This window comes from Phyllobates terribilis, unplaced genomic scaffold (assembly GCF_046119375.1).
Source record: "Phyllobates terribilis strain yellow unplaced genomic scaffold, ASM4611937v1 Scaffold_291__1_contigs__length_2406647, whole genome shotgun sequence".
Taxonomy (NCBI): Eukaryota; Metazoa; Chordata; class Amphibia; order Anura; family Dendrobatidae; genus Phyllobates; species Phyllobates terribilis.
The window spans coordinates 742,028-1,030,385 of NW_027363051.1; the positions used below are offsets into that span (position 1 = coordinate 742,028).

Below are 288,358 nucleotides of genomic sequence, written 5' to 3' on the forward strand. Positions count from 1 at the left end.
CCCCATATGTGAGGAAAAACCACTGTTTGGGCGCACGGCAGGATTCGGAAGGGAAGGAGCGCCATTTGACTTTTTGAATGTAAAATTTGTCTGAATAATTAGCAGACACCATGTTGCGTTTGGAAAGCCCCTGAAGTTCCTAAACAGTGGAAACCCCCCACAAGTGACACCATTTTGGAAACTAGACCCCTTAGGGAACTTATCTAGATGTGTGGTGAGCACCTTGCACCCCCAGCTGCTTCACAGAAGTTTATAATATTGAGCTGTAAAAATAAAATTTTCACATTTTTCCCACAAAAACGTTTTTCATCCCTTAATTTTGCATTATCATAAGGGTAATAGGATAAATTGCACCATGAAATTTGTTGTGCAATTTCTCCTGAACACGCCGATACCCCATATGTGGGAGAAAACCACTGCTTTGGTGTACGGCAGGGTTCAGAAGAGAAAGGAGCGCTATGTTGGCTGGGATAGGCAGCAGACACCATGTCACATTTGAAGAGTCGCTGACATGCCGAAACAGCAGAAACCCCCACAAGTGACCCCATTTTGTAAACTACACCTCTCAAGGAATTCATCTAGGGAATTTTTAAATTTATACCATTGTGCAGTGAAAAAACATAATTATATTTTTACCACAAAAAAATGTTTTACCCTCAGATTTTACATTTTCACACAGGGCAATGGGTAAAAATGGTGCCGAAATGTGTCACACAATTTCTTCTAAAAGTGGCAATACCCCATATGTGGCTGTATCGTACCGCTCAGCCATACGGCGAGATCTGGGGGGGACGGAGCGCTATTTGACAATTGGAGAACAAATTATTGTAGAATAGGCATTTGGATTTGGGAGCACAAAATTTTCTGAATTTCTTTTGGGGGGCAAGGGCCATTTCGCTTTTCCACAGCCTTTCTGCTACCAGTAACTTGGAATATTTTTAACAGATGACGGACCTGAGTGGGGACTAGTTTTTTTTGAGGACTGAGTTGAAGCTTTTATTGGGAACATTTTACGTAACATTTATCCGGCGCTCGAGGCTGAGCACTTACATCGGGGTTTCCATCTAAATTTCCAAGTGATGTAATTCAGATGAAACCCCTGCGGGATCCATTCACTGTAATGAGGCAGCAGAGTTACTCTGGACTCCGTCTGGCCTCTGTTTAGCGGTGTCCTTTTTTTCAGAAGTGCAAAAAACTGTGGCCAACCGCACTTTTATGCACGCCTAAAACAAATGACACCGTGGGATCCCAGGCTAGACGGCATCCACAGTGGCCTATATCTGCCTCATTACAGGGAATCTTCCGTCATGGGTTCCGGCTAAATCACATATTTCAGAGATTTACACGGAAACTCTGGTGTAAGTGCTCAGCGCAGAACGCAGGATAAATGTGAGCAGAGCCTCACTGCGATCTTTGGGAGACATAATAAACAAATCAGTAGCAGGTGAAGAATTAGTTTTATTTATTTTTTTACGCCGTTCCTAGTGTGATATAACTGATTAGATTACTTTATTCTTCGGGTCGGTGCGATTACAGAGATACCAGATTTATATCGGGTTTTTATGACTGACAGCTGTCACACACTAAAAGATGCTTTTTTTTTTGCAAAATCTAGTTTTTGCATCGCCATATTTTGAGAGCTATAATTTTTCCATATTTCGGCCGACAGAGTCATGTGATGGCTTGTTTTTTGCGGGACGAGTTGACATTTTTATTGGTACCATTTTTGGGTACGTGACATTTTTTGATCGCTTTCTATTCCATTTTTTGGGAGGTAAAATTAACAAAAACCAACAATTCAGGAATTGTTTTTTGAGGTTTTTTTTATGCCGTTCTGTGTGTGGTAAAAGTGATCAGGCAGCTGTCACGGGTGTGTCGCCACGAAGATCGTCATGATTACACAGCCTGACTTCTCGCAGCTGAGTTTTTGGTGCTTTGTGTTTTTCGGCAGTGAGGGAGTTAACTCTCTCTCTCTCTGTGCTAGACAGGTCCAGCCTCGCCCAGCTGCAATCAATGCTGCTGTAGTGGGACTCCTTCAAATGCCTGCCGGTCTGTTGGGGAAGTGTCGGTGAAAGCATTTCATGCAGACTAACAGAGCGGATCGTGGTATTTGGAGTTTCAGAGCTATGTGTATTTGGAGTGTTTTTTCCCTTCCTCGCTTTATCATTTATCTCCTTTCCCGTTGGTGTTCCCTCTGTTGTAGTTGTGTAGTTTTTGTATGCAAGGTGGTTTTGGTTTTACCCTTGTACTGTCTCGTTCGTCTAAGTACTGAGTGTGGGCATATTATTACCTGTCCCCTTTTGTTGTGATCAGGGGTCCTTCTCAGGACTAGTTTACTTAGGTGCAGGGATCCTCAGGAGGTAGGGGTTACGCTGGCGGCCTGGACCTCTGTACCTTTAACAGTACCTCCAGGTAGAGGGATTAGTCAGGGCCCCAGCTTAGGGTCAGCTTAGGCCCCCTACCTCCAGTACACAGAGACAGCGTGACATTTTCACCGACCACTTAGATTTTCTCCAGCTACCATGGATCCAGTAGCCGGTCTAGCTCGGCAGTTGCAGAGTTTGTCCATGGAGCTGGCGGACGTTAGGTCCAAGGTTTTGTATCCTCAGGAGCAAGCCGGACCAGAACCTAAAGTAGCTCTCCCTGACAGGTTCACTGGGGGGCGGGACAAGTTTTTTGTTTTCCGGGAGGCATGCAAGTTGTACTTTCGGCTGCGGCCTCGGTCATCGGGGAGTGAAGAACAAAGGGTGGGAATTGTCATCTCGCTCCTACAAGGGGACCCACAATCTTGGGCGTTCTCTCTTCCCCCGGGCTCCCCGGCTCTCCAGTCAGTGGATAGGTTTTTTGCTGCTCTGGGTCTTGTATATGATGACCCGGATCGGATCTCCCTTGCTGAATCTAAGTTACGTAGGATCCGGCAGGGAGATCGTCCGGCGGAGGAATTCTGTTCGGAGTTCCGTAGGTGGGCCACTGACACCCAGTGGAATGACCCAGCTCTTAGGAGCCAGTTTTGTCAAGGTTTATCCGACAAATTACAGGATGTGTTGGCACAGTATGACTCTCCCGCGTCACTGGAAGCCGCTATGGCCCTTGCTATTCGCATTGACAGACGGCTTCGGGAGAGGTGCGGGATAACTCCACCCCCTGTGATGACTCCACCTCCTACAAGTTCCCATCATATGGTGGTTCCCCTGGTCAGTCCAGAGGAGCCTATGCAATTAGGAGGGACATCATTTCGGGGGAGGGGACCGGTGGTGCGCCATAAGACAGGAAGGTGTTTCTTCTGCGGGAGAAAGGGACATTTTATTGGGGGGTGTCCATCCCGTCCCTTGCAGAGTGAAGAGTCGTCGGAAAACTGTTGATCCCAGGTTGTGTGGTGGACGGCAATCTGGGAGTAGGTATTTCGTCCCTAGGTTCGTCTCAGTTTCTCGTACCGGCGGAGGTGGTGGTGGGTACGAGAACTGAGAGGATATCTGTTCTTCTGGATAGTGGGGCCGGGGCTAATCTGGTGGACGCTCGGTTTGCCCGGGTTCAAGGTATGCGATTGAGTGAGTTGGCTAAACCCATCCCCATATTCTCGATCGATGCCAGGCCTCTCGGTCAGGGAAGTTTTTTGCAAGCTGTGCATAACGTAAAACTTCAAGTGGGGGCGATACATAAAGAACTGTTGTCTTGCTACGTGTTGGAGGATCTTCCCACTCCGATAGTGTTGGGCCTTCCTTGGTTAACTAAGCATAACCCGGTTATTAATTGGCAATCCAGAGAGATAAGCCAATGGAGTAAATTCTGTAATAAAAACTGCATGAATACGGTCATCGGTGCGGTTACTCCTAGGGTCTTACCTCCATTTCTGGCGGACTTTGAGGATGTATTCTCGGAGAAAGGGTGTCAGGAACTACCTCCTCATCGCGAGTATGACTGTTCTGTAAAACTGCTCCCTGAGGCCAAGTTACCTAAAGCTAGGTTGTATAACCTTTCTGGTCCTGAGAGGCAGGCCATGAAGGATTATATTTCAGAAAGTCTGGCTAAGGGGCATATTAGACCTTCATCTTCACCGGTGGCCGCGGGGTTCTTCTTTGTTAAGAAGAAAGATGGAGGCCTACGCCCTTGCCTGGATTTCCGTGAACTTAATCGGATTACGGTCCGAGATCCGTATCCGTTCCCACTTATTCCCGATCTCTTTAATCAGATCGTGGGCGCCAAATGGTTCTCTAAGTTGGATCTCAGGGGGGCGTACAATCTGATTAGGATGAAGGAGGGGGATGAGTGGAAGACGGCGTTTAACACTCCGGAGGGGCATTATGAGAACCTTGTCATGCCATTCGGTCTGACTAATGCCCCAGCGGTGTTCCAACACTTTGTTAATGACATTTTTCGTCGCCTGGTGGGACAGTTTGTTGTCATATATCTGGATGATATCTTAATTTACTCGCCGGATCTGGTGTCTCATCAGGAGCACGTTAGGCAGGTGTTACAGATCTTGCAGGATAATAAACTGTATGCCAAATGGGAAAAGTGTGTGTTCGCCGTACAGGAACTCCAGTTTTTAGGCTTCCTGGTTTCAGCGTCCAGTTTTCGTATGGACCCTGGGAAAGTGCGGGCAGTTCTTGAGTGGGATCGGCCAGAGAATCTTAAGGCACTACAACGTTTCCTGGGGTTTGCTAATTATTACCGGAAGTTCATTCGTAATTTCTCGTCCATGGTTAAGCCTCTCACAGACATGACTAAAAAGGGGACGGATTTTTCTAGGTGGTCTGACAAGGCTTGTCAAGCATTCTCCTCCTTGAAAAAATGTTTTGCCTCGGCACCCATACTCATTCAACCTGATGCATCACAGCCATTCATTGTAGAGGTAGACGCTTCCGAGGTAGGGGTGGGAGCAGTATTGTCACAAGGTTCGTCCCCTGGTAAGTGGCATCCGTGCGCCTTTTTCTCTAAAAAATTGTCGTCCGCTGAGAGGAATTACGATGTCGGCAATAGGGAACTCTTGGCCATTAAGTTAGCTTTTGAGGAGTGGCGCCATTTTTTAGAGGGGGCAGTCCATCCGGTCACCGTCATCACCGATCACAAGAACCTGCTATATCTGGAGTCCGCGAAATGTCTGAATCCCAGACAAGCTAGGTGGTCATTGTTTTTTACCAGGTTTAATTTTGTCGTTACATATCGTCCTGGGTCAAAAAATTTAAAGGCGGATGCCTTATCTCGTAGTTTCCCTGGGGCCGGGAATACGGACGACCCGATTCCTATCCTTCAGGAGGGGGTGGTGGTTTCGGCAGTATGCTCTGAGCTTGGGGAGGAGGTATTGGAGGCTCAGGGGGACGCCCCTGTTGGACCTCCGGGGAGACTGTTCCAGATCAGTTGCGACAAAAGGTGATCGAGGCACACCATAACTCAGTTTTTGCAGGACACCCGGGGAGTAAAGCAACTGTGGATCTCCTCTCGCGTCGGTTTTGGTGGCCTAACTTACATAAGGAGGTGGTAACTTTTGTCGCGTCCTGTGGGGTTTGTGCACGCTCTAAGACCTCACATACCCGTCCGTCTGGGGCCCTCTTACCTTTGAAGATCCCGGAGCGTCCTTGGACTCATCTGTCTATGGACTTTATTACGGACCTCCCTCCGTCTTCGGGTAAAACGGTCATACTCGTTGTAGTGGACAGGTTCAGTAAGATGGCACATTTTATCGCTCTTCCTGCTCTTCCTAATGCTAAAACTCTTGCGCAGGTGTTCATTGGGGAGATTGTGAGGCTTCACGGGGTACCCTCCGAGGTGGTGTCAGATCGGGGGTCTCAGTTTGTGTCCAAATTCTGGAAGGCGTTTTGTACACGGCGGGGGATGCATTTATCGTTCTCATCGGCTTTTCATCCTCAGACCAATGGTCAGACGGAACGTATGAACCAGAGCTTGGAGACATATCTCCGGTGTTTTGTGTCAGAGAACCGGGAGGACTGGGCTTCTTTCTTACCTCTGGCAGAGTTTGCTCTTAATAATAGGCGGAGCGAGTCCACTGGTAAGTCCCCGTTTTTTGGGGCATATGGTTTTCACCCCCAGTTTTGTACTTTCAGTAGGGGGGGCTCTTCGGGGGTTCCTGAGGAGGAACGATTTTCCTCATCACTCGCTTCAGTATGGAGAGGGGTGCTGAAGAATCTGAATACTATGGGGAACCGATACAAACGTATTGCTGATAGGAGGAGAGTGTCTGGTCCGGACCTAAGTGTGAACGATCGGGTATGGTTGTCTACCAGGAATATAAAACTTAAGGTTCCCTCCTGGAAACTGGGTCCCAGGTTCATCGGGCCGTACAGGATCAGTTCTATAATTAATCCGGTGGCATTCCGTCTTGACCTCCCCCCTACGTTTAAAATTCACAACGTGTTCCACAGATCGTTGCTTAAGAGGTATGTGGCGCCGGTCGTACCGTCACCTTTACCTCCCCCTCCAGTGGTGGTCAATGGTAACTTGGAGTTCCAGGTATCGAGGGTCATCGATTCACGCTTTAATCGCCGGTCCCTTCAGTACCTGGTTCATTGGAAGGGGTATGGTCCTGAGGAGAGGATGTGGGTTCCTGCGTCGGATATTAACGCAAACCGATTAGTTCGGGCCTTCCACACGACTCACCCGGATAAACCTGGCCCTGAGGGTCCGGAGGCCCCTCGTAGAAGGGGGGGTACTGTCACGGGTGTGTCGCCACGAAGATCGTCACGATTACACAGCCTGACTTCTCGCAGCTGAGTTTTTGGTGCTTTGTGTTTTTCGGCAGTGAGGGAGTTAACTCTCTCTCTCTCTGTGCTAGACAGGTCCAGCCTCGCCCAGCTGCAATCAATGCTGCTGTAGTGGGACTCCTTCAAATGCCTGCCGGTCTGTTGGGGAAGTGTCGGTGAAAGCATTTCATGCAGACTAACAGAGCGGATCGTGGTATTTGGAGTTTCAGAGCTAAGTGTATTTGGAGTGTTTTTTCCCTTCCTCGCTTTATCATTTATCTCCTTTCCCGTTGGTGTTCCCTCTGTTGTAGTTGTGTAGTTTTTGTATGCAAGGTGGTTTTGGTTTTACCCTTGTACTGTCTCGTTCGTCTAAGTACTGAGTGTGGGCATATTATTACCTGTCCCATTTTGTTGTGATCAGGGGTCCTTCTCAGGACTAGATTACTTAGGTGCAGGGATCCTCAGGAGGTAGGGGTTACGCTGGCGGCCTGGACCTCTGTACCTTTAACAGTACCTCCAGGTAGAGGGATTAGTCAGGGCCCCAGCTTAGGGTCAGCTTAGGCCCCCTACCTCCAGTACACAGAGACAGCGTGACAGCAGCGTTATTCTTCGGGTCAGTACCTTTACAGCGATACTACACTTACTGTATATTTTTTTATGTTTTGGCGCTTTTACACAATAAAACAATTTTATAGAAAAAAATATTTTTTTGCATTGCTTTATTCTGAGCGCTATAACTTTTTTATTTTTCGGCTGATGGAGCTGTATGGCGGCTTGTTTTTTGCGGAACAAGATGACGTTTTCAGCGGTACCATTTTTATTTCCATTTTGCTTTTTGATCGCATTTTTTTCCACTTTTTGTTTGGCGATATGAGGAAAAAGCATAGTTTTTTGCTCCGTTTTTTATTTATTTTTATTACGGTGTGAACAGAAGGAGTTAATTAGTGTGACAGTTTTATAGCTCGGGTTGTTTCGGACGCGGCAATACCAAATATGTGTACTTTTTTTATTTTTGCATAAATATATGGATTTATCAGTTTAATATTTTATTTATTTATTTTAATTTATTTTGTATTTTTTTTAACAGTTTCAAAACATTTTTTTTTACTTTTTTTTACATTTTTACTTAGTCCCTGTATGGGACATTAATTTTTAGTTTTCTGATCCCTGATCTCATGTAATGTAATAGACATATATTACATTATATGAGATCTTCACTGACTGTTTCACAGTCAGTCTCCTGCCTGGGTTCAGCTGCAGGCTGAGCCAGGCATGACACCATATATGGCAGAGCTTGAGGCGGTCATGTGACCTCCAGCTGCCATAGCAACCCAAGGTCCTGAAAGGAATCAGGGGTCGTCGGAGAGGTAAGTGGATGACCCCCTCTCCTCCTGCTGTCTTCTATATGCCGTGATCACTATAGATCGCGGTATATAGAAGACACCAAAGGGTTAACATCACTGGGACCTGATCCAATCAGGTCCCGATGATGTTCCCTGTCAGAGCTATCGCTCTGCACCGCTCCCGCAGCGCTTGCAGGACCCTGGGGGTCATGAGCGCTGCGGGACCACCCACCGTTTTTAAACGTCCGCGCTGCACAGAGCCCAGGCAGCGCGGACGTTTATCTACAGTGGGCGGTCGGGAAGCGGTTAACTGGAAAAATCGCATATTTGTGCATGGCGATAAGACTTGTAAACTTATGATGTCGTTAATCAAATCAAGACAAGCTAAAACCTATATCCACTCTTTAAAAAACCCTAATGGCCAAAGTACAACAGACTACAATAATATTTCCTCAGAATTCTTAAAATATTACTCTAACCTGTACAATCTCCACCCAGACGAACCTCTTCCAAACATAGAGAAAAAAACGCTCAGACATTCAATCCTTTTTACCTACAATTAATTTGCCTAAACTATCCCCGGAACAACAGGCATTTCTATCCAAACCATTCGACATTAAAGAAGTCCGCTCCATTCTGTCAAATAGCTCCAAGGGAAAAGCTCCTGGCCCAGATGGTCTTCCTATCTTATACTACAAAACCTTCTCCAAGATCTTAGAACCTCATTTCACGAAAATGTGTAGCAAGGTGCTCCAGGGCGAACCTTTCCCTCCCCAATCTTTGGAAGCCCATATATCCCTTCTTCATAAGGAAGGCAAGGATCCAGAACTCTGTAGCAATTACAGACCGATTTCTCTACCAAACGTAGATCTTAAAACTTATGCAACCATGCTTGCAAAACGCATTGCAGAATTCCTACCTAACTTAATCTCATCTCGGATCAGGCAGGCTTCATTAAAGGTAGGGAGGGTAAGGACAATGCTTGGCGGATCCTTCACCTGACACAATACTCTATTTACCACAAGCTTCCCTTGGTACTTTTAGGTACTGATGCAGAGAAAGCTTTTGACAGAGTGGATTGGAACTTCCTACAAGAAACTCTTAATTGCTTTAATTTCCCTCCATTAGTAACATCAGCCATTCTCCAAATGTATTCTCACCCCTCGGCCAAAATTAAACTAAATAACTCCCTGACTAAACCATTTACTATACATAATGGAACAAGGCAAGGCTGCCCTCTTTCACCATTGTTATTCATTATGGTAATGGAACCCTTGATCAAATCCATTAATCTCTGTGATGACATAATTGGTGTTAAACTTCAGGGACTACATCACAAAACCATGGCCTTTACAGACGATCTCCTAATCACCATGACGCAGCCACACAAAGGCCTACCAGCCCTTATGCAGATCCTAGAGAGATATGGCTCCCTGTCTAATTTTAAAATAAATTTAACCAAATCTGAGGCCTTAGGAATAAACATACCCATATACACTCTAACTCACCTGAAATCATGATACCCCTTCCGCTGGCCAGACAAATACATTTCCTATTTGTGCATTAAGATAAGTGCATCCCAAAAAAAACCTCTACAATCTAAATTATAAACCACCTTCTCTCATTAATAACAGAACATACCAAAAAATGGAAAGCCCCCTACCTCTCCTGGATGGGCAGAAAAAATGTAATAAAAAGCATCCTCTTACCCAAATTCATCTACCTTTTCCAAATGCTACCCATTACGCTTTCAAAAACATTTCTAACTAAAATTAACTCTCCTTTCTTTAACTACATTTGGAACAATCACCGCTCGAGACTTAACTCGCGTACTCTTTCAATGCCTAAAACTTTAGGTGGCATGGGAGCCCCCAACATCCATAACTACTACTTAGCGGCCGTACTTTCTAGAACTATTGAGTGGATCAGGAACCCAAAAGAGAAACCCTGGCTCTCTGTAGAGGAACACATGTCCCCCATACCTCTACGCTCAGTTATTTTTTCACCCTCTACTTTAATACATGAAAACACTTTTCACAACCTCCTCACTTGTACGGTGGTTAAATGTTGGAAATCAGTAGTAGACTTTTTCGCCCCTGCCCTTGCTCCATTAGCTCGAGTATCAGATTTTATCTCTCTAATCTTTAAAAAATTCAAATTAGATCCCACAAAAAGGAACTTAGACACCTCTCCCCTTATAGACCAATTATTCAATGAAGGCACCTTTATTTCCTTTCAAGATATGAAGACATTACCTACAATGTCCAATTATACCTACATCCATTACAAGTCTTTAAAGAAGACACTACACCAGATCATGATTAAAGGGGATCTCTCCAGATCACTTACTTCTTATAAAACTATCTGTTCTCAGACAGGACCTCCGAGGAAAACGCTTTCAACCCTTTACAACATCTTACTCTCAAGAGACGTCCCACTGAAAAGAGCCGTCATATTAAAATGGGAAAAAGATCTTGACTGCTCCTTTACAGAACCTCAAATCAAACACATTTACAAGTCCTCACACGGCCCCTTACAATGCGCTAAAGCCCAAGAAAATTCATACAAAATAATCACCCATTGGTACACCATTCCACTCCAGACCCACAAATGGTTTCCTACCACTCCAAATATATGCTGGAGATGGGAAAAACATACGGCCTCCTACCTCCACCTTTGGTGGTCATGTCAAATCTTACAAGAATTTTGGAAAATCGTTTCCCAAACCTTATACGAATTGCTCCACACCAACATAGCCCTAACCCCTAAACATATTTTTCTAAACTTTCCAATTGATCCAGATAAAAAGTTCTTGTCTAAATTGGCCTCCTTCGTGTTTACTGCCGGCAAACGTCTCCTACCCCCACTTTGCCGCACTTCAAATATCCCAAACAAGAAACAATTAATCCTCAGAATTGATCAACTGAACCATACTGAAGAACTGGCTGCTCTCTCCATACAAAACCTTACCTCCTCCATTATGTCTGGAATCCTCGGCAGATTTACAGGAATTCTACTCATTTTCTGTCCTCAACCATTTAATGTTTTATTAATATCTTGAAGATCTGACGTAGAATATACTGGACCCCCCTCCCCCACTCCCTCCTTCCTTTTTCCTTCTTCTATACCAAAGTCTGTCTCACCCCTCCCTCCCTCCATTTCTTATTCTCTGGTCCTGTATATACCTGAGACAATCTACTTTATTCCTTATACATTATGACACTAGTTTATGAATCTAAGAAAAAATTCTTCTTTTTGGAATCATATATTTTATTCTTAAAGTTTATATCTGACACTTCCCCTCTTCTTGTGATGTCACAAGAATAATTCACTTGAATGTATAAATATCTATATCTTATGTTTCCTTGTTATACACCTGCAAAGATTCTCGATGAAAACAGTCATCATCTGTTTGTCCCTACTTTATATTAGATTCTCAAGAAATAAAACATTGAAAATAAAATAAATATTGTTTCTTCTCTTTTCTCCTTTTCTGTCTGATGTTTCCTCACAGACTGTAATGATTCTATAAACTATAAAGTTATTATAATGGTGAAGGAGCTGTGATGAGGCTGCGGTCATGTGACAGTGATGACGTCACCGCAGCTCCTCCCCCTCAGGGGTCATTGCCCCGCCCAGATCTGCAGATGATCCCGGCGCAGTCGCTCCTCCGGCTCCTCCGCTCTCTGACGTCACATAGTGGCCGCTTTCTCCAGTGATGAGGATTTCTCCGCTCCCGGAGGTTCTGTAAGTCCAGTAGTCTCATCAGGTCCACATCTATAGTAAGTTCATCTGTTTCCCCAGTCAGGGCTCGCTCTCACTTCAATCCGATAAAACACCAGACTGCGTCCGTACCCAGTAATCCTCGGATTCTCTGCTCAGCGGCGTTTTGTTTTCCAGCTCCGATCGTATCGCACGCATCTATATAATCTACGGGTGTGTGTGAAACATCGTGCTGCACTCAGATACCACCCGAGTGCAGTGCAATTCCGGCCAATGCCAGCAACAGAGGAGATGGAGAAACTGATTTCCCCGTCCCCTCCGCAGCCGTGCGAGAGGATCAGAGCATGGAGCACTGACATTCGGCTCCCGCTCGCAGCAGAGCAGCAGCGAGTGTCATTAGCATATCGCATCGGGTGGTCTCGCATCGCATACCGTACGCTAGTGGGACCCCGGCCTAAGAGATACGTCTGTGTCTTGTATAGCAGAGCAGAGTTGTACAGATACCTGTCTTTACGTAGGCTCAGGTTCTTCCGGGTGCGACTCAGCCTCAGCATCCTCCCGCGCCATCTCCTCCTCTCCATGTTGTTGTGCAGAGTTCTCGGCGCCATCTTGTGATGAGGGTCTGGCGAATTTTTAATATTTTAATTATTTTTTTTTTTCTCCTATTTTTTTTATTAAAATGTTCTAATGCTGATAATTTAGTCGTCCATTCAGATATTAAAATATTCACCCAATGACAAATGAAAGCAATTCTAAATCCATAACCCTTCTATGACCTGATCACTGTCTACATACTCAAAAAACAATGGGATTGAAGCTTGAAGAGGACAATTTGCATATTCCAGGTGCCTTCTGGGAAAAGCGAAGAGTCTCCTTCAGCTAGAAGATCGTTGGGTACAGCCGGGACCAGCTGCTTGGAAAGCATCGCCAAATTTGTTTATCCTAGGGTATCACAAGAAAGAAGACAGACATCAAGTCAGCAGGGACGAGGAGCAGCATGGCAGATGTGACAACCTACATGGTGAGCTGCAACATGTGCTACATGTTCACAGATTGACCAGAAGCTAAAAACCAACTTCACCTGCCAGAAGTGTAGACTACTGGCTCTTTTAGAAGAAAAGGTGCGGGGACTGGAAGAAAGAATTGCGACATTAAAACTCATCATGGAAAATGAAGACTTCCTGGATAGAACAGAAGCGTCACTACTGGTCACGGAAAGTGAAGGAAGCATCAGAGAACCTCCAGAGGCAGACAAGTAGAGGCAAGTGACCAAATGAAGCTTGAAGACCATGGAGATACCACCAACCACACAACTGAGAAACAGATTCCAAGGACTTGTGGAGGACGAAGATGGCACACCTAAGGATGAGGAACTACCAGCAAGCAAAAAAGAAAAGAGCACCCAGAAACACCCAGAAGCGACAAGAAAAAGGACAGCCAAGAAGGGAAGAAGAGTGGTGGTGGTGGGAGACTCACTACTGAGAGGAACAGAAGCAGCTATCTGCAGACATAACCGCAAGAGAAGTATGTAGCCTCCCAGGGGCGAAGATCAAGGATGTTACCGATAGGATACCGAAGCTCATCAGTTCCAAGGATGTCCACCCATTTCTTCTGATACATGTTGGCACCAATGACACGACAAAGAAGGACCTACCGACAATCTGCAAGGACTTTGAAGCATTGGGGAAGAAAGTAAAAGAGCTGGATGCGCAGGTAGTTTTTTCTTCTATCCTTCCAGTAGACGGGCATGGCGTCAGGAGATGGAACAGGATCCTTGATGTGAACAACTGGCTGAGACGATGGTGCAGACAACAAGGATTTGGATTCCTGGACCACGGTGTGAATTACCTCTATGACGGACTCCTTGCCAGAGACGGACTACACCTCAACAAACCCGGGAAACACACATTCGCCAGGAGACTCGCAACACTCATCAGGAGGGCGTTAAACTAGAAGAAGAGGGGATGGGAAGAAAAACGCTGGACACGAACATGAAACCAGAGAACATACTAATGAAAGATATGAAGTGCGACAAAGAAGGTCCAAGACAAGATGCTTGGAAGGGAGGTAAGAAAATTTGTAATATAATCCACAGGGAGAAGATTGGAGCAAAACAAAATCGTGTAAACTGCGTGCTAGCAAATGCCAGAAGCCTGACAAACAAGATGGATGAACTGGAAGCAGAAATATCTACAGGTAACTATGACATAGTGGGAATAACCGAGACATGGTTAGATGAAAGCTATGACTGGGCAGTTAACTTACAGGGTTACAGTCTGTTTATAAGGGATCGAAGAAATCAGAAAGGGGGTGGAGTCTGTCTATATGTAAAGACGTGTCTAAAGCCTACAATACGGGAGGATGTATGGGAGGGAAATGAGGAGGTCGAGTCCTTATGGGTGGAGATACATGGGGCAAAAAACAATAATAAAATTATCATAGGAGTCTGTTATAAACCACCAAATATAGCAGAAGCCACGGAAAGTCTATTAATGAGACAAATAGACGAAGTAGCAAAAAATAACGAGGTGATTATTTTGGGGGACTTCAACTACCCCGATATAGACTGGGAAACCGAAAGCTGTAGATCTCAGAAAGGAAACAGGTTTCTGTCAATTATCAAAGACAATTATTTGTCACAACTTGTGCAGGAACCAACTAGAGGGACGGCCCTTTTAGACTTAATATTAACTAACAGGCCAGACAGAATAACTGGGGTGCAGGTCGGGGGGCACCTGGGAAATAGTGACCACAACATTATACAATTCCACATGTGCTTCAGTAGGTGCCCAGCAAGGGAGTCACAAAAACACTGAACTTCAGCTAAGAGATGCCCTTCACCTTATAGACTGGGATAGTATCTTTAGTAATAGGAGCACGGATAGAAAATGGGAAATGTTCAAAACAGTCCTACATAGTCACTGTAGAAGGTACATACCTTATGGGAATAAAAGGGCGAGGAATAGGAGGAAGCCAATGTGGCTAAATAAGGAAGTCAAGAGGGCAATGAAAAACAAAAAAAGGGCTTTAGGTAAACTTAAACAAGAAGGCAGCGAGGAAGCGCTAATATCTTATAGGGAAAAAAACAAAATCTGTAAGAAACAAATAAGAATAGCAAAAGAGGAGACAGAGAGACTAATTGCCAAGGAAAGTAAAACGAATCCCAAACTGTTCTTTAACTATATAAACAGTAAAAGGATTAAAACTGATGGCGTTGGCCCATTGAAAAATAACCTGGGTAAAATCATAGAGCGCGATGAGGGTAAAGCAAACCTACTCGATAGCTTCTTCTCCACTGTTTTCACAAAAGAAAACAATTTATCGGAGGAAATGCAGAGTGATAAAGTAAACCCTCCGCTAAATATCACCCACCTAACCCAGGAGGAAGTTCAGAAACGCCTAAATAATATCAAAATAGACAAGTCACCAGGCCCAGATGACATACACCCCCGGGTACTAAAAGAATTAAGTAATGTGATAGACAGACCGCTGTATCTTATATTCAAGCACTCTTTATGGACAGGGACTGTCCCACTAGACTGGCGCCAAGCAAATGTGGTACCAATATTCAAAAATGGGTCTAAAAGTGACCCTGGGAACTATAGAGCAGTCAGCTTAACGTCTGTTGTGGGTAAATTGTTTGAAGGATTTCTTAGAGATGCTATTGTAGAATATCTTAATGATAATAACTGTCTAACTCCGTATCAACATGGATTCATGAGGGATCGCTCCTGATGGCCTTCTACGAGGAGGTGAGCTCACAGCTGGACCGGGGAGAGTCAGGGGATGTTGTATACCTTGACTTCTCCAAAGCGTTTGATACCGTGCCACACAAAAGGTTGGTCTATAAAATGAGAATGCTTGGTCTGGGGGATAATGTGTGCAAGTGGGTAAATAGCTGGCTGAGTGATAGAAAGCAGAGGGTGGTTATCAATGGAGTAAGCTCAGGGGGTGTCAGGGTTACTAGCGGGGTGCCTCAAGGGTCTGTCTTGGGCCCTATATTATTTAATATATTTATTAATGATCTAGTGGAAGGGTTGCATAGTAAAATAGCAATATTTGCAGATGATACTAAACTTTGTAAAGTAGTTAATACAGATGAGGACAGGGCACAGCTACAGGAGGATTTAGATAAATTGGGGAGTTGGGCCAAAAAATGGCAAATGGGGTTCAATGCCGATAAATGTAAGGTCATGCATATGGGAAAGAAAAACAGCAGTCACCCATACATATTAAATGGGAAACCGTTAGGGAAATCTGACATGGAGAAGGACCTGGGCGTCTTGGTTAATAGCAAATTAAATTGGAGTGCCCAATGTCAGGCAGCAGCTGCGAAGGCAAATAGAGTCATGGCATGCATCAGAAGAGGAATAGGGGCATATGATGAGAACATTGTTCTTCCTCTGTATAAAGCGCTGGTAAGGCCGCACTTAGAATATTGTGCACAGTCCTGGGCTCCGGTGCTCAGGAAAGACATATTGGAGCTAGAGAGGGTACAAAGGAGGGCGACTAAGGTAATAAAGGGAATGGAGGGACTAGAATACCCAGAGAGGTTGACAAAATTAGGCCTATTTACGCTGGAAAAGAGAAGGCTTAGGGGAGACCTCATAAACATGTATAAATACATCAGGGGGCAGTACAGAGATCTTTCCCATGACCTGTTTATACCAAGGATGGTGACAAAGACGAGGGGGCACACTATGCGTCTGGAGGAAAGGAGGTTCCTGCACCAGCATAGAAGGGGATTCTTTACGGTCAGAGCCGTGAGACTCTGGAACTCTCTGGGAGAGGAAGTGGTGATGTCCAACTCACTTAATGAGTTCAAGAGAGGCCTGGACGCCTTTCTTGAGAACAATAAAATTACACCTTATGCTTAGTGATAGTTAATTAATCCAGGAAATTAATCTGACTGCCAGATTGGTGTCGGGAAGTGAATTTTTCATCAATGATGTAAATTGGCCTATACCGCATGTTTTTTTTTTTGCCTTCCCCTGGATCAACGCTGCGGAATAGCTGCAGTGCACAAGAAATAGGCTGAACTGGATGGACGCTTGTCTTTTTTCGGCCTTATAAACTATGTAACTATGTAACTATGAGTATACCGACATTATCACAACATAAGAACCGAAGCAACAAATAGTAATGTGAAAGCTTCTTTCCCGGAATCCAATGTTGCTATATCCATAAAAAACCTTCATCAAATCTCAACTTCATTCCTGACCCCGATCATTTCTATAACCATAGATGTGTTACTGGACAATGCGGTATCTGCTCCAGCGAGACCACCGTGTCTGTACTGTCTGCAAGAAGAAAGAAAAGAAAGGGAACATTTGTCACCCAGCTCTACTGACGGACTCACATTATACTCTAGATTCAGGCCTTTAGGAGACAGACTATTTAAAGTCAATATCCAGAAGGCTTCCCTCCTTAATCACCTTCTCTTAATACCGCCTCCTCTCTTAGGAGCACTCACTTGTTCTATCACCTGGTATTTTGTCTCAGACAACGATATCTACGGACTTTCTCAAAATATCCACAAGTGAATTCAGGAGACGTGACTGGGAAAAGAAACCAAAAGGTGAGTCTCCTATGAACTTCATGCTGCAACTGTAATGGAATACTGTGGAGAAAAACGCCTATCGCGAGGACTGCGAGTCCATCTGCGCCCCACTCTGTTTTCAGAGGATGGGACTTTCTGCGATCAATTCGAGTAGATTAGCCCCTTTACAACCCAAGGTGGTTTGCAGGTTAATGACCAGGCCAATTTTTACAATTCTGACCACTGTCACTTTATGAGGTAATTACTCTGGAACGCTTCAACAGATCCCCCTGATTCTGAGATTGTTTTTTCGTGACATATTGTACTTCATGATTGTGGTAAAGTTTCTTCGATATCACTTGCGTTTATTTGTGAAAAAAACGGAAATTTGGCAAAAATTTAGAAAATTTTGCAATTTTCAAAATTTGAATTTTTATGCCCTTAAATCCGAGATATGTCACACAAAATAGTTAATAAATAACATTTCCCACATGTCTACTTTACATCAACTCAATTTTGGAACCAAAATTTTTTTTTGTTAGGAAGCTATAAGGGTTAAAAGTTGACCAGCGATTTCTCATTTTTTCCAACAAAATTTACAAAACCATTTTTTAGGGACCACATCACATTTGAAGTCACTTTGAGAGGTCTTTATGACAGAAAATACCCAAAAGTGACACAATTCTAAAAACTGCAACCCTCAAGATGCTCAAAACCACATTCAAGAACTTTATTAACCCTTCAGGTGCTTCACAGGAATTTTTGGAATGTGGAAGAAACTTTTTTCACAAAAATGTTACTTTAGACCCAATTTTTTTTATTTTCGCAGGGGTAACAGGAAAAAATGGACCCCAAAATTTGTTGTGCAATTTCCCCTAGGCACGCAGATACCCCATATGTGGGGAAAAACCACTGTTTGGGCGCACGGCAGGGCTCGGAAGGGAAGGAGTGCATTTGAGTTTTTGTTTGTAAAATTTGCTTGAATAATTAGCGGACGCCATGTTACGTTTGGAGAGCCCCTGATGTGCCTAAACAGTGGAAATCACCCACAAGTGACCCCATTTTGGAAACTAGACCCCCCCAAGGCACCTATCTAGATGCATAGTGAGCACTTCGAACCCCCAGGTGTTTCACAAATTAATCCGTAAAAATGAAAAAGTATTTTTTTTCCCACTTTTTCATTTTTACGAATCAATTTGTGAAGCACCTGGGGGTTCCAAGTGCTCACTATGCATCTAGATAGGTGCCTTGGGGGGTCTAGTTTCCAAAATGGGGTCAATTGTGGGGGAGCTCCAATGTTTAGACACACAGGGGCTCTCCAAACGCGACATGGTGTCCGCTAACAATTTGAGCCGATTTTCCATTCAATTTGTTAGCGGACGCCATGTCGCGTTTGGAGAGCCCCTGTATGCCTAAACAGTGGAAACCCCCCACAAGTGACCCAATTTTGGAAACTAGACCCCTCAAGGATTTTATCAAGGGGTATAGTGAACATTTTGAACCCAGCGGTACGACACAGAATTTTTATAACATTAGGTCATCATATTGAATAAGTTGTCATTAGTTTTGAGCGCACCGGGTACTCAGGTATGCACGAAGTACTGAGTGTGCTCGAGTGACATGCTCGATTCCCTGCCCCGCATGTTTCACGGTTATTAGACACCCAAAAAAACATGCGGGGATCGCTCGTGCATGGCAGGCAATCCCCGCAAAGTTTTTTTGCCGCGAAGCATATGGGGCATGTCACTCAAATACCCACGATACTCAATGCATAACAGAGCTCCCGATGCAAACTCAAGTAGCGAGCACTTGCGCTCAACACTAGTCGCCATATCGTCATCTTTTTTTCTTACTTTTGAAAAAAATCCCAACCCTAACCCTAACCCTAGCCCAACCCTAACCCCAACCCTAGCCCAACCCTAACCCCAACCCTGGCCTAACCCTAACCCTAGCACAACCCTAACCCGAGAGTTTATTTTTTACGCCGTTCCTCGTGCGGTATAAGTGATTAGACGACTTTATTCTTCGGGTCGGTGCGATTACAGTGATACCAGAATCATATGGGGTTTTTATTACTGACAGCTGTCACACACTAAAAGACACATTTTTTGCAAAATCTAGTTTTTGCATCGCCATATTTTGAGAGCTATAATTTTTCCAGATTTTGGCAGACAGAGTCATGAGATGGCTTGTTTTTTTGCGGGACGAGTTGACGTTGTTATTGGTGCCATATTCAGGCACGTGACATTTTTTGATCGCTTTCTATTCCGATTTTTGGGAGGCAGAATAAACAAAAACCAACAATTCAGGAATTGTTTTTTTGTTTTTTTTTATTCTGTTCCGCGTGTGGTAAAATTGATAAGGCAGCTTTATTCTTCGGGTCGGTACGTTTACAGCGGTACCACATTTATATCGCTTTTCTATGCTTTGCCCTTTTACATAATAAAAGCAATTTTATAGAAAAAATTATTTTTTAGCATCGCTTTATTCTGAGAGCTATAACTTTTTTACTTTTCGGCTGATGGAGCTGTATGCGGCTTGTTTTTTGCAGGACGAGATGACGTTTTCAGCGATACCATTTTTATTTATATTCGTCTTTTTGATCGCGTGTTATTCCATTTTTTGTTTGACGGTATGGTGATAAAGCATTGTTTTTTGCTTCGGTTTTTGTTTTGCTTTTTTACCATGTTCACTGAAGGGGTTAACTAGTGGGACAGTTTTATAGGTCAGGTCGTTACGGACGCGGCGATACCAAATGTGTGTACTTTTATTGTTTTTTTTTTTCATAATATTTATTGATGGGTACATTATATTTTTATTTTTGGTGGATTATTTTTTAATTTATTTTTTTTATATTTTTACAATTTTTTTTTTTTCACTCTGTCCCACTATGGGACTTTCACTTTTTTTTACTCTGATCGCCTGCATGGCACAGGAATGGAGCACCATCCCTGTGCCATGCAGGCTGTCAACGCTGGACAGGGAGAAGATAGTTTGGAAATGCACTGCGCATGTCCAAAATATTCCTGCTGTCTGGTGACCCGGATGTTGTCATGACGACATCGGGTCGTCATGGCAACATCCTGGAAGCCGCGGCAGACAGCGCTGGAGGCCGGAAGAGGAGGTGAGTACACCGATCACCTCCCCTTAGCCACCGCAATGCTGTGATCGACTTTGATCGCAGCATTGCGGGGGTTAATGTGCCGGGAGCGGTGCAGGACCACTCCCTGCACATAGCACCGGGTGTCAGCTGTGGCAATCAGCTGACACCCGGCGACGATCGCGCCCGCACAGCCTGTGTGCGTGCGCGATCGCCATGACGTACTAATACGGGTCAGGCTCTTAAAGCCTAGGGAACAGACGCGTATTAGTGCGTCATGGGTTGTAAAGGGGTTAATAAGTGTTCCCTGGATTTAATCTTGTTGACTGCTGATAGACTGCAGGCAGCAGATACTGATTTAGAAGTGGAGATTGCGAAAAATATAAAATAAATAAACAAATAATATATAAATTAGGTCAATAATTTTTCCTTCCCATTTATGATATACAGAGGAGAATTAGAATGTGTTGTGGGTGAATGATGATATTTGTTTTTTAGACTTTGGTGCATATAGCTAAATGGTACGATGATTATTATCTTACTTGTTTTAACTTCTGCTTTCTCACATCTCGCCCACCCTTTAACACATTCTGTGCACTCTCTCCATATCCACCCCTCCCTTCTCCCCTCTCTCATGTATAACTCTGAGGCTCTACTGATATTTCTCACCCACTCCAAACCATTCACTACCCCCATATAGCACTCAAAACATTCATACAAATCATTGCACCACCTGCTCTTTTTCTTTTTTCTCTTTCTCCTAGTCGCTGGCAACATCTCCCCCAACCCTGGGCGCTCCCTCCACTACTATACACCACTCTCCTCCAGCTGCATATAGAAACCCTGCTAATCTTATTAACATTCAGTGCATGCCCTCTCCTATTGCTTTCAATTGTGCTCTCTGGAATGCACGGTCTGTGTGTAACAAACTAACTTACATTCACAAATTTTTCCTCTCTAATTCTCTTCACCTTCTGGCTATTACAGAAACCTGGATCAAGCATTCAGACACCACCGCAGCTGCTGCTCTCTCATTTGGTGGGCTAAAATTTTCACATACGGCCAGACCTGAGAATAGACAGGGTGGAGGTGTTGGTTTGCTCCTTTCACCACAATGTGCTTTCCAGGTCACCCACCACCCCGGTTCCCTCACTTATGTTTGCTTCCTTTGAAGTCCACACCGTCAGACTCTTCAAACCCTTCTCCCTGTGAGTGGCGGTTGTGTATCGCCCTCCAGGCTCCTCCTGCCAGTTCCTGGATCACTTTGCCACCTGGCTTCCTCACTTTCTATCCTGTGACATCCCCACTCTCATCATGGGAGACTTTAACATCCCCATCAATGATCCCCTCTCCCAATCTGTCTCTCATCTACTTTCTCTAACACCCTCATTCAGCCTCTCACAGGTTACTAACTCTCCTACACATGAAGACGGGAATACTCTGGACCTGGTTTTCTCCCGTCTCTGCTCGCTGCATGACTTTACTAACTCCCCTCTCCCGCTCTCGGACCACAACCTTGTTTCCTTCTCTGTCAAGAACTGTCTCCTCACCTGGGACACCCCCACTTACCTCACTTATAGGGATACACGTACCATTAATACCCAGCAGCTTATGGACAATCTCCACACACCTTTAGCCCTCATCTCCTCCCTCTCCTGTCCAGACTTAGCATTGTCACACTACAATAATACACTGAAGAGCGCCCTAGATGAAGCAGCACCTTCTACATGCAGAAAGACCCGACACAGACAACGGCAGCCCTGGCACACAATGCAAACACTATAAATTCATGCTCAAAACCTATATCTCTGCCCTTCATCTGGCCAAACAATCCTACTTCACCACCCTCATCACTTCAATGTCCAACAATACAAAACGACTTTTTGAAACCTTAAACTCCCTCCTGAAACCTAATGCACAGGCCCCCACCACCAACCTCAGTGGTGAGGATCTGGCCACTTATTTCCTAGAAAAAATCAACCACATCCATCAGGACATCTCAGCCCAATCTCCTCAGTGCCTGGATCCCCTTCCCTGCCGCACGTCAAGCTCACTAGCCATCTTTGAGCCTGTTACAGAAGAAGAGGTTACCCAGCTCCTCGCTTCTTCTCGACCTACAACCTTCACATCTCCTGCAGTCTCTCTCACCGGTGGTCACCACTCACCTGACTAAAATATTTAACCTCTCTCTTTCTTCAGGTATCTTTCCCTCCTCATTTAAACATGCCATCATAACCCCTTTACTTAAAAAGCCATCCCTGGACCAGAACTGCACTGCTAACTACAGACCTGTCTCTAACCTTCCTTACATCTCTAAACTCCTGGAACGCCTGGTCCACTTCCGTCTAATCCGCTATCTCTCAGATAACTCTCTCCTCGACCCTCTACAATCTGGTTTCCGCTCCTTACACTCCACTGAAACTGACCTCACTAAAGTCTCTAATGATCTACGAACAGCTAAATCCAAAGGTCACTGCTCCCTGCTGATTCTCCTGGATCTCTCTGCAGCATTTGACACTGTGGATCACCAGCTCCTCCTCACTATGCTCCACTCTATTGGCCTCAAGGACACCGTTCTCTCCTGGTTCTCCTACCTCTCTGACCGCTGCTTCACTGTATCTTTTGCCGGCCCCTCTTCCTCTCCTCGTCCCCTTACTATCGGGGTCCGCAGGGCTCAGTCCTAGGCCCCCTCCTCTTCTCTCTATACACTGCCCCTATTGGACAAACAATCAGCAGATTTGGGTTCCAGTATCATCTCTATGTTGACGATACCCAATTATACACTTCTTCACCTGACATCACCCCTACCCTAATACAAAATACCAAGGATTGTATGTCCTCTGCCTGTAACATCATTGAATACTTTGTTCTGTACAAAGTGGAAAAACCCACTACAGGCTGATCCAACTTTAATGTAATGTCCTTAAAACAAGTCAAAATGAGGCTGAGTATTGTGTGTGGCCTCCACGTGCCTGTATGGCCTCCCTACAACGCCTGGGCATGCTCCTGATGAGGCTGAGTATTGTGTGTGGCCTTCACGTGCCTGTATGACCTCCCTACAACGCCTGGGCATGCTCCTGATGAGGCTGAGTATTGTGTGTGGCCTCCACGTGCCTGTATGACCTCCCTACAATGCCTGGGCATGCTCCTGATGAGGTTGCGGATGGTCTCTTGTGGGATCTCCTCCCAGACCTGGACTATAGCATCCGCCAACTCCTGGACAGTCTGTAGTGAAATGTGACGTTGGTGGATGGAGCGAGACATGACGTCCCAGATGTGCTCAATCGGATTCAGGTCTGGGGAATGGGCGGCCAGTCCATAGCTTCAGTGCCTTCATCTTGCAGGAACTGCTGACACACTCCAGCCACATGAGGTCTGGCATTGTCCTGCATTAGGAGGAACCCAGGGCCAACCGCACCAGCATATGGTCTCACAAGGGGTCTGAGGATCTCATCTCGGTAACTAATGGCAGCCAGGCTGCCTCTGGCGAGCACATGGAGGGCTGTGCGACCCTCCAAAGCAATGCTACCCCACACCATTACTGACCCACTGCCAAACCGGTCATGCTGAAGGATGTTGCAGGCAGCAGATCGCTCTCCACGGCGTCTCCAGACTCTGTCATGTCTGTCACATGTGCGCAGTGTGAACCTGCTTTCATCTGTGAAGAGTACAGGGCGCCAGTGGCGACTTTGCCAATCCTGGTGTTCTGTGGCAAATGCCAAGCGTCCTGCACTGTGTTGGGCTGTGAGCACAACCCCCATCTGTGGACGTGGGCCCTCATACCACCCTCATGGAGTCGATTTATAACCGTTTGTGCAGACACATGCATATTTGTGGCCTGCTGGAGGTCATTTTGCAGGGCTCTGGCAGTGCTCCTACTGTTCCTCCTTGCACAAAGGTGGAGGTAGTAGTCCTGCTGCTGGGTTGTTGCCCTCCTGCGGCCCCCTCCACGTCTGCTGGTGTACTGGCCTGTCTCCTGGTAGCGCCTCCAGCCTTTGGACACTACGCTGACAGATACAGCAAACCTTCTTGCCACAGCTCGCATTGATGTGCCATTCCGGATGAGCTGCACTACCTGAGCAACTTCTGTGGGTTGTGGAGTCCGTCTCATGCTACCATGAGTGTGAAAGCACAACCAACATTCAAATTGACCAAAACATCAGCCAGAAAGCATTGGTACTGAGAAGTGGTCTGTGGTCCCCACCTGCAGAACCACTCCTTTATTGAGGGTATCTTGATAATTGCCAATAATCTCCATCTATTGTCTATTCCATTTGCACAACAGCATGTGAAATTGATTGTCAATCAGTGTTGCTTCCTAAGTGGACAGTTTGATTTCACAGAAGTTTGATTCACTTGGAGTTATATTCTGTTGTGTAAGTGTTCCCTTTATTTTTTTGAGCAGTGTATATTTTATATAATGAGACTAATATGATTATATGAATGTTTGTAGTTTTCTTCATTTTTTATTTCATTGTGATGTCATTTCTTTGTTTTTGCTGGTTATCAAAAATAGGGAGGACTCCACATCGCTTTTTTAATTTATTAGCTAAACACAAGTACAGTAAACTCCACACACAGGGCACTAATTATATATCTCACGGATATCTATCATCTATCTCGATCTTTGCACATCTAACACCTAAATATCTGTCATTTCTATTCTGCACTCTCTTCCGGCACGTGTCACACAGACGTGTGTGCGGATGTCACACTTTATGTCATCTGTGTGCAGGACGTACTGACGTCCGAGCTGCCGGCAAAAAACGGACATGTCCGGTCCGTGTGACCATGTGCGCAGCCTATAGATTATAATGGGTGTACGTGTGTGTCTCCGGTACGTGTGAAGGGGGCCTAAAGGGTATGAGCACTTTTAGTATGAATTACCAGTAGGGGGCGTGACCACTTAAAGTGCCTAGGGCAGCATGAATGCCAGATACGGCCCTGAGCACAGCCCTAATAAAGTCATTAGAGCTGCAGATAAAGGGGGCTCGATCACAGCTCTGGATAGTGGGTTGTATGAGCCGGAGGTTATGAACATGGATGACGATACTAATATATGCCGCACTCTAGATGGAGATCCTACTAATTCATACAATACCCCCTTACATTGTCTTTTGGAGGAGGGTTTGGTATCGGCTGTACTTAATGCCAAACAAATAGAACGATTAAAGGAAAATCACCCACAATGTCCAATATTTCATACATTACCGAAAACGCACAAAGAAGGAAACATCCATCAGTCTAGAGATACATTCAATACTGGCTGCAGAGAAGATTCCTATAATACAGTGAATATTACCAGAAAACATTTACCTATGTTATACACCGACAAGGATCCAGCAACAAGAAAGACAACTGACACGTGGAGGACAAACACCAAAGGTTTCATTGAATGTGGGAGAAATAAATGTGGTTTGTGCAAGTCTGTGCACAAAGCAAAAACGTCTGCATCTACTAACCATAATAAACCCTATAATATCCGACATCTCATTAGTTGTAGCTCCACACGTCATTGACACCATACACTGTGAAGCTTGTCTGCTGCAATATGTGGGGGGCACGGTCAGACCCTTATGTCACCGCATTGGGGGACACGTTAGGGACGTTCTTGGCCCCACAACACGTAATACATCTGCAGCATCACAACATCTCATACAACACAATAGGGATTAATCACTTTACAGTTGTGGGTATTGAATATGTCACCAGACCAGCTAAGGGGGAGATTGGTATAAAAAGTACACCCCCGAGAAGCCTTGTGGATTCTGGAATTGGCCTCCAGATTCCCCAGTGATATGAAGCTTCGTTCAGACCTTGTATCCATTTACTGAATTGTGTTTTTTCCTCTTTTATAGTAATTATACATAATATACACATTATAGATGCAGACACTTCATTCTTCTATTGCACGGATGCTTTTTGTTGTGGACATATGATCATCCATAGGGGTAATGTAGACATACTTGCACATGTCCATTTGGGGCTGGGGGTCTCCGCTGTGCATTACACACTATGATGTGTATAAGAAGCTGGTTACTGGTTATTTATTATGCCATGAATAAGGACCGAACACAATTGCCGGTTCAAAACGCGTAGATTTTTTGCTACTATTCCAGGATGTCCTGTTTTTTAATGTTTCTATGATTTTAATTTGGATGTTTCAATAAAAAAAATATTCACACTGGAAAACAAGTGCCGGATTATCAGTAACTTTCTTTGTCCCGTCCATTCCTTCCCAACTGTGATTTTTCATCCAAGCATTGAGAGATGAGCTGAAAGCAGACAATGTTTTCTATAGAGGAATGGCAGACATGGGTGTTGTCCACATAGAAAGCCTCTCCTAAATCCCCTGCACAAAAAAGCCGCCCTACAATCTGCCAGGACACATGCGGAAACATATGAAGACTCCTGGGACTTTATACTCTGGAGTGATCAGACCAAGATAAAGGTTTTTTTTTTGGAACTGATGGCTTCAAAACTGTATGACATTGAAGAGGTGAGGAATACAATGAGAATGCATGGTGTCTACAGTGAGACCTGGTGGTGGCCGTGTCCTTATGTGGGGCTGCATGAGGAGCTACATTTCATTGATGGGATCTTGAATTCACAGATGTTCTGCTCTATAGTGACAGAAAAGATGCTGCCATCACTCTGTTCCCTTGGTAGGCCACTGTTGCATTTCTGAAGAACAGGGTGACAGTGATTCTAGAAAACTTGGTGCTGTCCTTTAAAATTATGGAGGCCATACAAAATAATAGATGTAGTAGCTTTTGAGATTTTGTAATGAGAGTTATATTATTACTTTCATGTTTTGATTACAAAAAAATGTTCTATGAAACTTAGTGTTGGCAAAATTGATCTTGTGTTCAGTGAGCTATTAAATAAAATCTTACTCATCAAAGGGGGTGTACTCATTTATGCTGAACAATGTTTATTAAACTTTATAAAACATAGTGAACATAATTACACTTTCTTTCCCGTATGTCTTCTCTCATGTTTTACAAGGTATGATTTATGTATAAAAGATTTCCCACATTCTGAACATGAATACGGCTTCTCTCCTGTGTGACTTCTCTCATGCTGCACAAGATAATTTTGTTTTGTAAAGCATTTCCCACAGAATGAACATGAATACGGCTTCTCTCCTGTGTGAATTCTTTGATGTATAACGAGCTCTGATTTATTTGCAAAGCATTTTCCACATGCTAAACATGAAAAAAGTTTTTCTCTTGTGTGAATTCTTTGATGTTTAACAAGATGCGATTTATATCTAAAACATTTCCCACATTCTGAACAAGAAAATGGCTTTTCTCCTGTATGAATTCTGTTATGTGCAGCAAGAATTGATTTATGAATAAAAGATTTCCCGCATTCTGAACATGAATACGGCTTTTCTCCTGTATGACTTCTTTCATGTTTTACAAGGTATGATTTATGTATAAAAGATTTCCCACATTCTGAACATGAATACGGCTTCTCTCCTGTGTGACTTCTCTCATGCTGCACAAGATAATTTTGTTTTGTAAAGCATTTCTCACAGAATGAACATGAATACGGCTTCTCTGCTGTGTGAATTCTTTGATGTATAACATGCTCTGATTTATTTGCAAAGCATCTTCCACATGCTAAACATGAAAAAAGTTTTTCTCTTGTGTGAATTCTTTGATGTTTAACAAGATGCGATTTATATCTAAAACATTTCCCACATTCTGAACAAGAAAACGGCTTTTCTCCTGTATGAATTCTGTTATGTGCAGCAAGAATTGATTTACGAATAAAAGATTTCCCGCATTCTGAACATGAATACGGCTTTTCTCCTGTATGAATTCTGTTATGTGCAGCAAGAATTGATTTATGTATAAAAGATTTACCACATTCTGAACATGAATACGGTTTTTCTCCCATGTGAATTCTGTGATGTTTAACAAGATCTGATTTATAACTAAAACACTTCCCACATTCTGAGCATGAATATGGCGACTTTCCAGTATGAATGCTCTGATGTCTACTAAGATGCCATTTAGCTGTGAAGGTCTTCCCACATAGTGAACATGAAAATGGTTTTTCTCCTGTGTGATTTCTCTGATGTGTAATAAGATTCCCTTTATTTGTGAAGGACTTCCCACATTCTGAACATGAATATGGCTTCTCTCCTGTGTGAATTCTCTGATGTATAATAAGACTTCCTTTACCGGTGAAGGACTTTTCACATTCTGAACATGAATATGGCTTTCCTCCTGTGTGAATTCTCTCATGTATAACAAATTGTGATTTATATGTAAAGAATTTCCCACATTCTGAACAGGAGTATGGCTTTTTTCCTTTGTTTTTTCTGTGTGTTAAAAAATCTGAGCTTTTTGTAAATTGCTTGTCACACTGAAATCTTGAATCCACTTTGCCACCTGGACTTTTGGTAATAATGTGAGATTGCTCAGGAGATGATTCCTCATGATTAGGAGGATTATAAGAAAGTGAAGCGCTGTGAAGTCCAGGAGGTGCAGGAAGGGTGATGAGGTTTCCTCCATTAGAGTGCTTCCTGATATCTTCCTTTTTACAGTTTAGTGATGAACCGTTATTCTCACAACGATTTCCTATAAGGATGAAAGATAAATTAGATGTGAGTTTTTCCTTCAACACAAAAGAGATTTCTGAATGTATTTTCTGGATCTCACAATGAAGACCCTCGTCAGTGAAAGTACAGGTAATAAGGAGGACAACTACATGCCATAACATTAACACAATGACGGGTAAAGTGAATGACACTTATAAACTGGTGACATTGGCACAAGTCAGGGGTGGCAGAGATTAGACAGCAAATAGTTCTTTAAGTGGTAATTACTGATGACAGGTTCCCTTAATGTACCTCCAGTGCCATTTCACTCTCTCAAGCTTCGTATCTTGGCCTTAGTATAGAAAAGTGTCCACGTAATTAAAGAAGTTGTCCACTACTATTAACCACTTCGCACCAGAGCCTGTTTTTGCCTTCGTGACCGGGCCAATTTTTTCAACTCTGACCACTGTCACTTTATGAAGTAATTACTCTGGAACGCTTCAACGGATCCCCCTGATTCTGAGATTGTTTTTTCGTGACATATTGTACTTCATGATAGTGGTAAAATTTCTTCGATATCACTTGCGTTTATTTGTGAAAAAATTGGAAATTTGGCAAAAATTTTGCAATTTTCAAACTTTGAATTTTCATGCCCTTAAATCAGAGCGATATGTCACACAAAATAGTTAATAAATAACATTTCCCACATGTCTACTTTACATCAGCACACTTTTGGAACCAAATTTTTTTTTGTTAGGGAGCTATAAGGGTTAAAAGTTGACCAGTGATTTCTCATTTTTCCAACAAAATTTACAAAAACATTTTATTAGGGACCACATCATATTTAAAGTCACTTTGAGGGGTCTGTATGACAGAAAATGCCCAAAAGTGACACCATTCTAAAAACTGCACCCCTCAAGGTGCTCAAAACCACATTCAAGAACTTTATTAACCCTTCAGGTGCTTCACAGGAATTTTTGGAATGTGGAAGAAAAAAATGAACATTTAACTTTTTTCACAAAAATGTTACTTTAGACCCAATTTTTTTTATTTTCACAGGGGTAACAGGAAAAATGGACCCCAAAATTTTTTGTGTAATTTCTCTTGAGCGCGCTGATACCCCATATGTGAGGGAAAACCACTGTTTGGGCGCTCGGCAGGGTTCAGAAGGGAAGGAGCGTCATTTGACTTTTTGAATGTAAAATTTGTTTGAATAATTAACGGACGCCATGTTGCATTTGGGGAGCCCCTAATGTGCCTAAACAGTGGAAACCCCCCACAAGTGACACCATTTTGGAAACTAGACCCCTTAGGGAACTTATCTAGATGTGTGGTGAGCACCTTGCACCCCCAGGTGCTTCACAGAAGTTTATAATATTGAGTTGTAAAAATAAAATTTTCACATTTTTCCCACAAAAACGTTTTTCATCCCTTAATTTTGCATTATCATAAGGGTAACAGGAGAAATTACACTATGAAATTTGTTGTGCAATTTCTCCTGAGTACGCTGATACACCATATGTGGGGGAAAACCACTGCTTTGGTGTACGGCAGGGTTCGGAAGAGAAAGGAGCGCTATGTTGGCTGGGATAGGTTGCAGACACCATGTCACATTTGAAGAGTCGCTGACATGCCGAAACAGCAGAAACCCCCACAAGTGACCCCATTTTGTAAACTACACCTCTCAAGGAATTCATCTAGGGAAGTAGTGAGTATTTTTTAATTTTTAAATTTATACCATTGTGCAGTGAAAAAAGCATAATTATGTTTTTACCACAAAAAAAATGTTTTACCCTCAGATTTTACATTTTCACACATGGCAATGGGTAAAAATGGTGCCGAAATGTGTCACACAATTTCTTCTAAAAGTGGCAATACCCCATATGTGGCTGTATCGTACCGCTCAGCCATACGGCGAGATCTCGGGGGGACGGAGTGCTATTTGACAATTGGAGAACAAATTATTGTAGAATAGGCATTTGGATTTGGGAGCACAAAATTTTCTGAATTTCTTTTGGGGGGCAAGGGCCATTTCGCTTTTCCAGAGCCTTTCTGCTACCAGTAACTTGGAATATTTTTAACAGATGACGGACCTGAGTGGGGACTAGCTTTTTTTGAGGACTGAGTTGAAGCTTTTATTGGGAACATTTTACGTAACATTTATCCGGCGCTCGAGGCTGAGCACTTACATCGGGGTTTCCATCTAAATTTCCAAGTGATGTAATTCAGATGAAACCCCTGCGGGATCCATTCACTGTAATGAGGCAGCAGAGTTACTCTGGACTCCGTCTGGCCTCTGTTTAGCAGTGTCCTTTTTTTCTGAAGTGCACAAAACTGTGGCCAACCGCACTTTTATGCACGCCTAAAACAAATGACACCGTGGGATCACAGGCCAGACGGCGTCCACAGTGGCCTATATCTGCCTCATTACAGGGAATCTTCCGTCATGGATTCCGTCTGAATCACGTATTTCAGAGATTTACACGGAAACTCTGGTGTGAGCGCTCAGCGCAGAGCGCAGGATAAATGTGAGCAGAGCCTTACTGCGATCTTTGGGAGACATAATAAACAAATCAGTAGCAGGTGAAGAATTGGTTTTATTTTTTATGCCGTTCCTCGTGTGATATAACTGATTAGATTACTTTATTCTTCGGGTCGGTGCGATTACAGAGATACCAGATTTATATCGGGTTTTTATGACTGACAGCTGTCACACACTAAGAGACGCTTTTTTTTTGCAAAATCTAGTTTTTGCATCGCCATATTTTGAGAGCTATAGTTTTTCCATATTTCGGCTGACAGAGTCATGTGACGGCTTGTTTTTTGCAGGACGAGTTGACATTTTTATTGGTACCATTTTTGTGTACATGACATTTTTTGATCGCTTTCTATTCCGTTTTATGGGAGGTAAAATTAACAAAAACCAACAATTCAGGAATTGTTTTTTGAGGGTTTTTTTTATGCCGTTCTGCGTGTGGTAAAAGTGATCAGGCAGTGTTATTCTTTGGGTCAGTACGTTTACAGCGATACTACACTTACTGTATTTTTTTTTTGTTTTGCCTTTTTACACAATAAAACAATTTTATAGAAAAAATATTTTTTTTGCATCGCTTTATTCTGAGCGCTATAACTTTTTTATTTTTCGGCTGATGGAGCTGTATTGGCGGATTTTTTTTTGCGGAACAAGATGACGTTTTCAGCGGTACCATTTTTATTTCCATTTTGCTTTTTTATCGCATTTTTTTCCACTTTTTGTTTGGCAATATGATGAAAAAGCATAGTTTTTTGCTCCGTTTTTTATTTATTTTTATTACGGTGTGCACAGAAGGAGTTAATTAGTGTGACAGTTTTATAGATCGGGTTGTTTTGGACGCGGCGATACCAAATATGTGTACTTTTTTGGTTTTGCATAAATATACGGATTTATTGGTGTAATATTTTATTTATTTATTTTTATTTATTTAGTGATTTTTTTTTTTAACAGTTTAAAAACATTTTTTTTTTTACATTTTTACTTAGTCCCTGTATGGGACATTAATTTTTATTTTTCTGATCACTGATGTCATGCAATGTAATAGACATATATTACATTACATGAGATCTTTGCTGACTGTTTCACAGTCAGTGTGTCCTGCCAGGCTTCAGCTGCAGGCTGAGCCTGGCAGGACACCATATATGGCAGATCTGGAGGCGGTCATGTGACCTCCAGCTGCCATAGCAACGCCAGGTCCTGGAAGGTATCAGCGGTCTGTCGGAGAGGTAAGTAAGACGACTCCCTCTCCTCTGTCTATCTTCTATATGCCGCGATCACTATAGAAAGCGGCATATAGAACATAGCAAAGGGTTAACATCATTGGGACCTGATTCAATCAGGTCCCGATGATGTCCCCTGTCACAGCTAACGCTCTGCACCGGAATCGCAGCACTTGCAGGACCCTGGGGGTCCTGAGCGCTGCGAGACCACCCACCGTTTTTAAACGTTGGCGCTGCACAGAGCCCAGCAAGCGCCGACATTTATCTACAGTGGGCCGTCGCGAAGCGGTTAAAAATGCCCCCAATGTAATTAACCCGTTGAGAGAAGATTTTTTTTAATTATCTTGCTTTGTCTTTATTACCTGTGAGCGGCGCTATCGCTGGCCACTTATAGGCATCACGCGACCCCCGGCTGCAGCCGGCTCTTGTTTCCCCTGATGTCGCGTCAAGTGAGGCGTGACTCGGTGATGCGATCCCCGCGGTGGACGCCGGGCTGTGGGTGGGGTTTCCCCGAGCGTCACACCCAGCATCCACCGCGCACTTTCCCAATGAATACAAGGTAATTGTGATTCACAAAATGTTATACAATTGAACGGTGAAGAAAAACAAAATTACATTTTTACCGCTATAATGTTATTTTAGCCCCAGATTTTACATTTTCACAAGGGAAAATGGGTAAAGATGACCACATAATTTGTTACACAATTTCTGCTGAACGGGGCAATACCCCATATGTGTCTGTACAGTACTGCTTAGCCACATGGCGAGACTCGGGAGGGAAGGAGCGCTATTTGACTCTTGGAGAACAAACTTTAGTAGAACAGTTTGCAGACTCCATATACAGAGCCCCGAAGTGGCAAAAGAGCAGAATCCCCCCTCAAGTGACACCAGTTTGGAAATTACACCCCTATGGAAATTTATATACAGGTGTAGTGATGAATTTGACTCCATGGGTGCTTTCCAGAAACGAGCAGTAATGGATGTTGCGAAGTGAAAATGCAAATATTTCATTATAGTGGCCAGTACATTGTAGTGTCCGGTACATTGTAGTGCCCTTACGTTGTAGCGCCCAGTACATGATTCCCAGCTAGTGCTTTCTGGAGAAATAAATTGGCTCTCCCTGCTACAGTAATGCCAAACATGTGGATGCTAACTGCCCACGGTGGGGCCCAGGAGGAGGGGGCATTTGGATTTGGGAGCGCAGATGTCACTGGATTTCTTTAAATGGGAGCCAAGTCACTTTTCCAGAACCTTTGTGCTACCAGTAATATGGACACCCCCTATATTACTGTTTACAGATGATGAACCTGAGTGGGGACTTGTTTTTTTGTGGGTTGAGTAGAAGCTCTTAATGGTGGCATTTTGGGGTACAGAACATTTTGGATCATATTTATCCTGTGCTGTACGGTGAACACTTACAGTGGGTACGGGAAGTATTCAGACCCCTTTAAATTTTTCACTCTGTTTCATTGCAGCCATTTGGTAAATTCTAAAAAGTTCATTTATTTTTCTCATTAAAGTACACTCTGCACCCCATCTTGACTGAAAAAAAGCAGAAATGCAGACAATTTTGCAAATTTATTAAAAAAGAAAAACTGAAATATCACATGGTCATAAGTATTCAGACCCTTCGCTCAGGCACTTATATTTTAGTCACATGCTGTCCATTTCCTTGTGATCCTCCTTGAGATGGTTCTACTCCTTCATTGGAGTCCAGCTGTGTTTAATGAAACTCATAGGACTTGATTTGGAAAGACACACACCTGTCTATATAAGACCTTACAGCTCACAGTGCATGTCAGACCAAATGAGAATCATCAGCTCAAAGGAACTGCCCAAGGAGCTCAGAGACAGAATTGTGGCAAGGCACAGATCTGGCCAAGGTTACAAAAGTATTTCTGCATTATTCAAGGTTCCTAAGAGCACAGTGGCCTCCATAATCCTTAAATGGAAGAAGTTTGGGACCACCAGAAGTCTTCCTAGACCTGGCCGTCCAGCCAAACTGAGCAATCGTGGGAGAAGAGCCTTGGTAGGAGAGGTAAAGAAAAACCCCAAGATCACTGTGGCTGAGCTCCAGAGATGCAGTAGGGAGATGGGAGAAAGTTCCACAAAGTCAACGATCACTGCAGCCCTCCACCAGTCGGGCCTTTATGGCAGAGTGGCTAGATGGAAGCCTCTCCTCAGTGCAAGACATATGAAAGCCCGCATAGAGTTTTCTCAAAACACATGAAGGACTCACAGACTATGAGAAATAAGATTCTCTGGTCTGATGAGACGAAGATAGAACTTTTTGGTGATAATTCTAAGCGGTATGTGTGGAGAAAACCTGGCACTGCTCATCACCTGCCCAATACAATCCCAACAGTGAAACATGGTGGAGGCAGCATCATGCTATGGGGGTATTTTTCAGCTGCAGGGACATGATGACTGATTGCAACTGAAGGAAACATGAATGCAGCCAAGTACAGAGATATTCTGGATGAAAACCTCTTCCAGAGTGCTCTGGACCTCAGACTTGGAAGAAGGTTCACCTTCCAACAAGACAATAACCCTAAGCACACAGCTAAAATGACAGAGGAGTGGCTTCAGAACAACTCTGTGGCCATTCTTGACTGGCCCAGCCAGAGCCCTGACCTAAACCCAATTGAGCATCTCTGGAGAGACCTGAAAATGGCTGTCCACTAACGTTCACAATCCAACCTGATGGAACTGGAGAGGATCTGCAAGGAAGAATGGAAGAGGATCCCCAAATCCAGGTGTAAAAAACTTGTTGCATCATTCCCAAGAAGACTCATGGCTGTACTAGCTCCAAAGGGGGCTTCTTCTCAATACTAAGCAAAGGGTCTGAATACTTATGACCATGTGATATTTCAGTTCTTCTTTTTTAATAGATTTTCAAAAATGTCTACAGTATTTTTTTTCAGTCAAGATGGGGTGCAGAGTGGACTTTAATGAGAAAAAAAAATAACTTTTTAGAACTTACCGAATAGCTGCAATAAAACAAATAGTGAAAAATGTAAAGGGGTCTGAATACTTTCCGTACCCACTGTACATCGGGGTTTCCATCTAAATCTACAAAATACATGATTCAGATGACACCCCCGAGGGATCCATTCAGAATAATGAGGCAGCAGAGTTACACCGGACTCCGTCTACCCTCTGGTCGACTGCGCTTTTATGCACGCTGAAAAAGATGGACATCACTGGATCATAGGCCAGACGGCGTCCACAGCGCCTCATTATACGGAATCTTCCCCCGGGGTTCTGTCCGAATCGCAAGCTCAGTCATTTATATGGCAGCATGAGACTTGTGTAAGAATAATATGAAAATAAAAGATGGAAGTAATATAAAAAAACACAATTAGGAAAATTAAAAATGTGCTTCTTAAATCATTAAGAAGAGGTGTGAATGCGGCCCAGTTATTCATCGGTGCGCAACCGGACTCTGTACAGGAGCAGCCGCGCCATCACCGGACGCTTCTGCTGTGATGTGGACGGCGGATAAAGCTTCACTGCACCGGAGACTTCATACAATATCACACACCGGTCATTATCAGGCGCCGCTAATCATAGTCACATGCCAATCATCATCGTCATACGCCAGTCATCATCATCACACGCCGCTAATCATAGTCACATGCCAATCATCATCGTCATACGCCAGTCATCATCATCACACGCCGATAATCATACTCACATGCCAATCATCATCGTCATACGCCAGTCATCATCATCACACGCCGCTAATCATAGTCACATGCCAATCATCATCATCATACGCTAGTCATCATCATCACACGCCACTAATCATAGTCACATGCCAATCATCATCATCATACGCCAATCATCATCGTCACACGTCACTAATCATAGTCACATGCCAATCATCATAGTCATACGCCAGTCATCATCATCGTCACACGCCACTAATCATAGTCACATGCCAATCATCATCATCATACGCCAGTCATCATCATCACACGCCACTAATCATAGTCACATGCCAATTATCATCGTCATACGCCAGTCATCATCATCACACGTCACTAATCATAGTCACATGCCAATCATCATAGTCATACGCCGGTCATCATCATCGTCACACGTCACTAATCATAGTCACATGCCAATCATCATCGTCATACGCCAATCATCATCGTCACACGTCACTAATCATAGTCACATGCCAATCATCATAGTCATACGCCGGTCATCTTCATCGTCACACGTCACTAATCATAGTCACATGCCAATCATCATCGTCATACGCCAGTCATCATCATCACACGCCGCTAATCATAGTCACATGCCAATCATCATCATCATACGCCAGTCATCACCATCACACGCCGGTAATCATCATCACACGCCACTAATCATAGTCACATGCCAATCATCATCGTCATACGCCAGTCATCATCATCACACGTCACTAATCATAGTCACATGCCAATCATCATCGTCATACGCCAGTCATCATCATCACACGCCGCTAATCATAGTCACATGCCAATCATCATCATCATACGCCAGTCATCATCATCACACGCCGGTAATCATCATCACACGCCACTAATCATAGTCACATGCCAATCATCATCGTCATACGCCAGTCATCATCATCACACGCCGGTCATCATCGTCATACGCCGCTAATCATAGTCACATGCCAATCATCATCGTCATACGCCAGTCATCATCATCACACGCCGCTAATCATAGTCATCATCGTCATAAGCCAGTCATCATCATCACACGCCACTAATCATAGTCACATGCCAATCATCATCGTCATACGCCAGTCATCATCATCACACGCCGCTAATCATAGTCACATGCCAATCATCATCATCATCATACGCCGGTCATCATCATCACACGCCGCTAATCATAGTCACATGCCAATCATCATCATCATCATACGCCACTAATCATAGTCACATGCCAATCATCATCGTCATACGCCAGTCATCATCATCACACGCCGGTCATCATCGTCATACGCCGCTAATCATAGTCACATGCCAATCATCATCGTCATACGCCAGTCATCATCATCACACGCCGCTAATCATAGTCACATGCCAGTCATCATCGTCATAAGCCAGTCATCATCATCACACGCCACTAATCATAGTCACATGCCAATCATCATCGTCATACGCCAGTCATCATCATCACACGCCGCTAATCATAGTCACATGCCAATCATCATCGTCATACGCCAGTCATCATCATCACACGCCGCTAATCATAGTCACATGCCAATCATCATCATCATCATCATCATCACACGCCGGTCATTATTACACACCTGTGGAAACATCTACAGGAATCTCCTCCTTCCCGTCACTCACACACGGCTGATCCCTCATCGTCATCGCTTCTTCTTCTGTCTCGTCCTTCACTTTATTCTTAGTCGGATCTTCCTCCTGATATATCAGATGTAACAATCAGCGCAATACAAGAAGCCACCAAAATCTGTGACATCTATGACCTCGATCAGAAATGTCCCCCATATACAGATCCGGTACAGGGCTCAGCACCGTCTACCTGATGATCCTCCGGGATGTTGTGATTCTCCTCTGGACAGTCCTGGGGATACAGAGGACGGGGACATCTCTCTGGTGGATTTCTTTCCATGAGTCCATCTGTAGGAAACACATAGTGACAGAATACAGTGACATGTAAAAGTTTGGGCACCAATGGTCAAAATTACTGTTATTGTGAACAGTTAAGTTGAAGATGAAATAATCTCTAAACGGCCTAAAGTTACAGATGACATTTCCTTTGTATTTTAGGCAAAACAATAAATAATAAATTATATATATTTTCATCTTTTACATTTAAAAAAAAATTCAATAAGGGAAAATGGGCAAATGCAAAAGTTTTGGCACCCAGCAAGGTTAGTAGCTAGTAGCGCCCCCTTTTGAAAGTATCACAGCTTGTAAATGCTTTTTGTAGCCAGACAATAGTCTTTAAATTTTTTTTTGAGGGATTTTCATTCATTCTTCTTTGGAGAATTCTTCCAGTTCTGTGAGATTCTTGGGTCGTCTTGCATCCTCTGCTATTTTGAGGTCTAGCCACAGATTTTCAATGAAGTTCAAATCAGGGGACTATGAGGGCCATTGTAAAACCTTCAGCTTGCGCCTTTTGACGTGTGTTTAGTACCATTATCATTTGTCATCCTCTTTTCACCTTCAGCTTTTTTGCAGATGATGTTATGTTTGCATCAAGAATTTGCTGAAATTTCATGGAATCCATTCTTCCCTCTACCCGTTCCCTGTGCCATTGGCTGCAACACAACCCCAAAACAGGATTGATCCACCACCATGCTTAATGGTTGGCGAGATGTTCTTTTCCTAAAATTCTGTGCCCTTTTTTCTCCACATAACTTTGATCATTGCTCTATTTTAACCTCATCGGTCCACAAGACTTGTTTCCAAAATGCATCAGACCTTCTTAGATGTACTTTTGCATACTTCTGACGCTGAATTTCATGGTGAGGTCGCAGGAGAGGTTTTCTTCTGATGACTCTTCCATGAAGTCCATATTTTTGCAGGTGTCTCTGAAGAGTACAACAATGTACCACAACTCCAGAGTCTGCTAAATCTTTCTGAAGGTCTTTTGCAGTCAGGCTGGGGTTCTGATTTGCCTCTCTAGCAATCCTACTGAAAATTTGCTTGGTCTTCCAAACCTTATCTTGACCTCCACTGTTTCTGTTAACTGCCATTTCTTTATTACATTTTGAACCGAGCAAAAGGCAACTTGAAAACGCTTTGCTCATAGCCTTCTCCTGCTTTGTGGGCCTCCATCATTTTCAGAGTGCTAGACAGCGGATTAGAAGAAGCCATGGCTGCTGTTTATTTGGCACATTGTTAGAGTAGGCTGGGTTTTTAGAACACTGGCCTTTCCTAACGATGATAGTGAACGAGCCCTTACCCTAACAGGCTAAGTAAGGTTTGAATCATTGGTCAAAGTTATCTGAGCACACAAATGTCCAAGCGTAATACAAAGGAAATGTGTCATCTTTAACTTTAGGTCTTTTAGAGATCATTTCATCTTCAACTTGCTTAACTGGTCACAATAACAGTAATTTTGACCAGGGGTGCCCAAACTTTTACATGCCACTGTAGATTGTGTCATGTGATCATGAGATGATGGGAGTAGTAGTAGATGGCCACAGAACCGACATGACAGTCTGCCCTCCTCACCCTGCTGATCGGCCCATATTGCGGTCGCCTCTTGCTCTCCATGTATAACCTCAACCTTAATATCAATCAGATCTTCACCCTAAAAAAGAAAAAATGTAAGATGAGCTCAGGTCCAATCACTTCATGGTCAGATATTGTGGGGACTTCAGTGTCGTCTACCTGATGATCCTCCGGGATGTTGCGATTCTCCTCTGGACAGTCCTGGGGATACAGAGGACGGGGACATCTCTCTGGTGGATTTCTCCTCCTGGATCCATCTGTGGAGACACACAGACTGAATACATGACCTGCCGTGTATCTGTCTATATATAAGACTCGTCTCTCAGAACTAGTAATTCTATGTTTATGTATCAGGGAATAAATTACATTGTTGTGGTCCTCACCCCCGATACCAAGGACCCAGCACATTGTGGCCTCAAGTATGAAGTGATAATCAGCGAGGCCAAAGCCTAATGCTCTGCACTCGGAGGATGAAGACCCCGAGGAGAGGGACAGAGAAGACCCTCGTCAGTCAGTGAAGGAGCCGTACTAAAAACACAACTTCTCCAAGTTTCGTCTCCACCAGGGATGGAACCACAGAGGAGCTGGAGAAAGCTCCACATTTCCATCCATTGGTTTCTTCTCTCCTAATTCACTGTATGGAGATTGGGGGAAGGACGGTGACCATTTACCAGTGATTGTTTTTTGAGAGCTCATGATGTCACCATGTGGACACGGCCTCCCTCCTGGACAGGATCCTCTGGGATCACTAAGAGGAGAGAACCTTCCGTTCTATTAAAAGACGAGTTACCGTGTTTTTCTTCTTCTTTAAATAGAGATAAATCTCCACATCCGCCTCGGTATAAACACTAAAATAAGCAGCAAGTTCTGCGTTTGTCTCTAAAGGAGGAAAAAAGGGCACATGTACGACTAACGTACGAAGTCACAGAACCCGGAAGGACGGTGTTGTGGGGAGCACCCGGTACGCAGCGGTTAGTACCCATCAATGTGTAGAAAGGACAACTAGAGAGCCGGCACCGGGGTCATGGGCGCTTACTGATGCACAAGGGGAGCCAAGGAGAGATTGTCTGGTAAGACTCCACAGAAAAGCTCCATAATACATATTCTTCTGAACAAACATCCCTTTAAGGGAGACTTACAATTATTATTACCACCAGACCAGGATCTCAGATTGAAGTCCCCATCATTTTTGCTTTGTCTTCCAAAATTAGAACAAATATATATACAGTAAAGACCAAAAGTTTGGACACACCTTCTCATTTAAAGATTTTTCTGTATTTTCATGACTTTTGAAAATTGTACATTTACACTGAAGGCATCAAAACTATGAATTAACACATGTGGAATTATATACTTAACAAAAAAAGTGTGAAACAACTGAAAATATGTCTTATATTCTAGGTTCTTCAAAGTAGCCACCTTTTGCTTTGATGACTGCTTTGCACACTCTTGGCATTCTCTTGATGAGCTTCAAGAGGTAGTCACCGGAAATGGTCTTCCAACAATCTTGAAGGAGTTCCCAGAGATGCTTAGCACTTGTTGAACCTTTTGCCTTCACTCTGCGGTCCAGCTCACCCTAAACCATCTCGATTGGGTTCAGGTCTGGTAACTGTGGAGGCCAGGTCATCTGGCGTAGCACCCCATCACTCTCCTTCTTGGTTAAGTAGCCCTTACACATCCTGGAGGTGTGCTTGGGGTCATTATCCTGTTGAAAAATAAATGATGGTCCAACTAAACGCAAACCGGATGGAATAGCATGCCGCTGCAAGATGCTGTGGTAGCCATGCTGGTTCAGTATGCTTTCAATTTTGAATAAATCCCCAACAGTGTCACCAGCAAAGCACCCCCACACCATCACACCTCCTCCTCCATGCTTCACGTTGGGAACCAGGCATGTAGAGTTCATCCGTTCACCTTTTCTGCATCGCACAAAGACACGGTGGTTGGAACCAAAGATCTCAAATTTGGACTCATCAGACCAAAGCACAGATTTCCACTGGTCTAATGTCCATTCCTTGTGTTCTTTAGCCCAAACAAATGTCGTCTGCTTGTTGCCTGTCCTTAGCAGTGGTTTCCTAGCAGCTATTTCACCATGAAGGCCTGCTGCACAAAGTCTCCTCTTAACAGTTGTTGTAGAGATGTGTCTGCTGCTAGAACTCTGTGTGGCATTGACCTGGTCTCTAATCTGAGCTGCTGTTAACCTGCAATTTCTGAGGCTAGTGACTCGGATAAACTTATCCTCAGAAGCAGAGGTGACTCTTGGTCTTCCTTTCCTGGGCCGGTCCTCATGTGAGTCAGTTTCTTTGTAGTGCTTGATGGTTTTTGCAACTGCACTTGGGGACACATTCAAAGTTTGCCCAATTTTTCGGACTGACTGACCTTCATTTCTTAAAGTAATGATGGCCACTCGTTTTTCTTTACTTAGCTGCTTTGTTCTTGCCATAATACAAATTCTAACAGTCTATTCAGTAGGACTATCAGCTGTGTATCCACCTGACTTCTGCACAACACAACTGATGGTCCCAACCCCATTTATAAGGCAAGAAATCCCACTTATTAAACCTGACAGGGCACACCTGTGAAGTGAAAACCATTTCCGGTGACTACATCTTGAAGCTCATCAAGAGAATGCCAAGAGTGTGCAAAGCAGTCATCAAAGAAAAAGGTGGCTACTTTGAAGAACCTAGAATATAAGACATATTTCAGTTGTTTCACACTTTTTTGTTAAGTATATAATTCCACATGTGTTAATTCATAGTTTTGATGCCTTCAGTGTGAATGTACAATTTTCAAAGTCATGAAAATACAGAAAAATCTTTAAATGAGAAGGTGTGTCCAAACTTTTGGTCTGTACTGTATATATACAGGGTGGTCCAAAAGTAGGTGGACAGAAAGTGTTATAAGGTTATGAAGGGGAGATTTATCAGACATGGTGTAAATTGAAACTGGCTCAATTCCACTTTTCATTCCTCACAGACTCTTTGGAAAATGAAAGGTGGAATCTGATTGGTTGCTAAGGGCAACTGAGCCAGTTTCACAGATCTAGTTTTCACAGATAGATCTCCCCCAAATCTGTTTTCTTTTCAGATAATTCAGAAAATTCAGATAACACATAATGGCAAATAATTTAAATACAGATCAAAGAAAATGGATTTTAACAGAGTATTGGAAATCTCAAAATGCTGAAACCGTTAGAGCAAATTGGGTTGAAACATTTGGTACTCAAGACCCAAAGAGACAAACCATTTACCGCATTCAATGCCACTGGCTCAATCCTTAATGCTCCAAAAACTGGTCGACCCAAAACAGTCTGTACAGAAGATAATAAACAACTTGCTGCTGAAACATTTGTTCAGAGTCCAAAAAAGTCCACCAGAAGAGCCTCTTTGGAATTGGGAATTTCAGGAGCTTCTATCATGCGAATCCTGAAATCTATTGGGTGGAAAGCTTATCGTCCACGTCTAATTCATGAGTTATTGGAGGATGATCCAGACAGGCGGCTGCAATTTAGTGTTTGATAAATCTCCCCCTTCATAACCTTATTACACTTTCTGTCCACCTACTTTTGGACTTTTTTATGTATGTATGTATATATATATATATATATATATATATATATATATTTTTATATATATAGATATATATATATATATATATATATATATATATATATATATAGATAGATAGATAGATATGGTTAGGTCCATATATATTTGGACAGAGACAACATTTTTCTAATTTTGGTTCTAGACATTACCACAATGACTTTTAAACAAAAATTCAGATGCAGTTGAAGTTCAGACTTTCAGCTTTCATTTGAGGGTATCCACATTAAAATTGGATGAAGGGTTTAGGAGTTTCAGCTCCTTAACATGTGCCACCCTGTTTTTAAAGGGACCAAAAGTAATTGGACAATTGACTCCAAGGCTATTTCATGGACAGGTGTGGGCAATCCCTTCATTGTGTCATTCTCAATTAAGCAGATAAAAGGCCTGGCGTTGATTTGAGGGGTGGTGCTTGCATTTGGAAGGTTTTGGTGTGAAGTAAACATGCGGTCAAAGGAGATCTCCATGCAGGTGAAACAAGCCATCCTTAAGCTGCAAAAACAGAAAAAACCCATCCGAGAAATTGCTACAATATTAGGAGTGGCAAAATCTACAGTTTGGTGCATCCTGAGAAAGAAAGAAAGCACTGGTGAACTCATCAATGCAAAAAGACCTGGGCGCCCACGGAAGACAACAGTGGTAGATGATCGCAGAATAATCTCCATGGTGAAGAGAAACCCCCTCACAACAGCCAACCAAGTGAACAACACTCTCCAGGAGGTAGGCGTATCAATATCCAAATCTACCATAAAGAGAAGACTGCATGAAAGTAACTACAGAGGGTTCACTGCACGGTGCAAGCCACTCATAAGCATCAAGAAGAAAAAGCCTAGACTGGACTTTGCTAAAAAAACATCTAAAAAAGCCAGCACAGTTCTGGAAGAACATTCTTTGGACAGATGAAACAAAGATCAACCTCTACCAGAATGATGGAAAGAGAAAAGTATGGCGAAGGCGTGGTACATCTCATGATCCAAAGCATACCACATCATCTGTAAAACACGGCGGAGGCAGTGTGATGGCTTGGGCATGCATGGCTGCCAGCGGCACTGGGTCACTAGTGTTTATTGATGATGTGACACAGGACAGAAGCAGACGAATTAATTCTAATGTATTCAGAGCCATACTGTCTGCTCAGATCCAGCCAAACTGATTGGCCGTCGTTTCATACTACAGATGGACAATGACCCAAAACATAAAGCCAAAGCAACCCAGGAGTTTATTAAAGCAAAGAAGTGGAATATTCTTGAATGGCCAAGTCAGTCACCTGATCTCAACCCAATTGAGCATGCATTTCACTTGTTAAAGACTAAACTTCAGACAGAAAGGCCAACAAACAAACAGCAACTGAAAACCACCGCAGTGAAGGCCTGGCAGAGCATCAAAAAGGAGGAAACCCAGCGTCTGGTGATGTCCATGAGTTCAAGACTTCAGGCAGTCATTGCCAACAAAGGGTTTTCAACCAAGTACTAGAAATGAACATTTTATTTACAATTATTTCATCTGTCCAATTACTTTTGGTCCCTTTAAAAACAGGGTGGCACATGTTAAGGAGCTGAAACTCCTAAACCCTTCATCCAATTTTAATGTGGATACCCTCAAATGAAAGCTGAAAGTCTGAACTTCAACTGCATCTGAATTGTTTTGTTTAAAATTCATTGTGGTAATGTCTAGAACCAAAATTAGAAAAATGTTGTCTCTGTCCAAATACATATGGACCTAACTGTGTGTATATGTATATATATATATATATATATATATATATATATATATATATACATACATAAACATATACACATATATACACACAGTACAGACCAAAAGTTTGGACACACCTCATTTAAAGATTTTTCTGTATTTTCTTGACTATGAAAATTGTACATTCACACTGAAGGCATCAAAACTATGAATTAACACATGTGGAATTATATACTTAACAAAAAAGTGTGAAACAACTGAAAATATGTCTTATATTCTAGGTTCTTCAAAGTAGCCACCTTTTGCTTTGATGACTGCTTTGCACACTCTTGGCATTCTCTTGATGAGCTTCAAGAGGTAGCCACTGGAAATGGTCTTCACTTCACAGGTGTGCCCTATCAGGTTTAATAAGTGGGATTTCTTGCCTTATAAATGGGGTTGGGACCATCAGTTGTGTTGTGCAGAAGTCAGGTGGACACACAGCTGATAGTCCTACTGAATAGACTGTTAGAATTTGTATTATGGCAAGAAAAAAGCAGCTAAGTAAAGAACAATGAGTGGCCATCATTACTTTAAGAAATGAAGGTCAGTCTGTCCGAAAAATTGGGAAAACTTTGAAAGTGCTACAAAGAAACTGGCTCACATGAGGACCGCCCCAGGAAAGGAAGACCAAGAGTCACCTCTGCTTCTGAGGATAAGTTTATCCGAGTCACCAGCCTCAGAAATCGCAGGTTATCAGCAGCTCAGATTAGCGACCAGGTCAATGCCACACAGAGTTCAGAGGTATGGACAAGCGACAACATATTAGGTGGAAAATCATTAGTAAATTAACCCCGACTCTGCTGAGTAACGATCAGACTCCGGTACCGAAAGAAATCATAGGAGAGAACGAACAGAAGAGTTGGGAAATCTGCAGACAAAATGTGACCGATGCTCTAAGGAAGGTGAAAGTTTCTGAAAGAAGCCGCCGAGGACGAAGACTCAAGACTGATGAAGACGACAGCGGAGAAACCACGACTCACAGATCAGAAGAGAATAATCAGGGAATGAAAGCTGTGAGAAAATGTAGAGAAAACCAGAGCAAGTCTGGAGAAAAATCATCTATTATAGGACGAGGCCGAGAGACGTCATCACATCCACCGGAGCCAACAAGAGTCTCCTCTCACCTGGTGATGTCAGAGGCCGGAGCTCCTCCATCATCACCTCCTGGTACCGATCCTGGTGTCCTTCTAGATACTCCCACTCCTCCATGGAGAGATAGACAGCGATGTCCTGACACCTTATAGGAACCTGACAACGACACCGTCATCACCCAGAATCCTCCAGTGCTGTCCTGTATAATGTCCCAGCAGTCACCTCTCCAGTCATCACCCAGAATCCTCCAGTGCTGTATTGCATAATGTCCCAGAAGTCTCCTCTCCGCTCATCACCCAGAATCCTCCAGTGCTGTCCTGTATAATGTCCCAGCAGTTACCTCTCCGGTTATCACCCAGAATCCTCCAGTGCTGTCCTGTATAATGTCCCAGCAGTCAGCTCTCCGGTCATCACCCACAATCCTCCAGTGCTGTCCTCTATAATGTCCCAGCAGTCACCTCTCTAGTCATAACCCAAAATCCTCCAGTGCTGTCCTGTAAATGTCCCAGCAGTCACCTCTCCGGTCATCACCAAGAATCCTCCAGTGCTGTCCTGTATAATGTCCCAGCAGTCACCTCTAAGCTCATCACCCAGAATCCTCCAGTGCTGTCCTGTATAATGTCCCAGCAGTCACCTCTCAAGTCATCACCCAGAATCCTCCAGTGCTGTCCTGTATAATGTCCCAGCAGTCACCTCTCCGCTCATCACCCAGAATCCTCCAGTGCTGTCCTGTATAATGTCCCAGCAGTCACCTCTACGCTCATCACCCAGAATCCTCCAGTGCTGTCCTGTATAATGTCCCAGCAGTCACCTCTCCGGTCATCACCCAGAATCCTCCAGTGCTGTATTGCATAATGTACCAGCAGTCAGCTCCAGTCATCAACCAGAATCCTCCAGTGCTGTTTTGTATAATGTCCCAGCAGTCACCTCTCCGGTCATCACCCAGAATCCTCCAGTGCTGTCCTGTATAATGTCCCAGCAGTCACCTCTCCGGTCATCACCCAGAATCCTCCAGTGCTGTCCTGTATAATGTCCCAGCAGTCACCTCTCTGGTCATCACCCAGAATCCTCAAGTGCTGTCCTGTATAATGTTCCAGCAGTCACCTCTCCGGTCATCACCCAGAATCCTCCAGTGCTGTCCTGTATAATGTCCCAGCAGTCACCTCTCGGCTCAGCAGCTCAATCATCTTGTTGCTGAGCTCTAGGATCTTCTTCTTCTTCCTCTCATGTATGGGGGGGTGCGGGGGAGGCTCTATGATGGGGTCCGGGCTCCGCCCTCCTGACTCCTGGAGATGGATGATGGGAGTCACACCCTCCCCCGGTGTCTTCCTCACTATTGTGTAATCCTGTGTATGGAGAGAGACACTTAGGGAGAAGAATTCCTTCCCGACTCCAGATCTGACAATCAGTAGAAATCCCGGGATCAATAACCGTCTCCAGTAATCTGGGGCCATAACCTGGAATATTATTACACTCAGGACAGACATTCAGGCCCCTCTACAGCTCTTATAGGGAATCCCCATGACAACTCCTCCTGGCAGAGAGCTGCACACAATCACTGCTCTTACAGTAAAGAATCCTTCTCTTCCTCTTCTGGATTTCCTCTTCCCGATGTCGGACTTGTTCCATAACACAATAAAGCTGATAGAAATGTAGAGGAGTTACCTCTCCGCTCAGCAGGGAGATGATCTCCAGGGTGAAGTGTAATAATCTTCTGGTGGTCTCGTCCTCGTCCATCCTCGGGGTCATTCAGGAGAAGGAGGGATGAGCACTGGATCAGCTGGAGGGATTTCGTCCTGCCGGCGTCTTCATGATAAAGGAGAAGATGGAGATCACAGGGGACAATATAACGACAATCACTGAATTCTGCCCCAAATATCCGACATTTATTAGGAAGAATCTGGAGGAAAAGCCACAAACTCCACCGTGGCCTCCTCCACCGACCTGACCGCTGATTATCAGCCTCGTAGGAGGTCGGTCACCGTGATAACTACACAGCCAGTGGAGGACGGTCACCATGGTAACTACACCGCCAGCGGAGGACGGTCACTGTGGTAACTACACCGCCAGCGGAGAACGGTCACCGTGGTAACTACACCGCCAGCGGAGGACGGTCACCGTGGTAACTACACCGCCAGTGGAGGACGGTCACCGTGGTAACTACACATCCAGCGGGGGGCGGTCACCGTGGTAACTCCACCTCCAGCGGGGGGCGGTCACCGTGGTAACTCCACCTCCAGAAGGGGTCGGTCACCGTGGTAACTCCACCTCCAGCGGGGGGCGGTCACCGTGGTAACTCCACCTCCAGCGGGGGACGGTCACCGTGGTAACTCCACCTCCAGCGGGGGACGGTCACCGTGGTAACTACACCTCCAGCGGGGACGGTCACCGTGGTAACTCCACCTCCAGCGGGGGACGGTCACCGTGGTAACTCCACCTCCAGCGGGGGCGGTGAGGTGAGGAGGAGCCGCTGCACATCCCCCATACAACACTGAGGAGCCGCAGTCACATGGAGCAGGAGCCTCCACAGGAACAGCTCTGATCTCACCCCACACTCTCCTCTCACAGATTCACCACAAACCCTCCCTGTAATCTCACCGGAATGGCGGGAAGCGGGAACCTGCTGCTGGCTGATACCAGAGAGCAAGAGCTGCGCACAACCAGGACGGAGCTGCTGCACTGAGAGAGGGAGGACCTGTGGTGACGTCACCGCCATGTGATCAGGGGGCGGAGCTCAGGAGAGAAGTGGTGATGGACCTGTGGTGACGTCATCGCCATGTGATCAGAGGGCGGAGCTCAGGAGAGGTTGTGAATGACCTGTGGTGACGTCACCGCCATGTGATTAGGGGCGGAGCTCAAGAGAGAGGTGGTGAAGGCCCTGTGGTGACGTCATCGCCATGTGATCAGAGGGCGGGGCTTCGGGTGGTGATTGGCTCCGCAGTGTTTCCTCACAGACTGTAATGATTCTATAAACTATAAAGTTATTATAATGGTGAAGGAGCTGTGATGAGGCTGCGGTCATGTGACAGTGATGACGTCACCGCAGCTCCTCCCCCTCAGGGGTCATTGCCCCGCCCAGATCTGCAGATGATCCCGGCGCAGTCGCTCCTCCGGCTCCTCCTCCCTCTGACGTCACATAGTGGCCGCTTTCTCCAGTGATGAGGATTTCTCCGCTCCCGGAGGTTCTGTAAGTCCAGTAGTCTCATCAGGTTCACATCTATAGTAAGTTCATCTGTTTCCCCAGTCAGGGCTCGCTCTCACTTGTGATTAAATCAGATAAAACATCAGACTCCATTGTACCCATTTAGTCCTATGTTTCTGTGCTCAGTGCTGTTTTGTTATCCAGCTCCGATCGGATCGCATGCACCCATCTAATATACAGGTGCGTGTGAAACATCGCGCTGCACTCAGATACCACCCGAGTGCAGTGCGATTCCCGCCAATGCCAGCAGCAGAGGAGATGGAGATAGTGATTTCCCCGTCCCCTCCGCAGCCGTGCGAGAGGATCAGAGCATGGAGCACTGACATTCGGCTCCCGCTCGCAGCAGAGCAGCAGCGAGTGTCATTAGCATATCGCATCGGGGGTCTCGCATCGCATACCGTACGCTAGTGGGACCCCGGCCTAAGAGATACGTCTGTGTCTTGTATAGCAGAGCGGAGTTGTACAGATACCTGTCTTTACGTAGGCTCAGGTTCTCCCGGGTGCGACTCAGCCTCAGCATCCTCCCGCGCCATCTCCTCCTCTCCATGTTGTTGTGCAGAGTTCTCGGCGCCATCTTGTGATCAGGGTCTGGAGAATTTTTAATATTTTATTTATTATTTTTTTATTAAAATGTTCTAATGCTGATAATTTAGTCGTCCGTTCAGATATTAAAATATTCACCCAATGAGAAATGAAAGCAATTCTAAATCCATAACCCTTCTATGACCTGATCACTGTCTACATACTGAAAAACCAATGAGTATACCGACATTATCACAACATAAGAACCGAAGCCACAAATAGTAATGTGAAAGCTTCTTCCCCGAAATCCAATGTTGCTCTATCCATAAAAAACCTTCATCAAATCTCAACTTCATTCCTGACCCCGATCATTTCTATAACCATAGATGTGTTAGTGCACAATGCGGTATCTGCGCTCCAGCGAGACCACCGTGTCTGTACTGTCTGCAAGAAGAAAGAAGAGAAAGGGGACATTTGTCCCCCAGCTCTACTGACGGACTCACATTATACTCTAGATTCAGGCCTTTAGGAGACAGACGATGTAAAGTCAATATCCAGAAGGCTTCCCTCCTTAATAACCTTCTCTTAATACCGCCTCCTCTCCTAGGAGCACTCACTTGTTCTATCACCTGGTATTTTGTCTCAGACAACGATATCTACGGACTTTCTCAAAATATCCACAAGTGAATTCAGGAGACGTGACTGGGAAAAGAAACCAAAAGGTGAGTCTCCTATGAACTTCATGCTGCAACTGTAATGGAATACTGTGGAGAAAAACGCCTATCGCGAGGACGGCGAGTCCATCTGCGCCCCACTCTGTTTTCAGAGGATGGGACTTTCTGCGATCAATTCGAGCAGATTAATAAGTGTTCCCTGGATTTAATCTTGTTGACTGCTGAGAGACTGCAGGCGGCAGATACAGATTTAAAGGTGGAGATTGTTAAAAATGTAAAATAAACAAATAATATATAAATTAGGTCAATAATTTTTCCTTCCCATTTATGATATACAGAGGAGAATTAGAACGTGTTGTGGGTGAATTATGATATATGTTTTTTAGACTTTGGTGCGTATAGTTAAATGGTACGATGATTATTATCTTACTTGTTTTAACTTCTGCTTTCTCACATCTCGCCCGCCCTTTAACACATTCTGTGCACTCTCTCCATATCCACCCCTCCCCTTCTCCCCTCTCTCATGTATACCTCTGAGGCTCTACTGACATTTCTCACCCACTCCAAACCATCCACTACCTCCATACAGCACGCAAAACGTTCATACATATCATTGCACCACCTGCTCTTTCTATTTTTTTCTCCTCCTAGTCGCTGGCAACATCTCCCCCAACACTGGGCCTCCCTGCACTAGCATACACCACTCTCCTCCAGCTGCATATAGAAACCCTGCTAATCTTATTAACATTCAGTGCATGCCCTCTCCTATTGCTTTCATTGTGCCCTCTGGAACGCACGGTCTGTGTGTAACAAACTAACTGACACTCACGATTTTTTTCTCTCTAATTCCATTAACCTTCTGGCTATTACAAAAATCTGGATCCAGCATTCAGACACCACCGCAGGTGCTGCTCTCTCATTTGGTGGGCTGAAATTTTCACATGCAACCAGACCTGAGAATAGACAGGGTGGAGGTGTTGGTTTGCTCCTTTCACCACAATGTGCTTTCCAGGTCATCCCCCCAGTTCCCTCACTTATGTTTTCTTCCTTTGAAGTCCATACCATCAGACTCTTCAAACCCTTCTCACTGTGAGTGGCAGTTGTGTATCGCCCTCCAGGCTCCTCCCACCAGTTCCTGGATAACTTTGCCAACTGGCTTCTTCACTTTGTATCCTGTGACATCCCCACGCTCATCACAGGAGACTTTAACATCCCCATCGATGATCCCCTCTCCCAATCTGCCTCTCATCTACTTTCTCTAACCTCCTCATTCGGCCTCTCACAGGTTACTCATTCTCCTACACATGAAGACTGGAATACTCTGGACCTGGTTTTCTCCCGTCTCTGCTCGCTGCATGACTTTACTAACTCTCCTCTCCCGCTGTCGGACCACAACCTTCTTTCCTTCTCTGTCAAAAACTGTCTCCTCACCCGGGACACCCCCACTTACCACACTTCTAGGAATACACGTACCATTAATACCCAGCTGCTTATGGACAATCTCCACACATCTTCAGCCCCCATCTCCTCCCTCTTCTGTCCAAACTTGGCATTGTCACACTACAATAATACACTGAAGAGCGCCCTAAATGAAGCAGCACCTTCTACACGCAGAAAGACCCGACGCAGACAACGGCAGCCCTGGCACACAATGCAAACACGCTTTCTTCAGCGTTGCTCAAGGTGCGCTGAGCGTCAGTGGAGAAAATCTCTTTTAGCAGAGGACTTCATCCACTATAAATTCATGCTCTAAACCTATAACTCTGCCCTTCATCTGGCCAAACAATCCTACTTCACCCCTGTCGTCACTGCTTTCTGGTTCTTCTATCCTTTAGTATACAGGCCCGGAGAGAATAAGACACAAAACAGGTAGTATGCGTCAACAGACTCTAACTTTATTACAAAGCATAGGGTTTATATACACCCTGGAGGAAGAAACGGATTTACCATATATGATCCGATCATACATTTCAGCTGTGCAAACAAAGACTGGTTTCTGTTCTCGTGATGCCTATGCTTGTGTTGAAACATTTAATCAGACACATTCTGATGACTAGCAAGGACACGTTAGTTTCTGTTGATACAAGGAAGGAACATTTAGTTGTTGTTTTTGACCTAAGGTAACCGTCAGACTTATATAGCATAGATGGGGTCTTTGAACTTGGGGGACCTCATCTTCTGCTGTAACATTCCGTCCTTTTGTTCCTTCATTTATCAATATGAATCTCTATATTTTCTTTTTCTTTTAGTACAACGCTGAATACACATTAGAAAAAGCTTAAAAACCAAATAAACCGCAAGACACATTAGCAAAACCTGAAAAATAGCTTGCACTATACGAGCCAACCACCCACCGATACCTTTAAACCAATTGGCGTGATTCAGAAAGGAAAATCTCTGTGTGGAATTATTGGCCAAAGTATCTGAGCAGTTCACCCAAAAGTTTATCTCTTCCCATGAGACTGGGGCAGCGAGAAAGGGTATGCTAGTGGACGTCACAGGGGCATGTGTACATATCCAACAATTAGCAATAGTCTGGTTTTGCTCCTTTAGTTCATCGATTAGAGCAAGATGGTGTTTAATGAATCTATTGTCATCTCCATCCGTGGTGCCTAATGTAGTCCTTGCACCTGTGGTCGCAAGGATGCAGGTAAGTATAAACAATGTCTTCATTCTTTGTCCGCTGGTTCTCCTAGTATCTTTTTGCAATGGGACGCGTGGATCCAGGCCTCTTTTCCCTCTAGCTTAACGGCTGTGCTTGTGGTCAGCAGAACTTGAAAGGGTCCGTCAAACCGTGGATCTAGGCTTTTCCTCACGTGTCTTTTTATAACCACCCAGTCTCCAGGTTGCAGCGTATGGCTGCTAGAGTCTTGATCTGGATCTGGAAGAGAACTGAAGACATTATCATGTATTTGCTTAATCTTTTTGTGTAAAGCCCTCACGTAAGAACTTAGCACATGGTTGTTCATTTCTAATGCTTGCGGATAGAAACACCCTAGGCTGGGTACGTTGCCAAGCAATATCTCATATGGAGAGAGTCCAGTCTTTTTATTGGGCATGTATCTTACTGAAAACAGAGCAAGCGGTAAACAATCCGGCCATGGTTTTCCTGTCTCAGCCATGGCTTTCTGAATTTTTAATTTCAATGTCCCATTCAGTCTTTCCACTTTACCACTACTTTGTGGGTGATATGGGGTGTGGAATTCCTAGAGCTGACATGACTTCATTCATTATTTCACCCGTGAAGTGTGTACCTCGGTCACTCTCAATTACCTCTGGTACCCCATACCTGCAGACCACCTCCGCAAGCAGTTTCTTTGCGGTTGCCGCAGCCGTGGCTTTGGCAATCGGGAAAGCCTCTGGTCATCCTGAGAACAAATCAATACAGACCAACACATATTCCCATGATCCTGACTTCGGCAGCTGAATATAATCAATTTGCAGTCTCTGGAATGGATAGAGGGGCCGGGGGGGGGTGTTTGGGTGGTGTTTTAACTACTCTACCCTGATTATGTGTAGCACATATCATGCACCCTTTTATCAGTCGTTCAATACAGGTGGAGAATCCTGGTGACACCCAATATTTCTGCATCACATTCATCACACCCGTTTTAGATTGGTGTACCGGCCCATGTAGTATCTGGGCAGCTGCTGGGCACAGTGCCCTTGGAAGGCATCGTCGTGTCCCTTTCCCCCATACCCCATTTGCTTCATTCAGGCATGCACCTTCCTTCAACCACTTATCAACCTCCTCCTTCAGAGCCTGAGCCTGCATTTGGGATAAGATGTCCTCCGACACAAAGGGGTTTTTAGGGGCACTTATCTGACGTACTGTTGACCCTTGTTGCGGCTTGCAGGCTGCTGTTTTTGCTGCTGCATCTGCCATCGCATTACCTCTGCTTACCTGGTTGGTGCGTCTGGTATGTGCTCTTACCTTTATGACAGCTACTTGTTTGGGTAATTGTAGCGCATCCATTAACTGCTGGACCGTATCAGCATTCTTTATGGGGTGTCCTGCTGCCGTCAGGAAACCTCTTGATTTCCATATTGGACCAAAATCATGCGCTATACCGAATGCGTACCTAGAATCCGTGTAAATGTTAACAACACTACCTTCTGCTAATTTACAGGCCTCGGTTAGGGCCCTGAGTTCGACCTCTTGAGCCGATTGGTGTGGGAGCATTGGTTCTGCCTTGATTACTGCATTGAGGGAGACAACTGCATATCCAGTATGGAAAGTACCTGAATCGTCCTGATGACGGGATCCATCTACAAAAAATTCAAAATCTGCATTTTCTAATTCATGTTCAAATACAGTAGGTAAACCTGCCGTTTCTTGTGCCATCATTTGTACACAGTCATGAGGAACTTCCTCTCTTGGATCTTCCTTAAAAAGCACAGTAACTGACCCCTCCTTCAGATCCGAGAGAGGTAACAAAGTTGCTGGGTTCAAAGTAGTACACCTCTGTAAAGAAACATTGGGAGGCATTAACAATGCACATTGTAACCTGAGATGACGTGCTGCTGAGAGGTGAGCAGGTTGCTCTTGATTCAATATAGTATAGACATCATGAGGTGTTAGCACGGTGAGCAGATGATCTAGAACAATGTCTGCAGATTTGTGGAGTAGCAGTCCAACAGCATGCAGAGCACCTACACAGGATGGTGCACCTCTGGCTACCGCATCTAATCTGCCACTAAAATAGGCAACAGGTCTCTGATTGTCACCATGTGATTGAGTTAAAACTCCTGCTGCATGTCTGGCTTGTTCGTGAAGGTACAGAGTAAATGGGAGCTCATAATTAGGTGTACCCAAAGCTGTAGCTGCCAAAATACGTTTTTTGAGAGAATAAAAACAGTCTATTGCCTCTGGTGTTAGTACAAAAGGTGTTGGGGTAAGACAGTCATAGAGGGGCTGCATTAAAACAGAGACGGCATGAATCCACTGTCTGCAATAGGAAACATGTCCAAGAAAAGTTCTGACGGCTGCAACGTTAATGGGAACGGTGAATGCCTGTACTGCTAGTTTACGTGCATTTGTCAAATGGCGGGCTCCTGGTGTAATGCAATGTCCCAAAAAAGTGACTGAAGATTTACAAAACAAGCTTATCTTTCTACGCCTTGCAGCCAGCGTGATAGAGAAACAACATAAGTGATATAGTTGCGTTATGACATTGTTTCCTGGAGGGGGCACAAATGAGCAGGTCATCGACATATTGCAGAACAACGATATGTGGTTCAGACCATCCCTCCAGTATTTCCTGCAGACTTGCAGTGTACATTGTGGGTGAATTCTGGGCACCCTGTGGCAACACTGTCCATGTATATTGACTGCCCTGGAACGTGAAAGCAAACAGGTACTGGCAGTCAGGGCGTAATGGTACACTGAAAAATGCATTTGCCAAATCGACCTCTGAAAAACAAAGAGAGTTAGAAGGTATCTGTGACAGGAGAGTATGCGGGTTGGGCACAACTGGTGTTAGAAGTTCTGTGGCTTTGTTAACCAACCGGAGGTCATGGACCATTCTATATGCGGCTGGTTGTCCTGGCACGCTCTTTTTCTTTACTGGGAACAGGGGAGTGTTGCAAGGGGACTGGGTTTTGACTTGGACTCCCCTGTGTAGTAATTTTTGGACTTGCCGGGCTATGGCATTCTCCTGAGCCGAGCTAAGGGGATACTGCTTCTGTTGAGGCAAGGTGGCTCCTGGTTTTATATTCACCATTACTGGTTGAACTCTTAACCTACCAACATCTGTGATATCTGAGGCCCAAAAGTCGTAGGGTACAGCCTGCTCCAATATCAGGGGAAAATCGTTTCTCTTCTATGCTGGCAATGTCTAGTGACATAATTTTGCAAAGGGTGCTTGGTTTTAAACCTGGGGTCATGGTGACGGTGCCATCAGGATGATATTCAATATGTGCTTGTAATTGAGACAATACATCGTTTCCCAAAAGGTTACATTAGCCTCGGGGCGATACCATGAGCTGGCTATGTACAATAGCTCCTTGAATTTGCAGGGGAATTCTCTTGGTGACAGGGAGCAGGACAGACGGGGAATTGAAAGGGGTGGCAATGACATGATGTGAAAAATCAGTGTCAGTGTATGGCCAATCACCTTGCGTAATTACTGAATTGTCGGCCCCCGTATCTACTTGGAAATCGATTTCATGTCCCCCTGGTAGGTTCACCTGCACTATACAACTGGGAGTTGGGGGTAAGGGGATGAGGGGGTTCATGTGCAAGCTACCCTCATCCTATGGGGGCGTTGTTTGGTTGGCTGTAGGATCCGTACTCTGAGCATCTGGATACGGGTTGGTCCTACAGTCCTTTCTAAAATGTCCTGGCATTCTACATCCGTAACATAGTCTCTGTCCCCCTCCTACAGTCCATCCTCTGCCTCTGTTGTTTCTGGGGGTCGTCTCTACTATGTGAACTCTGGCAGCTTTCTTTGCCTGTATTATGTCATGCTGTGCCCCCTGAGCTATCCTGGCCAAATCCTCTGCCTTCACTGATCTCCACTCTGGTCTACTTGCTTTTACCTTTTCTGCAATCTCTTTCTTTAGTCCGTTCATGAAAGCACTTGCTAATACCCTCTCACTAGTCTTATTTTCAGGAATGAACCCCATTTCCGACCAAGTCTTCCTTAGAGCCCAAAAGTAGTCTTTGGGGTCCTCTTCCTTACCCTGAACTCGGTCTTCTAGTGTAACCTGCCTTTCTCCCTGCCTGTATTTACATGCTTTTACCAATGCTGTTGTGAACAGGACTCCGGCCGCTGCATTATTGGGTTATGCGTCTTCGGGTCTGGTCCCATTGTTATACTGCTTGTACGTTTCGTCTGTCAACCTATCATAGCGGGCTTCATCTGCCAATTTTCCCTTAATTACCCCTTGTAAATCCAACCTAGTTGCATTGTACGTATCCTGTATGGTTCTTATCATTCTGGCAAAACCCATCGGGGACTGGGACGGATCTGGCAACTGGGAAATCAACGCCAATTGTTCTGAGGGACTCCATGGTCTATACATTAACATTGTACGGGCTTCTTGACCTGGAACAACTGCGTCCCCTACTGCTGCTGCTGCTGCTCCCGGTGCTCCTGGCACAACTACCGTCCTCATTGGGAATAGTCTAGCTGGGTGGGGTCTTGGTCCTCAGCATGCCACACAGATATCTACAGTCAAGGGATTCTGCTGTCCACATCTGGGGCAAACCCAGCAGTTGGGTTCTTGGGAATTCTGGTACTGGGTTGGGGGTGACGTCGGGGGCAGATTGGGAGAAAAATCTGTCATTCCAGTTTTTGTCAGTCTGTAACATCCGTTTCCTAATTCTTCAATTCTCCCTTCAAAATGAGCGCATGCATTCATCCATACATCCACTGTCTCCAACAGACCCTTATCTTTCAGCCATCCATGATAGGAGTTAAAGAAGGATTTCCATTTCTCTCCGTTCATCTCTCCATTTTCATTCATTCCCGCCTTATGCAATATTTTGTCAATTCCAATCAGTGCCTGTTTCCCTTCTCTGCGTACTACTAAGTCTTTGGCTGTAACGCCTTCTTTGGCATTTTGGTTCCCCATTCTTTCGGTTCTCCTCACTCAGAGTAGACTCCTCAGTCACTTAGACAATGGGCCACAAAGATTTCTGAACCACTCCACTACTTGCCCTCCAGGACTTATACGCAACCAGAAAAACAGACCAAAAACACCGATCCCGAAACACACCCACAGCACAATCATCGGATCCATGCTGTCATTCTTACGTTTTTCCAAAGGATAGAAGGCAGGACTGACAATTTATCTGAGGGGATTCTACTGTTTCAAAGGGACCTGAGGCAGACAACAATCTGTGAATTACCTGGGAGCCGACCGCTCGGGGGTGAGGGAGTCTCTTCTATGTAGTGATATAATTTAGGTAGAATATAACAGTTATTCTTACCTCAGCGCTGTATATATCACCAACAGAGAGCTTCGCTCGTCCCACATCTCGGACCGGTCGAGCACCCCTGGGCAGATTAACTCAGGTCCCTGTTCGGGCGCCAGCTTGTCGTCACTGCTTTCTGGTTCTTCTATCCTTTAGTATACAGGCCCGGAGAGAATAAGACACAAGACAGGTAGTATGCGTCAACAAACTCTAACTTTATTACAAAGCATAGGGTTTATATACACTCTGGAGGAAGAAACGGATTTACCATATATGGTCCGATCATACAATTTAGCTGTGCAAACAAAGACCGGTTTCTGTTCTCGTGATGCCTATGCTTGTGTTGAAACATTTAATCAGACACATTCTGATGACTAGCAAGGACACGTTAGTTTCTATTGATACAAGGAAGGAACATTTAGTTGTTGTTTTTGACCTAAGGTAACCGTCAGACTTATATAGCATAGATGGGGTCTTTGAACTTGGGGGACCTCATCTTCTGCTATAACACCCCCCTCATCACTTCACTGTCCAACAATCCAAAATGACTTTTTGAAACCTTAAACTCCCTCCTGAAACCTAATGCACAGGCCCCCACCACCAACCTCAGCGGTGAGGATCTGGCCACTTATTTCCTAGAAAAAATCAACCACATCCATCAGGTCATTTTGGTCCAATCTCCTCAGTGCCTGGATCCCCTTCCCTGCCGCACTTCAAGCTCACTAGCCATCTTTGAGCCTGTTACAGAAGAAGAAGTTACCCAGCTCCTCACTTCTTCTCGACCTACAACCTGCAACAGTGACCCCATTCCTTCACATCTGCAGTCTCTCTCACCGGTGGTCACCACTCACCTGACTAAAATATTTAACCTCTCTCTTTCTTCATGTATCTTTCCCTCCTCATTTAAACACGCCATCATAACCCCTTTACTTAAAAAGCTATCCCTGGACCAGAACTGCGCTGCTAACTACAGACCTGTCTCTAATCTTCCTTAAATCTCTAAACTCCTGGAATGCTTGGTCCATTCCCGTCTAATCCACTATCTCTCAGATAACTCTCTCCTCGACCCTCTACAATCTGGTTTCCGCTCCTTACACTCCACTGAAACTGCCCTTACTAAAGTCTCTAATGATCTACTAACAGCTAAATCCAAAGGTCACTGCTCCCTGCTGATTCTCCTGGATCTCTCTGCCGCATTTGACACTGTGGATCACCAGCTCCTCCTCACTATGCTCCGCTCTATAGGCCTCAAGGAAACCGTTCTCTCCTGGTTCTCCTCCTACCTCTTTGACCGCTCCTTCACTGTATCTTTTGCCGGCTCCTCTTCCTCTCCTCGTCCCCTTACTATCGGGGTCCCGCAGGGATCAGTCCTATGCCCCCTCCTCTTCTCTCTATACACTGCCCCTATTGGACTAACAATCAGCAGATTTGGGTTCCAGTATCATCTCTATGCTGACACCTCTTCACCTGACATCACCCCTACCCTAATACAAAATACTAAGGATTGTCTGTCCGCTGTCTCTAACATCATGTCCTCCCTCTATCTTAAACTGAATCTCTACAAAACTGAACTTCTTGTGTTTCTCCCCTCTACTAACCTAACTCTACCTAACATCGAAATTACCTTGGATGGTATAACCATAACCCCCAAGCAGCACGCCCGCTGCCTTGGGGTCATATTCGACACTAACCTTTCCTTTATTCCCTATATCCGATCACTCACTCACTCTTGTCACCTGCATCTTAAAAACATCTCCAGAATCCGACCTTTTCTCACCTTTGAAACTGCTAAAACTCTGACTGTCGCTCTTATTTACTCTCGTTTGGACTACTGCAACTCTCTTCTGATCGGTCTCCCTCTTACCAAACTTTCTCCTCTCCAATCCGTCCTGAATGCGGCAGCCAGGGTCGTATTTCTGTCCAGCCGCTTCACCGATGCCTCCATCTTGTGCCAGTCATTACACTGGTTGCCCATTCGCTACAGGGTCCAATATAAAGTCATAGCTCTCACCCACAAAGCTCTCCACAGTTCGGCACCGCCTTATATCTCCTCTCTCATCTCTGTCTATCGCCCTACACGTGCCCTCCGTTCTACAAATGACCTAACATCCCTCATAATCTGAACCTCGCACCTCCGTCTCCAAGACTTCTCTCGTGCTGTGCCAGTTCTCTGGAATGCTCTACCCCAGGCGATCTGACTGATACCTAGCCCCCATGTCTTCAAGCGCGCTTTAAAAACCCATATCTTTAAACAAGCCGACCACCTCAACTACTCAGTAAACAAACTTTCCCCTTTTTCCTCCTTCTAAATATTATTCAGAATCTGCTCCCTACTCTTCATCTGTCTCCACACCCTCCATGCACACGATAACTGCACTCGATACTTGATTATTGCACTTATACATACGGGCTGATGACCGGATCATGCAGCTTTATATAAAAATCCCTATTTATTATAATTGCCCGACCTGAAATAACAAGTGCTTTTCACCTATTGTGTCCCCCCATTCCCTTGTAGATTGTAAGCGTGCGAGCGGCCGGACCCTCGCTCCTAATGTAACTGTTTAAACTGTCTTACCTTGTATTGAATTTATTGTTTGTACATGTCCCCGTTTAATTGTAAAGTGCTGCGGAATATGTTGGCGCTATATAAGTAAAACTTATTATTATCTTTTTTTTGCATTTCCTACAGTGCTTGCCAAAAGTATTGGCACCCCTGCAATTCTGTCAGATAATACTCAGTTTCTTCCTGAAAATGATTGCAATCACAAATTCTTTGGTATTATTCTCTTCATTTAATTTGTCTTCAATGAAAAAACACAAAAAGAATTGTCCTAAAGCCAAATTTGATATAATTCCACACCAAACCTAAAAAAGGGGGTGGACAAAAGTATTGGCACCCTTTTAAAAATCATGTGATGCTTCTCTAATTCGTGTAATTAACAGCACCTGTAACTTACCTGTGGCACCTAACAAGTGTTGGCAATAACTAAATCACACTTGCAGCCAGTTAACATGGATTAAAGTTGACTCAACCTCTGTCCTGTGTCCTTGTGTGTACCACATTGAGCATGGAGAAAAGAAAGAAGACCAAAGAACTGTCTGAGGACTTGAGAAACCAAATTGTGAGGAAGCATGAGCAATCTCAAGGCTACAAGTCCATCTCCAAAGACCTGAATGTTCCTGTGTCTTCCGTGCGCAGTGTCATCAAGAAGTGTAAAGTCCATGGCACTGTGGCTAACCTCCCTAGATGTGGACGGAAAAGAAAAATTGACGAGCGATTTCAACGCAAGATTGTGTGGATGGTGGATAAAGAACCTCGACTAACATCCAAACAAGTTCAAGCTGCCCTGCAGTCCGAGGGTACAACAGTGTCAACCCGTACTATCCGTCGGCGTCTGAATGAAAAGGGACTGTATGGTAGGATACCCAGGAAGACCCCACTTCTTACCCCGAGACATAAAAAAGCCAGGCTGTAGTTTGCCAAAACTTACCTGAGAAAGCCTAAAACGTTTTGGAAGAATGTTCTCTGGTCAGATGAGACAAAAGTAGAGATTTTTGGCAAAAAGCATCAACATAGAGTGTACAGGAAAAAAAAAAGAGGCATTCAAAGAAAAGAACACGGTCCCTACAGTCAAACATGGCGGAGGTTCCCTGATGTTTTGGAGTTGCTTTGCTGCCTCTGGCACTGAACTGCTTGACCGTGTGCAGGGCATTATGAAGTCTGAAGACTACTAACAAATTTTGCAGCATAATGTAGGGCCCAGTGTGAGAAAGCTGGGTCTCCCTCAGAGGTCATGGCTCTTCCTGCAGGACAATGACCTAAAACACACTTCTAAAGGCACTATAAAATGGTTTTAGAGAAAGCACTGGAGACTTCTAAGGTGGCCAGCAATGAGTCCAGACCCGAATCCCATAGAACACCTGTGGAGAGATCTCAAAATGGCAGTTTGGAGAAGGCAACCTTCAAATATCAGGGACCTGGAGCAGTTTGCCAAAGAAGAATGGTCTACAATTCCAGCAGAGCATTGTAAGAAACTCATTGATGGTTACCGGAAGCGGTTGTTCCCAGTTATTTTGGCTAAAGGTTGTGCAACCAAGTATTAGGCTGAGGGTGCCAATACTTTTGTCAGGCCCTTTTTTGGAGTTTTGTGTGAAATGATCAATGATTTGATTTTTGCTTCATTCTATTTTGTGTTTTATTCCTTGCAAGCAAATTAAATGAAGATAATAAGACCAAAGAATTTGTGATTGCAATCATTTTCAGGAAGAAACTGAGTACTTTTGGCCAGCAGTGTATATACGCCTATATATATATTTGTGGCAATGTGTATTGGTGTAAAATAAAATATTTAATTTGATAGTTATTATACTTTGTTATGGACGTTTTTTCATCTTTGTGTATATACACTGCTCAAAAAAATAAAGGGAACACTGAAATAACCCATCCTAGATCTGAATGAATGAAATATTCTCATTGAATACTTTGTTCTGTACAAAGTGGAAAAACACACTACAGGCTGATCCAACTTTGATGTAATGTCCTTAAAACAAGTCAAAATGAGGCTGAGTATTGTGTGTGGCCTCCACGTGCCTGTATGACCTCCCTACAATGCCTGGGCATGCTCCTGATGAGGTTGAGTATTGTGTGTGGCCTCCACGTGCCTGTATGACCTCCCTACAACGCCTGGGCATGCTCCTGATGAGGTTGCCGATGGTCTCCTGTGGGATCTCCTCCCAGACCTGGACTAAAGCATCCGCCAACTCCTGGACAGTCTGTGGTGCAACGTGATGACGGTGGATGGAGCGAGACATGATGTGCTCAATCGGATTCAGGTCTGGGGGAACGGGCGGCCAGTCCATAGCTTCAATGCCTTCATCTTGCAGGAACTGCTGACACACTCCAGCCACATGAGGTCTGGCATTGTCCTGCATTAGGAGGAACCCAGGGCCAACCGCACCAGCATATGGTCTCACAAGGGGTCTGAGGATCTCATCTCGGTACCTAATGGAAGTCAGGCTACCTCTGGCGAGCACATGGAGGGCAGTGCGGCCCTCCAAAGAAATGCCACCCCACACCATTACTGACCCACTGCCAAACCGGTCATGCTGAAGGATGTTGCAGGCTGCAGATCGCTCTCCACGGCGTTTCCAGACTCTGTCACGTCTGTCACATGTGCTCAGTGTGAACCTGCTTTCATCTGTGAAGAGCACAGGGCGCCAGTGGCGACTTTGCCAATCCTGGTGTTCTGTGGCAAATGCCAAGCGCCCTGCACGGTGTTGGGCTGTGAGCACAACCCCCATCTGTGGACGTCGGGCCCTCATACCACCCTCATGCAGTCGGTTTCTGTTTGTGCAGACACATGCACATTTGTGGCCTGCTGGAGGTCATTTTGCAGGGCTCTGGCAGTGCTCCTCCTTGCACAAAGGCGGAGGTAGCGGTCCTGCTTCTGTGTTGTTGCCCTCCTACGACCCCCTCCACGTCTCCTGGTGTACTGGCCTATCTCCTGGTAGCGCCTCCAGCCTTTGGACACTATGCTGACAGACACAGCAAACCTTCTTGCCACAGCTCGCATTGATGTGCCATCCTGGATGAGCTGCACTACCTGAGCAACTTCTGTGGGTTGTAGAGTCCGTCTCATGCTACCACGAGTGTGAAAGCACAACCAATATTCAAAACTGACCAAAACATCAGCCAGAAAGCATTGGTACTGAGATGTGGTCTGTGGTCCCCACCTGCAGAACCACTCCTTTGAGGGTGTCTTGATAATTGCCAATAATTTCCATCTATTGTCTATTCCATTTGCACAACACCATGTGAAATTGATTGTCAATCAGTGTTGCTTCCTAAGTGGACAGTTTGATTTCACAGAAGTTTGACTTACTTGGAGTTATATTCTGTTGTGTAAGTGTTCCCTTTATTTTTCTGAGCAGTGTATATTTTATATAATGAGACTAATATGATTATATGAATGTTTGTAGTTTTCTTCATTTTTTTATTTCATTGATGTCATTTCCTTGTTTTTTTTTCTATATAAATGTTGTATTTCTATGTGATTGGCCACAATTGACAAAAGCTCTGGAGGAGCTGAAACGTTTTGCAGATCTGTGGATGTGGAATAAATGATTGACTACAGGTGAGTGTCGGGATCTCTTTCCTTTCCCTCTCCATTACTAACCTGAGGGCTTGAAGACAGCTGTGTTTTATGACAAATCACAGCTGTCATCAACCCTAACCACCATTACCCCGATTGCCACCGCACCAGGGCCATCGTGAAGAGCCGTGCAAAGCACCTAAATTGGTGCGCCATTTCTGAGGCGGCTGAGGGCTGGTATTTTTAGGCTGGGAAGGGCCCAATAACCGAGGACCTTCCCACCCTGATAATATCCGCTCACAGCATATGTGACCATAGGGTTAATGTAGACATACTTGCACATGTCCATTTGGGGCTGGGGGTCTCCGCTGTGCATTAGACCCTATGATGTGTATAAGAAGCCGGTTACTGGTGATTTATTATGTCATGAAGAAGAACTGAACACAAATACCAGGTAGAAACGCAGAGATGTTTTGCTCCTGTTTTTTAATGTTTCTATGATTTTAATTTGATTTGTTCAATAAAAGTTTTTGGTTTTATTCACACTGGAAAACAAGTGCTGGATTATCAGTAACTTTCTTTGTCCCGTCCATTCCTTCCCAACTGTGATTTTTCATCCAAGCATTGAGAGATGAGCTGAAAGCAGACATATTTTTCTATAGAGGAATGGCAGACATGGGTGTTGTCCACATAGAAAGCCTCTCCTAAATCCCATACACAAAAAAGCCGCCCTACAATCTGCCAGGACACATGCGGAAACATATGAAGACTCCTGGGACTTTATTCTCTGGAGTGATGAGACCAAGATAAAGGTTTTTTTTGGAACTGATGGCTTCAAAACTGTATGACATTGAAGAGGTGAGGAATACAATGAGAATGCATGGGGTCTACAGTGAGACCTGGTGGTGGCCGTGTCCTTATGTGCGCTGCATGAGGGGCTACATTTCATTGATGGTATCTTGAATTCACAGATGTTCTGCTCTGTAGTGACAGAAAAGATGCTGCCATCACTCTGTTCCCTTGGTAGGCCACTGTTACATTTCTGAAGAACAGGGTGACAGTGATTCAGTGGCCAAGTGTCTCCTGATCTGAACCCAACCAAACACCTATGGGGGATTCTGAAGAGACAAGTTGTCATCGCTCCATCCAGCATCCAGGCTCTAAGAGCTCGTTATCGAAAGAGAGAGAAAAGATAGATGTAGTATTGTCACTAACTTGTTCATTCCAGGCCTAGAAAACTTGGTGCCGTCCTTTAAAATTATGGAGGCCATACAAAATAATAGATGTAGTAGCTTTTGATGTGGGGTGTACTCATTTTTGCATCAACTAATTAAAGTAAAACTGAAGATTTTGTAATGAGAGTTATATTATTACCTTTTACTTTCATGTTTTGATTACAAAAAAATGTTCTATGAAACTTAGTGTTGGCAAAATTTTAGAAATTGATCTTGTGTTCAGTGAGCTATTAAATAAAATCTTACTCATCAAAGGGGGTGTACTCCTTTATGCTGAACAATGTTTATTAAACTTTATAAAACACAGTGAACATAATTACACTTTCTTTCCCATATGACTTCTCTCATGTTTTACAAGGTATGATTTATGTATAAAAGATTTCCCACATTCTGAACATGAATACGGCTTCTCTCCTGTGTGAATTCTCTCATGTGCAGCAAGAATTGATTTACGCATAAAAGATTTTCCACATTCTGAACATGAATACGGCTTCTCTCCTGTGTGACTTATCTCATGCTGCACAAGATAATTTTTTTTTGTAAAGCATTTCCCACATTCTGAACATGAATACGGCTTCTCTCCTGTGTGAGTTCTCTGATGAGTAACAAGCTGTGATTTACCTGTAAAGCATTTTCCACATTGTAAACATGAAAACGGTTTCTCCCCGGTGTGATTTCTTTGATGTTTAACAAGCTCTGATTTATATATAAAGCATTTCCCACATTCTGAACAAGAAAATGGCTTTTCTCCTGTATGAATTCTGTTATGTGCAGCAAGAGTTGATTTACGCACAAAAGACTTCCCACATTCTGAACATGAATACGGCTTCTCTCCTGTGTGACTTCTCTCATGCTGCACAAGATAATTTTTTTTTGTAAAGCATTTCCCACATTCTGAACATGAATACGGCTTCTCTCCTGTGTGAGTTCTCTGATGAGTAACAAGCTCTGATTTACTTTTGAAACATTTCCCACATTCTGAACAAGAAAATGGCTTTTCTCCTGTATGAATTCTCTTATGAGCAGAAAGATTTGATTTACACATAAAAGATTTCCAGCATTCTGAACATGAATACGGCTTATCTCCTGTGTGAATTCTCTCATGTATAACAAATTGTGATTTATATGTAAAGCATTTCCCACATTCTGAACAGGAGTATGGCTTTTTTCCTTTGTGTTTTCTGTGTGTTAAAAAATCTGAGCTTTTTGTAAATTGCTTGTCACACTGAAATCTTGAATCCACTTTGCCCCCTGGACTTTCGGTAATAATGTGAGATGATTCCTCATGATTAGGAGGATTATAAGAAAGTGAAGTGCTGTGAAGTCCAGGAGGTGCAGGAAGTGTGGTGAGGTTCTCTCCATTAGAGTGCTTCATGAGATCTTCTTTTTTACAATTTAGTGATGAACCGTTATTCTCACAAGGATTTCCTATTAGGATGAAAGATAAATTAGATGTGAGTTTTTTTCTTCAACACAAAAGAGATTTCTGAATGTATTTTCTGGATCTCACAATGAAGACCCTCGTCAGTGAAAGTACCGGTAATAAGGAGGACAACTACATGCCATAACATTAACACAATGACAGGTAAAGTGAATAACACTTATAAACTGGTGACATTGGCACAAGTCAGGGGTGGCAGAGACTAGACAGCAAATAGTTCTTTAAGTGGTAATTCCTGATGACAGGTTCCCTTAATGTACCTCTGGTGCCATTTCACTCTCTCAAGCTTCATATCTTGCCCTTAGTGTAGAAAAGTGTCCACGCAATTAAAGAAGTTGTCCACTACTATTAAAAATTCCCCCAATGTAATTAACCCGTTGAGAGAAGTTTTCTTTTAATTACCTAGCTTTGTCTTTATTGTCTGCGAGCGGCGCTATCGCTGGACACTCACCGGCATCACGCGACCCCCGGCTGCAGCCGGCTCTTGCTTCCCCTGATGTCACGTCAAGTGAGGCGTGACTCGGTGATGCGATCCCCGCGGTGGATGCCAGGCTGTGGGTGGGGTTACCCCGCGCGTCACACCCAGCATCCACCGCACACTTTCCCAATGAATGCAAGGTAATTGTGATTCACAAAATGTTAGGAGCGCTATTTGACTCTTGGAGAACAAACTTTAGTAGAACAGCTTGCAGACTCCATATCCAGAGCCCCTAAGTGGCAGAAGAGCAGAATCCCCCCTCAAGTGACACCAGTTTTGAAATTACACCCCTATGGAAATGTATCTACAGGTGTAGTGATGAATTTGACTCCATGGGTGCTTTCCAGAAACGAGCAGTAATGAATGTTGCGAAGTGAAAATGCAAATATTTTATTACAGTGGCCAGTACATTGTAGTGTCCGGTACATTGTAGTGCCCTTACGTTGTAGCGCCCAGTACATGATTCCCAGCTAGTGCTTTCTGGAGAAATAAATTGTCTCTCCTCGCTACAGTAATGCCAAACATGTGGATGCTAACTGCACACTGTGGGGCCCAGGAGGGGGGGGGGCATTTGGATTTGGGAGCGCAGATGTCACTGGATTTCTTTAAGTGGGAGCCAAGTCACTTTTCCAGAGTGCTACCAGTGATATAGACACCCCCTATATTACTGTTTACAGATGATGAACCTGAGTGGTGACTTGTTTTTTGTGGGTTGAGTAGAAGCTCTTAATGGTGGCATTTTGGGGTACAGAACATTTTGGAGCATATTTATCCTGTGCTGTACGCTGAACACTTACAGTGGGTACGGAAAGTATTCAGACCCCTTTACATTTTTCACTCTTTGTTTCATTGCAGTAAATTCTAAAAAGTTCCTTTATTTTACTCATTAAAGTACACTTTGCACCCCATCTTGACTGAAAAAAAAGCAGAAATGCAGACAATTTTGCAAATTTATTAAAAAAGAAAAACTGAAACATCACATGGTCATAAGTATTAAAATCCTTCGCTCAGACACTCATATTTAAGTTACATGCTGTCCATTTCCTTGTGATCCTCCGTGAGATGGTTCTACTCCTTCATTGGAGTCCAGCTGTGTTTAATTAAACTTATAGGACTTGATTTTGAAAGACACCCACCTGTCTATATAAGACCTCACAGCTCACAGTGCATGTCAGACCAAATGAGAATCATCAGCTCAAAGGAACTGCCCAAGTAGCTCAGAGACAGAATTGTGGCAAGGCACAGATCTGGCCAAGGTTTCAAAAGAATTTCGGCATTACTCAAAGTTCCTAAGAGCACAGTGGCCTTCATAATCCTTAAATGGAAGAAGTTTGGGACCACCAGAAGTCTTCCTAGACCTGGCCGTCCAGCCAAACTGAGCTATCATGGGAGAAGAGCCTTGGTAGGAGAGGTAAAGAAAAACCCCAAGATTACTGTGGCTGAGCTCCAGCGATGCAGTAGGGAGAAAGCTCACAAAAGTCAACGATCACTGCAGCCCTCCACGAGTCGGGCCTTTATGACAGAGTGGCCAGATGGAAGGATCTACTCAGTGCAAGACATATGAAAGCCCACATAGAGTTTGCTCAAAAACACATGAAGGACTCACAGACTATGAGAAATAAGATTATCTGGTCTGATGAGACGAAGATAGAACTTCTTGGTGATAATTCTAAGCGGTATGTGTGGAGAAAACCTGGCACTGCTCATGACCTGCCCAATACAATCCCTACAGTGAAACATGGTGGTGGCAGCATCATACTATGGGGGTATTTTTCAGCTGCAGGCACAGGATGACTGGTTGCAATTGAAGGAAACATGAAAGCAGCCAAGTACAGAGATATCCTGGGTGAAAACCTCTTCTAGAGTGCTGTGGATCTCAGACTTGGCCGAAGGTTCACCTTCCAACAAGACAGTGACCCTAAGCACACAGCTAAAATGACAAAGGAGTGGCTTCAGAACAACTCTGTGACCATTCTTGATTGGCCCAGCCAGAGCCCTGACCTAAACCCAATTGAGCATCTCTGGAGAGACCTGAAAATGTCTGTCCATCAATGTTCACCATCCAACCTGATGGAACTGGAGAGGATCTGCAAGGAAGAATGGAAGAGGATCCCCAAATCCAGGGGTGAAAAACTTGTTGCATCATTCCCAAGAAGACTCATGGCTGTACTAGCTCAAAAGGGGCTTCTACTCAATACTGAGCAAAGGGTCTGAATACTTATGACCATGTGATATTTCAGTTTTTCTTTTATAATAAATTTGCAAAAATGTCTACATTTCTGGGGTTTTTTTCAGTCAAGATGGGGTGCAGCGTGTACTATAATGAGAAAAAAAATGAACTTTTTAGAACTTACCGAATAGCTGCAATGAAACAAAGAGTGAAAAATGTAAAGGGGTCTGAATACTTTCCGTACCCACTGTACATCGGGGTTTCCATCTAAATCTACAAAATACATGATTCAGATGACACCCCCGAGGGATCCATTCGGAATAATGAGGCAGCAGAGTTACACCGGACTCCGTCTAGCCTCCGGTCGACTGCGCTTTTATGCACGCTTAAAAAGATGGACATCACTGGATCATAGGCCAGACGGCGTCCACAGAGCCTCATTATACGGAATCTTCCCCCGGGGTTCTGTCCGAATCGCAAGCTCAGTCATTTATATGGCAGCATGAGACTTGTGTAAGAACAATATGAAAATAAAAGAGGGAAGTAATATTAAAAACACAATTAGGAAAATTAAAAATGTACTTATTAAATCATTAAGACGAGGTGTGAATGCGGCCCAGTTATTCATCGGTGCGCAACCGGACAGTTGTTGAAGAGATGTGTCTGCTGCTAGAACTCTGTGTGGCATTGACCTGGTCTCTAATCTGAGCTGCTGTTAACCTGCGATTTCTGAGGCTGGTGACTCGGATAAACTTATCCTCAGAAGCAGAGGTGACTCTTGGTCTTCCTTTCCTGGGGCGGTCCTCATGTGAGCCAGTTTCTTTGTAGCGCTTGATGGTTTTTGCAACTGCACTTGGGGACACTTTCAAAGTTTGCCCAATTTTTCGCACTGACTGACCTTCATTTCTTAAAGTAATGATGGCCACTCGTTTTTCTTTACTTAGAATTTGTATTATGGCAAGAAAAAAGCAGCTCCTTCATTTCTTAAAGTAATGATGGCCACTCGTTTTTCTTTACTTAGAATTTGTATTATGGCAAGAAAAAAGCAGCTAACAGTCTATTCAGTAGGACTATCAGCTGTGTATCCATCTGACTTCTGCACAACACAATTGATGGTCCCAACCCCATTTATAAGGCAAGAATTCCCACTTATTAAACCTGACAGGGCACACCTGTGAAGTGAAAACCATTTCCGGTGACTACCTCTTGAAGCTCATCAAGAGAATGCCAAGAGTGTGCAAAGCAGTCATCAAAGCAAAAGGTGGCTACTTTGAAGAACCTAGAATATAAGACATATTTTCAGTTGTTTCACACTTTTTTGTTAAGTATATAATTCCACATGTGTTAATTCATAGTTTTGATGCCTTCAGTGTGAATGTACAATTTTCAAAGTCATGAAAATACAGAAAAATCTTTAAATGAGGTCTGTCCAAACTTTTGGTCTGTACTGTGTATATATATATATATATATATATATATATATATATATATATATATATATATATATTATTTGGCAGTTTCACATCAGGTTTTATCTCACACGGTAAACGTCAAAAGAAAAAAACACATCAAAAACACCTCCCCAAAAAGTCAATGAAAAAACAATGATCAAAAAAGTCACCAACAAAAAGGTCAGCGCGCCATTCAAAAAGAGAAGCCCTCACACAGCTCCGATAACGGAAGATAAAGTGATGGGTGTCAGCAACAGTTCTGAATATTTAACCCATAAAATATATTCTAAAAAATAAACCTGACAAGTTTGGAATTGCTGTAACTGTACTGACCTGGAAAATGGCAGCGACGTCGTTCTTACCGCCCAATAAATGCTGAGAAACAAAACCCAAAAAGCAAGAAGCCCGACCACGACTGATGACGACATTGAGCCGGCACAGATTCAGAGGGACGGACGAGCGACAGCGGATTAGGGGGAAAATCATCAGTAAATTAACCCCGACTCTGCTGAGTAACAATCAACGGACAGAAGCGCTGGGACATCTGCTGACAAAATGTGACCGATGCTCTAAGGAAGGTGAAAGATTCTGAAAGAAGCCGCCGAGGACGAAGACTCAAGACTGATGAAGACGACAGAGGAGAAATCGGGACTCACAGATCAGAAGAGAATAATCAGGGAATGAAAGCTGTGAGAAAATGTAGAGAAAACCAGAGCAAGTCTGGAGAAAAATCATCTATTATAGGACGAGGCCGAGAGATGTCATCACATCCACCGGAGCCAACAAGAGTCTCCTCTCACCTGGTGATGTCAGAGGCCGGAGCTCCTCCATCATCACCTCCTGGTACCGATCCTGGTGTCCTTCTAGATACTCCCACTCCTCCATGGAGAGATAGACAGCGACGTCCTGACACCTTATAGGAACCTGACAACAACGACACCGTCATCACCCAGAATCCTCCAGTGCTGTCCTGTATAATGTCCCAGCAGTCACCTCTCCGCTCATCACCCAGAATCCTCCAGTGCTGTCCTGTATAATGTCCCAGCAGTCACCTCTCCAGTCATCACCCAGAATCCTCCAGTGCTCTCCTGTATAATGTCCCAGCAGTCACCTCTCCACTCATCACCCAGAATCCTCCAGTGCTGTCCTGTATAATGTCCCAGCAGTCACCTCTCCGGTCATCACCCACAATCCTCCAGTGCCATCCTGTATAATGTCCCAGCAGTCACCTCTCCGCTCATCACCCAGAATCCTCCAGTGCTGTCCTGTATAATGTCCCAGCAGTCACCTCTCCGGTCATCACCCAGAATCCTCCAGTGCCGTCCTGTATAATGTCCCAGCAGTCACCTCTCCGCTCAGCAGCTCAATCATCTTGTTGCTGAGCTCTAGGATCTTCTTCTTCCTCCTCTCATGTATCGGGGGGTGCGGGGGAGGCTGTGTTATGGGGTCCGGGCTCCGCCCTCCTGACTCCTGGAGATGGATGATGGGAGTCACACCCTCCCTCGGTGTCTTCCTCACTATTGTGTAATCCTGTGTATGGAGAGAGACACTTAGGGAGAAGAATTCTTTCCCGACTCCAGATCTGACAATCAGTAGAAATCCCAGGATCAATAACCGTCTCCAGTAATCTGGGGCCATAACCTGGAATATTATTACACTCAGGACAGACATCCAGGCCCCTCTACAGCTCTTATAGGGAATCCCCATGACAACTCCTCCTGGCAGAGAGCTGCACACAATCACTGCTCTTACAGTAAAGAATCCTTCTCTTCCTCTTCTGGATTTCCTCTTCCCGATGTCGGACTTGTTACATAACACAATAAAGCTGATAGAAATGTAGAGGAGTTACCTCTCCGCTCAGCAGGGAGATGATCTCCAGGGTGAAGTGTAATAATCTTCTGGTGGTCTCGTCCTCGTCCATCCTCGGGGGGTCATTCAGGAGAAGGAGTGATGAACACTGGATCAGCTGGAGGGCGTCTTTACAATAAAAGGAGAAGATAAAAATAGAGGACAACATCATTTGCGATACATTCCTGCTAATCGTTATTGGCACCTGTCAGCAGGATTGTGCTCAGTAAACTACATACACTGTCAGGAGGGCGACATTACACTGATTAATATGACACCTTGGTTGATGAAATCCGTCTTGTGGTTCTTGTGTAATCTTTACTTTCAGTTTGGAGATAATGATATGCTCGTGCTCCGGTGCAGCCTATGGGGGGCGCTCTATCTGGGTTTCTGCTTACATATTCATCTGTATGCTCTTATGACAGCTCACTTATCGTTCACTGACCTGCCTCCTATTTTACATAATGCATCTAGTAGTGCGTGGCTAGGTAAAATAGGAGGCAGGTCAGTGAAGGCACAGTGAGCTGCCATAAGAGCATACAGGTGAATATGTAATCAGAGCACCAGATAGAGCGCCCCCCACAGGTCGCCCTGGAGCACGAGCATATCATTATCTCCAAACTGAAAGTAAAGATTACACAAGAACCACAGGACGGATTTCATCAAAAAAGGTATCATTTTAATCAGTGTAATGTCGCCTACCTGACAGTCTATGTAGTTTACTAAGCACAATCCTGCTGACAGGTGCGCTTTAAGTACATAATGTGGAATATCTCCTGAAAAAAATGAATAAAGTGAAACAGTTTTTTTGTATAGAGACTCATGTTAAATACAAAAGAGCAAATGATAATTTAAAACAAAAACCAATGGGAGGGAAAAATAGAAAAATCTAAAGCTTTCTGTGTCACTGGTATTTCCACCTTTACCTTAATTTAGTATGGAAACACATTTTGACTCGCCTGTGGTAAATCACAAAAGAGATTCTCCTTTGATTGTCAGTGCCCATGTGACAAGAATTAGCCAATGAATGATGACTTCAGTGTTTTAAAAAGCCACATGGTAGGCCCCGTTCCTTTGTCACAATGGTGAAGACAAAGGAGCTGCCTGAGGACATCAGAACTGCTATTAGCAAACACAAGACTTCCAAAGGGTAGAAGGCCATCTCCAAAAACCTTGGTATCCCAGTTTCAACAGTGCGCAATGTCATTAATAAGTTTGCCAAGCATAGAACCATCAAGAACCTCCCTGGAAAGAGGAAAATTGGCAAAAGAGGTCTTCAAAGATTGGTGGAAATAGTGGAAAAAAACCATCACGTCAAACATCCAAATACCTGAAGGCCAACCTGGAATAGTCTGGGGTCATGGTTAAAACAAGTACCATACGCCGCACACTAAACCAAGCAGAGCTTTATGGGCGAAGGCCAAGGAAGAAACCATTGCTGAATAAAAGACATAAAAAGGAACGACTGATCTTTGCCAAAGAGTACTTTGACAAGCCTCAATCCTTCTGGGAAAATGTTCTGTGGACAGATGAAACAAAAATAGAGCTTTTTGGCAATGCAAAGCAACAGTTTGTTTACAGACGACGCAATGAAGGTTATATAAGGAAAGAAAATCCCGGCATTCATGTGTTGATGATTAATTTGTTTATTCCACAACTCACAATGTGAGTTGTGGAATAAACAAATTAATCATCAACATGTGAGTGCCGGGATTTGCTTTTCCCAGAAACACTGTTTTCCACGTGCACCACCCCAGCTGTACGGAGTGCTGACTAGATTCTTTTGATATAAGGAAAGAAAACCTTACCAACACTTAAGCATGGTGGAGGATCCACAATACTGTGGGGTTGCATTGCAGCATCTGGTACTGGAGGCCTTGACCATATCACAGGAATCATGAAATCTAAGAATTAACAAGAGGTTTTAGAGCGAAATTGTTATGATCTGCAACAAGTACTAAGCAAAGATAGGGGAAAGCTGTCCCTACAGTAAGACTAAGCTGAATCCCTACGATGTAGCAGGCAGCCTGTTCCTAGTGAACAGACCTGCCTTAGTCCTCGGCTAGTCAGAACGAAGACCTATAGAATAAAGGGAGGGGTCCCTAAAAGAACTAAGGACTGGGACAAAAATGGGACACCTCCTAAACAGAGAAGTTGTTGCAGAACACAAAAAGACAAACTGACAAAAATGTACTAGAGGTCCCAGAGGACCAAGCGAACTTGATAGAGAAACGCACCGAAGCACCAGGCTAGAGAAACAGTCAAACACTGAAGTCCAGCACAGCCACAAGGGCGGAGCTGGAATATAAAGGCAGATGGTCACATGACCGCAAAACACAAGATGGAAAAAACAAACAGGAGGGTTCTAACAGAAATGTCCTACCCAGTGAAAGAAAATTTGGTTTGAGTCAAAGATCATGGGTCCTCCAGCAAGACAATGACCCAAAGCACATATCCAAAAGTACACAGGAAAGGGTTGAAAAAGAAAAAACATGGACTGTTTTATAATGGCCAGCAACGAGTCCAGACCTCAATCCCACTGAAAATCTTTGGGGTGAGCTGAAATCTGCCGTTGGGAAAAAGAACCTGCAAACATTCAAGAGCTCGAACAAACTGCAAAGGAAGAGCGGGAGAAAATCCCAGCTGAGAAGTGCAAGAAGCTTATAGATGGCTACAAGAAATGTTTGGAGGCTGTCAGCAATGCCAAAGGGTGTGCAACCAAGTATTAATTACTTGAAGAACAGAGGGGAATGGGGTAAAGGAATAGTCAGCTCACCCAACGTTGATTAGCAGTCTTCATCTGTAAGGCAGCGCGCGGAGCCGTCCCAGTCTCGGACGTGGAGACAAACAGCAGAAAATAGAATAGAATATCTATGGATCTCTTTTGGTGACTTGCTACTACAGTTTCTAATGTGATCAATAAACTTTGCTTTTTATATTTTTGGCTACCGCTGGAGGAGGTTCTTGTTTTTCTGCCAAGTATTAATTAGGGGTTTAGGGGGGCCTTTATTGCTGCACATGCTGTTTATTCGGTTTCTTCTTTGAAATTGCCACAAGGAGGTTAAACAATGTTCTATTGTTGTATTACTTTGGACCACCTATTAAAAAAATTCTAAGGATATACTGTAACTTTCATTATTTCTGAAGATATTGTACAGGCCATGGAAAAAATGAAGGGATGCCAATAATGGTGATCAGCAATGCAGAAGTCAAACTATTTGACCAAGTTGGATTTAAGAAAACCCAGCATGGGCTTTTATTTTGGGAGTGATCTGCAGGTGGCAGTGGGGCGGTCCACTCCCTCCTGCCGAGTCTTACAAGTGGCTCATGGCTACAGAATCCATTAAAAAGCCTTCAGCAAAGGTTTGGGTGTGTCAGTGGTTTGTTTCCTAAGCTGCAGAGCAGGAGGCGCTGTACAATGCAAGCCTGGGTGAAGGCGCAACAAAGGCTGGTGAAGGCAACGTAACTGGCGCACCGGAGTGAAACGGCGGCAGGTTTACACGTTCAAAAGTGACCAAAACATCAGCCAGAAAGCATTGGTACTGAGATGTGGTCTGTGGTCCCCACCTGCAGAACCACTCCTTTATTGAGGGTGTCTTGATAATTGCCAATAATTTCCATCTATTGTCTATTCCATTTGCACAACAACATGTGAAATTGATTGTCAATCAGTGTTGCTTCCTTAGTGGACAGTTTGATTTCACAGAAGTTTGATTCACTTGCAGTTATATTCTGTTGTTTAAGTGTTCCCTTTATTTTTTGAGCAGTGTGTATACCAGTGATTAGCTGCAGAGCATTGCAAGTAACATGGAAATACAATGCAGATTTCAGAAGAGATAACACGTAGCAGAGGAGTGAGATATTAATATCACGGGGGGAGGAAATGTGTAAGAGGGTGACCAGGACGGTCATGCGCCTCTTCCCTCTTTCTGCACATATTGCTGTACCCTGTGTTTATATATGAGTATGTATGTGACCTAATGTCTGATGTGTTAGTTATAGGGTGAGTATATATAGAGTATTAGATTAGGTGCTGCATGTTAGCAGACATTTCAATTCATATATATTCAGCTCTGGCTCAGGATAGCACGCGTGCTGGGTCATGCGTGCAACAGACTAAGTGCAATAGCTTAAAGTGCTTTTAATAAGCAGCTATACAATGGCAGTTGGACAGGGCAGGAGACAGGTAAGGTGCATAAGATATTCATACAAACATGCTGCTTCTTGGTCAGTTGTATTGCATTATGCATTAGTCATAGCAATCTGCCTCTTACTTGTTTTAACTTCTGCTTTCTCACATCTCGTCCGCCCTTTAACACATTCTGTGCACTCTCTCCATATCCACCCCTCCCTTTTCCCCTCTCTCATGTATAACTCTGAGGCTCTACTGACATTTCTCACCCACTCCAAACCATCCACTACCTCCATACAGCACTCAAAATGTTCATACAAATCATTGCACCACCTGCTCTTTCTCTTTTTTTCTCCTTCTCCTAGTCGCTGGCGACATCTCCCCCAACCCTGGGCCTCCCTGCACTAGCATATACTCTCCTCCAGCTGCATATAGAAATCCTGCTAATCTTAGTAACATTCAGTGCTTGCCCTCTCCTATTGCTTTCATTGTGCTCTCTGGAACAGACGGTCTGTGTGTAACAAACTAACTTACATTCACGATTTTTTCCTCAGCAATTCCCTTCACCTTCTGGCTATTACAAAAATCTGGATCCAGCATTCAGACACCACCGCAGCTGCTGCTCTCTCATTTGGTGGGCTAAAATTTTCACATACGACCAGACCTGAGAATAGACAGGGTGGAGGTGTTGGTTTGCTCCTTTCACCACAATGTGCTTTCCAGGTCATCCCCCCAGTTCCCTCACTTATGTTTCCTTCCTTTGAAGTCCACACCATCAGACTCCGCAAACCCTTCTCCCTGTGAATGGCGGTTGTGTATTGCCCTCCAGGCTCCTCCCACCAGTTCCTGGATCACTTTGCCACCTGGCTTCCTCACTTTCTATCCTGTGACATCCCCACCCTCATCATGGGAGACTTTAACATCCCCATCAATGATCTCTTCTCCCAATCTGCCTCTCATAGGTTACTAACTCTCCTACACATGAAGACGGGAATACTCTGGACCTGGTTTTCTCCCGTCTCTGCTCGCTGCATGACTTTACTAACTCCCCTCTCCTGCTCTTGGACCACAACCTTCTTTCCTTCTCTGTCAAGAACTGTCTCCTTACCCGGGACACCCCCACTTACCACACTTCTAGGAATACACGTGCCATTAATACCCAGCAGCTTATGGACAATCTCCACACATCTTCAGCCCCCATCTCCTCCCTCTCCTGTCCAAACTTGGCATTGTCACACTACAATAATACACTGAAGAGCGCCCTAGATGAAGCAGCACCTTCTACATGCAGAAAGACCCGACACAGACAACGGCAGCCCTGACACACAATGCAAACACGCTTTCTTCAGCGTTGCTCAAGGTGTGCTGAGCGTCAGTGGAGAAAATCTCTTTTAGCAGGGGACTTCATCCACTATAAATTCATGCTCAAAAGCTATAACTCTGCCCTTCATCTGGCCAAACAATCCTACTTCACCACCCTCATCACTTCACTGTCCAACAATCCAAAACGACTTTTTGAAACCTTAAACTCCCTCCTGAAACCTAATGCACAGGCCCCCACCACCAACCTCAGCGGTGAGGATCTGGCCACTTATTTCCTAGAAAAAATCAACCACATCCATCAGGACAACTCAGCCCAATCTCCTCAGTGCCTGGATCCCCTTCCCTGCCGCACTTCAAGCTCACTAGTCATCTTTGAGCCTGTTACAGAAGAAGTTACCCAGCTCCTCACTTCTCAACCTGCAACCTACAACAGTGACCCCATTCCTTCACATCTGCAGTCTCTCTCACCGGTGATCACCACTCACCTGACTAAAATATTTAACCTCTCTCTTTCTTCAGGTATCTTTCCCTCATTTAAACACGCCATCATAACCCCTTTACTTAAAAAGCCATCCCTGGACCAGAACTGCGCTGCTAACTACAGACCTGTCTCTAATCTTCCTTTCATCTCTAAACTCCTGGAACGCCTGGTCCACTCCCGTCTAATCCGCTATCTCTCAGATAACTCTCTCCTCGACCCTCTACAATCTGGTTTCCGCTCCTTACACTCCACTGAAACTGCCCTCACTAAAGTCTCTAATGATCTACGAACAGCTAAACCCAAAGGTTACTGCTCCCTGCTGATTCTCCTGGATCACTTCTCCGGTCATCACCCAGAAACCTCCAGTGCTGTCATGCATAATGTCCCAGAAGTCTCCTCTCCGCTCATCACCCAGAATCCTCCAGTGCTGTCCTGTATAATGTCCCAGCAGTTACCTCTCCGGTTATCACCCAGAATCCTCCAGTGCTGTCCTGTATAATGTCCCAGCAGTCACCTCTCCGCTCATCACCCAGAATCCTCCAGTGCCGTCCAGTATAATGTCCCAGCAGTCACCTCTCCGGTCATCACCCAGAATCCTCCAGTGCAGTCCTGTATAATGTCCCAGTAGTAATGTCCCACCGTAGTAACTACACCTCCAGCGGGGGACGGTCACCGTAGTAACTACACCTCCAGCGGAGGACGGTCACCGTGGTAACTCCACCTCCAGCGGAGGACGGTCACCGTGGTAACTACATCTCCAGCGGAGGACGGTCACCGTGGTAACTCCACCTCCAGCGGGGGCGGTCACCGTGGTAACTCCACCTCCAGCGGGGTCGGTCACCGTGGTAACTACACCTCCAGCGGAGGACGGTCACCGTAGTAACTCCACCTCCAGCGGGGGCGGTCACTGTGGTAACTACACCTCCAGCGGGGGACGGTCACTGTGGTAACTACACCTCCAGCGGGGGACGGTCACCGTGGTAACTCCACCTCCAGCGGGGGCGGTGAGGTGAGGAGGAGCCGCTGCACATCCCCCATACAACACTGAGGAGCCGCAGTCACATGGAGCAGGAGCCTCCACAGGAACAGCTCTGATCTCACCCCACACTCTCCTCTCACAGATTCACCACAAACCCTCCCTGTAATCTCACCGGAATGGCGGGAAGCGGAAACCTGCTGCTGGCTGATACCAGAGAGCAAGAGCTGCGCACAACCAGGACGGAGCTGCTGCATTGAGAGCGGGAGGACCTGTGGTGACGTCACCGCCATGTGATCAGGGGGCGGAGCTCAAGAGAGAAGTGGTGAAGGACCTGTGGTGACGTCACCGCCATGTGATCAGGCGGCGCGGCTCAGGAGAGAAGTGGTGAAGGACCTGTGGTGACGTCACCGCCATGTGATCAGGAAGCGGAGCTCAGTAGAGAAGTGGTAAAGGACCTGTGGTGACGTCACCGCCATGTGTTCAGGGGGCGGGGCTTAGCAGTGAGAGCTCCGGTTGGCGATTGGCTACAGCAGTGTGACGTGTTTAATCCCTTTTCTTCTTCTGTTGCTTCTTCTCTTCAGGTTTTGCAGCACACGGTTTACGCCTCAGACCCTCACTGCCTCCAGCCCCGCTCCGGCTCAGACCCTCACCGCCGCCAGCCCCGCTCCGCCTCAGACCCTCACCGCCGCCAGCCCAGCTCCGCCTCAGACCCTCACTGCCGCCAGCCCCGCTCCGCCTCAGACCCTCACTGCCACCAGCCCCGCTCCGCCTCAGACCCTCACCGCCGCCAGCCCCGCTCCGCCTCAGACCCTCACTGCCGCCGGCCCCGCTCCGCCTCAGACCCTCACTGCCACCAGCCCCGCTCCGCCTCAGACCCTCACCGCCGCCAGCCCCGCTCCGCCTCAGACCCTCACTGCCGCCGGCCCCGCTCCGCCTCAGACCCTCACCGGCCCCGCTCCGCCTCAGACCCTCACCGGCCCCGCTCCGCCTCAGACCCTCACTGCCGCCGGCCCCGCTCCGCCTCAGACCCTCACCGGCCCCGCTCCGCCTCAGACCCTCACCGCCGCCAGCCCCGCTCCGCCTCAGACCCTCACCGCCGCCAGCCCCGCTCCGCCTCAGACCCTCACCGCCGCCAGCCCCGCTCCGCCTCAGACCCTCACCGCCGCCAGCCCCGCTCCGCCTCAGACCCTCACCGCCGCCAGCCCCGCTCCGCCTCAGACCCTCACCGCCGCCAGCCCCGCTCCGCCTCAGACCCTCACCGCCGCCAGCCCCGCTCCGCCTCAGACCCTCACCGCCGCCAGCCCCGCTCCGCCTCAGACCCTCACCGCCGCCAGCCCCGCTCCGCCTCAGACCCTCACCGCCGCCAGCCCCGCTCCGGCTTAGACCCTCACCGCCGCCAGCCCCGCTCCGGCTTAGACCCTCACCGCCGCCAGCCCCGCTCCGGCTTAGACCCTCACCGCCGCCGGCCCCGCTCCGCCTCAGACCCTCACTGCCGCCGGCCCCGCTCCGCCTCAGACCCTCACTGCCGCCGGCCCCGCTCCGCCTCAGACCCTCACCGGCCCCGCTCCGCCTCAGACCCTCACCGGCCCCGCTCCGCCTCAGACCCTCACCGGCCCCGCTCCGCCTCAGACCCTCACTGCCACCGGCCCCGCTCCGCCTCAGACCCTCACTGCCGCCGGCCCCGCTCCGCCTCAGACCCTCACTGCCGCCGGCCCCGCTCCGCCTCAGACCCTCACCGGCCCCGCTCCGCCTCAGACCCTCACCGCCGCCAGCCCCGCTCCGCCTCAGACCCTCACCGCCGCCAGCCCCGCTCCGCCTCAGACCCTCACCGCCGCCAGCCCCGCTCCGCCTCAGACCCTCACCGCCGCCAGCCCCGCTCCGCCTCAGACCCTCACCGCCGCCAGCCCCGCTCCGCCTCAGACCCTCACCGCCGCCAGCCCCGCTCCGCCTCAGACCCTCACCGCCGCCAGCCCCGCTCCGCCTCAGACCCTCACCGCCGCCAGCCCCGCTCCGCCTCAGACCCTCACCGCCGCCAGCCCCGCTCCGCCTCAGACCCTCACCGCCGCCAGCCCCGCTCCGCCTCAGACCCTCACCGCCGCCAGCCCCGCTCCGCCTCAGACCCTCACTGCCGCCAGCCCCGCTCCGCCTCAGACCCTCACTGCCGCCAGCCCCGCTCCGCCTCAGACCCTCACTGCCGCCAGCCCCGCTCCGCCTCAGACCCTCACTGCCGCCAGCCCCGCTCCGCCTCAGACCCTCACTGCCGCCAGCCCCGCTCCGCCTCAGACCCTCACTGCCGCCAGCCCCGCTCCGCCTCAGACCCTCACTGCCGCCAGCCCCGCTCCGCCTCAGACCCTCACTGCCGCCAGCCCCGCTCCGCCTCAGACCCTCACTGCCGCCAGCCCCGCTCCGCCTCAGACCCTCACTGCCGCCAGCCCCGCTCCGCCTCAGACCCTCACTGCCGCCAGCCCCGCTCCGCCTCAGACCCTCACTGCCGCCAGCCCCGCTCCGCCTCAGACCCTCACTGCCGCCAGCCCCGCTCCGCCTCAGACCCTCACTGCCGCCAGCCCCGCTCCGCCTCAGACCCTCACTGCCGCCAGCCCCGCTCCGCCTCAGACCCTCACTGCCGCCAGCCCCGCTCCGCCTCAGACCCTCACTGCCGCCAGCCCCGCTCCGCCTCAGACCCTCACTGCCGCCAGCCCCGCTCCGCCTCAGACCCTCACTGCCGCCAGCCCCGCTCCGCCTCAGACCCTCACTGCCGCCAGCCCCGCTCCGCCTCAGACCCTCACTGCCGCCAGCCCCGCTCCGCCTCAGACCCTCACTGCCGCCAGCCCCGCTCCGCCTCAGACCCTCACTGCCGCCAGCCCCGCTCCGCCTCAGACCCTCACTGCCGCCAGCCCCGCTCCGCCTCAGACCCTCACTGCCGCCAGCCCCGCTCCGCCTCAGACCCTCACTGCCGCCAGCCCCGCTCCGCCTCAGACCCTCACTGCCGCCAGCCCCGCTCCGCCTCAGACCCTCACTGCCGCCAGCCCCGCTCCGCCTCAGACCCTCACTGCCGCCAGCCCCGCTCCGCCTCAGACCCTCACTGCCGCCAGCCCCGCTCCGCCTCAGACCCTCACTGCCGCCAGCCCCGCTCCGCCTCAGACCCTCTCAGTGCTGCGTACGGTGACTGTAGGTGCGTTGGCGCCTGCATGACTGAAAGCCGGCGGCTTCCGGGTGCCGCACACTCAGTACAGCGGCCGGGCACCTCCCTAATGCTATTAACCAGCAGATTAACCCCATATGTGCATGTTACTGGCGATATCCAACCAGACAGGTTCCCTGTAAGGAACAATGCACAATAAATTTAAATCACTACAAATCTGAGGCCTCAGAGACGTGTAACATCTTTTTCTGTTCGTGTCCGATATGAAACTCCTTCTATTCCCCTGTAACATGTAGACTGTGAGCAGGGCCCTCCCTTATATTGTACCATACTGATACCGGGGGGGACATCACCGGAGTAACCGTCCAGTGTGGGACGTCGGATCAGTGGATAGAGGACCCCATCAGTCACCAGAACAAGTCCTGAGACCCCAAAAAGCTCAGGAGGAACGACCCTTCATAACCCTCATTACTGATCGGCCATTATGTCATGAAGCGATGAATCTTCCTAATATTTCTTCTGCTGTCGCCTTATGTGGCTTCATTGTCCTCCAAACACAATCGGAAATCTGCTGATTTATCCACAGAATGTAAAATCAAACGCTGCTGACAATCACTCTCCTGTGTGAGCGATGGGGGAGGGGAGCGGAGAAGACGAGACAGGGAGGGAGCGAGAACAGCAACGCAAGAGTCACATGTACAAGGCAAAAAAAGAGGAGAAAAGCCGAAAATGGGAGATTCATCATTACACGTCATCTACAGCGAACCTGGTGTAAGAGGCCGGAGCTCCTCCATCATCACCTCCTGGTACCGATCCTGGTGTCCTTCTAGATACTCCCACTCCTCCATGGAGAGATAGACAGCAACGTCCTGACACCTTATAGGAACCTGACAACAACGACATCGCCATCACCCAGAACCCTCCAGTGCTGTCCTGTATAATGTCCCAGCAGTCACCTCTCCGCTCAGCACCCAGAATCCTCCAGTGCTATCCTGTATAATGTCCCAGCAGTCACCTCTCCGGTCATCACCCAGAATCCTCCAGTGCTGCCCTGTATAATGTCCCAGCAGTCACCTCTCCAGTCATCACCCAGAATCCTCCAGTGCTGTCCTGCATAATGTCCCAGCAGTCACTTCTCCGGTCATCACCCAGAATCCTCCAGTGCTGTCCTGTATAATGTCCCAGCAGTCACTTCTCCGGTCATCACCCAGAATCCTCCAGTGCGGTCTTGTATAATGTCCCAGCAGTCACCTCCCCGCTCATGACCCAGAATCCTCTAGTGCTGTCCTGTATAATGTCCCAGCAGTCACCACTCCGCTCATCACCCAGAATCCTCCAGTGCTGTCTTGTATAATGTCCCAGCAGTCACCTCTCCGCTCATCACCCAGAATCCTCTAGTGCTGTCCTGTATAATGTCCCAGCAGTCACCTCTCCGGTCATCACCCAGAATCCTCCAGTGCTGTCCTGTATAATGTCCCAGCAGTCACCTCACCAGTCATCACCCAGAATCCTCCAGTGCAGTCCTGTCTAATGTCCCAGCAGTCACCTCTCCGGTCATCACCCAGAATCCTCCAGTGTTGTCCTGTATGTCCCAGCAGTCACCTCTCCGGTCATCACCCAGAATCCTCCAGTGGCGTCCTGTATAATGTCCCAGCAGTCACCTCTCCAGTCATTACCCAGAATCCCCCAGTGCTGTCTTGTATAATGTCCCAGCAGTCACCTCCCCGGTCATCACCCAGAATCCTCCAGTGCTGTCCTGTATAATGTCCCAGCAGTCACCTCTCCGGTCATTACCCAGAATCCCCCAGTGCTGTCTTGTATAATGTCCCAGCAGTCACCTCCCCGGTCATCACCCAGAATCCTCCAGTGCTGTCCTGTATAATGTCCCAGCAGTCACCTCTCCGCTCAGCAGCTCAATCATCTTGTTGCTGAGCTCTAGGATCTTCTCCTTCCTCCTCTCATGTATCGGGGGGTGCGGGGGAGGATCTGTGATGGGGTCCGGGCTCTGCCCTCCTGACTCCTGGAGATGGATGATGGGAGTCACACCCTCCCCCGGTGTCTTCCTCACTATTGTGTAATCCTGTGTATGGAGAGAGACACTTAGGGAGAAGAATTCCTTCTCGACTCCAGTTCTGACAATCAGTAGAAATCCCGGGATCAATAACCGTCTCCAGTAATCTGGGGCCATAACCTGGAATATTATTACACTCAGGACAGACATCCAGGCCCCTCTACAGCTCTTATAGGGAATCCCCGTGACAACTCCTCCTGGCAGAGAGCTGCACACAATCACTGCTCTTACAGTAAAGAATCCTTCTCTTCCTCTTCTGGATTTCCTCTTCCCGATGTCGGACTTGTTACATAACACAATAAAGCTGATAGAAATGTAGAGGAGTTACCTCTCCGCTCAGCAGGGAGATGATCTCCAGGGTGAAGTGTAATAATCTTCTGGTGGTCTCGTCCTCGTCCATCCTCGGGGTCATTCAGGAGAAGGAGGGATGAACACTGGATCAGCTGGAGGGATCTCGTCCTGCCGGCGTCTTCATGATAAAGGAGAAGATGGCGATCACAGGGGACGATATAACGACAATCACTGAATTCTGCCCCAAATATCCGACATTTATCAGGAAGAATCAGGAGGAAAAGCCACAAACTCCACCGCGACCTCCTCCGCCGATCTGACGGCTCATTATCAGCCTCGCAGGAGGATGGTCACCGTGGTAACCACACCGCCAGTGGATGAAGGTCACCGTGGTAACTACACCGCCAGCGTAGGAAGGTCATCGTGGTAACTACACCTCCAGCGGAGGACGGTCACCGTGGTAACTACACTTCCAGCGGAGGACGGTCACCGTGGTAACTACACTTCCAGCAGAGGACGGTCACCGTGGTAACTACACTTCCAGCAGAGGACGGTCATCATGGTAACTACACCTACAGCGGGGGACGGTCACCGTGGTAACTACACAGCCAGCGGGGGACGGTCATCGTGGTATCTACACCTCCAGAGAAGGACGGTGACTGTGGTAACTACACTGCCAGCAGAGGACGGTCACCATGGTAACTACACTGCCAGCAGAGGACGGTCACCGTGGTAACTACACCTCCAGCGAAGGACGGTCACTGTGGTAACTACACTGCCAGAGGGGGACGGTCACCGTGGTAACTACACCTCCAGCGGGGGACGGTCACCGTAGTAACTACACCTCCAGCGGAGGACGGTCACCGTGGTAACTCCACCTCCAGCGGAGGACGGTCACCGTGGTAACTACATCTCCAGCGGAGGACGGTCACCGTGGTAACTCCACCTCCAGCGGGGGCGGTCACCGTGGTAACTCCACCTCCAGCGGGGGACGGTCACCGTGGTAACTCCACCTCCAGCGGGGGACAGTCACCGTGGTAACTCCACCTCCAGCGGGGTCGGTCACAGTGGTAACTTCACCTCCAGCGGAGGACGGTCACCGTGGTAACTACACCTCCAGCGGAGGACGGTCACCGTAGTAACTCCACCTCCAGCGGGGGACGGTCACTGTGGTAACTACACCTCCAGCGGGGGACGGTCACCGTGGTAACTACACCTCCAGCGGGGGACGGTCACCGTGGTAACTCCACCTCCAGCGGGGGACGGTCACCGTGGTAACTCCACCTCCAGCGGGGGCGGTGAGGTGAGGAGGAGCCGCTGCACATCCCCCATACAACACTGAGGAGCCGCAGTCACATGGAGCAGGAGCCTCCACAGGAACAGCTCTGATCTCACCCCAAACTCTCCTCTCACAGATTCACCACAAACCCTCCCTGTAATCTCACCGGAATGGCGGGAAGCGGAAACCTGCTGCTGGCTGATACCAGAGAGCAAGAGCTGCGCACAACCAGGACGGAGCTGCTGCATTGAGAGCGGGAGGACCTGTGGTGACGTCACCGCCATGTGATCAGGGGGCGGAGCTCAGAAGAGAAGTGGTGAAGGACCTGTGGTGACGTCACCGCCATGTGATCAGGGGGCGCGGCTCAGGAGAGAAGTGGTGAAGGACCTGTGGTGACGTCACCGCCATGTGATCAGGAAGCGGAGCTCAGTAGAGAAGTGGTAAAGGACCTGTGGTGACGTCACCGCCATGTGATCAGGGGGCGGGGCTTAGCAGTGAGAGCTCCGGTTGGCGATTGGCTACAGCAGTGTGACGTGTTTAATCCCTTTTCTTCTTCTGTTGCTTCTTCTCTTCAGGTTTTGCAGCACACGGTTTACGCCTCAGACCCTCACTGCCTCCAGCCCCGCTCCGGCTCAGACCCTCACCGCCGCCAGCCCCGCTCCGCCTCAGACCCTCACCGCCGCCAGCCCAGCTCCGCCTCAGACCCTCACTGCCTCCAGCCCCGCTCCGGCTCAGACCCTCACTGCCGCCAGCCCCGCTCCGCCTCAGACCCTCACCGCCGCCAGCCCCGCTCCGCCTCAGACCCTCACTGCCTCCAGCCCCGCTCCGGCTCAGACCCTCACTGCCGCCAGCCCCGCTCCGCCTCAGACCCTCACCGCCACCAGCCCTGCTCCGCCTCAGACACTCACTGCCTCCAGCCCCGCTCCGCCTCAGACCCTCACTGCCACCAGCCCCGCTCCGCCTCAGACCCTCACCGCCACCAGCCCCGCTCCGCCTCAGACACTCACTGCCTCCAGCCCCGCTCCGCCTCAGACCCTCACTGCCACCAGCCCCGCTCCGCCTCAGACACTCACTGCCTCCAGCCCCGCTCCGCCTCAGACCCTCACTGCCACCAGCCCCGCTCCGCCTCAGACCCTCACTGCCACCAGCCCCGCTCCGCCTCAGACCCTCACTGCCGCCGGCTCCGCTCCGCCTCAGACCCTCACTGCCACCAGCCCCGCTCCGCCTCAGACCCTCACTGCCACCAGCCCCGCTCCGCCTCAGACCCTCACTGCCACCAGCCCCGCTCCGCCTCAGACCCTCACTGCCACCAGCCCCGCTCCGGCTCAGACCCTCACCGCCGCCAGCCCCGCTCCGCCTCAGACCCTCACCGCCACCAGCCCCGCTCCGCCTCAGACCCTCACTGCCACCAGCCCCGCTCCGCCTCAGACCCTCACTGCCACCAGCCCCGCTCCGCCTCAGACCCTCACTGCCACCAGCCCCGCTCCGCCTCAGACCTTCACTGCCACCAGCCCCGCTCCGCCTCAGACCCTCACTGCCACCAGCCCCGCTCCGCCTCAGACCCTCACTGCCTCCAGCCCCGCTCCGCCTCAGACCCTCACTGCCGCCAGCCCCGCTCCGCCTCAGATCCTCACTGCCGCCAGCCCCGCTCCGCCTCAGACCCTCACTGCCGCCAGCCCCGCTCCGCCTCAGACCCTCACTGCCGCCAGCCCCGCTCAGCCTCAGACCCTCACTGCCGCCAGCCCCGCTCCGCCTCAGACCCTCACTGCCGCCAGCCCCGCTCCGCCTCAGACCCTCACTGCCGCCAGCCCCGCTCTGCCTCAGACCCTCACTGCCGCCAGCCCCGCTCCGCCTCAGACCCTCACTGCCGCCAGCCCCGCTCCGCCTCAGACCCTCACTGCCGCCAGCCCCGCTCCGCCTCAGACCCTCACTGCCGCCAGCCCCGCTCCGCCTCAGACCGTCACTGCCGCCAGCCCCGCTCCGCCTCAGACCCTCACTGCCGCCAGCCCCGCTCCGCCTCAGACCCTCACTGCCGCCAGCCCCGCTCCGCCTCAGACCCTCACTGCCGCCAGCCCCGCTCCGCCTCAGACCCTCACTGCCGCCAGCCCCGCTCCGCCTCAGACCCTCACTGCCGCCAGCCCCGCTCCGCCTCAGACCCTCACTGCCGCCAGCCCCGCTCCGCCTCAGACCCTCACTGCCGCCAGCCCCGCTCCGCCTCAGACCCTCACTGCCGCCAGCCCCGCTCCGCCTCAGACCCTCACTGCCGCCAGCCCCGCTCCGCCTCAGACCCTCACTGCCGCCAGCCCCGCTCCGCCTCAGACCCTCACTGCCGCCAGCCCCGCTCCGCCTCAGACCCTCACTGCCGCCAGCCCCGCTCCGCCTCAGACCCTCACTGCCGCCAGCCCCGCTCCGCCTCAGACCCTCACTGCCGCCAGCTCCGCTCCGCCTCAGACCCTCACTGCCGCCAGCCCCGCTCCGCCTCAGACCCTCACTGCCGCCAGCCCCGCTCCGCCTCAGACCCTCACTGCCGCCAGCCCCGCTCTGCCGCCAGCCCCGCTCCGCCTCAGACCCTCACTGCCGCCAGCCCCGCTCCGCCTCAGACCCTCACTGCCGCCAGCCCCGCTCCGCCTCAGACCCTCACTGCCGCCAGCCCCGCTCCGCCTCAGACCCTCACTGCCGCCAGCCCCGCTCCGCCTCAGACCCTCACTGCCGCCAGCCCCGCTCCGCCTCAGACCCTCACTGCCGCCAGCCCCGCTCCGCCTCAGACCCTCACTGCCGCCAGCCCCGCTCCGCCTCAGACCCTCACTGCCGCCAGCCCCGCTCCGCCTCAGACCCTCACTGCCGCCAGCCCCGCTCCGCCTCAGACCCTCACTGCCGCCAGCCCCGCTCCGCCTCAGACCCTCACTGCCGCCAGCCCCGCTCCGCCTCAGACCCTCACTGCCGCCAGCCCCGCTCCGCCTCAGACCCTCACTGCCGCCAGCCCCGCTCCGGCTCAGACCCTCACTGCCGCCAGCCCCGCTCCGGCTCAGACCCTCACTGCCGCCAGCCCCGCTCCGGCTCAGACCCTCACTGCCGCCAGCCCCGCTCCGCCTCAGACCCTCACTGCCGCCAGCCCCGCTCCGCCTCAGACCCTCACTGCCGCCAGCCCCGCTCCGCCTCAGACCCTCACCGCCGCCAGCCCCGCTCCGCCTCAGACCCTCACCGCCGCCAGCCCCGCTCCGCCTCAGACCCTCACCGCCGCCAGCCCCGCTCCGCCTCAGACCCTCACCGCCGCCAGCCCCTCTCCGGCTCAGACCCTCACCGCCGCCAGCCCCGCTCCGCCTCGGACCCTCACCGCCTCCAGCCCCGCTCCGCCTCGGACCCTCAAGGCCGCCGGCCCCGCTCCGCCTCGGACCCTCACGGCCGCCGGCCCCGCTCCGCCTCGGACCCTCACCGCCACATGGTGTCATGTTGTTATTTTTCTTTTTTCAAAACTAAGTTGAATATTTCATAATGGTCAAAATTGGCAACAAGGCCTCGGGAGCAACCTCTGGGTCAATTACTTCTCTCACTCAAAGTGACATGAACAAATACCTCAAAAAAACAACAAGCTAAATCTACTACATCTAAACCTAAGTCCCAGCAACCTTCAGATTTGCATTCTCAATAGGACTCTGATTCTGAACTGGAAAGTGACGCAGATGACTGCGGATCTACAAATGATCATCCAGTATCTCGCTCCTTCATTAAAAGGATACTTGCTAAATCATTAGAACCTATTGTGAAGGACCTCACCGACATAAAACAAGAAATAACACAAATAGGTCAGAGAGTAGATTCTCTAGAAACTACCCATTCTACTCTAATACAACAATCTAATGCTTCATTAACCAGCATTCAAAATCAAGAAGGCCAAATTAATCAAATATATTCCATCCTAGAAGACCATGAAAATAGAGAAAGACGAAACAATCTTCGCATAAAAGGCCTCCCTGAATCGGTAGCAACTGAAGCAATAAATCCAACACTCCTAGAAATATTTCTCAAGATTTTGAATTCTGACAATCCTCCCAACATTGAAATAATGAGAGCGCATAGAGCCCTGAGGCCCAGACCCAAGCCAGGAGATCCACCACGTGACGTCATTTGTCGATTCTTGGACTTTCACATCAAAGATCTATTATTAAGGACAAGCGAATCCAAGCTAGGACCTCGACTGAGATCCAAGATGCTTGTAAAGAACTCGGAATCACTCTTGAAAAATACCCGGATCTGGAAGCATCCAATTCTGCATCTTCCTTGAATCCCCTATTTCTACCCACACCTTGGAGTGTCTTCTCGCCTACCAAGTCGCAACGATCCAAACGTAAACTAACAATGCACTCTTCTATCTCTAAGGACAGCGAAGCCGGCTGCACCAAAGTTCTTCTTGCCAGACTTAATTAGTCCTCAGTCATTATAACTTCTGTTTTTGATTACTATAATTAGTTGACTGTTCAAACTTATGAACCTTTTACTTATTTAGCCATTAATCTAATTCTGAATAGGGTGCAATTTGTTGATGTTTCCCTGCACCCTGGCATTACGAGTCAAAAGACTGTTATACTAATTCTCAGTAATGAACTGTTTAAGTCCAAGGACTATTCTTTTTTATTTTCTCTATTTTTCTGCTTCCCTGTTGAGTGAGGCGCAATTGGTGAGGTTTTCTTTGCCAACTGACATCTTACGCTAAAAGAACCACCTTACTTGTTCCTTAAGCTCTGTGTGTTAACTCAACTGGAGTCCTCTCCAACAGGTCTGGCCCTGCATCTTTAATGTTACCCTTAACTTTAGTTGCAGCGACGGGCTCGCCTTTACAAGATCACATGTAAATGATCATACCCAGAGCTTATTGCACTGACACCATCACGCCCCCCTTCCTACTGTTCGTAATACAATACTATATTTTATAGTACTGTTATTTGTATTTACAAATACTTTTTGTACCTCTCTTGTTGATACTGTTCCTACTGTTCTAATGACACTATATCTCTACAATTTTCCATCTCTCCTATCCCTTCTCTTCCCTCTAATACTTCTAAGGATAAACTTCCACGTTCCAACACCGCCCCCCCATGGATTCCAGACAAGGTAATATCAAACTAGCAAACTTTAATTCCCATGGCCTCAATTCACCTATACCAAGATCCCAAACATTAGACAGATTTAGAAAGGAAAACTTCCAATATTCTTTTCATACAAGAAACACATTTTCAATCAGAGAAACTCCCCACCTTTGAAAAAGCTTATTATAACCAATGGTATCACGCCACTACGCCTCAAAAGAGATCTCGAGGAGTGTCAATAGCGTTTGCCAAGGACACACCTTTCTTCTGAACGATTCTCTAATCGATTCAGAGGGGCGATTTATTTTTGTGAAAGGCCTTTTGGCAGGCACCCTGGTAACAATTGGTAACTTATACACTCCAAATAAAAAACAAATCAAATGGATTATTTCCAAACTGAATAAATTCCGCTCTTTTATGGAGGGTATTCCAGTCATTGGAGGAGACCTTAATATACCCATGGATCCCTCTTTAGATTCTTCCTCAAAACAATGGCAAGTTTCCTACTGAGATCTAGCCAGAATAAAAAAATCACTCCATACCCTATCACTTACAGATATTTGGCGATACCTCCACCCTTCTGATTTAGACTATACATACTTTTCTCATTCTCACAATAACTACCATAGGATTGACTATGTCTTCCTTCCAAGGCCCTTACTACCAAGAGCTTTAAAGGCAGAAATACTTCCATCGGTTCACTCGGACCACTCAATAGTCTGTTTGTTTTTCAATCTCCAAACCCCATTCTATTTATCGCACATGGAGATTAAATGAATCAATCCTGTCTTCAGATTCCAATAAACAACGTATTCAAACTACACTAACCAACTTCTTTGAAACTAACGCCACACCAGAAATAAGTTATCCAATCCTTTGGGAAACCCATAAATCAGTGGTCAGAGGTGAGCTGATTTCCATATCTTTCTTTCTAAATAAACAGAGAAAAAAAAATTCACAAGACCTTTATGAAGAAATAGCCAAACTAGAGCATAAAAGAACTCTTCTACATCAAACTTTGGAGGCTTTAGCAGCCAAACGCCTACAATTAAAAGACCTGCTAAACAAGCAGTCTGCAAAAATATACCTTAACTGGAAAAATCGCATGTTTGTGCATGGCGATAAGACTTCTAAACTTATGATGTCGTTAATCAAATCAAGACAAGCTAAAACCTATATCCACTCTTTAAAAACCCCTAATGGCGAAAATACAACAGACTACAATAAGATTTCCTCAGAATTCTTAAAATATTACTCTAACCTGTACAATCTCCACCCAGACGAACCTCTTCCAAACATAGAGAAAAAACGCTCAGACATTCAATCCTTTTTAGCTACACTTAATTTGCCTAAACTATCCCCGGAACAACAGGCATTTCTATCCAAACCATTCGACATTAAAGTCCGCTCCGTTCTGTCAAATAGGTCCAAGGGAAAAGCTCCTGGCCCAGATGGCCTTCCTATCTTATACTACAAAACCTTCTCCAAGATCTTAGAACCTCATTTCACGGAAATGTGTAACAAGGTACTCCAGGGCGAACCTTTCCCTCCCCAATCTTTGGAAGCCCATATATCCCTTCTTCATAAGGAAGGCAAGGATCCAGAACTCTAGCAATTGCAGACCGATTTCTCTACTAAACGTAGATCTTAAAACTTATGCAAGCATGCTTGCAAAATGCATTGCAGAATTCCTACCTAACTTAATCTCATCTCGGATCAGGCAGGCTTCATTAAAGGTAGGGAGGGTAAGGACAATGCTTGGCGGATCCTTCACCTGACACAATACTCTATTTACCACAAGCTTCCCTTGGTACTTTTAGGTACTGATGCAGAGAAAGCTTTTGACAGAGTGGATTGGAACTTCCTATAAGAAACTCTTAATTGCTTTAATTTCCCTCCATTAGTAACATCAGCCATTCTCCAAATGTATTCTCACCCCTCGGCCAAAATTAAACTAAATAACTCCCTGACTAAACCATTTACTATACATAATGGAACAAGGCAAGGCTGCCCTCTTTCACCATTGTTATTCATTATGGTAATGGAACCCTTGATCAAATCCATTAATCTCTGTGATGACATAATTGGTGTTAAACTTCAGGGACTACATCACAAAACCATGGCCTTTACAGACGATCTCCTAATCACCATGACACAGCCACACAAAGGCATACCAGCCCTTATGCAGATCCTAGAGAGATATGGCTCCCTGTCTAATTTTAAAATAAATGTAACCAAATCTGAGGCCTTAGGAATAAACATACCCGTATACACTCTAACTCACCTGAAATCACGATACCCCTTCCGCTGGCCAGACAAATACATTTCCTATTTGTGCATTAAGATAAGTGCATCCCAAAAAAACCTCTACAATCTAAATTATAAACCACTTCTCTCATTAATAACAGAACATACCAAAAAATGGAAAGCCCCCTACCTCTCCTGCATGGGCAGAAAAAATGTAATAAGAAACATCCTCTTACCCAAATTCATCTACCTTTTCCAAATGCTACCCATTACGTTTTCAAAAACATTTCTAACTAAAACTAACTCTTCTTTCTTTAACTACATTTGGAACAATCACCGCTCGAGACTTAACTCGCGTACTCTTTCAATGCCTAAAATTTTAGGTGGCATGGGAGCCCCCAACATCCATAACTACTACTTAGCGGCCGTACTTTCTAGAACTATTGAGTGGATCAGGAACCCAAAAGAGAAACCCTGGCTCTCTGTAGAGGAACACATGTCCCCCATACATCTACGCTCAGTTATTTTTTCACCCTCTACTTTAATTCATGAAAACACTTTTCACAACCTCCTCACTCGTACGGTTGTTAAATGTTGGAAATCAGTAGTAGACTTTTTCGCCCCTGCCCTTGCTCCATTAGCTCGAGTATCAGATTTTATCTCTCTAATCTTTAAAAAATTCACATTAGATCCCACAAAAAGGACCTTAGACACCTCTCCCCTTATAGACCAATTATTCAATGAAGGCACCTTTATTTCCTTTCAAGATATGAAGACATTACCTACAATGTCCAATTATACCTACATCCATTACAAGTCTTTCAAGAAGACACTACACCAGATCATGATTAAAGGGGATCTCTCCAGATCACTTACTTCTTATGAAACTATCTGTTCTCAGAAAGGACCTCCTAGGAAAACGCTTTCAACCCTTTACAACATCTTACTCTCAAGAGACGTCCCACTGAAAAGAGCCGTCATATTAAAATGGGAAAAAGATCTTGACTGCTCCTTTACAGAACCTTAAATCAAACACATTTACAAGTCCTCACACGACCCCTTACAATGCGCTAAAGCCCAAGAAAATTCATACAAAATAATCACCCATTGGTACACCACTCCAGACCCACAAATGGTTTCCTACCACTCCAAATATATGCTGGAGATGGGAAAAACATACGGCCTCCTACCTCCACCTTTGGTGGTCATGTCAAATCTTAAAAGAATTTTGGAAAATCGTTTCCCAAACCTTATACGAATTGCTCCACACCAACATAGCCCTAACCCCTAAACATATTTTTCTAAACTTTCCAATTGATCCAGATAAAAAGTTCTTGTCTAAATTGGCCTCCTTCGTGTTTACTGCCGGCAAACGTCTCCTACCCCCACTTTGGCGCCCTTCAAATATCCCAAACAAGAAAGAATTAATCCTCAGAATTGATCAACTAAACCATACTGAAGAACTGGCTGCTCTCTCCATACAAAACCTTACCTCCTCTCATTATGTCTGGAGTCCTCGGCAGATTTACAGGAATTCTACTCATTTTCTGTCCTCAACCATTTAATGTTTTATTAATATCTTGAAGATCTGACGTAGAATATACTGGACCCCCCTCCCCCACTCCCTCCTTCCTTTTTCCTTCTCCTATACCAAAGTCTGTCTCACCCCTCCCTCCCTCCATTTCTTATTCTCTGGTCCTGTATATACCTGAGACAATCTACTTTATTCCTTATACATTATGACACTAGTTTATGAATCTAAGAAAAAATTCTTCTTTTTGGAATCATATATTTTATTCTTAAAGTTTATATCTGACACTTCCCCTCTTCTTGTGATGTCACAAGAATAATTCACTTGAATGTATAAATATCTATATTTTATGTTTCCTTGTTATACACCTGCAAAGATTCTTCATGAAATCATCTGTTTGTCCCTACTTTATATTAGATTCTCAAGAAATAAAACATTGAAAATAAAATAAATATTGTTTCTTCTCTTTTCTCCTTTTCTGTCTGATGTTTCCTCACAGACTGTAATGATTCTATAAACTATAAAGTTATTATAATGGTGAAGGAGCTGTGATGAGGCTGCGGTCATGTGACAGTGATGACGTCACCGCAGCTCCTCCCCCTCAGGGGTCATTGCCCCGCCCAGATCTGCAGATGATCCCGGCGCAGTCGCTCCTCCGGCTCCTCCTCCCTCTGACGTCACATAGTGGCCGCTTTCTCCAGTGATGAGGATTTCTCCGCTCCCGGAGGTTCTGTAAGTCCAGTAGTCTCATCAGGTCCACATCTATAGTAAGTTCATCTGTTTCCCCAGTCAGGGCTCGCTCTCACTTCAATCCGATAAAACCCCAGACTGCGTCCGTACCCAGTAATCCTCGGATTCTCTGCTCAGCGGCGTTTTGTTTTCCAGCTCCGATCGGATCGCACGCATCTATATAATCTACGGGTGCGTGTGAAACATCGTGCTGCACTCAGATACCACCCGAGTGCAGTGCAATTCCGGCCAATGCCAGCAACAGAGGAGATGGAGAAACTGATTTCCCCGTCCCCTCCGCAGCCGTGCGAGAGGATCAGAGCATGGAGCACTGACATTCGGCTCCCGCTCGCAGCAGAGCAGCAGCGAGTGTCATTAGCATATCGCATCGGGTAGTCTCGCATCGCATACCGTACGCTAGTGGGACCCCGGCCTAAGAGATACATCTGTGTCTTGTATAGCAGAGCGGAGCTGTACAGATACCTGTCTTTACGTAGGCTCAGGTTCTCCCGGGTGCGACTCAGCCTCAGCATCCTCCCGCGCCATCTCCTCCTCTCCATGTTGTTGTGCAGAGTTCTCGGCGCCATCTTGTGATGAGGGTCTGGCGAATTTTTAATATTTTAATTATTTTTTTTTTCTCCTATTTTTTTTATTAAAATGTTCTAATGCTGATAATTTAGTCGTCCGTTCAGATATTAAAATATTCACCCAATGACAAATTAAAGCAATTCTAAATCCATAACCCTTCTATGACCTGATCACTGTCTACATACTGAAAAAACAATGGGATTGAAGCTTGAAGAGGACAATTTGCATATTCCAGGTGCCTTCTGGGAAAAGCGAAGAGTCTCCTTCAGCTAGAAGATCGTTGAGTACAGCCGGGACCAGCTGCTTGGAAAGCATCGCCAAATTTGTTTATCCTAGGGTATCACAAGAAAGAAGACAGACATCAAGTCAGCAGGGACGAGGAGCAGCATGGCAGATGTGACAACCTACATGGTGAGCTGCAGCATGTGCTACATGTTCACAGATTGACCAGAAGGTGAAACCAACTTCACCTGCCAGAAGTGTAGACTACTGGCTCTTTTAGAAGAAAAGGTGCGGGGACTAGAAGAAAGAATTGCGACATTAAAACTCATCAAGGAAAATGAAGACTTCCTGGACAGAACAGAAGCGTCACTACTGGTCACGGAAAGTGAAGGAAGCGTCAGAGAACCTCCAGAGGCAGACAAGTGGAGGCAAGTGACCAAAAGAAGCAAGAAGACCATGGAGACACCACCAACCACACAACTGAGAAACAGATTCCAAGGACTTGTGGAGGACGAAGATGGCACACCTAAGGATGAGGAACTACCAGCAAGCAAAAAAGAAAAGAGTACCCAGAAAGACCCAGAAGCGACAAGAAAAAGGACAGCCAAGAAGGGAAGAAGAGTGGTGGTGGTGGGAGACTCACTACTGAGAGGAACAGAAGCAGCTATCTGCAGACATAACCGCAAGAGAAGTATGTAGCCTCCCAGGGGCGAAGATCAAGGATGTTACCGATAGGATACCGAAGCTCATCAGTTCCAAGGATGTCCACCCATTTCTTCTGATACATGTTGGCACGAATGACACGACAAAGAAGGACCTACCGACAATCTGCAAGGACTTTGAAGCATTGGGGAAGAAAGTAAAATAACTGGATGCGCAGGTAGTTTTTTCTTCTATCCTTCCAGTAGACGGGCATGGCGTCAGGAGATGGAACAGGATCCTTGATGTGAACAACTGGCTGAGACGATGGTGCAGACAACAAGGATTTGGATTCCTGGACCACGGTGTGAATTACCTCTATGACGGACTCCTTGCCAGAGACGGACTACACCTCAACAAACCCGGGAAACACACATTCGCCAGGAGACTCGCAGCACTCATCAGGAGGGCGTTAAACTAGAAGAAGAGGGGATGGGAAGAAAAACGCCGGACACGAACATGCAACCAGAGAACATACTAATGAAAGATATGAAGTGCGACAAAGGTCCAATACAAGATGCTTGGAAGGGAGGTAAGAACATTTGTAATATAATCCACAGGGAGAAGATTGGAACAAAACAAAATCGTGTAAACTGCGTGCTAGCAAATGCCAGAAGCCTGACAAACAAGATGGATGAACTGGAAGCAGAAATATCTACAGGTAACTATGACATAGTGGGAATAACCGAGACATGGTTAGATGAAACCTATGACTGGGCAGTTAACTTACAGGGTTACAGTCTGTTTAGAAGGGATCGAAGAAGTCGGAAAGGGGGTGGAGTCTGTCTATATGTAAAGACGTGTCTAAAGCCTACAATACGGGAGGATGTATGGGAGGGAAATGAGGAGGTCGAGTCCTTATGGGTGGAGATACATGGGGCAAAAAACAATAATAAAATTATCATAGGAGTCTGTTATAAACCACCAAATATAGCAGAAGCCACGGAAAGTCTATTAATGAGACAAATAGACGAAGTAGCAAAAAATAACGAGGTGATTATTTTGGGGGACTTCAACTCCCCCGATATAGACTGGGAAACCGAAAGCTGTAGATCTCAGAAAGGAAACAGGTTTCTGTCAATTATCAAAGACAATTATTTGTCACAACTTGTGCAGGAACCAACTAGAGGGACGGCCCTTTTAGACTTAATATTAACTAACAGGCCAGACAGAATAACTGAGGTGCAGGTCGGGGGGCACCTGGGAAATAGTGACCACAACATTATACAATTCCACATGTGCTTCAGTAGGGTGCCCAGCAAGGGGGTCACAAAAACACTGAACTTCAGCTAAGAGATGCCCTTCACCTTATAGACTGGGATAGTATCTTCAGTAATAGGAGCACGGATAGAAAATGGGAAATGTTCAAAACAGTCCTACATAGTCACTGTAGAAGGTACATACCTTATGGGAATAAAAGGGCGAGGAATAGGAGGAAGCCAATGTGGCTAAATAAGGAAGTCAAGAGGGCAATGAAAAACAAAAAAAGGGCTTTCGGTAAACTTAAACAAGAAGGCAGCGAGGAAGCGCTAATATCTTATAGGGAAAAAAACAAAATCTGTAAGAAACAAATAAGAATAGCAAAAGAGGAGACAGAGAGACTAATTGCCAAGGAAAGTAAAACGAATCCCAAACTGTTCTTTAACTATATAAACAGTAAAAGGATTAAAACTGATGGCGTTGGCCCATTGAAAAATAACCTGGGTAAAATCATAGAGGGCGATGAGGATAAAGCAAACCTACTCAATAGCTTCTTCTCCACTGTTTTCACAAAAGAAAACAATTTATCGGAGGAAATGCAGAGTGATAAAGTAAACCCTCCGCTAAATATCACCCACCTAACCCAGGAGGAAGTTCAGAAACGCCTAAATAATATCAAAATAGACAAGTCACCAGGCCCAGATGACATACACCCCCGGGTACTAAAAGAATTAAGTAATGTGATAGACAGACCGCTGTATGTTATATTCAAGCACTCTTTATGGACAGGGACTGTCCCACTAGACTGGCGCCAAGCAAATGTGGTACCAATATTCAAAAATGGGTCTAAAAGTGACCCTGGGAACTATAGAGCAGTCAGCTTAACGTCTGTTGTGGGTAAATTGTTTGAAGGATTTCTTAGAGATGCTATTGTAGAATATCTTAATGATAATAACTGTCTAACTCCATATCAACATGGATTCATGAGGGATCGCTCCTGATGGCCTTCTACGAGGAGGTGAGCTCACAGCTGGACCCGGGAGAGTCAGTGGATGTTGTATACCTTGACTTCTCCAAAGCGTTTGATACCGTGCCACACAAAAGGTTGGTATATAAAATGAGAATGCTTGGTCAGGGGGATAATGTGTGCAAGTGGGTAAATAGCTGGCTGAGTGATAGAAAGCAGAGGGTGGTTATCAATGGAGTAAGCTCAGGGGGTGTCAGGGTTACTAGCGGGGTGCCTCAAGGGTCTGTCTTGGGCCCTATATTATTTAATATATTTATTAATGATCTAGTGGAAGGGTTGCATAGTAAAATAGCAATATTTGCAGATGATACTAAACTTTGTAAAGTAGTTAATACAGATGAGGATAGGGCACAGCTACAGGAGGATTTAGATAAATTGGGGAGTTGGGCCAAAAAATGGCAAATGGGGTTCAATGCCGATAAATGTAAGGTCATGCATATGGGAAAGAAAAACAGCAGTCACCCATACATATTAAATGGGAAACCGTTAGGGAAATCTGACATGGAGAAGGACCTGGGCGTCTTGGTTAATAGCAAATTAAATTGGAGTGCCCAATGTCAGGCAGCAGCTGCGAAGGCAAATAGAGTCATGGCATGCATCAGAAGAGGAATAGGGGCATATGATGAGAACATTGTTCTTCCTCTGTATAAAGCGATGGTAAGGCCGCACTTAGAATATTGTGCACAGTCCTGGGCTCCGGTGCTCAGGAAAGACATATTGGAGCTAGAGAGGGTACAAAGGAGGGCGACTAAGGTAATAAAGGGAATGGAGGGACTAGAATACCCAGAGAGGTTGACAAAATTAGGCCTATTTACGCTGGAAAAGGGAAGGCTTAGGGGAGACCTCATAAACATGTATAAATACATCAGGGGGCAGTACAGAGATCTCTCCCATGACCTGTTTATACCAAGGATGGTGACAAAGACGAGGGGGCACACTATGCGTCTGGAGGAAAGGAGGTTCCTGCACCAGCATAGAAGGGGATTCTTTACGGTCAGAGCCGTGAGACTCTGGAACTCTCTGGGAGAGGAAGTGGTGATGTCCAACTCACTTAATGAGTTCAAGAGAGGCCTGGACGCCTTTCTTGAGAACAATAAAATTACACCTTATGCTTAGTGATAGTTAATTAATCCAGGGATTTAATCTGACTGCCAGATTGGTGTCGGGAAGTGAATTTTTCATCAATGATGTAAATTGGCCTATACCGCATGTTTTTTTTTTTTGCCTTCCCCTGGATCAACGCTGCGGAATAGCTGCAGTGCACAAGAAATAGGCTGAACTGGATGGACGCTTGTCTTTTTTCGGCCTTATAAACTATGTAACTATGTAACTATGAGTATACCGACATTATCACAACATAAGAACCGAAGCAACAAATAGTAATGTGAAAGCTTCTTTCCCGGAATCCAATGTTGCTATATCCATAAAAAACCTTCATCAAATCTCAACTTCATTCCTGACCCCGATCATTTCTATAACCATAGATGTGTTAGTGCACAATGCGGTATCTGCGCTCCAGCGAGACCACCGTGTCTGTACTGTCTGCAAGAAGAAAGAAAAGAAAGGGAACATTTGTCACCCAGCTCTACTGACGGACTCACATTATACTCTAGATTCAGGCCTTTAGGAGACAGACGATTTACAGTCAATATCCAGAAGGCTTCCCTCCTTAATCACCTTCTCTTAATACCGCCTCCTCTCCTAGGAGCACTCACTTGTTCTATCACCTGGTATTTTGTCTCAGACAACGATATCTACGGACTTTCTCAAAATATCCACAAGTGAATTCAGGAGACGTGACTGGGAAAAGAATCCAAAAGGTGAGTCTCCTATGAACTTCATGCTGCAACTGTAATGGAATACTGTGGAGAAAAACGCACATCACGAGGACTGCGAGTCCATCTGCGCCCCACTCTGTTTTCAGAGGATGGGACTTTCTGCGATCAATTCGAGTAGATTAGCCCCTTTACAACCCAAGGTGGTTTGCAGGTTAATGACCAGGCCAATTTTTACAATTCTGACCACTGTCACTTTATGAGGTAATTACTCTGGAACGCTTCAACAGATCCCCCTGATTCTGAGATTGTTTTTTCGTGACATATTGTACTTCATGATTGTGGTAAAGTTTCTTCGATATCACTTGCGTTTATTTGTGAAAAAAACGGAAATTTGGCAAAAATTTAGAAAATTTTGCAATTTTCAAAATTTGAATTTTTATGCCCTTAAATCCGAGATATGTCACACAAAATAGTTAATAAATAACATTTCCCACATGTCTACTTTACATCAACTCAATTTTGGAACCAAAATTTTTTTTTGTTAGGGAGCTATAAGGGTTAAAAGTTGACCAGCGATTTCTCATTTTTTCCAACAAAATTTACAAAACCATTTTTTAGGGACCACATCACATTTGAAGTCACTTTGAGAGGTCTTTATGACAGAAAATACCCAAAAGTGACACAATTCTAAAAACTGCAACCCTCAAGATGCTCAAAACCACATTCAAGAACTTTATTAACCCTTCAGGTGCTTCACAGGAATTTTTGGAATGTGGAAGAAACTTTTTTCACAAAAATGTTACTTTAGACCCAATTTTTTTTATTTTCGCAGGGGTAACAGGAAAAAATGGACCCCAAAATTTGTTGTGCAATTTCCCCTAGGCACGCAGATACCCCATATGTGGGGAAAAACCACTGTTTGGGCGCACGGCAGGGCTCGGAAGGGAAGGAGTGCATTTGAGTTTTTGATTGTAAAATTTGCTTGAATAATTAGCGGACGCCATGTTACGTTTGGAGAGCCCCTGATGTGCCTAAACAGTGGAAATCACCCACAAGTGACCCCATTTTGGAAACTAGACCCCCCCAAGGCACCTATCTAGATGCATAGTGAGCACTTCGAACCCCCAGGTGTTTCACAAATTAATCCGTAAAAATGAAAAAGTATTTTTTTTTCCACTTTTTCATTTTTACGAATCAATTTGTGAAGCACCTGGGGGTTCCAAGTGCTCACTATGCATCTAGATAGGTGCCTTGGGGGGTCTAGTTTCCAAAATGGGGTCAATTGTGGGGGAGCTCCAATGTTTAGACACACAGGGGCTCTCCAAACGCGACATGGTGTCCGCTAACAATTTGAGCCGATTTTCCATTCAATTTGTTAGCGGACGCCATGTCGCGTTTGGAGAGCCCCTGTATGCCTAAACAGTGGAAACCCCCCACAAGTGACCCAATTTTGGAAACTAGACCCCTCAAGGATTTTATCAAGGGGTATAGTGAACATTTTGAACCCAGCGGTACGACACAGAATTTTTATAACATTAGGTCATCATATTGAATAAGTTGTCATTAGTTTTGAGCGCACCGGGTACTCAGGTATGCACGAAGTACTGAGTGTGCTCGAGTGACATGCTCGATTCCCTGCCCCGCATGTTTCACGGTTATTAGACACCCAAAAAAACATGCGGGGATCGCTCGTGCATGGCAGGCAATCCCCGCAAAGTTTTTTTGCCGCGAAGCATATGGGGCGGAGACTCCAGCATGTCACTCAAATACCCACGATACTCAATGCATAACAGAGCTCCCGATGCAAACTCAAGTAGCGAGCACTTGCGCTCAACACTAGTCGCCATATCGTCATCTTTTTTTCTTACTTTTGAAAAAAATCCCAACCCTAACCCTAACCCTAGCCCAACCCTAACCCCAACCCTGGCCTAACCCTAACCCTAGCACAACCCTAACCCGAGAGTTTATTTTTTACGCCGTTCCTCGTGCGGTATAAGTGATTAGACGACTTTATTCTTCGGGTCGGTGCGATTACAGTGATACCAGAATCATATGGGGTTTTTATTACTGACAGCTGTCACACACTAAAAGACACATTTTTTGCAAAATCTAGTTTTTGCATCGCCATATTTTGAGAGCTATAATTTTTCCAGATTTTGGCAGACAGAGTCATGAGATGGCTTGTTTTTTTGCGGGACGAGTTGACGTTGTTATTGGTGCCATATTCAGGCACGTGACATTTTTTGATCGCTTTCTATTCCGATTTTTGGGAGGCAGAATAAACAAAAACCAACAATTCAGGAATTGTTTTTTTGTTTTTTTTTATTCTGTTCCGCGTGTGGTAAAATTGATAAGGCAGCTTTATTCTTCGGGTCGGTACGTTTACAGCGGTACCACATTTATATCGCTTTTCTATGCTTTGCCCTTTTACATAATAAAAGCAATTTTATAGAAAAAATTATTTTTTAGCATCGCTTTATTCTGAGAGCTATAACTTTTTTATTTTTCGGCTGATGGAGCTGTATGCGGCTTGTTTTTTGCAGGACGAGATGACGTTTTCAGCGATACCATTTTTATTTATATTCGTCTTTTTGATCGCGTGTTATTCCATTTTTTGTTTGACGGTATGGTGATAAAGCATTGTTTTTTGCTTCGGTTTTTGTTTTGCTTTTTTACCATGTTCACTGAAGGGGTTAACTAGTGGGACAGTTTTATAGGTCAGGTCGTTACGGACGCGGCGATACCAAATGTGTGTACTTTTATTGTTTTTTTTTTCATAATATTTATTGATGGGTACATTATATTTTTATTTTTGGTGGATTATTTTTTAATTTATTTTTTTTATATTTTTACAATTTTTTTTTTTTTCACTCTGTCCCACTATGGGACTTTCACTTTTTTTTACTCTGATCGCCTGCATGGCACAGGAATGGAGCACCATCCCTGTGCCATGCAGGCTGTCAACGCTGGACAGGGAGAAGATAGTTTGGAAATGCACTGCGCATGTCCAAAATATTCCTGCTGTCTGGTGACCCGGATGTTGTCATAACGACATCGGGTCGTCATGGCAACATCCTGGAAGCCGCGGCAGACAGCGCTGGAGGCCGGAAGAGGAGGTGAGTACACCGATCACCTCCCCTTAGCCACTGCAATGCTGTGATCGACTTTGATCGCAGCATTGCGGGGGTTAATGTGCCGGGAGCGGTGCAGGACCACTCCCTGCACATAGCACCGGGTGTCAGCTGTGGCAATCAGCTGACACCCGGCGACGATCGCGCCCGCACAGCCTGTGTGCGTGCGCGATCGCCATGACGTACTAATACGGGTCAGGCTCTTAAAGCCTAGGGAACAGACGCGTATTAGTGCGTCATGGGTTGTAAAGGGGTTAATAAGTGTTCCCTGGATTTAATCTTGTTGACTGCTGATAGACTGCAGGCAGCAGATACTGATTTAGAAGTGGAGATTGCGAAAAATATAAAATAAATAAACAAATAATATATAAATTAGGTCAATAATTTTTCCTTCCCATTTATGATATACAGAGGAGAATTAGAATGTGTTGTGGGTGAATGATGATATTTGTTTTTTAGACTTTGGTGCATATAGCTAAATGGTACGATGATTATTATCTTACTTGTTTTAACTTCTGCTTTCTCACATCTCGCCCACCCTTTAACACATTCTGTGCACTCTCTCCATATCCACCCCTCCCTTCTCCCCTCTCTCATGTATAACTCTGAGGCTCTACTGATATTTCTCACCCACTCCAAACCATTCACTACCCCCATATAGCACTCAAAACATTCATACAAATCATTGCACCACCTGCTCTTTTTCTTTTTTCTCTTTCTCCTAGTCGCTGGCAACATCTCCCCCAACCCTGGGCGCTCCCTCCACTACTATACACCACTCTCCTCCAGCTGCATATAGAAACCCTGCTAATCTTATTAACATTCAGTGCATGCCCTCTCCTATTGCTTTCAATTGTGCTCTCTGGAATGCACGGTCTGTGTGTAACAAACTAACTTACATTCACAAATTTTTCCTCTCTAATTCCCTTCACCTTCTGGCTATTACAGAAACCTGGATCAAGCATTCAGACACCACCGCAGCTGCTGCTCTCTCATTTGGTGGGCTAAAATTTTCACATACGGCCAGACCTGAGAATAGACAGGGTGGAGGTGTTGGTTTGCTCCTTTCACCACAATGTGCTTTCCAGGTCAGCCACCACCCCGGTTCCCTCACTTATGTTTGCTTCCTTTGAAGTCCACACCGTCAGACTCTTCAAACCCTTCTCCCTGTGAGTGGCGGTTGTGTATCGCCCTCCAGGCTCCTCCTGCCAGTTCCTGGATCACTTTGCCACCTGGCTTCCTCACTTTCTATCCTGTGACATCCCCACTCTCATCATGGGAGACTTTAACATCCCCATCAATGATCCCCTCTCCCAATCTGTCTCTCATCTACTTTCTCTAACACCCTCATTCAGCCTCTCACAGGTTACTAACTCTCCTACACATGAAGACGGGAATACTCTGGACCTGGTTTTCTCCCGTCTCTGCTCGCTGCATGACTTTACTAACTCCCCTCTCCCGCTCTCGGACCACAACCTTGTTTCCTTCTCTGTCAAGAACTGTCTCCTCACCTGGGACACCCCCACTTACCTCACTTATAGGGATACACGTACCATTAATACCCAGCAGCTTATGGACAATCTCCACACACCTTTAGCCCTCATCTCCTCCCTCTCCTGTCCAGACTTAGCATTGTCACACTACAATAATACACTGAAGAGCGCCCTAGATGAAGCAGCACCTTCTACATGCAGAAAGACCCGACACAGACAACGGCAGCCCTGGCACACAATGCAAACACTATAAATTCATACTCAAAACCTATATCTCTGCCCTTCACCTGGCCAAACAATCCTACTTCACCACCCTCATCACTTCAATGTTCAACAATACAAAACGACTTTTTGAAACCTTAAACTCCCTCCTGAAACCTAATGCACAGGCCCCCACCACCAACCTCAGCGGTGAGGATCTGGCCACTTATTTCCTAGAAAAAATCAACCACATCCATCAGGACATCTCAGCCCAATCTCCTCAGTGCCTGGATCCCCTTCCCTGCCGCACGTCAAGCTCACTAGCCATCTTTGAGCCTGTTACAGAAGAAGAGGTTACCCAGCTCCTCGCTTCTTCTCGACCTACAACCTTCACATCTCCTGCAGTCTCTCTCACCGGTGGTCACCACTCACCTGACTAAAATATTTCACCTCTCTCTTTCTTCAGGTATCTTTCCCTCCTCATTTAAACATGCCATCATAACCCCTTTACTTAAAAAGCCATCCCTGGACCAGAACTGCACTGCTAACTACAGACCTGTCTCTAACCTTCCTTACATCTCTAAACTCCTGGAACGCCTGGTCCACTCCCGTCTAATCCGCTATCTCTCAGATAACTCTCTCCTCGACCCTCTACAATCTGGTTTCCGCTCCTTACACTCCACTGAAACTGCCCTCACTAAAGTCTCTAATGATCTACGAACAGCTAAATCCAAAGGTCACTGCTCCCTGCTGATTCTCCTGGATCTCTCTGCAGCATTTGACACTGTGGATCACCAGCTCCTCCTCACTATGCTCCACTCTATTGGCCTCAAGGACACCGTTCTCTCCTGGTTCTCCTACCTCTCTGACCGCTCCTTCACTGTATCTTTTGCCGGCCCCTCTTCCTCTCCTCGTCCCCTTACTATCGGGGTCCGCAGGGCTCAGTCCTAGGCCCCCTCCTCTTCTCTCTATACACTGCCCCTATTGGACAAACAATCAGCAGATTTGGGTTCCAGTATCATCTCTATGTTGACGATACCCAATTATACACTTCTTCACCTGACATCACCCCTACCCTAATACAAAATACCAAGGATTGTATGTCCTCTGCCTGTAACATCATTGAATACTTTGTTCTGTACAAAGTGGAAAAACCCACTACAGGCTGATCCAACTTTGATGTAATGTCCTTAAAACAAGTCAAAATGAGGCTCAGTATTGTGTGTGGCCTCCACGTGCCTGTATGACCTCCCTACAATGCCTGGGCATGCTCCTGATGAGGTTGCGGATGGTCTCTTGTGGGATCTCCTCCCAGACCTGGACTATAGCATCCGCCAACTCCTGGACAGTCTGTAGTGAAATGTGACGTTGGTGGATGGAGCGAGACATGACGTCCCAGATGTGCTCAATCGGATTCAGGTCTGGGGAATGGGCGGCCAGTCCATAGCTTCAGTGCCTTCATCTTGCAGGAACCGCTGACACACTCCAGCCACATGAGGTCTGGCATTGTCCTGCATTAGGAGGAACCCAGGGCCAACCGCACCAGCATATGGTCTCACAAGGGGTCTGAGGATCTCATCTCGGTAACTAATGGCAGCCAGGCTGCCTCTGGCGAGCACATGGAGGGCTGTGCGACCCTCCAAAGCAATGCTACCCCACACCATTACTGACCCACTGCCAAACCGGTCATGCTGAAGGATGTTGCAGGCAGCAGATCGCTCTCCACGGCGTCTCCAGACTCTGTCATGTCTGTCACATGTGCGCAGTGTGAACCTGCTTTCATCTGTGAAGAGTACAGGGCGCCAGTGGCGACTTTGCCAATCCTGGTGTTCTGTGGCAAATGCCAAGCGTCCTGCACTGTGTTGGGCTGTGAGCACAACCCCCATCTGTGGACGTGGGCCCTCATACCACCCTCATGGAGTCGATTTATAACCGTTTGTGCAGACACATGCATATTTGTGGCCTGCTGGAGGTCATTTTGCAGGGCTCTAGCAGTGCTCCTACTGTTCCTCCTTGCACAAAGGTGGAGGTAGTAGTCCTGCTGCTGGGTTGTTGCCCTCCTGCGGCCCCCTCCACGTCTGCTGGTGTACTGGCCTGTCTCCTGGTAGCGCCTCCAGCCTTTGGACACTACGCTGACAGATACAGCAAACCTTCTTGCCACAGCTCGCATTGATGTGCCATTCCGGATGAGCTGCACTACCTGAGCAACTTCTGTGGGTTGTGGAGTCCGTCTCATGCTACCATGAGTGTGAAAGCACAACCAACATTCAAAAGTGACCAAAACATCAGCCAGAAAGCATTGGTACTGAGAAGTGGTCTGTGGTCCCCACCTGCAGAACCACTCCTTTATTGACGGCGTCTTGATAATTGCCAATAATTTCCATCTATTGTCTATTCCATTTGCACAACAGCATGTGAAATTGATTGTCAATCAGTGTTGCTTCCTAAGTGGACAGTTTGATTTCACAGAAGTTTGATTCACTTGGAGTTATATTCTGTTGTGTAAGTGTTCCCTTTATTTTTTGAGCAGTGTATATTTTATATAATGAGACTAATATGATTATATGAATGTTTGTAGTTTTCTTCATTTTTTATTTCATTGTGATGTCATTTCTTTGTTTTTTTCTATATAAATGTTGTATTTCTATGTGATTGCCCACAATTGACAAAAGCTCTGGAGGAGCTGAAACGTTTTGCAGATTTGTGGATGTGGAATAAATGATTGATTGACTACAGGTGAGTGCCGGGATCTCTTTCCTTTCCCTCTCCATTACTAACCTGAGGCCTTGAAGACAGCTGTGTTTTTTGACAAATCACAGCTGTCATCAACCCTAACCACCATTACCCCGATCGCCACCGCACCAGGGCAATCGTGAAGAGCCGTGCAAAGCACCTGAATTGGTGCGCCATTTCTGAGGCGGCTGAGGGCTGGTATTTTTAGGCTGGGAAGGGCCCAGTAACCGAGGACCTTCCCACCCTGATAATATCCGCTCACAGCTGTCTGCTTTACCTTTGCTGGTTATCAAACATAGGGAGGACTCCACATCTCTTTAATTTATTAGCTAAACACAAGTGCAGTAAACTCCACACACAGGGCACTAATTATATATCTCACGGATATCTATCATCTATCTCGATCTTTGCACATCTAACACCTAAATATCTGTCATTTCTATTCTGCACTCTCTTCCGGCACGTGTCACACAGACGTGTGTGCGGATGTCACACTTTATGTCATCTGTGCGCAGGACGTACTGACGTCCGAGCTGCCGGCAAAAAACGGACATGTCCGGTCCGTGTGAACATGTGCGCAGCCTATAGAATATAATGGGTGTACGTGTGTGTCTCCGGTGCGTGTGAAGGGGGCCTAAAGGGTATGAGCACTTTTAGTATGAGTTACCAGTAGGGGGCGTGACCACTTAAAGTGCCTAGGGCAGCATGAATGCCAGATACGGCCCTGAGCACAGCCCTAATAAAGTCATTAGAGCTGCAGATAAAGGGGGCTCGATCACAGCTCTGGATAGTGGGTTGTATGAGCCGGAGGTTATGAACATGGATGACGATACTAATATATGCCGCACTCTAGATGGAGATCCTACTAATTCATACAATACCCCCTTACATTGTCTTTTGGAGGAGGGTTTGGTATCGGCTGTACTTAATGCCAAACAAATAGAACGATTAAAGGAAAATCACCCACAATGTCCAATATTTCATACATTACCGAAAACCCACAAAGAAGGAAACATCCATCAGTCTAGAGTTACATTCAATACTGGCTGCAGAGAAGATTCCTATAATATAGTGAATATTACCAGAAAACATTTACCTATGTTATACACCGACAAGGATCCAGCAACAAGAAAGACAACTGACACGTGGAGGACAAACACCAAAGGTTTCATTGAATGTGGGAGAAATAAATGTGGTTTGTGCAAGTCTGTGCACAAAGCAAAAATGTCTGCATCTACTAACCATAATAAACCCTATAATATCCGACATCTCATTAGTTGTAGCTCCACACGTCATTGACACCATACAATGTGAAGCTTGTCTGCTGCAATATGTGGGGGGCACGGTCAGACCCTTACGTCACCGCATTGGGGGACACGTTAGGGACGTTCTTGGCCCCACAACACGTAATACATCTGCAGCATCACAACATCTCATACAACACAATAGGGATTAATCACTTTACAGTTGTGGGTATTGAATATGTCACCAGACCAGCTAAGGGGGGAGATTGGTATAAAAAGTACACCCCCGAGAAGCCTTGTGGATTCTGGAATTGGACCCCAGATTCCCCAGTGATATGAAGCTTCGTTCAGACCTTGTATCCATTTACTGAATTGTGTTTTTTCCTCTTTTATAGTAATTATACATAATATACACATTATAGATGCAGACACTTCATTCTTCTATTGCACGGATGCTTTTTGTTGTGGACATATGATCATCCATAGGGGTAATGTAGACATACTTGCACATGTCCATTTGGGGCTGGGGGTCTCCGCTGTGCATTAGACCCTATGATGTGTATAAGAAGCCGGTTACTGGTGATTTATTATGTCATGAAGAAGAACTGAACACAAATACCAGGTAGAAACGCAGAGATGTTTTGCTCCTGTTTTTTAATGTTTCTATGATTTTAATTTGGATTTTTCAATAAAAGTTTTTGGTTTTATTCACACGGGAAAACAAGTGCTGGATTATCAGTAACTTTCTTTGTCCCGTCCATTCCTTCCCAACTGTGATTTCTCATCCAAGCACTGAGAGATGAGCTGAAAGCAGACAATGTTTTCTATAGAGGAATGGCAGACATGGGTGTTGTCCACATAGAAAGCCTCTCCTAAATCCCATGCACAAAAAAGCCGCCCTACAATCTGCCAGGACACATGCGGAAACATATGAAGCCTCCTGGGACTTTATACTCTGGGGTGATGAGACCAAGATAAAGGTTTTTTTGGAACTGATGGCTTCAAATCTGTATGACATTGAAGAGGTGAGGAATACAATGAGAATGCATGGGGTCTACAGTGAGACCTGGTGGTGGCCGTGTCCTTATGTGCGGCTGCATGAGGAGCTACAGGTCATTGATGACATCATGAATTCACAGATGTTCTGCTCTGTAGTGACAGAAAAGATGCTGCCATCACTCTGTTCCCTTGGTAGGCCACTGTTACATTTCTGAAGAACAGGGTGACAGTGATTCAGTGGCCAAGTGTCTCCTGATCTGAACCCAACCAAACACCTATGGGGGATTCTGAAGAGACAAGTTGTCATCGCTCCATCCGGCATCCAGGCTCTAAGAGCTCGTTATCGAAAGAGAGAAAAAAGATAGATATAGTATTGTCACTAACTTGTTCATTCCAGGCCTAGAAAACTTGATGCCGTCCTTTAAAATTATGGAGGCCATACAAAATAATAGATGTAGTAGCTTTTGATGTGGGGTGTACTCATTTTTGCATCAACTAATTTGAGTAAAACTGAAGATTTTCTAATGAGAGTTATATTATTACCCTTACTTTCATGTTTTGATTACAAAAAAATGTTCTATGAAATTCAGTGTTGGCAAAATTGTAGAAACTGATCTTGTGTTCAGTGAGCTATTAAATAAAATCTTACTCATCAAAGGGGGTGTACTCATTTATGCTGAACAATGTTTATTAAACTTTATAAAACACAGTGAACATAATTACACTTTCTTTCCCGTATGACTTCTCTCATGTTTTACAAGGTGTGATTTATGTATAAAAGATTTCCCACATTCTGAACATGAATACGGCTTCTCTCCTGTGTGACTTCTCTCATGCTGCACAAGATACATTTTTTTTGGAAAGCATTTCTCACAGAATGAACATAAATACGGATTTTCTCCTGTGTGAATTCTGTGATGTTTAACAAGATCTGATTTATAACTAAAACACTTCCCACATTCTGAGCATGAATATGGTGACTTTCCAGTATGAATGCTCTGATGTCTACTAAGATGCCCTTTATTTCTGAAGGACTTCTCACATAGTGAACATGAAAATGTTTTTTTCTCCTGTGTGATTTCTCTGATGTCTAATAAGATTCCCTTTATTTGTAAAGCATTTCCCACATTCTGAACACGAATATGGCTTCTCTCCTGTGTGAATTCGCTGATGTGGAATAAGACTCCTTTTATCTGTAAAGCATTTCCCACATTCTGAACATGAATACGGCTTTTCTCCTGTGTGAGTTCTCTGATGTCTAACAAGATCTGATTTAGCTGTAAAGCATTTTCCACATTGTAAACATGAAAACGGTTTCTCCCCGGTGTGAATTCTTTGATGTATAACAAGCTCTGATTTACTTTTGAAACATTTCCCACATTCTGAACAAAAAAATGGCTTTTCTCCTGTATGAATTCTCTTATGAGCAGAAAGATTTGATTTAAGCATAAAAGATTTCCCGCATTCTGAACATGAATACGGCTGCTCTCCTGTGTGAATTTTCTCGTGTATCACAAGTGTTGATTTCTCTGTAAAGCATTTCCCACATTCTGGACATGAATATGGCTTTTCTCCTGTGTGAATTCTGTGATGTTTAACAAGATCTGATTTATAACTAAAACACTTCCCACATTCTGAACATGAATATGGCTTCTCTCCTGTGTGAATTCGCTGATGTGGAATAAGATTCCCTTTATCTGTAAAGGACTTCCCACATTCTGAACATGAATATGGCTTCTCTCCTGTGTGAATTTTCTGATGTGTAATAAGACTCCCTTGAAATGTAAAGCATTTCCCACATTCTGAACAGGAATATGGCTTCTTTCCTGTGTGAGTTTTCTGATGTCTAATAAGAGCCCTTTTATCTGTAAAGCATTTCCCACATTCTGAACATGAATATGGCTTCTCTCCTGTGTGAATTCTCTCATGTCTAATAAGACTTCCTTTACCTGTGAAGGACTTTCCACATTTTGAACATGAATACGGCTTTTTTCCTGTGTGAATTCTCTGATGTCTAATAAGATCCCCTTTCTGTTTGAAGGACTTCCCACATTCTGAACATGAAAATGGCTTTTCTCCTGTGTGAATTCTTTGATGTTTAACAAGGTCTGATTTACTTCCAAAACATTTCCCACATTCCGAACATGAAAATGTCTTCTCTCTTGTATGAATTCTCTGATGTCTAATAAGATCCCCTTTCTGTTTGAAGGACTTCCCACATTCCGAACATGAAAATGGCTTTTCTCCTGTGTGAATTCTTTGATGTTTAACAAGCTCTGATTTACTTCCAAAACATTTCCCACATTCCGAACATGAATATGGTTTCTCTCTTGTATGAATTCTCTGATGTGTAATAAGATCCCCTTTATGTTTAAAGGACTTCCCACATTCCGAACATGAAAATGGCTTCTCTCCTGTATGAATTCTCTCATGTATAACAAATTGTGATTTATATGTAAAGAATTTCCCACATTCTGAACATGAGTATGGCTTTTTACCTTTGTGTTTTCTGTGTGTTAAAAAATCTGAGCTTTTTGTAAATTTCTTGTCACACTGAAATCTTGAATCCACTTTGCCACCTGGACTTTTGGTAATAATGTGAGATTGCTCAGGAGATGATTCCTCATGATTAGGAGGATTATAAGAAAGTGAAGTGCTGTGAAGTCCAGGAGGTGCAGGAAGGGTGATGAGGTTTCCTCCATTAGAGTGCTTCATGATATCTTCTTTTTTACAGTTTAGTGATGAACCGTTATTCTCACAAGGATTTCCTATCAGGATGAAAGATAAATTAGATGTGAGTTTTTTCTTCAACACAAAAGAGATTTCTGAATGTATTTTCTGGATCTCACAATGAAGACCCTCGTCAGTGAAAGTACCGGTAATAAGGAGGACAACTACATGCCATAACATTAACACAATGACGGGTAAAGTGAATGACACTTATAAACTGGTGACATTGGCACAAGTCAGGGGTGGCAGAGATTAGACAGCAAATAGTTCTTTAAGTGGTAATTACTGATGACAGGTTCCCTTAATGTACCTCCAGTGCCATTTCACTCTCTCAAGCTTCATATCTTGCCCTTAGTATAGAAAAGTGTCCACGTAATTAAAGAAGATGTCCACTACTATTAAAAATGCCCCCAATGTAATTAACCCGTTGAGAGAAGATTTTTTCTAATTACCTAGCTTTGTCTTTATTGGCTGTGAGCGGCGCTATCGCTGGCCACTCACCGGCATCACGCGACCCCCGGCCTCAGCCGGCTCTTGCTTCCCCTGATGTCACGTCAAGTGAGGCGTGACTCGGTGATGCGATCCCCGCGGTGGACGCCGGGCTGTGGGTGGGGTTTCCCCGCGCGTCACACCCAGCATCCACCGCGCACTTTCCCAATGAATGCAAGGTAATTGTGATTCACAAAATATTATACAATTGAACGGTGAAAAAAAAAAAATTACATTTTTACCACTATGTTATTTTATCCCCAGATTTTACATTTTCACAAGGGAAAATGGGTAAAAATGACCACATAACTTTATACAATTTCTGCTGAACGGGGCAATACCCCATATGTGGCTGTACTGTACTGCTTAGCCACATGGTGAGACTCGGGAGGGAAGGAGCGCTATTTGACTCTTGGAGAACAAACTTTAGTAGAACAGTTTGCAGACTCCATATACAGAGCCCCGAAGTGGCAGAAGAGCAGAATCCCCCCTCAAGTGACACCAGTTTGGAAATTACACCCCTATGGAAATGTATCTACAGGTGTAGTGATGAATTTGACTCCATGGGTGCTTTCCAGAAACGAGCAGTAATGGATGTTGTGAAGTGAAAATGCAAATATTCCCTTATAGTGGTCAGTACATTGTAGTGTCCGGTATATTGCAGTGCCCTTACGTTGTAGCGCCCAGTACATGATTCCCAGCTAGTGCTTTCTGGAGAAATAAATTGTCTCTCCTCGCTACAGTAATGCCAAACATGTGGATGCTAACTGCACACGGTGGGGCCCAGGAGGAGGGGGCATTTGGATTTGGGAGCGCAGATGTCACTGGATTTCTTTAAGTGGGAGCCAAGTCACTTTTCCAGAGCCTTTGTGCTACCAGTGATATGTACACCCCCTATATTACTGTTTACAGATGATGAACCTGAGTGGGGACTTGTTTTTTGTGGGTTGAGTAGAAGCTCTTAATGGTGGCATTTTGGGGTACAGAACATTTTGGAGCATATTTATCCTCTGCTGTACGCTGAACACTTACAGTGGGTACGGGAAGTATTCAGACCCCTTTACATTTTTTACTCTTTGTTTCATTGCAGCCATTTTGTAAATTCTAAAAAGTTCATTTATTTTTCTCATTAAAGTCCACTCTGCACCCCATCTTGATTGAAAAAAAGCAGAAATGCAGACAATTTTGCAAATTTATTAAAAAAGAAAAACTGAAATGTCACATGGTCATAAGTATTCAGACCCTTTCCTCAGACACTCATATTTAAGTCACATGCTGTCCATTTCCTTGTGATTCTCCTTGAGATGGTTCTACTCCTTCATTGGAGTCCAGCTGTGTTTAATTAAACTGATAGGACTTGATTTGGAAAGGCACACACCTGTCTATATAAGACCTCACGGCTCACAGTGCATATCAGACCAAATGAGAATCATGAGCTCAAAGGAACAGCCCAAGGAGCTCAGAGACAGAATTGTGGCAAGGCACAGATCTGGCCAAGGTTCCAAAAGTATTTCTGCATTACTCAAGGTTCCTAAGAGCACAATGGCCTTCATAATCCTTAAATGGAAGAAGTTTGGGACCACCAGAAGTCTTCCTAGACCTGGCCGTCCAGCCAAACTGAGCAATCGTGGGAGAAGAGCCTTGGTAGGAGAGGTAAAGAAAAACCCCAAGATCACTGTGGCTGAGCTCCAGAGATGCAGTAGGGAGATGGGAGAAAGTTCCACAAAGTCAACGATCACTGCAGCCTGACACCAGTCGGGCCTTTATCGCAGAGTGGCCAGATGGAAGCCTCTCTTCAGTGCAAGACATATGAAAGCCTGCATAGAGTTTGCTCAAAACACATGAAGGACTCCCAGACTATGAGAAATAAGATTCTCTGGTCTCATGAGACAAAGATAGAACTTTTTGGTGATAATTCTAAGCGGTATGTGTGGAGAAAACCAGGCACTGCTCTTGACCTGCCCAATACAATCCCTACAGTGAAACATGGTGGAGGCAGCATCATGCTATGGGGGTATTTTTCAGCTGCAGGGACAGGATGACTGGTTGCAATTGAAGGAAACATGAATGCAGCCAAGTACAGAGATATCCTGGATGAAAACCTCTTCTAGAGTGCTCTGGATCTCAGACTTGGCCGAAGGTTCACCTTCCAACAAGACAGTGACCATAAGCACACAGCTAAAATGACAAAGGAGTGGCTTCAGAACAACTCTGTGGCCATTCTTGACTGGCCCAGCCAGAGCCGTGACCTAAACCCAATTGAGCATCTCTGGAGAGACCTGAAAATGTCTGTCCACCAACGTTCACCATCCAACCTGATGGAACTGGAGAGGATCTGCAAGGAAGAATGGAAGAGGACCCCCAAATCCAAGTGTGAAAAACTTGTTGCATCATTCCCAAGAAGACTCATGGCTGTACTAGCTCAAAAGGGGCTTCTACTCAATACTGAGCAAAGGGTCTGAATAATTATGACCATGTGATATTTCAGTTTTTCTTTTTCAATAAATTTGCAAAAATGTCTGCATTTCTGTTTTTTTTTCAGTCAAGATGGGGTGCAGAGTGTACTTTAATGAGAAAAAAATGAACTTTTTAGAACTTACCGAATAGCTGCAATGAAACAAAGAGTGAAAAATGTAAAGGGGTCTGAATACTTTCCGTACCCACTGTACATCGGAGTTTCCATCTAAATCTACAAAATACATGATTCAGATGACACCCCCGAGGGATCCATTCACAATAATGAGGCAGCAGAGTTACACTGGACTCCGTCTAGCCTCTGGTCGACTGCGCTTTTATGCACGCTGAAAAAGATGGACATCACTGGATCATAGGCCAGACGGCGTCCACAGCGCCTCATTATACGGAATCTTCCCCCGGGGTTCTGTCCGAATCGCAAGCTCAGTCATTTATATGGCAGCATGAGACTTGTGTAAGAATAATACGAAAATAAAAGATGGAAGTAATATTAAAAAACACAATTAGGAAAATTAAAAATGTGCTTATTAAATCATTAAGAGGTGTGAATGCGGCCCAGTTATTCATCGGTGCGCAACCGGACTCTGTACAGGAGCAGCCGCGCCATCACCGGACGCTTCTGCTGTGATGTGGACGGCGGATAAAGCTTCACTGCACCGGAGACTTCATACAATATCACACACCGGTCATCGTCACACGCCGCTAATCATAGTCACATGCCAATCATCATCGTCATACGCCGCTAATCATAGTCACATGCCAATCATCATCATCACACGCCGCTAATCATAGTCACATGCCAATCATCATCGTCATACGCCAGTCATCATCATCACACGCCGCTAATCATAGTCACATGCCAATCATCATCGTCATACGCCAGTCATCATCATCACACGCCACTAATCATAGTCACATGCCAATCATCATCGTCATACGCCAGTCATCATCATCACACGCCGCTAATCATAGTCACATGCCAATCATCATCGTCATACGCCAGTCATCATCATCACACGTCACTAATCATAGTCACATGCCAATCATCATCGTCATACGCCAGTCATCATCATCACACACCGCTAATCATAGTCATATGCCAATCATCATCGTCATACGCCAGTCATCATCATCATCACACGTCACTAATCATAGTCACATGCCAATCATCATCGTCATACGCCAGTCATCATCATCACACGCCGCTAATCATAGTCACATGCCAATCATCATCATCATACGCCAGTCATCATCATCACACGCCGGTCATCATCATCACACGCCGCTAATCATAGTCACATGCCAATCATCATCGTCATACGCCAGTCATCATCATCACACGCCACTAATCATAGTCACATGCCAATCATCATCGTCATACGCCAGTCATCATCATCACACGCCACTAATCATAGTCACATGCCAATCATCATCATCATACGCCAGTCATCATCATCACACGCCGCTAATCATAGTCACATGCCAATCATCATCGTCATACGCCAGTCATCATCATCACACGCCGCTAATCATAGTCACATGCCAATCATCATCGTCATACGCCAGTCATCATCATCACTCACCGCTAATCATAGTCACATGCCAATCATCATCATCATACGCCAGTCATCATCATCACACGCCGCTAATCATAGTCACATGCCAATCATCATCGTCATACGCCAGTCATCATCATCACACGCCGCTAATCATAGTCACATGCCAATCATCATCGTCATACGCCAGTCATCATCATCACTCACCGCTAATCATAGTCATATGCCAATCATCATCGTCATACGCCAGTCATCATCATCATCACACGTCACTAATCATAGTCACATGCCAATCATCATCGTCATACGCCAGTCATCATCATCACACGCCGCTAATCATAGTCACATGCCAATCATCATCATCATACGCCAGTCATCATCATCACACGCCGGTCATCATCATCACACGCCGCTAATCATAGTCACATGCCAATCATCATCGTCATACGCCAGTCATCATCATCACACGCCACTAATCATAGTCACATGCCAATCATCATCGTCATACGCCAGTCATCATCATCACACGCCACTAATCATAGTCACATGCCAATCATCATCATCATACGCCAGTCATCATCATCACACGCCGCTAATCATAGTCACATGCCAATCATCATCGTCATACGCCAGTCATCATCATCACACGCCGCTAATCATAGTCACATGCCAATCATCATCGTCATACGCCAGTCATCATCATCACACGCCACTAATCATAGTCACATGCCAATCATCATCATCATACGCCAGTCATCATCATCACACGCCGCTAATCATAGTCACATGCCAATCATCATCGTCATACGTCAGTCATCATCATCACACGCTGGTCATTATTACATACCTGTGGAAACATCTACCGGAATCTCCTCCTTCCCGTCACTCACACACGGCTGATCGAGGTCATAGATGTCACAGATTTTGGTGGTTTCTTGTATTGTGCTGATTGTTACATCTGATATATCAGGAGGAAGATCCGACTAAGAATAAAGTGAAGGACGAGACAGAAGAAGAAGTGATGACGAGGGGGCGTCATCACTTCTTCTTCTGTCTCGTCCTTCACTTTATTCTTAGTCGGATCTTCCTCCTGATATATCAGATGTAACAATCAGCACAATACAAGAAACCACCAAAATCTGTGACATCTATGACCTCGATCAGAAATGTCCCCCCATATACAGATCCGGTACAGGGCTCAGCACCGTCTACCTGATGATCCTCCGGGATGTTGTGATTCTCCTCTGGACAGTCCTGGGGATACAGAGGACGGGGACATCTCTCTGGTGGATTTCTTTCCATGAGTCCATCTGTAGGAAACACATAGTGACAGAATACAGTGACATGTAAAAGTTTGGGCACCAATGGTCAAAATTACTGTTATTGTGAACAGTTAAGTTGAAGATGAAATAAACGGCCTAAAGTTACAGATGACATTTCCTTTGTATTTTAGGCAAAACAATAAATAATAAATTATATATATTTTCATCTTTTACATTTAAAAAAAAATTCAATAAGGGAAAATGGGCAAATGCAAAAGTTTTGGCACCCGGCAAGGTTAGCACCTAGTAGCGCCCCCTTTTGAAAGTATCACAGCTTGTAAATGCTTTTTGTAGCTGACAATAGTCTTTCAATTCTTGTTTGAGGGATTTTCAATCATTCTTCTTTGGAGAATTCTTCCCGTTCTGTGAGATTCTTGGGTCGTCTTGCATCCTGTGCTATTTTGAGGTCTAGCCACAGATTTTCAATGATGTTCAAATCAGGGGACTATGAGGGCCATTGTAAAACCTTCAGCTTGCGCCTTTTGACGTGTGTTTAGTATCATTATCATTTGCCATCCTTTTTTCACCTCCAGCTTTTTTGCAGATGATGTTATGTTTGCATCAAGAATTTGCTGAAATTTCTTGGAATCCATTCTTCCCTCTACCCGTTCCCTGTGCCATTGGCTGCAACACAACCCCAAAGCAGGATTGATCCACCACCATGCTTAATGGTTGGCGAGATGTTCTTTTCCTAAAATTCTGTGCCCTTTTTTCTCCACACAACTTTGATCATTGCTCTATTTTAACCACATCGGTCCACAAGACTTGTGTCCAAAATGCATCAGACCTTCTTAGATGTACTTTTGCATACTTCTGACGCTGAATTTCATGGTGAGGTCACAGGAGAGGTTTTCTTCTGATGACTCTTCCATGAAGGCCATATTTGTGCAGGTGTCTCTGAAGAGTACAACAATGTACCACAACTCCAGAGTCTGCTAAATCTTTCTGAAGGTCTTTTGCAGTCAGGCGGGGGTTCTGATTTGCCTCTCTAGCAATCCTACTGAAAATTAATTTGGTCTTCCAGACCTTATCTTGACCTCCACTGTTTCTGTTAACTGCCATTTCTTTATTACATTTTGAACCGAGGAAAGGGCAACTTGAAAACGCTTTGCTCATAGCCTTCTCCTGCTTTGTGGGCCTCCACCATTTTCAGAGTGCTAGACAGCGGATTAGAAGAAGCCATGGCTGCTGTTTTTTGGCACATTGCTAGAGTAGGCTGTGTTTTAATAACGCTGGCCTTTCCTAACGATCATAGTGAACGAGCCCTAACCCTAACAGGCTAAGTAAGGTCCGAATCATTGGTCAAAGTTATCTGAGCACACAAATGTCCAAGGGTAATACAAAGGAAATGTGTCATCTTTAACTTTAGGTCTTTTAGAGATCATTTCATCTTCAACTTGCTTAACTGTGCAACAATAACAGGAATTTTGACCAGGGGTGCCCAAACTTTTACATGCCACTGTAGATTGTGTCATGTGATCATGAGATGATGGGAGTTGTAGTAGATGACCACAGAACCGACATGACAGTCTCCCCTCCTCACCCTGATCGGCCCATATTGCGGTCGCCTCTTGCTCTCCATGTATAACCTCAACCTTAATATCAATCAGATCTTCACCCTAAAAAGAACATTGTAAGATGAGCTCAGGTCCCATCACTTTATGGTCAGATGTTGTGGGGACTTCAGTGTCATCTACCTGATGATCCTCCGGGATGTTGTGATTCTCCTCTGGACAGTCCTGGGGATACAGAGGACGGGGACATCTCTCTGGTGGATTTCTCCTCCTGGATCCATCTGTGGAGACACACAGACTGAATACATGACCTGCCGTGTATCTGTCTATATATAAGACTCGTCTCTCAGAAAAGGTAATTCTATGTTTATGTATCAGGGAATAAATTACATTGTTGTGGTCTTCACCCCCGGTACCGAGGACCCAGCACATTGTGGGCCTCAAGTATGAAGTGATAATCAGCGAGGCCAAAGCCTAATGCTCTCTGCTCTGCACTCGGAGGATGAGGACCCTGAGGAGAGGGACAGAGAAGACCCTCGTCAGTCAGATGGAGGAGCCGTACTAAAAAACAACTTCTCCAAGTCTCGTCTCCACCAGGGATGGAACCACAGAGGAGCTGGAGAAAGCTCCACATTTCTATCCATTGGTTTCCTCTCCTAATTCACTGTATGGAGATTGGGGGAAGGACGGTGACCATTTACCAGTGATTGTATTTTTGAGAGCTCATGATGTCACCATGAGGACACGGCCTCCCTCCTGGACAGGATCCTCTGGGATCACTCAGAGGAGAGAACCAGATCTATTAAAAGACGGGTTACCGTGTCTTTCTTCTTCTTTAAATAGAGATAAATCTCAACATCCGCCTCGGTATAAACACTAAAATAAGCAGCAAGTTCTGCGTTTGTCTCTAAAGGAGGAAAAAAGGGCACATGTACGACTAACGTACGAAGTCACCGCACCCGGAAGGACGGTGTTGTGGGGAGCACCCGGTACGCAGCGGTTAGTGCCTATATACTTTGAATACTTTGTTCTGTACAAAGTGGAAAAACACATTACAGGCTGATCCAACTTTGATGTAATGTCCTTAAAACAAGTCAAAATGAGGCTCAGTATTGTGTGTGGCCTCCACGTTCCTGTATGACCTCCCTACAACGCCTGGGCATGCTCCTGATGAGGCTCAGTATTGTGTGTGGCCTCCACGTGCCTGTATGACCTCCCTACAACGCCTGGGCATGCTCCTGATGAGGCTGAGTATTGTGTGTGGCCTCCACGTTCCTGTATGACCTCCCTACAACGCCTGGGCATGCTCCTGATGAGGCTCAGTATTGTGTGTGGCCTCCACGTTCCTGTATGACCTCCCTACAACGCCTGGGCATGCTCCTGATGAGGCTCAGTATTGTGTGTGGCCTCCACGTTCCTGTATGACCTCCCTACAACGCCTGGGCATGCTCCTGATGAGGCTCAGTATTGTGTGTGGCCTCCACGTGCCTGTATGACCTCCCTACAACGCCTGGGCATGCTCCTGATGAGGCTGAGTATTGTGTGTGGCCTCCACGTTCCTGTATGACCTCCCTACAACGCCTGGGCATGCTCCTGATGAGGCTCAGTATTGTGTGTGGCCTCCACGTGCCTGTATGACCTCCCTACAATGCCTGGGCATGCTCCTGATGAGGCTGAGTATTGTGTGTGGCCTCCACGTGCCTGTATGACCTCTATACAAAGCCTGGGCATGCTCCTGATGAGGCTCAGTATTGTGTGTGGCCTCCACGTGCCTGTATGACCTCCCTACAATGCCTGGGCATGCTCCTGATGAGGTTGCGGATGGTCTCTTGTGGGATCTCCTCCCAGACCTGGACTATAGCATCCGCCAACTCCTGGACAGTCTGTAGTGAAATGTGACGTTGGTGGATGGAGCGAGACATGATGTCCCAGATGTGCTCAATCGGATTCAGGTCTGGGGGAACGGGCGGCCAGTCCATAGCTTCAATGCCTTCATCTTGCAGGAACCGCTGACACATTCCAGCCACATGAGGTCTGGCATTGTCCTGCATTAGGAGGAACCCAGGGCCAACCACACCAGCATATGGTCTTACAAGGGGTCTGAGGATCTCATCTTGGTACCTAATGGGAGTCAGGCTACCTCTGGTGAGCACATGGAGGGCTGTGCGCCCCTCCAAAGAAATGCCACCCCACACCATTACTGACCCACTGCCAAACCGGTCATGCTGAAGGATGTTGCAGGCAGCAGATCGCTCTCCACGGCGTTTCCAGACTCTGTCACGTCTGTCACATGTGCGCAGTGTGAACCTGCTTTCATCTGTGAAGAGCACAGGGCGCCAGTGGCGACTTTGCCAATCCTGGTGTTCTGTGGCAAATGCCAAGCGCCCTGCACGGTGTTGGGTGTGAGCACAACTCCCATCTGTGGACGTCGGGCCCTCATACCACCCTCATGGAGTCGGTTTATAACCGTTTGTGCAGCCACATGCACATTTGTGGCCTTCTGGAGGTCATTTTGCAGGGCTCTGGCAGTGTTCCTCCTTGCACAAAGGTGGAGGTAGCGGTCCTGCTGCTGGGTTGTTGCCCTCCTATGGCCCCCCACATCTCCTGGTGTACTGGCCTGTCTCCTGGTACCGCCTCCAGCCTCTGGACACTACGCTGACAGACACAGCAAATCTTCTTGCCACAGCTCGCATTGATGTGCCATCCTGGATGAGCTGCACTACCTGAGCAACTTCTGTGGGTTGTAGAGTCCGTCTCATGCTACCACGAGTGTGAAAGTACAACCAATATTCAAAACTGACCAAAACATCAGCCAGAAAGCATTGGTACTGAGATATGGTCTGTGGTCCCCACCTGCAGAACCACTCCTTTATTGAGGGTGTCTTGATAATTGCCAATAATTTCCATCTATTGTCTATTCCATTTGCACAACAGCCTGTGAAATTGATTGTCAATCAGTGTTGCTTCCTAAGTGGACAGTTTGATTTCACAGAAGTTTGATTCACTTGGAGTTATATTCTGTTGTGTAAGTGTTCCCTTTATTTTTTGAGCAGTGTATATTTTATATAATGAGACTAATATGATTATATGAATGTTTGTAGTTTTCTTCATTTATTATTTCATTGTGATGTCATTTCCTTGTTTTTTTTCTATATAAATGTTGTATTTCTATGTGATTGCCCACAATTGACAAAAGCTCTGGAGGAGCTGAAACGTTTTGCAGATTTGTGGATGTGGAATAAATGATTGACTACAGGTGAGTGCCGGGATCTCTTTCCTTTCCCCCTCCATTACTAACCTGAGGCCTTGAAGACAGCTGTGTTTTTGACAAATCACAGCTGTCATCAACCCTAACCACCATTACCCCGATTGCCACCGCACCAGGGCAATCGTGAAGAGCCGTGCAAAGCACCTGAATTGGTGCGCCATTTCTGAGGCGGCTGAGGGCTGGTATTTTTAGGCTGGGAAGGGCCCAGTAACCGAGGACCTTCCCACCCTGATAATATCCGCTCACAGCTGTCTGCTTTACCTTTGCTGGTTATCAAAAATAGGGAGGACTCCACATCTCTTTTTTAATTTATTAGCTAAACACAAGTACAGTAAACTCCACACACAGGGCACTAATTATATATCTCACAGATATCTATCATCTATCTCGATCTTTGTACATCTAACACCTAAATATCTGTCATTTCTATTCTGCACTCTCTTCCGGCACGTGTCACACAGACGTGTGTGCGGATGTCACACTTTATGTCATCTGTGTACAGGACGTACTGACGTCTGAGCTGCCGGCAAAAAACGGACATGTCCGGTCCGTGTGACCATGTGCGCAGCCTATAGATTATAATGGGTGTACGTGTGTGTCTCCGGTACGTGTGAAGGGGGCCTAAAGGGTATGAGCACTTTTAGTATGAATTACCAGTAGGGGGCGTGACCACTTAAAGTGCCTAGGGCAGCATGAATGCCAGATACGGCCCTGAGCACAGCCCTAATAAAGTCATTAGAGCTGCAGATAAAGGGGGCTCGATTACAGCTCTGGATAGTGGGTTGTATGAGCCGGAGGTTATGAACATGGATGACGATACTAATATATGCCGCACTCTAGATGGAGATCCTACTAATTCATACAATACCCCCTTACATTGTCTTTTGGAGGAGGGTTTGGTATCGGCTGTACTTAATGCCAAACAAATAGAACGATTAAAGGAAAATCACCCACAATGTCCAATATTTCATACATTACCGAAAACGCACAAAGAAGGAAACATCCATCAGTCTAGAGTTACATTCAATACTGGCTGCAGAGAAGATTCCTATAATATAGTGAATATTACCAGAAAACATTTACCTATGTTATACACCGACAAGGATCCAGCAACAAGAAAGACAACTGACACGTGGAGGACAAACACCAAAGGTTTCATTGAATGTGGGAGAAATAAATGTGGTTTGTGCAAGTCTGTGCACAAAGCAAAAATGTCTGCATCTACTAACCATAATAAACCCTATAATATCCGACATCTCATTAGTTGTAGCTCCACAAGTCATTGACACCATACAATGTGAAGCTTGTCTGCTGCAATATGTGGGGGGCACGGTCAGACCCTTACGTCACCGCATTGGGGGACACGTTAGGGACGTTCTTGGCCCCACAACACGTAATACATCTGAAGCATCACAACATCTCATACAGCACAAAAGGGATTAATCACTTTACAGTTGTGGGTATTGAATATGTCACCAGACCAGCTAAGGGGGAGATTGGTATAAAAAGTACACCCCCGAGAAGCCTTGTGGATTCTGGAATTGGACTCCAGATTCTCCAGTGATATGAATCTTCGTTCAGACCTTGTATCCATTTACTGAATTGTGTTTTTTCCTCTTTTATAGTAATTATACATAATATACACATTATAGATGCAGACACTTCATTCTTCTATTGCACGGATGCTTTTTGTTGTGGACATATGATCATCCATAGGGTTAATGTAGACATACTTGCACATGTCCATTTGGGGCTGGGGGTCTCCGCTGTGCATTAGACACTAAGAACATTAACAGTAAGAACATGGAAGAGTCCAGGAGCCATTTGGTGAGCTGCATATCCTGCTACATGTTCACAGACTTGCCAGTGGAAAAGCCAGACTTCACATGCCAGAAATGCAAGCTTGTGTCCCTGTTGGAGGAAAAGTTGCGAAATCTAGAAGAGAGGTTAACTACCTTGAAAATCATTAAGGAAGGTGAAGAGTTCTTAGACAGAGCAGAATTATCTCTTCATGATTCAGAAAGAGAAGAAATTCGAACTGCACCTGACGAAACAGAGGAATGGAAGCATGTGACCCACAGAAGCAGGAGGATCGAGAGGCAGTCAGCACCCATACTGCTCAGGAACCAGTACCAGGCTCTCTCACAGGAGCACCATGAAGAAATACAGCAAGATAAGACTTTGCCAGCAATGAATAACCTTGTAAGCCCTCAGAATCCTCCTGGATGGAGAAAGAAGAATGTTGTGAAGAAAAAACGGAGAGTGGTGGTCATGGGGGATTCCCTGTTAAGAGGAACAGAGGCCGCTATCTGCAGACCAGACATAACCTCAAGAGAAATGTGCTGTCTTCCAGGAGCAAAAATTAAAGATGTGTCTGACAGGATATCAAGACTCTTCAGACCTACAGATCACTACCCATTCCTGCTAATACATGTGGGGACAAATGACACCGCAAGAAAGGACCTGGAAACCATCTGCAGTGACTTTGAAGACTTAGGCAAGAAAGTGAAAGAATTGGGAGCGCAGGTGGTCTTCTCATCCATCCTCCCAGTGGATGGCCATGGAACAATGAGGTGGAATAAGATTCTACAGGTGAACAACTGGCTACGTCGATGGTGCCGTCAACAAGGATTTGGATTTCTGGATCACGGAATGAATTACCTATACGATGGACTACTTGCTAGAGATGGGGTGCACCTTACAAAGACTGGAAAACATGTATTTGGAAGTCGCCTTGCTACACTCATCAGGAGAGCTTTAAACTAGAACAATGTGGGAAGGGAAGCAAAAGGCCAGAAAAAGCCATACAGCTGACAAATACTATTGAGATCTCTGCTACTGGAAGTGGAAAGGAAGAACAAAGACAAAACTATTTAAATAATAAAAATATGGGAGGAAGAGAAACCAATCACAAACTAAAATGTTTTTATACAAATGCACAAAGCATGGGCAACAAACAAGGAGAATTGGAACTACTAATGCAGGAAAAGAAATATGATGTCATTGGAATCACTGAAACTTGGTGGGACGATACACATGATTGGAATAAAAGGCTAAAAGGATACAACTTATTTGCAAGAAACAGACTTGATAAACGAGGAGGAGGTGTCGCATTGTATGTTAGAAAAGCGTATATCTGCACAGAGATTGAAGCTTCAGAGACTGGGAGTTCTGTGGAAACTGTTTGGGTAAGAATACAAGGAGAGAACAACGGAAAGGACACCATTGTAGGCATTTACTACAGGCCACCTGGGCAAGCTGAAGATATGGATGAACTCTTTATGTATCAAATGACCAAGTTCTCAAAAAAATATGACGTAGTGGTCATGGGAGATTTCAACTATCCAGACATTTGTTGGGAATCTCTCTCAAGTAAAACTAACAGGTCAAGCAAATTCTTATCCTCTCTTGCTGACAACTTTATCTTCCAAAAGGTAGGGGAGAAAACAAGGGGATCTGCTACTTTGGATCTAATCCTTATAAACAGGGATGAAATGGTTGAGGAGGTAAAGGTGGCTGGGACCCTAGGAGGCAGCGATCATGCTATTATAGAATTTTCGATAACTAGAGGAGGAAGACATGTGAAGACTCAAACTTCAAGGTTAGATTTTAGAAAGGCAGATTTTAAGAGACTCAGAAAGAGAATAGGAGGGATCCAATGGCTGGATGTCCTTAAGGACAAAAATGTCCAGGAAGGATGGGAAATTTTTAAAACTGAGATTCTCAAAGCACAATCGTTAACAATCCCGAAAAGTAGGAAGAATGGGAAGCATTTAAGGAAACCAGGATGGATGAACACAGAACTTAAACACATGCTAAAAAGAAAGAAAGAAATGTTTATTAAATGGAAAGAGGGAGGCATATCTAAAGAAGATTATAATGCAGTCTGCAGATCCTGTAGGGCACGTATCAGGTTAGCTAAAGCTGACAATGAATTAAGGCTTGCAAGAGATGTCAAAAGCAACAAAAAAGGATTTTGGGGGTATGTCAAAAGTAAAAGAAAAGTCAAAGATGCTATAGGATTTTTACAGGATGAAAATGGAGAAATGGTAAGAGAGGATGTTGAGAAGGCCGAACTTTTTAATTCCTATTTTGCATCTGTTTTCTCTCAGAAAGAAAATGTATCATCAACTGATCTTCACTGTCGTTTTAAAGGAATAGAAGAATCCAAGTTATCTGTAAACAGAAAGATTGTGAGGGAATATTTAGCTAACATAAATGAGTTCAAGTCTCCAGGTCCAGATGAATTACACCCCAGAGTACTGAAGGAGATCGTAGAAGAAATTTTAGAACCACTCTCCATAATCTTTGAAAATTCTTGGAGAACAGGAGAAGTCCCAGAAGACTGGAGAAGAGCAAATGTTGTTCCTATCTTCAAAAAGGGGAAGAAGGTGGACCCAGGGAACTATAGGCCGGTGAGTCTGACTTCTATACCAGGAAAGATCTTTGAACAAATTATTAAACAACATGTAGGTAAGTACATGGATAAGAATGAAGTGATTAACCAGAGTCAGCATGGGTTTGTAACTAACAAGTCATGTCAGACTAACTTAATTTCCTTCTATGACAGAATCACTGACTGGGTGGATCAGGGAAATGCTGTAGATATAGTATATCTTGACTTCAGCAAAGCATTTGACAAAGTATCTCACACCATCCTTATTGAAAAAATGACCAAGTATGCAATGGACCAGGCAACTGTTAGGTGGATTCATAACTGGCTTAGTGATCGGACTCAAAGGGTGGTTGTAAATGGCTTCACATCCAGCTGGATGAATGTCTCAAGTGGGGTACCACAGGGCTCCGTCCTGGGACCTGTATTGTTCAACATCTTTATCAATGATTTAGATGAAGGAATTGAGGGTAAACTGATTAAATTTGCTGATGACACAAAGCTAGGAGGGATAGCTAATACTAGAGAAGAGAGAGAGAGGATTCAAAAAGACCTAAATAAACTGGAGCAGTGGGCAGCAACCAACAGAATGGTTTTTAACAGGGAAAAATGCAAAGTACTACATCTGGGCAATAAAAATGAAAAAAGCATATACAGAATGGGAGGAATAGAGCTAAGCAACAGTACATGTGAAAAAGACTTAGGTATACTAATAGATCATAGACTGAACATGAGTCAACAGTGTGATGCAGCAGCAAAAAAGGCAAATACAATTCCGGGATGTATTAACAGAAGCATACAGTCTAGATCACGTGAAGTCATTATCGGACTTTACTCCGCTTTGGTCAGACCTCATCTGGAATACTGTGTACAGTTTTGGGCACCACATTTTAAAAAAGACATAGACAAACTGGAGCAAGTTCAGAGAAGAGCGACCAGAATGGTGACTGGTCTGCAAACCATGTCCTATGAGGAACGGTTGCAGGATTTGGGAATGTTTAGCTTGCAAAAAAGAAGACTGAGAGGAGACTTAATAGCTGTCTACAAATATGTCAAGGGCTGTTACATTGTAGAAGGATCATCTTTATTCTCATTTGCACAAGGAAAGACTAGAAGCAATGGGATGAAACTAAATGGGAGGAGACACAGATTAGGTATTAGAAAAAACTTTTTGACAGTGAGGGTGATCAATGAGTGGAACAGGCTGCCACGAGAGGTGGTGAGTTCCCCTTCAATGGACGTCTTCAAACAGAGGCTGGACAGACATCTGTTTGAGATGATTTAGTGAATCCTGCTTTGAGCAGGGGGTTGGACCAGATGACCCAGGAGGTCCCTTCCAACTCTACATTCTATGATTCTATGTGTATAAGAAGCCGGTTACTGGTGATTTATTATGTCATGAAGAAGAACTGAACACAAATACCAGGTAGAAACGCAGAGATGTTTTGCTCCTATCTGTTTTTTAATGTTTCTATGATTTTAATTTGGATTTTTCAATAAAAGTTTTTGGTTTTATTCACACTGGAAAACAAGTGCTGGATTATCAGTAACTTTCTTTGTCCCGTCCATTCCTTCCCAACTGTGATTTTTCATCCAAGCATTGAGAGATGAGCTGAAAGCAGACAATGTTTTCTATAGAGGAATGGCAGACATGGGTGTTGTCCACATAGAAAGCCTCTCCTAAATCCCATACACAAAAAAGCCGCCCTACAATCTGCCAGGACACATGTGGAAACATATGAAGACTCCTGGGACTTTATACTCTGGAGTGATGAGACCAAGATAAAGGTTTTTTTTGGAACTGATGGCTTCAAAACTGTATAACATTGAAGAGGTGAGGAATACAATGAGAATGCATGGTGTCTACAGTGAGACCTGGTGGTGGCCGTGTCCTTATGTGCGGCTGCATGAGGAGCTACATTTCATTGATGGGATCTTGAATTCACAGATGTTCTGCTCTGTAGTGACAGAAAAGATGCTGCCATCACTCTGTTCCCTTGGTAGGCCACTGTTGCATTTCTGAAGAACAGGGTGACAGTGATTCTGTGGCCAAGTGTCTCCTGATCTGAACCAAACCAAACACCTATGGGGAATTCTGAAGAGACAAGTTGTCATCGCTCCATCCAGCATCCAGGCTCTAAGAGCTCGTTATCGAAAAAGAGATAAAAGATAGATATAGTATTGTCACTAACTTGTTCATTCCAGGCCTAGAAAACTTGATGCCGTCCTTTAAAATTATGGAGGCCATACAAAATAATAGATGTAGTAGCTTTTGATGTGGGGTGTACTCATTTTTGCATCAACTAATTTGAGTAAAACTGAAGATTTTCTAATGAGAGTTATATTATTACCCTTACTTTCATGTTTTGATTACAAAAAAAATGTTCTATGCAACTTAGTGTTGGCAAAATTTTAGAAATTGATCTTGTGTTCAGTGAGCTATTAAATAAAATCTTACTCATCAAAGGGGGTGTACTCATTTATGCTGAACAATGTTTATTAAACTTTATAAAACACAGTGAACATAATTACACTTTCTTTCCCGTATGACTTCTCTCATGTTTTACAAGGTGTGATTTATGTATAAAAGATTTCCCACATTCCGAAAATGAATACGGCTTCTCTCCTGTGTGAGTTCTCTCATGCTGCACAAGATACATTTTTTTGGAAAGCATTTCTCACAGAATGAACATGAATACGGCTTTTCTCCTGTGTGAATTCTGTGATGTTTAACAAGATCCAATTTATATATAAAACATTTCCCACATTCTGAACAAGAAAATGGTTTTTCTCCTGTATGAATTCTGTTATGTGCAGCAAGAATTGATTTACGCATAAAAGATTTCCCGCATTCTGAACATGAATACGGCTTCTCTCCTGTGTGAATTCTGTGATGTTTAACAAGATCTGATTTATAACTAAAACACTTCCCACATTCTGAGCATGAATATGGTGACTTTCCAGTATGAATGCTCTGATGTCTACTAAGATGCCCTTTATTTGTGAAGGACTTCTCACATAGTGAACATGAAAATGTTTTTTCTCCTGTGATTTCTCTGATGTCTAATAAGATTCCCTTTATTTCTAAAGCATTTCCCACATTCTGAACACGAATATGGCTTCTCTCCTGTGTGAATTCGCTGATGTGGAATAAGACTCCTTTTATCTGTAAAGGACTTCCCACATTCTGAACATGAATATGGCTTCTCTCCTGTGTGAATTCTCTGATGTTTAATAAGACTCCATTTATTCGTGAACGACTTTCCACATTCTGAACATGAATACGGCTTCTCCCCGGTGTGAATTCTTTGATGTATAACAAGGTGTGATTTACTTTTAAAACATTTCGCACATTCTGAACAAGAAAATGGCTTTCCTCCTGTATGAATTCTCTTATGAGCAGAAAGATTTGATTTAAGCATAAAAGATTTCCCACATTCTGAACATGAATACGGCTGCTCTCCTGTGTGAATTTTCTCGTGTCTCACAAGTTTTGATTTCTCTGTAAAGCATTTACCACATTCTGGACATGAATACGGCTTTTCTCCTGTATGAATTCTCTTATGAGCAGAAAGATTTGATTTACGCATAAAAGATTTCCCACATTCTGAACATGAATATGGCTTCTCTCCTGTGTGAATTTTCTGATGTGTAATAAGAGTCCTTTTATCTGTAAAGCATTTCCCACATTCTGAACATGAATATGGCTTCTCTCCTGTGTGAATTCTCTCATGTCTAATAAGACTTCCTTTACCTGTGAAGGACTTTCCACATTTTGAACATGAATACGGCTTTTCTCCTGTGTGAATTCTCTGATGTATAACAAGCTGTGATTTTTCTGGAAAGCATCTTCTACATTGTAAACATGAAAAAGGTTTTTCCCCGGTGTGAATTCTTTGATGTTTAACAAGGTCTGATTTACTTCCAAAACATTTCCCACATTCCGAACATGAAAATGGCTTCTCTCCTGTGTGAATTCTCTCATGTATAATAAATTGTGATTTATAAGTAAAGAATTTCCCACATTCTGAACAGGAGTATGGCTTTTTACCTTTGTGTTTTCTGCGAGTGAAAAAATCTGAGCTTTTTGTAAATTGCTTGTCACACTGAAATCTTGAATCCACTTTGCCCCCTGGACTTTTGGTAATAATGTGAGATTGCTCAGGAGATGATTCCACATGATTAGGAGGATTATAAGAAAGTGAAGTGCTGTGAAGTCCAGGAGGTGCAGGAAGGGTGATGAGGTTTCCTCCATTAGAGTGCTTCCTGATATCTTTTCTTTTACAATTTAGTGATAAACCGTTATTCTCACAAGGATTTCCTGTAAGGAGGAAAGATAGATTACATGTGATTTTTTCAACAACACAAAAAGGATTTTTAAATGTTTTTTATGGATCTCACAATGAAGACCCTCGTCAGTGAAAGTACCGGTAATAAGGAGGACAACTACATGCCATAACATTAACACAATGACGGGTAAAGTGAATGACACTTATAAACTGGTGACATTGGCACAAGTCAGGGGTGCCAGAGATTAGACAGCAAATAGTTCTTTAAGTGGTAATTACTGATGACAGGTTCACTTAATGTACCTCCAGTGCCATTTCACTCTCTCAAGCTTCGTATCTTGCCCTTAGTATAGAAAAGTGTCCACGTAATTAAAGAAGTTGTCCACTACTATTAAAAATGCCGCCAATGTAATTAACCCGTTGAGAGAAGGTTTTTTCTAATTACCTAGCTTTGTCTTTATTGGCTGTGAGCGGCGCTATCGCTGGCCACTCACCGGCATCACGCGACCCCCGGCTGCAGCCGGCTCTTGCTTCCCCTGATGTCACGTCAAGTGAGGCGTGACTCGGTGATGCGATCTCCGCGGTGGATGCCGGGCTGTGGGTGGGGTTTCCCCGCGCGTCACATCCAGCATCCACCGCGCACTTTCCCAATGAATACAAGGTAATTGTGATTCACAAAATGTTATACAATTGAACGGTGAAGAAAAAAAAATTACATTTTTACCACTATAATGTTATTTTAGCCCCAGATTTTACATTTTCACAAGGGAAAATGGGTAAAAATGACCACATAATTTGTTATACAATTTCTGCTGAACGGGGCAATACCCCATATGTGGCTGTACTGTACTGCTTAGCCACATGGCGAGACTCGGGAGGGACGGAGCGCTATTTGACTCTTGGAGAACAAACTTTAGTAGAACAGTTTGCAGACTCCATATACAGAGCCCCTAAGTGGCAGAAGAGCAGAATCCCCCCTCAAGTGACACCAGTTTGGAAATTACACCCCTATGGAAATGTATCTACAGGTGTAGTGATGAATTTGACTCCATGGGTGCTTCACAGAAACGAGCAGTAATGGATGTTGTGAAGTGAAAATGCAAATATTCCCTTATAGTGGCCAGTACATTGTAGTGCCCTTACGTTGTAGCGCCCAGTACATGATTCCCAGCTAGTGCTTTCTGGAGAAATAAATTGGCTCTCCTCGCTACAGTAATGCCAAACATGTGGATGGTAACTGCACACTGTGGGGCCCAGGAGGAGGCGGCATTTGGATTTGGGAGCGCAGATGTCACTGGATTTCTTTAAGTGGGAGCCAAGTCACTTTTCCAGAGCCTTTGTGCTTCCAGTAATATGGACACCCCCTATATTACTGTTTACAGATGATGAACCTGAGTGGGGACTTGTTTTTTGTGGGTTGAGTAGAAGCTCTTGGTGGCATTTTGGGGTACAGAACATTTTGGAGCATATTTATCCTGTGCTGTACGCTGAACACTTACAGTGGGTACAGAAAGTATTCAGACCCCTTTACATTTTTCACTCTTTGTTTCATTGCAGCCATTTGGTAAATTCGAAAAAGATCATTTATTTTTCTCACTAAAGTACACTCTGCACCCCATCTTGACTGAAAAAAAGCATAAATGCAGACAATTTTGCAGATTTATTAAAAAAGAAAAACTGAAATATCACATGGTCATAAGTATTCAGAGCCTTTGCTCAGACACTCATATTTAAGTCACATGCTGTCCATTTCCTTGTGATCCTCCTTGAGATGGTTCTACTCCTTCATTGGAGTCCAGCAGTGTTTAATTAAACTTATAGGACTTGATTTGGAAAGACACACACCTGTCTATATAAGACCTCACGGCTCACAGTGCATATCAGACCAAATGAGAATCATCAGCTCAAAGGAACAGCCCAAGGAGCTCAGAGACAGAATTGTGGCAAGGCACAGATCTGGCCAAGGTTACAAAAGAATTTCTGCATTACTCAAGGTTCCTAAGAGCACAGTGGCCTTCATAATCCTTAAATGGAAGAAGTTTGTGACCACCAGAAGTCTTCCTAGACATGGCCGTCCAGCAAACTGAGCAATCGTGGGAGAAGAGCCTTGGTAGGAGAAGTAAAGAAAAACCCCAAGATCACTGTGGCTGAGCTCCAGCGATGTAGTAGGGAGAAGGGAGAAAGCTCACAAAAGTCAATGATCACTGCAGCCCTCCACCAGTCGGGCCTTTATGGCAGAGTGGCCAGATGGAAGGATCTACTCAGTGCAAGACATATGAAAGCCCGCATAGAGTTTGCTCAAAAACACATGAAGGACTCACAGATTATGAGAAATAAGATTCTCTGGTCTGATGAGACGAAGATAGAACTTTTTGGTGATAATTCTAAGCGGTATGTGTGGAGAAAACCAGGCACTGCTCATGACCTGCCCAATACAATCCCTACAGTGAAACATGGTGGTGGCAGCACCATGCTATGGGGGTATTTTTCAGCTGCACGGACAGGATGACTGGTTGCAAATGAAGGAAACATGAATGCAGCCAAGTACAGACATATCCTGGATGAAAACCTCTTCCAGAGTGCTCTGGACCTCAGACTTGGCCCAAGGTTCACCTTCCAACAAGACAGTGACCCTAAGCACACAGCTAAAATGACAAAAGGAGTGGCTTCAGAACAACTCTGTGACCATTCTTGACTGGCCCAGCCAGAGTCCTGACCTAAACCCAATTGAGCATCTCTGGAGAAACCTAAAAATGGCTGTCCACCAACGTTCACCATCCAACCTGATGGAACTGGAGAGGATCTGCAAGGAAGAATGGCAGAGGATCCCCAAATCCAGGGGTGAAAACCTTGTTGCATCATTCCCTAGAAGACTCATGGCTGTACTAGCTCAAAAGGTGCTTCTACTCAACACTGAGCAAAGGGTCTGAATAATTATGACCATGTGATATTTCAGGCTTTTTTTTTTAATAAATTTACAAAAATTTCTACATTTCTGTTTTTTTTTCAGTCAAGATGGGATGCAGAGTGTACTATAATGAGAAAAAAATGAACTTTTTCAATTTACAAAATGGCTGCAATGAAACAAAGAGTGAAAAATTTCAAGGAGTAAGAATACTTTCCGCACCCACTGTACATCGGGGTTTCCATCTAAATCTACAAAATACATGATTCAGATGACACCCCCGAGGGATCCATTCAGAATAATGAGGCAGCAGAGTTACACCGGACTCCGTCTAGCCTCTGGTCGACTGCGCTTTTATGCACGCTGAAAAAGATGGACATCACTGGATCATAGGCCAGACGGCGTCCACAGCGCCTCATTATACGGAATCTTCCCCCGGGGTTCTGACCGAATCGCAAGCTCAGTCATTTATATGGCAGCATGAGACTTGTGTAAGAATAATATGAAAATAAAAGATGGAAGTAATATTAAAAAACACAATTAGGAAAATTAAAAATGTGATTATTAAATCATTAAGAAGAGGTGTGAATGCGGCCCAGTTATTCATCGGTGCGCAACCGGACTCTGTACAAGAGCAGCCGCGCCATCACCGGACGCTTCTGCTGTGATGTGGACGGCGGATAAAGCTTCACTGCACCGGAGACTTCATACAATATCACACACCGGTCATCATCAGGCGCCGCTAATCATACTCACATGCCAATCATCATCGTCATACGCCAGTCATCATCATCACACGCCGGTCATCATAGTCACATGCCAATCGTCATCATCATACGCCAGTCATCATCATCACACGCCACTAATCATAGTCACATGCCAATCATCATCATCACACGCCAGTCATCATCATCACACGCCGCTAATCATAGTCACATGCCAATCATCATCGTCATACGCCAGTCATCATCATCACACGCCGGTCATCATAGTCACATGCCAATCATCATCGTCATACGCCGCTAATCATAGTCACATGCCAATCATCATCGTCATACGCCAGTCATCATCATCAGGAGCCGCTAATCATAGTCACATGCCAATCATCATCGTCACACGCCAGTCATCATCATCACACGCCGCTAATCATAGTCACATGCCAATCATCATCGTCATAAGCCAGTCATCATCATCACACGCCGGTCAACATAGTCACATGCCAATCATCATCGTCATACGCCAGTCATCATCATCACACGCCGCTAATCATAGTCACATGCCAATCATCATCGTCATACGCCAGTCATCATCATCATCACACGCCGGTCATCATAGTCACATGCCAATCATCATCGTCATACGCCAGTCATCATCATCACACACCACTAATCATAGTCACATGCCAATCATCATCGTCATACGCCAGTAATCATCATCACACGCCGCTAATCATAGTCACATGCCAGTCATCATCGTCATACGCCAGTCATCATCATCATCATCATCATCACACGCCGGTCATTATTACACACCTGTGGAAACATCTACAGGAATCTCCTCCTTCCCGTCACTCACACACGGCTGATCCCTCCTCGTCATCGCTTCTTCTTCTGTCTCGTCCTTCACTTTATTCTTAGTCGGATCTTCCTCCTGATATATCAGATGTAACAATCAGCACAATACAAGAAGCCACCAAAATCTGTGACATCTATGACCTCGATCAGAAATGTCCCCCCATATACAGATCCGGTACAGGGCTCAGCACCGTCTACCTGATGACTCTCCGGGATGTTGTGATTCTCCTCTGGACAGTCCTGGGGATACAGAGGACGGGGACATCTCTCTGGTGGATTTCTTTCCATGAGTCCATCTGTAGGAAACACACAGTGACAGAGTACAGTGATATGTAAAAGTTTGGGCACCAATGGTCAAAATTACTGTTATTGCGAACAGTTAAGTTGAAGATGAAATAATCTCTAAAAGGCCTAAAGTTACAGATGACATTTCCTTTGTAGTTTAGGCAAAACAATGAATAATAAATTATATATATTTTCATCTTTTACATTTAAAAAAAATTCAATAAGGGAAAATGCAAAAGTTTTGGCACCCGGCAAGGTTTGTACCTAGTAGCGCCCCCTTTTGAAAGTATCACAGCTTGTAAATGCTTTTTGTAGCCAATTCTTGTTTGAGGGATTTTCATTCATTCTTCTTTGGAGAATTCTTCCAGTTCTGTGAGATTCTTGGGTCGTCTTGCATCGTCTGCTATTTTGAGGTCTAGCCACAGATTTTCAATGATGTTCAGATCAGGGGACTGTGAGGGCCATTGTAAAACCTTCAGCTTTCGCCTTTTGACGTGTGTTTAGCATCATTATCATTTGCCATCCTCTTGTCACCTTCAGCTTTTTTGCAGATGCTGTTATGTTTGTATCAAGAATTTGCTGAAATTTCAAGGAATCCATTCTTCCCTCTACCCGTTCCCTGTGCCATTGGCTGCAACACAACCCCAAAGCATGATTGATCCACCACCATGCTTAATGGTTGGCGAGATGTTCTTTTCCTAAAATTCTGTGCCCTTTTTTCTCCACACAACTATGATCATTGCTCTATTTTAACCTCATCGGTCTACAAGACTTGTGTACAAAATGCATCAGACCTTCTTAGATGTACTTTTGCATACTTCTGACGCTGAATTTTATGGTGAGGTCGCAGGAGAGGTTTTCTTCTGATGACTCTTCCATGAAGGCCATATTTGTGCAGGTGTCTCTGAAGAGTACAACAATGTTCCACAACTCCAGAGTCTGATAAATCTTTCTGAAGGTCTTTTGCAGTCAGGCGGGGGTTCTGATTTGCCTCTCTAGCAATCCTACTGAAAATCTGCTTGGTCTTCCAGACCTTATCTTGACCTCCACTGTTTCTGTTAACTGCCATTTCTTTATTACATTTTGAACCAAGGAAAGGGCAACTTGAAAGCGCTTTGCTCATAGCCTTCTCCTGCTTTGTGGCCTCCACCATTTTCAGAGAGCTAGACAGCTGCTTAGAAGAAGCCATGGCTGCGGTTATTTTGGCACAATGTTAGAGTAAGCTGTGTTTTTATAAAGCTGGAAATTTGAATCACCTGGCCTTTCCTAACGATGATAGTGAACGAGCCATAACCCTAACAAGCTAAGTAAGATCTGAATCATTGGTCAAAGTTATCTGAGCACACAAATGTCCCAGGGTAATACAAAGGAAATGTGTCATCTTTAACTTTAGGTCTTTTAGAGATCATTTCATCTTCAACTTGCTTAACTGGTCACAATAACAGGAATTTGGCCAGGGGTGCCCAAACTTTTACATGCCACTGTAGATTGTGTCATGCAATGATGGAAGTAGTAGTAGATGACCATAGAACCGACACGACAGTCTTCCCTCCTCACCCTGCTGATCGGCCCATATTGCGGTCGCCTCTTCTGCTCCATGTATAACCTCAACCTTAATATCAATCAGATCTTCACCCTAAAAAAGAACAATGTGAGATGAGCTCAAATCCCATCACTTCATGGTCAGATGTTGTGGGGTCTTCAGTGTCATCTACCTGATGATCCTCTGGGATGTTGTGATTCTCCTCTGGACAGTAATGGGAATACAGAGGACGGGGACATCTCTCTGGTGGATTTCTCCTCCTGGATCCATCTGTGGACACAGAGACTGAATATATGACCTGCCGTGTATCTGTCTATGTGGCACCCCAGGGGTCTGGTTACCACAGTAATAGAGATATTATGTCTGAGAGCAAGTGGGAGGTTTCTCTGGTCAGGAGCCCTAAGCATGCAACACGGCCCACCCAGACCTGGGAGGGGAGGAATCTGCCCTTATAAACTGGGTCTGGGGCGGGATTAGTGAGTGAAGTCCCAGACAGAGACGCAGCCAGGTCTGGAGGACAGCAGACACAGGGAAAGTTACAACAGGAGCTCTGTAGGAGCAGGAGCGAGTGCCAGAGGCTGGAAGCTAGAAAGCTCGCCTTGGCTGAAGACACTAACCCGGACACGGAGTCCGAAGCTGTGGGGACATCCAGGTCCAGCAGCAGAATCCAACCGGCAGGGGATTCCATGTCCTCTGGCCTTAGAAACCCGAAGGCATGGTCACAAGCAAGGGACCAGCACCGCCATCGTGAAGCGGAGGCTAACGGAAGGCCCAAAGTCACCGGCCATACGGGTGAGCACCACACGGTATACTCAGGGACGTGGGCTACTTCTTCCCGCATAGAGCAAGGTAGCCAGGAAAGAGTGCAAATAGTCGGGGAGGCCTACAACTCCACCTGGCCAGGGGAGATCCTGCTTGATCACAGACTGACCAGGCCCCTACTGCTAACCAGTACTCCCGGGAGGGTCTGCCTTATACCATCAGTAAAGACCCTGAACTGCACCACACGTCTCTGTGTTTCATCGCCGCACCAGCACCATTACTACTGGGACGCTCACACCATCACTCCCATCATCCACACTAGCTGCCCTGAGGCAATACTTCTCCCGTGGGGAGTTATCCCATACTCAGCTGCGCAAACAACATCAGCCTCAGCGGTCGGCAGCGCAGCGGCGGTCCCCACTGACCGCAATCCACGGGTGGCGTAGTCGGACATTTGTTATTACCTAAGACTGCCACTGGTTTGACCGCCCTGGGGACGGACCGGGTCACCACCACACTGAGACTACAACCCCCAGCGATCCGGCTCCGGGTATCCCCTGCACAGCACAGGCCCAGGGGGCGCGTCAACTTTGGCATAGTCGGCAGGATTTCGTGCCCGCAACCACCGGGTACTGCGTGCCTGAAAAAGACTTTTGAACTTACCTGTGGCGAAGTTTCCTGCCGTCCGGAGTCGTTTCCCGCCATCGGACGCCATCTTGGACCGTTTCCCGCCGTCTTCTGCCTTCTTGCCGCCATCCGCAGCTGCTTCCCGCCTTCGGACGCCATCTTCGGGACGCCGCGCGGGAAGAAGAGGGGCGTGGACGCCGAAAGCGCGTGAGATCCGAAGCTCCGCCCCACGCTCCGACGCTACGTAAGGTCCTGGAAGGGAGGAAGAGCGACGCTGACGTCATCGGAGCGCGACGCCAGGTCCTCTACCCCGACGATTGATTGCGGAGCCGCGGCCTACGGAAGAAGAGCATCGCAAGGTAGGCCACGGTCCACTAGGGGGGGAAGGAGGATGTCGGACACCGAGGGGAGCTCCACTGCCACACCGGCCACCAGCGCAACCGCTGCAGCGGTCATGCCATTCACCATGCCTTATATCCCGGGGGCAACCTGGCTACCCCAGTACTCAGGGGAGTCACATACCCTGAGTGACTTAAGGGAAAGACTTGATAGCCTCTTCCAGGTATACCCCCTCACAGAAGAGCAAAAAGTGAGCATTCTGGTGGCCCAGTTAATCGGGGCAGCCCAAAGGGAGATAAAGTCCTGGTCACCTGGGAAGAAGAGGACTGTCAGAGAGATACTAGCCCGGCTGAAAGACACATTTGATACCCGCACCTCAGCCAAAATAAAGCTCAGATTTTACGGGTGCAAACAACAGGCACATGAAAGTATAAGAGACTATGCTCTAAACCTACAAGAGGCCCTGAGAGCCATTAAGCAGGCAGACCCTGACAGCGTGGGAAATGAAGACAAGTTGCTGACCGAACAATTTATTGAGGGTCTACTGTGCAATGCCCACCGAACCCAGTTGCGGGCAATGGCTTTACAGGACCCTGACGTGGACTTTGCACAGTTCAAGGACAGAGCCATCCGGGTGCTCCGAGAACCAGCACCAGGTGGCGCTGTGACCCACAGGCGCCCTGCTATCACTTATCACCAGGACGCGGCGCCCTTGTCTGCAGGGCCTGTGGGAGCTGATGCACAGGCTTTGAACAATAACCCGGCAACAGACCAGCACCATCAGGTCCAAGAACTGACTAAGAGCGTTGCCGCGCTAACCAGAACTGTGCAGTCTTTACAGGTCTCTTCTCCAGGAAAGATCCAGCTGGCATCCGGACCGGAGGACGTCCCGTGGCGCCGACTGAGGAGGACCCCACCGGCCAGAGGAAGACCCAGCGACAGATACAACGAGGACGGACGACCCATCTGCCGCCGCTGCGATCAACACGGACATATGGCAAGGTACTGTCATTTAAACAGGCACAACCTGGGGTAGAGGGCCAATCCCCAGGCATAAGATCATCAGGCCCATCAAACTGGCATGACAAATACGTAGGGTGACGTCCGGTCTTGCCCGTGGTACTGGATGGCATTCCTATGAGTGCCCTACTAGACACCGGGTCACAGGTCACCACCATCCCGTACGTGCTCTTCAAGCGGTACTGGAATGACACGGACATAACCCGCTACCCAGATGACGACCTGACATTATCGCCAGCAATGGTCAGCCCGTGCCACAGATAGGATTTAAGGAAATGACCATCAAGGTCGGTAAAGTTGAACTGCCGGCACAAGGACTTATCATTGTGGACATTGACCGTCGCGAGAGTCACCCAAAAATCACCCTAGGTACTAACGTAATTGAAAACTGTCTTGCAGAGGTGATTCTTATTTTGCAACAGGTTGCCAAGAACGCCAGTTCCAGCCAGCAGCGTGTGCTCCAGAAAGAGATCCGGGCACTGATGAAGCGGCAACAAGTGGAACTATCTGGTGGTGAGATAGGTAGCGTGAGAATGTGTGACCCGTTCCCTATTGCCATGCCCCCAAAAAGTGAGATGTTGATTTGGTGCCGGGCAGCTATTGGTCTAAGAGGTAGAGACTACCAAGCAATGGTAGAACCCGTCTACTCAGACAGTAGGCCCACCATTTTGACAGCACGGGGGGTGGTCGATGTACGCCATGGGAGGGTGCCCGTCCGCATCATAAATATCGGGGAGAGAGAAGTACACCTGCCCCGGTATGCCACGCTAGCCAAATTGTTCACCATCAACCAGAACTCTGTACAGGCCGTGGAACCCTTGCCTCCATCTCAACCAGAGGAAGGTAGAATCATAGAATCATAGAATGGTAGAGTTGGAAGGGACCTCCTGGGTCATCTGGTCCAACCCCCTGCTCAAAGCAGGATTCACTAAATCATCTCAGACAGATGTCTGTCCAGCCTCTGTTTGAAGGCGTCCATTGAAGGAGAACTCACCACCTCTCGTGGCAGCCTGTTCCACTCATTAATCACCCTAACTGTCAAAAAGTTTTTTCTAATATCTAATCTGTGTCTCCTCCCATTTAGTTTCATCCCATTGCTTCTAGTCTTTCCTTGTGCAAATGAGAATAAAGATGATCCTTCTACAATGTGACAGCCCTTGACATATTTGTAGACAGCTATTAAGTCTCCTCTCAGTCTTCTTTTTTGCAAGCTAAACATTCCCAAATCCTGCAACCGTTCCTCATAGGACATGGTTTGCAGACCAGTCACCATTCTGGTCGCTCTTCTCTGAACTTGCTCCAGTTTGTCTATGTCTTTTTTAAAATGTGGTGCCCAAAACTGTACACAGTATTCCAGATGAGGTCTGACCAAAGAGGAGTAAAGACCGATAATGACTTCACGTGATCTAGACTGTATGCTTCTGTTAATACATCCCAGAATTTTATTTGCCTTTTTTGCTGCTGCATCACACTGTTGACTCATGTTCAGTCTATGATCTATTAGTATACCTAAGTCTTTTTCACATGTACTGTTGCTTAGCTCTATTCCTCCCATTCTGTATATGCTTTTTTCATTTTTATTGCCCAGATGTAGTACTTTGCATTTTTCCCTGTTAAAAATCATTCTGTTGTTTGCTGCCCACTGCTCCAGTTTATTTAGGTCTTTTTGAATCCTCTCTCTCTCTTCTCTAGTATTAGCTATCCCTCCTAGCTTTGTGTCATCAGCAAATTTAATCAGTTTACCCTCAATTCCTTCATCTAAATCATTGATAAAGATGTTGAACAATACAGGTCCCAGGACGGAGCCCTGTGGTACCCCACTTGAGACATTCATCCAGCTGGATGTGAAGGTAACGGCTCTAAGAAACCAATGGAGGACTGGTGTCAGCAACTGCATTTGGGTACTGACTCCACTCCCTCACACCAAAAACAGGGAGTCTACCGGGAGGTTCAAGAGTACGAAAGAGTGTTTAGCAAACACCCGTTAGACTTTGGGCGAGTAAAGGGGGTAGAACATCACATCCCAACCGGAGACCATCCTCCCATAAAAGAGAGATACCGACCGGTACCCCCTGCACACTATCAACACGCCAAGGGGATGCTAAAAGACATGAAGGAGGCTGGGGTAATTAGGGACAGCTGTAGCCCCTGGGCAGCTCCACTAGTCTTAGTGAAAAAGAAAGACAACACCATGAGAATGTGTGTAGACTACAGGAAGGTCAACCGTATCACACATAAAGATGCGTACCCGTTACCAAGGATAGAAGAGTCCTTAGCTGCATTAAAATCTGCTAACTTCTTCTCTACTTTGGATCTCACTAGCGGGTACTGGCAGGTTCCTGTAGCAGAGGCGGACCGGGAGAAGACCGCATTCACCACCCTGATGGGACTCAGCGAATTTAACTGTATGCCGTTCGGGCTCTGCAACCTTCCAACGGTTGATGGAATGCTGTCTGGGACACCGGAACTTCGAGATGGTCCTGTTATACCTGGACGACGTCATCGTCTATTCTAAGACCTATGAGGACCATCTGGAACACCTGGCAGAAGTGTTTGAAGCCCTGGCAAACTATGGCCTAAAGGTAAAACCCTCAAAGTGCCATCTACTGAAGCCAAAGGTACAGTACCTGGGACACGTGGTGAGTGATTACGGAGTAGCCCCCGACCCTGACAAGATCACCGTAATTAAGGACTGGCCAAGACCATCCAGCATAAAGGAAGTGCGGCAGTTCCTCGGGTTGGTAGGCTACTACCGAAGATTCATTCCCGGTTTTACCAAGAAGGCAGCTCCTATGCAGGACCTCCTGATAGGCCAGTCCAGGAAGGCCAAAAACCAGAAGCCACCCTTCAAATGGGAAAAGCTGGAAGAGGAGTCATTCCGCCAGCTGAAGATGGCCCTCACGGGGGATGAAATCCTGGCGTACCCTGATTACAGCCAGCCCTTTATCCTCCACACGGACGCAAGCAACATTCGGCTAGGGGCCGTACTGTCCCAGATCCAGCAGGGGAGAGAACGGGTAATTGCTTACGCCAGCCGAAAACTGCGACCCACGGAAAGAAACCCTGAGAATTACAGCTCGTTCAAGCTAGAGTTCCTGGCAGTGGTGTGGGCAGTAACTGAACGTTTCAAGCATTACCTTGCCTCTTCCAGGTTCACCGTGTACACGGACAACAACCCGTTGACACACCTGGACACTGCAAGACTGGGTGCCCTGGAGCAGAAATGGATGGCCCGCCTGTCCAATTTTGAGCTCACGATCAAGTACCGGGCAGGACGCTCCAATACCAACTCGGACGCCCTGTCCAGGATGCCAAACCTACCGGACGAAGGGGAGGATCCAGAAGAATTGGAAGAGATCGAACTCCCTGCGTTTCACAGTCATGGGATTACCCAGTATTCCCACCGTGTGAGGGGCTAGCGATCCGCTACGTTCAACCCCTTATCCCACTACAACTGGGCGGAGACACAAGACAGCGACCCCGCAGTCCGTCTGGTGAAGGAGATGCTGACCCAGGCTGACGCCCGCCTGGACCCAGACGCTCCGGAAGAGACCAAGCAACTGTGGACGGAGAAGAGCAGACTGTTTCTCTACAAGGAGAAGTTGTGCCGCAGATTGGTCAATTCCCGGACACATGAACTGATCTGGCAGGTGGTGGTACCGAGACGGGACGCAGCTATGGTGCTGGAGGCCTACCACAATGGGGCAGGGCACTTCGGATGGAAGAAGCAGGAGTTCCTGCTGCGTGAACGGTTCTACTGGATAGGCATGAGAGGAGCCATTGAGAGGTGGTGTAGAGACTGTGGCCCGTGCAATCTAAGAAGAAGGGACCGTGCCAGCCAGAGGACTCCCCTGCAGCCCATCATCACCAGGCAGCCGCAGGAACTGGTCGCTCTGGACCATGTTAAACTGGCTCCAAGCAGAAGCGGGTATGTCTACGCCCTAACCATCGGGGATCACTACTCCCGGTTCCTGGTGGTGGTCCCTGTCAAAGACCTGACGGCTCAGACAGCAGCCAGAGCCTTCCAGCTGCACTTCTGTCGCCCACACGGGTACCCGGACCAAGTGCTGACGGACCAAGGACCAGCCTTCGAAGCGGAGGTCTTCCAGGAGTTCTGCAACCTGTATGGCTGCAAGAAGATAAGAACAACGCCCTATCACCCCCAAACCAATGGACTCTGCGAGAAGATGAACCAGGTGGTGATAGATCTGCTAAAAACATTGCCCCTGGAAGAACGCAGTCTGTGGCCTGAGAAACTGCCCGATCTGGTGGACCTGTATAACCACATCCCGGTAGGTTCCACCAACTGTACCCCGGCTTACCTAATGCGAGCAAGACCTGGTAAGCAGCCTGTTGACCTGGATATGGGAGTCCTGACACCCGAGGACACCTCGCCAGAAGCAGACTGGGATACAGAACGGCAGCAGCAGTACCGGAAAGTACAGGAGAGCGTCGAGCGAAGTCTCTGTCAATCAAGAGAAAGGCAGGAGAGGACTTACAACGAACATGCTCCCGCTGTTCCCTTGGTACCTGGAGAGCAGGTCTTGAAAAGAAAAAGGCGGCTCCATAAGTTGGATGACCAGTGGGAAAAGGACCCGTACACCGTACTGCCCTCAAGCCACAATAATCCAAAGGTGTACGTCATCAGTAAGGATGGAGGAGAGACCACAGCCACTGTCTCCAGAGACCACCTGAAAAAGTGCCCCGAGAAGTTACAAAGCACGGATGAAGATCAGGAAGACCCTCAACCCGTAGAGGAAAAGGAGGAAATGATCAGCACCGTACTCGGAGACTTTCCCCGGTCCTGGACACAAGTAAACAACGCTATCGTGGTGCCCGTCCTCACCTTTCTCCAGCTAGCCCCTCAAGTGCCTACAGAAGACCAGGTAGAGCTGGAAGAGCAGCCGGCCCAGGAGGCAGAAGAATCCACACCAGCAGCCCAGGAGAATCAACCCTCTGCTAGTAGTGAGCCTGCCGTGCCCCTAGTGAGCCAAAGAGTGCGCAGAAAGCTGCCCAGCTTGCCCATAACACCTCCTACACCCTGTAGTGCAGGACCAGTTAGTGAGCTCCGTAGGTCCACTAGAGTCACTAGAGGTCAAATGCCCGCGCACTGGAGAATATAAGTAATGCACTGTGAATTTACCTGTTTCTTGAAAATATTTATGGTTTATGTTTGTTGCCTGTTATTAATTATGTTTCTCAGTTACCCTGCAGATTTATTTGGACTAACAGGTTATGGACACTGGATAACCGGAACAATTTTGTAGATAGTTGCACCTTGGTGCCTCTTGCGAAGACGGCCGCGGAAGAGAAAACCTGTCTGGCGTGGCCTACTTGCGGCCCAAAGTAGCTAGCTCCAGCCTTGCAGCCACGCCCAAGGCCAATGCAAGGGGTTTGCTTTGAACAGGCCCCTACTTCGCTTAAAACTTAACCTTGAGTGATATGGACACCCGGTTGCAGACACGCCGTGACCTTTAAAGAACTAAAGCTTCCTGTAAATATGTTATTGTATTATTGTTATACCCTGCATTTATGTTTCTTTAAAAAAAAAATGTGTTTAGTCCCAGAGTACTAAAATTTACAAGGGGGGAATGTGGCACCCCAGGGGTCTGGTTACCACAGTAATAGAGATATTATGTCTGAGAGCAAGTGGGAGGTTTCTCTGGTCAGGAGCCCTAAGCATGCAACACGGCCCACCCAGACCTGGGAGGGGAGGAATCTGCCCTTATAAACTGGGTCTGGGGCGGGATTAGTGAGTGAAGTCCCAGACAGAGACGCAGCCAGGTCTGGAGGACAGCAGACACAGGGAAAGTTACAACAGGAGCTCTGTAGGAGCAGGAGCGAGTGCCAGAGGCTGGAAGCTAGAAAGCTCGCCTTGGCTGAAGACACTAACCCGGACACGGAGTCCGAAGCTGTGGGGACATCCAGGTCCAGCAGCAGAATCCAACCGGCAGGGGATTCCATGTCCTCTGGCCTTAGAAACCCGAAGGCACGGTCACAAGCAAGGGACCAGCACCGCCATCGTGAAGCGGAGGCTAACGGAAGGCCCCAAGTCACCGGCCATACGGGTGAGCACCACACGGTATACTCAGGGACGTGGGCTACTTCTACCCGCATAGAGCAAGGTAGTCAGGAAAGAGTGCAGATAGTCGGGGAGGCCTACAACTCCACCTGGCCAGGGGAGATCCTGCTTGCTCACAGACTGACCAGGCCCCTACTGCTAACCAGTACTCCCGGGAGGGTCTGCCTTATACCATCAGTAAAGACCCTGAACTGCACCACACGTCTCTGTGTTTCATCGCCACACCAGCACCATTACTACTGGGACGCTCACACCATCACTCCCATCATCCACACTAGCTGCCCTGAGGCAATACTTCTCCCGTGGGGAGTTATCCCATACTCAGCTGCGCAAACAACATCAGCCTCAGCGGTCGGCAGCGCAGCAGCGGTCCCCACTGACCGCAATCCACGGGTGGCGTAGTCGGACATTTGTTATTACCTAAGACTGCCACTGGTTTGACCGCCCTGTGTACGGACCGGGTCACCGCCACACTGAGACTACAACCCCCAGCGATCCGGCTCCGGGTATCCCCTGCACAGCACAGGCCCAGGGGGCGCGTCATCTATATATGAGATCCGTCTCTCAGAACCGGTAATTCTATGTTTATGTATCTGGGAATAAATTACATTGTTGTGGTCCTCACCACCGGTACCGAGGTCCCAGCACATTGTGGGCCTCAACTATGAAGTGATAATCAGCGAGGCCAAAGCCTAATGCTCTGCACTCAGAGGATGAGGACCCTGAGGAGAGGGACAGAGAAGACCCTCGTCAGTCAGATGGAGGAGCCGTACTAAAAAACACAACTTCTCCAAGTTTCGTCTCCGGGGATGGAACCAGAGAGGAGCTGGAGAAAGCTCCACATTTCTATCCATTGGTTTCTTCTCTCCTAATTCACTGTATGGAGATTGGGGGAAGACTATTTACCAGTGATTGTTTTTTTGAGAGCTCATGATGTCACCATGAGGACACGGCCTCCCTCCTGGACAGGATCCTCTGGGATCACTCAGAGGAGAGAACCTGACTTCCTCCTATTAAAAGACGGGTTACCGCGTTTTTCTTCTTCTTTAAATAGAGATAAATCTCAACAGCCTCCTCGGTATAAACACTAAAATAGGTAGCAAGATCTGCGTTTGTCTCTAAAGGAGGAAAAAAGGGCACATGTACGACTAACGTACGAAGTCACAGCGCCCGGAAGGACGGTGTTGTGGGGAGCACCCGGTACGCAGCGGTTAGTACCTATCAATGTGTAGAAAGGACAACTAGAGAGCCGGCACCGGGGTCATGGGCGCTTACTGATGCACACGGGGAGCCAAGGAGAGATTGTCTGGTCAGACTCCACAGAAAAGCTCCATAATACATATTCTTCTGAACAAACATCCCTTTAAGGGAGACTTACACTTATTACCACGCCAGGATCTCAGATTGAAGTCCCCATTATTTTTGTTTTGTCTCCCAAAATGAGAACAAATGTTTATTTTTTATAAAAAATAAATCTATCTATCTATCTATCTATCTATCTATCTATCTATCTATCTATCTATCTATCTATCTACATACATATACACACACACACACACACACACACACACACATATATATTATTATTTGGCAGTTTCACGTCAGGATTTATTGCACACGGTAAACGCCAAAAGAAAAAAACACATCAGAAACACCTCCCCAAAACTGTAATGAAAAAACAATGATCAAAAAAAGTCACCAATAAAAAGGTCAACGGCCATTCAAGAAGAGAAGCCCCCACACAGCTCCGATAACGGAAGATAAAGCGGATGGGTGTCAGGAACAGTTCTGAAAATGGCAGCGACATCGTTCTTACCGCCCAATAAATGCTGAGAAACAAAACCCAAAAAGCCAGAAGCCCGACCACGACTGATGACGACATTGAGCCGGCACCGATTCTGAGGGACGGACGAGCGACAGCGGATTAGGGGGAAAATCATCAGTAAATTAACCCCGACTCTGCTGAGTAACGATCAGACTCCGGTACCAAAAGAAATCATAGGAGAGAACGGACAGAAGCGCTGGGAAATCTGCAGACAAAAGGTGACCGATGCTCTAAGGAAGGTGAAAGATTCAGAAAGAAACCGCCGAGGACGAAGACTGAAGACTGATGAAGACGACAGCGGAGAAACCGCGACTCACAGATCAGAAGAGAAGAATCAGGGAATGAAAGCTGTGAGAAAATGTAGAGAAAACCAGAGCAAGTCTGGAGAAAAATCATCTATTATAGGACGAGGCCGAGAGACGTCATCACATCCACCGGAGCCAACAAGAGTCTCCTCTCACCTGGTGATGTCAGAGGCCGGAGCTCCTCCATTATCACCTCCTGGTACCGATCCTGGTGTCCTTCTAGATACTCCCACTCCTCCATGGAGAGATAGACAGCGACGTCCTGACACCTTATAGGAACCTGACAACAACGACACCACCATCACCCAGAATCCTCCAGTGCTGTCCTGTATAATGTCCCAGCAGTCACCTCTCCGCTCATCACCCAGAATCCTCCAGTGCTGTCCTATATAATGTCCCAGCAGTCACCTCTCCAGTCATCACCCAGAATCCTCCAGTGCCGTCCTGTATAATGTCCCAGCAGTCACCTCTCCGGTCATCACCCAGAATCCTCCAGTGCTGTCCTGTATAATGTCCCAGCAGTCACCTCTCCGCTCATCACCCAGAATCCTCCAGTGCCGTCCTGTATAATGTCCCAGCAGTCACCTCTCCGCTCGTCACCCAGAATCCTCCAGTGCCATCCTGTATAATGTCCCAGCAGTCACCTCTCCGCTCATCACCCAGAATCCTCCTGTGCCGTCCTGTATGATGTCCCAGCAGTCACCTCTCCGCTCATCACCCAGAATCCTCCTGTGCCGTCCTGTATGATGTCCCAGCAGTCACCTCTCCGGTCATCACCCAGAATCCTCCTGTGCCGTCCTGTATGATGTCCCAGCAGTCACCTCTCCGGTCGTCACCCAGAATCCTCCAGTGCTGTCCTGTATAATGTACCAGCAGTCACCTCTCCGCTCATCACCCAGAATCCTCCAGTGCTGTCCTGTATAATGTCCCAGCAGTCACCTCTCCAGTCATCACCCAGAATCCTCCAGTGCTGTCCTGTATAATGTCCCAGCAGTCACCTCTCCGCTCAGCAGCTCAATCATCTTGTTGCTGAGCTCTAGGATCTTCTTCCTCTTCCTCTCATGTATCGGGGGGTGCGGGGGAGGCTCTGTGATGGGGTCTGGGCTCCGCCCTCCTGACTCCTGGAGATGGATGATGGGAGTCACACCCTCCCCCGGTGTCTTCCTCACTATTGTGTAATCCTGTGTATGGAGAGAGACACCTAGGGAGAAGAATTCCTTCCTGACTCCAGATCTGACAATCAGTAGAAATCCCGGGATCAATAACCGTCTCCAGTAATCTGGGGCCATAACCTGGAATATTATTACACTCAGGACAGACATCCAGGCCCCTCTACAGCTCTTATAGGGAATCCCCATGACAACTCCTCCTGGCAGAGAGCTGCACACAATCACTGCTCTTACAGTAAAGAATCCTTCTCTTCCTCTTCTGGATTTCCTCTTCCCGATGTCGGACTTGTTACATAACACAATAAAGCTGATAGAAATGTAGAGGAGTTACCTCTCCGCTCAGCAGGGAGATGATCTCCAGGGTGAAGTGTAATAATCTTCTGGTGGTCTCGTCCTCGTCCATCCTCGGGGGGTCATTCAGGAGGAGGGATGATCACTGGATCAGCTGGAGGGATCTCGTCCTGCTGGCGTCTTCATGATAAAGGAGAAGATGGAGATCACAGGGGACGATATAGCGACAATCACTGAATTCTGCCCCAAATATCCGACATTTATCAGGAAGAATCTGGAGGAAAAGCCACAAACTCCACCGCGGCCTCCTCCGCCGATCTGACCGCTCATTATCAGCCTCGTAGGAGGTCGGTCACCGTGGTAACTACAGCGCCAGCAGAGGACGGTCAACGTGGTAACTACACCGCCAGCGGAGGACGGTCACCGTGGTAACTACACCTCTAGTGGGGGGCGGTCACCGTGGTAACTCCACCTCCAGCGGGGGCGGTCACCGTGGTAACTCCAGCTCCAGCGGGGGACGGTCACCATGGTAACTCCACCTCCAGCAGAGGACGGTCACCGTGGTAACTCCACCTCCAGCGGGGGATGGTCACCGTGGTAACTCCACCTCCTGCGGGGGATGGTCACCGTGGTAACTCCACCTCCAGCGGGGGATGGTCACCGTGGTAACTCCACCTCCAGCAGAGGACGGTCACCGTGGTAACTCCACCTCCAGCGGGGGACGGTCACCGTGGTAACTCCACCTCCAGCGGGGGCGGTCACCGTGGTAACTCCACCTCCAGCGGGGGACGGTCACCGTGGTAACTCCACCTCCAGCGGGGGACGGTCACCGTGGTAACTCCACCTCCAGCGGGGGACGGTCACCGTGGTAACTCCACCTCCAGCGGGGGACGGTCACCGTGGTAACTCCACCTCCAGCGGGGGACGGTCACCGTGGTAACTCCACCTCCAGCGGGGGGCGGTCACTGTGGTAACTCCACCTCCAGCGGGGGCGGTCACTGTGGTAACTCCACCTCCAGCGGGGGCAGTCACTGTGGTAACTCCACCTCCAGCGGGGGACGGTCACCGTGGTAACTCCACCTCCAGCGGGGGACGGTCACTGTGGTAACTCCACCTCCAGCGGGGGGCGGTCACCGTGTTAACTCCACCTCCAGTGGGGGCGGTCACTGTGGTAACTCCACCTCCAGCGGGGGACGGTCACCGTGGTAACTCCACCTCCAGCGGGGGACGGTCACCGTGGTAACTCCACCTCCAGCGGGGGGCGGTCACCGTGGTAACTCCACCTCTCCACCTCCAGCGGGGGGCGGTCACTGTGGTAACTCCACCTCCAGCGGGGGACGGTCACCGTGGTAACTCCACCTCCAGCGGGGGACGGTCACCGTGGTAACTCCACCTCCAGCGGGGGGCGGTCACTGTGGTAACTCCACCTCCAGCGGGGGACGGTCACCGTGGTAACTCCACCTCCAGCGGGGGACGGTCACCGTGGTAACTCCACCTCCAGCGGGGGACGGTCACCGTGGTAACTCCACCTCCAGCGGGGGCGGTCACTGTGGTAACTCCACCTCCAGCGGGGGGCGGTCACTGTGGTAACTCCACCTCCAGCGGGGGACGGTCACCGTGGTAACTCCACCTCCAGCGGGGGACGGTCACCGTGGTAACTCCACCTCCAGCGGGGGACGGTCACCGTGGTAACTCCACCTCCAGCGGGGGACGGTCACCGTGGTAACTCCACCTCCAGCGGGGGCGGTGAGGTGAGGAGGAGCCGCTGCACATCCCCCATACAACACTGAGGAGCCGCAGTCACATGGAGCAGGAGCCTCCACAGGAACAGCTCTGATCTCACCCCACACTCTCCTCTCACAGATTCACCACAAACCCTCCCTGTAATCTCACCGGAATGGCGGGAAGCGGAAACCTGCTGCTGGCTGATACCAGAGAGCAAGAGCTGCGCACACCCAGGACGGAGCTGCTGCACTGAGAGCGGGAGGACCTGTGGTGACGTCACCGCCATGTGATCAGGGGGCGGAGCTCAGGAGAGAGATGATGAAGGACCTGTGGTGACGTCACCGCCATGTGATCAGGGGGCGGAGCTCAGGAGAGAAGTGGTGAAGGACCTGTGGTGACGTCGCCGCCATGTGATCAGGGGGCGGGGCTTCGGTTGGTGATTGGCTCTCCGCAGTGTTTCCTCACAGACTGTAATGAGTCTATAATCTATAGGTAGCGTCTAGATTGGAGTTGATTTCTGGAGGGGGAGGAGTGATTTCATTCTATCATGACGTCACCGGAAGGGGCGGGGCCTTCTCAGTCCAGTGGACACTATCCATCGTGCAGCTGCAGCAGTGCACATTGTGCCGGGACAGGAGGATGGTGATGAGGAGGAGCTCGTGTTCAGCCGTCTGCTGTGAGGACTAAGGTGGGGAGAACTGACCATGTGAATAAATGTTGTAGAGGCATAAAGGGGTCAGCGTTGGTGGTGTGAGGAGGCATCCAAGGGGCAGGTGTGAGGGGGCATGGGGTATGTAGAGGGGCATCCAGGGGGCTGGTGTGAGGGGGCATGGGGTATGTAGAGGGGCATCCAGGGGGCTGTGTGGGTGGTGTGAGGGGTTATGTAGAGGGGCAACCAGGGGGCTGTGTGGGTGGTGTGAGGGGGCATGGGGTATGTAGAGGGGCATCCAGGGGGCTGGTGTGAGGGGGCATGGGGTATGTAGAGGGGCAACCAGGGGGCTGTGTGGGTGGTGTGATGGGGTATGTAGAGGGGCATCCAGGGGGCTGTGTGGCTGGTGTGAGGGGGTATGTAGAGGGGCATCCAAGGTGCTGTGTGGCTGGGGTGAGGGGGCATGGGGTATGTAGAGGGGCATCAAGGGGGCTGTGAGGGGGTATGTAGAGGGGCATCAAGGGGGCTGTGAGGGGGTATGTAGAGGGGCATCAAGGGGGCTGTGAGGGGGTATGTAGAGGGGCATCCAGGGGGCTGTGTGGCTGGTGTGAGGGGGTATGTAGAGGGGCATCCAGGGGGCTGTGTGGCTGGTGTGAGGGGGTATGTAGAGGGGCATCCAGGGGGCTGTATGGCTGGTGTGAGGTGGTATGCAGAGGGGCATCCAGGGGGCTGTGTGGCTGGTGTCAGGGGGTATGCAGAGGGGCATCCAGGGGGCTGTGTGGCTGGTGTGAGGGGGTATGTAGAGGGGCATCCAAGGTGCTGTGTGGCTGGTGTGAGGGGGTATGTAGAGGGGCATCCAAGGTGCTGTGTGGGTGGTGTGAGGGGGGTATGTAGAGGGGCAACCAGGGGGCTGTGTGGGTGGTGTGATGGGGTATGTAGAGGGGCATCCAGGGGGCTGTGTGGCTGGTGTGAGGGGGCATGGGGTATGTAGAGGGGCATCAAGGGGGCTGTGAGGGGGTATGTAGAGGGGCATCAAGGGGGCTGTGAGGGGGTATGTAGAGGGGCATCAAGGGGGCTGTGAGGGGGTATGTAGAGGGGCATCCAGGGGGCTGTGTGACTGGTGTGAGGGGGTATGTAGAGGGGCATCCAGGGGGCTGTGTGGCTGGTGTGAGGGGGTATGTAGAGGGGCATGCAGGGGGCTGTGTGGCTGGTGTGAGGGGGTATGTAGAGGGGCATCCAGGGGGCTGTGTGGCTGGTGTGAGGGGGTATGTAGAGGGGCATCCAGGGGGCTGTGTGGCTGGTGTGAGGGGGCATGGGGTATGTAGAGGGGCATCCAGGGGGCTGTGTGGCTGGTGTGAGGGGGTATGTAGAGGGGCATCCAGGGGGCTGTGTGGCTGGTGTGAGGGGGCATGGGTATGTAGAGGGGCATCCAGGGGGCTGTGTGGCTGGTGTGATGGGGTATGTGGAGGGCATACAGGGGGCTGTATGGCTGGTGTGATGGGGCATCCAGGGGGCTGTATGGCTGGTGTGAGGGGGCATGGGGTATGTAGAGGGGCATCCAGGGGGCTGTATGGCTGGTGTGAGGGGGCATGGGGTATGTAGAGGGGCATCCAGGGGGCTGTGTGGCTGGTGTGAGGGGGCATGGGGTATGTAGAGGGGCATCCAGGGGGCCTTATGGCTGGTGTGAGTGGGCATGGGGTATGTAGAAGGGCATCCAGGAGGCTGTGTGGCTGGTGTGAGGGGGCATGGGGTATGTAGAGGGGCATCCAGGGGGCTGTGTGGCTGGTGTGAGGGGGCATATAGAGGGGCATCCAGGGGGCTGTGTGGCTGGTGTGAGGGGGCATGTAGAGGGGCATCCAGGGGGCTGTGTGGCTGGTGTGAGGGGGCATGTAGAGGGGCATCCAGGGGGCTGTGTGGCTGGTGTGAGGGGGCATGTAGAGGGGCATCCAGGGGGCTGTGTGGCTGGTGTGAGGGGCATCCAGGGGGCTGTGTGGCTGGTGTGAGGGGGCATGTAGAGGGGCATCCAGGGGGCTGTGGGGCTGGTGTGAGGGAGCATGTAGAGGGGCATCCAGGGGGCTGTGTGGCTGGTGTGAGGGGGCATGTAGAGGGGCATCCAGGGGGCTGTGTGGCTGGTGTGAGGGGGTATGTAGAGGGGCATCCAGGGGGCTGTGTGGGTGGTGTGAGGGGGTATGTAGAGGGGCATCCAGGGGGCTGTGTGGGTGGTGTGAGGGGGTAAGTAGAGGGGCATTCAGGGGGCTGCGTGGTTGGTGTGAGGAGGCATGGGCTGTGCGTGTACAGGGGCATCCAAGGGTCTGCGTGGCTGGTGTGAGGGGGCATGGGCTGTGCATGTAGAGGGGCATCCAAGGGTCTGCGTGGTTGGTGTGAGGAGGCATGGTCTGTGCATGTAGAGGGGCATCCAAGGGCCTGCGTGGCTGGTGTGAGGGGGCATGGGTTGTGCATGATGTACAGGGGCATCCAAGGGCCTGGGTGGTTGGTGTGAGGAGGCATGGGCTGTGACTTACAGGATCCATCGGTCGTGGTCTGTGACGTCTTGTAGATGTGATCGGCACCTTAGTTACAGGATCCATTGGTCGTGGTCTGTGACGTCTTTTAGATGTGATCGGAGCCTTAGTTACAAAATCCATCGGTCGTGGTCGGTGCCGTCTTATAGATGTGATCGGAGCCTTAGTTACAGGATCCATCGGTCGTGGTTGGTGACGTCTTGTAGATGTGATCGGAGCCTTAGTTACAGGATCCATCGGTCGTGGTCTGTGACGTCTTTTAGATGTGATCGGAGCCTTAGTTACAAAATCCATCGGTCGTGGTCGGTGCCGTCTTGTAGATGTGATCGGAGCTTTAGTTACAGAATCCATCGGTCGTGGTCGGTGACGTCTTGTAGATGTGATCGGAGCCTTAGTTACAGGATCCATCGGTCGTTGTTGTTGACGTCTTGTAGATTTGATCGAAGCCTTAGTTACAGGATCTGTCGGTCGTTGTTGGTGACGTCTTATAGATGTGATTGGAGCCTTAGTTACAGGATCCATCGGTCGTGGTCGGTGACGTCTTGTAGATGTGATCGGAGCCTTAGTTACAGGATCCGTCGGACGTGATCGGTGACATCTTGTAGGTGTGATCGGAGCCTTAGTTACAGGATCCATCGGTCGTGGTCGGTGTCGTCTTGTAGATGTGATTGGAGCCTTAGTTACAGGATCCATCGGTTGTGATCAGTGACGTCTTGTAGATGTGATCGGAGCCTTAGTTACAGGCTCCATCTGTCGTTGGTGACGTCTTGTAGATGTGATTGGAGCCTTAGTTACAGGATCCATCGGTCGTGGTCGGTGACGTCTTGTAGATGTGATTGGAGCCTTAGTTACAGGATCCATCGGTCGTGTTTGATGTCTTCTTGTAGATGTGATCGGAGCCTTAGTTACAGGATCCATCGGTCGTGGTCGGTGACGTCTTGTAGATGTGATTGGAACCTTAGTTACAGGATCCATCTCTTGTGGTCGGTGACATCTTGTAGATGTGATCGAAGCCTTAGTTACTGGATCCATTGGTCGTTGTCGGTGACGTCTTGTAGATGTGATCACAGCCTTAGTTACAGGATCCATCGCTTGTGGTCGGTGACATCTTGTAGATGTGATCGGAGCCTTAGTTACAGGATCCATTGGTCGTGGTTGGTGACGTCTTGTAGATGTGATCGGAGCCTTAGTTTCAGGATCCATCGGTTGTGGTCGGTGACGTCTTGTAGATGTGATCGGAGCTTTTGTTATAGGATCCATCGGTCATGGTTGGTGACCTCTTGTAGATGTGATCAGAGCCTTAGTTACAGGATCCATCGGTCGTGGTCGGTGACGTCTTGTAGATGTGATCGGAGCCTTAGTTACAGGATCCATCGGTCGTGGTCGGTGATAGCCCTTCGAAGAAGAGCTAATTTGGATTGAGATAATTAGCTCTAAATCTGGCTGCCATTTTTGGTTCAAATTAGATAAATAGAATCAATACGATGCATCAGAGAAAAGAGAATAACAAACAACCAGTGTCTGAGTGTACAATTATACCTGAGTCTCAGAAGCACAGTCACATATCTTTATTACAACAACAGAGAAGGGGAAGGTCTTTACAGGCTTTACATTACCTCATGCTGCAGATATTTTAATTGGGGAAAGAAAGCATTTTAATTGAAAATAACAAAATTGTAATTATGGAAACTATCTGCAGATGTCCTTGAAACTAAAACTCTCTCTATCCAGTTAACTGTACTTAAAAAAACAGAGGAAATTGTAACAGAAACACAGCGCTACACCCTGTGTTATCGCTTTTTTGAATAACACTTATAAAACTAATATTAAAATTATCAAATATATAGGTAGATTTGTGTAAAATAATAATCAAAGTAGAAATATTTACCACAACAATTCCTCCCTTTTTTATTATTTACAGATAATTTATCCATCAGCTACTTCCCCATGCTATGGGATCCTGCAGGGGACAGATCCCGTTCACTGAGAGATACAGTGGGTACGGAAAGTATTCAGACCCCTTTAAATTTTTCACTCTGTTTCATTGCAGCCATTTGGTAAATTCTAAAAAGTTCATTTTTTTTCTCATTAAAGTGCACTCTGCACCCCATCTTGACTGAAAAAAAACTGAAATGTAGAAATTTTTGCAAATTTATTAAAAAAGAAAAACTGAAATATCACATGATCATAAGTATTCAGACCCTTTGGTCAGACACTCATATTTAAGTCACATGCTGTCCATTCCCTTGTGATTCTCCTTGAGATGGTTCTACTCCTTCATTGGAGTCTAGCTGTGTTTCATTAAACTGATAGGACTTGATTTGGAAAGGCACACACCTGTCTATATAAGACCTCACAGCTCACAGTGCATGTCAGACCAAATGAGAATCATGAGCTTAATGGAACTGCCTGGCCAAGGTTACAAAAGAATTTCTGCATTACACAAGGTTCCTAAGAGCACAGTGGCCTCCATAATCCTTAAATGGAAGACGTTTGGGACCACCAGAAGTCTTTCTAGATCTGGCCGTCCACCCAAACTGAGCAATCGTGGGAGAGGAGCATTGGTGAGAGAGGTAAAGAAGAACCCCAAGATCCCTGTGGCTAAGCTCCAGAGATGCAGTAGGGAGATTGGAGAAAGCTCCACAAAGTCAACGATCACTGCAGCCCTCCACCAGTCGGTCCTTTATGGCGGAGTGGCCCAACGGAAGCCTCTCCTCAGTGCAAGACATATGAAAGCCCGCATAGAGTTTGCTCAAAAGCACATGAAGGACTCCCAGACTATGAGAAATAAGATTGTGTGGTCTGAAGAGATGAAGATAGAACTTTTTGGTGATAATTCTAAGCGGTATGTGTGGAGAAAACCAGGCACTGCTCATCACATGCCCAATACAATCCCAACAGTGAAACATGGTGGTGGCAGCATCATGCTTTGGGGGGGTGTTTCAGCTGCAGGGACAGGACGACTGGTTGCAATTGAAGGAAACATGAATGCAGCCAAGTACAGAGAGATCCTGGATGAAAACCTCTTCTAGAGTGCTCTGAACCTCAGACTTGGCCGAAGGTTCACCTTCCAACAAGACAATGACCCTAAGCACACAGCTAAAATAACAAAGGAGTGGCTTCAGAACAACTCTATGACCATTCTTGACTGGCCCAGCCAGAGCTCTGGCTATGGGTATTATTATTTCTATTGTAACCCTAATGTTGGTGCATACTTCCTACTGAGGCTGTTAAATCTTACCCAAATATACAGGGTGGTATCTTGATGGTATGGTGTGGTTAATGGGGTACAAAGATAGTGGGGCCATTCTTCATCAATGGAATCCTCAATGCCACTGGATATCTGAAATTGCTCCATGATGATGTGTTGCCCTCTTTATGCACTGAAGATGGCACGTTCCCTGAGTTTTTCCAACAAGATGGTGCACCACCACATTATGAGTGTCAGATCCAAGAATTCCTACATGACCAGTTTCCTGGAAAGTGGATTGGTCATCGTGGGCCAGTTGAATGGTCACCAAGGTCTCCCGATCTGACACCCTTAGACTTTTATCTTTGTTTTCATCTAAAGGCAATTGTCTATGCTGTGAAGATACGAGATGTGCAGCATCTGAAACAACAGATACTGGAAGCCTGTTCTAGCATTTCTTCTGTGGTGTTGCTATCAGTGTGTCAAGAGTGGGAGAATAGGGTTGCATTGACAATCCAAGACAATGGGCAGCACTTTGAACACATTTTATAAGTGGTCATAAACTTGTAAAAAACTCATGAAAGAATAAAGTTATGTTAAAACCAAGCACACCGTCTGATATCGGACATATATGGTCTAATTAACACTCCCCGGGGGGATCCACCTCCTAAACACTCATACATGACTAAGTGGGAGAGGTTTCTGGGAAAGGAACTAACACCGCGGTGTTGGCAGTCCATCTGGGATAAAGCATCCAAAACCTCTCTTTGCACTTTGTACAAGGAGAACCAATTATAAATTAATGATGTTTTAGGATCATACCCCTGAACTATTACACAAATTAAACCCCTCTGTCCCGGATGGATGCTGGCGCTGCGGAGCTGCTAAGGGGTCCCTTATCCACATTTTCTGGACATGCCCGATCCTGACCCCATTATGGGGAAATGTCAGATCCCTCCTGCGGGAAGTATTGTTCACTGAAATCCCTCTAGACCCGGCTATATATTTATTAAATGTTACTCCAAGAGGGATGGGTAAAAAGTCCTCAAAGCTGCTTCTACACATCCTAACAGCAGCTAGATGCCTCATAGCTCTTCATTGGAAAAAAACGCCCCCCCCCCCCTCTAATAGAGATCTACTAAGTAGAATTGTGGATATACGAAGAATGGAACACCTGACGGCAGTAATAAACGCCAAATTAGATGTATTCAATAAGGTGTGGGGACCATGGGACTATTACTGGGCCTAATTTAATACCTGATATTTGTTCAAGGAAAGGAGAACAGAGTTTACTGCTGAAATCTTCCAGTATTTTGCCTTATTACCCTTCCCCTTCCCCCTGTTGTTTTCCTGTCTGTGTCATAAAGGTTAGTAGTGTTTCTGAAATTGTAAACCAATATAGATTATAGCAAATGATTGAGTAAGCGAGCAGCTCCTACAGTTACACCAACTATGGAAATATTCAGCTCCTCGTATAATAGTGCATGGACTAAACACTGTTTATTAGGAGTCTGCAAGTAGAACGCAGATAAGTGTATGATCCATAGCGGATTTCCAACATGCTCTATTAATTTCAGTTTATGCCTTATTTCTTTGGTTCTATTGTTAAGCTTATACATTTTCAATAAAATTTACAGTATTAAAAAAAACAACTAAGCACACCATTGTTTTTCTTATGAAATTCTCAATAAGTTTGATGTGTCACATGACCCTCTTCCCATTGAAAAAAAATAAAGTTTGATCCAAAATGGCCGAATTCAAAATGACCGCCATGGTCACCACCCATCTGGAAAAGTTTCCCCCTCCCATATACTAATGTGCCACAAACAGGAAGTTGATATCACCAACCATTCCCATTTAACTTGGGTGTATCCATATAAATGGCCCACCCTGTAGTAACTCATACACATATATATTTACCTGTGTTATCCATATTGGATATATTGGGGCCCCCTGTATATGGACATGGTGTCGCTTGACTTGATCCATTTTTCCCATGCTTTGTTGTTTCTACTATATACTTTACACTATTGTCATTTTAATAAGAATATTTTCTAATAAAATCTATTTTATGCCATAATTACTCATGTTTCTCCTTTACGATATCTTGCTGTTTGAGTTGGCTTCTTTGTGATTTGGGCCCGGCCTTGCTTTAACGGTTCCTTATTCCACTTTGTATACAATATGTTGGTCTTTTTTTGTTTAGAAATATGGGGACATGGTTGTCCCTGGGTGAGTGTGGGGTGCTGTAGTTTGGGCCGTATGCTGTGGAAGTCTTTACTCACTTTCATCCTTGGTTCAGACGGGTTCAGATCTTCTGCGCTTTGAATAAAAGACGACACAGTTCTTTAAAAACAAAACAGTCCAGTTTACTTGTTCAGCACGGCCTTAGAAACAGGGGATTACAGGTACAACACTTGTTGCAAAACATGGCATTCACAGATGGTAAAACACAGTCTTAATCCCCACACGGTGCTAATCACGGTGTGACTCGGACCTAGGGGAAACTGCCTCTGGACTTTCTCGTGGAGAAGTTCCTGCTTCACTCCACGGCTCCCAATACCTAACTCTAGCAGGGACTACCTTGCTCCTGAGGCTCCCTAGTCCAGGCACGTCCGTTACTGCCTATCGCCTGGAAGAGGCCAGGATCCACAAATTGACCTTTAGAGTATAGATTATACTGTGGTGTGGTGTGCCCGTTCCTTTTAATCTTCCTGGTTTCTCCCACATACACGGTTCTCTCTTCTTCTCTGTCCTTCCTCACTCACTGCTACTTCTTAAATAACCAAGATGGCCAAATCTCACTCCCAGAGATCCCTCAGTCTCTAGCTTGTCACTGAGGACAGCCCCGAAACTAGTTAACCCTGTGTCCCACTGACATAAGGGTACTGTAGTATCAAACAGTACCTCTCCTGCCATCTAATGCCCATACCTGAAAATAACACCTTTTCAGATGACTAAAACACGCATAGAATTACTAAAACAGTACAGTTCTACAGGGGAGTGGAGTAGACATCCCCCACACAACCCGCACAATATGACAGTGTATCAGAGGATATTGGGCTATGGGTGCATATCCAGTAGTTCTTAGGACAGTCTTTATAAACTGTCTCAAAGCAGGACTTGGTGATACTTATGAGTTTGTTGTCCCAGTCCTCTCCTCTTTTTTTACGTCATTGAGAGTTAGGGCAAGGGATGCAATTGCCATCAGAATGGTCCAAAGGGGCAGGGTCATCATCTTTGCTGCTGCCGGGGATCAAGACCATTTTCCAGTGGCTGGCATTGATCCAAGTATCTTTGCCTTGGAGGTTGACAGAAATAGCAGTGGTCAGTACTTAAAATGGCTCACTGTATCTGGGTTCATTAGTCTCCTCATATGTCTCTTGACCACGACCCAGTCTCCTGGTACCAGTGTGTGTGCCATTTATACAGTTGAGGTCTGGGATGGAGGAAAAAACACGGTTGTGAGTAACAGTCAGATGTTTGTGCAACTCCACGACATATTCAGTGAGTGACCTGTATGAGATCGGCAGCTGCTGCTGGAAATACAAGATCCCGACCGACTAGGGAACACCTTTTATGAGTAAGGTGATGAGGGAGTTCCGCAAGGTCCTACAAATCTCCCAACTGAGAACTTCAGTGTACCATTCTCAGACAGATGGCCTGGTGGAAAGATTTAATAAAACATTGAAGAGTATGCTAAGGAAGGCCATAGAACAGGATGGTAGAGACTGGGACTGTCTCTTACAGTATCTGTTGTTCTCCATCCGAGATGTTCCACAGTCATCTACGAGGTTCTCGCCATTCGAACTTCTGTATGGCCGACATCCACGAGATCTCCTGGATATAGCCAAGAAAACCAGGGAAGCTGAGGTCACGCCCCACAGAAGCATCATCGAGCATGTGACACTGATGCAGCAGAGGACCGAGAAGGTGATGCCCATCGTAAAAGGTCATCTCTTGCAGGCACAAGAAGCTCAGGCCAGGTTCTACAACCGGTCAGCCAGAGTGAGGAAATTCAGTACCAGAGACCAAGTGCTCGTGTTAATTCCTACTGTAGAGAGTAAGTTCTTGGCCAAATGGCAAGGGCTGTATGAGGTGGTGGAGAAGCTTGGTTATGTGAAATACAAGGTTCATCAACCAGGACGACGTAAGCAGTACCAGATATACCACTTCAACTTCATCAAGCCGTGGCAAGACAGGGAGGCTGTGGAAGCTCTAAGCTTGCTGGGCAAGCCTGAAGGTGACGTTGGAGGAGTCGCAATAGCGGAAACACTAACGAAGGCCCACAAACAGCAGTGTCGGGAGTTATTGCAGAAGAACCGGGATCTGTTATCGGAATTTCCGGGCTGCACAAGGGTCATAGAACACAAGGTTCTGACAGAGCCACCTGTGCGGGTGAACTTGAAGCCCTATCTGATTCCTGAGGCCCAACGAGAGTTGATCTCCAAAGAGGTGGCTGGTACGCTGAAACTCGGTGTCATTGAAGAATCCAAGAGCGGTTGGTCGAGCCCGATCATCTTGGTCCCAAAGCCCGATGGTGAGTGGAGATTTTGCAACGACTATCGGAAGTTGAATGAAGTCTCCAAATTCGATGAATATCCCATGCCACGCGTCGACGAGCTGATCGAGAGGCTTGGGACAGCAAGGTACATAACCACCTTGGATTTGATGAAGGGATATTGCAGATCCCCATGGCACAGGGAGCCAAGGAGAAGACTATGTTTTCCACGCCGGATGGATGCTTCCAGTATATCCAGATGCTGTTTGGACTGCAAGGGGCCCCTGCAACCTTCCAGAGAGTTATGGATTGAATTCTTGCACCCCATAAACAATACGCTGCGGCATACCTGGACAATATTGTTATCGTCAGCTTGGACTGGCAGAGTCATCTGGAAAAAGTCCAGGTGGTGTTTGAAGGCGGGGTTTTGAATAAACCCGAAGAAATGTGCTATGGGGAAAGAAGAAGCCAAATACCTAGGTTATGTCGTTGGTAGAGGTGAGATCAAACCCCAAATCAGTAAAGTAGAGGCAATCTAAACCTGGCCGAGACCCCTGTCAGAAAAACAGGTTAGAGCCTTCCTGGGGATCGTGGGATACTACAGAAGGTTCATCCCAAACTTCGCCATGATGGCCATACCCCTGAATGACCTTCTTAAGGGGACAAAATCAGCCATGGACTGCAAAGGCGGAGACGACCTTTAAAGAAATGAAAGTGGGTCTGTGTAGGCAACCGGTCATTGTTGCCTCTGACTTCAAGAGAGTTTTTACTCCAGACAGATGCCTCAGATGTGGGTTTAGGAGCTGTCCTTTCCCAAGAGATACACGGGGAGGAGCACCCTGTCCTCTACCTGAGTAGGAAGCTGTCCTCCTGCGAGAAAAATTATGCGGTCATAGAGTTAGGAGTGCTTGACCATAAAGTGGGTGGTGTAAACGTTGTGGTACTATCTGCTAGGTCGAAAATTTAGACTGGTATCCGACCAAGCCTCACTCAGATGAGGGAAACAAAAAGGAAAAATGCCAAGGTCACCCGCTGGTTTTTAGCCCTACAGTATTTCAACGATCATGTAGAACATAGAGCAGGGAAGCTACATGGTAATGCTGATGCCCTCTCGAGAATCCCCTGTCTAGTGGTAGAAGGTGCCAAGCCCCACGGCTTTAGGCAGAGGGGGAGGTATGTAAGGTGGCTAATGGTCACATAATCTATGGGAAGTATGTGTCACAGAGATGGCTGGTCTCTGTGATGTAGCCCGGAGTGTTTCTCTAGTGTACCCACGCACTAAGAGGACTAATTGGTGCACCTGGGAGCCGGCTTACGGGTTGTTAGGAGAGAATGGACGGGTCCAACAACCCACATACCTCACCTCTGGGTGTGGTTAACAGCCTATAAAATGGAGGCTATTTGGCACATTGTCTGTGTGTTTGGAGGGAGAAGGCCTTCTGTGTGTGGTTGGCTCCTGACCGAGCCAGGATACTGGACATTACACAACCTTTGTGCCCACAGGACTGATTAAGCAGAGACCTGCTAAGGACACTTTACTTTGTTTGTCTGAACTAAAGGCTGTTTGTTTTCTTTTTCTTGCTTGTCTGTTTATGAAGCAATAAACCGACATGGACTCTTAAAGGAACATGCTCACTGTTCTCCTCCCTTCGCATCCAAGTGAGTAAAACCCCTATAAGAGGTAGACTTGCTGGTGTGTTTTGGATCATTGTCCTGCTGCATAACCCAAGTTTGCTTCAGCTTGAGGTCACAAACAGATGGCCGGACATTCTCCTTCTGGAATTTTTGGTAGACAGCAGAATTCATGGTTCCATTTATCACAGCAAGTCTTCCAGGTCCAGAAGTAGCAAAACAGCCCCAGACCATCACACTACCACCACCATATTTTACTGTTGGAATGATGTTACTTTTCTGAAATGCTGTGTTACTTCTACGCCAGATGTAATAGGACATACACCTTCTAAAATGTTACATTTTTGTCTCGTCAGGGCACAGAGTATTCTCCCAAAAGTCTTGGCGATCATCAAGATGTTTTCTGGCAAAACTGAAATGAGCCTTTATGTTCTTTTTTCTTAGCAATGGTTTTCGTCTTGGAACTCTGCCATGCATGCCATTTTTGCCCAGTCTCTTTCTAATGGTGGAGTGAACACTGACCTTAACTGAAGCAAGGTGTGGCAGTAATCAGCCCTGTGTGTGGCTAGAGAAATTGTACTCAGCTTCCCAAAGATGTTATAAACCACAGTTAACTTATGTTTTATGGGGGCAATCGCTTTTTCACACAGGACCCTGTAGGTTTGGATTTCTTTGACCCTTAATAATAAAGATCTTCATTTGAAAACTTAATTTTGTGTTTACTTGTGTTATCTTTGTCTTTTATTTAAAATTGTTTTGTGATCTGAAACATTTAAGTTTGACAAACATGCAAAAAAAAAGAAATCAGGAAGGGGGCAAATACTTTTCACAAGACTGTAAAATTTTTTTGGACTAACTGCTATGTGTGGTGGAAAACAAACACTGGGGGTACATGGGGTGCAGGCTGTATATGGGCAGGGCATGTTGGGCTATACGCTGCATGTGGGGGATACATGGAGTGCAGGCTGTATATGGGGTGCTGCCTGTATGGGGAGTACATTGGGGTGGTGAGTAAATGAGGATGTTGGCTGTGTGGTGAATACATGGCACGTTGGCTGTGTGGGGGGTACATGGTGCGCTGGCTGTGTTGTGAGTACATGGCACGTTGGCTTCTCATGGGGTGCTGGCTACATAGGGTGTTAACTGGGTAGGGACTACATAGGGTGTTTGCTGTGTGGGGGTACATGGGATGTTTGCTGTTATGGTTGGTACATGGGGTGCTGGCTGCATGGGGAGTACATGGGGTGCTGGCTGTATTTGGGAGGTACATGTGGTACTAGCTGTGTGATATAGCGACATAAATGAGGGGAAGCTAAGTGCTCCTAAGTGGAGCTGAATATTCAGTAAGGGCACAGTATGGGAGGCAGTATATAGGAGGGACATTATGTAGGCACAATATGGAGGGAGTACAGTGTGAAGATGGGGCACAGTATGGAGAGGGCGCATTGTGGGGAGGGGCACTGAAGATGGGGACAGAGTGGAGGCTATAGGTCATAACGTAGGTATAGTGTGTAGGATGGACAGTGTATATGTCATAGTTGTTAAGGGGCGATGGTGTGGTGGATATCTATAATATAACGGGAGATGCGTGTCTCTGTCTGAAGCCTTTATAGACTGCGCAAGCGCGACACGCCTGTGCAATCTGGCTCCAGACAGAAGACCGCATGGAGCCGTTACAGGTAAGAAGAGTGTGTGGCGTCGGAGATCACGGTATACGTAGACACTGAATGCATACCGCGATCTCCGGCGCCATACTTACCTGACCAGTAGGAGTGTTGCCGCGGCGCCTCTCTTTGCCGGAGACTGGGGCAGGAGTGAGGCGTCGGAATCGGCGCATGCGCATAGCGCTATCCGGCGCCATTTTACTGAAGACACATTTGCAGTGTGTCTTCAACAAAATGGCGCCAGACAGCGGGGTATGGGCACGCGCGTACTCCGGTGCCACACTCCTACCCCGGCCTCCGGCAGAACAGGACACCTCAGCGCTGGAGCACAGGGAAGAAAGGTGAGTACAAGTGTTTATTTTTTGTATGTGTGCAGCGTGAAAGGGATGAGGGGTACCATACATACCAGGATTGGGGTGTGAGGGGGCCACACATACCAGGATTGGGAGGATGAGGGGTACCATGCATACCAGGATTATGGGGTAAGGGGACCATACATACCAGGATTGGGGGGTGAGGGGACCGTGCATACCAGGATTGGGGGGTGAGGGGTACCACCCATACCAGGATTTGGGGGTGAGGGGTACCACACATACCTGGACTGGGGGGTGAGGGGACCATGCATACCAGGATGAGGGGTACCACAAATACCAGGATTGGGGGGTGAAGGGACCATGCATACAAGAATTGGGGGGTGAGGGGACCATGCAAACCATGATTGGGGGATGAGGGGTTCCATGCATACCAGGATTGGGGGATGAGGGGTTCCATGCATACCAGGACTGGCGGGTGAGGGGACCATGCATACCAGGATGAGGGGTACCACAAATACCAGGATTGGGGGGTGAGGGGACCATGCATACCAGGATTGGGGGGTGAGGGGTGCCATGCATACCAGAATAGGGATGAGGGGTACCATACATACCAGGATAGGAATGCAGGGTACCATGCATACCAGGATAGGGATGAGGGGTGCCATGCATACCAGGATGAGAAATGGGGTGCTATGCATACCAGGATGAGGGGTACCATACATATCAGGATTGGGGGATGAGTGGTGCCATGCATACCAGGATGAAGGACTGGGTACCATACATACCAGGATTGGGGGATGAGGGGTGCTATACATACCAGAATTGGGATGAGGGGTGCCATGCATACCAGGATAAGGGATGGGGTGCCATGCATACCAGGATAGGGATGAGGGGTGCCATGTATACCAAATTTGGGATGAGGGGGCCATGCATACCAGGATTGGGATGAGGGGTGCAATGTATACCAGATTTGGAATGAGGGGTGCCATACATACCAGGATTAAGAATGAGGGGTGCCATGCATACCAGAATTGGGGATGAGGGATGCCATGCATACCAGGATTTGGATGAGGGGCGATGCATACCAGGATAGAAATGAGGGGTACCATGCATACCAGGATTGGGGATGAGGGGTGCAACGCATACCAGGATAGGGATGTGGGGGGGGCCATGCATACCAGGATTCGGATGAGGGGCCATGCATATAAGGATAAGGGGTACCATGCATACTAGGATGTGGGTGAGGGGCCCGTGCATACCAGGATGAGGGATATCATACATACCAGGATAGGGAAGAGGGATGGGGTACCATGCATACCAGGATAGGGATGAGGAGTACCACACATACCAGGATTGGGGATGAGGGGTGCCACGCATACCAGGATTGGGGATGAGGGGTGCCACGCATACCAGGATTGGGGATGAGGAGTGCCACGCATACCAGGATTGGGGATGAGGGGTGCCACGCATACCAGGATTGGGGGTGAGGGGTGCCACGCATACCAGGATTGGGGGTGAGGGGTGCCATGCATTACAGGATAAGGATGAGGGGTGCCATGCAAACCAGGATAGGGATGAGGGGTGCCATGCATACCAGGATAGGGATGAGGGGTGCCATGCATACCAGGATAGGATGGAGGGGGGCAGCACAAATACCAGGAGGGGGGCAGCACATACCTGCATGGGAGACCATATACCTATAAAAATGCTCGCCACCTGGGCGTAGAACAGGTTCAATAGCTAGTAGTATATAAGGGAGGATGGTGTGGAGGCAATATTTTATAGGAGAGGAGGCCATGTATCATAACAGGGACAGTGTGGGTGTCATTTTTTGTGTATGGAGCACAGGGAGGCGCTATTATTTATTCAGGGGCACAGCACAGGCTTAATTACGGCACAGCAGGGGCAGCTATTTTTATTCAAGCGGCATTATAATGACACTTTTATTATTAAGGGCACTGTGTCGACATGTGCTGCCGAAGACTGAAGAAAAGAACATCTGTTGAGACGAGCTGCGGATGTAAAAACTTACCCTGGAATCAGGGGCAGATGAAGAAGAAAAGGATGTGAGCAACCAGAGAAGACGTCTCCTATAAGGTACCGGGATCTAAGGCTGCATTTACACTGGACAAACGCGGCACCTAAATGCCCCCCGACTGGTTATATGAAGCCGATCAGCAGTCGTTTAATCACCTGTGAACCTTAATATGATGGTTCTGTGCGCCGAGAATAGCATTGTCCTTGGCAGTACGTTTACACAGGATGATCTGCTGCCCAGAACAGGAATATTTAAGCTTAATGATTTCACCTGATGAACTAATGTTTTGCTCGTACATCGGGTGACTGTCAGCCTGTTTAGATCGGCCGATCAGTATCCGATTATTGGCCGGTGTAGATGCACCTTAAAGAGTCGCCCTGAGCAACGGTTCCCCCAGAATTCCAAAGAATTCATGTAACCAGTCTCGCCCCTATCTGAACCTAGCGGCGTGCGTGTAACATTGGTGGCCCGTACAGGGAGTCCTGAGCATGAATTAGCGTGTAGAGGGAGAAGAGGAAAACTGTCTGGAAAAAAACAGCAGCACAGCACCTCAACTCTACTCTGCTACACCAGTTAAAGGGGACCAGCCGTAAAGAAAACTCACTAGCAGCAATGGATGTGGAAATACAAATGGACAGAATTAGTGAGCTGCTTCTTCAGTTAACCTGTGAAAAATTGAGAACAGTAGCAGAACATATAAAGATGTCAGAAGAACAGATTTCGAAAGCACACAACCGCAGACAACTGTTAGCTGCCATTAATTAAAAAATGCATGAGCTGGGGGAGAAAGAAGCTGAAGACGTCATGGGGACGGTCCTCCAGGAGCTAACACAGTTTCTAACCAGGTTGAAGTTGGAGGATGGAGGGACAGCACCAAATACCAAAAGCGGGAATCTCTGTCCGCAGACTGAACTACAGGTATTGGAAGAACTAGTAGACTACCTGGTAAAACCACCCATCTTGGGATATCCTGATTTCAATTTACCATTTGTTCTTCATTGTGACGCCTCTCAAGTTGGACTGGGAGCTGCCCTGTATCAGCATCAAGATGGAAAAATGAGAGTGATTGGTTACGGTTCTAAAACGTTGACCGACGCCGAGAAGAATTACCATCTACATTCCGGAAAATTGGAGTTCCTGGCATTGAAATGGGCTATCTGTAAACAATTTAGAGATTATCTCTACTATACCAAAGAGTATGAGGTATACACTGACAACAACCCTTTGACCTATGTCCTTACTACAGCCAAAGTGAATGCAAAGGGTCAGAGATGGGTCGCTGAACTAGCTGACTTCAATTTCAGCATCAAGTACAGGCCAGGAAAATGCAATGCAGATGCTGACCCGTACACAAATCGCAGAAAAGAGAGGTAATATTGTACAGTAAAAAATACATTTTAATCGGCCCTGGAGAGTTTTTTTCGAACGTGGCAACAACAAACTGATGTATTCAACGAGAATGAACACTCCTCTCCAGATGATGATACCTTGCACCTGTCCATATTGCAAATGGAGCCAACAGCGGTATCAATAGGGAATAAGATAGATTTTTACAAATTTTTTGCAGCACGCAGTATAAGGTAATAACACCTGGCTGTATCGGTGTAATATGCTATCCATACTGCGATAGCTCACCCATAAACAAATTTCAGATAAGAGAAGTAATGTTGTAGAATATGGAATCAATTTGAATTGGCCTTCCCATTATTAAATGTAAAAATAGTAAAAAAAACCAAGACAAAACAAGCCAAGCAAAGTTGGCAAGAAAAAGAGGGTATATATATTATTATGTAAACCAAACAGAAAAAAATACCCAGTAAAATTTAACTTTTAATAATTACCATTAAAGGTGTACTAAATAGTCCAAATGGGACAAAAACATAACTACACCTATCAATAAAAACATATATGGGGAAGGATAGTCAGGGTAGAAAAAATATGTATGCAATCAGACTTACCCTAAATAACCCTTGTGGGATGGAATACCCTACCTACCAGCGGAGTATTTTCACCCTAACGATACGAGTTGGTGTCCCCGCCCCATGGAGGCTGTCCCTAACCTGTCCCTAGATCTCCCTAAACAAACACACAGGTGACAAAGTTTGACCAGCATCGAATACAATCATGTCATAATTGACATGCTAAATATCACACAACATGTATGTAAATAGGGGAAAAAAAATAATAAAAAAAATGCAAAGACAGAGGAAATTGTATCCCCTAAATATAACAGGGAACAGGAACTAGCCTCCCAACACTAGTATATATATATATATATATATAAGTGGGAGCCCCACAATAGCCACTCACAGGATCCCACACAATTAGACAGAAATACACTGGTCAAAGACAAGTAAATGGACTTATCTGGTCTCTAGTCCATCTGGGGGTCCCGACAGATGTCTTAGAAGATTGTTCTTTAGGCCCTTTGATAGGTGGCTATATAGTCCCAATCACAGGATAAATTCACACTTGTGGACTTCACACAAATTTTTCAGTCGAGCCGGGCATCCACTTTCTTGGTCACTCAGGGTGATATAGACCCAGCAGCAAACAATGTCCCTTTTAAAGTAGTCCCAATGCGTTTCGCCCCCTCCTCGATCCAGGGCTCATCAGGGGACAAACCAAATGTTAGAGGAGAAAGACCATAGTTGGTGCACTGATAATAAGTGCTTCCATGCCGGAATATAGCCGTGCCTGGAACAACAAACAACACCATATATTTATACCTCCTCTCAAGATAATGTGCGCCAATTCATTCAAAATTCCCCCAGAAGAAGATCTCCTTTGATTGCGGTCTCTTCCGGTATACCCTGGAGGTGAACCGCAAAGCTGCGTTCCATAATTTGTATAGTCCTATAGTCGCGCGTTGGTGTATATTACGTAACTTCCGGTTGCGTAATTGCGGTCACCTCCGGTGTTACCCTGGAGGTGGAACGCAAGCTGCGTGCCATAGTTTATATGATTCCACAGTTGCGCAGTACATCGTAGGGCGCACTTAAAGCTAATGCCACATGACTCACATTGTGACGTATATCGCGTCACTTCCGGTAATACCATGGAGATGAACCACAAGCCTCATTCAACCACGAGACCACGGTAACCACGGGAATTGGACGCACACAGCGTTCTACATAATGATGTCAGTGTATGTCTAATAGACTATCTCTTTCTCGATATGGCAGTATTCGCTGCAATAACAGAACAGCAGACATTCCCATCATAAAGATGGTAGAGCGCACAAAGTCGCAAGTGTAAAACTTCTCAATAGAAAAATCTTCGAAACGCTTGTATCATAAGGGGGAGTCAATCCTACCCCCAAGAGGGAGGTATTAAATATACCATAATAAGTAGTGACAAGTCCATCACAATAAAGCACATGTACATGAGTACCTATATAGTAGACCATCCACTGTCAATAGGCAGCGTGTTGTAAGAAAATGCAGTTTTAACCCAATGTCAATCATAACATATGGAGTATGAATAAATAGTCCCAATCAATCAGTAAAAAAGATACAGTTACTGGGATCGAATACAAATAGAAATCCATTCAAGGGGCCAAAAATGATTTCATCCGTTAGGGCTAGTCAGAAAAAGAGGCTAAACAAAGCTAGAGAAATTCAGGTGTTCATTAATGCCTCCAGGGTTCAAAGATTCAAGCCAGAAAACCCATCTGGATTCCCGCTGTAAAATCCTCCTATTCCAGTCACCCTGGCGAACTGAGGGGCTAACAACTTCGATTGAGCGGAACGTAATAGATTTAAGATCTCCTCCATGAGCAATGTTCACATGTTTCGCTCGGGGTGTGTCTCTTATTTCTAATATCCCCCAGATGTTCACCAACGCGAACTTTAAATTGTCTCTTAGTTTTTCCCACATAGTCTTTTGGACAGGTGCATGTGCACATGTAGACAACGCCCATAGTTTTGCAATTGGCAGAATGTTTGTTCCTATACGTGCGTCTGGTTACCGCACTCTGAAAGGTATCTGAAGGCGAGACGTATCTACAGAAACTACATTGGCCACACCTAAAAGTGCCCACTGACCTTCTATCCAGCCAGGTGCCCTCTTTTTTAGGTGGAACAAAGTGGCCATGTACAAGATGGTCTATAACTGATCTGCCTCTCCTACAGGTCACTGATGGATAGTCCGTAATCCACTTAGATATATCAGGGTCAGTCCTTAAAATGGCCCAGTATTTTCTCAAAATTGTCATAATCCTTGGATGTTGATCATCATACGTCCCGATTAATCTAGTCAGAGGAGTCTGTTCAGACCTGGCTCGGGGTACCAGCAGTTTAGACCTATCCTGTTTCAAAGCATGATTATATGCTTCATTAACCACCTTAATCGGATAGTTTCGATCAATGAATCGTTCCTTCAAGTCCTTTGCTCTATGGAGAAAGTCTGACTCAGAGGAACAATTTCTCCTCAGTCTTAAAAATTGACCTTTAGGGATTCCCTGTTTTAAGGGGGTAGGATGATAACTCCCCCATCTTAGTAGACTATGTGCCGCTGTCGGCTTCCTAAAGATAGATGACCTCAGGGAACCAGATCCATCAACTGAAATAATAACATCCAAAAAGGCAATTTTATTGCCACCAATCTCATAGGTGAATTTTAGGCCAAGATTATTTATATTAAGACGCTGTATAAACCTAATGAAGGACGCTTGGTCCCCAGTCCAGAGGACGAGGATATCGTCAATGTAACGGCCCCATATTGATAGGTGTAGTTATGTTTTTGTCCCATTTGGACTATTTAGTACACGTTTAATGGTAATTATTAAAAGTTACATTTTACTGGGTATTTTTTTTGTTTGGTTTACATAAATGTAAAAATAGAAGTTCCAGTGGAGATCCAACAGTAAAAGAAGATTAAGTTTATTCACAAAGTAGTTAAACGGCAGCAACACGACCAGCTAGTGTGAATACCAACGCGTTTCCACCACCTAAGGGGAATGATGTATTTATCGTCATGTGCATGCAATAAATAATAGTATGGGGAATAATACCTGACTGCAGTGATCAATATTTTAGATTAAATCCTGCCTCACGTTCAGACCTAGCAGCACCCTGGTGCCGAGTTGGAAGATCCAATAGGATTCTCGGTTTAGTACCATTCTTCTGTAATTGCCACCTCTGCTAGATTTATGGACTTTATCAATAGCTCTAAATTTGAGTCCTGATAAATCACCCTTATGTACAGTATAATAACAAAATGACGAGATACTGCAGAGATCAGAGAGATGTTAATAGCTGTTGTGCTGGTTGCATCCGACATACTGATCGCGGCCCTGAACACAATCGACTAAGGCTATGTGCACACCATGCAGAAATGCTCCGGAGTTTTCCTGAGCGTTTCTGCATCTCCCTGGCAGAAAAAACGCATGCGGATTGTACATGTGGATTGTGCATGCGGATTGTACATGAGGATTGTACATGCGGATTGTACATGCGGATTGTACATGCGGATTGTACATGAGGATTGTACATGCGGATTGTACATGAGGATTGTACATGCAGATTGTACATGAGGATTGTACATGCGGATTGTACATGCGGATTGTACATGAGGATTGTACATGCGGATTGTACATGAGGATTGTACATGCGGATTGTACATGAGGATTGTACATGCAGATTGTACATGAGGATTGTACATGCGGATTGTACATGCGGATTGTACATGCGGATTGTACATGCGAATTGTACATGAGGATTGTACATGCGGATTGTACATGAGGATTGTACATGCGGATTGTACATGCGGATTGTACATGTGGATTGTCCATGCGGATTGTACATGCGGATTGTACATGCGGATTGTACATGAGGATTGTACATGAGGATTGTACATGCGGATTGTACATGAGGATTGTACGTGCGGATTGTACATGTGGATTGTCCATGCGGATTGTACATGTGAATTGTACATGCGGATTGTACATGTGGATTGTACATGCGGATTGTGCATGAGGATTGTCCATGCGGATTGTGCATGAGGATTGTCCATGCGGATTGTACATGCGGATTGTACATGCGGATTGTACGTGCGGATTGTACATGCGGATTGTACATGCGGATTGTACATGTGGATTGTACATGTGGATTGTACATGCGGATTGTACATACGGATTGTACATGAGGATTGTACATGCGGATTGTACATGTGGATTGTACATGCGGATTGTACATGCGGATTGTACATGTGGATTGTACATGCGGATTGTACATGTGGATTGTACATACGGATTGTACATGAGGATTGTACATGCGGATTGTACATGTGGATTGTACATGCGGATTGTACATGAGGATTGTATATGAGGATTGTACATGCGGATTGTACATGTGGATTGTACATGCGGATTGTACATGTGGATTGTACATGCGGATTGTACATGCGTTTTTCCTGCCAGGGACATGCGGATGTGAAGCGTTCTTCACTTGCATTTCCGCTTGCGGGTTGACAAGTGATTTTAGCATCACTTGGAAAGTGCTTGACAACTTGGTCACACGATATAAATCCATTTATATAATGTGACCGTAAAAGAATGTTTCAAAATAAAAAATAAATCAATACTTACCCTCTGATGGCCCCCGCAGTCTTGCTTCTCTCCGTTCTCCCTTGCCGGCAAGTCGCGGTACACTGAAGGACCTGCCGACGTCAGCGTCGCGTGACCCGTCACATGACTATGACGTCAGCGCAGGTCCTCCAGTCCACCGCGATGTGCCGGCATGAGAGGAGGAGCGCAGCGGGGGCCGTCAGAAGGTAAATATAACATTTATTTTTTATTTTATTCTTTCTTTTACAGTTTCTATGATACCCGGGTCCGGAGGAGAATCTCCCATCCTCCACACCCGGGTACCATCCGCACATTGAACGCGTGTATTCCGCATGTACTTATCTAGTGAAGCGGATTCCACACGTTCTAATGCAAGTCAATGGCGGCGAAAACGCAGCACTTCCGCAAAATAATTGTTAGTGCTGTGTATTTTTCCGCAATGATAATGCGCAGTGGAAATTTCCGCATCATGTGCAGAGCACACGCGGATTATCATTGGGGAACATGGCGGGCCTTCTACCAAGCGTTTTTTAAGCGTTTCTGCAGCGTTTTTGCCCCTGCAGAAACACTTAAAAACCGCATCGTGAGCACACAGCCTAAGTAAACCACACCCGGTGTAATTCATAAACTGCTGAATATGGTGCGTTTTATTAGTGGAAAAGGAAGTGGATTCGTTACCTTTTAATACATCTAGTCCGGCCGCACTGGAAATATCCTTTTAAGCACAGCCATGTCTCTGAGATCTGCAGCTGAATTGATGGATCCGTGCTAGGAGCCAATACAGAGTCAGTAGTGGGGTCTCCGGGGGTCTATCTCATGTGATTCTCTTTTAGGACACGTGACAATGTTTCATCTTGTTCTCGTACAGGTAAATATTTCTTCATTATTCTAACCCCATTATAATAACTGGGACTATACTCCGTGGATAATGTAATGACATTATTGGTAGCGGCTGTCGTGCATTATATTATGTGTGAATATGGGATATTATATGTTGTATGCTTCCTTCCCGCAGATACTATACTCTGGCTCCATTTAACTCTTTCCATGCAGGACTCTTTTTTCCCTATAGGACTCATGAGATTTGTATGCAGACCCTGATGGTAACAGTTTCCTGGCTCCTCAGCTAAGTACAGGTGTGATGTAATTATCATAATTAACCTGTTACATTCATTGGTCGCCATTAACATGGGACTTGTGTATTTGTTCCTTGTAAATAGCACCATTGTGTTTTCAGCAGAGAGCCCTGAGTAAGACCCCTCAGGGGGTGGAAACACTTTGGTATTCACACTAGCTGGTCGTGTTGCTGCCGTGTATTGTAACTACTTTGTGAATAAACTTCATCTTCTGTTACTTTTGGATCTCTGCTGGAACTTGTATTGTTACATTTGCTGTTCAGGCCGGTCCCGGGACTTCTGAGCGGATCCCTGCAGCTGTGTCCTGGATACTACTTACTGCTGAGCTGATCTTCCATTCTCCTCCTCCCTGCATATATCATTCCCATTATTAAGGAGTGGGTCTCCTCCACATTTATTGTGTATATGTTATAATACCCCCGGTGGCACTAAAAACCAGCGGCCTGGACCTCCAAGGCGTAGAGAGCCAGTTCATGCCACTTGTGTAGCTTGGATACCCAATAGCTGTAAGGCACAGAGGAATCACGGGGGATGTTGGTACGGTCAGCAAGGTACTCCTTCAGCATCTTCCAAAACTTTTCCCTTCTTGTCAGAGTACCTCACGAATCAGGGCCTAGGCGCTCGGAGGGTCTGAGAAAACTGTCCCAGACCTTTGACAGTGTTTCCCTGTCTTTGGTTTGTGTCTCCCTCACCTGTACTCCTTGGTTATCCAACAAAATGTGACCTCTGCCACCAGCGTTGTCAGATAATTCTTCTTCAAGGGCCTTCTGGTACTGCAACATTTTATTAGACTTCTCTGCCAGACTAGAACGTTCTCCTTGTAGCGCGGGTCTACACTGTGTTCCAAATTATTATGCAAATAATATTTTCTCAGATTTTCCAAATTCCCTATATGAATTGCAGTAATTGTAATTTTCCAGTCAAATAACTATTAGAGTACAATTGAAAGTTTTTTGTACAAACTGCCTATGATAACAGGATATTTTTTAAAAAATAAAATACTCAAACTGCACTCAAAATGCATGTTCCAAATTATTATGCACAGCAGAGTTTTCAACCTTTTTGTAACGGGTCTGGGAGGCGGAACCTCTGAGCAACTTATACAAGGGGGCGGTCCTTGTAAGGAAGCGGGTGTCGACCAGGGAAGACAGACAGGTAGTCACAGCAGGTGACCGGGACAGTCTCTGGGTAAACGGGCAGGAGGTCACGGCAAGTGACCGGGACAGTCTCTGGGTAAACGGGCAGGAGGTCACAGCAAGTGACTGGGACAGTCTCTGGGTGAACGGGCAGGAGGTCACGGCAAGTGACCGGGACAGTCTCTGGGTAAAGGGTAGGTACGACCTGTGACGGCTGAGCCTCCAGGTAGGCTATCAGGCAGATGGCACATGTGTGCTCCCAGGTGAGCAGGCGAGAGTCTCTGGATAAGCAGGTGGTCACAGCATGTGACGGCGGAGCCTCCAGGTAGGCTAACAGGCAGGTAGCAGATGAGCGCTCCCAGGTGAGCGGGCAAGAGTCTCTGGACTGGCAGGTGGTCACAGCACGTGACGGCGGAGCCTCCAGGTAGGCTAACAGGCAGGTAGCAGATGAGCGCTCCCAGGTGAGCGGGCGAGAGTCTCTGGACTGGCAGGTGGTCACAGCACGTGACGGCGGAGCCTCCAGGTAGGCTAACAGGCAGGTAGCAGATGAGCGCTCCCAGGTGAGCGGGCAAGAGTCTCTGGACTGGCAGGTGGTCACAGCACGTGACGGCGGAGCCTCCAGGTAGGCTAGCAGACAGGTAGCAGGTGAGCGCTCCCAGGTGAGCGGGCAAGCTGGTCCATAGACAGACTGACAGGTGTCGGAAGGCAGACCGTCGGACCTCAGGCTAGCAAGCAGGTAAGCGGATAACAGGCAGGAATCAGACAGCAAACTGGCAGGAAACTGGCAGGTAACTGGAAACGGGACCTGAGGGCTGAAGCAGAGTAGTGAACAGTGCAACAACATTGCTCGGGCACCTCCATTTTGGAGGAGGTGCCTTATATATGGTGAAGTCCTCCGGCCATTGGCCGGGGACTCCTTAGGACGGCGCGCGCGGCCCCTTTAAGAGGGGGGGAGCGCGCGTGCGCGCGCCCTAAGCACCGTGGCCGGGAAGGAGCGCGCGATGCCAGCAGAGCGGGAGGAGGACGCCGGGCTCGGAGAGGAGAGGTGAGGGGAACAGCGTCCCTGCCTAGCAGAGGGCAGGGATGTCGACGCTACAGTACCCCCCCCTTTAGGCCCCCCCTTTTTTAGGCCAGACAGAAATTTAGCAAGGATGAGAGGGGCATGGATGTTCTCCCGAGGCTCCCACGTTCTCTCTTCAGGACCAAACCCCTTCCAATCTACTAGAAAAAAAGGTCTTTCCTCTTACCCTTTTGGTGGCCAGAATGTTCTCTACCTCAAACTCGTTTTCAGCGGAAACCGGAGCAGGAAGCATACCTGTAGACTTGGAAAAAGAGTTAAGTACCACGGGTTTGAGGAGAGATACATGGAAGGAGTTAGGGATCCGCAAGTTGGCCGGGAGTTTCAATTTATAGGCCACCGGGTTGATCTGACTGATAACCTCCAGAGGACCGATGAACCGAGGCCCTAACTTATAGGAAGGAATCTTGAGCCGGACATACTTGGACGAGAGCCAGACTTTATCCCTAGGACGGAATTGAGGAGGATCCAGACGGTTTTTGTCAGCATGTCTTTTCATACGCTCGGACGACTGAAGGAGTGCGGACCGGGTACTCTCCCACATGGAGGAAAATTTGTTAACAAGAGATTCCGCAGCCGGATTATCCACCGAGGTGGAGACGGGAAATGGGATCCGCGGATGCTGACCGAAGACTACAAAAAACGGGGATTTGGAAGAGGATTCGCTCTCGTGATTGTTGTAAGAGAATTCGGCCCATGGCAGGAGATCCACCCAGTCAGAATGGTGGGCATTAACGAAGTGCCGGAGGTAACTGGTCAGGATCTGATTGATCCGCTCCACTTGACCATTAGACTGTGGGTGGTAAGCGGAGGAGAAGTCAAGGGTGACGTCTAGCAATTTACAAGTGGCTCTCCAGAAACGTGAGGTGAACTGTACCCCACGATCCGACACGATGTGGAGGGGCAGGCCATGAAGACGGAAGATGTGGCGGATAAAGTCTTTAGCCAGCTCGAGTGCAGACGGGAGGCCTGGCAGGGGAATGAAGTGAGCCATCTTGGAAAAGCGGTCAGCGACCACCCAAATGACCGTACAACCGGCAGAGACAGGGAGATCAGTTATGAAGTCCATAGCTATATGCTGCCAGGGGGCAGCAGGTACAGGAAGCGGAAGGAGGCGACCGGCTGACAGGTGTCTCGGAACTTTGTTGCGGGCGCAGGACACACAGGCAGAAACAAAGTCTATTACGTCCTTGTGCAGGGTAGGCCACCAGTAGTGCCGGGTAATAAGCTGGAGGGTCTTTTTCTGACCGGCGTGGCCAGCTAGTTTAGATGAGTGACCCCAGTGTAGGATCTTCTCCCGATCAGGTACCGATACGAACGTCTTACCGGGAGGGAGACGATTTAGACTCACGGGAGCCACCTGCATTACTCTGGCGGGATCGATGATATGTTTAGGTTCTTCCTCGAGATCAGACACCAGAAAGGATCGGGACAAGGCGTCCGCTTTGATGGTTTTGTCAGCCGGGCGAAAATGAAGAACAAAATCAAAGCGAGCAAAAAACAAGGACCACCGGGCTTGGCGTGGGTTAAGTCTCTGGGCATGCTGGAGGTAAGCCAAGTTCTTGTGGTCAGTGTAAATTATTACCGGGTGAAGAGCCCCCTCAAGCAGGTAACGCCACTCCTCTAATGCCAGCTTGATGGCCAATAACTCTCGGTCTCCTATGGAATAGTTGCGCTCAGAAGAGGAGAAGAGTTTGGAGAAGAAGCCACAAGTTACCATTCTCCCGGAAGACGATTTTTGGGTAAGTACCGCTCCGGCTCCAGAGGAGGAGGCGTCAACTTCCAGGAAGAACTGCTTGTTGCCGTCCGGGCGATGCAGCACCGGGGCGGAAGAGAAGGCCTGTTTTAAGGAAAGAAAGGCCTCCTCTGCTTCGGGCAGCCACTCTCTGGGATTAGTGCCCTTACGGGTGAGCGCGGAAATTGGGGCAGTCCGGGAAGAGAAGTGCGGTATGAAGAGGCGGTAGTAGTTGGCGAAGCCCAGGAACCGCTGAATAGCCTTCAACCCCTTCGGTCGAGGCCATTTCTCGATGGCAGACAGTTTCTCTGGATCCATTCGTAGGCCGGTCTGAGAAATAATGTAGCCCAAAAACGGAAGCGAGGTCTGCTCAAAGAGGCACTTCTCATATTTAGCGAAGAGGTGATTCTGCCTGAGCCTGAGCAGAACCTGACGAACATCCCTCCGGTGAGTCTGGAGATCCGGAGAGAAGACCAAGATGTCGTCCAGGTACACCACTACGCAGGAGTAGAGAAGGTCCCGGAAGATGTCATTGACCAACTCTTGAAAGACGGCAGGAGCGTTACAGAGACCAAAGGGCATTACCAGATATTCATAGTGGCCGTCCCGGGTGTTGCACGCAGTCTTCCATTCATCCCCCTGACGGATACGGACCAGGTTGTACGCCCCACGGAGGTCCAGTTTGGTGAAGATTCTAGCCCCCCTCAGACGATCAAATAATTCCGGAATGAGCGGAAGGGGGTACTTATTCTTCACCGTGATCTGGTTAAGGCCTCTATAGTCTATACAGGGACGGAGAGAGCCGTCCTTCTTTTTAACGAAAAAGAAGCCTGCTCCCGCCGGGGAGGTAGATTTCCAGATGAATCCCCGGGCCAGATTCTCCTCAATATATTCGGACATCGACCGGGTCTCAGCAGCGGACAATGGGTAAATACGCCCACGGGGAGGAGTAGTACCGGGTAACAGGTCGATAGGACAGTCGTATGGTCTATGAGGGGGTAATGTCTCTGCCTCCTTTTTATTAAAGACATCAGCAAATGACCAATAAGGAATCGGAAGTCCAGGTAGATTAGTTGGGGTAGGAGAAGGACGGACGGGATGAACGGGAACCAAACAAGTCTTATGGCAGTCCTGTCCCCAGCGAAAGACTTCTCCGGTCTGCCAGTCAAGCACGGGTGCATGTTTCTGGAGCCAAGGTAGGCCTAGTAAGAGGGCATGAGAGAGTCCAGGCAGAACATGAAAAGAGATGCTCTCAGAATGCAGCATTCCCACCTGCAGAGTAATGGATTCGGTGATGAGTTGGATGGGACGTGGTAAGAGGCCCCCATCCACGGCAGCGACAGATAAGGGTACAGCCAGAGGTTTGGTGGGAATGCGGTATTTTTCTACCAGGGACTGTGAAATAAGATTCCCGGCTGCTCCAGAGTCAAGTTGGGCTAGTTCGAAATAACGGTTCTCCCCGCAGATAATTGAGACTGACAGCAGCAGAGATGGAGAGGATTTATTCTTGTCTAGGTCGACCTCTCTGAGCAATCCTAGACACAGGCGTTTCCCGACCTCTCCGGGCAGGTACGGATCCGGTGCTCCTTACTGCCACAGTAGAAGCAACTCCCCTCGGCACGGCGTAAGTCCTGACGGGTTTTGACCATCTTGGTCTGGTCGACCTGCATAGGCTCAGGAGAGTGTACCTGGGGAGAAACGGAGGGAGTGACGAGTTTCTGGAAGGTAGGAGCTAGACGTGGAAACCTCCTCTCACGGGTGACCTCTTTGGCACGCTCCTGGAACCGTAGGTCAATCCGGGTGGCAAGAGTTATTAAGTCGTCGAGAGTGGTAGGAATGTCCCGACCGGCGAGTTCATCTTTAATACGGCCGGACAGACCCTCCCAGAAGACAGATACCAGAGCGTCGTTATCCCAGGCCAGCTCCGAGGCAAGGGTACGGAACCGTATGCCATATTGGCCCACGGTGAGACTTCCCTGACGGAGGCGTAGCAGAGACGATGCGGATGAGGTCTTCCGTCCGAGTTCGTCGAAGACTTTCCGGAAAGCCGTGAGAAAGGCAGGCAAGTCGGACACCAGGGGGTCTCCTCTCTCCCATAGAGGATTTAGCCAAGCCAGTGCCTCCCCCGTGAGATGGGACATGATGAAGGCTACTTTGGCCCGGTCGGAGTTAAACTGGTGGGACAGGAGTTCAAAGTGCAGGGTGCACTGGTTTATGAAACCCCGAGCCTGAGCGGAGTCGCCTCCGAAGCGAGGAGGTGCAGAAAGCCGGGGTCCGGAGCAGGATACCATGGTATTGGTGGGCAGCGGAGCTGCCGGGTTGCGAGTCATGACACTAGCGGTGGTTGCTGGCGGAGCAGTCAGAGTGTCCAGGCGAGAATTGACATTCCGCAGGTGACTCAGGATGGACTCCTGTTGGGACCTCTGACGGGACAGTTCATGACAAAGGTCCGAGAGCGAGGGAGATTGGGTGTCACCGGGTTCCATGGCCCGAGCAAACTGTAACGGGTCTGGGAGGCGGAACCTCTGAGCAACTTATACAAGGGGCGGTCCTTGTAAAGAAGCGGGTGGCGACCAGGGAAGACAGGCAGGTAGTCACAGCAGGTGACCGGGACAGTCTCTGGGTAAACGGGCAGGAGGTCACGGCAAGTGACTGGGACAGTCTCTGGGTAAACGGGCAGGAGGTCACAGCAAGTGACCGGGGCAGTCTCTGGGTGAACGGGCAGGAGGTCACAGCAAGTGACCGGGACAGTCTCTGGGTAAAGGGTAGGTATGACCTGTGACGGCTGAGCCTCCAGGTAGGCTATCAGGCAGATGGCAGATGTGTGCTCCCAGGTGAGCAGGCGAGAGTCTCTGGATAAGCAGGTGATCACAGCATGTGACGGCGGAGCCTCCAGGTAGGCTAACAGGCAGGTAGCAGATGAGCGCTCCCAGGTGAGCGGGCAAGAGTCTCTGGACTGGCAGGTGGTCACAGCACGTGACGGCGGAGCCTCCAGGTAGGCTAACAGGCAGGTAGCAGATGAGCGCTCCCAGGTGAGCGGGCGAGAGTCTCTGGACTGGCAGGTGGTCACAGCACGTGACGGCGGAGCCTCCAGGTAGGCTAACAGGCAGGTAGCAGATGAGCGCTCCCAGGTGAGCGGGCAAGAGTCTCTGGACTGGCAGGTGGTCACAGCACGTGACGGCGGAGCCTCCAGGTAGGCTAGCAGACAGGTAGCAGGTGAGCGCTCCCAGGTGAGCGGGCAAGCTGGTCCATAGACAGACTGACAGGTGTCGGAAGGCAGACCGTCGGACCTCAGGCTAGCAAGCAGGTAAGCGGATAACAGGCAGGAATCAGACAGCAAACTGGCAGGTAACTGGAAACTGGACCTGAGGGCTGAAGCAGAGTAGTGAACAGTGCAACAACATTGCTCGGGCACCTCCATTTTGGAGGAGGTGCCTTATATATGGTGAAGTCCTCCGGCCATTGGCCGGGGACTCCTTAGGACGGCGCGCGCGGCCCCTTTAAGAGGGGGGGAGCGCGCGCGCCCTAAGCACCGTGGCCGGGAAGGAGCGCGCGCTGCCAGCAGAGCGGGAGGAGGACGCCGGGCTCGGAGAGGAGAGGTGAGGGGAACAGCGTCCCTGCCTAGCAGAGGGCAGAGACGCCGACGCTACACTTTTCATTTTAATAAAGAACAAAAAAATGGTCATTTTTGAAATTATAAGCATTAGCAGGTTATTACAAACTGAAATCAAACAGTTTTCACCTCAAAACTTTATTCTAGGTGATGTTACATTTGCACATAGGACCCTTTGTTGGAAAGGAGCTTCTGAACTCTCTCGTCCATTGAATTTGTCAGGTTTTGGATGGTTTCTGCTTCAATTGTTTTGCATGAGGACAGAATACCCTCCCAGAGCTGTTGCTTAGATGTGAACTGCCTCCCGCCATCATAGACACTCCTTTTGATGATGCTCCAGAGGTTCTCAATGGGGTTGGGGTCAGGGGAGCATGGAGGCCACACCATAATATAATATAATATCTGTCAAACAGGAGGAAAAAGAAACCAGCTTACCCACACTTCCTGGCGTCCTGAAGCATGGACCTCAAGGGACCACTTGCGTTAGAAGGAAAAATACAAAATGTTCCAGCTTCTGTCATGCGCAAAAAGATTTTAATGGTAAAATGGAAATTCCATGGAAAAAAAAGGCAAAGAAACGCGTTTCAAACGCAAGCCTGCGTTCTTAGTCAAAGCTATACCTGGAATTAACATGCGTGATTACATATAAAAGATTGTCTTTTGTATTGGTAGTTTAATCGTGTGATTTCAATCAAGATAACGTCACATAATAAAGTCATCAATAGATAAACCCCAATATAAAACTACACAAATAAGAAAGTACAAAAATATATATATATTATTGTACTTACTTGTGTAGTTTTATATTGGGGTTTTTCTATTGATGACTTTATTATGTGACGTTATCTTGATTGTCTTTTGTATTGGTAGTTTAATCATGTGATGTCAATCTTGAATTGTATTGGTGAGTCTTTTATATATAATCATGCATGTTCACTCACCTGTGCAATACTAAGGAAATCCTGAAAACATGGCCTGTTGGTGGGCCTTGAGGCCTTGAGTTGGGGAACACTGCCCTAATAGATATGCTATTGGTCAGCGACCAAGTGTGAATAGGTTTGAACACACAACTGGCAGACTTTAAATGGAGTATAATATCTGTCACGTTCCCAAAAATGTCTGGATTATTACCGCAGTAATATCTGACCACCTGAGATGATGGACAAGTTTCTGTTCTTCCACAATACAGCAATGCTATTCAAATCAACCAAATCTGGCTGTATGCTGCTAACAAGCAAATGGAGCAGTAAAAATGGTGTATTATATTGCTTTCACCAAAATTATCAGGATTAAGAGCAATAAGAATATTAGCCCTGATATCTAGGACTATGGATATGAGTAACAGCAGCAGAAAGAATATGCAAAGGATCCTATTGTGTTGTATACGCTCTCCACAAACTCTGCCTGCCTAACTCCTGCTATCACCAGGATTAATATTCAGTAGCATTAGTCTTTAGAAGGACTGTTAGTGTGGATTTGTAATACTGTGGAATACCTCACTAAAACAACCGTCAATTCTCTCCCTCGCTCAGCAGCACCTCTCCCTACACTGTCTGATTCCACAGTAACTGTGTCGAGCATGGCGGCGCCAGGTCTTATATAGACCCAATGACGCTATGCGGCCAGCCAATCACTGTAATGCCACAACCAACATGGCTGAGGCATTACCGTGGCTGGCAGGCAATCTCTGCATGTTAATTGGCCGTCTAACACCAAACATGCAGGGAGAGGACTCAGGCTCCAGCCTGAGCATTCAAAATATGCTCGCCGAGTACCAAGCATCTCGAGCACTGAGATGCTCGGGCTAGTAGCGAATAGTGGCGAGCATGCTCACTCATCACTAATTAACCTTACTTTCAGGTTTTGATTCTACAAAATTTTCTATGAAATTCAGTGTTGGCAAAATTTTAGAAATTGTTCTTGTGTTCAGTGAGATATTAAATAAAATTTATCAAAAGGGGTGTACTCATTTATGCTGAGCAATGTTTATTAAAATTGATGAAACACAGAGAACATAATTACAGTTTCTTTCCTGTTTGACTACTCATGTTTTACAAGATATGATTTATGTGTAAAAGATTTCCCACATTCTGAACATGAATACGGCTTCTCTCCTGTGTGAATTCTCTGATGTACAAGAAGTATTGATTCATCTCTAAAGCTTCTTCCACATTGTAAACAAGAAAACGGTTTCTCCCCGGTGTGAATTCTTTGATGTCTAACAAGATCTGATTTACTTCTAAAACATTTCCCACATTCTGAACACGAATATGGCTTCTCTCCTGTGTGAATTCTTTGATGTTTAACAAGATCTGATATATTTCTAGAACATTTCCCACATTCTGAACACGAATATGGCTTCTCTCCTGTGTGAATTCTCTGATGTCTAATAAGATTCCCTTTGTCTGTAAAGCATTTTCTACATTCTGAACATGAATACGGCTTCTCTCCTGTGTGAATTTTTTGATGTCTAATAAGACTCTTTTTATCTGTAAAGCATTTCCCACATTCTGAACATGAATACGGCTTCTCTCCTGTGTGGATTTTCTGATGTATAATAAAACTCCCTTTATCTGAAAAGCATTTCCCACATTCTGAACATGAATACGGCTTCTCTCCTGTGTGGATTTTCTGATGTCTAACAAGATGTGATTTATTTGTAAAGCACCTTCCACATACTAAACATGAAAAAGGCTTTTCTCCTGTGTGAATTCTTTGATGTTGAACAAACACTGAATTGTCTATAAAACATTTCCCACATTCTGAACATGAATATGACTTCTCTCCTGTGTGAATTTTCTGATGTTTAATAAGATTCCCTTTATGTCTAAAGCATTTCCCACATTCTGAACATGAATATGGCTTCTCTCCTGTGTGAATTTTATGATGTCTAATAAGGCTCCCTTTATTGATGAAGGACTTCCCACATTCTGAACATGAATATGGCTTTCCTCCTGTGTGAATTCTCTCATGTATAACAAATTGTGATTTATATGTAAAGCATTTCCCACATTCTGAACAGGAGTATGGCTTTTCTCCTTTGTGTTTTCTTTGTGTCTGAGCTGAGCTTTTAGTAAGTTGCTTGTCACACTGAAGTCTTATATCCACTTTCTCACCAGGAATTGTGGTAATAATGTGAGATTGCTCAGGAGAGGGTTCCTCATGATTTGGAGGATTATAAGAAAGTGAAGTGCTGTGAAGTCCAGGAGGTGCAGGAAGGGTGATGAGGTTTTCTCCATTAGAGTGCTTCCTGATATCTTCTTTTTTACAATTTAGTGATAAACCGTTATTCTCACAAGGATTTCCTATAAGGATGAAACATAGATTTGTGTTAAAGAAAAAAATCATATCCAAAGAGATTTCTAAATGTATTTTCTGGAGCTCACAGTGAAGACCCTCGTCAGTGAAAGTACCGGTAATAAGGAGGACAACTACATGCCATAACATTAACACAATGACGGGTAAAGTAAATGACACTTATAATCTGGTGACATTGGCACAAGTCAGGGGTGCCATAGATTAGACAGCAAATAGACAGGTCATAAAGTGAACCTGTCATCAGGAATTAACCCCTTAATGTAGCACCAGTGCCATTTCACTCTCGTAGCAAGCTTCCTATCATGCCCTCAGTGTAGAAAAGTGTCCACTCAATGGAGTTTTAATATTTCAGCACCGAATGCAAATGAGATTGACTAGTCACAAAGGTGGCCGTACATCCAGGAGCAGTCGAGCTCCGGCCACCGTAATCATGTCCACAGCATGCATAAGAGCATAATAGGAAACCTCAGAAGACTGCAATAGTGCTGAAGGTACATTAACCCCTAAGGGACCAAGATACTTTGCTCGTTATGTGGGTTAATGACCCGGCCTTATTTTACAATTCTGACCAGCATCACTTTATGTGGTAATTCAACGTATCCCACTGATTCTGAGACTGTTTTTTTCGTGATAGATTGCACTTTATGTTAGTGGTAAATTTTGGTCGTTATTATTTGCCTTTAATTATGAAAATATAAAAAAAAAACTGGCAAATTTTTTTTTTAGTATTTTGTAATTTTCAACCTGTGAATTTTTATGCCCTTAAACCAGAGAGTTATATCACACAAAATAGTTAATAAATAACATTTTCCACATGTCTACTTTACATCAGCATCATTGATGAAACTTGTTAGGAAGTTAGAAGGGTTAAACGTTTATCAGCAATTTCTCATTTTTTTCCAACAAAATTTACAAAACCATATTTTTTAGGGAAAACATCACATTTAAAGTGACTGAGGGTCCTGTGATAGAAAATACCCAAAAGTGACACTATTTTAAAAACTGCACCCCTCACAGTCCTCAAAACCACATTCAAGAAGTTTATTAACCCTTTAGGGGCTTAACAGGAATTAAAGCAAGGTGGAAGGGAAACATTTTTCCACAAAAATGTTATTTTAGCTCCAAATTTTTAATGTTCAGAAAGGTAGCAGGAGAAAATGGACCATAACATTTGTTGTACACTTTCCCCTGAGTATGTCAATGCCCCATATGTGGAGGAAAACTACAGTTTGGGTGCACAGCAGGACTCAGAAGAGAGGGAGCGCCATTTGAAGTTTGGAGTGCAAAAGTGACTGATGTAGATAGCGGACGCCATATCGCGTTTGGAGAGTCCTTGATGTGCCTAAACAGTAGGAACCTCACACAACTGACCCCATTTTGGAAACTAGACCCCTCAAGGAATTTATCTAAAATGTATGGTGAGCATTTTGAAACCACAGGAGTTTCACAGAATTTTAAGAAATTGGACCGTGAAAGTTAAAAAAAATTTTTTTTCTCCAAAAAATTTTATTTTGGCCACAAATTAATCATTTTCACAAATACATTATCTAGGGGTGTAGTGAGCGTTTTGACGCCATATGTGTTTCACAAAATGTTATACCATTGAACGGAGAAGACACAAAAAATTAATTTTTACCACTATAATGTTGTTTTAGGCCCACATTTTACATTTTCACAAGGTGAAATGGGTAAAAATGACCACATAATTTGTTACACAATTTCTGCTGAACGTGGCAGTGTACTATATGTGGCTGTACAGTACTGCTTAGCCACATGGCGAGACTCGGGAGGGAAGGAGCGCTATTATTATTATTTATTTATATAGCGCCATTGATTCCATGGTGCTGTACATAAGAAGGGGTTACATACCAGATACAGATATCACTTACAGTAAAGAACTAACAATGATAGACGGGTACAGAGGGAAGAGGACCCTGCCCTTGTGGGCTTACATTCTACAGGAGCGGGGAAGGAGACAGTAGGTTGGGGGGTTGCAGTAGCTTCGGTGTTGTTGAGGAGGCAGCGGGGTCATGGCAGGCTGTAAGCTTGTTTGAAGAGATAGGTTTTCAGGTTCCGTCTGAAGGGTCCAAATGTGGCGGATAATCAGACGTGTTGAGGCACAGACTTCCATAGGATGGGGGATATTCGGGAGAAATCTTGGAGGCGATTTGGCGAGGAAAGAATAAGTGTGGAGAAGAGAAGGAGGTCTTGCGAGGACCGGAGATTACGTAATGGAATGTATCGGGAGATTAGGGGTAAGGGAATGTATCGGGAGATTAGTTCAGAGATGTACGGAGGAGAGAGGTTATGGATGGCTTTGTAGGTCAGTGTTAATAGCTTGAACTGGATACGTTGGGCAATTGGGAGCCAGTAAAGGGATTTGCAAAGGGGGGTAGCAGAGGGGTGATGAGGCGAGAGATGGACCAGTCGAGCAGCAGAGTTAAGGATGGACTGGAGGGGTGCGAGAGTGTTGGCAGGTAGGCCACAGAGGAGGATGTTGCAGTAGTCGAGGCGGGAGATGATGAGGGCATGCACAAGCAGTTTAGTAGATTGAGGGTTGAGGAAAGGACGGATTCTGGAAATATTTTTGAGCTGGAGGCGACAGGAGGTGGCGAGAGCTTGGATGTGGGGTTTGAAGGACAGGGCAGAGTCAAAGGTTACTCCGAGGCAGCGGATTGTCGGTACAGGGGAAGCGTGATGTCCTTTATTGTGATAGAAAGATCAAGTGGGAAAGATATGCGAGTTGGGGGAAAGATGATGAGTTCAGTTTTGTCCACACTGAGCTTGAGGAAGCGAGAGGAGAAGAAGTAGGATATGGCTGATAGACACGCTGGGATTCTGGACAGCAGAGAGGTGACGTCTGGGCCAGAGAGGTGACGTCTGGGTGTCATCAGCGTACAGATGGTACTGGAAGCCATGGGATTTTATGAGCTGTCCCAGGCCAAGAGTAAAGATTGAGAAGAGAGGGGGAGGGGTGAGGATGTAGTTTGTGAGTGGGAGACGCTAAATATGCAGTTAGAAAGGTATTAGGAGATCCAAGACAGAGCAAGGTCTTTGACGCCAAAGGAAGAGAGGATCTGTAGTAGGAGGCAGTGGTCAACTGTATCGAAAGCAGAGGACAGGTTAAGAAGAAGGAGTACAGAGAATTGTCTGTTAGCTTTGGCTGTAAGTCATTGGTGATTTTGGTAAAAGCAGTTTCTGTGGAATGGTGGGGTGGAAGCCGGATTGTCGAAGAGAGAGTTAGATGAGAAGTGGGAGGAAAGTTTAGCGTGAACAAGTTGCTGAAGAAGTTTGGAGGCAAATGAGAGGAGCGATGTGGGGCGATAGCTGGACAAGGCGGTTGGGTCGAGGGATGGCTTTTTGAGGATGGGCATGATTGTGGCATGTTTGGAGGCAGCGGGGAAGGTACCAGAAGTTAGTGATAGGTTGAAGAGATGGGTTAGGGATGGGGTGAGTGTGGGGGTGAGGTTGGGGAGGAGGTGGGAAGGGATGGGGTTGAGTGCACATGTGGTGAGGTGTGATTTGGAGAGGAGACGAGTAAGGTCTCTTTCCGTGATGTTGGAAAGGGAGGTTATGGGGGAAGAACAATGGTGTGGAAAACATATGGATTGTGGTGGTTGGGCAGTAAAGACTTGCCGTGTTTGGTCAATCTTGTTTTTGAAGTGTGTGGCAAACTCCTCAGCAGAGATGACGGAGGTCGGAGGGGGAAGTGGAGGGCAGAGGAGAGGGTTAAAAGTGTTGAATAGCTGTTTGGGGTTGTAGGACAGGGAAAATATGAGGGTTGTGAAGTAGGCCTGTTTAGCAGAGGTGAGTGCTGATTTGAATGCGAGTGTTGCTTGTTTGAATGCAGTGAAGTCATCTTGAGAATGTGTTTTTTTTTTCAACGCCGCTCTGCTACCCTGGATGCTTGATTGGAGCTGTTTAGTGAGGTTTTTATGCCAGGGTTGCCTATTGACTCGTCGTGCTCTGCCATGCATAAGAGGGGCAACCGAGTCAATAGCTGATGCGAGAGTGGCATTGTAGAAAGCAGTGGCACTGTTTGTGTTGTGGAGTGAAGATATGGATGTCAGTGGTAGAATAGAGTCAGAGAGTGTGTGAGTGTCTAGATGTACAAGGTTTCTGAGGGGGTGTGCTAGTTGCTGGACAAGGGTGACAGGTGACGAGGACAGGGATGAGAAAGTGAGTAGATGGTGGTCAGATAGGGGAAGGGGGGAGGTTGTAAGGTTAGATAGGTCATCTGATTGTTCTTCAAATTTTTTATTAGAGTTATTAATTTTTCGAAGTCTTAAAAATTGACTGTAAGGCAGTCCGCGTTTTGCATGATACGGATGATAACTATTAAAATGTAATAACATATTAGTGGCAGCGTCTTTCCGAAACGATTCTGTCACAATAGTACCTTCCTGAATGGATACATGCACGTCTAAAAAATGTAACTCATGACCTCCAAAAGTAGAGGTGAACCTCATATTTTCTAAATTCTCTGAGTTAAGGAGCGTCACGAATTCTTCAAATTGCACTCTTGTCCCAGCCCATACCAAGAAAATGTCATCGACATATCTATGGCATGCCTTAATATATCTCAGGTAAGGATTAACACCACAATTTTTATGGACTTTAGGCAGCTATGCAAAACGCGGACTGCCTAACAGTCAATTTTTAAGACTTCGAAAAATTAATAACTCTAATAAAAAATTTGAAGAACAATCAGATGACCTATCAAAAAGATTTCTTGATAGAGGTTATCCCATGCAAGAAGTAAATTCAGCTCGCGCGAAAGCCGATAAAAAAACTCAAAAAGAATTATTAAAAAGACAAAAAAGATCAAAAATTCATTCTAACCTTCAAATTTAGTCCAATGTCAGATATAATTAAAAAAGCTATTAATAATAATTGGCATCTTCTGGAGAGTGATAAAGATCTGACGGAAAGAGCCAGCAAAAAAAACAATAGTTTCCTATAGACGGAGCTGCAATCTGAGACCTCCTGGTGCACAACAGATTCCAGGAGGATTCTGCTAACTGGTTGGAAAGTGGTTTCTCCAAAGGGGACTGTAAGTGTGGGCATTACTCCTTCTGTAAATTTCATAGAATCGATAAATCTTTTAGAATAGGACCTTTACACACACAGTCAAGGACTTTATTTCTTGTAGAACGAATTATGTAGTTTACATAATCACATGTCCCTGCCAGTTTTATTATATTGGCAAAACCATTAGACCTTTATTTGTTTGGTTCAGGGAACACTATAATTCTACAGTATCAAAGAAAGGTTCCCCTAGATTAATCCAGCATATCTCTGAATGCCATAATGCCGACCCGACTGTGCTATGTTTTGCAGGGTTAGAACATGTTAGACCGCCAAGGGAAGGGGGAGACCGCAAAAAAATTCTATTGCAACATGAGGCTAGATGGCTATTAAATTCTGAAGCCCAGGGCCCATTAGGATTGAATGAGAAGGTAGATCTGTCAGTTTTCTTATGATACCGCTATTTTTTTGTTTGTTTCATCTTATAATGTGTTTTCAGCTTAATGATGGAAAATGTTTTTATGCATATCATTATGTTTTAATTTATTCACATATGTGTTTGTATTGGTTTAAAAGGAAGTGAATAGGTGTGTCACTTACTTTGGACCGGGTGAAGCGCCGGAAGGCAGCGAAACGGCCGTCGTCCCCCCTTTTTTCCTCTCCCCCGCACACCCTCCGGGGTCTCAGTCCAATGCTGCATGCTGAAATGCTCCGCACACAAAAATAAAGGAACGTTTTAAAGAAGACTGGGTGAGTGCTGCCTTTCCTTCTATCCTTGTTTGAGACAACATTACACAGTCTCACCCTTCACTCCCCCCTCCTGGGATAGAACAGCTGCGACTTTGGAAACTTCCAGGGCCGACTACCTCAACCAGTGGCTTCCCGTTTCTGGCGGGTCTCCACAGAGAGAAGGTAGCGGTAAGCTTAGGAAGCTAGTAGTCCATCAAGGTACAAGGCCAGGTGACCCAAGGGTCCCACCCTGACTTTTCTGAGAGTTTCCATTAGACCAGATGAGCGGTGGGTCCCAATCTGGCTTCTTTGAATGGCTCCATGGGTTCCAGGCGACTGGTGGGTCCCTCCTGGTAACCCCAAACAACATATCCATGGGGCCAAGTGACTTCATCTTCCCAACCTGGTCTCTCCAAATGTATCCTTGTTCTCTGATGGTCAATGGAGCAGAGATCCGTATCTTTCCAGTCAGGGATGATACCCTTATGCCGGAGTCCTGTAGAATCCAAATCTGTGTCTCTTTGAATGGAATTGACATGCTACCCATCTACTGTCCTGAAGGATGTCTCTCATTCTCATTTCTGATTCTCTGCTTCAAGACTAACTACTACAGAAGCACATGTCCCTTAAAAATAGCTACAGTTGTCTGTGCAAGTACACATTCACAGGTAAGGTGTTAGGGAGGGCATTGTTTGAGCTAATCAATTTACATAGTTGGTATCACAGAGGGGTCTTGTAAATAAACATCTAGTTGCCTTTTAGTGCAACATGTCTTTAGCATAGTAAACATCCTTGTTTCCAAACGAATAGAAGTTAATATTCTGGGTTATACAAATACTGGTCTGTTCTTATTGACCAGGCACATAAATACACAAACATTTACAAGTCAACACCAAGATAATAGTGTATTCATTTATTTATTTTACTCACTTATATAGTTCCATTAATTCCACAGCGCTTTACAGACATTATGGGCACTGTCCCCATTGGGGCTCATAATATAAATTCCCTATCAGGATGTCTTTGGAATGTGGGAGGAAACCGGAGAACCTATAGGAAACCCAAGCAAACACGGGGAGAACATACAAACTATTTGCAGATGTTGTCCTTGGTGAGATTTGACCCAGGGCCCCAGCGCTGCAAGGCAGCAGTGCTAACCACTGAGCCACTGTGACTTAACAAATCTAATCATCTGGTAATTAAAATTTTAAGCTGTATCGTCACAGCGCCCATAAGATGTAGTGCCCAGTACACAGTAGTGCCCGATATACTGCAGTGCTTAGTACATTATGCTCAGCTCGAGCTTCTGGAGACACGCACCCTGTAAATTAAGTGGGCTCTCCTTGCTACAATAATGCCAAACATGGGACGCTAACTTGTGGTTTAAGCGTACTGTGGGGAACAGGAGGAGAGGATATTTAGATGAGCAGATTTTGCTGGATTTCATTAGGTGGGAGCCACGTCACATAATGTGGACACCCTATGCTTTTGTTAATATGATGAACCAGAGTGGGGACTTGTTTTTCGTGGGTTGAGTAGAAGCTTTTATTGGTGGCATTCTGGGGAACAAAACATTTTAGATCACATTTATCCTGCGCTCTACGCAGAGCACTTACATCAGGGTTTCCATCTAAATCTACAAAATACGTGATTCAGATGACACCCCCAAGGGATCCATTCACTATAATGTGGCAGCAGAGTTACTCTGGACACCGTCAGGCCTCTGTTCAGCTGTGTCCTTCTTTTCAGAGATGCACAAAACTGTGCTAACGGCTCTTTTACGCACGCTGAAAAAGACGGAGAATGCCAAATCCAGGTCAGACGGGGTCCACAATGCCTCCATCTGCCTCATTACAGGGAATCTTCTGCCAAAGGTTCTGTCTGGATCACAAGCTCAGTCATTTATATGGTAGCACGGGACTTGTGTAATAAAAATATGGAAGTAATATTAGAAGTCATATAATGAGGAAAATTAAGAATTTGATTCCTAAATCATCAAAAACAGGTGTGGAGGCGGCCCCGTTAGTCATCTGTGCGCATCCGGACTCTACAGGAGCAGCCGCGTCATCACCGGACTCTTCTGCTGTGATGTGGACAGAGGATAAAGCTTCACTGCAACAGGGACTCACACACCGGTCATCATCATCATCACACGACGGTCATTATTACTAACCTGTGGAAACATCTACCGGAATCTCCTCCTTCCCGTCACTCACACACGGCTGATCCCCCCTCATCATCGCTTCTTCTTCTGTCTCGTTCTTCACTTTATTCTTAGTCGGATCTTCCTCCTGATATATCAGATGTAACAATCAGCACAATACAAGAAACCACCAAAATCTGTGACATCTATGACCTCGATCAGAAATGTCCCCCCATATACAGATCCAGTACAGGGCTCAGCACCATCTACCTGATGATCCTAAGGGATGTTGTGATTCTCCTCTGGACAGTCCTGGGAATACAGAGGACGGGGACATCTCTCTGGTGGATTTCTCCTCCTGGATCCATCTGTGGAGACACAGAGACTGAATACATGACCTGCCGTGTATCTGTCTATATATGAGACTCGTCTCTCAGAACCAGTAATTCTATGTTTATGTTATCAGGGAATAAATTACATTGTTGTGGTCCTCACCCCCGGTACCGAGGACCCAGCACATTGTGGCCTCAAGAATGAAGTGATAATCAGCAAGGCCAAAGCCTAATGCTCTGCACTCGGAGGATGAGGACCCTGAGGAGAGGGACAGAGAAGACCCTCGTCAGTAAGATGGAGGAGCCGTACTAAGAAACACAACTTCTCCAAGTTTCATCTCCACCAGGGATGGAACCACAGAGGAGCTGGAGAAAGCTCCACATTTCTATCCATCGGTTTCTTCTCTCCTAATTCACTGTATGGAGATTGGGGGAAGGACGGTGACCATTTACCAGGGATTGTATTTTGAGAGCCAAAAAAACCCACGAGTTAATGTGTTTTTATTCCTTTTTAAATAGACATAAATCTCCACATCCACCTCGATATAAACACTAAAATAGGCAACAAGTGCTGAAAAGTTCTGTGTTTGTCTCTGAAGGAGGAAAAAAGGGCACATGTACGGCTGACGGATGAAGTCACAGAACCCGGAAGGACGGTGTTGTGGGGAGCACCCGGTACGCAGCGGTTAGCGTCTATCAATGTGTAGAAAGGACAACTAGAGAGCCGGCACCGGGGTCATGGGCGCTTACTAATGCACACGGGGAGCCAAGGAGAGATTGTCTGGTCCGATGCCACAGAATCTTTTTAACCCAAAAAATATATTCAAAAAACAAACCCAGAAGTTTGGAATCGCTGTACCTGTTCTGACCTGGAAAATCGCCACAAGGTCGTTCTTACGGCCCAATAAATGCAGAGAAACAAAAAACAAAATATAAATGTGGAATTGCATTTTTTTTTTTTTACTGTCTCACCTCAGCTGGATTTTTTTTCCCGTTTTCAGCACATTATATGGTAAAATGCACAATTTGTGCTGCAAAAAAAACACAGAAGACGTCAAACATCTGTGGATAGAAAATAGAAATGTTCTGGCTTATGGAAGGAGAGGAAAAAAAAAATGAAAAAAATGGAAATTTTCCCCAACAGGATGGGGATGAAACATTGCTATTGATTCCTATGATTGCAGCCTCCTGTAGGTGGCGCTAGAGACCCCGTTCTCTGCATATCTTATTTCCCATGGGGAATTGCATGGTCTATAACTCTCCGTACTCAGAATCGCCGCTCTCCTCCAGGAGACACATTCCCCCCTATAGAGAGGAGTGCGCGGTGGTCCGACCTTCTCCTCCAGGAGACACATTCCCCCTATAGAGAGGAGCGCGCGGTGATCCGACCTTCTCCTCCAGTGCGGAAAGTTCTGTGCTTCTCCGCCGGCAGAGCGAGTGGTGAATAGACGCGGGGGCCGAGAACTGCTGGAGCCTCCATGTCCGGCTCTGGGGGGTGATCGGCTCCACCACGCTCCATCTTCATGTCAGGACTCGTGTTTCGGGGTCTGAGGGACGGTCCGGTGCTGATATTTATCCAGGACTTTGTGTTCAGTACGGAGAAAGTGATTTGTCACAAAGAAGAAGAATGAACGGAGGAGACCAAGGAAGGTCACACAAGTGTCAGCCAAGAGGGAGGAGCCGGACGCCCGACCACGACTGATGATGACATTGAGCCGGCACCGATTCTGAGGGACGGACGAGCGACAGCGGATTAGGGGGAAAATCATCAGTAAATTAACCCCGACTCTGCTGAGTAACAATCCACGACAGACTCAGGAACCGAAAGATCTCACAGGAGAGAACGGACAGAAGCGCTGGGACATGTGCAGACAAAATGTGACCGATGCTCTAAGGAAGGGGAAAGTTTCTGAAAGAAGCCGCCGAGGACGAAGACTCAAGACTGATGAAGACGACAGCGGAGAAACCGCGACTCACAGATCAGAAGAGAATAATCAGGGAATGAAAGCTGTGAGAAAATGTAGAGAAAACCAGAGCAAGTCTGGAGAAAAATCATCTATTATAGGACGAGGCCGAGAGACGTCATCACATCCACCGGAGCCAACAAGAGTCTCCTCTCACCTGGTGATGTCAGAGGCCGGAGCTCCTCCATCATCACCTCCTGGTACCGATCCTGGTGTCCTTCTAGATACTCCCACTCCTCCATGGAGAGATAGACAGCGACGTCCTGACACCTTATAGGAGCCTGACAACAACGACACCGTCATCACCCAGAATCCTCCAGTGCCGTCCTGTATAATGTCCCAGCAGTCACCTCTCCGCTCATCACCCAGAATCCTCCAGTGCTGTCCTGTATAATGTCCCAGCAGTCACCTCTCCAGTCATCACCCAGAATCCTCCAGTGCCGTCCTGTATAATGTCCCAGCAGTCACCTCTCCAGTCATCACCCAGAATCCTCCAGTGCTGTCCTGTATAATGTCCCAGCAGTCACCTCTCCGGTCATCACCCAGAATCCTCCAGTGCCGTCCTGTATAATGTCCCAGCAGTCACCTCTCCGCTCATCACCCAGAATCCTCCAGTGCTGTCCTGTATAATGTCCCAGCAGTCACCTCTCCGCTCATCACCCAGAATCCTCCAGTGCTGTCCTGTATAATGTCCCAGCAGTCACCTCTCCGCTCATCACCCAGAATCCTCCAGTGCCGTCCTGTATAATGTCCCAGCAGTCACCTCTCCGCTCATCACCCAGAATCCTCCAGTGCTGTCCTGTATAATGTCCCAGCAGTCACCTCTCCGGTCATCACCCAGAATCCTCCAGTGCTGTCCTGTATAATGTCCCAGCAGTCACCTCTCCGCTCATCACCCAGAATCCTCCAGTGCTGTCCTGTATAATGTCCCAGCAGTCACCTCTCCGCTCAGCAGCTCAATCATCTTGTTGCTGAGCTCTAGGATCTTCTTCTTCCTCCTCTCATGTATCGGGGGGTGCGGGGGAGGCTCTGTGATGGGGTCCGGGCTCCGCCCTCCTGACTCCTGGAGATGGATGATGGGAGTCACACCCTCCCCCGGTGTCTTCCTCACTGTTGTGTAATCCTGTGTATGGAGAGAGACACTTAGGGAGAAGAATTCCTTCCCGACTCCAGATCTGACAATCAGTAGAAATCCCGGGATCAATAACCGTCTCCAGTAATCTGGGGCCATAACCTGGAATATTATTACACTCAGGACAGACATCCAGGCCCCTCTACAGCTCTTATAGGGAATCCCCATGACAACTCCTCCTGGCAGAGAGCTGCACACAATCACTGCTCTTACAGTAAAGAATCCTTCTCTTCCTCTTCTGGATTTCCTCTTCCCGATGTCGGACTTGTTACATAACACAATAAAGCTGATAGAAATGTAGAGGAGTTACCTCTCCGCTCAGCAGGGAGATGATCTCCAGGGTGAAGTGTAATAATCTTCTGGTGGTCTCGTCCTCGTCCATCCTCGGGGTCATTCAGGAGAAGGAGGGATGAGCACTGGATCAGCTGGAGGGATCTCGTCCTGCCGGCGTCTTCATGATAAAGAAGAAGATGGAGATCACAGGGGACGATATAACGACAATCACTGAATTCTGCCCCAAATATCCGACATTTATCAGGAAGAATCTGGAGGAAAAGCCACAAACTCCACCGCGGCCTCCTCCACCGACCTGACCGCTCATTATCAGCCTCGTAGGAGGACGGTCACCGTGGTAATTAGACCTCCAGCAGGGGGCGGTCACCGTGGTAACTCCACCTCCAGCGGGGGACGGTCACCGTGGTAACTCCACCTCCAGCGGGGGGCGGTCACCGTGGTAACTCCACCTCCAGCGGGGGACGGTCACCGTGGTAACTCCACCTCCAGCGGGGGACGGTCACCGTGGTAACTCCACCTAGAGCAGGGGCAGTCACCGTGGTAACTCCACCTCCAGCGGGGGACGGTCACCGTGGTAACTCCACCTAGAGCAGGGGCAGTCACCGTGGTAACTCCACCTCCAGCGGGGGGCGGTCACTGCGGTAACTCCACCTCCAGAGGAGGTCGGTCACCGTGGTAACTCCACCTCCAGAGGGGGCGGTCACCGTGGTAACTACACCTCCAGCGGGGGACGGTCACCGTGGTAACTCCACCTCCAGCGGGGAAAGGTCACAGTGGTAACTCCACCTCCAGCGGGGGACGGTCACTGTGGTAACTCCACCTCCAGCGGGGGGCGGTCACCGTGGTAACTCCACCTCCAGCGGGGGGCGGTCACCGTGGTAACTCCACCTCCAGCGGGGGACGGTCACCGTGGTAACTCCACCTCCAGCGGGGGGCGGTCACCGTGGTAACTCCACCTCCAGCGGGGGGCGGTCACCGTGGTAACTCCACCTCCAGCGGGGGACGGTCACCGTGGTAACTCCACCTCCAGCGGGGGACGGTCACCGTGGTAACTCCACCTAGAGCAGGGGCAGTCACCGTGGTAACTCCACCTCCAGCGGGGGACGGTCACCGTGGTAACTCCACCTAGAGCAGGGGCAGTCACCGTGGTAACTCCACCTCCAGCGGGGGGCGGTCACTGCGGTAACTCCACCTCCAGAGGAGGTCGGTCACCGTGGTAACTCCACCTCCAGAGGGGGCGGTCACCGTGGTAACTACACCTCCAGCGGGGGACGGTCACCGTGGTAACTCCACCTCCAGCGGGGAAAGGTCACAGTGGTAACTCCACCTCCAGCGGGGGACGGTCACTGTGGTAACTCCACCTCCAGCGGGGGGCGGTCACCGTGGTAACTCCACCTCCAGCGGGGGGCGGTCACCGTGGTAACTCCACCTCCAGCGGGGGACGGTCACCGTGGTAACTCCACCTCCAGCGGGGGGCGGTCACCGTGGTAACTCCACCTCCAGCGGGGGACGGTCACCGTGGTAACTACACCTCCAGCGGGGGACGGTCACCGTGGTAACTACACCTCCAGCGGGGGACGGTCACCGTGGTAATTAGACCTCCAGCAGGGGGCGGTCACCGTGGTAACTCCACCTCCAGCGGGGGACGGTCACCGTGGTAACTCCACCTCCAGCGGGGGACGGTCACCGTGGTAACTCCACCTCCAGCGGGGGACGGTCACCGTGGTAACTCCACCTCCAGCGGGGGCGGTGAGGTGAGGAGGAGCCGCTGCACATCCCCCATACAACACTGAGGAGCCGCAGTCACATGGAGCAGGAGCCTCCACAGGAACAGCTCTGATCTCACCCCACACTCTCCTCTCACAGATTCACCACAAACCCTCCCTGTAATCTCACCGGAATGGCGGGAAGCGGAAACCTGCTGCTGGCTGATACCAGAGAGCAAGAGCTGCGCACAGCCAGGACGGAGCTGCTGCACTGAGAGCGGGAGGACCTGTGGTGACGTCACCGCCATGTGATCAGGAGGCGGAGCTCAGGAGAGAGGTGGTGAAGGACCTGTGGGACGTCACCGCCATGTGGTCACGGGCGGAGCTCAGGAGAGAGGTGGTGAAGGACCTGTGGTGACGTCACCGCCATGTGATCAGGGGGCGGGGCTCAGGAGAGATGTGGTGAAGGACCTGTGGGGACGTCACCGCCATGTGATCAGGGGGCGGGGCTCAGGAGAGAAGTGGTGAAGGACCTGTGGAGACGTCACCGCTATGTGGTCAGGGGGCGGAGCTCAGGAGAGCAGTGGTGAAGGACCTGTGGTGACGTCACCGCCATGTGATCAGGAGGCGGAGCTCAGGAGAGAGGTGGTGAAGGACCTGTGGTGACGTCACCGCCATGTGGTCAGGGGCGGAGCTCAGGAGAGAGGTGGTGAAGGACCTGTGGTGACGTCACCGCCGTGTGATCAGTGGGCGGAGGTCAGGAGAGATGTGGTGAAGAACCTGTGGTGACGTCACCGCCGTGTGATCAGGGGGCGGAGGTCAGGAGAGAAGTGAAGGCCATGTGATGTGATGACGTCACCGCAGCTCCTCCCGCTCGGTGTAGGTCTGTGTTGCGCTCTGTTGCTCTCTGGTGTCAGCCCCAGTGGTGATGGATGGAGTCACAGCGGAGGCTGCTGTCTGTGTACAGGGCGGGGACTCCAGCACTGAGCGCTCAGCATGTGGGGCCCCGGGACACGAATAAGACGCCCCAACCCAGAGCTCCGCCCACGCCCCCTCTTCAGAGCTCCGCCCACGCCCCCTCCTCAGAGCTCCGCCCACGCCCCCTCTTCAGAGCTCCGCCCACGCCCCCTCCTCAGGGCTCCGCCCACGCCCCCTCCTCAGAGCTCCGCCCACGCCCCCTCCTCAGGGCTCCGCCCACGCCCCCTCTTCAGAGCTCCGCCCACGCCCCCTCCTCAGAGCTCCGCCCACGCCCCCTCCTCAGAGCTCCGCCCACGCCCCCTCCTCAGAGCTCCGCCCACGCCCCCTCCTCAGGGCTCCGCCCACGCCCCCTCTTCAGAGCTCCGCCCACGCCCCCTCCTCAGAGCTCCGCCCACGCCCCCTCCTCAGAGCTCCGCCCACGCCCCCTCCTCAGGGCTCCGCCCACGCCCCCTCTTCAGAGCTCCGCCCACGCCCCCTCCTCAGAGCTCCGCCCACGCCCCCTCCTCAGAGCTCCGCCCACGCCCCCTCCTCAGAGCTCCGCCCACGCCCCCTCCTCAGAGCTCCGCCCACGCCCCCTCCTCAGGGCTCCGCCCACGCCCCCTCTTCAGAGCTCCGCCCACGCCCCCTCCTCAGAGCTCCGCCCACGCCCCCTCCTCAGAGCTCCGCCCACGCCCCCTCCTCAGAGCTCCGCCTCCTCCTCAGAGCTCCGCCCACGCCCCCTCCTCAGAGCTCCGGCCACACCCCCTCTTCAGAGCTCCGCCCACGCCCCCTCCTCGAAGCTCCGCCCACACACCATTCCTCGGAGCTCCGCCCACGCCCCTCCTCAGAGCTCCGCCCACACTCCCTCCTCAGAGCTCCGCCCACGCCCCCTCTTCAGAGCTCCGCCCACACTCCCTCCTCAGAGCTCCGCCCACATCCCTCATCAGAGCTCCGCCCACGCCCCCCCCCCCTCCTCAGAGCTTCGCCCACGCCCCCTCCTCAGAGCTCCGCCCACGCCCCCTCCTCGGAGCTCCGCCCACGCCCCTCCTCAGAGCTCCGCCCACGCCCCCTCCTCAGAGCTCCGCCCCTCCTCAGAGCTCCGCCCCCTCCTCGGTGTCACTGCAGAGGTGAGGAGATGGAGTTCCTGCTCTGAGGCTCCTGTGCACACAGCGCGGTCTATAAGGACGAGTCCTACAGCCGCTCCATACTGGTTATACTGAGGGGGCGTCACACAGGGGGCCGGCACTAATCAGGGGGCTTCTAAGGCGATTGCTCACTCTATCTATCTCTCTGGAGGACATACTGTGCGGCTGTATAAGGGGCTGTGCACACGGGCAGTAATGGCGGCATGTGGGAGGGATATGGGGTGCTGGCTGTATTTGGGAGGTACATGGGGTGCTGGCTGTATTTGGGAGGTACATGGGGTGTTGGCTGTATTTGGGAGGTACATGGGGTGCTGGCTGTATTTGGGAGGTACATGGGGTGCTGGCTGTATTTGGGAGGTACATGGGGTGCTGGCTGTATTTGGAGGTACATGGGGTGCTGGCTGTATTTGGGAGGTACATGGGATGCTGGCTGTATTTGGGAGGTACATGGGGTGCTGGCTGTATATGGGAGGTACACGGGGTGCTGGCTGTATATGGGAGGTACACGGGGTGCTGGCTGTATATGGGAGGTACATGGGGTGCTGGCTGTATTTGGGAGGTACATGGGGTGCTGGCTGTATATGGGAGGTACATGGGGTGCTGGCTGTATTTGGGAGGTACATGGGGTGCTGGCTGTATATGGGAGGTACATGGGGTGCTGGCTGTATTTGGGAGGTACATGGGGTGCTGGCTGTATTTGGGAGGTACACGGGGTGCTGGCTGTATTTGGGAGGTACATGGGGTGCTGGCTGTATATGGGAGGTACATGGGGTGCTGGCTGTATTTGGGAGGTACATGGGGTGTTGGCTGTATATGGGAGGTACACGGGGTGCTGGCTGTATATGGGAGGTACATGGGGTGCTGGCTGTATATGGGAGGTACACGGGGTGCTGGCTGTATATGGGAGGTACACGGGGTGCTGGGTGTATATGGGAGGTACACGGGGTGCTGGCTGTATATGGGAGGTACACGGGGTGCTGGCTGTATATGGGAGGTACATGGGGTGCTGGCTGTATATGGGAGGTACATGGGGTGCTGGCTGTATTTGGGAGGTACATGGGGTGCTGGCTGTATTTGGGAGGTACATGGGGTGCTGGCTGTATATGGGAGGTACATGGGGTGCTGGCTGTATTTGGATGGTACATGGGGTGCTGGCTGTATATGGGAGATACATGGGGTGCTGGCTGTATATGGGAGGTACACGGGGTGCTGGCTGTATTTGGGAGGTACATGGGGTGTTGGCTGTATATGGGGGGTACATGGGGTGCTGGCTGTATTTGGAGGTACATGGGGTGCTGGCTGTATTTAGGAGGTACATGGGGTGCTGGCTGTATTTGGGGGGGTACATGGGGTGCTGGCTGTATATGGGGGGGTACATGGGGTGCTGGCTGGATATGGGAGGTACATGAGGTGCTGGCTGTATTTGGAGGTACATGGGGTGCTGGCTGTATTTGGGAGGTACATGGGGTGCTGGCTGTATTTGGGAGGTACATGGGGTGCTGGCTGTATTTGGGAGGTACATGGGGTGTTGGCTGTATTTGGAAGGTACATGGGGTGCTGGCTGTATTTGGGAGGTACATGGGGTGCTGGCTGTATTTGGGAGGTACATGGGGTGTTGGCTGTATTTGGGAGGTACATGGGGTGCTGGCTGTATTTGGGAGGTACATGGGGTGCTGGCTGTATTTGGGAGGTACATGGGGTGTTGGCTGTATTTGGGAGGTACATGGGGTGTTGGCTGTATTTGGGAGGTACATGGGGTGCTGGCTGTATTTGGGAGGTACATGGGGTGCTGGCTGTATTTGGGAGGTACATGGGGTGCTGGCTGTATTTGGGAGGTACATGGGGTGCTGTCTGTATTTGGGAGGTACATGGGGTGTTGGCTGTATTTGGGAGGTACATGGGGTGCTGTCTGTATTTGGGAGGTACATGGGGTGTTGGCTGTATTTGGGAGGTACATGGGGTGCTGGCTGTATTTGGGAGGTACATGGGGTGCTGGCTGTATTTGGGAGGTACATGGGGTGCTGGCTGTATGCGGGGGTACATGGGATGCTGGCTGTATTTGGGAGGTACATGGGGTGCTGGCTGTATTTGGGAGGTACATGGGGTGCTGGCTGTATTTGGGAGGTACATGGGGTGTTGGCTGTATTTGGGAGATACATGGGGTGCAGGCTGTATATGGGAGGTACATGGGGTGCTGGCTGTATTTGGGAGGTACATGGGGTGCTGGCTGTATTTGGGAGGTACACGGGGTGCTGGCTGTATATGGGGGGTACATGGGGTGCTGGCTGTATTTGGGAGGTACATGGGGTGCAGGCTGTATTTGGGAGGTTCATGGGGTGCAGGCTGTATTTGGGAGGTACATGGGGTGCTGGCTGTATTTGGGAGGTACATGGGGTGCAGGCTGTATATGGGAGGTACACGGGGTGCTGGCTGTATATGGGGGGTACATGGGGTGCTGGCTGTATTTGGGAGGTACATGGGGTGCTGGCTGTATTTGGGAGGTACATGGGGTGCTGGCTGTATTTGGGAGGTACATGGGGTGCTGGCTGTATTTGGGAGGTACATGGGGGTGCTGGCTGTATTTGGGAGGTACACGGGGTGTTGGCTGTATTTGGGAGGTACACGGGGTGCTGGCTGTATTTGGGAGGTACACGGGGTGTTGGCTGTATTTGGGAGGTACATGGGGTGTTGGCTGTATTTGGGAGGTACATGGGGTGTTGGCTGTATTTGGGAGGTACATGAGGTGCTGGCTGTATTTGGGAGGTACATGGGGTGCTGGCTGTATTTGGGAGGTACATGGGGTGCTGGCTGTATGCGGGAGGTACATGGGGTGCTGGCTGTATTTGGGAGGTACACGGGGTGCTGGCTGTATTTGGGAGGTACACGGGGTGCTGGCTGTATTTGGGAGGTACATGGGGTGCTGGCTGTATTTGGGAGGTACATGGGGTGCTGGCTGTATTTGGGAGGTACACGGGGTGTTGGCTGTATTTGGGAGGTACATGGGATGCTGGCTGTATTTGGGAGGTACACAGGGTGCTGGCTGTATTTGGGAGGTACACGGGGTGTTGGCTGTATTTGGGAGGTACACGGGGTGCTGGCTGTATTTGGGAGGTACATGGGGTGTTGGCTGTATTTGGGAGGTACATGGGGTGCTGGCTGTATTTGGGAGGTACACGGGGTGCTGGCTGTATTTGGGAGGTACACGGGGTGTTGGCTGTATTTGGGAGGTACACGGGATGCTGGCTGTATTTGGGAGGTACATGGGGTGCTGGCTGTATTTGGGAGGTACATGGGGTGCTGGCTGTATTTGGGAGGTACACGGGGTGCTGGCTGTATTTGGGAGGTACATGGGGTGCTGGCTGTATTTGGGAGGTACATGGGGTGTTGGCTGTTTTTGGGAGGTACATGGGATGCTGGCTGTATTTGGGAGGTACATGGGGTGCTGGGAGTACAGTGTGGAGAGGGGGCACAGTATGGGAGGCAGTGTATACGGAGGGACATTGTGTAGGCACAGTATGGAGGGGGTACAGTGTGGAGATGGGGCACAGTATGGGAGGCAGTGTATACGGAGGGACATTGTGTAGGCACAGTATGGAGGGAGTACAGTGTGGAGATGGGGCACAGTATGGGAGGCGGTGTATACGGAGGGACATTGCGTAGGCACAGTATGGAGGGAGTACAGTGTGGAGATGGGGCACAGTATGGGAGGCAGTGTATACGGAGGGACATTGTGTAGGCACAGTATGGAGGGAGCACAGTGTGGAGATGGGGCACAGTATGGGAGGCAGTGTATACGGAGGGACATTGTGTAGGCACAGTATGGAGGGAGTACAGTGTGGAGATGGGGCACAGTATGGGAGGCAGTGTATATGGAGGGACATTGTGTAGGCACAGTGTGGAGAGGGGGCACAGTATGGGAGGCAGTGTATACGGAGGGACATTGTGTAGGCACAGTATGGAGGGGGTACAGTGTGGAGATGGGGCACAGTATGGGAGGCAGTGTATATGGAGGGACATTGTGTAGGCACAGTATGGAGGGAGTACAGTGTGGAGATGGGGCACAGTATGGGAGGCAGTGTATACGGAGGGACATTGTGTAGGCACAGTATGGAGGGAGTACAGTGTGGAGATGGGGCACAGTATGGGAGGCGGTGTATACGGAGGGACATTGTGTAGGCACAGTATGGAGGGAGTACAGTGTGGAGATGGGGCACAGTATGGGAGGCAGTGTATACGGAGGGACATTGTGTAGGCACAGTATGGAGGGAGCACAGTGTGGAGATGGGGCACAGTATGGGAGGCAGTGTATACGGAGGGACATTGTGTAGGCACAGTATGGAGGGAGTACAGTGTGGAGATGGGGCACAGTATGGGAGGCAGTGTATATGGAGGGACATTGTGTAGGCACAGTGTGGAGAGGGGGCACAGTATGGGAGGCAGTGTGTACGGAGGGACATTGTGTAGGCACAGTATGGAGGGGGTACTGTGTGGAGATGGGGCACAGTATGGGAGGCAGTGTATATGGAGGGACATTGTGTAGGCAGAGTATGGAGGGAGTACAGTGTGGAGAGGGGGCACAGTATGGAGAGGGGGCATTGTGGGGAGGGACACTGCAGATGGGGACAGTGTGGAGGCTATAGGACATAATGTAGGTGTAGTGTGTAGGATGGACAGTGTATAGGTCATAGTTGTTAAAGGGTGATGGTTTGACAGTTATTATTCATGAGCAAGGACAGCGTGGCAGTCATAGTTTATGGGGGAGGGACGGTGTGGTGGATATAGTATATAAGGGAGGACGGTGTGGAGGCAATATTTTATAGAAGAGGAGGTCATGTATCATAAGAGGGACAGTGGATATTATCTTTTGTGTATGGATTCATTATTTATTCAGGGGCACAGCACAGGATTATTTAGGGCACAGCAGGGGCAGCTATTTTTATTCAGGCGGCATTATAATGACCCTTATTTTTACGGGCAGTGTCGGCATGTGCTGCAGAAGACCGAAGAAAAGGGACGTGTGTGTAGACGAGCTGCGGATGTGAAAACTTACCCTGGAATCAGGGGCAGCGGAAGAAGAAACACCAAGGTTACTTACCGGTAGTCAGTTTTACCAGAACCCATGACGGCACACCTGAGAGAGAGGATCCGCCCAGCAAGGACAGGAAACCATCTGAAATAAAAGGGGCGGCTCCTCTCCCCCGAATCAGTTGGTTACAGAGCATTGAGAGGACCTTCATAGAAAGAGTTATACACAAAATCCAACACCACATTATATAACACCCAACAAACGTGCACACCCATATGGTGAGAAAGAAAGAAGGAGGGGAATATACGGGTGCCGTCATGGGTTCTGGAAAAAACGGCTACCGGTAAGTAACCTTGGTGTTTTCCCTTCACCCATGATGGCACACCTGAGAGACTTTTGGTGAAAGAAACGCCATTCCCGTTTGTGGCTCCACCGTTACTCCCCTGGAACAAGCCCGCTGTCTTGGGGTCATACTCTATTCAGATCTTTCCTTCACTCCTCACATCAAATCACTCGCTCTCTCGTGTCATCTACACCTCAAAGACATCTCTAGAATCAGAACTTTTCTTCCCTTTGACTTAGAAAAATCTCTTACTGTAGCTCTTATTCATTCTCGTCTGAACTATTGCAACTCTTTACTAATCAGTCTCCCTCTTTCCAATCCATCCTGAATGCAGCAGCCAGGATCATATTCCTCGCCAACCGCTACACCGATGCCTCTTCCCTGTGCCAGTCATTGCACTGGTTGCCTCTCCAATTCAGAGTTCAATATAAACTTATCACTCTTACCCACAAAGCTCTCCACGATTCAGCATCACTCTACATCCTCTCCCTCATCTCAGTCTACCACCCTACACGTGCCCTCCGTTCTGCTAATGACTTCAAACTAAAATCCTCCTTAATCCGAACCTCCCATTCCCATCTCCAAGATTTCTCACGTGCTGCGCCAATTCTTTGGAATGCACTACCCAGGACAATTCGATTAATTCCCAATACCCACAGCTTTAAACGTGCCCTAAAAACCCATTTCGTTAGGCTGGCGTATCGCCTTTACACACTTGTCTAACTGTCCCAGTTTGGTCCATATCAAAATTCTCTTCAAACTCATGTTCATACCATCCATGCACTGATTAGCCTCTGTCTGTACTGTACACACACTGGCTGGCGACCAGTTCATGTAGTGCTTTGTACTTACCCTATTTAGCATATTATGGCTGTATTATACATTTGTACGTTTTACATTTTGTGTCGTCCCCCTCTCTATTTCCTCATAGACTGTAAGCTTGCGAGCAGGTCCCGCACTACTTTTAATATCTGAGTTACGCTTATTTGGTAATGTCTTTTTGTCTGTTCAACCCCCCCCCCCCCCTAAAATTGTAAACTGCTGCGGAAAATGTTGGCGCTATAAAAATTATTTTATTATTAGGGAGGGACCACCGCTTGCAGCACCCTTCTACCAAAGGTTAAGTCAGTAAGGTAGGATAGATCCAACCGATAGTGTTTAAAGAAGGTAGATGGTGACGATCAGGTAGCGGCCTTACAGATTTGATCTATCGATACCTCTGCCTTCTCCGCCCAAGAGGTAGCGATAGCTCTGGTGGAGTGAGCCTTGATGCCGTCAGGGATCGGGGTGTCACTAGCCGAATAGGCTAATGAAGTGGCCTCCCTAATCCATCTGGCTATAGTCCCTTTGGTCACCCCGTAACCCTTCCTACTCCTCTGGAAATCTACAAACAGGGATTGGCCTCACCTCCACTGGCTAGTTACATGTATATATTGTAATAGGGCCCTTCTAACATCAAGGTTATGAAACTTTTGTTCCCCTAGGGTCTTTGGGTTATCACAAAAGGAGGGCAAGAACAATTTCCTGAGATCTATGAAATTTGAGCACTACCTTAGGGAGGTAAGCTGGGTCAGGCCTAAATACTACTCTATCGTCAAATATTTGTGTATATGGAGAATTTATGGATCGGGCTTGTAAATCGCTTACTCTACGGGCAGATGTTAAAGCCACCAAAAGAATTGTTTTGAGAGTAATGTATTTTGCAGACATCTCCTGGATTGGTTCAAAAGGTTCCTCAGTTAGAGCTTCAAGCACCAAATTCAGGTTCCATGGGGGAACTTTGGGTATTGAGACCGGCCTAGATCTATTACAAGATTGAATGGACCTTGCAACCCATTTATTGGCTGCGAGTTTGCAGTTATACAACGCTCCTAGGGCTGAAACCTGGACTTTGAGCGTACTGGTAGCTAGACCCAACTCAAACCCTTTTTGTAAGAACTCCAGGATGGAATTAATTGGAAGTTTTTGGCTTAACGGCTAGGAAATCTAAAAATTTCCTCCATGTTCTACCATAGATTTTGGTGGTTATGGGCTTCCTACTCCTCAACAGAGTAGAAACTAATACTGACGAAAAACCTCTACCCCTCAATATTGCCCTCTCAAATTCCACGCTGCAAGGTGGAAACCCTTTACTTGAGAGTGGAATATTGGTCCCTGAGCCAGAAGGTACGGGATTTCCGTAAGGATCCATGGGTCTGATAGGGACATCATTCTCAGGAGGGAGAACCATGGTCTCTTCGGCCAAAAGGGGGCAATGAGAATCACTCTTGCTCGATCCTTCCTGATCTTCCTCACTACAAGATGTATCTTAGCAATTGGATGGAAGGCGTAGGCCAACTTGAAACCCCAGGAGATTTGGAGGGAGTCTATCACCAATGGGTTTCCCCTTGGATCTAGTGAGCAGAATTTCTCCACCTTTCTGTTGTTTTTGTCGGCGAACAAATCTATTTCTGGCAGACCCCATAGCTGTACTATCTGCCGGAATACTAGGGTTCAGGGCCCATTCCCCCTGTCTTAAATTATTGTGGCTTAGGAAGTCTGCTCTTATATTTTCTATGCCACGTACAGTGCTGGCCAAAAGTATTGGCACCCCTGCAATTCTGTCAGATAATACTCAGTTTCTTCCTGAAAATGATTGCAATCACAAATTCTTTGGTATTATTCTCTTCATTTAATTTGCTTGCAAGGAAAAAACACAAAAGAGAATGAAGCAAAAATCAAATCATTGATCATTTCACACAAAACTTCAAAAATGAGCCAGACAAAAGTATTGGCACCCTCAGCCAACCTCAGGTTGCACAAACTTTAGCCAAAATAACTGCGAACAACCGCTTCCCGTAGCCAATGAGTTTCTTACAATGCTTTGCTGGAATTGTAGACCATTCTTCTTTGGCAAACTGCTCCAGGTCCCTGATATTTGAAGGGTGCCTTCTCCAAACTGCCATTTTGAGATCTCTCCACAGGTGTTCTATGGGATTTAGGTCTGGACTCATTGCTGGCCACCTTAGAAGTCTCCAGTGCTTTCTCTAAAACCATTCTATATTGCTTTTGGAAGTGTTTTGGGTCATTGTCCTGCTGGAAGACCCATGACCTCTGAGGGAGACCCAGCTTTCTCACACTGGGCCCTACATTATGCTGCAAAATTTGTTGGTAGTCTTCAGACTTCATAATGCCATGCACACGGTCAAGCAGTCCAGTGCCAGAGGCAGCAAAGCAACCCCAAAACATCAGGGAACCTCCGCCATGTTTGACTGTAGGGACCGTGTTCTTTTCTTTGAATGCCTCTTTTTTTTTCCTGTACACTCTATGTTGATGCTTTTTCCCAAAAAGCTCTACTTTTGTCTCATCTGACCAGAGAACATTCTTCCAAAACGCTTTAGGCTTTCTCAGGTAAGTTTTGGCAAACTCCAGCCTGACTTTTTTATGTCTCGGGGTAAGAAGTGGGGTCTTCCTGGGTATCCTACCATACAGTCCCTTTTCATTCAGACGTCGACGGATAGTACGGGCTGACACTGTTGTACCCTCGGACTGCAGGGCAGCTTGAACTTGTTTGGATGTTAGTCGAGATTCTTTATCCACCATCCGCACAATCTTGCGTTGAAATCTCTCGTCAATTTTTCTTTTCCGTCCACATCTAGGGAGGTTAGCCACAGCGCCATGGGCTTTACACTTCTTGATGACACTGCGCACGGGAAACACAGGAACATTCAGGTCTTTGGAGATGGACTTGTAGCCTTGAGATTGCTCATGCTTCCTCACAATTTGGTTTCTCAAGTCCTCAGACAGTTCTTTGGTCTTCTTTCTTTTCTCCATGCTCAATGTGGTACACACAAGGACACAGGACAGAGGTTGAGTCAACTTTAATCCATGTTAACTGGCTGCAAGTGTGATTTAGTTATTGCCAACACCTGTTAGGTGCCACAGGTAAGTTACAGGTGCTGTTAATTACACGAATTAGAGAAGCACCACATGATTTTTCAAAGGGTGCCAATACTTTTGTCCACTCCCTTTTTTAGGTTTGGTGTGGAATTATATCCAATTTGGCTTTAGGACAATTCTTTTTGTGTTTTTCTCATTGAAGACAAATTAAATGAAGAGAATAATGCCAAAGAATTTGTGATTGCAATCATTTTCAGGAAGAAACTGAGTATTATCTGACAGAATTGCAGGGGTGCCAATACTTTTGGCCAGCACTATATGTGTAGTGCTGAAAGAGAGAGGAGATTTTGCTCCGCTACTTGAAAAGGTCTGCTTGCTGCTTCCAGAAGGGAATGAGATCTTGTTCTCCCCTGGTGGTTTATGTAAGCCACGGTGGTTCTGTTTTCTGACATTTCCCGAACATGACTGCCCCGGAGTAAAGGGAGGAAGCCCTCAAAGCGTTCCTCACTGCCCATAGCTCTTTTAAGTTTGATGACCCTTTTTCCTCTAGGACTGACCAAGAGCCCTGAATTATGTGGTTTCCCAGGGGTGCCCCCCACCCTGAGTTGCTCGCATCGGTCGTGATGTTTTGCACTGTTGTCCAACAAGGGTCCAGACCTTTCTAGGGTTTTCTCTAGACTCCAAGTGTCAGACTTGTCTTCTACCCGACAGCAAGCTAGACAAAGTCACAAAGTTGGTCTCGGCAGCTATACCGACCCCAGATATGTTCTTGAGGAAAGCACTGTCCCTGCTAGGTACTCTAACGTGCATTCCGGCAGTCAAGTGGGCTCAATTTCACACACGAGCACTTCAGTGGGAAATCTTGTCAGCATAAAAATTTTAAAAGGGTATTTAGAAGGAAAGGTACATCTCTCCTTACATACAAGAAACTCCCTCTTGTGGTGGACGGACAGGTCAAATTTAACTTTAGGGGTCCAGTGGGTTCTAGTCTTGATTTTTGGGTGTTCACCATCCAGACCAGGTTCTGCAAGGTCATCATGACTTCTTTCAGCTGAGAAACACAATGGCTCTCTCAATTCCCTACTATAAGGAAGTCGTCCAGATATGGTATTATGACCGTGTTTTAAATGCGAAGAAACAATCAGTGAATATAAATAGCGGTACCAGAGCGCCAATAACCTGGTTATTGGCGCTCTGGTACCGCTATTCATATTCACTGATTGTCCCTTTCCCCCTGTTGGGGTGCGGTAGAGCTGCCTTTAATCTATTGTTCTTTCACCTGTGGGAGGAATTTAATTAGAATTACTACCCTGGTTTTCTAAGCTGCGCTGCCTTCGGAACGCTGCCGGGGGTGTTGGTGAAGCTGGGCGTCCATCTCGGCGTTACATGCTACTAACCTGACCACTTGATCCACCACCGAGAGATCAGGATCTGTGAACGCCGCTGGAAATAGATGACAGCCACCAACAGAGGGAAGCTTGTGAAGCTTTACACTGGGGTTGTGCAGAGGTGCACAACTTCATAAGGTTAGTAGCCATCCCCACACCCCTCTAACAATTGCAATACTGAGTCACCCATTGCGCCTTGTTCTCTCCTCTCTTTACATATTAAATGCGAAGAAAGGCCGTTACTTCGGCTATTAGTTTGGTGAACACCCTTGGGGCAATCGACAACCCGAAGAGGAGAGCTCGGAACTGGAAGTGCCTGCACCTTCCTTGGATGTAAAGCGCAACCCTTAGATACTGTTGGTCATTTGGGTGAATGGGGACGTGATTATACGCGTCTTTCAGATCTATCACTGCATTAAAACAATTTTGAAACTGAAGCTTTATTGCTGAATTTACCGATTCCATCTTCAATGTATGGTTGTTTATGAAACGGTTGAGGCCTTTTAAATTTATAATAGTCCTGAAAGAACCGTCCGTTTTTTTTTTATTAGAAAGAGAGGGGAATAAAATCCCCTTCCTTTCTGACTGACCAGAGCTTCGCATAGCACTCGCTTCTCCAAAAGGGTAAGGATCTCTGATTCCAGAGCCAGCTGTTCGTCGGGGAACTTCCTTACCGGGGTCACCGCAAATATTTGCCGTGGTTGTTGAAGGAATTGATTCTTCAGTCCATCCCTTAATATGTTGAGGACCCAGGAACTGGAGGAGATGTTTTTCCAGGCCTGAACAAAATGTGGCCTGGCGTCATTGTGGAGGCTTTTTGGAGGTGGAGGAGGTACCACCGAACATATATTCAGACTCTTTTCTGTTCTTGAAATCTCATTTCCTTTTCTCCCCCGAGGGGCAACCTCTATTAAATTTCCCCCTCTGGAAATAGGTTCTCCTGGTGTCTGCTGAAAACCCAGGGAATCTTCATTTTTTGTCGCTCGCCTTCTCAAGGACGTCTTCCAACTTCTTCCCAAAGAGAAATTGACCACCACAAGGTATGGAAGACAGCCTAGACTTTGATTGTAAGTCTCCAGGACATCCCTTGGGCAACAGAGCTCGTCTCACCGCGTTTGACAGACCGGCTGACCTAGCTGCGAGCTTAACAGAATCTGCAGAATTATCTGCCAGGAAGGCTGCCGCAACATGTAATGGGCAGGTTGGCTAGAATTTTGTCTCTTGAGGTTTTTTTTTGTCTTTTAGTTGATTTTCCAACTGCTGCAACCAGACTATTAGGGAACAGGCAGTACATGTTCCTGCAATAGCTGGTTTTAGGCCACCTGCTGCTATTTCCCAAGTATGTTTTAGGAAAGTATAAGCCTACTTATCCAAGGGATCTCTAAGCACCACTGAGTCCTCAAAGGGGAGTGCTGATCTCTTAGATGACCTAGATACAACACCGTCAATTTTTGTCACCTTGTCGCAATTTTCAGAGTCCTTAAACTCAAAGGGATATTTCCTTTTTGAGGATGAAGGCAAGGCCCCTACTTTCTCAAGCTTCCTCCATTCTCTATTAATAAGTGCCTGGACCTTGGCATTTACCGGAAAGGTGCTTTTTTCTTCTCTTCTAACACTCAAAACATAATGTCTTCTATGGATTTTATGGATTTATCCTCCTTTAACCCCACAGTGGTTCTGATGACTTTTATCAATTTATCGGTGTCTTCTATAGGAAAGCATGGTCTTCCCCCTCCCCCGTCACTGTCTGAGGAGGATGAGGATGAAGCTTTACTACAACACTGTCCCCCTGACAACACCGAAGAATCAGAACCAGAAGAAGAATCTGATATGACCTTCCATCTTTTCCTTAAAATTGTATTAAGGGAACCCTCTACCTCTGATCTGATGACAGACCTGAGACTAGCAGCAAAATCCGGTGTACCCTCACAAATGGTTCTCTGAATGCAGTCCGAGCAGAGCTCCTTCTGCCAGTCATTTGCATATTGCACATTCCTTGTTCCGCTTCTCGTCGGTAACTTTCCTGGGCTCCTCCTGGTGATTAAACACACAACAGGAGGCCCATTAGCAAATATATATATATATAGTGACATTCACGACGATCACTCACCCCACCTTTGCGGACACCGGAATTGAAGACTGTTTCAGGATACGCAACGCATCCTTCCTGGAGACCGTGAAGTCCTGAGAAGCTTTACTTCTCTGACTGGGACGGCTGCTGCTTTTACCACTGGACCCTCTAGACCTGCAAGCAGATGGAGTTGGTGATGAGGTTGGTAGCGACTGTGGCCGTGGCGACAACTGCTGCTGCTCAATGTCTGACATTATGGCAGACTCCTTGAGCAGTGTTCTGAGCATAAGTGCACTTTTATATAGAGAGGTGGGCGGAGTCAGCCACCAAATCCCTGCAATCTCCTCTGGTTAATCCCCCCCTATGCCGCTGCCAATTTCAGCCATTGGGCTTTACGGCCGGCGCCACCGCCAACGTCACCAGGGCACGCCCTACCCAGCGTGTCCCACAACGTCAGAGGCACGTGAGTCAGTCCCGGTCACGTGCGCGGCAGGGGGAGGGTGGTGCACAGACGCCCAGGACCTCTGCCCCCACGTGCAGCAGATCCCCAGGGAACCTGTGGACGTCACTACCAAGACCTGAAGGCCAGCGCCACGGAACACCAGCCCTGCTCTTTCAGCGCCGGGACAGGCCTGGGTAAGTGGATCTTTATCCTGGTGAGCTGTTCTCGGCAGCACGTTTACACAGGATGATCTGCTGCCCAGAAGAATGATATTTAAGCTTAATGAATTCCCCTGACAAACTAATGTTTTGCTTGTACATCGGGTGACTGTCAGCCTGTTTAGATCAGCCGATCAGTATCCGATTATTGGCCAGTGTAGAAGCACCTTAAAGAGTCTCTGGCTCACACTGTGCTCAGTGAGACCCACCGGCTCTGATGAGAGTTGTAGTCTGTACCTGGTGCCTGTGGATAGCGGTCACTTTGTCTATTCACAGACGCCAGAGCCAGTTTCAGGGAGCGTGGACGACATCCGAGCTCTGTGGGAAAATGTTTGGTAATAAATTGGTGAACGAAGGACTGTCTCTTATATTTATTTCTCTAGTTTTATGTTTTTCAGGTTTCCATTTCTGGACTATATCGGATTCGATGGATTCCTGCGGACCTGCATGGGATTTTTTTTGTTCAATAAATTGGTGAACTATAGTGTGGGGAAGTCTTTATTAATCACATTAGATGCACAAATTCTGGGGTGGCTGCGGGCTGGTATTTTTAGGTTGGAAAGGGCTCAACAACTGAGGACCTTCCCAGCCTGATAATATCAGCCAGCAGCTGTCTGCTTTACCTTTGCTGGTTATCAAAAATAAGGGGGACCCCACGTTGCTTTTTTCATTTATTTTTTAGCTAAATATAAGTACAGTAAACTACACACACGGCACTAATTATATATCTCACCAATATCTTTCATCTATCTCGATCTTTGTACATCTAACACCTAAACATTTGTCATTTCTATTCTGCACTCTATTCTGGTATGTGGCACACGGACGGCACACGGATGTCACACTTTGTCATCTGTGTGTAGCACGTATTGACGTCTGTGCTGCCGGAAAAAAACAGACATGTCCACAGGTGGGTCACACGGACATGTGCTCAGCCCCATAGATTTTAATGGATGTACATGTTTAAGTGTATCCGGTGGAGGGGACCTAAAGGGTATGGGCACTTTTAGTCTGACTTACCAGAAGGGGGCGTGACCACTTAAAGTGATGAGTGAATATGTTCGAAATCCGATCTCAAAAGTTAAATTTGGCACAAATGTGGCTCATTCGGATTCGTGATCGGAAAGGCGAGCATTTTTACTTAAATTCGAGAAAATTGGCAACGTTCGGCGAATAAGTTCGGGAACGTGATTGTGGGGCAACTACAGCGTTTTTAACAGTTTGTCTAGCATAGTGCCTGTGTATGATGAGCAGGGGGACGTGTTAGATGAGTGGAGGGGCTGTGGAGAGCTCAGAAAAGGTCAGATCAGCGGTGCGCTTGTAATTTTTTTTTTCCCCTGTAACTTTAAGTGAGGAAAGCGCGGCTAGCCAATCAGAGCGCAGGAAGCATCCACACTGTCTATACACAAGGGCTCCTACCATTGGCTGCTGAAATCACATGTCCTCTCTATATAAAGAGCGGTCATGTTCCCCCAGCGCCATTTTATGCATGTCATTGGGGGTGATAGATGCTGCTCCTAATGAGAGATATTAGCTAGATAGATGGGCACTTGTTTGGAAGTCAGATAGTGTAGATAAGTCCTCTGCTGTTTACCTGTGAAATCACATGACCTCTCTATATAAAGAGCGGTCATGTTCCCCCAGCGCCATTTTATGCGTGTCACACTGCAGGTGATAGACACTGCTCCAAATGAGAGATATTAGCTAGATAGATGGGTGCTTGTTTGGAAGTCAGATAGTGTAGATAAGTCCTCTGCTGTGTACCTGTGAAATCGACCTTGCAACACATTTTTATTTTTATTGTGCAATTACTGAGATTCAGACAGAAACAGCAGGGCCCATGCCACAGAACAGCGTTGTGCACGGCTTGTATTGTGCTGTATGCACCAGTATCCCTTCAATCTATTTTTTCACTTGCTAATGTGATAAAGCTAGCAAGCCATTGCAGCCACCTTTTGATTTTGTGGGGTTGAAATTCAGCTGTATGCAGACTCTGCAGAGATTCTCAGTGCAGAGCACAACAAAACTTTTTCTTTCATTTGCTAATGTAGCAGTGCAAGCTATAGTAGCCCACTTTGTCATTTTTTTGGTGGGTGAAATTCAGCTGTATGCACAGTAAAAAAATATTCCCATGGGTTGTAGTGAATATGAATTTGTATGGTCTTTAATAGCAGCACACCGACCGCAAATCGGCAGCAGGAGCTATGCTGCGGGTACAGTGTGTGCGCTATTAAGGAGAGTGAATGGTCACTGCTCCCTACGCACAGTCCCGGCGTGGGGCGCAGTGACTATTCCGGCACAGCATCTCAGTGTGAGGGCGCTTGGCAGTTACGCCATGCGCACCTCAGACAGTGAGATACCTGTCGGCAACAGAGCAGGACGCAGCGCTGGAGGAGAGAGGAGGTGAGTATAATTGTTTCTTTTTTTGTGTGCAGCGTGTTGGGGATCAGATGGTTCCAAGCATACCGGGAAGAGGGATGAGGGGGGCCATACATACCAGTATAGTGAAATGAGGTTTACAGATTCTGCACAGACTTGTCAACAACTTGACCCATTTGATTACCATTCTGAGTCGAATACATGCCAAAGAAATGAGGTTGGTTTCCAAAACAACCGAACTTCATGATGGCAAACCTCTGATGCAAGGACTTTTGACATGTATACGTTGTCTTGGGAGACTCATTGACATCATACCCTGCATATTGCCAATGATTTATATCTAGTATGTGGTCATCAGGCCTATAAATGGCTTCTCCCGGGGCAGAGGGAACCTGCATCTTAGCACGCCTTACACCTGCTACCTTCATACTTCTGCATGGTGACCTAGATATAAATGCTGTCCTCAAACATTCCCTATATAAACAAGCTGCAGACAATCGCCCCAGACCGAATGGTAGACCTCATATAGTGGAAATGGGGATAGGGAATAAGAGTATATTCATTTACCCTTTTCGTTACATAAATGTTGGTATTACTAGTGTATGTAACTGCTAGAACTGGTATATTTGTTATGACAATGCTATGCAGAGAGATGCACAAGATCAGACATCATAGACCGTCAGTTATCACATCTGCAAAATATCACAGTGCTCCTCCAGGAAACATATATGACGAGATTTACAAACAAGATATCTGACGGTGAACGGGACTCATCCCCTCCAGGCTCCCATAGCACGGGGAAGTAGCTGATGGATAAACTGTCTGTAAATAATTAAAAGGGAGGAATTGTTATGGTAAATATTTATACTTTGCTTTGATTATTATTTTAGACAATTGAATCTACTGTAAGGCGGCGGTGTTCACACCGTGCAGTAACTGAGGCAGTGACCCAAGCAAGTCCAACATAAACAGCTTTTATTCAGCAACTCACGGGTAAACAGAAAGTCCTCCGGTTCGCAGCCGGGTTAACATGAGTCCATAAACAACGGTTACCGGGGACAACGGCCGCGCCGGGTCACTCAGAGCCTGACCGGTGCAGAGCCTTCCCAGGCAGGGGTTCAGCCACACTCAATCCTGCTGAGCTTCCCTGCTATGCTGCTATGGGCATAAAAGGGGACAAACTTATGGTGTGACCCCCATGCTCCCCTGACCTCAACCCCATTGAGAACCTCTGGAGCATCATCAAAAGGAGTGTCTATGATGGCGGGAGGCAGTTCACATCTAAGCAACAGCTATGGGAGGGTATTCTGTCCTCATGCAAAACAATTGAAGCAGAAACCATCCAAAACCTGACAAATTCAATGGACGAGAGCGTTCAGAAGCTTCTTTCCAACAAGGGGTCCTATGTGCAAATGTAACATCACCTAGAATAAAGTTTTGAGGTGAAAACTGTTTGATTTCAGTGTGTAATAACCTGCTAATGCTTATAATTTCACAAATGACCATTTTTTTGTTCTTTATTAAAATGAAAAGGTTGAAAACTCTGCTGTGCATAATAATTTGGAACATGCATTTTGAGTGCAGTTTGAGTATTTTATTTTTTAAAAAATATCCTGTTATCATAGGCAGTTTGTACAAAAACCTTTCAGTTGTACTCTAATAGTTATTTGACTGGAAAATTACAATGACTGCAATTCATATAGGTAATTTGGGAAAATCTGAAAAAATATTATTTGCATAATAATTTGGAACACAGTGTAATATAGTGAATATTACCAGAAAACATTTACCTATGTTATACTCCGACAAGGATCCAGCGACAAGAAAGACAACTGACACGTGGAGGACAAACACCAAAGGTTTCATTGAATGTGGGAGAAATAAATGTGGTTTGTGCAAGTCTGTGCACAAAGCAAAAATGTCTGCATCTACTAACCATAATAAACCCTATAATATCCGACATCTCATTAGTTGTAGCTCCACACGTCATTGACACCATACAATGTGAAGCTTGTCTGCTGCAATATGTGGGGGGCACGGTCAGACCCTTACGTCACCGCATTGGGGGACACGTTAGGGACGTTCTTGGCCCCACAACACGTAATACATCTGCAGCATCACAACATCTCATACAACACAATAGGGATTAATCCCTTTACAGTTGTGGGTATTGAATATGTCACCAGACCAGCTAAGGGGGAGATTGGTATAAAAGTACACCCCAGAGAAGCCTTGTGGATTCTGGAATTGGCCTCCAGATTCCCCAGTGATATGAATCTTCCTTCAGACCTTGTATCCATTTACTGAGTTGTGTTTTTTCCTCTTTTATAGTAATTATACATAATATACACATTATAGATGCAGACACTTCATTCTTCTATTGCACGGATGCTTTTTGTTGTGGACATATGATCGTCCATAGGGGTAATGTAGACATACTTGCACATGTCCATTTGGGGCTGGGGGTCTCCGCTGTGCATTAGACACTATGATGTGTATAAGAAGCCGGTTACTGGTTATTTTTTGTTCCATGACTATGAATCAAACACATATAACAGTTCTAAATGCATAGCTTTTGCGACTTTCCCCAGGAGATCCTGTTCTTGGCTATGTGCGCACGTTCAGGATTTGAATGCAGAAAATTCCTTAAGGTTTCTGCATCTCTTAGCAGGAAAAACACTGCAGAAAAAACGCGTTTTACAGCAATTTTGATGCGTTTTGTACAGCAATGAATCCTTTTTGGAGCCAAATAAAGATATTTGAAAAAAGAAACGTGGGACATCGCTTTAACCCTTGGATTACTGTCAGACCTGTATATTGGTTAATTTAAATGATTAAAGAATGTGTCAGTTGTAGTTCAAATAAAGTGTTTTACTCTCAGTGTGTGGGTTTATTTACCTCTTTACTTAGGTTTAGTAATGAGATGGCCTGATTGACACCTTTTCATCACTAAACAAAAGGGCTAGGTGTCAGCTAATACCATACGGGTTAATCCCATTAGTATTCCCATTCATGTCATTTCTGGGGCAGCTGAGAGCTGCTCTTTTAGCCTAGGAAGGTGCCATTAGGCAACCATGTTCCCTGGCTATTAATAACAGCTCAGAGTTGTTTGTTTAGCCGCTACGTCCCCCAAAACGTGTGTTCTAATGCCACACTTTTGTTATCAATACATGCAGATCCACCGCATATAATGACATTTCAATCAGTCAAAATCTGCAGCGGAGACCCAGAAATCGATTTTCTGCAGGTGAATTTGGGTATGCCCATGACCAGGAGCCGCTGTGGGTTTGGAGCTGTGTATTTATGCAGTGTGAAACCCGCAGTGTTCAGATATTACAGCATAGTGGATAGGATTTCTAGAAATCCTATTTCCACTATGTGTGCATCTGAGGCTGCGGATCACCCGCAGACACTGACATGCGGTGCGTTTTTCAGGACCGCAGCATATCAAATTCTCCTGTGGAATCTCTTGTCCCCGCAACATAAATTTGACCACTAGAATGTATTGTATTGTATTCAGTGAACACATGCGGACTTACCTGCGTTCAATAGAAGCAGTGTTTTGGACGCAGCAAACATGCTGCGTCCAAAGCGTTGCCACGCCCGGATCGTGGGCACATAGCCTTATATTAAAAAAAAAATGGCGTGGGCTCCATTATTTTCATAATCAGCAAAGGGAAAGCCAACCGCTGTGAGGTGATATTAGTAGCCGGATAAGGGGCCATTAGCCAAAAATGTTTCCTGGCTATTAACAGCACACAGCTATTTGCTTATCCTTTACTGGCTAGATTACAGGGGGACCCCAGAAAAAAATTGACGTAGGGTCCCCTATAAAATCTAACCAGCAAAGGCTATACAGACATCTGCGGGTTGATACTAAAAGCCAGGGAAGGGGCCATGGATCCTGGCCCCCTCCGCGACTAATAATATCAGCTCTCAGCTGCCCCAGAACTGGCGCGGGGTTCATGTCAGCCTTGTATTGACAGGTGACATGAAGCCCAGGTTATAGACGCCCCCATTACTAACCCCGTAGTAATGTTTTTGTAATTTTTCAATAAAGACACAGCTAGAATAAAGTGTTTTATTGAAATAAAGTTATACACGGTTTTAATCTTTTATTTGAAAATAAAAAAACACTATACTCACCTAACGCCCAGTCCCTGAAGCCATCGTCTCCTGTAAGAAACCAAAAATAAAAAACAATCATATCCCTTACCTGCTGTCATGACGTAATCCCAGTGTCCCACGGCAATCCGGTTAACTTCTACAGCATCCACATCAATCACTGATGTGACTGTTGTAGAAGACAGCTCTGTATACACCGACAGGAGTGTAATCACTCCTGTCAGTGTACATTGCTGCGCTGCTGGGACTGAGTACACCGGAATTCATCAGCTGATAAGCCCCAGTGCCCTCATACACTGCATCAGTGTTGCGTGGGAAAATTCCCAAGCAGCACTGATGGCGTATGTGAGGTCACCGGAGCTCGTCAGCTGATCTCAGCTGATGAACTCTGGTGAACTCAGTCCCAGAAGCGCAGCGATGTACACTGCCGGGAGCGATTGTCGGGTTGCCGTGAGACATCGGGAGGATGGCGGACAGGTGAGAATACAGTGTTTTTATTTTAATATTGATTTATTTTTACTTTTTTTTTTACACTGCGCACAGACGCCAGCTGAGGAGACTACTTCTCCTCTCAGCTGCGCCTGCTCCCACTGTTATCAGCGGGATCGGCCATCGGATAATGGGAGGAGTGGTCTTCCGCGGTCCTTTCTTTGTGCGGTTTTGCGGCATTTTTGACTCATTGACTTGAATTGAGTCAGTCAAATATGCAGCAAATCCATAAATATATTTATATCTGAATTTTTTGTTGCGGATTTGACTGACTCAATTCAAGTCTATGGGTGAAAAACGCTGCAGAAACGCACAAAGAATTGACATGCTGCAGATTTAAACGCAATGACAATCCGGTCAAGATAATTCCTGCTCATGTGCACAGCACTTCAGGATTGTCATTACATTAACGGGCACACGGATTACCTAGCGTTTTTGGTGCATTTCCGAGCGGAAAAAACGCAGCGAAAACACATCAAAAACGCACAGTGTGCACATTGCTTTTTAATGTTTCTACGATTTTAATTTGTATTTTTTCATATAAGTTTTTGTTTTTATTCACACTGGAAAACAAGTGCTGGATTATCAGTAACTTAATAAATCCCATCCATTCCTTCCCAACCGTGATTTTCCCTCCGAGCTCTTCCCACGGATCTCACCAAGCATTGAGAGGTGAGCTGAAAGCAGACATATTTTTCTATAGAGGAATGGCAGACATGGGTGTTGTCCACATAGAAAGCCTCTCCTAAATCCCATGCACAAAAAAGCCGCCCTACAATCTGCCAGGACACATGCGGAAACATATGAAGACTCCTGGGACTTTATACTCTGGAGTGATCAGACCAAGATAAATGGGTTTGGAACTGATGGCTTCAAAACTGTCTCAAATGTGAGGAATACAATGAGAATCCATGGTGTCTACAGAGAAACCTGGTGGTGGCCGTGTCCTCATGTGCGGCTGCATGAGCGCTGCTGGTGTCGGGGAGCTACAGGTCATTGATGACATCATTTATTCACAGATGTTCTGCTTTGTTACGCCCACTGGTGGTGCAAGTGGACTTCTGGACCCACCGGGCCAACCCTGGAGGGGCGTAACTAAGCAGCTGCTTTGGTGTTCACTGGAGCCTCTAGTGGTGAGGTCAGGCTTGTGCGGCAGGTAGCTGCCAAGTACAACTCCAGGGTGGTGTCCGGCAGTAGCTGCTGATCCCAGGGGTCAGCTTAGCTGACACTGATTACGGCTCCATTCAGACTCAGTAAATACAGTCCAGGATCACTGACACGGAGACTTAGGGGAATGTTCAGACACTTGATGCACTGTGACCAGGGGACTTCAGGAACAGGAATGGCCACACTAGGACCAGGGGACAATGTTCAGGGCTCTGGCCGAACCAGGACCATTTGACAAGCGTTCAGGCACTGACTGCTCCGGGACCAAGGGACGAGGGTACAGGTGTAGCGCCCCGAGGGTTCGGCCGCTACAGGGGTATTGCACCTCAGACCAGAGGTGTGATATTCCACTCCCAGGTAAGGATGGAGTATGGACCAGGGCTCAGTTAGCTGCATACAGCACACACACCCCATTTCCGAGGGACAGCTCAGCGGTGCTCCCACGTCACTAAGTTGTTCATTCTATGACTAGAAGGTTTGGTGCCGTCCTTAAAAAATCATGGAGGCCATACAAAATACTAGATGTAGTAGCTTTTGATGTGGGGTGTACTCATTTTTGCACCAACTAATTTGAGTAAAACTGAAGATTTTGTAATGAGAGTTATATTATTACTTTCATGTTTTGATTACAAAAAAAATGTTCAATGAAATTCAGTGTTGGCAAAATTTTAGAAATTTATTCAGTGAGATATTAAATAAAATCTTACTCATCAAAGGGGGTGTACTTATTTATGCTGAGCAATGTTTATTAAATTTATGAAACACAGTGAACATAATTACACTTTCTTTCCTGTATGACTTCTCTCATGTTTTACAAGATTTGATTTATATATAAAACATTTCCCACATTCTGAACAGGAAAATGATTTTTCTCGTGTATGAATTTTCTCATGTGCAACAAGGTGTGATTTACAGTGCTGGCCAAAAGTATTGGCACCCCTGCAATTCTGTCAGATAATACTCAGTTTCTTCCTGAAAATGATTGAAATCACAAATTCTTTGGTATTATTCTCTTCATTTAATTTGCTTGCAAGGAAAAAACACAAAAGAGAATGCAGCAAAAATCAAATCATTGATCATTTCACACAAAACTCCAAAAAAGGGCCGGACAAAAGTATTGGCACCCTCAGCCTAATACTTGGTTGCACAACCTTTAGCCAAAATAACTGCGAACAACCGCTTCCGGTAACCATCAATGAGTTTCTTACAATGCTCTGCTGGAATTGTAGACCATTCTTCTTTGGCAAACTGCTCCAGGTCCCTGATATTTGAAGGGTGCCTTCTCCAAACTGCCATTTTGAGATCTCTCCACAGGTGTTCTATGGGATTTAGGTCTGGACTCATTGCTGGCCACCTTAGAAGTCTCCAGTGCTTTCTCTCAAACCATTTTATAGTGCTTTTGGAAGTGTGTTTTGGGTCATTGTCCTGCTGGAAGACCCATGACCTCTGAGGGAGACCCAGCTTTCTCACACTGGGCCCTACATTATGCTGCAAAATTTGTTGGTAGTCTTCAGACTTCATAATGCCATGCACACGGTCAAGCAGTCCAGTGCCAGAGGCAGCAAAGCAACCCCAAAACATCAGGGAACCTCCGCCATGTTTGACTGTAGGGACCGTGTTCTTTTCTTTGAATGCCTCTTTTTTTTTCCTGTACACTCTATGTTGATGCTTTTTCCCAAAAAGCTCTACTTTTGTCTCATCTGACCAGAGAACATTCTTCCAAAACGTTTTAGGCTTTCTCAGGTAAGTTTTGGCAAACTCCAGCCTGGATTTTTTATGTCTCGGGGTAAGAAGTGGGGTCTTCCTGGGTATCCTACCATACAGTCCCTTTTCATTCAGACGCCGATGGATAGTACGGGTTGACACTGTTGTACCCTCGGAGTGCAGGGCAGCTTGAACTTGTTTGGATGTTAGTCGAGGTTCTTTATCCACCATCCACACAATCTTGCGTTGAAATCTCTCGTCAATTTTTCTTTTCCGTCCACATCTAGGGAGGTTAGCCACAGTGCCATGGGCTTTACACTTCTTGATGACACTGCGCACGGAAGACACAGGAACATTCAGGTCTTTGGAGATGGACTTGTAGCCTTGAGATTGCTCATGCTTCCTCACAATTTGGTTTCTCAAGTCCTCAGACAGTTCTTTGGTCTTCTTTCTTTTCTCCATGCTCAATGTGGTACACACAAGGACACAGGACAGAGGTTGAGTCAACTTTAATCCATGTTAACTGGCTGCAAGTGTGATTTAGTTATTGCCAACACCTGTTAGGTGCCACAGGTAAGTTACAGGTGCTGTTAATTACACGAATTAGAGAAGCATCACATGATTTTTCAAAGGGTGCCAATACTTTTGTCCACCCCCTTTTTTAGGTTTGGTGTTATATCCAATTTAGCTTTAGGGCAATTCTTTTTCTGTTTTTTTCATTGAAGACAAATGAAGATAATAATACCAAAAAAATTGTGATTGCAATCATTTTCAGGAAGAAACTGAGTATTATCTGACAGAATTGCAGGGGTGCCAATACTTTCCCACATTCTGAACATGAATACGACTTCTCACCTGTATGAATTCTTTGATGCATAATAAGATCCCCTTTATCTGTGTAGGATTTATCACATTCTGAACATGAAAATGGCTTCTCTCCTGTGTGAATTCTCTCATATATAACATATTTTGATTTACATGTAAAACATTTCCCACATTCTGAACAGGAGTATGGATTCTCTCCTTTGTGCTTTCTTTGTGTTAAAGAATCTGAGCTTTTAGTAAGTTGCTTGTCACACTGAAATCTTTTATCCACTGTGTCACCTGGAATAGTGGTAACAATGTGAGATTGCTCAGGAGAGGGCTCCTCATGATCAGGAGGATTATAAGAAGGTGAAGTGCTGTGAAGTCCAGGAGGTGCAGGAAGGGTGAAGAGGTTTTCTCCATTAGAGTGCTTCATGATATCTTCTTTTTTACAATTTAGTGATAAACCGTTATTCTAACAAGGATTTCCTATAAGGAGGAAAGATAGATTAGATGTGACATTTTCTTCAACACAAAAGAGATTTCTCAATGTATTTTCTGGATCTCACAATGAAGACCCTCGTCAGTGAAAGTACCGGTAATAAGGAAGACAACTACATGCCATAACATTAACACAATGACGGGTAAAGTGAATGACACTTATAATCTGGCGACATTGGCACAAGTCAGGGGTGGCAGAGATTAGACGGGAAATAGACGGTTCTTAAAGGGAACCTGTCATCAGGATTTACCCCCTTAATGTACCACCAGTGCCATTTCACTGTCTCAAGCTTCCTATCCTGCCCTCAGTGTAGAAAAGTGTCCACGTAATTAACAATTACTTTTTAATATTTCAGCATCATATATAAATGAGATTGACTAATCACAAAGGCGGCCGCACATCCAGGAGCAGTGGAGCTCCGGCCTCAGTAATGACGTCACAGAAGATGTGGTATCCAGCTCCAAGGAAAAAGATGCTTTTAATTAGTCCATGTTAAAAATTGCACCCATGAGGAAACGGTATGGGGGGTAGGTGGACAGTGCTACGCGTTTTTAACGATCTGGCGTTCTTTGTCACAGCTTCTGGAACAGTGTGTGATTTAATCAGATGGTTCGCCATGTCCACAGACCTTATCACTGAAAAGAAATCAGCATGGATTCCGGAACAGTGTGTCAGCGCATCCTGAATGATCTAAAAACAATTGCAGACTGGTGAAATAATTAGTTCACATTTTTTATTTATTTTACTCACTTATATAGCACCACTAATTCAACAGCGCTTTCCAGACATTATCGTCGCTGTCCCCATTGGGGTTCACAATCTAAATGTTTAGATGCCAGTCTGCAATTTGTTGAGAGCATTCAGGCTGCGCTGATACACTGTTCCGGAATCCATGCGGGTTTCTTCTCAGTGATGACGTCTGTGGACGCGCCTAACCGTCTGATACATCAGCACCGGTTTGTCATTATCAATGGAATTTACGATGCACCGACATCGGCTCCGCAAAACCAGCAGAATTAGATGAAGAAACATCTGAAGATAGTAACAATAGTCCATCCAATTACATTAAAGCTCTATTTCAACTATGTCAAACAACTGGAAAGATAGGAGGAGATTATTTAAAAGAAGTGCAAAGGAAATATGTCATGGTGGCCAAAGCTATCAATTACTTTTTTTGCAAATGATTCTCTGTAAAATTGAAAAATTAGATATTTAATCTGATTTGCTGCCATGAGCATCAACTCCTTATTTCTTTCGCACTGATTACAGTAAATCTCCCACATGGGACGTGGGGAGCAGTGAATATTCATGCTCTTTAATAGCGGCACACAGTGTAGCCGCAGTGCGGCTCCTGCTGTTGCCAGAATCACCTGTGCCCGCTGTTAAAGGGCATGAATATTCAACCTCTCTCCACGCCCATGGGAGTGGAGAGGGGTGAATATTCATGCACTTTAATAAGCGGACATACGCAATAGCCCGGCAGCAGCAGGAGCCGCGCTGCGGCTACGCTGCGTGCCGGCTATTAAGGAGCATGAAGTCACTGCTCCCTGCGCCCACAGTTCTGGCGTGGGGAGCAGTGACTTCCGGCAGCTGATCTCTCCATGTGAACCGCGCATGGCAGTGACGTCATGCGCGGCCCACATGGAGAGATCAGTGCGGGCAGACAGGATGCAGCGCTGGAGAAGAGAAGAAAGGTGAGTAGGAGTGTTTATTTTTTTATGTGTAGCCTAGTGGGGATTAGGGGGACCATGCATACTAGGATAAGGATGAGGGGGCCATACATACAAGGGTAAGGATGAGGGGTGCCATGCATACCAGGATAACCTTGATGGGGGCATACATAACAGGATAAAGATGAGGGGGCCATACATACCAGGATAAGGATGAGGGGCCATACATACCAGGATAAGGATGAGGGGTGCTATGCATACCAGGATAGGGATCAGGGGTGCCATGCATACCAGGATGGGGATTAGGGGTGCCATGCATACCAGGACAGGGATGAGGGGTGCCATGCATACCAGGACAGGGATGAGGGGTGCCATGCATACCAGGACGGGGATGAGAGGTGCCATGCATACCAGGATGGGGATTGCTGTGCCATGCATACCAGGATGGGGATGAGGGGTGCCATGCATACTAGGATAGGGATGAGGTGTGCCATGAATTCTAGGATAGGGATGAGGGGTGCCATGCATACCAGGACAGGGATGAGGGGTGCCATGCATACCAGGATAGGGATGAGGGGAGCCATGCATACCAGGATAAGGATGAGGGGTGCCAGGCATACCAGGATGGGGATGGGGACCATGTATAAAAGGAAGGGGGGCATATATACCAGGATGGGGGATATTGTCAGAATTGGGGGACATTACCCCTATACCAGTGTCAGCAGAAGACCCCCTCACCCCTTAAAAGTGCATCATGACCCCTTTTTCTGCTTAAATTTTTATTTTTTTATTTTCCTCTTCTAAAACATAGGTGTGTCTTATGGTCCTGTGTGTCTTATGGTCCTGTGCGTCTTATAGTTTGAAAAATACGGTATATACCGTACAGACCAAAAGTTTGGACACACCTTCTCATTTAAAGATTTTTCTGTATTTTCATAACTATGAAAATTGTACATTCACACTGAAGGCATCAAAACTATGAATTAACACATGTGGAATTATATACTTAACAAAAAAGTGTGAAACAACTGAAAATATGTCTTATATTCTAGGTTCTTCAAAGTAGCCACCTTTTGCTTTGATGACTGCTTTGCACACTCTTGGCATTCTCTTGATGAGCTTCAAGAGGTAGTCACCGAAAATGGTTTTCACTTCACAGGTGTGCCCTGTCAGGTTTAATAAGTGGGATTTCTTGCCTTATAAATGAGGTTGGGACCATCAGTTGTGTTGTGCAGAAGTCTGGTGGATACACAGCTGATAGTCCTACTGAATAGACTGTTAGAATTTGTATTATGGCAAGAAAAAAGCAGCTAAGTAAAGAAAAATGAGTGGCCATCATTACTTTAAGAAATGAAGGTCAGTCAGTCCGAAAAATTGGGAAAACTTTGAAAGTGTCCCCAAGTGCAGTTGCAAAAACCATGAAGCGCTACAAAGAAACTGGCTCACATGAGGACAGTCCCAGGAAAGGAAGACCAAGAGTCACCTCTGCTTCTGAGGATAAGTTTATCTGAGTCACCAGCCTCAGAAATCTCAGGTGAACAGCAGCTCAGATTAGAGACCAGGTCAATGCCACTCAGAGTTCTAGCAGCAGACACATCTCTTCAACAACTGTTAAGAGGAGACTTTGTGCAGCAGGCCTTCATGGTAAAATAGCTGCTAGGAAACCACTGCTAAGGACAGGCAACAAGCAGAAGAGACTTGTTTGTGCTAAAGAACACAAGGAATGGACATTAGACCAGTGGAAATCTGTGCTTTGGTCTGATGAGTCCAAATCTGAGATCTTTGGTTCCAACCACCGTGTCTTTGTGCGACGCAGAAAAGGTGAACGGATGGACTCTACATGCCTGGTTACCACTGTGAAGAATGGAGGAGGAGGTGTGATGGTATGGGGGTGCTTTGCTGGTGACACTGTTGGGGATTTATTCAAAATTGAAGACATACTGAATCAGCATGGCTACCACAGCATCTTGCAGTGACATGCTATTCCATCCGGTTTGCGTTTAGTTGGACCATCATTTATTTTTCAACAGGACAATGACCCCAAACACACCTCCAGGCTGTGTAAGGGCTATTTGACCAAGAGGGAGAGTGATGGGGTGCTACGCCAGATGACCTGGCCTCCACAGTCACCAGACCTGAACCCAATCGAGATGGTTTGGGGTGAGCTGGACTGCAGAGTGAAGGCAAAAGGGCCAACAAGTGCTAAGCATCTCTGGGAACTCCTTCAAGATTGTTGGAAGAAAATTTCCGGTGACTACCTCTTGAAGCTCATCAAGAGAATGCCAAGAGTGTGCAAAGCAGTCATCAGAGCAAAAGGTGGCTGCTTTGAAGAACCTAGAATATAAGACATATTTTCAGTTGTTTCACACTTTTTTGTTAAGTATATAATTCCACATGTGGTAATTCATAGTTTTGATGCCTTCAGTGTGAATGTACAATTTTCATAGTCATGAAAATACATAAAAAACTTTAAATGAGAAGGTGTGTCCAAACTTTTGGTCTGTACTGTAGCGGTTCTCTGCACCATCATTCCTTCTACTCATTCTCTATATGTCAACCAGGGCTGCTTCTGTCATGAGGTGAGATGAACATCTTGCCCCAGGCGCTTGTTGGAGCTGTGTGAAAGGGGTGGCAGAATGCTGCTGCTGCCCCCTCAGAGACACTAGACACAGGCCTGTAGGCAGTTGCTGCCCCCTCAGAGACACTAGACATAGGCCTGTAGGCAGCTGCTGCCCCCTCAGAGACACTAGACACAGGCCTGTAGGCGGCTGCTGCCCCCTCAGAGACACTAGACACAGGCCTGTAGGCAGCTGCTGCCCCCTCAGAGACACTAGACACAGGCCTGTAGGCGACAGCTGCCCCCTCAGAGACACTAGACACAGGCCTGTAGGCAGCTGCTGCCCCCTCAGAGACACTAGACACAGGCCTGTAGGCAGCTGCTGCCCCCTCAGAGACACTAGACACAGGCCTGTAGGCGACAGCTGCCCCCTCAGAGACACTAGACACAGGCCTGTAGGCGGCTGCTGCCCCCTCAGAGAAACTAGACACAGGCCTGTAGGCGGCTGCTGCCCCCTCAGAGACACTAGACACAGGCCTGTAGGCGGCTGCTGCCCCCTCAGAGACACTAGACACAGGCCTGTAGGCGGCTGCTGCCCCCTCAGAGACACTAGACACAGGCCTGTAGGCAGCTGCTGCCCCCTCAGAGACACTAGACACAGGCCTGTAGGCAGCTGCTGCCCCCTCAGAGACACAAGACACAGGCCTGTAGGCAGCTGCTGCCCCCTCAGAGACACTAGACACAGGCCTGTAGGCAGCTGCTGCCCCCTCAGAGACACTAGACACAGGCCTGTAGGCGGCTGCTGCCCCCTCAGAGACACCAGACACAGGCCTGTAGGCGGCTGCTGCCCCCTCAGAGACACTAGACACAGGCCTGTAGGTGGCTGCTGCCCCCTCAGAGACACTAGACACAGGCCTGTAGGCGGCTGCTGCCCCCTCAGAGACACTAGACACAGGCCTGTAGGCGGCTGCTGCCCCCTCAGAGACACTAGACACAGGCCTGTAGGCGGCTGCTGCCTTCTCAGAGACACTAGACACAGGCCTGCAGGCGGCTGCTGCCCCCTCAGAGACACTAGACACAGGCCTGTAGGCAGCTGCTGCCCCCTCAGAGACACTAGACACAGGCCTGTAGGCGGCTGCTGCCCCCTCAGAGACACTAGACACAGGCCTGTAGGCGACAGGCCTGACACACATTCTGCTGAAATGTATTGTGACGCAGAGACCCGCCGGCTCCCTGCACTTCAAGACATGCTGCCAGCCAATCAGAGGCAAGCAACAGGTGCTGGCGGCCCGCAGAAGTCAGCTACCGGCTGGGGGAACATTATACCAGGATGGCAGACCTTATACCAGGATGGCGGACCTTATACCAGGATGGCAGACCTTATACCAGGATGGCGGACCTTATACCCGCATGGCGGACCTTATACCAGGATGGCGGACATTATACCAGGATGGCGGACATTATACCAGGATGGCGGACCTTATACCAGGATGGCGGACATTACACTGGGATGGCGGACATTACACTGGGATGGCGGACATTACACTGGGATGGCGGACATTACATAAGGATGGCGGACACTATATCAGGATGTCGGACACTATATCAGGATGGCGGACATTATATCAGGATGGGGAATTATATCAGAATGAAGGACATTATATCAGGATGGGAGATAAGATACCAGGCTGGGAACATTACAGTATATTAAGATGGGGACAATATACCAGGATGAGTGACATTACACCAGAATGGCGGACATTATACCAGAAGGGAGACATGGTTATAGCATGGAGCCCAGGATGGGGGACATTATACCAAAATGGGGACATTATATCAGTCAGGGGTGGTACAGGGTGGGCATCAGTCAGGGTTGATACAGGGGCACTCAGGGGTAATACAGGGGAGGCTCAGTCAGTCAGGGGTGAAACAAAACATTGAGGGAAATCCTCCCTTAGTGACTGAGCCCTCTCACCCTCTATCACCAATGAGTAAAGCCCCTCACTGTTGGTGTTGATGGGGGTCACTTAGTTATGTGATAATCCTGCTCAGCTACATATATCTGACCTTTGGTGAGTGGTGTAGCAGGCGGCCATCCATCTCCCTGTGCTTCTCACTGTCAGCCTGGGACACAGTTAGGGAGGAGCGCTGTTACTCAGCACATCATGGCTCATTACCTCAGCTCTGCTAACAGGGGCTACCAATCTGGACAAACCCTTCCCTAAATGAGGACTTATTGGCCGCCAACCACTTATCATGTATCACTGGTCTTGAAGACCCTCAGCAATCGGCTGGCTTTGCCCTCTATGACACCCATGTGCTCTAATAAAAGCATATAGAAAGGGAAGCGCCGGCTGACACCCCCCCATTTGGCTCCATTTTTGGGCAGCTTTGCCATTAATGTTGTCAGAACCTAGCGTTTTCAGAACATCCATTTAATAGCAGACTGGTCCAGTTCTCCATTATCCGCTCTCATGGTCCTGCTGGATCAGGAGTGACCGGGAGCTGACGGTTTATGGTGATCAGGAGTTGCAGGATGGCGCCGGTGTTTTCCTTTAGGTCATAGAGCAGTAGGTGACGCGGATTAGAATAAAAGAGTGGAAATGTTTCGTTTATTATCTGCGTCATGACTCAATTAATAATGAGGCCGGTGGTTATTTGCAGCCGGCGATTTCGTTTTATTAATTCAACTCTTCCTTGATGTTGGAAACTCGATACATAACACAGCAGTGGCAGTTATTATGACATCACAGGGGACATGACATCACAGGGGACATGACATCATAGATATCACATGACATCACAGTTGGTACAGAATGTGTAAAGTTCTAATCCTGAACCATCTTGGGTCCCAGAGGCGGCATCTTGAGGAAGACAAGTCTATGTAGGTAGCTCTTCACTTAGCACTAAGGCCCTGTTCACACATTGTGTAACTGTGGGGAGTTTGTGGTGAAGTTTAGGACTTCATCATTTTCCCCTAAAGAAATCTCAGCAAACATCTCTGAGCGACGTGTTCTCTCTTGTGCGTCAGGATGATTCCTTAGACAGGACCTATCATGTAATCCTCTTTTTTGTAATGATAGGTGTTATGTCTCATCTAGTTCAGATGAGCAGCAGTAATGAAGCACGGACAGATGACGGCGGCGCAGCAGGATGGCCGAGCAGAAACAACGGAGAACGCCGTGGCTTGATGGCAGCAGGAAGACCAGAACTGGAACCACAGGAAATCAAGAGCAGAATTGAAGCAGCGGCACCTGGTATAATAGAGGGACAGACTCTGATCAGACTTTCATCAGAGTGGTATCAGGTTTTCTCGGACATGGAGAGGAGAAAGAAAAGGTTTCTCACCTTCTCCCTTCTGCAAGTCGGTGAAAATCAGACCACACTCCGATGTCAAAGCGCGGTCCAATTTTTCCACAAGCGCATAGACTTGCATTGCCATTGCCATATTTTGCAGACTATAAGACGCACCCCAAATTTTGGGGTGGAAAATCATTTTTTGAAATAAAATGGTGGTGCCTCTTATAGTCTGTTTAACAGTAGGTTACCAGGGAGCGGCGGTGGTGGAGCGGGGTAACAGGAGGCAGGGCCACTGCTTTAGGCAGTCGGCGGCGACAGGAGTGGGGCGATGCTGCGGGCCCTGGGCTCTCATAAGATGTCGGCACCGGTGAGCAGAGACCCCTTTCCTATAGATTGCCCTGCAGTAGGCTTTGGAAAAATGGCTGCTGGAGGTGACGCATGTGCAGATTGAGATCTCGGGAGATGCATGCGCCGCCTCAAGCGTCCATTTTCCCAAAGCCCACTGCAGGGCAATGAATGGGAAAAGCTACTCTGCTCACCGGCGCTGACATCTTATGAGAGTCCAGGGCCCGCCGACACCGGCCTCCTGTGACCGCGCTCCACCGCAACCACCCCTCGCTAAGCTACACTCAGATATTGTATATTAGATTGAAAGCTCCTAGGACAGGGTGTGCATTATTCTGCATGCCCTCAGGAGCAGCCTGTATATTGTATATTAGATTGTAAGCTCCTAGGACAGGGTGTGCATTATTCTGCATGCCCTCAGGAGCAGTCTGTATACTGTATATTAGATTGTAAGCTCCTAGGACAGGGTGTGCATTATTCTACATGCCCTCAGGAGCAGTCTGTATACTGTATATTAGATTGTAAGCTCCTGGGACAGGGTGTACATTATTCTGCATGCCCTCAGGAGCAGTCTGTATACTGTATATTAGATTGTAAGCTCCTAGGACAGGGTGTGCATTATTCTGCATGCCCTCAGGAGCAGTCTGTATACTGTATATTAGATTGTAAGCTCCTAGGACAGGGTGTGCATTATTCTGCATGCCCTCAGGAGCAGTCTGTATATTGTATATTAGATTGTAAGCTCCTAGGACAGGGTGTACATTATTCTGCATGCCCTCAGGAGCAGTCTGTATACTATATATTAGATTGTAAGCTCCTAGGACAGGGTGTGCATTATTCTGCATGCCCTCAGGAGCAGTCTGTATATTGTATATTAGATTGTAAGCTCCTAGGACAGGGTGTGCATTATTCTGCATGCCCTCAGGAGCAGTCTGTATACTATATATTAGATTGTAAGCTCCTAGGACAGGGTGTGCATTATTCTGCATGCCCTCAGGAGCAGTCTGTATACTGTATATTAGATTGTAAGCTCCTGGGACAGGGTGTACATTATTCTGCATGCCCTCAGGAGCAGTCTGTATACTGTATATTAGATTGTAAGCTCCTAGGACAGGGTGTGCATTATTCTGCATGCCCTCAGGAGCAGTCTGTATATTGTATATTAGATTGTAAGCTCCTAGGACAGGGTGTGCATTATTCTGCATGCCCTCAGGAGCAGTCTATATATTGTATATTAGATTGTAAGCTCCTAGGACAGGGTGTGCATTATTCTGCATGCCCTCAGGAGCAGTCTGTATATTGTATATTAGATTGTAAGCTCCTAGGACAGGGTGTGCATTATTCTGCATGCCCTCAGGAGCAGTCTGTATATTGTATATTAGATTGTAAGCTCCTAGGACAGGGTGTGCATTATTCTGCATGCCCTCAGGAGCAGTCTGTATACTGTATATTAGATTGTAAGCTCCTGGGACAGGGTGTACATTATTCTGCATGCCCTCAGGAGCAGTCTGTATACTGTATATTAGATTGTAAGCTCCTAGGACAGGGTGTACATTATTCTGCATGCCCTCAGGAGCAGCCTGTATATTGTATATTAGATGGTAAGCTCCTAGGACAGGGTGTGCATTATTCTGCATGCCCTCAGGAGCAGTCTGTATATTGCATATTAGATTGTAAGCTCCTAGGACAGGGTGTACATTATTCTGCATGCCCTCAGGAGCAGCCTGTATATTGTATATTAGATTGTAAGCTCCTAGGACAGGGTGTACATTGTTCTGCATGCCCTCAGGAGCAGTCTGTATATTGTATATTAGATTGTAAGCTCCTAGGACAGGCTGTACATTATTCTGCATGCCCTCAGGAGCAGTCTGTATATTGCATATTAGATTGTAAGCTCCTAGGACAGGGTGTACATTATTCTGCATGCCCTCAGGAGCAGTCTGTATACTGTATATTAGATTGTAAGCTCCTAGGACAGGGTGTGCATTATTCTGCATGCCCTCAGGAGCAGTATGTATACTGTATATTAGATTGTAAGCTCCTAGGACAGGGTGTACATTATTCTGCATGCCCTCAGGAGCAGACTGTATACTGTATATTAGATTGTAAGCTCCTAGGACAGGGTGTGCATTATTCTGCATGCCCTCAGGAGCAGTCTGTATATTGTATATTAGATTGTAAGCTCCTAGGACAAGGTGTACATTATTCTGCATGCCCTCAGGAGCAGTCTGCATACTGTATATTAGATTGTAAGCTCCTAGGACAGGGTGTACATTATTCTGCATGCCCTCAGGAGCAGTCTGTATACTGTATATTAGATTGTAAGCTCCTAGGACAAGGTGTACATTATTCTGCATGCCCTCAGGAGCAGTCTGTATATTGTATATTAGATTGTAAGCTCCTAGGAAAGGGAGTGCATTATTCTGCATGCCCTCAGGAGCAGTCTGTATATTGTATATTAGATTGTAAGCTCATAGGACAGGGTGTGCATTACTCTGCATGCCCTCAGGAGCAGCCTATATATTGTATATTAGATTGTAAGCTCCTAGGACAGGGTGTGCATTATTCTGCATGCCCTCAGGAGCAGTCTGTATATTGTATATTAGATTGTAAGCTCATAGGACAGGGTGTGCATTATTCTGCATGCCCTCAGGAGCAGTCTATATACTGTATATTAGATTGTAAGCTCCTAGGACAGGGTGTGCATTATTCTGCATGCCCTCAGGAGCAGTCTGTATATTGTATATTAGATTGTAAGCTCCTAGGACAGGGTGTGCATTATTCTGCATGCCCTGAGGAGCAGTCTGTATATTGTATATTAGATTGTAAGCTCCTAGGACAAGGTGTACATTATTCTGTATGCCCTCAGGAGCAGTCTGTATATTGTATATTAGATTGTAAGCTCCTAGGATAGGGTGTACATTATTCTGCATGCCCTCAGGAGCAGTCTGTATATTGTATATTAGATTGTAAGCTCCTAGGACAGGGTGCACATTATTCTGCATGCCCTCAGGAGCAGTCTGTATATTGTATATTAGATTGTAAGCTCCTAGGACAAGGTGTACATTATTCTGCATGCCCTCAGGAGCAGTCTGTATACTATATATTAGATTGTAAGCTCCTAGGACAGGGTGTACATTATTCTGCATGCCCTCAGGAGCAGTCTGCATACTGTATATTAGATTGCAAGCTCCTAGGACAGGGTGTACATTATTCTGCATGCCCTCAGGAGCAGTCTGTATACTGTATATTAGATTGTAAGCTCCTAGGACAGGGTGTACATTATTCTGCATGCCCTCAGGAGCAGTCTGTATACTGTATATTAGATTGTAAGCTCCTAGGACAGGGTGTGCATTATTCTGCATGCCCTCAGGAGCAGCCTGTATACTGTATATTAGATTGTAAGCTCCTAGGACAGGGTGTGCATTATTCTGCATGTCCTCAGGAGCAGCCTGTATACTGTATATTAGATTGTAAGCTCCTAGGACAGGGTGTACATTATTCTGCATGCCCTCAGGAGCAGTCTGTATACTGTATATTAGATTGTAAGCTCTTAGGACAGGGTGTGCATTATTCTGCATGTCCTCAGGAGCAGTCTGTATACTGTATATTAGATTGTAAGCTCCTAGGACAGGGTGTGCATTATTCTGCATGCCCTCAGGAGCAGCCTATATATTGTATATTAGATTGTAAGCTCCAAGGACAGGGTGTGCATTATTCTGCATGCCCTCAGGAGCAGTCTGTATATTGTATATTAGATTGTAAGCTCCTAGGACAGGGTGTGCATTATTCTGCATGCCCTCAGGAGCAGTCTGTATATTGTATATTAGATTGTAAGCTCCTAGGACAGGATGTGCATTATTCTGCATGCCCTCAGGAGCAGCCTGTATATTGTATATTAGATTGTAAGCTCCTAGGACAGGGTGTACATTATTCTGCATGCCCTCAGGAGCAGCCTGTATATTGTATATTAGATTGTAAGCTCCTAGGACAGGGTGTACATTATTCTGCATGCCCTCAGGAGCAGCCTGTATACTGTATATTAGATTGTAAGCTCCTAGGACAGGATGTGCATTATTCTGCATGCCCTCAGGAGCAGCCTATATATTGTATATTAGATTGTAAGCTCCTAGGACAGGGTGTGCATTATTCTGCATGCCCTCAGGAGCAGCCTGTATATTGTATATTAGATGGTAAGCTCCTAGGACAGGGTGTGCATTATTCTGCATGCCCTCAGGAGCAGTCTGTATATTGCATATTAGATTGTAAGCTCCTAGGACAGGGTGTACATTATTCTGCATGCCCTCAGGAGCAGTCTGTATACTGTATATTAGATTGTAAGCTCCTAGGACAGGGTGTGCATTATTCTGCATGCCCTCAGGAGCAGTATGTATACTGTATATTAGATTGTAAGCTCCTAGGACAGGGTGTACATTATTCTGCATGCCCTCAGGAGCAGTCTGTATACTGTATATTAGATTGTAAGCTCCTAGGACAGGGTGTGCATTATTCTGCATGCCCTCAGGAGCAGTCTGTATATTGTATATTAGATTGTAAGCTCCTAGGACAAGGTGTACATTATTCTGCATGCCCTCAGGAGCAGTCTGCATACTGTATATTAGATTGTAAGCTCCTAGGACAGGGTGTACATTATTCTGCATGCCCTCAGGAGCAGTCTGTATACTGTATATTAGATTGTAAGCTCCTAGGACAAGGTGTACATTATTCTGCATGCCCTCAGGAGCAGTCTGTATATTGTATATCAGATTGTAAGCTCCTAGGAAAGGGAGTGCATTATTCTGCATGCCCTCAGGAGCAGTCTGTATATTGTATATTAGATTGTAAGCTCATAGGACAGGGTGTGCATTACTCTGCATGCCCTCAGGAGCAGCCTATATATTGTATATTAGATTGTAAGCTCCTAGGACAGGGTGTGCATTATTCTGCATGCCCTCAGGAGCAGTCTGTATATTGTATATTAGATTGTAAGCTCATAGGACAGGGTGTGCATTATTCTGCATGCCCTCAGGAGCAGTCTATATACTGTATATTAGATTGTAAGCTCCTAGGACAGGGTGTGCATTATTCTGCATGCCCTCAGGAGCAGTCTGTATATTGTATATTAGATTGTAAGCTCCTAGGACAGGGTGTGCATTATTCTGCATGCCCTGAGGAGCAGTCTGTATATTGTATATTAGATTGTAAGCTCCTAGGACAAGGTGTACATTATTCTGTATGCCCTCAGGAGCAGTCTGTATATTGTATATTAGATTGTAAGCTCCTAGGATAGGGTGTACATTATTCTGCATGCCCTCAGGAGCAGTCTGTATATTGTATATTAGATTGTAAGCTCCTAGGACAGGGTGCACATTATTCTGCATGCCCTCAGGAGCAGTCTGTATATTGTATATTAGATTGTAAGCTCCTAGGACAAGGTGTACATTATTCTGCATGCCCTCAGGAGCAGTCTGTATACTATATATTAGATTGTAAGCTCCTAGGACAGGGTGTACATTATTCTGCATGCCCTCAGGAGCAGTCTGCATACTGTATATTAGATTGCAAGCTCCTAGGACAGGGTGTACATTATTCTGCATGCCCTCAGGAGCAGTCTGTATACTGTATATTAGATTGTAAGCTCCTAGGACAGGGTGTACATTATTCTGCATGCCCTCAGGAGCAGTCTGTATACTGTATATTAGATTGTAAGCTCCTAGGACAGGGTGTGCATTATTCTGCATGCCCTCAGGAGCAGCCTGTATACTGTATATTAGATTGTAAGCTCCTAGGACAGGGTGTGCATTATTCTGCATGTCCTCAGGAGCAGCCTGTATACTGTATATTAGATTGTAAGCTCCTAGGACAGGGTGTACATTATTCTGCATGCCCTCAGGAGCAGTCTGTATACTGTATATTAGATTGTAAGCTCTTAGGACAGGGTGTGCATTATTCTGCATGTCCTCAGGAGCAGTCTGTATACTGTATATTAGATTGTAAGCTCCTAGGACAGGGTGTGCATTATTCTGCATGCCCTCAGGAGCAGCCTATATATTGTATATTAGATTGTAAGCTCCAAGGACAGGGTGTGGATTATTCTGCATGTCCTCAGGAGCAGTCTGTATATTGTATATTAGATTGTAAGCTCCTAGGACAGGGTGTGCATTATTCTGCATGCCCTCAGGAGCAGTCTGTATATTGTATATTAGATTGTATGCTCCTAGGACAGGATGTGCATTATTCTGCATGCCCTCAGGAGCAGCCTGTATATTGTATATTAGATTGTAAGCTCCTAGGACAGGGTGTACATTATTCTGCATGCCCTCAGGAGCAGCCTGTATATTATATATTAGATTGTAAGCTCCTAGGACAGGGTGTACATTATTCTGCATGCCCTCAGGAGCAGCCTGTATACTGTATATTAGATTGTAAGCTCCTAGGACAGGATGTGCATTATTCTGCATGCCCTCAGGAGCAGCCTATATATTGTATATTAGATTGTAAGCTCCTAGGACAGGGTGTGCATTATTCTGCATGCCCTCAGGAGCAGCCTGTATATTGTATATTAGATGGTAAGCTCCTAGGACAGGGTGTGCATTATTCTGCATGCCCTCAGGAGCAGTCTGTATATTGCATATTAGATTGTAAGCTCCTAGGACAGGGTGTACATTATTCTGCATGCCCTCAGGAGCAGCCTGTATATTGTATATTAGATTGTAAGCTCCTAGGACAGGGTGTACATTGTTCTGCATGCCCTCAGGAGCAGTCTGTATATTGTATATTAGATTGTAAGGTCCTAGGACAGGCTGTACATTATTCTGCATGCCCTCAGGAGCAGTCTGTATATTGCATATTAGATTGTAAGCTCCTAGGACAGGATGTACATTATTCTGCATGCCCTCAGGAGCAGTCTGTATATTGTATATTAGATTGTAAGCTCCTAGGACAGGGTGTACATTATTCTGCATGCCCTCAGGAGCAGTCTGTATACTGTATATTAGATTGTAAGCTCCTAGGACAGGGTGTACATTATTCTGCATGCCCTCAGGAGCAGTCTGTATACTGTATATTAGATTGTAAGCTCCTAGGACAGGGTGTGCATTATTCTGCATGCCCTCAGGAGCAGTCTGTATATTGTATATTAGATTGTAAGCTCCTAGGACAAGGTGTACATTATTCTGCATGCCCTCAGGAGCAGTCTGCATACTGTATATTAGATTGTAAGCTCCTAGGACAGGGTGTACATTATTCTGCATGCCCTCAGGAGCAGTCTGTATACTGTATATTAGATTGTAAGCTCCTAGGACAAGGTGTACATTATTCTGCATGCCCTCAGGAGCAGTCTGTATATTGTATATCAGATTGTAAGCTCCTAGGAAAGGGAGTGCATTATTCTGCATGCCCTCAGGAGCAGTCTGTATATTGTATATTAGATTGTAAGCTCATAGGACAGGGTGTGCATTACTCTGCATGCCCTCAGGAGCAGCCTATATATTGTATATTAGATTGTAAGCTCCTAGGACAGGGTGTGCATTATTCTGCATGCCCTCAGGAGCAGTCTGTATATTGTATATTAGATTGTAAGCTCATAGGACAGGGTGTGCATTATTCTGCATGCCCTCAGGAGCAGTCTATATACTGTATATTAGATTGTAAGCTCCTAGGACAGGGTGTGCATTATTCTGCATGCCCTCAGGAGCAGTCTGTATATTGTATATTAGATTGTAAGCTCCTAGGACAGGGTGTGCATTATTCTGCATGCCCTGAGGAGCAGTCTGTATATTGTATATTAGATTGTAAGCTCCTAGGACAAGGTGTACATTATTCTGTATGCCCTCAGGAGCAGTCTGTATATTGTATATTAGATTGTAAGCTCCTAGGATAGGGTGTACATTATTCTGCATGCCCTCAGGAGCAGTCTGTATATTGTATATTAGATTGTAAGCTCCTAGGACAGGGTGCACATTATTCTGCATGCCCTCAGGAGCAGTCTGTATATTGTATATTAGATTGTAAGCTCCTAGGACAAGGTGTACATTATTCTGCATGCCCTCAGGAGCAGTCTGTATACTATATATTAGATTGTAAGCTCCTAGGACAGGGTGTACATTATTCTGCATGCCCTCAGGAGCAGTCTGCATACTGTATATTAGATTGCAAGCTCCTAGGACAGGGTGTACATTATTCTGCATGCCCTCAGGAGCAGTCTGTATACTGTATATTAGATTGTAAGCTCCTAGGACAGGGTGTACATTATTCTGCATGCCCTCAGGAGCAGTCTGTATACTGTATATTAGATTGTAAGCTCCTAGGACAGGGTGTACATTATTCTGCATGCCCTCAGGAGCAGCTTGTATAATATAATAATAATAATCTTTATTTATATAGCGCCAACATATTCCGCAGCTCTTAACAATTCACAGGTTCATAAACAACAGTCATAAGTAACATAGCTAAAGATAATACAATAATTACAGCAAAAATAATGGCAACCCTGCTCGTAAGAGCTTACAATCTACAATGAGGTGGGGGTGACACAAAGTACAATGGCTTATTTGCAAGGATGGTCCAGCCATCTTGAGGGGATGAGGGATAGATAAAGGCTGCATGAGCTCATCACCAGCCAGTATTTGTGGTGCTTTTTGGTTCGGTGGAGAGTTGTGTGGAGAAATAAGGGATGGGCTATAAGAAGATAAAAGGACTTCGATTAGGGAAGGTGATAGGCTGCCCTAAACAGGTGTGTTTTAGGGAGCGCCTAAAACTGTGTAAATTGTGGTTCATCCTATTTTCTTGGGGTAGAGCATTCCAAAGAATAGGTGCAGCTCAGGAGAAGTTTTGAAGCAGGGAGTGGGAGGTACGAATTAGTGTGGATGTTAGTCGAAAGTCGCTTGCGGAGCGTAGAGAATGGGTAGGCCGATAAACAGAAATGATGCGGGTGGTGCCGCACTGTGGAGAGCTTTGTGGGTGAGAACAAGCAATTTAAATTGGATCCTATAATTCATGGGCAGCCAGTGCAATGACTGGCACAGAGCGGAGGAGTCTGAGTAACGGTTAGCCAAATAGATGACCCTGGCAGCAGCATTAAAGATGGACTGGAGGGGGGAAAGTCGAATGAGGGGGAGGCCAATTAATAGAGAGTTACAGTAGTCGAGGCGGGAGTGGATCAGGGCAACAGTGAGGGTTTTTGTTGTTTTCAAGGTGAGAAAGTGGCGGATTCTAGAGATGTTCTTCAGGTGCAAGCGACAAGAGTGGGCAAGAGATTGTATGTGGAAGGTGAAGGAAAGATTGGTGTCAAACACAACGCCCAGACAACGCGCCTGCTGGCTCGGCATTATTGTGGTGCCACATACGGAGAGAGAGATGTCAGATTTAGAGAGGTGAGCAGACGGCGGGAGTAGAAGAAGTTCAGTTTTGGAAAGGTTGAGTTTCAGGTAGAGAGCGGACATGATGTTAGAAACTGCGGCCAGACAGTCACTGGTGTTCTGTAGTACAGCGGGGGTAAGGTCAGGGGATGAGGTGTATAGTTGTGTGTCATCAGCATAAAGATGGTACTGAAAACCAAGTTTGCTGATGGTCTGTCCAACTGGGGCTGTGTAGAGAGAGAATAGAAGAGGGCCAAGGACTGAACCCTGAGGAACCCCAATAGTGAGAGGAAGAGGGGAAGAAGTGGAGCCAGCGAACGATACACTGAAAGAGCGGTCAGATAGGTAGGAGGAGAACCAGGAGAGAGCAGTGTCCTTAATGCCGATTGAGTGGAGCGTAGAGAGTAGGAGGTGGTGGTCAACGGTGTCAAAGGCTGCAGAGAGGTCAAGAAGAATGAGGGTCACCATTACATTTTGCTGTCAGAAGGTCATTGGTTACTTTGATGAGTGCAGTTTCTGTAGAATATAGGGGACGGAAGCCGAACTGTGATGGGTCTAGAAGAGAGTGAGTGGAGAGGTAACTGGTAAGGCGGGAGTAGACCAGGCGCTCCAAGAGTTTAGAGATGAAGGGAAGATTGGAGACTGGTCTGTAGTTGTTTGTGCAGGAAAGGTCAAGAGAGGGCTTTTTTAATAATGGAGTAATGATGGAGTGTTTGAAGGAGGAGGGGAAGATACCAGAAGAGAGGGAGAGGTTGAAGATTTTAGTTAGGCGACTAGTGACTACTGAAGAAAGAGACTGGAGTAGATGTGAGGGGATGGGGTCAGTGGTGCATGTAGTGGGATGGGAAGAAGAGAGGAGCCTGGAGACTTTGTCTTCTGTGACTGGGTCATATGTGGAGAGTGATGCAGAGGGGATGTGGGGAGGGATGGGACTCACGGCTCTTGGTGGCTGGGAGCTGATTTCCTGATGGATGGTGTCTATTTTCTCTGTGAAGTAGGAGGCCAAGTACTCGGCACAAATGTCCGTGATGGGGGCCTGCGCTTTGAAGGGCAGAGTTATATGTTTTTAACATAAATTTGTAGTGGATAAAGTCTTCTAGTGTGCGAGTTTTCCTCCATAGGCGTTCGGCACTTCTAGAGCAACTCTGGAGAAATCGGCTTTGCGGTGTGAGCCAGGGCTGTTTTGCTCTGTGTTTAGAGGTTCTGAGGGTGACAGGTGCTACTTCGTCCAGCGTGCTTCTGAGGGTGTCATTGTAGTGGTTTACAGCCAGATCAGGACAGGAAAAAGAGGAGATTGGGGACAGTGATGAGTGAAGGGAGTCTGTAAGTGTATGAGGGTTAATGGCTTGTAGAATTCTGAATGTGTGATAGGTAGGCGTGTGCTGGGGCAGGCGAGGATTTGTGAGTGTGACAGAGAGAATGTTATGATCAGAGAGGGGAAGAGGGGAGTTATTTAGGTGGGGGATTGAACTAAGCCGGACAAAGACCAGATCAAGGGTGTTTCCATCTTTGTGTGTCTCAGAGGTTGAAAGCTGTGAGAGGCCAAGAGAAGTGGTTAAAGATAGAAGCTGGGATGCGGATGAGGAGGTGGGGCTGTTTATGGGGATGTTGAAATCTCCCAGGATAAGGGTTGGTAAATCTGAGGACATGAAGTAAGGCAGCCAGGCAGAAAAATGGTCAAAGAACTGGGTGGGTGAGCCTGGGGAACGGTATACGACCGCTACTCTGAGGGAGAGGGGATGGAAGAGCCTGATTGTGTGGACCTCAAAAGAAGGGAATGAGAGTAATGGTACTGGGGGGGATGACCTGGAAGGTGCAATGTGGGGACAGGAGTATGCCGACCCCACCACCAAGTCTGTTTGCAGGTCTCGGGGAATGGGAAAAATGCAGGCCGCCATGAGAAATAGCAGCAGGGGAGACAGTGTCAGAATCCTGGATCCAGGTTTCAGTGAGGGCCTGCAGATTAAAAGCGTTGGTCAGAAAGTAATTGTGCAGGAAAGGAAGCTTGTTGCATATAGACCGTGGATTCCTCAGTGCGCAATTGAAGGAGGTAGATGAAGGAGTACAGCTGATGTTAATAAGGTGAGCAGGGTTTCGATGTGAGGTAAGGGAGAGGTTGAGGTTGGTGGAGGGTGGTCCGGGGCTAGAAGAGATATCCCCTGAAATGAGTAGTAGCAGTTAAAAGAGAAAGAGCAGATAGCTTTTGGATTTGTGACATGATTTCCTGTGCAATAACTTTGGATAAGATAGAGTGAGATTTTTCAGGAAGTTCAAAAGAGCATGGGAGCTGTACATAGGAGAGGGAAGGAGAGAGGGGCAGATATGGATGAGTGGTGATGGAGGGGGGATAGGGCGGTCAATGTGGATGAAAAAAAGGACACAGGAATATGGATGCAGGAGTAAAGTACATAGTTAGAAGAGAGTATAAAGTGTCGGTTACCTGACTCCTGCTCTGAATGACTGCCATTGAAATGACTGTCAAACACTTGTTGAACAGGACAATTTGCTGAAGAGGACACGTGCATGCACCCCTTATGATGCATCTAGATTTATAGGAAGGACTATAGCATCAGGTGAGATTGATTGTGGGAGCTGCTTGTGACTAAATTGGCAGCTGCTCAGCTCACCAGGGAGTGGATAGCTGATCAAAGACACAGACCTAACACACTATGCCTAACACAGTATAACACCTTTCACCATCAGATAAAGTCTACAATGATGGAAGGACAGACAGTGACTATTGAATACATTGCATCAAATAACAGAGCACAGATACAGCAAGCAGACACATTATACCATAGAAATGGTTTCAAGATGAGAGGTCAGCAGATGACATAGATCCAGCAAGCAGAGATGTTATACCATAGAAAAGGTTTCAAGATGAGCGTTCAGCAGATGACATAGATCCAGCAAGCAGAGATGTTATACCATAGAAATGGTTTCAAGATGAGAGGTCAGCAAATGACATAGATTCAGGAAGTAGAGATGTTATACCATAGAAATGGTTTCAAGATGGAAGTTCAGCAGATGACATAGATCCAGCAAGCAGAGATGTTATACCTGTGTGAAGATAGAAGAGATGGATGGACGTTAGTCGGTTGCCATTGAAATGACTGTCAGACACTTGTCGAACAGGACACTTTGCTGAATAGGACACGTGCGTGCAACCCACACTGCGTGCACCCCTTATGATGCATCTAGATTTATAGGAAGGACTATAGCATCAGGTGAGAGGGATTGTGGGAGCTGCTTGTGACTAATTTGGCAGCTGCTCAGCTCACCAGGGAGTGGATAGCTGATCAAATACACAGACCTAACACACTATGCCTGACACAGCATAACACCTTTCACCATCAGATAAAGTCTACAATGATGGAAGGACAGACAGTGACTATTAAATACAATGCATCAAATAACAGAGCACAGATCCAGCAAGCAGACACATTATACCATAGAAATGGTTTCAAGATGAGAGTTCAGCAGATGCCATAGATCCAGCAAGCAGAGATGTTATACCATAGAAATGGTTTCAAGATGAGAGTTCAGCAGATGACATAGATCCAGCAAGCAGAGATGTTATACCATAGAAATGGTTTCAAGATGAGAGTTCAGCAGATGACATAGATCCAGCAAGCAGAGATGTTATACCATAGAAATGACTTCAAGATGAGAGTTCAGCAGGTGCCATAGATCCAGCAAGCAGAGTAGTTATACCATAGAAATGGTTTCAAGATGAGAGTTCAGCTGATGACATAGATACAGCAAGCAGAGATGTTGTACCATAGAAAAGGTTTCAAGATGAGACTTCAGCTGATGACATAGATCCAGCAAGCAGAGATGTTATACCATAGAAATGGTTTCAAGATGAGAGTTCAGCAGATGACATAGATCCAGCAAGCAGAGATGTTATACCATAGAAATAGATTCAAGATGAGAGTTCAGCTGATGACATAGATCCAGCAAGCAGAGATGTTATACCATAGAAATGGTTTCAAGATGAGAGTTCAGCAGATGACATAGATCCAGCAAGCAAATATGTTATACCATAGAAATGGTTTCAAGATGAGAGTTCAGCTGATGACATAGATCCAGCAAGCAGAGATGTTATATCATAGAAATGGTTTCAAGATGAGAGTTCAGCAGATGACATAGATCCAGCAAGCAGAGATGTTATAACATAGAAATGGTTTCACGATGAGAGTTCAGCAGATGACATAGATACAGCAAGCAGAGATGTTATACCATAGAAATGGTTTCAAGATGAGAGCTCAGCAGATGACATAGAACAAGCAAGCCGAGATGTTATACCATAGAAATGGTTTCAAGATGAGAGTTCAGCAGATGACATAGATCCAGCAAGCAGAGATGCTATACCATAGAAATGGTTTCAAGATGAGAGTTCAGCACGATAACCAGATCCAGCAAGCAGAGATGTTATACCATAGAAATGGTTTCAAGATGAGAGTTCAGCAGATGACATAGATCCAGCAAGCAGAGATGTTATACCATAGAAATGGTTTCAAGATGAGAGTTCAGCACGTGACATAGATCCAGCAAGCAGAGATGTTATACCATAGAAATGGTTTCAAGATGAGAGTTCAGCAGATGACACAAATCTATCAAGCAGAGATGTTACACCATAGAAATGGTTTCAAGATGAGAGTTCAGCAGATCACGCAGATCCAGCAAGCAGAGATGTTATACCATAGAATTGGTTTCAAGATGAGACTTCAGCAGATGACATACATACAGCAAGCAGAGATGTTATACCATAGAAATGGTTTCAAGATGAGAGATCAGCAGATGACATAGATCCAGCTAGCAGAGATCTTATACGATAGAAATGGTTTCAAGATGAGAGTTCAGCAGATGACATAGATCCAGCAAGCAGAGATGTTATACCATAGAAATGGTTTCAAGATGAGAGATCAGCAGATGACATAGATCCAGCAAGCAGAGATGTTATACCATAGAAATGATTTCAAGAGGAGAGTTCAGCAGATGACATAGATCCAGCAAGCAGAGATGTTATACCATAGAAATGGTTTCAAGATGAGAGTTCAGCAGATGACATAGATCCAGCAAGTAGAGATGTTATACCATAGAAATGGTTTCAAGATGAGAGTACAGCAGATTACAAAGATCCAGCAAGTAGAGATGTTATACCATAGAAATGGTTTCAAGATCAGAGTTCAGCTGATGACATAGATCCAGCAAGCAGAGATGTTATACCATAGAAATGGTTTCACGATGAGAGTTCAGCAGATGACATATATACAGCAAGCAGAGATGTTATACCATAGAAATGGTTTCAAGATGAGAGCTCAGCAGATGACATAGATCCAGCAAGCAGAGATGTTATACCATAGAAATGGTTTCAAGATGAGAGTTCAGCAGATGACATAGATCCAGCAAGCAGAGATGCTATACCATAGAAATGGTTTCAAGATGAGAGTTCAGCACGAGACATAGATCCAGCAAGCAGAGATGTTATACCATAGAAATGGTTTCAAGATGAGAGTTCAGCAGATGACATAGATCCAGCAAGCAGAGATGTTATACCATAGAAATGGTTTCAAGATGAGAGTTCAGCACGTGACATAGATCCAGCAAGCAGATATGTTATACCATAGAAATGGTTTCAAGATGAGAGTTCAGCAGATGACACAGATCCAGCAAGCAGAGATGTGATACCATAGAAATGGTTTCAAGATGAGAGTTCAGCAGATGACGCAGATCCAGCAAGCAGAGATGTTATACCATAGAATTGGTTTCAAGATGAGAGTTCAGCAGATGACATACATACAGCAAGCAGAGATGTTATACCATAGAAATGGTTTCAAGAGGAGAGTTCAGCAGATGACATAGATCCAGCAAGCAGAGAAGCTATACCATAGAAATGGTTTCAAGATGAGAGTTCAGCAGATGACATCGATCCAGCAAGCAGAGATGTTATACCATAGAAATGGTTTCAAGATGAGCATTCAACTGATGACATAGATCCAGGAAGCAGAGATGTTATACCATAGAAATGGTTTCAAGATAAGATTTCAACTGATGACATAGATCCAGCAAGCAGAGATGTTATACCATAGAAATGGTTTCAAGATTAGAGTTCAGCAGATGACATAGATCCAGCATGCAGAGATGTTAAACCATAGGAATGGTTTCAAGATGAGAGTTCAGCAGATGACATAGATCCAGCAAGCAGAGATGCTATAAAATAGAAATTGTTTCAAGATGAGAGTTCAGCAGATGACATAGATCCAGCAAGCAGAGATGCTATACCATAGAAATTGTTTCAAGATGAGAGTTCAGCAGATGACATAGATCCAGCAAGCAGAGATGTTATACCATAGAAATGGTTTCAAGATGAGAGTTCAGCAGATGACATTGAACCAGCAAGCAGAGATGTTATACCATAGAAATGGTTTCAAGATGAGAGTTCAGCAGATGACACAGATCCAGCAAGCAGAGATGTTATACCATAGAAATGGTTTCAAGATGAGAGTTCAGCAGATGACATAGATCCAGCAAGCAGAGATGTTATACCAAAGAAATGGTTTCAAGATGAGAGTTCAGCTGATGACATAGATCCAGGAAGCAGAGATGTTATACCATAGAAATGGTTTCAAGATGAGAGTTCAGCAGATGCCATAGATTCAGCAAGCAGAGATGTTGTACCATAGAAATGGTTTCAAGATGACAGTTCAGCAGATGACATAGATCCAGCAAGCAGAGATGTTATACCATAGAAATGGTTTCAAGATGAGAGTTCAGCAGATGACATAGATCCAGCAAGCAGAGATGTTATACCATAGAAATGGTTTCAAGATGAGAGTTCAGCAGATGACATAGATCCAGCAAGCAGAGATGTTAAACCATAGAAATGGTTTCAAGATGAGAGTTCAGCAGATGACATAGATCCAGCAAGCAGAGGTGTTAAACCATAGAAATGGTTTCAAGATGAGAGACCAGCAGATGACATAGATCCAGCAAGCAGAGATGTTATACCATAGAAATGGTTTCAAGATGAGAGTTCAGCAGATGACATAGATCCAGCAAGCAGAGATGTTATACCGTAGAAATGGTTTCAAGATGAGAGTTCAGCAGATGCCATAGATCCAGCAAGCAGAGATGTTAAACCATAGGAATGGTTTCAAGATGAGAGTTCAGCAGATGACATAGATCCAGCAAGCAGAGATGTTACACCATAGATATGGTTTCATGATGAGAGTTCAGCAGATGACATAGATCCAGCAAGCAGAGATGTTACACCATAGAAATGGTTTCATGATGAGAGTTCAGCTGATGACATAGATCCAGCAAGCAGAGATGTTATACCATAGAAATGGTTTCAAGTTGAGAGTTCAGCAGATGACATAGATCCAGCAAGCAGAGATGTTATACCACAGAATTGGTTTCAAGATGAGAGATCAGCAGATGACATAGATCCAGCAAGCAGAGATGTTGTGCCATAGAAATGGTTTCAAGAGGAGAGTTCAGCAGATGACATAGATCCAGCAAGCAAAGATGTTATAACATAGAAATGGTTTCACGATGAGAGTTCAGCAGATGACATAGATACAGCAAGCAGAGATGTTATACCATTGAAATGGTTTCAAGATGAGAGCTCAGCAGATGACATAGATCCAGCAAGCAGAGATGTTATACCATAGAAATGGTTTCAAGATGAGAGTTCAGAAGATGCCATAGAACCAGCAAGCAGAGATGTTATACCATAGAAATGGTTTCAAGATGAAAGTTCAGCGGATGACATAGATCCAGCAAGCAGAGATGCTATACCATAGAAATGGTTTCAAGATGAGAGTTCAGCACGAGACATAGATCCAGCAAGCAGAGATGTTATACCATAGAAATGCTTTCAAGATGAGAGTTCAGCAGATGACATAGATCCAGCAAGCAGAGATGTTATACCATAGAAATGGTTTCAAGATGAGAGTTCAGCAGATGACATAAATCCAGCAAGCAGAGATGTTATACCATAGAAATGGTTTCAAGATGAGAATTCAGCATGTGACATAGATCCAGCAAGCAGATATGTTATACCATAGAAATGGTTTCAAGATGAGAGTTCAGCAGATGACACAGATCCAGCAAGCAGAGATGTTATACCATAGAAATGGTTTCAAGATGAGAGTTCAGCAGATGACGCAGATCCAGCAAGCAGAGATGTTATACCATAGAATTGGTTTCAAGATGAGAATTCAGCAAATGACATACATACAGCAAGCAGAGATGTTATACCATAGAAATGGTTTCAAGAGGAGAGTTCAGCAGATGACATAGATCCAGCAAGCAGAGATGCTATACCATAGAAATGGTTTCAAGATGAGAGTTCAGCAGATGACATCGATCCAGCAAGCAGAGATGTTATACCATAGAAATGGTTTCAAGATGAGCATTCAACTGATGACATAGATCCAGCAAGCAGAGATGTTATACCATAGAAATGGTTTCAAGATAAGATTTCAACTGATGACATAGATCCAGCAAGCAGAGATGTTATACCATAGAAATGGTTTCAAGATTAGAGTTCAGCAGATGACATAGATCCAGCATGCAGAGATGTTAAACCATAGGAATGGTTTCAAGATGAGAGTTCAGCAGATGACATAGATCCAGCAAGCAGAGATGCTATACCATAGAAATTGTTTCAAGATGAGAGTTCAGCAGATGACATAGATCCAGCAAGCAGAGATGCTATACCATAGAAATTGTTTCAAGATGAGAGTTCAGCAGATGACATAGATCCAGCAAGCAGAGATGTTATACCATAGAAATGGTTTCAAGATGAGAGTTCAGCAGATGACATTGAACCAGCAAGCAGAGATGTTATACCATAGAAATGGTTTCAAGATGAGAGTTCAGCAGATGACACAGATCCAGCAAGCAGAGATGTTATACCATAGAAATGGTTTCAAGATGAGAGTTCAGCAGATGACATAGATCCAGCAAGCAGAGATGTTATACCAAAGAAATGGTTTCAAGATGAGAGTTCAGCTGATGACATAGATCCAGGAAGCAGAGATGTTATACCATAGAAATGGTTTCAAGATGAGAGTTCAGCAGATGCCATAGATTCAGCAAGCAGAGATGTTGTACCATAGAAATGGTTTCAAGATGACAGTTCAGCAGATGACATAGATCCAGCAAGCAGAGATGTTATACCATAGAAATGGTTTCAAGATGAGAGTTCAGCAGATGACATAGATCCAGCAAGCAGAGATGTTATACCATAGAAATGGTTTCAAGATGAGAGTTCAGCAGATGACATAGATCCAGCAAGCAGAGATGTTAAACCATAGAAATGGTTTCAAGATGAGAGTTCAGCAGATGACATAGATCCAGCAAGCAGAGGTGTTAAACCATAGAAATGGTTTCAAGATGAGAGACCAGCAGATGACATAGATCCAGCAAGCAGAGATGTTATACCATAGAAATGGTTTCAAGATGAGAGTTCAGCAGATGACATAGATCCAGCAAGCAGAGATGTTATACCATAGAAATGGTTTCAAGATGAGCATTCAGCTGATGACATAGATCCAGCAAGCAGAGATGTTATACCATAGAAATGGTTTCAAGATGAGATTTCAGCTGATGACATAGATCCAGCAAGCAGAGATGTTATACCATAGAATTGGTTTCAAGATGAGAGTTCAGCAGATGACATAGATCCAGCAAGCAGAGATGTTATACCATAGAAATGGTTTCAAGAGGAGAGTTCAGCTGATGACATAGATCCAGCAAGCAGATATGTTATACCGTAGAAATGGTTTCAAGATGAGATTTCAGCAGATAACATAGATCCAGCAAGCAGAGATGTTATAACATAGAAATGGTTTCACGATGAGAGTTCAGCAGATGACATAGATACAGCAAGCAGAGATGTTATACCATAGAAATGGTTTCAAGATGAGAGCTCAGCAGATGACATAGATCCAGCAAGCAGAGATGTTATACCATAGAAATGGTTTGAAGATGAGAGTTCAACAGATGCCATAGAACCAGCAAGCAGAGATGTTATACCATAGAAATGGTTTCAAGATGAGAGTTCAGCAGATGACATAGATTCAGCAAGCAGAGATGCTATACCATAGAAATGGTTTCAAGACGAGAGTTCAGCACGAGACATAGATGCAGCAAGCAGAGATGTTATACCATAGAAATGGTTTCAAGATGAGAGTTCAGCAGATGACATAGATCCAGCAAGCAGAGATGTTATACCATAGAAATGGTTTCAAGATGAGAGTTCAGCACGTGACATAGATCCAGCAAGCAGATATGTTATACCATAGAAATGGTTTCAAGATGAGAGTTCAGCAGATGACACAGATCCAGCAAGCATAGATGTGATACCATAGAAATGGTTTCAAGATGAGAGTTCAGCAGATGACGCAGATCCAGCAAGCAGAGATGTTATACCATAGAATTGGTTTCAAGATGAGAGTTCAGCAGATGACATACATACAGCAAGCAGAGATGTTATACCATAGAAATGGTTTCAAGAGGAGAGTTCAGCAGATGACATAGATCCAGCAAGCAGAGATGCTATACCATAGAAATGGTTTCAAGGTGAGAGTTCAGCAGATGACATAGATCCAGCAAGCAGAGATGTTATACCATAGAAATGGTTTCAAGATGAGAGATCAGCAGATGACATAGATCCAGCAAGCAGAGATGTTATACCATAGAAATGATTTCAAGAGGAGAGTTCAGCAGATGACATAGATCCAGCAAGCAGAGATGTTATACCATAGAAATGGTTTCAAGATGAGAGTTCAGCAGTTGACATAGATCCAGCAAGTAGAGATGTTATACCATAGAAATGGTTTCAAGATGAGAGTACAGCAGATTACAAAGATCCAGCAAGTAGAGATGTTATACCATAGAAATGGTTTCAAGATGAGCATTCAACTGATGACATAGATCCAGCAAGCAGAGATGTTATACCATAGAAATGGTTTCAAGATAAGATTTCAACTGATGACATAGATCCAGCAAGCAGAGATGTTATACCATAGAAATGGTTTCAAGATGAGAGTTCAGCAGATGACATAGATCCAGCAAGCAGAGATGTTATACCATAGAAATGGTTTCAAGATGAGAGTTCAGCAGATAACACAGATCCAGCAAGCGGAGTTGTTATACCATAGAAATTGTTTCAAGATGAGAGTTCAGCAGATGACATAGATCCAGCAAGCAGAGATGTTACACCATAGAAATGGTTTCATGATGAGAGTTCAGCAGATGTCATAGATCCAGCATGCAGAGATGTTAAACCATAGGAATGGTTTCAAGATGAGAGTTCAGCAGATGACATAGATCCAGCAAGCAGAGATGCTATACCATAGAAATTGTTTCAAGATGAGAGTTCAGCAGATGACATAGATCCAGCAAGCAGAGATGTTACACCATAGAAATGGTTTCATGATGAGAGTTCAGCAGATGTCATAGATCCAGCAAGCAGAGATGTTATACCATAGAAATGGTTTCATGATGAGAGTTCAGCTGATGACATAGATCCAGCAAGCAGAGATGTTATACCATAGAAATGGTTTCAAGTTGAGAGTTCAGCAGATGACATAGATCCAGCAAGCAGAGATGTTATACCATAGAAATGGTTTCAAGATGAGAGTTCAGCAGATGACATAGATCCAGCAAGCAGAGATGTTATACCATAGAAATGGTTTCAAGATGAGAGTTCAGCAGATGACATTGAACTAGCAAGCAGAGATGTTATACCATAGAAATGGTTTCAAGATGAGAGTTCAGCAGATGACACAGATCCAGCAAGCAGAGATGTTATACCATAGAAATGGTTTCAAGATGAGAGTTCAGCAGATGACATAGATCCAGCAAGCAGAGATGTTATACGAAAGAAATGGTTTCAAGATGAGAGTTCAGCTGATGACATAGATCCAGGAAGCAGAGATGTTATACCATAGAAATGGTTTCAAGATGAGAGTTCAGCAGATGCCATAGATCCAGCAAGCAGAGATGTTGTACCATAGAAATGGTTTCAAGATGACAGTTCAGCAGATGACATAGATCCAGCAAGCAGAGATGTTATACCATAGAAATGGTTTCAAGATGAGAGTTCAGCAGATGACATAGATCCAGCAAGCAGAGATGTTATACCAAAGAAATGGTTTCAAGATGAGAGTTCAGCTGATGACATAGATCCAGGAAGCAGAGATGTTATACCATAGAAATGGTTTCAAGATGAGAGATCAGCAGATGTCATAGATCCAGCAAGCAGAGATGTTGTACCATAGAAATGGTTTCAAGATGACAGTTCAGCAGATGACATAGATCCAGCAAGCAGAGATGTTATACCATAGAAATGGTTTCAAGATGAGAGTTCAGCAGATGACATAGATCCAGCAAGCAGAGATGTTATACCATAGAAATGGTTTCAAGATGAGAGTTCAGCAGATGACATAGATCCAGAAAGCAGAGATGTTAAACCATAGAAATGGTTTCAAGATGAGAGTTCAGCAGATGACATAGATCCAGCAAGCAGAGGTGTTAAACCATAGAAATGGTTTCAAGATGAGAGATCAGCAGATGACATAGATCCAGCAAGCAGAGATGTTATACCATAGAAATGGTTTCAAGATGAGAGTTCAGCAGATGACATAGATCCAGCAAGCAGAGATGTTATACCATAGAAATGGTTTCAAGATGAGAGTTCAGCAGATGACATAGATCCAGCAAGCAGAGATGTTATACCATAGAAATGGTTTCAAGATGAGAGTTCAGCAGATGCCATAGATCCAGCAAGCAGAGATGTTAAACCATAGGAATGGTTTCAAGATGAGAGTTCAGCAGATGACACAGATCCAGCAAGCAGAGATGCTATACCATAGAAATTGTTTCAAGATGAGAGTTCAGCAGATGACATAGATCCAGCAAGCAGAGATGTTATACCATAGATATGGTTTCATGATGAGAGTTCAGCAGATGACATAGATCCAGCAAGCAGAGATGTTACACCATAGAAATGGTTTCATGATGAGAGTTCAGCTGATGACATAGATCCAGCAAGCAGAGATGTTATACCATAGAAATGGTTTCAAGTTGAGAGTTCAGCAGATGACATAGATCCAGCAAGCAGAGATGTTATACCATAGAAATGGTTTCAAGATGAGAGTTCAGCAGATGACATAGATCCAGCAAGCAGAGATGTTATACCATAGAAATAGTTTCAAGATGAGATTTCAGCAGATGGCACAGATCCAGCAAGCAGAGATGTTATACCATAGAAATGGTTTCAAGATGAGATTTCAGCTGATGACATAGATCCAGCAAGCAGAGATGTTATACCATAGAATTGATTTCAAGATGAGAGATCAGCAGATGACATAGATCCAGCAAGCAGAGATGTTATACCATAGAAATAGTTTCAAGAGGAGAGTTCAGCAGATGACATAGATCCAGCAAGCAAAGATGTTATAACATAGAAATGGTTTCACGATGAGAGTTGAGCAGATGACATAGATACAGCAAGCAGAGATGTTATACCATTGAAATGGTTTCAAGATGAGAGCTCAGCAGATGACATAGATCCAGCAAGCAGAGATGTTATACCATAGAAATGGTTGCAAGATGAGAGTTCAGCAGATGCCATAGAACCAGCAAGCAGAGATGTTATACCATAGAAATGGTTTCAAGATGAAAGTTCAGCGGATGACAAAGATCCAGCAAGCAGAGATGCTATACCATAGAAATGGTTTCAAGATGAGAGTTCAGCACGAGACATAGATCCAGCAAGCAGAGATGTTATACCATAGAAATGCTTTCAAGATGAGAGTTCAGCAGATGACATAGATCCAGCAAGCAGAGATGTTATACCATAGAAATGGTTTCAAGATGAGAGTTCAGCAGATGACATAAATCCAGCAAGCAGAGATGTTATACCATAGAAATGGTTTCAAGATGAGAATTCAGCATGTGACATAGATCCAGCAAGCAGATATGTTATACCATAGAAATGGTTTCAAGATGAGAGTTCAGCAGATGACACAGATCCAGCAAGCAGAGATGTTATACCATAGAAATGGTTTCAAGATGAGAGTTCAGCAGATGACGCAGATCCAGCAAGCAGAGATGTTATACCATAGAATTGGTTTCAAGATGAGAATTCAGCAAATGACATACATACAGCAAGCAGAGATGTTATACCATAGAAATGGTTTCAAGAGGAGAGTTCAGCAGATGACATAGATCCAGCAAGGAGAGATGCTATACCATAGAAATGGTTTCAAGATGAGAGTTCAGCAGATGACATAGATCCAGCAAGCAGAGATGTTATACCATAGAAATGGTTTCAAGAGGAGAGTTCAGCAGATGACATAGATACAGCAAGCAGAGATGTTATACCATAGAAATGGTTTCAAGATGAGAGCTCAGCAGATGACATAGATCCAGCAAGCAGAGATGTTATACCATAGAAATGGTTTGAAGATGAGAGTTCAACAGATGCCATAGAACCAGCAAGCAGAGATGTTATACCATAGAAATGGTTTCAAGATGAGAGTTCAGCAGATTACATAGATCCAGCAAGCAGAGATGCTATACCATAGAAATGGTTTCAAGATGAGAGTTCAGCACGAGACATAGATGCAGCAAGCAGAGATGTTATACCATAGAAATGGTTTCAAGATGAGAGTTCAGCAGATGACATAGATCCAGCAAGCAGAGATGTTATACCATAGAAATGGTTTCAAGATGAGAGTTCAGCACGTGACATAGATCCAGCAAGCAGATATGTTATACCATAGAAATGGTTTCAAGATGAGAGTTCAGCAGATGACACAGATCCAGCAAGCATAGATGTGATACCATAGAAATGGTTTCAAGATGAGAGTTCAGCAGATGACGCAGATCCAGCAAGCAGAGATGTTATACCATAGAATTGGTTTCAAGATGAGAGTTCAGCAGATGACATACGTACAGCAAGCAGAGATGTTATACCATAGAAATGGTTTCAAGAGGAGAGTTCAGCAGATGACATAGATCCAGCAAGCAGAGATGCTATACCATAGAAATGGTTTCAAGATGAGAATTCAGCAGATGACATCGATCCAGCAAGCAGAGATGTTATACCATAGAAATGGTTTCAAGATAAGATTTCAGCTGATGACATAGATCCAGCAAGCAGAGATGTTATACCATAGAAATGTTTTCAAGATGAGAGTTCAGCAGATGACACAGATCCAGCAAGCCGAGTTGTTATACCATAGAAATTGTTTCAAGATGAGAGTTCAGCAGATGCCATAGATCCAGCATGCAGAGATGTTAAACCATAGGAATGGTTTCAAGATGAGAGTTCAGCAGATGACACAGATCCAGCAAGCAGAGATGCTATACCATAGAAATTGTTTCAAGATGAGAGTTCAGCAGATGACATAGATCCAGAAAGCAGAGATGTTACACCATAGAAATGGTTTCATGATGAGAGTTCAGCAGATGATATAGATCCAGCAAGCAGAGATGTTATACCATAGAAATGGTTTCATGATGAGAGTTCAGCTGATGACATAGATCCAGCAAGTAGAGATGTTATACCATAGAAATGGTTTCAAGTTGAGAGTTCAGCAGATGACATAGATCCAGCAAGCAGAGATGTTATACCATAGAAATGGTTTCAAGATGAGAGTTCAGCAGATGACATAGATCCAGCAAGCAGAGATGTTATACCATAGAAATGGTTTCAAGATGAGAGTTCAGCAGATGACATTGAACCAGCAAGCAGAGATGTTATACCATAGAAATGGTTTCAAGATGAGAGTTCAGCAGATGACACAGATCGAGCAAGCAGAGATGTTATACCATAGAAATGGTTTCAAGATGAGAGTTCAGCAGATGACATAGATCCAGCAAGCAGAGATGTTATACCAAAGAAATGGTTTCAAGATGAGAGTTTAGCTGATGACATAGATCCAGGAAGCAGAGATGTTATACCATAGAAATGGTTTCAAGATGAGAGTTCAGCAGATGCCATAGATCCAGCAAGCAGAGATGTTGTACCATAGAAATGGTTTCAAGATGACAGTTCAGCAGATGACATAGATCCAGCAAGCAGAGATGTTATACCATAGAAATGGTTTCAAGATGAGAGTTCAGCAGATGACATAGATCCAGCAAGCAGAGATGTTATACCATAGAAATGGTTTCAAGATGAGAGTTCGGCAGATGACATAGATCCAGCAAGCAGAGATGTTATACCATAGAAATGGTTTCAAGATGAGAGTTCAGCAGATGCCATAGATCCAGCAAGCAGAGATGTTAAATCATAGGAATGGTTTCAAGATGAGAGTTCAGCAGATGACACAGATCCAGCAAGCAGAGATGCTATACCATAGAAATTGTTTCAAGATGAGAGTTCAGCAGATGACATAGATCCAGCAAGCAGAGATGTTACACCATAGATATGGTTTCATGATGAGAGTTCAGCAGATGACATAGATCCAGCAAGCAGAGATGTTACACCATAGAAATGGTTTCATGATGAGAGTTCAGCTGATGACATAGATCCAGCAAGCAGAGATGTTATACCATAGAAATGGTTTCAAGTTGAGAGTTCAGCAGATGACATAGATCCAGCAAGCAGAAATGTTATACCATAGAAATGGTTTCAAGATGAGAGTTCAGCAGATGACATAGATCCAGCAAGCAGAGATGTTATACCATAGAAATGGTTTCAAGATGAGAGTTCAGCAGATGACATAGATCCAGCAAGCAGAGATGTTATACCATAGAAATAGTTTCAAGATGAGATTTCAGCAGATGACACAGATCCAGCAAGCAGAGATGTTATACCATAGAAATGGTTTCAAGATGAGAGTTCAGCAGATGACATAGATCCAGCAAGCAGAGATGTTATACCATAGAAATGGTTTCAAGATGAGAGTTCAGTAGATGACATAGATCCAGCAAGCAGAGATGTTATACCATAGAAATGGTTTCAAGACGAGAGTTCAGCAGATGACATAGATCCAGCAAGCAGAGATGTTATACCAAAGAAATGGTTTCAAGATGAGAGTTCAGTGGATGACATAGATCCAGGAAGCAGAGATGTTATACCATAGAAATGGTTTCAAGATGAGAGTTCAGCAGATGCCATAGATCCAGCAAGCAGAGATGTTGTACCATAGAAATGGTTTCAAGATGACAGTTTAGCAGATGACATAGATCCAGCAAGCAGAGATGTTATACCATAGAAATGGTTTCAAGATGAGAGTTCAGCAGATGACATAGATCCAGCAAGCAGAGATGTTATACCATAGAAATGGTTTCAAGATGAGAGTTCAGCAGATGACATAGATCCAGCAAGCAGAGATGTTAAACCATAGAAATGGTTTCAAGATGAGAGTTCAGCAGATGACATAGATCCAGCAAGCAGAGGTGTTAAACCATAGAAATGGTTTCAAGATGAGAGATCAGCAGATGACATAGATCCAGCAAGCAGAGATGTTATACCATAGAAATGGTTTCAAGATAAGAGTTCAGCAGATCACATAGATCCAGCAAGCAGAGATGTTATACCATAGAAATGGTTTCAAGATGAGAGTTCAGCAGATCACATAGATCCAGTAAGCAGAGATGTTATACCATAAAAATTGTTTCAAGATGAGAGTTCAGCAGATGACATAGATCCAGCAAGCAGAGATGTTATACCTGTGTGAAGATAGAAGAGATGGATGGACGTTAGTCGGTTGCCATTGAAATGACTGTCAGACACTTGTCGAACAGGACACTTTGTTGAAGAGGACACATGTGTGCACCCCACACTGTATTAGATTGTAAGCTCCTAGGACAGGGTGTACATTATTCTGCATGCCCTCAGGAGCAGTCTGTATACTGTATATTAGATGGTAAGCTCCTAGGACAGGGTGTGCATTATTCTGCATGCCCTCAGGAGCAGCCTGTATACTGTATATTAGATTGTAAGCTCCTAGGACAGGGTGCGCATTATTCTGCATGCCCTCAGGAGCAGTCTGTATATTGTATATTAGGCTTTAAGCTCCTTGGACAGGTTGTGCATTATTCTGCATGCCCTCAGGAGCAGTCTGTATACTGTATATTAGATTCTAAGCTCCTAGGACAAGATGTGCATTATTCTGCATGCCCTCAGGAGCAGTCTGTACACTGTATATTAGATTGTAAGCTCCTCGGACAGGGTGTACATTATTCTGCATGCCCTCAGGAGCAGTCTGTATATTGTATATTAGATTGTAAGCTCCTAGGACAGGGTGTACATTATTCTGCATGCCCTCAGGAGCAGTCTGTATACTGTATATTAGATTGTAAGCTCTTCGGACAGGGTGTACATTATTCTGCATGCCCTCAGGAGCAGTCTGTATACTGTATATTAGATTGTAAGCTCCTCGGACAGGGTGTACATTATTCTGCATGCCCTCAGGAGCAGCCTGTATATTAGATTGTAAGCTCCTCTTGAGCAGGGTGTATTTGTCTTTTCCTTTGCCTGAGCTTATAATACATGTAGATATACAGCAATATGCAGCAGGACAGACGTGATCCAGGGAAATATCCGATCGCCACCACTGGGGTCAGGAAGGAATTTTTTTTCCCCCCTGAGGCAGAGCTCTCCGGGGGGTTTCTTCGCCTTCCTCTGGATCTCTGGCTTCAATGGCTCTCAGCCAGTCCTCAATTACCACAGCCAGTTCTGTGGTCTTTATGGAGCCTGATCTGAGAGTCATTGTGATCAGAGTTTAATTTCTTAAGGGGCCAGTAATATTTTTATTACAATGTTGCTTATTGCTATTCCAATAAAAAAATAAAAAGAAAGAAAAGAAAAGTGTCATGTGAGTTTTTTTGTCTTGACTTTTTTTTTTTACACAGTTACAATGATGGAAATGACCATTACTACCCTCAATATTCCTGAAGTAGAACCAGGAATTATGGGGGCGCCATTTACAGTCGGCAGACCACGTCTATCTCCACCCATTGTGGTATCATAATGTCAGCTCCTGTCCCAAGTTACATTACAAGTGTTACGGGGGTCAATCTCTGTGATGGGGGCAGGGCACTAAAATAGTATATGTCCTACACAACAAACTACCTGATCGAAGACTGAAGACCGGACACAGAGCCGCCGAATACAAGAGACACAAGCAGAGTCTGACTGTGGTGCCAAGTGGCCCCCCACTATCCAACTCCAGGGCCCCACGTTTCAGCTTCATGCAAATATGACGTTATTCTCAATTACAAATATATATAACAATGAACGGGGTAGATTGGTAAATGAATAAGATTCTGCCTTTGTCTGTACATAGAGAGTCAATTATATTGTGCCAAGTGCTGCTCATATAAGAGGGCGGTGGACACTCTTGCAGGGCGGCTCCAGGTTTTTCTGGGCCCCGGGCGAAAGAGTCTCAGTGGCCCCTTTAACACATACTACGATTCATGATGCACAGATACCGCAGAGAAATATATATATATACAGTACAGACCTAAAGTTTGGACACACCTTCTCATTTAAACATTTTTCTGTATTTTCATGACTATGAAAATTGTACATTCACACTGAAGGCATCAAAACTATGAATTAACACATGTGGAATTATATACTTAACAAAAAAGTGTGAAACAACTGAAAATATGTCTTATATTCTAGGTTCTTCAAAGTAGCCACCTTTTGCTTTGATGACTGCTTTGCACACTCTTGGCATTCTCTTGATGAGCTTCAAGTGGTAGTCACCGGAAATGGTTTTCACTTCACAGGTGTGCCCTGTCAGGTTTAATAAGTGGGATTTTTTGCCTTATAAATGGGGTTGGGACCACCAGTTGTGTTGTGTAGAAGTCATGTGGATACACAGTTGATAGTCCTACTGAATAGACTGTTAGAATTTGTATTATGGCAAGAAAAAAGCAGCTAAGTAAAGAAAAACGAGTGGCCATCATTACTTTAAGAAATGAAGGTCAGTCAGTCTGAAAAATTGGGAAAACTTTGAAAGTGTCCCCAAGTTCAGTTGCAAAAACCATCAAGCGCTACAAAGAAACTGGCTCACATGAGGACCGCCCCAGGAAAGGAACACCAAGAGTCACCTCTGCTTCTGAGGATAAGTTTATCCGAGTCACCAGCCTCAGAAATCGCAGGTTAACAGCAGCTCAGTTTAGAGACCAGGTCAATGCCACACAGAGTTCTAGCAGCAGACACATCTCTTCAATAACTGTTAAGAGGAGACTTTGTGCAGCAGGCCTTCATGGTAAAATAACTGCTAGGAAACCACTGCTAAGGACAGGCAACAAGCAGAAGAGACTTGTTTGGGCTAAAGAACACAAGTAATGGACATTAGACCAGTGGAAATCTGTGCTTTGGTCTGATGAGTCCAAATTTGAGATCTTTGGTTCCAACCACCGTGTCTTTGTGCGACGCAGAAAAGGTGAACGGATCGACTCTACATGCCTGGTTCTCACCGAGAAGCATGGAGGAGGAGGTGTGATCGTGTGAGGGTGCTTTGCTGGTGACACTGTTGGGGATTTATTGAAAATTGAAGGCATACTGAACCAGCATGGCTACCACAGCATCTTGCAGCAGCATGCTATTCCATCTGGTTTGCGTTTAGTTGGATCATCATTTATTTTTCAACAGGACAATGACCCCAAACACACTTCCAGGCTGTGTAAGGGCTGCTTGACCAAGACGGAGAGTGATGACCTGGCCTCCACAGTCACGAGACCTGAACCCAATCGAGATGGTTTGGGGTGAGCTGGACTGCAAAATGAAGGCAAAAGAGTCAACAAGTGCTAAGCATCTTTGGGAACTCCTTCAAGATTGTTGGAAGACCATTTCCGGTGACTACCACTTGAAGCTCATCAAGAGAATGTCAAGAGTGTGCAAAGCAGTCATCAAAGCAAAAGGTGGCTACTTTGAAGAACCTAGAATATAAGACATATTTTCAGTTGTTTCACACTTTTTTGTTAAGTATACAATTCCACATGTGGTAATTCATAGTTTTGATGCCTTCAGTGTGAATGTACAATTTTCATAGTCATGAAAATACAGAAAAATCTTTAAATGAGAAGGTGTGTCTAAACTTTTGGTCTGTACTGTATATATATATATATATATATATATATATATATATATATATATATATATAGTACAATGCCGAAGATTTCACTTCTTACATTACATGAGTGATATCTATTGTAAATTCAACAATAGCTCAGAAACCGGCGAATCGCTCCACACAGAATACTGGCCCCCATATAAAGCCCCATACAGGATACTGGCCCCATATAGTGCTCCATACAGAATACTGACCCCCATATAACGCTCCATGCAGGCTGTTCCCACCACATAATGCCTCATGCAGGCTGTTCCCCCCACATAATGCCCCACACAGGCTGTTCTCCCCTTATAATGCCCCATGCAGGCTGTTCCCCCCTTATAATGCCCCATGCAGGATGTCACCCACCCTTATAATGCCCCATGCAGGATGTCACCCCCCTTATAATGCCCCATGAAGGATGTCGTCCCCCTTATAATGCCCCATGCAGGATGTCACCCCCCTTATAATGCCCCATGAAGGATGTCGCCCCCTTATAATGCCCCATGCATTATGTCACCCCCCCGCCCCTTATAATGCCCCATGCATGATGTCACCCCCTTATAATGCCCCATGCAGGATGTCACTCCCCCCCATATAATGGCCCATGCATTATGTCACCCCCCCGCCCCTTATAATGCCCCATGCAGGATGTCACCCCCTTATAATGCCCCATGCAGGATGTCACTCCCCCCCATATAATGGCCCATGCAGGATGTCACACCCCCGCCCCTTATAATGCCCCATGCAGGATGTCACTCCCCCCCCATATAATGCCCCATGCAGGATGTCACACACACCCTCCCTTATAATGCCCCATGCAGGATGTCACTCCCCCCCCTTATAATGCCCCATGCAGGATATCACTCCCCCCCTTTAATGCCCCATGCAGGATGTCACCCCCCCTCCCTTATAATGCCCCATGCAGTATTTCATTTCCTCCCTTTTAATGCCCCATGCAGGATGTCACACCCCCATCCCTTATAATGCCCCATGCCTCCATACATTAAAAAAAAATGAAATACTCACCACACTTCTCACCTGCTGCCGCTGCTCCAGACCCCTCACCCGCGTCGCCGGCGTCTTCCTGCTCTGCGCTGTGACGGCTCAGGAGAGAGCGCGGTGGAAAGCGGTCACCACGCCCTCTGACCTGAGACATCACAGTCAGAGGACGCAGAAGAGACAGGAGCTGCTGCAGAGGCCTGGGAAGAGGTAAGTATTGTGCCGCCGGCTGCCGGAGCCCTGAGCAAGCGAGGGTGAGTGGGCACTGACACTGCTCTCCTCCGCTCACGGGTCCCATAGCGCAGTGGGGTGCCCGACAGCGAGTGGCCCCCCCCCGCCTGCTCAGGGCCCCGGCACTTGCCGGGGTGCGCCAGGTGCTGACGCCGACCCTGCACTCTTGCACAAGGGCCTACCGGAGGATTCTCCTGTTCTCCTGTGGGCCAGTCCAAGCCTGACTGTGCTATACATAATAAGGCTACATTCCTGCATTGAGCATGTCCTATTCTGATCCTCAAAATCAGATCACAACTGGACATTCTCTGACCCTCACAGATCTTATTCTCAGATCCATGATTTTCATGGATGTGTGAATGGACCTATAAAACTCTACGAGTCTGTGGACCATCCAATAAAAAAATCTTTCAGCACATGGACATTTCACACAAATGTGAGAATGCAGCCTAAGGGATTTTACAGATAACATTATCACTCCAAGTCACACAGTGCAGATATAGAATAATATTTACATCCAGGCACTTACCGCTGACGTCTCATCTGATCAGAGAAGGTTTCTGCTGTTTCTTCTCCATCTGGTCGGACCTTCATGTCGACATCTCCCAGCCACGACTCGTCTTGTCACGATGATCTCCAGTCTAGAAAATAACAAGGTCACATATATTGTATATATACACGTGTTTCCCCCACACTGCGCCCCTGAATACAGATATGTAGACCCCCCCCCATTAATATACTATTAGCCACTTAGTAATCAAAATATAAAGTGATAAGCAGCACTGTGTCCCCCATTAACTATAATCTCCACCGGCCAATAGTATAAATTATTCAGTCTCTGTGACTCTCCCCAATTAACTGTAAGGCTATATGCACACGGAAAATATACCAGGTTTTACAGTACAAGCAAAGTGAAACCCCCATCGCTGCTCTCTCCCAGCACCCCCATCATTGCTCTCCCCCAGCACACACATCACTGCTCTCTCCCAGCACCCCCATCATTGCTCTCCCCCAACACACCCATCACTGCTCTCTCCCAGTACCCCCGTCATTGCTCTTTCCGGGCACCTCCATCATTGCTCTCTCCCAGCACCCCCATCATTGCTCTCTCCCAGCACCCCCATCACTACTCTCCCCAAGTACCCCCCGTCATTGCTCTTTCCGAGCACCTCCATCATTGCTCCCTCCCAGCACCCCCATCATTGCTCTGTCCCAGCACCCCCATCACTGCTCTCACCAAGTACCCCAGTCATTACTCTTTCCAAGCACCCCCATCATTGCTCTTTCCGAGCACCCCATCATTGCTTTTTCCCAACACCCCCATCATTGCTCTCTCTCAGCACCCCCATCACTGCTCTCCCCAAGTACCCCCATCATTGCTCTTTCCCAGCACCCCATCATTCTTCTCTCCCAGCACCCCCATCATTGCTCTCCCAGCACCCCCATCATTGCTCTCTCCCAGTACCCCATCATTGCTCTCTCCCAGCACTGCTCTTTCCGAGCACCCCATCATTGCTCTGTCCCAGCACCCCATCATTGCTCTCTCCCAGCACCCCCATCATTGCTCTCTCCCAGCACCCCCATCATTGCTCTTTCCCAGCACCCCATCATTCTTCTCTCCCAGCACCCCCATCATTGCTCTCCCAGCACCCCCATCATTGCTCTCCCAGCACCCCCATCATTGCTCTCTCCCAGTACCCCATCATTGCTCTCTCCCAGCACTGCACCCCCATCATTGCTCTCTCCCAGCAACCCCCATCATTGCTCTCCCCAGCACCATCATTGCTCTCCCAATCCCCACCATTCTCACCATCCCCATTATTGCTCTACCCATCCCCACCATCCCCATCATTGCTCTCCCCTTCTCCACCATCCTCATCATTGCTCTCCCATCCCCACCATCCTCATCATTGCTCTCCCCATCCCCATCATTGCTCTCCCCATCCCCACCATCCTCATCATTGCTTTCCCCGTCCCCATCATTGCTCTGCTCATCCCCACTGTCCCCATCATAGCTCTGCCCATCATTTCTCTCCCTATCATTGCTTTGCCGATCACTGCTCTGCCCATCATTGCTCTCCTATCATTGCTCTCCCCATCATTGCTCTGCCCATCACTGCTCTGCTCATCACTGCTCTTCCCATCACTGATCAGCCCATCATTGCTCTGCCCATCATGGCTCTGCCCATCATTGCTCTCCCCCCACCTCCCCTCATTCTCCTGTTCCTCTCCCCAGTGTATCAGTACAAAAAAAAACAAAACAAAAAACACAACTTACCTCTCAGCACGCTCCCGCAGCATCCTCCTTGTTGCCGGTAACTTCCTCCCTTACACAGGACCGAGCTGCTTGATGACGTCATCAAGCTGTACGAGCCTGTGTCAGGGAGGAAGCGCCGGGCAGGAAGCAGAGGACGGATCCCTCAGCTCCACTGCCATTTTCCTTCTGTCAGCAGTGGAGCTAGAGGGATCCCTCGCTGCTCACCGCACATGAGAGGGCAATCTGGCCATGGGCCCCCCAGAGCCTGGGGCTCCGAGAAGCAGGCCAGATTGCCCTCAATATTAACCGCCCGGTAAGGGCCCCCCTGCACCCTTGCACGGCCAGGCTCCGGTGCAGCTGCACCAGCGGTAGGTCCGCCCCTGTCTCTGAACTAATCTGCTGATATCTCCCACCACGTAATCTCTGGTCCTCCCAAGACCTCCTTCTCTCCTCAACAATCGTACGTTCCTCATCCAATCGCCTGCAAGACTTCTCCCGAGTATTCCCTATCCTGTAGAATTCTGTGGCCCAACACATCCGATTATCCCCTCATTTGGAACTTTCAAGCGGAACTTTAAAACCCATGTCTTCAGAACAGCTTACAGCCTGCAATGACCCCACTGCCACCTTACCAACAGCAGAGCTGTTGCACCCCCCAAAACTACTATCCTTCCCCATTATCCTGTAGAACAGGGGTCTCAAACACGCGGCCCGCGGGCCGCATGCGGCCCCTGAGGCTGCTTTATGCGGCCCGCAGGCACAGACCCCTTGACGATCCTGACCAGGTCCAGGAGGAGCCGCCGACAGCAGCGCTAAATTGCCACACAGAGACTGTCTCCCAGCACAGCATTTCCAATGACAGTCGCTGGCCAATCAGAGGCCAGCAGCTGATATCTGCGTGTCGGCGTAGCGAGTATGACGTCATTGCCATATGCAGATGTCAGCTGCTGGCCTCTGATTGGCCAGCGACTGTCATTGGAAATGCTGTGCTGGGAGACAGTCTGTGTGCGGCAATGCAGCGCTGCTGTCAGCGGCTCCTCCTGGACCAGGTCGGGATCATCAAGGGGTCGGACTCTGTGGTGCCTGCGGGCCACATCAGCAGGAAGGCCGCCGAGGGAACGGAGGACAGGTGAGAATCATCTTTTTTTTTCTATTTTATGTGTGTGAAGAACAGCACAGGGGGCACATAGCCACAAGATGGGGACCTGGATGGGGCACATAGCCACAAGAGGGGACCTGGATGGGGCACATAGCCACAAGAGGGGACCTGGATGGGGCACATAGCCACAAGAGGGGACCTGGATGGGGCACATAGCCACAAGAGGGGACCTGGATGGGGCACATAGCCACAAGAGGGGACCTGGATGGGGCACATAGCCACAAGAGGGGACCTGGATGGGGCACATAGCCACAAGATGGGGACCTGGATGGGGCACAGAGCTACAAGATGGGGACCTGGATGGGGCACAAAGCCACAAGATGGGGACCTGGATGGGGCAAATAGCCACAGGATGGGGACCTGGATGGGGTACATAGCCACAAGATGGGGACCTGAATGGGTCACATAGCCACAGGATGGGGAGCTGGATGGGGCACATAGCCACAAGATGGGGACCTGGATGGGGCACATAGCCACAAGATGGGGACCTGGATGGGGCACATAGCCACAAGATGGGGACCTGGATGAGACACATAGCCACAAGATGGGGACCTGAATGGGTCACATAGCCACAGGATGGGGAGCTGGATGGGGTACATAGGCACAAGATGGAGACCTGGATGGGGCACATAACCACAAGATGGGGACCTGGATGGGGCACATAGCCACAGGATGGGGATCTGGATGGGGCACATTAGTACAAGATGGGGACTTGGATGGGGAACATTACTACAAGATGTTTGCCATTATTACTATATGACAATATTACTGTATGTGGCCAATTGGGGGAAACAAAATTGTAAAAATAAAAAAAATAAAAATAAAGCATGAAAAAATATTGGGCACTAAAAATGCTGTTTTATATGTAAACTAAAGTAAACACAAAAAAGTGCACGTTTATTATCGCCAATCCATAACGACCCAAGCTATAAAAAAAATAAACATGGCAAAAATGTTCAAAAGGTGTATACAAAAAAAAATGGTATCACTAAAAATGTCACATTGAACAAAGAATGCGGCCCCCCAAAATCAAATTTTTTCCATGTGCGGCCCATATACCCAGCCGAGTTTGAGACCCCTGCTGTAGAATGTAAGGCCGCAATGGTAGGGTCCTCTCCCCTTTGTACTTGTCCGTCACTATTAGTTTGTTCATTGCAATTTCTATTTGTGTTTATATGTAACTCCTCCTCATGTACAGCACCATAGAATCAATGGTGCTCTAAAAATAAATAATAACAATAATCCCCCACATGATGTTCCACCCAGTCTTCACCCCTGCCCTCCATGCCGGTGTGCACACTGCAGGAAGCTGCAGCAGCAGTTGGCACAGTGTTTCACCGTCAGCATCATCAGAGATGTGCTGCAGCGGTCTGCTGACCGTTTACACTACCCATCCCACGTACTCATCCTCCAACAAAACAAGTGGTTGGGCATCAGTGCACTCAATCTCTTCCAACTGTTGGCCAGGGCCAGATGGATGGCCCACGGAACCACAGCCAGCAGTCATCAAAAAGCAGGAGATACCGCTGCATGACTTGGGGCTCAGACTGCTTGCCAGGGGGTGAGGTGGAAGACAGATGCCCATGAGCCGCAGGTGCCAAATCTGCGCTTTCAGCAGGGGATTAGGTGGAAGACAAAGCAATGGGACTGAAGGCACGCTCAGCCAACCAACCTAAAACCACTTCTACTTGTTCTGGCCTCACCATTCACCCAACGATACTCGGGCCTACGAAATTACACAGAGCATCCTGTCGCCTACTTGCAGCAAAGGAAGGTGTTTCATTTGGGCACGTAGCCGACACAGATCGACCACGGCCTTTCTCTCCCTGCAGCAACTACATTCACCACCACCAGCAAAACTGACACATCTATTTGATACTCTCCGCTTTGTTTTCAACCCAAAAAACTGCAGAGTATTACACGGCCTGTATTCAGAGAGAGAGAGTGGCTCGCAGATTATTACACTGCCTGTATTCAGAGAGAGAGGGGCTCGCAGATTATTACACTGCCTGTATTCAGAGAGATAGTGGATCGCAGATTATTACACTGCCTGTTTTCAGAGCACCCCCTAAAAAAAACAAAAAAAAAATACAGTTTTGGCTACCTCCTCCTCCTCCACTTTTTCCACCTACACCGCCACCTCCACCTCCTCCTCCTCCTCAACCTCCTGCTTCACTTGGACCTCTGCCTCCTGGTTCAAGATTATAATTGTTTTTTTTTTTTATTCTGTTATTTTAAGTCATTTTCCTATCAACATTTGTTTTCAGGGCAATTGTCCTGCACGTACCCCCATTTGGCTTCCTTTTGCAGCCCCTTAGCCCTTACTATGAACAGTTTACAGCCCTTTTTAAGCACTGAAGTTAGGGTCCCTATTGACTTCTATTGGGTTCGGGGTCAAGTTCGGTCCAAAACCAAACTTTTAACTGTAGCTTGGTAGAATCTGCTGAACCTGAACATCCATGGATCCACACATCCCTATCAGTAACACATCATTGTGTGCACATAGACGGTCATTTTTCTTGACAGCACATCTCTTGCTTACAGGACGATATAATTCTGAGAATGATTATTTTTAAGCTTAAAGAGGTGGTCCGCTACATTCTATAATGCCCCCTTCCATCCAGTATCGGTCCAAAATCAAGCGCGCGCTTTCCCTCTCTCCTCTGCTTTCATTGGCCGCAGGCGCTCTCTGGATTTTGGGATGTTCACGATTACAATAATTGTCCTGCCCCCAGCTATAGAGTGAGGTGCCGGTGGAAGGGGGCTGCAGACCCCACAATCACTAGAGGATAGAAACTTTCACCGCACACTCAGGAGATCCAATGCAAAAGTTTTAATGATATTTAGAAAAACCTGCAAGTGGCGACAAAAAACAGTTCTTTAGTTTAGAGGGGACTTTTACGTTTCGGTCCGCTCCTGGGCCTTGCTCACATAGTCGCTCTGAGTAAGGCTGTGATGGTCCAAACCATATGAGAGAGATCCCAGTGGGGATGCATATTCAGCTGAGTCCTTATGGGGAATGGCAGTAAGGGCGCTCCTGCACTTCCTGTGTGAAGGCCTTTTGGGATGTGACGTGCGGTGAAACGCCGTTCACAACCCAGTCAATCGTGACGGGGGGTTAGTGCGTGCGACTGGGTCATGCCTAGGTGAATCCAAGAAATCCGGAAGTTGAGGTGACATCAGCCGAGGTCACGTGATGTGGACTGAGCAAGAAGGGATAGCGCCACCCACAGGCACATCTGGCTACATAAGGTATTTCCAAAAATAGTTAGTTAAAAGGTGTAAATGGATGGGGGCATTTTACAATGTGGCGGACCACCTCTTTACACTTGTTCATTGGGTGATTGGCAGCAGTTTACACTGCACAGTTATTGGGAAACATAAGAGTATGTGATGAATGATTAGTGCCGGTCGTCATGGTGACTGTCTGTGACAATAAACCATAGGGAGCAGCGAGCATGGGGAATGGCATAGAATGGATGATAGCTGACAATGATGTTACTATGGTAATAAACTGGGGTGGATGGTATGGATGATTACTGCAATCATTACACTGCTTATAATCTGGAGGGGAGATGATGAAGGATTCCTGCAATATTTACTGTAATGACGTATGTGCTTTATTCACAGCGGCCTGCTGATATATATTTATGTACCGTATATAGTCTTTTAATTGCTAGATGAATGCAGAGGAGAGGGAGAGCGCGCGGTGGATGCTGGGCTGTGACAGGAGGTGGCGCCACTGGGTCACGCCGGCATGAATCTGGAATGTGACATGACCTCAGCGGGGTCAGAGCCGGCTGTAGCCGGGGTCAGAGACGCCCAATGAGCCGTCAGCGATAGCGCCCCTCACAGACCCTTATAACAACCAAAGGGAATCACAAAAAAACTTTTTTCCAAATTGAAATGGATGGGGGCATTATTGATTGCAGAGGACGACCTCTTTAATAAACCGTCCTGATATTTAGTAACAATTCTTTATAAAGGGACAGTGAACACTTCTGACTAATTGTAACTTATAATTTGTGGGGTCCTGTAAATGAAGAGGTTCCGGCACACGGCCCCCGCTCAGCAGACAGCAGACGGGTTACTCACTAGCACCTTTAGGAAGGCAGCTTTTCTAAGAAAAATAAAAGTAGTATGCCAAAAATGTGTATAGAAATCCATGTAGCAACCTTATGGCAGCTTTACATTCTAGCTGTAATTCCTGCTTATCTCGTCTTTTGGTTTTTATTTTGATTTTTCTACTTTTCTCTTTTCTACAACTACAAATCTGTCGGCTTTCTAATATCGGCTCGTGGACCTGTTGGTTCAACCACATTCACCGTCTCCTATTACTAAATCAGGATCATCACAGTCCAACGTTGTATTAAAATAATTTAATGTCGTCAAACAATAATGAGAATTGTATGAACAGGATGTGGAGAGGAGAGTTTCAGAATCGGGTGGATTCAGTCCTCTCTTCCTAGACTTAGACCCGGCGATATAACACAAGAAGCAGAATCATTAGAGCTGCGTCACTTACACGGCAGACAGGAAGTGCGATATAACACAATCATTAGAGCTGCGCTCACTTACACGGCAGACAGGAAGTGTGATATAATGCAATCATTAGAGCTGCGTCACTTACACGGCAGACAGGAAGTGCGATATAACACAATCATTAGAGCTGCGCTCACTTACACGGCAGACAGGAAGTGCGATATAACACAATCATTAGAGCTGCGCTCACTTACACCGCAGACAGGAAGTGCGATATAACACAATCATTAGAGCTGCGCTCACTTACACGGCAGACAGGAAGTGCGATATAACACAATCATTAGAGCTGCGCTCACTTACATGGCAGACAGGAAGTGTGATATAACACAATCATTAGAGCTGCGTCACTTACACGGCAGACAGGACGTGCGATATAACACAATCATTAGAGCGGCGTCACTTACACCGCAGACAGGACGTGCGAGATTCCAATAAACATTTAAAGCTGCTTAGATTAAAAAGGTTATTCCAAAAATCGTCATTTATTCCCTATGGGACTGTAGGGAATAGTCGGGGCTGTAATCTGACAGTCTTATAGACAATGAATAAAGTTGTGGTCTAGCATGTACACCTCCACTCCATTCAATACAGGGCTATGCAGAGCCTGGTTCCTGGGATCTAGGGACCCATTGTCTGGATTGCTAAGGGGGCCAGTGGTTGGACCCCAAACGATTAGTAAGTTTAATTATTGATATGGGACAACTAGGAATTTTGGGAAAAACCCTTTAGTTTTGTAAGAGTCAAGGCTGTGTGGCACCCCAGGGGGTCTGGTTGCCACAGTGGTAGTAATACCATGTCTGGGAGCAAAACAGGGGTTTCCTGGTCAGGAACACAGTACATGCAACACCTCCTGCCCCAGACCAGAAAGGGGAGGATCCTGCCCTTTATAACTGGGTCTGGAGGCGGGGTTAGAGCAGTCTAGTCTAGGCAGTCTAGTCAAGTGTGAGGAGTCAAGTGGGACACGCAGGAGCAAGAAGCCAGGGACTGGAGCTGGAGATAGCTCGTCCTGGACGGTTTACACAGAGGACCGGACACCAGAGTCCAAGTCTGTGGGGATTGCATACCCAGCAGCAGATACCACAGGGCAGGAGATTGCAGTTCTCCTGGCCCCATCAGAACCCCGGAGGCTCAGCCACACCAAAGGACCAATACCGCCACAGAGGAGCGAGGAATACACAAGGCCTGAGTCGCCAGCCATACGGGTGAGCACAGCACGTTACACTCAGGGACGTGGGCCACAACACGACTATAAGCGGGATAGCCAAAGAGTACAGTCAGAACGGCAGGCCTACAACTCCACCTGCCCAGGAGAACTCTAGGATTGCTCCCAGACTGACCAGGCCTTCATCACTAGCCGATACTCCCGTTGGGGCCCATATAATTGCCAATAGTAAAGACCCTGGGACTGCACTGCAAAGACTCCGTGTTGCCATTACTGATAACTTGCACTACTACCATCATCATCCACACACACTGCCCTGAAGCAACACTCTTCCTGTGGGGAGTTATACTACCCTGCTGCCAAACCATCAGCTTCAGAGGACTGTTCCGCAGCGGCGGTCTCTATTGACTGCATTCCACAGGTGGCGTAGTCGGACATTATAAATAACCTATACATAAATACGCCTTGGATTGACCACCTGGGTCACGGACCGGGTCACCGCCACAGTGACTACAACGCCCAGCATCTACAGGCTCTGCTCCGGGTACCCCACAGCCCAGGGGCGCGTCAGCTGTATGTATATATATATATATATATATATATATATATATATATATATATATATATATATATATGGATTAGAATGTATATAAGTGGATTACATGAAGTGATAACATTCTATAATATATATATATACAGTATAGACACATATATATATATAATTAAATCCTCTTATATTTAGTGAAATACTTTTCCACAATTAGACGTCAGAAGCAGAAGCCGTTGTATCATTTCAGTTTCTATTGTTCTTCTCTTTATGACTCTTTACATTCTTATTGGCATATATGTATCAGTACATTACAGCTGGAGATGATTTATTGCCGTTCATGTGATACAAATTAGGCAATGTCTGGAATCCCACTAATGGTTGGACTAGGACGGCCATTATATTAGTGGTCTGCAGGTTCTGAGCCTATAACTCAGATACAACCAGGGGGGAGTACGGGATTTCCAGGAGGGCCGCAGGCAGAACACTTGTATTTCTTATAATATATGATAAACTGTTCTCCGCTGTTTCAGCGCAGTAATAGCCGGGTATTATAGAAAGCCGACTGCTGACTGACACACAAGGTGACATCAATGGTCTCAAGGATTGAACGTTGATCGTTCCATTCTCAGGGGGTCTTGTGTGTAAGGCTATGTTCACACATCATGTTTTTTTCTGCAGCAAAACCTGATCTCTTGCCAGATGTTTGTTCAGGATTTTTCTTGCTGTTTTGCTTATTTTTTGGTGCATTTTTGCTGCGTTTTTTTCACTGTCCTTTTGTCTCTTAGATGTTTGTACATAACGTTCAGTGAAAAAAAGATAAAAATTTCTGGTTTTGGCGCAAAAAACGCTGAAAAAAAACACTGAAAAACCTGACACCTGCATTTTTGGTGCGTTTTTTCAGCGTTTTTTTCACCAACCATTACTTTCAATGGGTAAAAAAAACACTGAAAAAAAACGCTGAAAGAAGTGACATGCTCTATTTTACAAAAAAAAAAACCATGATGTGTGCATGAGATTTCTGGAATCTCATAGACTTTGCGGGTACTGCAAGACGCAGCTGAAAATTAGCATAAAAAACGCATTAGAAAAAACGCTGAAAAAAAACATGATGTGTGAACATAGCCTAAAGGTTGGTAAACACTTAAAACATAATGCAATGAAGACTGGTCTGATCCTCACAGTCCTCTACTTCTGAGATTTGTAGAATCTCATTCACACCTTCACTCAAGTGTAGGTACAAAACAGGGATCCAGGTCTCTAATAAATCCACACCTCATCCACCATGAAACTCCAGCTGCCTTCCGTCCAGCGCCGGACTGGGGTGTCTGTGGCCCACCAGCGACATTGACTCCAGGGGTCCACCCACCCGGGCCCACCCTTCAGCTATTTGCAGATACTTGTTAGCCGTTATCCCCATTATATTGGCGGTTCCGGCCCATCACTGTGCGCTCACCAGAAATGCCATGTACAATTACTGGAGTTTGCATTAAAGGGTTTTTATTGGTGAAGTTCTCAGCGATGCACAGGTTGGGAAGGGGGTCACTTATTTATTGGTGGAATCCGCACTGTCAGGAGATTGTGGCACTAAGAGTATTTGGTGAGATTTTTACCTCTGTATTTATAAGACAAATCCAGGAGTGGGGTGATCCGAGGTCATGTTTTATGCATTTTTCACCCACTCCTGGTTTTATCTTATCAATACAGAGGTGAAAATCTCACCAAATGCCAACTTGCTTTCTCTGATGAACCTCTGTAACTGCATCTCTGCTGCTGTGTAATAGTCACAAGATAGGGAGGGGTTAAACATCCAAGTATTTAATATCTATTGGAAATAAAGAGGTTTCCCCTTATTGATATCAGATAAAACAAATGATCAACCACAATCCACTCTACCAAGACCAATATTACCAGATAGAAGGCAGAAATACCACCACACCGTGACCAGATCACATATTACCACCACATAGTGCCCAAATAATGCCACATACAAGGCACAAATACCGCCACACCATGACCAAAGCACATAATACCACCACATAGTGATCAAATGCTACCAGATACAAGGTATAAATACTGACACACCATGAGACCACATATTACCACCACATAGTGACCGAATAATACCACATAGAAGGGACAAATATCGTCATGTCATGACCAAAGTACATAATGCCACCACATAGTGACAAATAATACTAAAATAATAAAAATTTAAAAAAGCTCTGCATATTGGGTCAGTGTACAGGTTATACAGTGATCACCAGTGACATTATACACAAGAGCTCTGTATGTAGTGTCAGTGTACAGGTAATGCAATGATCACCATTGATATTATACACAAGAGCTCTGTATATAGTGTACAGGTTATACAGTGATCACCAGTGACATTACACACAGGAGCTATGTATATTGGGTCAGTGTACAGGTTATACAGTGATCACCAGTGACATTATACACAGGAGCTCTGTATGTAGTGTCAGTGTACAGGTAATGCAATGATCACCATTGATATTATACACAGGAGCTCTGTATATAGTGTACAGGTTATACAGTGATCACCAGTGACATTATGCACAGGAGCTCTGTATATGGTGTATAGTGTACAGTTAACACAGTGATCACCAGTGACATTATACACAGGAGCTCTGTATGTAGTGTCAGTGTACAGGTAATACAGTGATCACCATTGATATTATACACAGGAGCTCTGTATATAGTGTACAGGTTATACAGTGATCACCAGTGACATTATGCACAGCAGCTCTGTATATAGTGTATAGTGTACAGGTAATACAGTGATCACCATTGATATTATACACAGGAGTTCTGTATATAGTGTCAGTGTACAGGTAATGCAATGATCACAAGTGATATTATACACAGGAGCTCTGTATATAGTGTCAGTGTACAGGGAATGCAATGATCACCATTGATATTATACACAGGAGCTCTGTATATAGTGTCAGTGTTCGTGTATAGGTAATACACATACTCACAAGTTCTTTATCTGCCGCAGACCGATATATCACATCTTCTATGCAGGACTTATCTCTGCAGAAAATATCATAGTTAGCTATAACTGATCACTTCCAGAGCACAATCCACACTTTTCCCAAGATTTCTACACTACATGAAATGACAAAAAAGCAACATAGTGCGGCACTCCACAGTAACAGTGCTCCAGTGTCATTCTGTGTCAGCGTCTGTGATTGGCTGTTGGGACTGTCACACATATAGAAATGTGAAAATAAATAAATAATAAAACAAAAATGATGTAGCGCTCCGCAGAATTTTTGATTCTCAGCGCAGATAAAGCAGACAGCTACGGGCTGCCACCTCCAGCTGCCTGGCTTTACCGTGGCTGCTGATCAAAAGTCAGGAAAGCCCAATGGGTTTTTTTTAATTTAAAAAAATAATTTAAAAAAAAATGCGCGGGCTCCCGCCATATTTTGATCGCCAGCCAGGCAAAACTAGGCAGCTGGGGGCTAGGATTCGCGTCCAGATGAGCTGCAGGCCTGCGCTGCCTGGGGCGACGACGGGTCCGTCCTCCACAGTGCGCACAGGAAGCAGTCCCAGGACGATGACGTCATCACCCTGAGACTGACCTCCTGCGCACGTGTGGCGCCCCTGAGGGTTCGGTCGCCACAGAGGTATTGCACCTCAACCAGAGGTGTGGTATCTCACTCTCAGGTAAGGAAGGAGTACAGCCCAGGACCCTAACACTACATCCACTACACCACATTTACGGGGGACAGGGCGAGATTGCTCCTACGGGAGAGCACAGTCCCTGATCCCTGGCTGAAGTGGGGAGGAACCACTTAGAGAGGGGGAACTATGTAGTGGATGGGTGGAGGACGTAGATCCTGGGAGCACTGTGGTAGGAGGTATAATAGGAAGGAACCATCTTGGTTCAGTCAGTCAGTGGGGAAGTTCCAGTCAGTCAGACTGAGGTGCAGGCAGGGGGCAGAGGCTCTGTATGAGCTCTGCTCCATAGGCAGGCCCTGCCAAGAGGCATGAGCCTGGAAAGAGAGAAGAGAGGAAAGGGGAGCAGGAAGGCTCCAGGAACGAGGGAAGAAGGGACCCTAGGGGTACAGGCCATGCAGCAAGCCACCCGTATGCCCGCTGTTGCCAGGAGTTAGGGGGGTCAGGCCAAAGAAGTGGTACCGGGTTCCCCAACCAGCAGAGACTACAAGGCTCAACTGGGAACCAGAGGCTGCAGCACTTCAAGTACAGCAGACCGCCCACACCAGCCACCAGGAAAATAGCCACATAGGGCCAGGGGATGGAACACAAGTCGCCCGCCAAGGCCCGAGGACACTGGATAGAGGTGCCGCTAGGTGTGAGGTTCAAGGAGAGAGGCCAGAGAGGACACACAGAAGGGGGTCCTGCTAAGTGCTCCAGAGCTACCTGGGAGTCGACTGAGCCCCTCACTCGGTAAACACAGGACGACGCGGGAAGTTATAAACCTGCAGTAATAACTTGGAGTGAAAGAACTGTGAGTAAAGACCCTGAGACTGCATTGCAAAGACTCCGCGTTGTCATTACTGATTCCCAGCACTATCACCACCATCATCTCTACACGCTGCCCTGAAGCTACACTCCACCTGTGGGGAGTCACATCACCTAGCTGCACATACCACCAGCCTCAGCGGACTACCAATAACTGCAATCCACAGGTGGCATAGTCGGACATTGACATTAGTGCACATAGACTACTACCCTGGTTTGACCGCCCTGGGTCACGGACCGGGTCACCGCCACGGTGACTACAACCCCCAGCATCTACAAGGCCCGGCTCCGGGTGTCCCCAAGGCCCAGGGGGCGCATCACACGCGCCGGCAGTATTGCGCTGCGCAGAGGAGGCAGAGGGGCACTGCAGCAGCAGGCAGAGCAGGGAGATCGCTCTCCCTGCTTTGCCGCTGCAGAGGGCCCATCACTAATCATATCGGCAGTGCTGCCGATATGATTAGCGAACCGGGGGGGCCCTCTGTTCTCTGTACAGGTCCCAGGGGGGTAGGGGGTGGGGCTTGGGGGTGTGGCCATCGGGACCCGGGGCCCACTGGGGTTTTCCCGATCCTCCGGTGGGCCAGTCCGCCCCTGCTTCCGTCTCACCTACCACAAAATGATATAGCAGGAAGACATGTCCTCCCAATAGTGAAGCTCTGTGGAAAGCTTCTCTTATACTTACAGAATAAAGCCTTTTTTTACCTAGCTTACTAGAACTCCTGTTTTGCAATGAGGGTCAAATACCCTAAGATATGTGTTATTTCATCAAATCATGGAGTGTAAGTATAAAATTATGTCATATTAAGATTCAATTGATTCTTTAATAAGTTATTTCTAGAGTACCTCTTTTTAATATATTCATGAATTTATTTAATTTCTATTTATACTTCTTAATTCTATTAGTTTTATTACAAATTTTGAATGACAGGACGGAGACAAAGTTAGGCCTAGCTCCAGGCAGGTCAGAAACTTACTACGCAGAAGCCAGAACCAGGAGGCCCAAAACCTGCTCATTGGGGAGGATCCGGACATACACCCTTCACCCTACAGTGCTCCGGGGAGTGCCTGAATTTCCACCAGTAAAAGGTACTGAAGTGACTATCGTGTCCGTCCCTGTACTTGCTCTGGCCCGGCGTAGTCTTTTTGTCCTGCATCCCCATTCCTATACTGCCCTGAGGCCCAGCTCTACCTGTGGAGAGCAATACCATCAAGCTGCCCTATCATCAGCCTCAGTGGACTGCGCAGCGCTGGTGATCCTCACCAGAAGCCACAGGTGGCGTCACGAACTATTATTTTTACTAAATCAAACCCTTTTTGGGCCGACCACCGCGACATCCCTGAAGGTCAGGCTAAAGGCCCGGGTACCGAGTTATCCCCCATCTTCCTCTGGGTGCTACATATATCTTCCCAGAATTCCTGTACTTTAGGGCATCCCCAGAGTCCATGTAACAGATCAGATTTTCCGAGTTTGCATTTTGGACAATGTACCAGACGATCCCTCATTGTTCTAGATACTGGTATGTTGAAGGCCAGTACAGCTCTGTGCAAAATCCTAAATTGTGTGTCTCTCCAGACCTCACTTAAGATGTTTTTCCGTACTGCCTGCCAACCCGCCAGCATTTTTTTCCCGATTTCCTCACCCTCTATTTGTTTGGCCCAGGATCTGAATGTTTTCTCTATGTCTATTTTTCCAAGGATGCCTTTCAGATTTCTGTATATTGCGGATATATTGCATGTACCTGTTCGGTCAAATAATAGATTATCCATTGCATTCCTTCTCGTCTCTTCACTCACATTTATCAAATGCGTCATAATTGTCCCTTTTATTTGTCCGAATTGTAGGAATTGTTGTTCACTTAGCTTGAATTTTAATATTATCTCTTCCCTACTCAGCCACCTATTTTCTTCTTCATGTAGTAGATTAGCTATTTTATGGATCCCCCTCACCCTCCATTCCTGAAATAGTTTGTTCTCTACTATTTGTTGGAACACAGGATTTCCCCATATGGGTAAATCTCTCGATATTCTCCATGAGAATTTAAGTTTTCTCCTAAGTTCCTTCCATGTAGCTATTGTATCCCGATACACTATTGAGTTTTTTATTTTTTTAGGCATTAGGCTTTGTGGCGTGTGTAATAAGGCGACTAAGTTCCACGGGTACGCATACGATTTTTCCAGGACCGTATCAGAGAACCCACTAGTGTCTTTAAACCAATCTACTATGTGACGGGAAATACACGCTAGATTATATCCTCTTATGTCTGGCAAGTTTACCCCTCCCTCTTCCCTGGAAGCCATCAGTGTATTCAGTTTTATACGAGGTCTTCGACCTCTCCATATAAATTTCCTAATAGCCGAGTATACTTTCTGCACATCTACATGTTTTAGGAGAACAGGAATGGTCTGCAGTGGATACATGAGTTTCGGAAAACTCATCATTTTTAAAAGGTGAATCCTGCCCAATAGACTCAAAGGCAAATTTTGCCACCGTTCTAATTCCTGTTGAATTTTGGAGATGACTGGAGGAAAGTTTGATATCGTCTGCGAAATACGAGGCCTTAAGCTTCATGCCCCCTATTGGTATCCCTTCATAAACTTCATGTTGTTCTAGGTATCGCGCAAGGGGTTCTAATGCCAGATCAAACATTAGCGGGGACAAAGGACATCCCTGACGTGTTCCCTTTTCAAGAGGGAAATTTGCCGATAAATGACCTGGGGTTTGAATTCTTGCTGCGGGGTTAGCATATAGGGCTTTTATAACATTTCTGAAGTTTCCCACAAGCCCAATTTTGTCCAAAACTTGACCTACCCAGCTCCATTTCACCTTATCAAAGGCCTTCTCTGCGTCTAGTGTAACCAGAGCCGGCTTACCTCGACTGTTTTCTTCTTTATTTATTGCATCTATGGCTAACAATGTACGTCTTACATTTGTAACTGCACTCCTACCTTTCACAAAGCCCACCTGTGCGGGTGTTACTAATGTTGGGAGTATCTCTGCTAATCTGTTTGCCATGAGTTTGGATATTATTTTAACATCTTGATTTATCAAGGATATAGGTCTATAAGATGCTGGGTCCTCCACATTTTTCCCTTCTTTTGGTAATAAGCTAATATGAGCCACATTAGTGCCCACCAACAGATCCCCCCCCTGTAACAATTCGTTATACCATGCAGTCAAAGTAGGGGTTATTTGTTGGGACATGACCTTATAAAAATCGCCCGTGAACCCATCCGGCCCAGGTGCTTTTCCAGCTGGCAATCCCCCAATGGTACTCTTCACTCCCCCCTCTGTAATGGGAGCATTTAGCATATTTAACTGTGGCTCTGAGACACAAGGTATGTTCATTTTTTTTAGAAAGTCCTCACCCTACTTGTGCCCTTGGCCTCTTCTAAATATAAGTTAGCATAATACTCCCGCAGGGTTGAGTTTATTTCCCTAGGGTTATCCACGATTAGGCTGAGTTCACACGATGCGTATTTCATGCGTTTCCGCGGCGTTTTTGCAGTTGCGTAAACGCATGAAAAACGCATGGTAGAAGGGAAGCAATGTTCCCCAATGGAAATCCGCATGTGCTGTGCCCATGATGCGGATTTTTCCGCAGCGTTAACGCTGCGGTCAAAAATCCGCAGCATGTCAATTAATTTTGCGGAAACGCGGCGATTTCGCCGCCATTGACTTGCATTAGAACGCGCCAATTCCGCAAGACAGCATTTGTACTTGCGTTATTGGCGCGTTCTAATATGCGGATGGTACCCGGGTGTAGAGGAGAGGAGAGTCTCATCCACACCCAGGTACCATTAAAAAAGCTGTAAAAAAAGAATAAAATAAAAAATAATGTATTCTTACCTTCTGTCGGCCCGCGCAGCGCTCCCGCTTGGTTCCCGGCACTTGCAGTGAGTTGTAGGACCTGATCTGACGTCAGAGTCATGTGACGGGTCACGTGACGCTGACGTCGGCAGGTCTTTCAATTCAAAGTTGCCGGCGAGGGAGAACAGATTGAGCAGGACAGCGCGGGCCATCGGAGGTAAGTATATACACTCTCTCGGGTCACACTATATAAATCCATGCTGTTTGCATGGATTTATATAGTGTGACCTAGTTGTCAAGCACTTTCCAGGTGATGCACATCGCCTGGAAAGCGCTTGTCAATCTGCATGCGGAAACGCATGTGAATGTGCATGTGGATCCGCATGTATTCTGCAGGAAAAACGCATGCACAATCTGCATGCGTTTTTTCTGCCAGGGAGATGCAGAAATTTTCTGCTTCATTTCTGCATCGTGTGCACATACCCTTAAACCCTCTCTAGTCTTAAGCTTTAAGATATTACTCTTTCCCTTCTTGCCCTTTGCCAAGTTTGCTAATAGCTTTCCTGCTTTATCTCCAAATCTCCTCAACTCTATTTCCATTTGCGTCTTTCTAAATAATTCTTTTTTTTCCGCCCTTATGTCAAAATCCCTCTTGGCCTCCCTCCATTCATCCCTATTTTTAGCTGTTTTTTGTTGTTGAAAGTACAAGCATTTCTCCCTTAATTTCCTACTAAATTCCTCATATTTAGTGTTTGTTGGTTTTTGTAATGTATGCACATACGCTATTAGTTTCCCTCTCAGGATCGCCTTTCCTGCTTCCCAGTATGTTTGTGGTTTCAGACCATCCACCGAATTGTGGTAAGAATACTCCTCCCACCATTGCTGTAATATCACTTTAAACCGCTCGTCTCCAAGAAGAAACGATGGGAATCTCCATATGTAGTCCGTTCCCCTTGGATATTGCTCAATTAAATTTAGAGAGATTGGCGCATGATCCGAAATCACCATTTCCTCAATTTTCGACTTTTTGCATCTGTCTAGTAGCCCTCTACTCACCAATATATAGTCAATTCTAGACCAAGTTTGATGTGGGTGGGAAAAGTGTGTAAATTCTCGTTCATTGGGTGATTCCAACCTCCAAATATCCGACAAATCTGTGTCCTCTATGAACTCTGCCAATAGAGTTGATTTCCCACTAGCTTTTCCCCTCTTGTCCTCACGTGACTCAGTCGATCTTCCTCTATAGACTGTGTGT

The 288,358-nt window shown here is 46.4% G+C and overlaps 1 protein-coding gene and 3 long non-coding RNA genes across 4 annotated transcripts; 1 reads left to right on the plus strand and 3 right to left on the minus strand.

Moving 5' to 3' along the window:
- Positions 1 to 26,247: 26,247 nt before the first annotated feature.
- LOC141220396 (uncharacterized) lies at positions 26,248 to 189,614 on the minus strand. The gene is given in 16 exon segments (XM_073666323.1): positions 26,248 to 28,997; positions 38,025 to 38,127; positions 66,333 to 67,438; positions 72,351 to 72,474; positions 72,898 to 73,080; positions 73,400 to 73,527; positions 75,207 to 75,302; positions 80,486 to 80,585; positions 112,734 to 113,066; positions 113,068 to 114,511; positions 125,839 to 125,876; positions 132,305 to 132,399; positions 132,402 to 132,796; positions 132,798 to 134,070; positions 150,992 to 151,073; positions 188,289 to 189,614. Coding segments are annotated over 16 exon segments (8,454 nt in total). The 3' UTR covers positions 26,248 to 27,369.
- LOC141220390 (uncharacterized) lies at positions 152,369 to 154,789 on the minus strand. Its single transcript, XR_012288667.1, has 3 exons — positions 154,659 to 154,789; positions 152,806 to 152,945; positions 152,369 to 152,506 (listed from the first exon to the last, which is right to left on the minus strand). It is a non-coding gene; the product is annotated as an uncharacterized lncRNA (long non-coding RNA).
- On the plus strand, positions 154,966 to 167,633 carry LOC141220389 (uncharacterized). Its single transcript, XR_012288666.1, has 3 exons — positions 154,966 to 155,178; positions 159,583 to 159,660; positions 167,341 to 167,633. It is a non-coding gene; the product is annotated as an uncharacterized lncRNA (long non-coding RNA).
- Positions 189,615 to 196,286: 6,672 nt separating the features above from the next.
- Positions 196,287 to 197,889, minus strand: LOC141220391 (uncharacterized). Its single transcript, XR_012288668.1, has 3 exons — positions 197,755 to 197,889; positions 197,515 to 197,632; positions 196,287 to 197,424 (listed from the first exon to the last, which is right to left on the minus strand). It is a non-coding gene; the product is annotated as an uncharacterized lncRNA (long non-coding RNA).
- Positions 197,890 to 288,358: the final 90,469 nt, after the last annotated feature.